General features: G+C 37.7%; 12 protein-coding genes and 1 long non-coding RNA gene across 25 annotated transcripts; 8 read left to right on the top strand and 5 right to left on the bottom strand.

Moving 5' to 3' along the window:
• Nucleotides 1-19045: 19045 nt before the first annotated feature.
• On the top strand, nt 19046-23633 carry ptger1a (prostaglandin E receptor 1a (subtype EP1)). The gene is made up of 3 exons (XM_055212934.2): nt 19046-19440; nt 21257-22218; nt 22450-23633. Exons 2-3 carry the CDS (start codon nt 21367-21369, stop codon nt 22717-22719), a joined length of 1122 nt encoding a protein of 373 aa, XP_055068909.1. The 5' UTR covers nt 19046-19440; nt 21257-21366; the 3' UTR covers nt 22720-23633.
• Nucleotides 23634-24933: 1300 nt separating this feature from the next.
• Nucleotides 24934-47613, top strand: ilf3a (interleukin enhancer binding factor 3a). 2 transcript variants are annotated; one of them, XM_055212933.2, is made up of 19 exons: nt 24934-25065; nt 25444-25622; nt 28059-28176; nt 28310-28506; nt 28647-28812; nt 31819-31966; nt 33764-33855; nt 34175-34270; nt 34460-34571; nt 34654-34751; nt 34867-34963; nt 37851-37931; nt 44869-45056; nt 45171-45311; nt 45392-45517; nt 45621-45761; nt 45845-45947; nt 46569-46880; nt 46950-47613. In XM_055212933.2, the coding sequence occupies exons 2-19, from the start codon at nt 25459-25461 to the stop codon at nt 47087-47089; spliced, it is 2520 nt and encodes an 839-aa protein (XP_055068908.2). In that variant the 5' UTR covers nt 24934-25065; nt 25444-25458; the 3' UTR covers nt 47090-47613. The 2 variants fall into 2 exon arrangements, with proteins under 2 accessions (XP_055068908.2, XP_055068907.2); XM_055212932.2 differs by lacking the exon at nt 24934-25065 and adding an exon at nt 25141-25276.
• A 3623-nt stretch (nt 47614-51236) lies between these two features.
• On the top strand, nt 51237-53394 carry acp5a (acid phosphatase 5a, tartrate resistant). Its single transcript, XM_055214016.2, has 5 exons — nt 51237-51424; nt 51498-51697; nt 51847-51971; nt 52506-52851; nt 52930-53394. Exons 1-5 carry the CDS (start codon nt 51337-51339, stop codon nt 53191-53193), a joined length of 1023 nt encoding a protein of 340 aa, XP_055069991.2. The 5' UTR covers nt 51237-51336; the 3' UTR covers nt 53194-53394.
• A 3896-nt stretch (nt 53395-57290) lies between these two features.
• Nucleotides 57291-60108, bottom strand: LOC129449955 (uncharacterized). The gene is made up of 2 exons (XM_055212293.2): nt 59253-60108; nt 57291-58541 (listed from the first exon to the last, which is right to left on the bottom strand). The coding sequence occupies exons 1-2, from the start codon at nt 59479-59481 to the stop codon at nt 58153-58155; spliced, it is 618 nt and encodes a 205-aa protein (XP_055068268.2). The 5' UTR covers nt 59482-60108; the 3' UTR covers nt 57291-58152.
• A 134-nt stretch (nt 60109-60242) lies between these two features.
• gcdha (glutaryl-CoA dehydrogenase a) lies at nt 60243-68239 on the bottom strand. Its single transcript, XM_073870769.1, has 12 exons — nt 68085-68239; nt 67369-67484; nt 67222-67254; nt 67001-67141; nt 66843-66905; nt 65165-65331; nt 64956-65089; nt 61568-61784; nt 61261-61364; nt 60998-61123; nt 60716-60876; nt 60243-60505 (listed from the first exon to the last, which is right to left on the bottom strand). The coding sequence occupies exons 2-12, from the start codon at nt 67469-67471 to the stop codon at nt 60432-60434; spliced, it is 1323 nt and encodes a 440-aa protein (XP_073726870.1). The 5' UTR covers nt 67472-67484; nt 68085-68239; the 3' UTR covers nt 60243-60431.
• A 1402-nt stretch (nt 68240-69641) lies between these two features.
• Nucleotides 69642-111861, top strand: slc44a2 (solute carrier family 44 member 2 (CTL2 blood group)). 3 transcript variants are annotated; one of them, XM_073870770.1, is made up of 22 exons: nt 69642-69856; nt 79644-79692; nt 81577-81650; nt 81821-81905; nt 82001-82085; nt 82175-82297; nt 83514-83574; nt 84745-84871; nt 86522-86605; nt 86728-86840; nt 90978-91109; nt 93694-93793; nt 95048-95140; nt 96696-96780; nt 96918-97180; nt 98439-98533; nt 104264-104362; nt 104450-104528; nt 104612-104682; nt 104757-104845; nt 105459-105543; nt 109168-111277. In XM_073870770.1, the coding sequence occupies exons 1-22, from the start codon at nt 69820-69822 to the stop codon at nt 109671-109673; spliced, it is 2535 nt and encodes an 844-aa protein (XP_073726871.1). In that variant the 5' UTR covers nt 69642-69819; the 3' UTR covers nt 109674-111277. The 3 variants fall into 3 exon arrangements, with proteins under 3 accessions (XP_073726871.1, XP_073726873.1, XP_073726872.1); XM_073870772.1 differs by lacking the exon at nt 109168-111277 and adding an exon at nt 111375-111861 and having other exon boundaries at nt 69644-69856; XM_073870771.1 differs by lacking the exon at nt 69642-69856 and adding an exon at nt 75628-75833.
• A 1299-nt stretch (nt 111862-113160) lies between these two features.
• On the top strand, nt 113161-126782 carry odad3 (outer dynein arm docking complex subunit 3). 4 transcript variants are annotated; one of them, XM_055212288.2, is made up of 14 exons: nt 113163-113379; nt 113919-114040; nt 114149-114226; nt 114541-114720; nt 117157-117192; nt 117319-117420; nt 119315-119440; nt 119956-120078; nt 122337-122483; nt 122613-122773; nt 122859-123015; nt 125675-125824; nt 126015-126099; nt 126553-126782. In XM_055212288.2, the coding sequence occupies exons 1-14, from the start codon at nt 113295-113297 to the stop codon at nt 126684-126686; spliced, it is 1686 nt and encodes a 561-aa protein (XP_055068263.2). In that variant the 5' UTR covers nt 113163-113294; the 3' UTR covers nt 126687-126782. The 4 variants fall into 4 exon arrangements, with proteins under 4 accessions (XP_055068265.2, XP_055068266.2, XP_055068263.2 ...); XM_055212289.2 differs by having other exon boundaries at nt 126556-126782; XM_055212290.2 differs by lacking the exon at nt 117157-117192 and having other exon boundaries at nt 113161-113379.
• Nucleotides 126783-130255: 3473 nt separating this feature from the next.
• On the top strand, nt 130256-147520 carry rgl3a (ral guanine nucleotide dissociation stimulator-like 3a). Of its 2 annotated transcripts, XM_055212281.2 has the most exons (18): nt 130256-130401; nt 130523-130716; nt 135544-135833; nt 136542-136580; nt 136970-137139; nt 137229-137389; nt 138331-138579; nt 140197-140300; nt 140427-140511; nt 141227-141298; nt 142263-142349; nt 142456-142488; nt 142671-142792; nt 143454-143549; nt 143654-143780; nt 145666-145962; nt 146043-146157; nt 146240-147520. In XM_055212281.2, the coding sequence occupies exons 2-18, from the start codon at nt 130537-130539 to the stop codon at nt 146374-146376; spliced, it is 2364 nt and encodes a 787-aa protein (XP_055068256.2). In that variant the 5' UTR covers nt 130256-130401; nt 130523-130536; the 3' UTR covers nt 146377-147520. The 2 variants fall into 2 exon arrangements, with proteins under 2 accessions (XP_055068256.2, XP_055068257.2); XM_055212282.2 differs by lacking the exons at nt 130256-130401; nt 130523-130716 and adding an exon at nt 131926-132228.
• A 585-nt stretch (nt 147521-148105) lies between these two features.
• Nucleotides 148106-189876, top strand: LOC141365867 (uncharacterized). Of its 3 annotated transcripts, none has more exons than XR_012370821.1 (6): nt 148106-148260; nt 148542-148598; nt 148690-148821; nt 153957-154034; nt 181614-181711; nt 189708-189876. It is a non-coding gene; the product is annotated as an uncharacterized lncRNA (long non-coding RNA). The 3 variants fall into 3 exon arrangements; XR_012370819.1 differs by lacking the exon at nt 189708-189876 and adding an exon at nt 187243-189012; XR_012370820.1 differs by lacking the exons at nt 153957-154034; nt 189708-189876 and adding an exon at nt 187243-189012.
• On the bottom strand, nt 165646-174121 carry nfil3-5 (nuclear factor, interleukin 3 regulated, member 5). Its single transcript, XM_055212740.2, has 2 exons — nt 173574-174121; nt 165646-169966 (listed from the first exon to the last, which is right to left on the bottom strand). Exon 2 carries the CDS (start codon nt 169558-169560, stop codon nt 167743-167745), a length of 1818 nt encoding a protein of 605 aa, XP_055068715.2. The 5' UTR covers nt 169561-169966; nt 173574-174121; the 3' UTR covers nt 165646-167742.
• A 9335-nt stretch (nt 189877-199211) lies between the features above and the next one.
• klf1 (Kruppel like factor 1 (erythroid)) lies at nt 199212-201709 on the bottom strand. Of its 3 annotated transcripts, none has more exons than XM_055212742.2 (3): nt 201396-201709; nt 200104-200941; nt 199212-200012 (listed from the first exon to the last, which is right to left on the bottom strand). In XM_055212742.2, exons 1-3 carry the CDS (start codon nt 201468-201470, stop codon nt 199837-199839), a joined length of 1089 nt encoding a protein of 362 aa, XP_055068717.1. In that variant the 5' UTR covers nt 201471-201709; the 3' UTR covers nt 199212-199836. The 3 variants fall into 3 exon arrangements, with proteins under 3 accessions (XP_055068717.1, XP_055068716.1, XP_055068718.1); XM_055212741.2 differs by having other exon boundaries at nt 200104-200950; XM_055212743.2 differs by having other exon boundaries at nt 199214-200012; nt 200104-200878; nt 201396-201707.
• A 5897-nt stretch (nt 201710-207606) lies between these two features.
• Nucleotides 207607-220105, top strand: LOC129450189 (uncharacterized). 2 transcript variants are annotated; one of them, XM_073870774.1, is made up of 11 exons: nt 207607-207937; nt 210950-211225; nt 212615-212679; nt 212764-212956; nt 215582-215857; nt 215937-215963; nt 216041-216151; nt 216328-216358; nt 218109-218158; nt 218295-218329; nt 219813-220105. In XM_073870774.1, exons 1-11 carry the CDS (start codon nt 207880-207882, stop codon nt 219906-219908), a joined length of 1218 nt encoding a protein of 405 aa, XP_073726875.1. In that variant the 5' UTR covers nt 207607-207879; the 3' UTR covers nt 219909-220105. The 2 variants fall into 2 exon arrangements, with proteins under 2 accessions (XP_073726875.1, XP_073726874.1); XM_073870773.1 differs by having other exon boundaries at nt 207631-207937; nt 212615-212956.
• A 2512-nt stretch (nt 220106-222617) lies between these two features.
• On the bottom strand, nt 222618-234777 carry misp3 (MISP family member 3). The gene is made up of 4 exons (XM_055214240.2): nt 234638-234777; nt 230969-233004; nt 226508-226575; nt 222618-224152 (listed from the first exon to the last, which is right to left on the bottom strand). The coding sequence occupies exons 2-4, from the start codon at nt 232986-232988 to the stop codon at nt 224063-224065; spliced, it is 2178 nt and encodes a 725-aa protein (XP_055070215.2). The 5' UTR covers nt 232989-233004; nt 234638-234777; the 3' UTR covers nt 222618-224062.
• Between the last annotated feature and the right edge of the window lie 2566 nt (nt 234778-237343).

Below are 237343 nucleotides of genomic sequence, written 5' to 3' on the forward strand. Positions count from 1 at the left end.
TTATTGGGAGTATATAGTATGATCAGATGAAGGCAAAATTTAACTTTTTTGCAGTCAGTCTACACACAATGTTTGGAGAAAAAATGGCACTGCCCACCACCCCAAGAACACCATACCAACAGTTAAGTTTGGGGGTGGAAGCATCATGGTTTGGGGCTGCTTTTCAGCAAGAGGTACTGGCAAACTTCATATTATTGAAGGCAAGATGAATGGACAAATTTACCTGGACATTCTGGATAAAAATCTGCTACCATCTATCAAAAGCTGAAAATGAAAACACAAGGCCAAGGAAACAATGAAGTGGTTTCAAAGAAAAAAAAATCAAGTTGCTTGAATGGCTGTGCCAATCACCTGACCTAAATCCCATAGAAAATCTATAAAGAGAACTGAAGATCAAAGCTCATAAAAGAGGCACAAGTGAACCTTCAAGATTTAAAGACCATTCGTGTGAAAGAATGGGCCAGAATCACTCCTGAGCAATGCAGACGACTGGTCTCTCCATACAAGAGGCGTCTAGAAGCTGTAACACCAACAAAGGCTTTTCTACAAAGTATTAAAGTGTGTTCAATACTTATTCCCTGTTTTATTTCACTTTATTTATTATGACTCAACTTGTATACTTAAATGTTCTGCTTTCTTTGTATGAATTCAATATTTGACTTTATGGCTACATCTGGTTAAATTTTTGTGTCAATAGCCCACTATATATATAAATAGAATAAATCGAATTGTTTCATGATTTCCAAATAGTTATCTGTGTGAACATTGATAAATTAGATAAAATGTTATGGAAAGTAATCATTTAAAAAGTTAAATCTGCCTGATCCATGTTCCTTCACTAAACGTTCATGAAAGATGATTTGAGCTCATGAAAGATGATCGGAGCTGTTCTGTGTAATAACAATACAAAACTGTCATTTCAAAATTATTCAGCATATATCATCTGCACATAATTCACATGAGAACACTCAACAGTGTGATGACCGATTATTAATCATGGACAGCGACTGTGGCGTCTGAATATATTTCCTTGCGCTATTTGGTCGCTGTGATGGTTCTGTCATAGCATTGATTTACACATGGGCTATTTTTAAAGCAGATATATCAAATGAGAAATCCAAGCTAAGGGCCCAGACACTTCATAAAGGTGGACAGTGAGGAAACTTCCTATTTGCTGTGCAATAATATTAGAGTCAAGTCACATTTATATTTATATAGCACTTAGGGGTGGTTTCCCAGACAGGGTTTAGGTTAATCCAGGACTAGGCCTTATTAATGTTAGGTCATTTAAGTAGTTTTTACAAACATACCTTACAAAAAACACTACAGGTGTGCACCTAAAGGAATATTCAATTTTCTTAAAAGAAAATTCCAGATAATTTACTCACCACCATGTCATCCAAAATGTTGATGTCTTTCTTTGTTCAGTCGAGAAGAAATTATGTTTTTTGAGGAAAACATTGGAGGATTTTTCTCATTTTAATGGACTTTAATAGACACCAACACTTAACACTTAACTCAACACGTAACAGTTTTTTTTCAACAGAGTTTCAAAGGACTATAAATGATCCCAAACGAGGCATAAGGGTCTTATCAAGCGAAACGATTGTAATTTTTGACAAGAAAAAAAAAGCACTTTTAAACCACAACTTTTCGGTCTAGGTCCGGTCCAGCGACCTAACGTTAATGCGTAGTGACGTAGGGAGGTCACGTGTTACATATATAAAACGCACATTTGCGGACCATTGTAAACAATAAACTGACACAAAGACATTAATTAGTATCAGTTGACATACAACAACGTCAGAACGGTCCTCTTTCAACACACTTGTAAACACTGGGGCGTAGTTTCACGTTCGTTTTCTGTGACCTCTTGATGTCATGACGTATTGCGTGGGGTCACCTGGCGCATCACGACCAGATCTAGACGAGAAGTTGTGCTTTAAAAGTGTATTTTAGCATTTTAGTCTGGGACTAGGATATGCCCTGTCCGGGAAATCACCCTATAATGATTAATTGCTTCAAAGCAGCTTTACAAGCAAAACAAAGTAAGATTAGTAAAAATAGAGAAATTATTAAATAGCACCTTTATTTTTAAGAATGTGTGTTGCATGAGTGTTTAAATGGTGAAAACATTTTGTTATTTTCAAAAGGCACCTACACTCACATTTGGCAGATGCTTTTTTCCAAACTAACTTACAGTGCATCACAAGGTAAAAATATGTTTTCAGTATGCGTTTCCTGGGTTCAAACCCATGACCCAGGAACACATCTTGATTCACTAGGACTAACAATAAAACCATCACTACCAATTACATTTTTTCTTCCGAAGCTCTTTTATGTTGGACATAAAATCGTGACTCGGAGCGTTAACTAAGAAGAAGGTTTTCAAAAACTGGATTCCTGTGTGCAGCTGTGATGTCCTGAATAATGAATATAGGGAGGCAAATGAAAGAGTATGAATCTCTCCGGTGCAATTACATGAGCATCTGGAGGCTTTTATTTTTATTTATTTTCTCGAATCCTCTCAATGTCTCCAATTCCTTCTTTCTCACTTTCATCCCACTTTTAACTGCACAGCGTTTTAAATGCGTTATTCCTCGCACCCGTGCCAGATCAATCAACCTCCCGTCCTCATGATGTATAATTCCAATAAACCTCAATCTCGAAGGAAACAAAATCTGTTTGTGTAAATAACACAGTTTGGCTGCGACTGCAAACTCATCGAAGATCACCAGCCTTTCTTTGACCCATGATAAAGGTGGGCTATGAGTCATCATTTCACTTTTATTCAAAGCTACTTTAGAGACGTCCACCCGTGAAGAATCACTTTGGGTCATGCTTTTTAATTTCTCCGAGTCTTCAAAGTGCACAAAGCCTCTGGAAACATCAAATCTGTTGAGAAAAACCAGAGACATGAGCTAATACTGTTTAGTCACAGTAGGATGAAAACACAGCCTTTTCCAAACATGTACTGGTTGCTGTTTGGCTTAGGGCTTGATTTAGTTGCATATAATTATGCAAAATTTATTATTTTTAATATAGCAATTATAGTATAATGTATTAAACGCAGTATCATGTTACATCATTGATTCTTTAGTCAGAACGCACAGGTTTCTGTGCTGTTTGTACTAAATAGTTCAGTCTTCTGGATTGAATCTTTCTGTCATTTACAGGCTCACACCATTGGAAGTGCAGTTCAAAGGAGAGAGAGGGAGCGTGTGTTAAACTTGGCAGAAAGAAAGAGAGAGGAGTTAAGAGGCGGACGACTGTGTGGATATGTAATCCATGTGAATGTGTATCATACTTTTGGAAGAGAAGATTGGAGATTCAACAGGTCAGACAGGAAGAAAAACAATCCAGGGAATGGCAGCCTGCACCACTAAACCCTCAGGTCTCTAAATTCAATGAAAGAGATCAGTGAGGGGTCATGTCTGAGGCTGTGTAATAAAACACCGAACTTAAAATGTTCTGATAATTGTGGGAAATGGGGTTCTGAAAAATCTGCCTCGTGAGTCTTATTTAATGACTCATGCATGTCAGACGAAATTTAAGTAACGCAAAACACATTCATACACTGAAAACTGAGTATACTGTATATTAAATGGTAACACTGGAGGTCCTGTAATATTTATTCAGGCAAATGATTTCCCAAATTACTAAAATCAAATCATTCAAAGTCTGGATTGTGTCCAAATGTATTCTGGTCTCAGCACAGAAAAATGGGGAACATGGACCACAAAAGCAAGAAATATTTGGGAAATCTGCACACTGCAGTCAATGTTCATTTTGGATACAAGCGTCTGTTATTGATTACATGTCAATGCAAATGTTGGAAAAAAGGTTGTGTCAGCTTTAAGCATGCATGCATTTTTAATCACCGTTTCGATTCACGTATATTAATTATGTAACACCACAGAAAAGTTATTTTTACCGAATTTTCAAGTAAACACATTTTCAAACACATCTGCTCCCATACATGGAAAATTTAGTACAGCTGGAAATCCGGCTCCAGCACAAAACAACAACCTTTTATTCGTATCTTGTATCTTTGATGAAATCACTTAAAAACACAATATACAATTTTTGCATTAACTTCCTAAGCCACAAGCTTTGGTTTGTCTTTTTTCAGATTTCTATTTTGGGGTTCTGAAGAATCTATAAATATAATAACCAAATATTTTTCTATGAAGATGAAGCAGTTTGATTTTCCATGTTTGTGTACAACAGCAGTTACACAGAATTAAGTTATGAATTGCAAACAACAACAAAAAATAAGGGGGCGGTTTCCTGGACAGAGATTAGACTAGTCCTAGACAAAAACATTTTTAAGAGCTCTCCAAAATGAAAACAACTTGAATTTACATATCTTAAAATACACCACTGACCTTTGTTTTGCCTCAAAATGCACACGAGTAATGTTTTTAGTTAGGCATGTTTGTTAAAACTAGTTATTTTTTCTAAATAAAATGAGGCCTAGTCCAGGATTAAGCTAATCCCTGTCCGGGAAACCACCCCATGATGTCCACGTATGTAAAAAAAATATACACAACAAAAAAATGTGCACATTATTATATATTTTTTCATTTGTGTAGTTAAAAATGTATTGTTGCACTTCAATAAATGTAACCCATTTAATCCCAAATTATGAAATATATGAATTTGTGTTGTATTTGTAGGTATATTAAACAATCAATGTCAATAATGTAAATATGTTTTTGAAAAAAACATGAAACAAATGTGTTTTATCTCTGGGGCCCGTACCATGAAAATGGTTAAACAAACTCAGGGTTACAGGATTAGTTTCAGGTTGACAAAACCAAGCCAATGTGCAGGCCTTGTTGGTAAAAGCTATTTTCATGGTACCCAAAACCCAGGATTTGCACAAACTAATCCTAAACAAAGCTGGCTAACCAACTAAACCAGCTTCATGGTATAGGCCCCTGGTCACAATTGTGACCAGTGGTAGAACACAGAGAGTCTAAGTCTATGTTGTATATAAATACATAAATATATACACAACAGCATTTTTATCAGTAAGGGGATTTCTAAGTGGGCTATTGACACAAAATTTCCACCAGATGTAGCCATCAAGCCAAATATTGAATTCATAAAAAGAAATCAGAAAATTTAAGTATACAAGTTAAGTCATAATAAATAAATAAAGTGAAATGACACAGGGAATAAGTATTGAACACATGAAGAGAACAAGGTGCAAAATGGCATAGAAAGCCACGAGATCACCTGAAATCTGTCAGAATTGCGAAAGAAACCCTGCCCCCTATCAGTTCTAATTGATATCAGCTGCTTTAGTCCTAATTGATGGCCTATAAAGGCTTTTCATTACCCAGGAGGCACACAGGAAAGAATTCATGATGGGTAAAAGCAAAGAACTCTCCCAAGATCTTCGTGATCTTATCGTCCATTTGAAATTAGGGGAGAACCAGTGCAAAAGTAACACGGGACGAAAGTAACAAAGTGATTTTCTCTGGGCCCTGACAACATTTGCATCCCAAACTACGACAGCATCTTAAACACACAACCCTTGACAGAGCTGACAAATATTGCGTTATGTATTTACCGTTTCCGCGTGTAGATCCAGGAAGGTGTTTTCAACCATAAGTAAATTCCTAAAGCGGTCATTTTGTTCTTGTAACATGTGGTGTTTCTCGCTTCATGTGTTAAAATACTGATTAATCTACGGGTTATTTAGTGACCTACCACATCCTAAAGTTTTACCTCTCTGAGTTTTTCAAAATAAAAGTAAATTTGGTTTAAGGAGATCCTGTCGGGTCGAAAGTAACACTTGTTACTTTTGTCCAGCTGCTAATATTGTTGTATATGTTGAAAATTTATATTATTCTAATTTGATTAAATTTCATTTCATAGTGTTCAAACTGTTAAAAAAATTTATTCTCAACAATTTAAGTTTGTACTGTTGGTTGCTTTTGAAACATTTGATCAAATTGAAATTTAAAATGAATATGTAATTTCATAATTTTTTTACAAATTACAAAATATTTTTGCAGTTACATCTTAACCAGGTCATAGTCATGTGTATTTAATAAAAACAATTGTAACACAAAAAAATCTATCTTGTTTTGTTGTTTTACTTTCGTCCCTGCAGGTGGGGTTGAAGGTAAGAATTCACTACTTATGTTTAAAGTGAAATTATACTGAAGTCGTTATACTTAATTCCACCTGGTATTGATAGACCAGACTTATGAGTTATTGACCACAGCAAAACTGTATCTCTGTCTATAAAAATTGTACTTTCGCCCGCTCTCCCTGACAATTAATTTTTTAACTTATAGTTGAAATAAAGTTTATTTAACTTTTTTTGTTTAATTAATAGCAACTCCTCACTAGTAAAGAAAGTTAAAATGAATTGTAAATACAACACTCTTAGAACGAATGTGTTAAAAACAACACATTAATGTTGATTGTGGGACGACACACTAAATGCGTTGTCCCAGAATTCACCCATCACTGTGTTATTATTGAAACAACACATTTTGTGTTAATTTTAACACAACATGTGTTATATTTTAACACAAAATCAACACAAAATTACACATAATGTGTTAAAAGCTTAACGCACAAAGATGTGTAAAAATTAACACATCCTTTCTAAGAGTGAAGTTGATTAAATTTAATAATGTAAGTGCAACAAGAATTTTTTTGTGTACTATATTTTCTATGAGCAATTAAAACAGTGCAGTGTCCGTCCTTTGTCACCTGTCAATAGCGTCATATACACATTATCCATGGTTTCCACTGTAAAAAAAAATGAAAAGTTGGATCAACTTAAAAAATTACTTTAAAGGTGCACTGTGTAAGTTTTAGTACATCTAGTGGTGAGGTTGCAAATTGCAACAAACTTTTTAGTCCACCGTTCACCGAAACGCATAGAGAAGCTACGGTAGCCGCCACCGGACAACCATGTCATCGTTGGAGACAACTTAGTAAAAAAGTTTGTCCGTTAAGGGTTTTTGTAGGGTCCATGTAAGGGGACCCTCTGTGTATGTAGATAAAAACGTCTCATTCTAAGGTAATAAAAACATAACACTTCATTGTGAAAGGTCTTTATACACCAATGATAATATAGTTATGATTATACAACAGTTCTTTCTGGTTCTCGAATCTGATTGGCTAAGAGCTATGCGATATTGTGCTGATAACGGCACTGTAACCGCTTCACCTTTCGTATCATTCCGCCACCTAGTGAATGGAGGTCCTCTAAACAGGCTCATCTCTAAATGAAAACACTGCAGACACACAACCGCGCTGTTTTGTCACTCTCCGTGTGTCTCATTAGTTCACTAGCTCATAAATCAGTCTGTGAATCCCCAATCGGAAGTTATTATTCCGTCAAAGATCAGCGCTCTTGGATGTTACGTTAAAGTTAATGGGAGTTATGTCTTGTCACATCGTGTGGACGATTAACACTTTTTTTCTGTAGCTATATCTCTTATCAGAACGCGGAAACACCGTGGAACTGCAGGTAAGCACCGCAGCTTTTAAATGTGGACATTGATCATTTATTTAATCGCGACGTGACTATTAAAACATGTTATGCGATATCGCCACTGATATATTTATAAGCAGCATGCAAAAACATCTCTCTGACACTTATAAAAAACCGTTTTATATAGTACTGACAAGAACGAAGTCTAATAATAACCGAGTGCTCGTATTGCGTTAAGATGAAATGATAAACCAATAGTAACATTATAGAAGTATAGTTTTATTAACTTTTACCTCGCGCCAAAACAATAACAACACAAAAGACCCTAAATGTGAATAAGGAAACAAGTAATATTTTCATCATGACACCAAATACTGCTGATTTGATCTAATCAGGCCAACACGAGAGCCAGGGAATCCCGGTCAGAGATGTAGCCCAGAGAGGGCGGTGGTCAGCGGGGCGAGTGAACACTGACGTCCGCTCATGCTTTGGTTCTCATACATACCGAATCTCACTAAGCAAACGTTCAAACAGGCGCTATCTTTACTAATCGACTGTAGATTTAAATATAATACATATATATTCTCAACTGAACTAATCTTAAAACTACACTTTGTGACCAAGAAATTGTAATATTTAAAAACAGCGAATCCGTCCATTGAGTTAATATGAGATTCAAAGCAGCCGAAAGTGTTCTGTCATTCTGGCCGCCCTCAAATCCGTGGCGGAAGAAGTAGTTCTCAAACAAAGAGGCTTTTAAAATTACTCCGTGGTTGTTTTCTAGTTTGCGTTTTTCAAACGTGTGCCGTCGAACTGTTGTATAAAAGCAATATCGCTCTCGGAGTTGTGTGATATAGCTCTATATTATCACGGCTGTGATTGCCTCCAGCACTGGCCTAATCACAGCCGTGATGATATAGAGCTATATCACACTCCTACTCGAGCGATATTGCTTAATTGCATTTCTGTCAAGAGATCCTTAAAAAAGTTACACACTACACCTTTAATTGGTATCACCAAAAAAATTTAGCTGTTTTAACTTAGATTTTTCTACTAAAGTGACATTTTAAGTTGAAAAAAACTTACATTTTTAGGTGTTACCAATTGAAATAATTTTTTAAGTTGATCCAACTTTACAGTACCCTTCTAGTACTGTAGAAATCCTTAGTGTGTATGACTTCATGCGATCGACATATATGACATCAAAGTATAGTGAGAGCGATTATAAAAGTAGTAGGCATACCTTGATCTGCCCAGCGGCGCAGATTGTACTTCTGTTTCTATGTTGTACTTTGTGTGTTCCCTGGGTTCGAATCCATGACCTTTTGCGCTGCTAATACCATAACACACTGAGGTATATACAGTATAGCTTAATATCTGGGTCTTTGGACTTATGAGAGATTTTCCATTGACTGAATAATCTGTTGAATAGCCATTTGGGTTCTGTTTGATTTTGGTCTCCAAAAGTCTGAAAGCTTTAAATCTGACAGTGACCGCAGGATTTTTTCTTCACATCAAACTGCAGAAGCTGAAAACTACAAATTGAGAGCAGAATATGACCCGAAAAGAGTTGAAAACATGCTTAGCCTTGTGAGAATAAAACATTGGACTCTAACAAAATCTGACTGTAGGCCAATTGGTAAGGTTACATTTTAAAAATGAAAACAACTCAAATGAAAATGTGTGTCAGAGTGAACCAGGACCTGGTTTTGATCCCCAGAATGTTCGCAACCGCTAGACACACAAGTGGCACAAGTTACAAAAATAGTGTAGTTTTTCACAGAACATTGTTTTCTATCGCCAGACTTTATAAATTAACCCAGATGCATGTTTCTCCCCTCATGCAATAGTAATGAAAACAGGTATTTTTCCTGGCATGCCCGGAGACATTCTGGTCCAGTGATGGATCTCTGTGGATTGGAATGTTGGTTTTGTTGATCGGTAGGCAGTTATCCTTAAGAAGTAGTTAAGCTTTATGTAGTCTGCTTTGAATTAAAAGCCATTTTATGGACATTTTGTAACACAAAGCTTATAAATGTTTTCTTACGGGTCATTTGTTTGCTTTCGATCATGGAGTTTTAGAGATGGTTTTGACTATAAAACCAATGATGAAAAGCAGGTTATGTTGTGCAGTTCGGCATCCCACCGACGTTGACACAGGGACGGGCCTCGATGCAGTCACAGACTACACGTGTTGGAAGATGTGCTGTTTTTATTTCAGGTCTGAAGAAACCTTATTCGAATGAGGTCATTACGTGTCTCGGTAATATGATTTGTAAAAGGGCAGAGTCGTCCACCAATTTGTCTAGTGACAATTGCAGCGGGGAAAACAAGTAAAGCTATTTCCTCAACCAATTAGCAAACCATTGGCAGATTCTAATGTGTCTTGACTACAAAGCAGATGTTTAAGAAACCAAGGTGCCAAATGGAAAGAAGAGAGGGATTTCTGGAATCTTGTAGACAGAAAACTGACAAAACCAGATGTTTGCACACATGCACACAAATACAGTGTAAAGTTCAATTTCAGTGTGATTGTGAAAATTATAAAATAAGGGACCAGAATTTCTATACTAAAAGATTCAGTTGATGGTTGAGTCAAATATGGACGAATCTAATAACCACTGGGTTTAAATTAACCTTTATGCTGGATTGTTTTACCCCTGGTTGGGTGGGTTATATATGAACATTTTTTAGGTTAAGGTTGGGTTTTCATTTTGTAATGCTAGGTTGTTTCAACCCAATATTCTTAGTTGTTTTAATCCATTGTTGGGTCAAATATAAATATTTTCTGCTAATTTAATATCAATTTAAAGAGTTAAATAAGAAAAATGCATAAATGAATGGATTTAAATATAATAATTTCTTGAATTTTAGATAAAAATGTTTATTTTAAAATGTATTGCATAGCCTAAAGTTTACATTTCTGAAAGCGTTCCAAAAATAATATGTGCTGTTAACTTTCTTCTTCAAATAGCCACAGGAAACATGTGACAACAGGCTAAGTCGAAGGCAAACCCACCACTCATGCTCTGGCCCAAAACGTGTTCTTCCACCCATCCATGAATCTTTCACAATTCAAGTGTGGTTCACTGCACTTACATAAAAATGTCAAGCTCAGAAAGCCAATGTGGTGCCTTGTGGAGGGTTGCAGATGCATGAGGAGTGACCGCAGTTCCCTTTGGACTAGTAGGTCATTTACTGGTCATTTGCTCTAAAACTTAAGTGCAGTTTCAGTTTTCATGTGAATACATAAAAAATATGAGTTGTTTTAACCCATAGTTGGGGTCAAATATGAACCTTTCTAGCTTCATTTAAATCAACGGTTGGGATTGTCCATATTTTACCCAACCAATGTGAACTCTTTAGGTGCAAAGGTGTACTTTTTGAAAGGGTACCACTCCAGTGACAGCTAGGGACCGTTTTATGACCATTTTGTCTGACAGTGTACACTAGATTTTTCAAATGATAAGTAGGAACAGTCCTAGTTCAAGGGTTAAAATATCGTTGAAATCTTATTTGTTATTATAATGTCTATGAATTTACAATCGGGGACAAAACCCCAAAGTTTTTCTCTTTTTATTGTTGTGGGTTTATGGGGAACCGAACACCAAAAAAACGGGGACATCTAAGTGCACACTCCAAAAATGTTGGGTTGTTTCATCCCACAATGTAAAACAATAATTTGATGTTTCAACTTAAAAAATTATGGAGCCCCTAAGGGGACATGAAGCAAAAATTAAATAAAGTTTAGTTTCGCGTGCTCACGTGAAACTTTCGCGTGCTCACGTGAAACTATCGCGTGCGCACGTGAAACTACCACATTTAGTTTTGCGTGCTCACTTAAACTTTTTGCGATAGTTTCATGTGCACGCGCGATAGTTTAACGTGAGCACGCGAAACTAAACTTTTCCAAAAAAAAAATCTGCACATGAAGGTTTCGCGTGAGCACATGAAAGTTTCATGTGAGCACATGAAAGTTTCATGTGACCACATGAAAGTTTTACGTGACCACATGAAACTAAACTTTAGATTTTTTTACTCCAATGTCACTTTAGGGGCTCAGTAAAAAAGTAAGTGTTTGTGCTGCCTTAAATTTTTTTAGTTAATTCAACTGAATTTTTTTTATTAATACAACAAAAATGTATTAATATTTGATTGTTATTTTTATGTGAATTAAAGGTACAATTTGTAAAATATTTGCAGTAAAATATCCAAAAAACACTGGTCCAGTGTTATATATTTTTTCCAGCTAATTACTAACAATATCTCTAATGTTTTCAACTTGTAAATTATGAGAAAATTGCTATTCTAAACAGTGACATGCATAGATATGTATAATAAAGGCTACATGTCTCGTCCACGCTGCTGGCCAATGGAGGTCGACGTCCTCACCTGGCGGACATCTTGTCTCAGGCATCTGTAATAGCATCTGTTGGGCCACTAATTTGTTTATGCTATAAATTTGTTAATCTGAACACTTAATTCTGTGCTGTGTTAACACACCATCGTATTAGAGTAATACTGTAACATCTGTGACTAACAATTGGGTTTTGAACTTTACACGTAACCTCATATAATGAAGTAAAACAATGTCATCAAACGCAACATTTATAAAACTTGATTACTTTACCTCCCCTGCTAAAAAAACACATTACAGAACATTCTGGTTTTATTGGGAATTTTATTGGTTCTAATGGAATATGGCCAAAAACACACTACAGTGTATTGGTTTTTGTTGGTCTCTAATGGTATGCATTGGTTCTATGTATTGGTTCTAATATGTATTGGTTCTAATGGAATATGGCCCAAAACATACTACAGTGTAGTGGTTTTAATGGTAAAAGCTAATGGTTCCTATTGGTATTTTAATGGAAACCGTTAGAATTTTCTGTAATGGTTTTATTGTTTTTTTCAGCAGGGTCATGTGTTAACATGATTTCTCGTTCCCGTCTGATTGATGACCATCAGTAGTTAAGTTAAAGTCAACAAATCCCATCATTCCACGCTGTTTCAGAGCATCATTCACCTATGTCATTGTTATTATTTTGATTGTGCATCCTCTAGCAGCACGGATTATACAAATTGCATCTTTAACCTTAAAGGTGCCACACAGAATGCATTGAAATAATAGCCGATGTTAAATTGTTCTCAGATATCTAAGTGAAAAAATTATCCAGAAACAACCCTAGGACTTGTCTTTATAATGAAATGGTCTTTTATTACCTTAATTTAAGAGGGTCATGAAGAGAGCATATAGCGCTAACTCAACAGTCACAATTTTGTTTTAGCATTGTAACAACACTATACTTAATTGAATGTGTAATTTAATGTTGGGGCGTACATCACTGTAACGTCACAGTCGGTGTTATGTTGAAATTTGCATGCACAAGGTTTACATAAGAAGGAGGAAACAATCGTGTTTGAGGCTCACAATATGTCTACCATGTACATAACTCTTATTTCTCATCTAGGTAAATATATATCTTTTTTATTTTACAGCACCTTTACATTCCAAAGCAGCACAAACATTTTGTTTTAAGATGAAACAACAGTGTACCCTTTAAAAAGGTTAGTAAGGTTAAGTAAACTTAAAATTTAGGTACAGATGTGTGGTTATCTAAAGCAGTGGTTTTCAAACGGGGGGGGGGCAGGGGGGCCGCGAGATGGTGCCAGGGTTTGCCCCAGTTTTATGAAATACATTAATTTATCATGAATTCTGTGTAATTAAACCTAAAAAAATAAAGCTACTAACCAAAAGCACTACTTTTTTGTATAATTTCATGTTTTTTTTTTATTAAAATGTTGAGTTTTAGAACAGTTTTTTGTCACAAATTTTCTTTGGGGGGCCACGAAGGAATGCACCATACACAAGGGGGGCCGCACGGTGAAAAAGTTTGGGAACCACTGATCTAAAGTACACTGTGACAGCCTGGGACCATTTTTGACCATTATATTCAGTGTATAGATGCTTTCATCGGACGCACGCTCATTGTCGCGGTTACGCGTCTGGAGTCTGGACTGAACTTAACTTCCGGTCTCTGTTTGTTTAATGGTCTGGCTAGTGGCTAAACTGAACTCTGGAACAAATACCTTGTTGTCCTAAAGACGAGGAGAGATGGCGATCATGGTTCACCGCTATGTGAAGGGAGGTTTGGCAGCCGATCTGTAGTCAACATAGTACACATTTGTATCATTAGCTCAGTAGTTTATTTATACGCTTTAGTTATGATTTGAACTAAGGTACTCTACTTGTTGTTTATTTTGCTTGTTATCATAAATAAACTATACTGTAAAAGGACTTTAAAAGTTACGTTTGTTCCACGAAAGCCGTTTGTTTATGTTGTTACTGCTGAAACCGTCTATATGATGACATATTCATGAAGGAACACTAAATACACATGTAAGACATAAAAACGTCTCTTTGTATAACTAAAGACAAGATACATGGCGTAAAACTTTCTTTGGTTAACCGGAAGCCAGAGGTGCACCACGTTCAGCACAGAATGTCTCCTTCTAGTATCTACATAACTTCAGATGAATTATAGCTTAAAGATTACAGACAGACAGATAAATACAGGAATATTCTTCCCATTCTGAATGTCAGGGTCTGAATATTGAGCACTCTGGTCTGCGTTATCTCTCTGTACTTTATATCTTCATCAGCCTCAGGGCAATGGTCAGTATTACAAACATCTGTGTACAAACGCCTTGCTTGAACCCACATGAGAGCACTTAAGCGTTTGATCTTATCAAAGCCAAATCCATTGAAATCAAATTTTGCCTTTAACATGTGTTGAAACCTTTGTTTTACACACCATGTAGTGTAAAAAACAAGGATTGGAGACTTAACTAACCCTGACAGACAACCCAAACAAAAACTATAACAACGCAATCTTATGCAAATTCTTACATATTTTACGAGGTGGCTAATTTCAATCAACCACATTTGTATGTTTTGTATGATATGCCCCTGTGTCAATGTTCAAATAATCCTTATATGTCATTTCACACTAAAACTAAAACTTATTCCAAGAAAAACCTTTATTATAAACAACAGCTCTGCACACTTGCTTTATTGATTCAGTATTGAGTGGTTTATGTTTTGCCAAATGGTATAGTTGCTACTTGCTAGATCAATTAATGGACTCTTTTTATATTCACTATTCCATCGGAAAGGCTCAGATAGCAATAACAAAACTATTTTTTATTCTATTTTTGGACCTGTTTTGCTCTGACAGATAATGTATGCTAAAAGCAAATTTGCATTGTGGAAAATATGACGTTACTGCTGGCTCCATTATACACTCAGATAAATGGGCCTTAGCTTTTATTGACCCTTTCAAAAAGCACACCTTTGTATTTATATTAGTAAAAAACATACATATACTGGCAAATAAAGAGAGTCCATATTAGTACCTAGGAAATATTTTTCTGACATTGTAGCTGGTCTGTTTTTTTAAGTTTGCTTTGGAAAATCAGTTTTTTTAGTTGTGATTAATTACATTAATAAAATGCCAGGTGAGCAAAGGTGATGTGTAATATTTTCAATGATAAATAACTGGTAATAACATCTATGTGTCAATTACACTGTAGTTTGTTCTCTTGGGTTGAATTTTTAATGTAATGCTGGTGGGTGGTGATTGGGGTGAAGACCATAATTACATTTAGAGTCATGTATAGGAGATCCATACAGAGCATGAATTGGACAAATGACCAACATACCTGCATTTCCTCCTAAATGACAGAATCGACTCTCTAATTGTATAAGCACAAATGGACTCTCTATCTCTCTAATAAATTAATGATGTTTAAAATGCTACACTGCAGTATACTGCTGTGCTTATCTGCTTAGGACTAAGCACTAAGTAGGATAATGTATGTACTAAAACAAGCACCTCGTAAGGTTACTTTGCTGCAGAACAAAACACATGTTGTGGTGAAACTAAAAGAGAAAACTGTGATATTTGTCTTCTGGGACAAGTGATTAGTTATCAGGTGACCAAAGTACAGTGTTTCAGAATTGTGAAAACTTGAAACTTAAGCACTTATTGACAAATCACAATGGATGAAAGCGTCTGCTAAATGCCTATATGTAAATGTCATGTTTTTTAGTATGTATTTTTATTGCTCTGTAAGTTACATCTGCCAATGCATGATATAGCTTTATAAAGACACTTTTTTCTGTTCACTTAAAATCCAATAATCTAATAACATCTCACCAGCAAAAGTCCTGTCTAACATAATGACATAATGATAGAGACTTGGGAGGTTCCCACTTTATTTCATTGATGTGGCTATTATAATTAGATTCTGCATTATGCATGCATCAATTCCAAGCATGATCAAGTGCTTGCTGAAAACATTTTCAGTGCCCAATAAAAATACATTTGCTTCACATCCTGCACTAAAATTTTCCACTTTCAAAGTTTGATTGCATATTTGCAATTAATTCAGTTACATTTACTTTGTTATTTTTATTTTTCATCTCATCAAAAGTTGGTAAATAACATTTTTTAACCTCTTAAGCACAGAGGCTATTTTGGGGATTTCCACCTGGATTTGGCCTACCCAATTTCAAAAGCTTCCCAATCCCACATGCAGAGTACATGCAAAAGTTTGGTATAATTTTACAGGAAACGCTTTGAAATTACATAAAACACTGTTGAAAGTGCTAAAGATGGTTGTATGTGTTGTCAATCCTCTAATAAACACAAAAATAAAAAGGTGCTTTTTGATTGTTTTTTTTTCTAAAGTCTTTATTTGAAAGTGTATAACTCTGGCCCTGAGTGCTCCAGCCACCTGCAGACAGTTTGTTTGATTTTATCTAATGTCAGCTTACATAGGACTTTTTTTCTCTATCATAATCTTTAAAGTTATTCTATTCCGACTGAAGGGAGGAATAATACCCTTTTTGTATTCAATTTCTACCTAAAAACATTTGAAGTGTATCCATAACCACATACAGTGAAGTTACATAAAACGCTGCTGTTTGTGACAAATATTGTTATTTTATGTTGTTCTTCATATGATGAAACACCAAATTAAATTTTTTTGTGTTCTGTCTTTGAAAATGGATACCTCTGGTTCTGTGTGCTCTAACAGCCTGCAGACAGTTCTGGTTGTTACCAGCAGCAGACCGTAAACACCCAAAAAAGAATGATTTCTTTAGCATATCGAATTCAAAAGTTATTCTTATTTGATGGGTGTGAAAATACATTTTTCATAAAAATACTTAGTTTTGTTTTGCACATATAATAAATAGCAAGGGATTTTTCATGCACACAACCAAAGAAAATGCTGTGAATGGACTCATCTTTTAGAGTAGGACCTAAGAGAAAAGATGGTGTATCATTTGTGGCTATCTGTGCTATCTGAGGCAGTCCACACTCAAGTTTCCCATATGTTTACAAAAGACGATTTTTTACATCATTATTAATTCGACGATTGTTGGATATGTGATAAAAATAGGACAAAAATAACACTGCAGCCTTATTCCTGAGAGTAAGAGTTTTCGTTTGATATAAGACTTGCCCATGTTTGAAATATACGAATATTAAATAATATGCCAATTTGGTGGGGGTGATAGTTTAAATGAAATGTAAATAACTTTCTTACAGTAAAATATATGTCGAAGTGATGCATATCTCCAGAAAGTAGAGATTCTAAGCTTTCAAACAGTATCTCATATGTGGTACTGGGTCCATGACAGATCATTAAATATTAAAGGAATATTTTATATGAAGTCATCATAAGTCATTTTGGACCCGGGACAGGGTCCGCATAGCCAAGGCAGAGAGGAGCCACTCATCTGGCTATGGCAGTACAAACATACCTGTAAATATGATTTGCCATTTAATCAAATATATATATATATATATATATATATATATATATATATATATGCAAAGATCGTGGATTTGATCCCAGTGAACACATAAACAGATTGAAAATGTACACCTTGGATGCACCTCGGATGAAGTCGCTTTGGATAAAGTGCCTGAATATTTGTATAAATATATTAAAATACCTTTATCATGCTTTTTATAATTGTTTATTTATTATCTTTAAACATGTGAACAATTTTGCGTGTAGGGTTTTTCAGTGTTAAAGGACAATATTTAAACACATAAGCTGTATCACTTTACTATCACTTCTGTGGTCCACATCACAGTTTCTTTTCCCTTTTCAATAATTCCAGGTCGTGAACAAAATGTTGCTTTAGTCAGATTTCAAACCACAAGTGTGAAGCCATTCGAGTTTGCCAGACTGTTGAAAAAGCAAAAAAAGACACCTGTTTTTAATAAATGGAAATCTGGTTTAGTGGAACATTGAAAAGTATGTTTAAGGTCAGTTCAAAATAAAGAGAGAGGGAGAGAAAGAGAGAGATTGCTTTACTAGGGGTCTGTCTTAATCATTACTTATATTTATTATTAAATTATTTAATGCATGATAACATTAAGCTTTGCCTTACTAAAAACAGAGATTGAAGAAAAATTATGCATTAGTTCCTGTGAACTGTTGCCTTTTGGACAAATAATTTTGTTAGATGAAAACCTTAATCAAATCTACAGTAGTGTTTTCCATTTTGTACCATACTCCTTATTATTTTTTCTCCTCAATTCCTTTTATTTTGATGCTTTGGCCACTCAAATGAGTCTAATTTTGTATTTACAAAACTGTTTACAAAAAACATATTTGTCAATTATTCACCTTGATATTGTAATTGTGATTATTCTTGTTAATTAATAGATTATAGAAGTTTTAAGATGTTATATAACTTTCTGTGAAGCAGCTGCATGGTATATTCTGAACACCTAAAATGAAATAATATAAAATAGATGTCAAATAATTGTAGGAGTTATGTTGTTAGTAAAAAATCCAAAATGAATGGCTTAAATAAGCTTAAACTTATCCATTTTAAAATCTCTGATTCACAACTCTATATGGTGCCCAAACATGCAGAAACACACAGAAATTAGCACAAATGGACAACTGTAATTGAGGCTTTTAATTAAAGTGATTTACCTGTAATTGTAATGTTGATTTGTTTTTTTATTAATTGCGCAGCCTCACTCTAAAAATGCAGCATAAATTGAAAACAACTTGGTTATGTAAGGCAATTCAACCTAATTTTTGTTTTACCTTGTTATAAGTTGACGTAACTTATAAAACAAGCTGAAATTGTTTAACTTAATTTTTTAAGTTAAAGTAAATTAAAAATAATATTTTTGTACAGTGATAGGTTCTACACTTTGTTGATATGTTATTCTTAATACTATTACAGTAACTGTAGTGGATTGAAAAAATAATATTTACTATGGTAAGGTGAATTATACTAGTAGGCTACAGTTTACTGTAGGCTAGTAAATGCTAAAGACAAATTGGGCATGTTGTTAAAAAGAAGGCTGCAAAATATTTAAAATGAAGTCAGGTTTTGTTTAAAATGAACGTGTCAGGTTTTAGGGAGGGGTCTGTAGGCTCTCTCTCTTTTCTCTCTCTCTCTCTCTCTCTCTCTCTCTCTCTCTCTCTCTCTCTCTCTCTCTCTCTCTCTCTCTCTCTCTCTCTCTCTGAAGCGGCTCGGTTGCACGCGTCTGCAGTAGGACTGTATCCGTCTGTTTTGCGTTATTTGAAACGGCATGGATGACATTTTTTAAACAAATGTTTACATGTGTAAGGGGATCTATTGCATTACTTTCTTCTGTTACTGATTTGAAAACGACCTGGATCACGCGTGGAATATATGGATCCGAAGACGAACCGCAATTATTGGAATTTTTCCAGTTATTAATATAACATCGACATTTTTTATTATTTTTTTTAAGAAAGATACTTAATTTGACGTTTTTTGTGCAATATATTTGTTTCATATTTTTTGTTTGTTCTGGTGTTCGTTTGAAAGTTTTTACCTCACGCGGGCATTTTGTCATGAAATTATATTTATTCACTTAAATGGAAATTCATAACTTCTGAAGGTAAGTAGTTATTGGTTTTCATTGCGTATATAGCCTACCGTATATGCTGTGTCATAGACACCCGGAGGAACTTTGTTGCAATGTTTATTTATAGACTTTTTAAAAAGTGTTTTATCAGTCAATTTGTGCAATCAGCATTTTTGTGTTCAGATAGTGTAAATGATTCACTGTTTAGCTCTTATCTACAGAGTTGTTGACTCCAGGGCCAAAACAATAGCCTACCATTGACACATTCAGACAAATGATGGTTGAGGAATGTTGTTGCTGTCAGTAGCCTCTGTCAGAACTTGTCTGCTTCTGTCCTCTTTTAGCTTTAATGTGGCATTGAATTGTTTTTGATATTTTACCGATGCGTCTTTTTTCAGATTTCTTCCAGCTATTTTTGGGTTAGGAAGAACAATAAATATAATAACCAAATTTTTTTCTTTGAACATAAAGCAGTGTAATTGTCCATGTTTGTACAACAGGTCCCAGTTACACAGAATTAAGTATTATGATGCAAACAACAAAAAAATGTGATATCCACGTATGTGGACATCCAGGTCTTATGGAGGTTAAGTAAGGTAATATATCCAATAAAGTAAAGGGATGCATTTTTTTAAAGAGAAATAACCGATCAATAATAAACTGAAAATTGAATGTCAGAATTATCTGTCTTTAATGACTTTATGCATTTGAGCTAACACACTAAAAATAAAGATCCTTTACGAATAACTATTTTTGGCTAAATGGTCCATAAAGAACCTTTATATCTGTTTCACAAAAGGTTATTCGTGGTGATAAAAGGATAAGAAAGTTTTCCTTTGAATAAATAATTCTTTTTGGAACCAAAATAGTTCTTCTGATTCTGCAAAGAACCTTTTAATCACCTTTATTTAAGAATGCATGAAGTTCAAACATTTGTGGAGATCCCGTGTTATTCCTGCATGCACTTCTTAAAAATAGGTTTCTAAAAGGGTTCTTCACAGATATGCTATAACCATTTTTGGTTCCCCAATGGACCATTTAAAGGTACAATGTGGGACTTTTAGACGGCTCTCTTGACAGAAATGCAATATATTATACATAACTATATTATCAGTGGTGTATAAAGACCTTACATAAAAAACTGTATTGTTTTTATTACCCTAGAATTAGTCGTTTTTATCTACATACACTGCGGTCCCCTTACATGGAAGTCGAAGCCATGTTTCTACAGTAGCCCTAAATGGGGTATTATACCACATAGTTGCATAACAATAACCCAACATTGGGTCAAAAATAACCCACCATTTTAGAGTGTATGCATTTCGAAAAGGAGGGGTGAGCTGTGGACTGAGCTGTGGGTTGCAAATCACAGTCTCACCTCTAGATGCATCTAAAAATCCCACATTGCACCTTTAAAGGCAGGGTGCATGATTTTTGAAAAACACTTTGGAAAAGGGAGTCAGGCCGAGTACCAAAACACACTTGAAGCCAATCAGCAGCAAGGGGCATGTCTCCTAACTGACATTGTTGCCTGGGCTGCGTATGTGTGGGGCGGGTCTATCAAAAGATGTTTTTGTTTAGGTGATTTCAAATGTCAACATTGGCTTTCACGGATCATGCACCCCACCTTTAAGTCAAAGGATCTCTAAATAAGCATTTCGTTCTTACCTTATAATTATTATCATTATTCTTGCCTTTATATACAGCCCAACAAAAACCTTTTTTGAAAACTTTTATTTTTAAGTGTGCTTAAGTATCCAAAGATTTGCCTAATTCTGATTAAAGAGCTGGTTAATCAGTTTTCAGTTTTAGCTTTTCCCGAATCCTTAAACTTTCTATTTGTTTCTAGGTTTAAATGAAAAAATCCTGATTCTCAATGTCGTGTTGGAGTTTTGGGCCCCAGCGGATCTCTCCACCCAATCAGCGGCTCTGTGTAAAGATGCGACCAACTAGGTAGCCATGCACCACTGCAATTCATCTGGCCTTGCGCCGCTCAACCCCTTCGCTAATCACAGTCAGTGGGAGGGTCAGGTGACCTCTCCAACACTTGGCAATCCCGAAAATGTCACCTCAGATCGGCCAATCCTGAGCGGCCCTATAGCCGCCATGCTGTCAATGACCCTTGGCATCCTGTCTAACATTTTGGCTTTACTGATCCTGGCAAACGCATACGCCCGCCTGCGTCGACGATCCAAAGCCTTCCTCCTGTTTGCAAGCTCTCTAGTGGCCACAGATTTCATGGGACATGTGATACCTGGTTCAATAGTTATGAGACTTTACCTTTCTGGAGGTGTACCGTCTGCAGAATACAACAGGTCAGACCCATTATGCCAGTTCCTTGGGGGCAGCCTGGTGTTTTTCGGCTTGTGCCCGCTCTTTCTCGGTTGCGCTATGGCGGCCGAGAGGTGTTTGGGGGTCACGAAGCCACTTCTTCACGCTTCGCTAGTTACGACAACGAGGACTAAACTCTCCCTTGCTCTTATATGGCTGGTGGCTCTTTGCGTTGCCCTCCTACCCTGCTTCAAGCTGGGCTCATATACCTACCAGTACCCTGGAACCTGGTGTTTCATTAAAGTTCTGGAGGATATCGAAGAAGCAGATGTGGCTTTCGTTATGCTCTTCTCAGGGCTGGGGATGACATCCCTGGCTGTCGCTTTGGTCTGTAACACCATAAGTGGACTGACGTTGGTGTTGGCCAGGATACGCAGGCAACCTTGCAACCGTCGGTCAGCTAGGTCACATGACATTGAGATGGTGGTGCAACTTGTGGGCATAATGGTCACGTCTTGTATCTGCTGGAGCCCTCTTTTGGTGAGTAAGAGTAATGCAAACAATTCTTGCTGCATTTATTGGATCGCCTGTTGTGTTATAGTAATAAAAAGGGATGGTTCAATTTTAAGTTATAAACGTATAAATCACTAATGTGCTAAAAACGGCAGAAAATTCAATGAGTATCCAATTTCTGCGTATGAAAACAACAATTAAGGCCTGGATATTTTCTGACAATTTGTTGTGGTACTCTGTTTTTTCTCTTAACCATAGATTGTTGGCCTAATTACAGTAACACAGTCGTACGAAGGCTCCATAGGAGATGACCTTCCCACCTATAAGACCCTGATGGTAATGGGGGTGCGAATAGCTTCATGGAACCAGATCCTGGACCCGTGGGTCTACATTCTTCTTCGCCGAGCCATCCTCCGAAAGATTTACCTTATCACCAAACGTCAAACAGATTTCAAACAAAACACTTTAAGATGCTGGGAGATCCATTCCTTTCCCAGTTCGGAAAAAAATAACGTCAGTAGAGTTTAGGAGTAAATCGATGAGAAGAGCTTTTACAAAAAGACACTGAAAGCTATACAGAAACGTATTCTGTATTTTCAAGTTCTAATTTCAACCATTATTAAAGGGATAGTTCACCCAAAAATGAATCATTTACTCCCCTCATGTTGTTACAAACCTGTATAAATTTCTTTGTTTTGATGAACACAAAACAAAATATTTTGAGGAATGTTTGTAACCAAACCATTCATGAGCCCCATTCACTTCCATAGAATAATTTTTTCCTACTATGGACGTGACTGGGGCTCATGATTGGGTGAACTATCCCTTTAAAATGAATCAACAAACAGGTCTTAGATCAGCAGAAAAGGCTAACTTTTGCTTACTGTGACTTATAGTGGATGCCTAATGGGTGTAACTGAATATGATGTTTTGCCTTCCTTTGCAATTACCGTGATGCACTATCAATATTAAGAACGTATTTATTGAGGCGGATTTGCACAGAGATGGACATTCCTATTGTTCTTTAGCAAGCTCCTTTACTTATTACTATAACTCCTATAATGGACAACATAGCCTTTAGAGTTAATAAACTAATCTTACTCATCCAGTGTTATAGCTCTAGGCCATTTGAAATATGTAACTGCTCTATAAGAACAGATATGGCAGGGAGAGTGGAGGGAAAAGTACACTAACCCTTTAATGATTGTAAAACTCTGTATAGCTTTACATCAAATATAAGCTTGTAATTTTATGTGATGAACATTATTTTTCTTTGTGGAAGATTAAGTTTTCCCATGTTTATCTGGGATTTGTTACTGTGGATGTAAACAATTACTATTATTGTAATTTATTGATTGTGTTATCCCTTCAATTTTCTGGAGGATATTTGTGTTATTTTACATTGAAATGCATTACACATAATAAAAAATATATTATGTGAACGCAATTTTGATTGTTATCCATAAATTGTTTTTATTCATTTATCCCTTCATAACTGCTTCCCATAAACATGAAATCAAATTTAAAGGCGGGGTGCGTAATCTCTGAAAGCCAATATTGATATTTGAAATCACCTAAAGAAAACACACCCCTACCCCAATAGAATCAGGATCTTCTTTTGATAGACCCGCCCCAAACATACGCAACCCAGGCAACGATGTCAGTTAGTAGACATGCCCCATAGAGACAGAGCGCAGCGCGTCATAACCTGAAAACCACGCCCACCGGGTGGAAAACAATCCAACCGTCTCCATTGACTTTGTATTGCGAGAGGCCGCCTCCTTGTCATTTCTGGCTTATAACAAAAAACAGAATAATGCCTAAAAGCTGCTGTATGACAATATGTACAGTTAACAAGCCAAAGAACCCAGAAATAAGTTTTTACAAGCTGTCGACCTCAAAAAACGAGCGTTTAAAGACACAAAAGTGGAAAACAGGCAACTTTTCATAGTACTCCTAGTAAAACTGCGTCCACTAGAAAGGTTGGGTTTTACTGCTCGACAGCTTATAAAAACTTATTTCTGGGGTTTTTTGGCTTGTTAGCTGTACATATTGTCACACAGCAGCTTTTGGGCATATTCTGTTTTTGTTATAAGCCAGAAATGACAAGGAGGCAGCCTCTCGCAATACAAAGTCAATGGAGACGGTTGGATTGCCCCCCCCCCCCGGTGGGAGTGTTTTTCAAAAATCATGCACCCCGCCTTTAAACCAGAATGGATTCTCAGCTTTTGAAAACCCAAAAGCATTATCAGTGATTACTGATCAGGTATAAACATCAATAAGCAGTTATGCCATTCATGTTGAACAGTACATTTTGGTTTCTATGGCTTTAAACAATAAATATTTAAGAAACAGAGTTAAAGTAAAGATGTTCTGCTTAAACCGAGACACTTTTATTTTATTTTATTTTTTTAATTAACTACAATTGATACAGAATTCAACTAAAAATGGACAAGATTCCTAACAGGATGGAAAGTTAATAATATACTGTAACTATTATTATTATTATTATTATTATTAATTCTATATTTTTTAATCAAACAAGATGATATATCTTAGAGTGAAACAAACCTACTAATACCATCATAAAACCTGGACAAATTCTTAAGAATAGCCATTTAGCCAGTATTTTTTTTACAAATAAGATATTTTTTACAAATAAAATGTCTAAATTACTTAAGTTAAAAAAAACGAGTTAAAAGCACAGAGTGTAAAAATATGTTAAAATGCATTAAAATAATCACCACATCAGATGAATTATCATGTAGTTCCACATGAAACCGCTGGGCGCTGTGAAACATTAGTGCGCATGCGCTGTGAGGTTTCCCCCGGAAGTGGATCGTTTGTGCTTTCATTAACTAAACCAAGCGGACGGTGAGTAAAATAACATGTTTAGCCGTATATATAAATTCATATTTGCACATGCAGATGCACAATTTGATTGATGTATATAACTGATTTGTGTTTGCTAATACTAGCCACCGTGCAAGTAGATTTCACCGAAGAATCAGCAGCAGGCGTTTAATAAGCGGCTCGTCCGCGTGCATGCTAACGCGGTTCAGTGAATAATACTCGAAGTGTTTATGTGAATATTTTGTTATTGCATGTCGAATCAACGTTTTTATCATAAGAAATATAAGCTAGAAAGCTTAGCATTCGAATTTGTATTTGATTGTATTTACATAACTGATTCAGTATTACGATGCGGATTGTGCGTTTGAATGGATTATTGACTGTAAACATTGTGGGCAGGTTGCTGTGAGAGTTATGGCTCAACATATGAAGAATTTTCCGAGGAGGAGGAGGGCAGGACCTCTTCCACCTCGACCACCACCACCGTGCTGGGACGAACATAAGGCCTACGAGGAGCTGTTTTACTGGGATAATCTTATTCAGGAAGGTGTCCATCTTCACCCTCAAGACCTCGAACGGTACGACACCTTTCTATTGCACATTTTTACAACGTATCATGTCTCAAACTCTAAATACAAAACAATTAAAAGCATTTTTTTAAAGGCAGTGTGCGTAAACTCTTGCATTGTTACTCACCTTAACAAACACACCCCTACCCCAAAAGAATCTGGACTTTCTTTTGGTAGACCCGCCCCACACATACGTAACCCAGGCAACGCTGTTGGTTAGTAGACACGCCCTTACTGCTGATTGGCTACAAGTGTGGTGTGGTAGTCAGCCTGACTAGCTTTTCCAAAGTGTTCATCAACCTCGTCTTCATCCACGTTCCGCCTTCTTACTAATTTTCGGATATCCGCGAGTAATGCACGGTGACGGGTGGGCAAGATGGCGACAGCAGAAAGCGCCTACTTTAAGCTTCAAAAACGATATTCAGAAACCTATGGCTGATGTCATGGACGCTACGTCTATCTATTTTACAGTCTATGGTGAAAACACAGTAGCAGCTCAACGGCCAAAGAAGCAGCAGTTTGGCCAGAAAAAACAGAAACGAAGAAGCAGCAGCAGCTTGTTGTGTATGTTCTGAGAAGACCACCAGTGATGGAAGTAAATAGCCAACGACTTTTGTTGAGTTAAATCACTCCTTAATTTGGCCCATCTTTGTTCTCACCATCGGAAATGGAAATACCTATGACGCATCTTTTTTCCTGACGGGAGGGGTTCTAGTGGACCAATCACAACGCTTGCCGTCCACGTAGAACTGATGTACTGTTCCAATTTGTGTGCACTTCAGGCTACGAATAACCAGCTGCCAGATGACAGCTTTTTTGAAAAGCGCCGCGCTTCCATTGGAAACAATTGAAATAGGCCTAAGCATTTTTTCAGCTAATGCTGGGTACTCGCCAAAAGATTTTTTACATCTTATAAGATTTTCAAAATGGTCCCACCTCTTCTTCACTGTGATTGGACAGTTCACAGTGAACGACGTTGACGAGCTCAGCTTTTCACCCAAAGATGAGTGCTGAACGCAGAGAAAAATGAGCGGCTGTGTTCAGCATGGACAAAACCCACCAATTGCTGTTTTTTTTTTTTTTTAAGTGCAGTGCTTCCATGGGAAACCATTGAAACCATACGCTGGCCGAACACGTAAATGCCTTTGTAATGTTGGGTGATATACCCCATTTTGAGATCGTCCTATCGTCAGCCTGTTGAGATTGCAATACACGGTAGTGTTGAGGGGGCAATAGTTTACAAATTTTTTAACTCATTTATGACAAGTCACTTGATTGGTGGACAAAAAAGAAGAATGATAATGATATTAATGATATGCGAAAGGTACATACCCCAAAGTTAACGATGAAGCGAGTTATCCCCTCCAACGTAAATCTCTTTTCTACAACAAACACACGGATTGTAGGCAACAGTTTACTTCCTGGGCTTGTTGACATAGACAAGATTGACATTATCAAAATTCCTCCCGTTTCGGACTCAGTCTGTAAGTTAACTCCTGTTAGCATTGCATTGTGAGCGAATCTTTCAAACATGGTAAGGAGCGTCACATTTCCGGCTGACGTCAGAGGTATTCAGGCCAATCACAACGTACAGATTTGCTGGCCAATCAGCGACACAGCGCTTTCCAGATCGATGAATTTTGTACAAAATCAGTGCGTTTCGGGAAAACAGTATATCTGGAGCTACAAAAATGTACGGGATGTGGAAAATAATGTGTTTTTTGAACCATAAACCACGCAAACATATAGACCCCTTCACGGTTCACGTCACAGGCGGTTCCCACTGCGCATGTCGGGGTCGGAAAAGTCATTACAGCAGATTGAGTTGCGTGTTATTCGGTATCGTCAAAAATGCCTACTTACATCGTGAGCTGTGAAAATCGCACCAGGTCTTCTGTTAAGTTTTCGCGATTCATGCAGAATCTCAAAAACAAAAAAATACAACATCTGCGGCTGCAAGCAAGTAACGTGCAGACTGGGACAATGCAAAGATCAAAGAGGCTTGTGTTTGTAGTGCTCACTTAATTTGCTGTAAGTCATCATTTTTCAGCCCTGTTAGATTAAATTATAAAGCTTAAATGGAATGAACAGTTTGACCCCATGCTGCGCGCGCACCCGATAGTCATTCAATGTTTACAAACCTTGAAGGGGTCTATTGTATCATACAAAATAGACAAAAAACATTGTTTTTAGCAATGAAATAGGTGCACTTTAATGTGAAAATATGATGATAATAAATATTATCTTGAAAGTAGGCTACCGGCCATATGTCTGACGATCATCGATACATGATAGTATCGTCTATTGTCACAATCCTTGCCTTGGTGTACATGCCCCCTAGTTGTGGCATGGTGGCCTAAGACATTTGCACATTACTGTATAAGACACTTTGGATCGAAGGGCTTCTCAAATGCATGAATGTAAACAACAAATTTCTTTTTGCAGATATGATGAGTTGCGTTATTGGTATGACTGCTTGTGTTATGAGGAAGACCTCAGGCAGTACAATGAATACGTCGTCCAGTACCAGAAGTGGGAAGATCAGCATTTCCACCCAGGCGAGGTATATCACTGCTATTGCCCTATCCAGCATCTTATTTCTTTGAAATATGAATATCAGTGAAATATTACGCATATGTAAATGGCATGCAACGTTTGCTCTGTAATCAGTGTTATTCTCGGATATTTAACCACAGCCGCCAATGGGTCCCCCACCCCAGCGCACATTTATAAATGAGGATCGCTACGTGAAAGCCAAACATGCCACCATATACCCAACAGCCGAGCAGCTTGAGGCGGTGCAGAGCATGGTGTCTCACATGGAATGTGGCCTGAAGGCGGTCTCTGATTTTCTGAATAAAAAAGAATGTGAAGCTACTGGTACTACTGAAAGGTATGTGTGTATTTCACAGAAAATTTATGCAAGATCTATTCCCTGGTGAATATGACTAAAAATAAGCAGTCTTTGGCAAATATAACCTACTTTATACCTCAGATAGAAATATAGTAAGATTTAAGATTTTTTCCTTTCAGTGATTCATCGCAGAATAAACTCCGTGGGGTTTTGAGAGTGGGTCTGGTGGCGAAAGGACTCCTGCTGAAGGACAATTTGGATCTGGAGTTGGTGCTTCTCTCCAGAGACGCACCCACCAGTTCTCTGCTCAGGCTCATCTCTGGAAAACTGTCTGAGCTCATAAAGGTAGTGTATGTCTTGGCTTTTTTTGTTTCTATGTTTTTGGATTGTTATAAAAATAGATAATGTGTCAGTCGTTAGATATAGGAAAACCTGGAAGTATCAGGGAATTTTAAAATAAACTTGGAAAGTCATGGATGTAAATCATGTTAATTCTTTCCCTGCCAGTGTTTTTTTTTTTTTATGTTGCCAGTCAGCGTCAGCATTTTTTTATGATTTTCACAAAAGTTCAATGCCTTCCAGAAAATGTTCTTCTTTAAATAAATAAACGTGCAACATAACAAATGAAAGAACAGACTTTCTGCTTTTAAACAAAAAAGTTTCATCCTACCTTCATTTGTTCTCACCTCTCAAATATAGGTCGGTTTCTTAAAAAAAAACTAATTTTGAGAAAAAAGCTGTGATAATTGCATTTTTGTGAAGGACTTTTCATAGAGATCAGATTTAGAGCAATGATCAAAACATACACGGAGTTTGAACAGTTTGACATAAGGGTATACTTTTGGGTTTTATAAGTTGGATGAAAGCGCCACCTGGTAGATAATAGCGGAAATACGGATTGCCGTAAAAACTCGCCATTGGCAGGGAAGCGTTTTCTCGTAATAGACGAGTTAACTCGTCAATGGCGGTGAACGAGTTAAAGTTCACATTACACACTCTGTGTCTGCATTTCTGATGTTAATCTGGAGTACCTATAGAGTAGTATGACATCCTTTATATCTTCGAAGAGTCTTTACTTTAATCAGATTTATAAAAGAAAGATTAGCTTTACCGATTCTTACCGATAACGTACAAAAAATGAAAAAGGAGGAGTTACTACCGCGGGAGGAGCGAGTACGAGTCATCCAACACTACACAACACTGTTTAACTTATGATTCACAACATGTTTGTGTTATTTATATAATATGCACATGCCTATTTCCAACATAAGGCAGAAGTCTTACTTACCGCATGCAACTTATGACCCAGTTGCGACTTTTCAATGAAATTAAGCGCATCAAACACACACGCAAAACTCTGCTGCTACCCCGGATAATAAACTATATCCATTGTTTCCATAAGGCTGGCTTTCTTCTCCTTACATCCAAAAAAACACTTCTTTAGTGCCATTGTTGAGTTTTGAAATTAAACAAAGCTGTCGCGTGATGTGATGTTTGTAAGTTCTAGCGCCTCCCGATGATTGACAGGTGGGTGGGGTTTTCCAGGGGAAGTGCCATTTAAAAATAAGTGTTATGTATAGAAATCCCCGAAATGTCAGCTGGACCCGTAATTGAAAAAAAGTTTCCGAAACTTGTACGAACCTTGGCAAAGTGCACTCTGTAACACCCCCAACTGCTTTTTTTGACACTTTGCCTACGTTTAGCATGAGGAAACAACTCTTAAACAGGGTTATAAGTAGGGCTGCACGATTAATCGTTTTTAAACCGAAATCGCGATGTGAATGGATGCGATTTTTGAATCGCAAGAGCTGCGATTATTTCGATTCAAAACTATCAAATATAACAATCATCTAGTACGCAGTTTTTGACAGTTCGCTTCATGCGCATTTTACGTTTGATGCAGTTTAAACCAATAGAGTGCATTAACACTGAGGTGCTGACAACACGTCACATAACACCATTTGGAAAACATGAGCGAGCAGCAGTTCAACTCCTCAACAAAGTGTACTGCTATATGATTTCCGCGATGCGGAAAACACGGACAGAATCGCGAAATGCATACAAATGGAATTAACTGCACAACGCGGAATGTCATGAAGTTGGCAGATTTTGGATTCAGTCATTTTAAAAACCCATTATAACTCATTAACCGGCAAATGAAAGGACAGAAATGCGCGAAAACATTTCCCTTTTCTGTAATGTTGGACTTAAAAGGTGTATATACGTCCGTTTCTCGTCATGCATCGCAAACAATGACAAGCGCCTCATCAGACTATAAGCAGGTTTCATTAAAGCCAGGAACACAGCAGACGAAAGAGGTACATTATACTTTCTTGCACGCGCACATCTGCACCGCTTTGAATATTTACAGGCATGAGGGTTCATGAAGCGCGCACACAGAGAGCAGTCAGCACACGCGTGATCACTAAACTTAAGTTTCCTTTCTTGTCTAAGTGAACATAAACAGCTGGATGTTTATCAGTATATTGAAGCAGAGCCATTTTAAAGCTGTCTTGTGTCTTAAAGTGACAGTAACCTGGTGCTTTCTGTGTCAGAAATGTTTATTACACTCCAAAAATTAAAATCACTCCTTACTCTTAACTGAACAAGCTTCTGCAGCTCCACATTTAAAATCCTACAGTGAGGACTGTGCAGTCTTTTATTTGTATTTTTTGCTTATGTTAAATCATAGATTCTAATAACTAATATATTTACATTTATTTCAGATGCCTGAAAAGTAAAACAAGATGAGTATAGTCTTATGATTAAAAGAAAAAACTAAACACTTGCTTGTCAGAAGCATTGTTGTTGTGACAGCCAAAATACATTGGCCTATATGTTATTTTAAATAAAACTTTAAATAAATTTTTGTTAAATTGTATTTTTTTAATGTTCTTAGATTTAAAAAAAAGTTTGTCTGCAGAAGAGCAAAGTCCTGCAGACAACTTGGTACAATGTTTAAGAGGTCTTAAATAAACAGTAGCACAGCATCTTTCTTTGGTGCTATTAAAACCACCACAACAAACCTGGATGTAGCTCTTTTATTATATACTAATGAATCGCACTTTAAATTGCGAATCGCAATTTTGATCAGAAAAATCGCAATTAGATTTTTTCTCCAAATCGTGCAGCCCTAGTTATAAGTCAGAATGGATGAAATACCGTTGAAACACCCCTTTAAGAAGTCACTGAAGTTATGCTCAGCTCTACCAAAATTTATTGGGCTATACATTGATCTCCGTTAATGCAGTCTCTATAATTGTTTTCAAATGTAGTTATCACAGACTAGTAAAAAATCTATCTATATCTAATGCACGTTATGAATTGCTTCCCTTATGTCATTCCTGACAGGATGTTACCGAGGAGAAATACGTCATCACCCCGTCTATCCAAGAAGCCGCCATTATCGTGACGAACACGAAGGAGCCTCTCCTGAAACTAAACATCCGTCTGACGTCACCCGTTATCAGGGAGCAGGTTGAGAAAGAGGCAGCTGGAGGTATGAAATCATCCTGTCTCTTTTCTGGAGCAAAAAGACCTTCAGTACCATCAGAGGAGTGACGCTTTACAGGCGTGCCGCACCATGGATGGTGATGCCACCTAAACCTTTGGTGCCTTCAGTGCTTTTCAAGTGTTTCTGTTCTCGCTGTTTTCCTTGGAAACCTCCGAACGTGTTCACCTCTAAAGCGATACGTAGGGTTTGCATTGCAGCAAAAATTTGCCAATAGACCCATAGTTTTTGTTTTGTTGATTTTATATGATGTATATTATATTTCATGCACTAAAGTGCAAAATCTATACCTACAACGATCAGGTTTATGTAAAAGCTGTTTGGCTTTAGTTGTAGACGCTTTGGTGGATTGCATTTTCTTTAATTTTTGCATTTAATTCTGAGTAATCTGTTCATAACTGGAGCAGATGCAACATGTATTTTGCTGCAGTATTTACCCTGTGCACAAATAAGTTTATTGAAATCCAAGTATTGCTATTGTTGCCTGTTGCAAATTAAGTTTCTCAACCAAATCTTCTAGTTTGTCAATTTTTAGGGGTGCTGGACTTTTGACCAACTGGAAACACTCTGTCTCGGGAGGGGGCGGGACGCAGTTGGCCCAAAGAGGAAAAGGGGGAAAGAGTCACAATTCGTTCAAGTTCAGACAGATAATACACCTGACCACAAAACCAATCATAAGATTTTTTTCACAATTGTAAAATCTGAACAAATAAGCTGTCCATTGATGTACTTTCCATTGATGTTTGTTAGGATATCGGATTTGCTAGGAAAATCGGGATTCTCGGGGTGCAAAAAAAATCTAAATACTGAGAAAATCGCTTTTTAAAATGACCCGAATCACTTTATACCCGAACTCGACGCATAAATAATTTTTTTAAAAGAAAGACCCAAGACAAACCCGAGAAAATTAGACCCGAGTCTGATCCGAACTAGTGGCAATTTTTTTTTAACTCGACTGGACTCGACGTGTGTGCATTCTGCATACTCACACGCAGCAGTCAGACAGAAAGAAACTCCGGTGGCCTCGCAACCAATTTGGCGAGCTGCTTCATTTGTTTTACTTTGTTATCTGATGATGACACCAAGGTAACCGCTAAAATGTACATTTAAAATTGACTGACATGTCTGTCTCAACGAAAATTAACCTACCGCCAGCCACACAATGTCGCACGCGCTCTTGGCAAACAGATGAGAGGTTTGAAAAGGACATTGACGCACACACGCGAGAGAGTTCGGGTCCATTCGGCAAAAACACATTCATTTTAAATTACCCGAGACCCAGTGCCGCTATTATTTTACCTGACCCATTTCCGAGGCACATGTGAGACTTTTAGATCCGAACCCAATTGGGTCTCGGGTCGGACCTCTGGTTTTTGGATTTAGGTGGACCCGTGAAGACCTCTAGTCCATAGCACTGCACCCACCCACAAAAATAAGTTTTGAGATATTTAAGAAATTTATAAAATGTCGTCTTGGGATGTGATATTTATATAATTATATTAAAAAAAATTTAATTTTGACTCATACAATGTATTGTTGTCTATTTCTACAAATATACCCGTGCTACTCATGACTGGTTTTGTGGGCCAGGGTCACATATGTCCTTAGTCTTTAGATCAGATTTATAACCTGTAACCAACTAATGTGGTATAGATGGGGTGTATATGTTACTTCCCCCTTTTCCTCTCGCCTGGGGGCACGGGAACACTGCTTCTCCCCCTGGCCGGATGACAGAACCCCCCTTGGTCAAACTGTACCTTGTCTTCTTACTCCATTCGTCACTAGAACCGTGTGCGGAAAGCTCTCCGCAGGACGCTCTGGACAGGCAGAAATGCCTGGCTTCACTGGCGTCTCTCCGCCAGGCCAAGTGGTTCCAGGTTTGCATCCCGTCTTTATTTGTCTAAAAGTCGACTTGTAACTTAATCTGACCTTTGACCTGGGGAAAATACATTTATTTAACCTTTTCTAAAAACATGCTTTTAACTATGTTACGTACATTTAAGCTGACCTGCGTATGAATTGTTTCCGCTTAGTTGCAGGTGTATCTTACCCAGGTTGCAATTTATTCGTGTTGGTCAGATGCTATAATTTGGCCAGATTTATTAAAAAGTAGTACGTCTTTTAAAAGCTGCTAGAAGTTCTCCGACAGGGTGCGTGCAGTCGTGTTAACAGGATTGTTATTTGTTGGCTTGACAGGCTAAAGTTGCGGAGCTCGAGTCGTGTATGATCGTGATTCGGATCTTCCGGGACCTGTGTGCCCGCGTTTCGACTTGGACACCGCTTAAAGACTGGGTGAGTCAGATGAAAAAAAAACATATTTACTTGCACACACATTTTAATCAGTATGCGTGTTTCCTGGATTTGAACCTATGACCTTCTGAGCTGCCAACGCAATGCTCTAACCACTGAGCTATATATGTATAGATATCTAATGGCTTAGTTGAAGAATAGTTTAATAATTGACAATATTTTTGTCTTTAGATTATCGAACTGCTATGCCATAAAGCCATTTCAACCAGCGAGAGACCGCTGGGACCCGGAGAATCCGTCAGGAGAGTTCTGGAATGTGTTGCGTCAGGGATACTACTAGATGGTAAAGACCGAAACGCAACAATGTGTGTTTTTGGGTGTGGTCATTTTTTTGCTTTGATCTACCGTATGATTTTTCTCTACAGATGGTCCGGGCATCTCTGACCCTTGTGAACGAGAGAATACTGACGCTGGTTCCTATCTCACCCGGCAACAGCGGGAGGACATTACCCAGAGTGCACAGGTACACTGTAACCTAAATTTAACCACATAATCTCATTGCAATTTTTGATGTCCATGTCCAAACAGGAGGACATTAGGGACAAAACTCATTTTGTTTGCTTGTCTCTCACCTTTAGTTTGCCTTAAGACTGTCAGCATTCGGGCAGATGTACAAAGTGCTTGGAATGGATCGTCTTACTTCAAAATTTAGAATGGTCAACCCCCAGGTCTTAGGTAACAACTAAACCTGTGTCTGTGTGTTTCACCCACAACATGCAAACCTGTCGAGGGGTGAGAACCAAAAGGGCATAAGTGACATTCACCATCCTTGAGGGCCAGAACAAAACAACATTTCAATCTTTTTGTAACTCGGAGCTCATTGACAGCATTTTATATATATATATATATATATATATATATATACATATATATATATATATATATATATATATACATATATATATATATATATACATATATATATATATATATATATATATATATATATACATATATATATATATATATATACATATATATATACATACATATATATATACATGTATATATATGTATATATATGTATATATATGTATATATATATGTATATCTATATGTATATATATATATATATATATATATATATATATGTATATCTATATGTATATCTATATGTATATATATATATATATATATATATATATATATATATATATATATATATATATATATATATATATATATATATATATATATATATATATATATATAAATATATAAATATATAAATATATATATATATATAATGAAAGCTTTCAATGAGGGTTCACGCGGGCCATGTAATCTTTGGAATATCATAGAATTTTAAAAGAGAGTGAATTTTATATTTTTTGTTCAAGTCATGGAATATCAGGTATTTTTTGCTTTAAATTTGCTTTTTTTCGCCAGTCTGGTTCTTCCCCCTCGATATGTTAATTACCTTTTTGCATATAAAAACACTGCCATTCACCTTTTAATATGCTATATTCTTGTAGCTACTGAATAGGAGATGTGGGCAGTAGCATTTGTATGTCTTTATGATTTTAATCAAATCATGGTTACTGAATGACCCATTTAATGTTCTAGATGCACTTGGAATAGGATGAATTGCAGGGGCGTCATGCACCAATTTTTTTAAGGGGGCACAGTGTGCACAGCTTACAGAAATTTGTGCATACACAGACATCAAACGAAATGTATAGAGCTTTTATTTTTTTCATAAATCAGAACACTCCTGCTTTCATGCAAAAACCTTCAAAATAAGTGTTGACTAACTTTCATATCAAATACTATTCAATCGGAATAATGACATATTTGTATCATATTTACATCTTAAACGGCATGTTTTATTTATTTAAGTTTGAATAAATTACTTGTTTAATTGTGTAATTAATGCATTTTGCACAACAACTGCATTATCCTATAAAATTAATGTAATTTTAAATCCATAAAGTATATTAACAATGAAAATGACATAAGCTATAGCCACATGATTGATTTTATTGTTTAATAATGATTTTTAAAAAATGTTACCTTGATAAAATTATTAGAGGAACGCATTATTGCATCAAATTTTACCTCATATGGCGAACTTCGGCGTTGTACCAAGATGAATCTAGAAATCTCTACTAATATAACGTCAAGACTGTCACATTTTAAACTAAACATTTTCTACACAGAGGAGGTTAACTACACATTACCGTACTTGGGTTTGGAAATGTTGTGAGCGTTTCTTAAAGGAATATTCCATTTTCTTAAAAGAAAAATCCAGATAATTTACTCACCACCATGTCATTCAAAATGTTGATGTCTTTCTTTGTTCAGTCGAGAAGAAATTATGTTTTTTGAGGAAAACATGGCAGGATTTTTCTCATTTTAATGGACTTTAATAGAGCCCAACATTTAATACTTAACTCAAGAGTTTCAAAGGTCTATAAACGATCCCAAACGAGGCATTAGGGTCTTATCTAGCGAAACGATTGTCATTTTTGACAAGAAAAATAAAAAAAAATGCTCTTTTAAACAACTTCTCGTCAAGGGCCGGTCCAGCGCGACCTAACGTAAATGCGACGTAGGGAGGTCACGTGTTATATATATAAAATGCACATTTGCAGACCATTGTAAACAATAAACTGACACAAAGACATTAATTAGTATCAGTTGACATACAACAACGTAGGAACGGTTTTCTTTCAACACACTTGTAAACACTGGGGCGGAGTTTCGCGTTCGTATTCTGTGACCTCTTGACGTTATGACGTATTGCGTGGGGTAACGCTGGCGCATCACGACCGGATCTAGACGAGAAGTTGTGGTTTAAAAGTGGATATTTTTTATTTTTCTTGTCAAAAATGACAATCGTTTCGCTAGATAAGACCCTTATGCTTCATTTGGGATCGTTTATAGTCCCTTGAAACTCAGTTGAAAAAAACTGTTCAGTGTTGAGTTAAGTATTTAATGTTGGGCTCTATTAAAGTCCATTAAAATGAGAAAAGTCCTCTATGTTTTCCTCAAAAAACATAATTTCTTCTCGACTGAACAAAGAAAGACATCAACATTTTGGATGACATGGTGGTGAGTAAATTATCTGGATTTTTCTTTTAAGAAAATGGAATATTCCTTTAAAGGTTTTTTGCTGTTGCTGCTGCATTTTGCTATCTGAGGAATTAAAATGTGTGAGTGCGCTCAGACGCTGACGTCTGCGACTGCATTGACTTTAGAGCCTGCTGCCAGAATAAAGTAATGTAACATGATCAAAACCCTATCAAAATGGCAAAAATCTCTGAAAAGTGACAAGGAAGCAGCACAGAATTTATAATATTGTGCATATTTAACAGATTAAAAGTCAAATAACAGCTTAATGGACCCTTCTTTGAATCTCAAAAAAAGAACAAAGGGGCACGTGCCCCCTCAGTTTGAATGGGCATGACGCCTCTGGTGATTTGGATAGTAAAATGTGTCTGCTTAGTATTATGAACAATTGTGGTATAATTTTGTTTTTTTAATGCATCGTTTAACAGGAACTAATTGTCACGTTTATCATTCTTGCTAAGGTTTACTATTTTGTTTTGTTTTGTTGTAGTGACTGACTCATCAGCAAAAAGACCAAGGGAAGCTTATGATACAGGAGATCCTGATTTAAGGCCAAAGTTTCCAAGGAAAGGTACGCTTGGTCTCTTTGTTTTTTTTTCATAGTAAATAATATAGGTGGACTACAATAGGGGTGGGTATATTTAGGCATAGCATATTTCAGTTTAGAATTCTGTATACATTTTTTTTTATTGAATGCATTAGGGTAGTAACTAGATGGAAAACAGGTTCCTTGCTGGATAGGATTTGGTCTTCTGACCTTTTACCATTCTGTAGCTGTTTTGATGAATACGCACATGTGCGGGAGATAGAGACAGACCAGATACTGGCTGTTTCTCAATCCAAAGGCTGCAGTCTGCAAAAGTCACATATATGCAGGCGGCTTCATCAAGCCTGGTTTATTTAAGGTAACTGAGCATTACTTTTTCATATTCTGAAATAAGACTTGATGTTGTTTGCTGCCTTGAAATGCGACATCCGGAGGCTGCAGCCTTATGCTACGTACTCACCAAACGTGGGGCATCGCGTTACTCGCTCTAGATTACTCGCGGGATTTAACTTTGTGCATGCAAATTTTTCGCTCGAGTTGAATATTTTCAACTTCGGAGAAGACACGTTTGAGGCGAATAGCGTGTGCTTTCACGACAATCGCGCCGCCCATATCGCGTCATCCGCATTGCTCTGCGCGAGGACGCGTAAGATCGCGTCTTTGCATTGACTTTGTATGTAATCTACTTGCGCAAAACCCACAGTTAGGATTGAGAAACGGCCATTGTGCTTAGCTTTGCGGGGCACATGTGCATGTGCTCGTTCTCTTTTCTGCAATCACCAACATTATCACTCCTTAATTACATTAAATTGTCACATTCGTTTTGGCAGCCGCAAAAAAAATCAACGCAATAAATACCTTGCATAAAATAAAACTATTAATAACAATAAAATAATTGGTAAGCTCTCGCGGGCCAGATAAAATGAGGGGGCGGGCAGGATTTGGCCTGTGGGGTTTGAGTTTGACACCTCTGCATTAGGGTTTTCGGATGTTGAAAAAACGTTCCAAAACTTGTAGGTAAGAGGAGGAATGTGTTTGGCTAGAAAATACTCCTTCACAGGTCTGACTGCTGTTTTTGAACCTTTGCCAACGTTTAACATGAGGAAATCAAACTCTTTAACTGTGTTTATATGTCAGAATGCATGAAATACTGTTTGACCTGCCCTTTAAAGGTGCATAGTGTAATTTTTATAGGATCTCTTGACAGAAATGCTATATATTATACATAACTATATTAATGATATTGTCAGTGGTGTATAAAGACCTTACAAATTGAACTATATTGTTTTTATTACCTTAGAATGAGCTGTTTTTACATACACCACATGTCCCCTATCTTGAAAGTCGCCGTTTGCGCCGCCATTTTTCAACAGTAGCCCTAAATGGACAAACTTCCCTATAGAGCGCGTTTTGTCACTACGTTGTCTCAGGCGTTGACTAGGGCTGTCACAATGATTAAATAATCGTCTCATTGCGATTGTTTGACCTCATCGCGATGATTTCAGATCACCGCAATGATTGCATATCTTTCTAAAAACACAAGGGGGAGCTGCAGTGCTTGTATAAACTGGACAGTATCAGATGGCGCTCTTTGACTGACAATGTAACGCTTGCAAAGCCATTTAATACAATGGAAAAACGGCATTTAAAGAAATGCTGCATGATAAGCAGTATGAATTGCCAGGTAAAACATACATTTACAAAACAGCAATTCCAAATTTAGGGAACCTTTTTTAAGTTTTTTAAAGATATGTTCATTAACTAATTAGTTTTAAATATATGTTATGTGTATTAATATTTACTGGTAAGTAAACATTGCAAAATATTTAATTTTAAATAATCACAACAATGTCTAAAAATTATTCACAAAGCAATAAAACAGGCGATTAATTGTTATAATCGTCACAATTTATTAGACTATTAACCGTCAAATTTCATAATTGTGACAGCCCTAACGTTGACATGTTTGTCCTGTGGCAGCTACTGTAGTTTCTCTATGTGTTTCGAAAGGGAGGGGTGAGTGGTGGACTGAGCCGTTGGTTGCAATTCACAATCTCACTGCTAGATGCCGCTAAAAATCGACACATTGTGCAAGACGCAAATTATCCAACCTTTACAAACCAAGTATTTTAACCAATTTTATATGCAATGCTCAAGAACATTCGAAACCTGTGTTATGTTTTGTTAGTTTTACTTCAAGTGTTGCTTTAATGCAAAGTGCTATAATCACCGAGTTGGGCATGACATTTATTAATAGTTAGAGTAGAGAGAATGATACATGTATTAGATAGAAATAAAGTATAAGAGATACATTACAATTTAATGCATGATTTGCAGACATGTCGTCAGAGAAGAAACCGCTGAAGAGCTCGGAGACGAAGAACAAAGATGTATAAGATGATATTAGGGGTGTTCCCCAGTAAATGTAAGCTCAAAGCATCAAAGGCGTTCATCAAGGGCCCCTGGATATGATCAAAGAAGTTGGACTTGAGACCTTGTCTATAAATTGATGCAGCTGGAGAGCTTAGTCAGATCTGGACGCCGCCAGCATCTTCGTTGTCTGACAGCCTGAAACTTGTTTGCTTTTAAAACTTTAGAATTGGTTGTAGACTCTGTATTTTTGTTTCTTTTTCATTCAACTCTGTATTTTTGTTTATTTTTTATTCAATTCGGAAAAATGTAACCGCAAACAGCCAAATTGTGTTAATAAATTTGATAAAAGCCAAGAAGAGGTCTGCGTGCTTGAACTTAGCTCAGAGAAAATATCCATGGGGGAAGTCATCTGCCATTCTTGTGAGTATGATTTAATTTTAGAGTATTACTTTAATTAGGATAATGTGATTAGTGTACTTGGGGACAAGATTGCAGATTTGACTATACTTGCCTACCCTGAATAGAAAGAATAGACAAAAGGTACTAATTCCTGTACCTTAAAACAACCTTTAGCTAAAGCCCTATTCGCACACGATTAGTATTACCTTTACCTGGTGACCTCTGGTGATTTGTAATAATTACTGAGTTAGTTCACCTAAAAATTAAAAATCTGTCATTATTTACTCATCCTCATGTTGTTCTAAACCTGTATGAATTTCTTTTTTTCTAATGAACACAAAAGAAGATAGTGACCTTTGACTTCCATAGTAGGAAAAAAAATATTTTGGAATTATTGTTATAAATGATGAAGAAAAGATTTTGATAAATGATGGAAAGCATACCGTTGACGGTACCCATTAAATTCCATCATATTTTTTATTCCTACTATGGAAGTCAATGGACACTAAATGCTGTGTGTTTACCATCATTTTTCAAAATATCTTCTTTTTTGTTCATTAGAAGGGGATAAATTCATACAGGTTTAAAACAACATGAGAGTGAGTAAATCAGTGTTGCTTTCGTCAACGATGACGATAATGATATGATTTTGTTGACGCACCTTTTTTATGACGCTAACGCGACAAAGACTAGCTAAAAATGGCTCTAAGGTGACAAAAACATGACGAGAGGCTTTCGAGTTTTCGTTGACGAGACGAGATGGAACGAAAATGGCGTTCACAATGCATGTTATTTCTGTTTTTAGCTAAAAAATAACCGCAATGCTGCCGCTTCCTTTTCTTGTTTTGGGTACACCCACCACCCGGCTGCCACCATGCTGCGCCCCAGATTTCACACAACAACAACACATCTGCGGCTGTGGCGAGTTCAAAGGACAGTGGTGGTGACGCCTAAACGGAAACAACGAGATGATTTATAGACATACTTTCAGTATAATCCATCAGAAAGAAAAACGGAATGCATATTGGGAGACGACGGTAAATGTGGCCACAAACTAGGTGGGAAGAATACCACCAACCTCAAGCAGCACCTGAAGGCTCATCACGCTAATATTTTTCCCATTTCCAAAACGTTTTGTGGTGTATTTAAATAACAAGGCAAGGCACGCGTTTCTCAACTTTCTAAGCGAGGTCTCAGCGTAACACACAAACTCAACATGAGGGTATATCAGGCTCAACTTTTTTGTGATGACATGCGCAGAAGGCACACCGACTGAAATAACGGCAAGCTCTCAGGGACAACCTTAATGTACATTTTAAAGCAACACCAAAGAGTTTTGGCTCTTTGCTCCCCCTACAGGTTAGAAGCGTAATTGTCCATTACCCACTGTCATAAATACTGAGGCATAGCTGGCTCTGATTGGATTGTAGGTCTGCCGTAAAGCAAGTTTTTGTAGTATTCACTCGGACTACAGGACCGCTACCCGACGGTTGGAAACTTCTTTAGTGCGGTTTTGGCCGATAGAGGGCTGCAAAGCGAATGTGAAAGTGCTGTTCACCCTGTTTAGAGTGGATGAACGACTGAAACTGTTTTGGAAGCGTTATTTTAAGGTAAAAAAAACTCTTTGGTGTTGCTTTAATCGTATTAAATACACCACACTTTTAATCTAAATTAATTTGTTAAAGGCTACATTTTTTTACTAAAATTGATGACTAAAAACTTTTTTGGTTTTCGTCGACTAAAACTTGACTAAAACTATCAAGTTTATAAGTGACTTAAATGTGACTAAAACTATAAAAAGCATTTTCATCCATAAGACTAAAACTAAAAGGGCTGCCAAAAACAACACTGGAGTAAATGATGACAGAATTTTCATTTTTGGGTAAACTATCCCTTTAATTCCATGCGAATCTGCAATATCTGTAATTTGTAAAATAAAAATTCCCTTGCAAATGACCTATCATATTTTGCCGAACACTGAGGTCCTGTGATAATATTAGTCCTGTGCGAATTGGCATCTCTGTAATTTAGGTTGTTTATCGTTTTCAAGGCTTTTCTCTGTTTCTGCACCTCTCGCACTGCAGCTGTGGAGTGCATGTACATCCCTCCGCTTTTTATGGCTTTCCTTGTGAAACTTGAGGGCTTTATTATTATAGTTCTGATTTTAAACATCTAATCAGTCTCTCCTTGTCCATGTTTGTTGATTAATATTAAAAAGGTGCAGAACTTTCATTATTTGAGATCTCTAAGTTTAGGTGGAGCTAGGGCTGTTTCGGTAAAGGAATTTCCCTTGCGGTGATTTTGTGTGGCTTACTAGCGTGGTATACCTAACCCTTTATTTATTAAAATAACATTTTTATTTAAATCTAGAACAACGAGATCCATTGAGGTAGAATGCAGGGTGCTACTGGTTTTTCCGATTAACACAAGCTAAACTACAGCTAAATATATATTTTTTAAAAATAATAATAAATTGAAGAACATTGTTTAGGCCTGAACACAGTAGCATCTTAAAGAAATAAAATTAGCCTGTATATGTGCACCTGTGAATGTACAAAACAAATGCAATGCGTATTAATATAGGACATTTTCAGTAATATATTAGTAGATAAATTAACATGTATATATAGACGGTTTCATCGGACGCGTATGATACACGTCTGGTTCCGAACTTTACTTCTGGTTTCATTTTTTTAATGGTCTGACTAGTTGCTAAACTGATCTCTTGAACAAATGCCTCGTCGAAAATAACAAATGTTTTGGTTTCCTAGGTAATCTTTGTGTTGTTTTTTTTGATTGTTATATAAATAAACTACGTTTAAAGAACTTTGTGGTTATTTATTATTAGCGGAGTTTACCGGAAGTTACGCGCGGGCCGCGACAGCCGCTTGTTTATGTTGTTACTGCTGAAACCGTCTATAAAGTATGAAATTAAGTTGGAGAGATCATTCAATTTTTTCATTATTTCAACAAGCTTAACTGCTATCCATTACAACTTACATTATATCCTGTGTGTTCATTGGTCAAAAAAAAATGTAGAATTATATATATACGAGTAAAAAAGTACAGAACAAAAACGTTCACTCGGAGCGAACGACAAACCGTTAATACAGTAGACTGTTCGTAGGGGACGTGCTGAAACAGTCGAGTCGGCAGATGATCTTTATGTTTCAAGCAGACATTGTTGATGAAAAACTTGCATATCTAAATGCCCAGGTGAGAGTCAAGTGTTCCACGCGACGTGACCGATTAGGGTACAAACTCTGATTAATATGATAAAGGTAAATTTTCAGCATATTGCACAGGGTTCCCACGGGTCCTTGAAATCCTTGAAAGTTTGTGAATCTAGGGGGGGAATTCAAGGTCCTGGGAAGTTTTTGAAAATATACATACATAGATACAGGTCATTGAATCTATTTTATGCAAGAAGTTTTCTGGAAAAAATCCATATTATTCCCTGTGTAGTGTAGGATAATATCATAAAAATTCTAGACTTTTTAAGCACACGTGCTAAACTGTTCGCTTTAAATGCTTATATCTTCTATATGCAAATGTTGATTCATACCAAAATGCTTTTTTGCATAGTTTGACACATGAAAACATCTCGTATGTAACTGTTGTTCCTGAGAAGGGAACGAGACGCTGCGTCTTCCTTCTTGCCATACTTCCTGCGTCCCTGTAGCACAGTCTTTGGCAATATTTCAGATAGCGATATACTTCCTGGCTCCCGCGTCACCCTGTCTTTGTCGTTAAGCCTCACCATTGGTTGAATTTGATATACGCATTCAGATGCACTTACCCCTGAAGGCATCCTTAAAGTGTTACCGCAGTGACGCAGCGCGAGTTCCCTCGAAAGGGAACTGTAACAATGTATCTTAAAAGGTAACACAATGTAACCTTGCTCTCACTTGAAATGTGTCCCCACATTTAGTCCTTGAATTTGAGGGTATTGGACCTGGAAAGTCTTGAAAAGTACTTGAATTTGAAGTTAACTCTAAGGCGTTACGCAAAGCTTATAAAGCTTATAAAGGACCGACCACACAAAACTCAGACGTAGGAAGGTAATTTCTAAATCGCATTAGGTCTCCAGATAATGCTAATCCCGTGCGAATAGTACTTTATACTGTGAATTGTCTCTAAGCATGTCATACAAAATTGTTTTAAGAAATAATTTCTCTCTTTTTTACAGATAGGATCGAGCCAACAAATGCGCTCATGAAGCTGAACCAGCTGCGTCCCGGGACCATCTACAAACTGGCATCACAAACCGGGCCCGAACATGAACCTCAGTTCACCATGTCTGTGGAGGTAGACGGGGTCACGTATGAGGCAACCGGGCCCTCCAAACGCAGTGCCAAGCTGCACGTCGCCCAGAAAGTGAGTCGGATGATAGTCATTCAATGATTTATGATACATTTGTTTCGCAGGAGAAGCCACTTCCGGCAATTAAGCTTTTGGATGTGGATTAAATTTGTGCTCTGTGCCACACAGGTTCTGCAGGCATTAGGTGTACCCGTGGTGCCAGAAGTCAAGCCGCCCATTGTGAAAAAGACTGCAGTTGTGCCCGCAGCTCCTAACTCTGTGACGAGTTCAGATGAAACCATGACAGCTGGGTCTGAAGATGGCGCAGAGGTCAGTGTCCATAGAAAGTGATTTAAACGCTGTGGGCTTCAATGTTAAAGAGTTTGACCCGATCGGTTACATTACCGCAGGGCGGCCCCATCCTTACCAAACACGGCAAAAATCCCGTCATGGAGCTCAACGAGAAACGCAGAAGCCTCAAATACGAGCTCATCTCCGTCAAGGGCCGTTTCAACGACAAAACCTTCACTATTCAGGTCAGTGATCTTGAAAGGCCGCCATTCCACTTTGAATGAATACCTGCGAAGATATGTGACATCCAAGTCATTTGCGTACGCTTTGCCTATTTCCTGTTTGCAGGTGGACGTTGACGGACAAAAGTTCCAGGGCTCTGGGTCAAATAAGAAATTGGCTAAAGCCAACGCAGCACTAGCGGCATTAGAGCAGCTCTTTCCTGAAGGTTCACCCGCTGACCCGCTCAAGAAGAAGCGACCCCCAATGGTATGTGCTGAAATGTTTTGTTCGATTTTTCAGCTGTGGTGTTCACCGTTGTACAGTCATGGTAAAACATGTTTGTCTTCCAGGGTTATGGCATGGCTGGTGTATATTACAATGCAGGCGGTCGAGGAAGAGGAAGAGGCCGTGGGAGAGGAAGAGGACTGAACAACGCTGGCTCAAAGTTTCCAGGTACAATGTTAACATCATAAAAGAAGTCTGATATTTTTTGTTGTTTGTCACGAGTAAGGCATGTTTACACATAACTAGAATGCTGAAGCATGCAAAAAGGATGCTGATGCTTACACAAACATGGTGCTTGTTCCGTAAGGACTAGGCAGTATTGCAGTTTTATTAAATTCTGTCATGAACTTTTTTCTAGTTTTGTTAACCTGTGTCAACTAAATTTGAAACTTGATATATTTTTCTGTTAAGTCATGAAAAGTGTAACCTAGACCAGTGGTTCCCAAACTTTTTCAGCGTGCGGCCCCCCTTGTGTAAGGTACATTCCTTCGCGGCCCCCAAAGAAAATTTGTGACAAAAAACTGTTCTAAAACTCAAAATTTTTATAAATAAAAACATTAAATTATACAAAAAAAAGTAGTGCTTTTGGTTAGTAGCCTTGTTTTTTTTTTATTTAATTGCACAGAATTCATGATAAATTAATGTATTTCATAAAATGTCATAAAACTGGGGCCCCCCTGGCACCATCTCGCGGCCCCCAGTTTGAAAACCACTGACCTAGACTAAACCCTAAAAATGTCTGTTTGTACATCCTAAATCTTTAAATGCCATCCGTTTCTGTCTCACCAGCGTCCACTGCTACTGCCGGAGTCGCACCGACCCCAACCGTTACCAGCGCCTGCACCACGCCCATGGGGGACAGTTCTGCAATTTCCAACGCAAACGCAGCCACCTACCAGGCCGTTCCTCCGCCTGTGACCGGCTATTTTAATCAATACAGCCAGTCCTATTCACAGTTCAAGAAACCCCCAAACCAGGGCCAGACTCCGAATCAGAACAAAACCCCCGCCCAGGCGCCTCTCGTAGGACCAGACTACGGTTACGGATATCAGGGTCCTCCAGGCGTGGGTATGCCAGGACCGACAGATTATAGTTACGCAGGTGAGGGTCAACAGGGTGGTCAGTTTGTTCATTTGAGGTATACCTGAACTTACTCTGTTTTGTCTTTAGCTTTCAGCGGACCACCCGGTACAGCGACGTTCGGGCCACCTGGTACCACACCCCCTGGCTATGGCTACACTCAAAGCGCTTACCCCAATTTGGGTGGCTACAGCAGTGGAACCAATAGCACAGACTTTGCCTACAGATAAACACAACATGCTGGGGTTCATCATTCAGGACGTTTCTGCAGTTCTATAGCGTCACTACAGCTTAAACATTCACTCTCTGTACCTTTTAGGATTTTATACTGTGTCTGTGCGCTAATTTTCCTATTTGAACTACACTGATTTTGATTTGTCATTCAGGAGGGTGGAAGTTGATTTTTTTGTCTTTGCCTAAATGGTTGATGTGACTCAAGTGGAATTTCTTAATAGTGACTTTACTGCGACAATACTTTTTCCACCCAAGGTATATTTATCAGCACCCTCTTTTTGTTCCTCTGTATTTTAGCAGGTTTTCGTTTTGAATGTGAATGTGTGTACTAATACAGACACGGATGATTAGTTATCTAGAACCACCGTGTAAGACGTTCCTCAATTTGGACTTTTAATATGTTTGATTTGCATTTCTCAATGTTTGGTCACTTGCGTAGATGTTTGTGTTCTAGGGTCAGACGGATGTTGTATGTCATCTGTGACCGGTGCAGAAATAAACGTTTGTTTTCCATTTTTAATTATTCGTTTTCATTGCAAAACCCGAAAAGTAAGCTCCTCGGTACATCATGTAAATCCACTGTATTCCGCATTAGTATGTTGATGTGTTACCTAAGCGTTGGGTCAAAAAGGGACAAACCCACCCCTTTGGGTTATAATTTAACCTATGCTTGGATCTTTTAACCCATTGTTGTGTCAAATATAAACATTTTCCGGGTTAATTTAATCCAACGGCTGAGTTTGTCCCTTTTTGACCCAATACTGGGTTGAGCATAAGCCAGCATTTCTTAGTGTGTACTGAAATAAATTGTTGAAGTTATCAAAGAGCTGTTTCAGCGAAAAGACGAACTAGAAGCCCCAAAACTCTTTGGGGCGGTTTCCCAGACAGGGCTTATGCCTAGCCCCAGACTAATTTAAATGTTAGTGTTGTCTTGATCGAAAACAACTCTCACTGATCTATTTTAAAGGGACACTCAGCTTAATATATGCTCATTTTCCAGCTCCCCTAGATTTAAACATTTGATTTTTGCCGTTTTGGGGTCCATCCAGCTGATCGCCGGGTCTGGCGCTACCACTTTTGGCGTGGCTTGGCATGGTCCGTTGGGTCTGATTAGATCATTGGCATCGCGCCTAAAGTAACCAGAGTTTGGATATTTTTCCTAATTTGAATCTTGATTCTTTTGTAGTTGGATCGTGTACTAGGACTGACGGAAAATTGGGTTGCTATTTTCTGGGTAGATATGGCTAGGAGCTGTGCTCTCATTCTGGCGTAGTAATCAAGGACTTTGCTGCCGTAACATGGCTGTAGGAGGGGCGATGTTATTACTCAGTGCCCGAAAATAGTCCCCTGCTATTGAAAGACACAAAGGGGACTATTTTCGGCTGCTGCGTAATATCATTGTGCCTCTTGCAGCCATGGTATGGCAGCAAAGTCCTTGGCTGTTTCTCAATATGCGTTCTTCAGCAATCTTGCATCCTTGTGTTCTCGGTCTACGCCGTCATTAAACGTTGAGTGTTCAATTCCAATTCTCAAGAACGCAAGTACAGAGGACGCATGAAAATACGCAGATGTGTTCATGATATCGAGGATGCATCGAGTGCAGACTTGTGCGCTGAAATCGCTCAACGCCCCATAAGTCATTGCGGCTAAATAATGGCGGAGGTCAGGTGACCAACAGGAAGATGCACACATCTCAATTCTAACAAGTGCGTTCTGTGTTCTCGCGACCTGAGTTTGTTCTTCCAAGGTCGCCTGGCAAGTCCGTTCTTTGCGTTCTTGGAATTGAGAAACAGCCCTTGATGATTACGCCAATTTGAGAGTATAGTTCCTAGCCATATCTGCCTAGAAAATCGCAACTTTTAATTTTCCGTCGGTCTTCGTACACGATGTAACTATAGAAGAGTAAAGTTTTAAATAGGAAAAATATAGAAACTCTTTGGTGATTTTTTTTTGTGCGATGCTAGTGGTCTAATCAGATTCAATGGATTATGCTAAGCTATGCTAAAAGTGATAGCGTCAGACTCGGAGATCAGCTGAATGAATCCCAAAACGGTAAAAATCAAATGTTTAACTCTAGGGGAGCTGGAAAATGAGCATATTTTTTTAAAAAGTGGATTGTCCCTTTAAAATATATCATTTAGATTGTTGCGTCTTATGATCCACACCTGTTGTGTTTTTTTATAATTTTTGATTCTGAAAATTACTTAAATATCTAATAAAGATATTAAGAGTTATTAAGAGACCTTATCACACTGTGCGTCATGGATCGTTTAAACTTGGGTACAACAAGCATGTAGACTGTACGATGACACGGAGGCTTTGATACCTGCGTCACACGTTAGCGCAACGTCATCAGCATGCGCTCGTGGTAAACAAATACCAGTACGCATGTCGCAGCAGCAAACATTGAATTTCTGACACTGTCAGAAGACTATCGTAGGCTATCTTTGGACGCAAGACCTGGAAAACCGTCTTTTAACCTCTCTCACTGCACAACATAGCACCACCGATGAAGAGCCACGATCACATAAATCGCGACGATTGTTTCACGATGGCTCTTTCGTCTGGGACAGCCAAAAATCTTGCATTGTATTCCGGCCTTAAGGCCTAGTCCTGGTTTAAGATAATCCCTGTCTGGGAAACCACCACTTTTATTTCACAGGGTCTTTAAAGGGACAGTTCACCCCTTTTTTTATTAAATATATTTTTTTAGTTATTTAATTTGGTACCCATTGTTATAAAACACAATATAAGATATTTGGTAAAAAATGTCTTATATTGCTGAAAATCATTTTCCATGTCCGTATTAGCCGGTGTCAACTCTGTTACCGTCAAACTCCGTAACAGTGTTGACATTGTTGTCATGTATTTGTATGTGTGTGGGGGGTGGTGTTCATGTATGACTGCAAATTTGTTACATACTGTCAACACTGTTACTCTACCTGGGTAACAGAGTTTGACAGTAACAGAGTTTGACAGTAACAGAGTTGACATTAATTCGGACAACAGGAAATCTTGATTTTTTGACAAATACAAGACCCTTTTACAGAAAATATTATATTGTTATGTCCAATTTTTTTGTTCTGCAGAAGAAAGTCATACAGATGATAAAAGACTAAATTTTGGGGTAGACCATCCCTTTAAGCACTCACAATAGTATTTGTTTGATCCAAACAGCATTTAGTTTGTGGCTGATTCACACAATTTGTATGGAGACGGGATGGAAAAGTTGGAGTCTTGCTGGGGATGTTTATAACAAATGCACTTGTCACATGTGTCTGGGGTCTCTGAGTCAGTGGGAATGTGATTCGACTGCATGGCTAAGTCACTCCCATTCTCAGCCCTATGAAGCAGTCGAATATATAGCGAATAAGCAGAAACTGAAAACAGTTGTGCGATCGCTTACACAAGAAAACTTCAAGAACCAGGCCAGACATTGTGAGTTATTTTAATGCTCTGAATAATCCATAGGTTACAGATTTTATCCACACTTTAAAATTATTTGTTGCACTTAAATTTTTAAGTTTAATCAACTTCTTACTAGTCAAGAAAGTTGAAATTAATTTTAATGTCAAATTGATAAAAAGTTTTTTTTAATAATTATTGTGTACTTTTCTAATCTCTTAATTTTTTATTAATAACTGCTCAGAAAGCGCATATTTAACCATGCCATTTATCTGTGTTTGAATTATAGCATTGATACACCAACTAAACAGCTGCTTCCTTATTTCACTATCACGGGGAAATCGTGGTCACTTAGGTTTAAAACAGTCTAAATAAGGGAGATGTGTTCTGCACTCACATGATTGTGTAACCATAACACCAAACATTAAATTAGAGATGCCTTATATTGAACACATGCCTTTTGGTTTCAAATCAAAGCTACTTTTCTTACTATGCTTCTTCTTTTGTTGAGTTTTATGGCAGTTTACAATCAAAGTGTTCTTACAATGCTGTTTTTTCTGATGATGTAAGATGAAGTGTCAACAACTGAAGGTCTGATAGGCCGGGACTTATCAGCTTTCCTATAACGGCATTGGTCAGTTCGATGATTGGGTAACAGAAAACAGATGTGATTAAAATCAGGGCGGGGCTTGGTGATGATCAGAAATGGTTTAAATGTCAAGAAACCACTGCAGTGGGTTATGAGGTGTAGAGAGAGGACCACTGTGGATCAAAGCAAGCTATTGTGTGGTTTTATTTTTTTAACACTTCTGTTAACGTTTCCTGTCGTTCTGTGCAGATGGCGTCACCAATGCTGTTTTTGTTAACTGTTCTCCCTGTGGTCCTCTGCTACCATTCCTCATTCATTGACCTGGAACCTAAAGGAGGTGAGTTGATGCTACATGTTTTTTTTTGCCTCGTGTTTTGTTTTTAAAAAACCTGTCTTCTGTTACTCGTCAGGTAACCGGTCCTCCATCAAGTTTCTAGTTTTGGGGGACTGGGGTGGCCTACCGTATCCACCCTATGTCACCCCTATAGAAACGTCCACTGCGCGTATGATGGCCAAAACCGCTTCTCAGATGGGTTCGGACTTCGTTCTAGCTCTCGGTGATAACTTCTACTACAAGGGTGTCAGTGACGTTAATGACCCCAGGTTTCAGGTTGGTCTTGTCAGCTAGTTTAAGTAACTTGCCCAACACTGCAACTTCTATATCTTGTGTAAATGCAGCATTTGATATGGAAACCATTGTTTTAGACCTTATCCTCTGTTGCTAGACGTCAATTTTTGCACTTTATCCTCTTCTTGAAGGAAACTTTTGAAAATGTCTATACTCAAGATTCTCTTAACATTCCATGGTACGTCATTGCTGGCAATCACGACCATGCAGGAAATGTCCTTGCTCAAATTGAGTACAGCCAAAAGTCAAAAAGATGGTGAGTCTCTTTCTGCATCTGCATGATTATGTTCAGTCCCTTATACTGATAACGTAAATTTAAAGCGGGCATATTATGCCCATTTTTACAAGCTGTAACAAGTCTTGGGGGTGTGAAGTTTCAGTTCAAAAGATCATTAGTTTTAGCATGTCCAAAGTACCCCTGTTTGGATTAAAACAAGTTTAGGCGTGTACCTTTTAAATGCAAATTAGCTATATCCATCTGATTCCTGTGAATACAGTCTGAGACCATAGTATGTTTAGCTGCATTAGTGCTACAATGAGCTAACAAATAAAAAAAGCTTTTGGATAAAATTAACCAGTTTGTCAGTGACTGTTGGTGGGCTTTATCAGTGTGACATCACGTTAACAAGAATTAAAACTGCATGTCTAATGAGATGCTTTGGTTTAAAATGGGACAGATTTTTTTTCATGGAAGAGTTGTTTACACACTGCCAGCACACTTCCATCCAAACGCCTTGTAAAAGGTGCATATGTGCCCTTTAACATGTCCCTAATTGTTGCTCTCTCTAAGGAATTTTCCCTACTACTACTATGAGATGAACATCCGCATTCCTAAAACGGACAGCACTCTGACCATACTCATGTTGGACACCATACTGCTGTGCGGTAACTCCGATGACTTCCTAGATCAGCAGCCCAAAGCTCCTCGAAGTGGCGTTCAGGCCAACAGACAGCTGATCTGGCTTCAGGAACGCCTGGCGAGATCAAAGGCCGATTATCTTCTGGTGGCCGGCCATTACCCGGTGTGGTCCATCTCTGAGCACGGACCGACCGACTGCTTGCTGAAGAAGTTGAGGCCGCTGCTGAAGAAGTACAAAGCCACTGCGTATCTGTGTGGCCATGATCACAACCTACAGGTAGGAATTTCCTCCAGTTTGTTGAGGTGGGGCTTTGACTTTTTGTATTTACTTGGAATTTCCAAAATTGTGTTTCAGTACCTCAAGGAGTCTGGGATCGGTTATGTGGTTAGTGGAGCTGGCAACTTCATGGATCCTGACGTGCGGCACCGCGGCCAGGTTCCTCGAGGCTACCTTAAGTTCTTCAACGGCGATGCGGGCACCTTGGGTGGCTTTGCCCATGTGGAGGTCGACAAGAAACAGATGACCGTTACGTTCATCCAGGCTAGGGGGACTTCTCTCTACCAGGCTGTTCTTAAGAAGCGCGATGATGTTTTTAGAGATGATGAGGACGAAGATTAATCGGAAGATTTTAATGTGATTGGGATTTTATTGACCCAGGTCTTTTAGCGTAATGCTGTGATGCTTAATAGGATCTTAATTGAAAAATGCATTTATTGTTAATCTTTAACTATTTATTGATTTTTAGCATTTGAATAAATGTGTGGGTTTGTTTTGAGACTCTTTAATTGTTTTAAACTATTAAATAACTCCGTTAATGTCTTTAAGTTTGCTTGTCCGAATCTTTCACTGCCTATAAAATCTAAAGTGTTTTGCAATTCAATTTTAAAGATGCCTGTTACAAGGGCTCAGATTGCAACAAAATTTGCAACACAAGTTAAGCAAGTACTGTGGTGAAAGTTAACATGGCATTCAAGTTTCTAATGCTAGGGATAAAGGGAGGGGGGTTTAAAGCTATTTCATGCGTTCGGCCTTATTAACATTAATGGGGTTCCCATACGAACGTGAAGCGACTTTTCAAAATAAGTTGGGTGTGTTTCCATAAAGTTGTTTAAGCAACGGCCAGTGGTATTTGTAACCAACAGTAAATAAAACAAGGCGTGCTTAGAAAATTGAGACAGGACTACATGTAGTTACGATTGGGCAAGTTGCACATTTACTAGCAGTGCAGCTTGTAATTGCTAAACCGAATGCTGTGCGCAGAAAAAAATGCAGAATTTTGGATGCAGGCATTAGCAGCAAAGGTATTACCACAACATTGATATGGGAAAGACAACGTCAGCTTATACATTTAGACGATCAGTCCCATGAATTTAATGTTCGCTACGTCAATATATTCGGCAATTGAATTTCAATCTATTATTTGAATTTACTCTCACATAAGTCAAAAACCACCAAGCGTAAAATGTTTTTGCAAATTAAAGGATTTTTATAAATTTGTCGTTTCCATCTCATTTCTTATGCGATACTTCAAAATGTGCATTAAATCGGAATGATGGAAACCCAGCTATTGTTCAAGCACTTCGCCAGTTTGTTTAATGTACTTTGCCAGTGTTTGTACAAGTTTCTGAAAGTGGTTTTTTTTTGTTGAATGTGAAAGATTCATACCTAACAATATTGCTTTATTTCTTTTATGAGCAATTTTAGTTCAGGAAGTACAGTGAAAGTCCTTATATGGTCATTTCAACCAGAATAACCTACGCACACACCAAGACCTGACACGAGATCAACGTCACCAAAAAAGGGTGGTGGTGTTTGCAAGGGACATTTAGGCTTGTTCATTCTCCCAAAGAACCAGTATTATGGAAACTATATAGTTTGTTTATCGGGGGTAAAAGCAGAGTTGTGCATGTTTAACAGTGAATTTTGTTGGAATGGGGAGGTTCCCAACCAGGTCATGAGTAAAGGCAGCAAGTAATACTGCATCAAATAATGTAAGTGCATATAATGTAAGTGAACATGTAGTAAATTATAAGTTATCCAGGGATAGTGGGATAATGTTTTGTGTGTGTTGCTTGGTCATGACTCACTGCGCCCGCGGTACAGGGGGTGGGGTTTATTCAGAAAAAAACGGTAAAGCTGATCTGTCTTTTATAAATCCAATAAAAATAAGGACTCTGTGGATATATGAAGGATTTAATACTACTCTATAGGTACATATTTGGTCGCTATTGATGGGAGAAGTGTTTCCCTTAAAGTGTTTTGCTTTAAACATTTCATCAAGAACTTTCCATGATGTTGTGTCATTTGGAACATTGGTTTACGTGAAAAAAGCATTGTGAATGTAAGCCTCATGATCTAATCGGACCAATCCCAGATATCACCAAATATCCTGGGGCATTCTGGATGAGGCCTTAATCCTTTGTGCACATGCTGTGCCTCGATTCAGTCTGTGATCTAATCTATTCTCTAAATCTTGATTTAACCGTTAGCAAATCCAGCATTTCTTACACGCTGCCCATTTAACTTCATTAATGCTTCACCATTATTTGAAGAATTGATAGGGCACAGAACGACAAAGTTAAGATATCCAGGTCAAAAAAAAACATAACCAAAATTGTTTTGGTAACACTTAGATTGTATTTGTTAACATTGGTTAATTCTTAAACTAATAATAAGCAATACTTCTACAGCATTATTTTCTTAGTTCATGTTAATTTCGACATTTACCAATACATTTTTAAAATAAACAATTTTAACATTAATGCTAACATGAACAATTCTATTGGCCTTAACTAACACTAACAAAGGTTGATAAATAAAACTAAAAAACTATATTTCTATTTTCTTAGTTCATATTAATGCATGTTGTAATGTTAACAAATACAACCTTATTGTTAAATGTTATATTTCATTCTAATGAAATATCTGTCTTAAACATTCATGAAACTTTAAAATCCCTATAAAAGCCTTCTGATACTCTGTTATTTTTCAAAATAATTTTAAGCATGTCAATATTGTAGTTAAGGCTATGTGTTGAGAGTGTCCAGGTCAATTTGTCCTATCCACCTGCAGTGTAAACTACTACCGGTATCTAATAGGTTTAGTTGTTCTATACAGGATCCGGTTTATTATAGTAAGTGTTGTAATCATCTCCGTCCTGTACTAATAATGAGCTGGGTTATTTTCAACCCAGCCTTGGGTCATAAAGGGACAAAGCCAGCCATTGGGTTAAATTAACCCAGAAAATGTTTATATTTGGCCCAACAATGCAGCATACAGTAGGTTAAATTACATCACAGTTGGTTGGACTCCATTTTTGACCCAGTGTGTTGAAAACCCCCCAGCATTTTTTAAGTATACTGTAGATAAATATCTCCATTTTAAAAAACAATCCTTATCACTCTCTAGATTAAGATTACCAAATGCTCTGATTTTGTCAAGTGACAGATGTGTTCAGGGCAACATACTGTGTTGACACAAGGACAACATTTTTGTAAATAAAACCTAAACCATAAATGAACCCTAAAATCAGAGGAAGATCATAAGTGAAAAAAGAATAGTCCAGAAGCAGCTAATCCTGGTTGTAAGCTTAAACTTGAAACAAACTATAAACTTATTTCTGAAATCTGATTGGTTGATTGAAATGTTGAATATAATAGCATAGTGCAAAAATGTATTTTATTTTGAATAATATAAATAAATAATTTGACTATAATGATCATATAAACAAAACACTGTCTGATAAACGGAGTTATGTAATAATGGCAATTTGCCAAAGTTCAAAATCTTGAAAAAACTAGCGCTGGGGGCGTGTCCGCTGTCGCCGCCGAAACCACGCCCACTCGCGGGAAAGCTATCAACTTCCGCAACAACCTTAAATGAATTTAATATATGTTTGTGATGCCTTTCAATTTTTTTGTACAGTATGTGAGATTTGAAAATATGTGACGCTATGTGGGCTTGTCCTTTTGTAAAATTCTTAATTTAAAATGTAAAATTAAAAAAAAAACTTCCGCTACAACCTGAACGGATGCTTGCGATCGTGTTGAGGGCGTGGCTTCAGTGCATTATCCAGCCACCCCTTTAGCCCCGACAAAATAACCCTAAACACAGAAATGTAAAAATTTACAATGTTTTTAGAAACAATTCTCTGATATCACTTTGCACAGACTTTATTCAACAAATGGTGAAACTTTCAGCAAAAAATCTTTACCGTTCTCCTGAGAAAGTCACCTTAGAGGCCTGAGGGTGAGTAAACTGACAACAAAAATGCATTTTTTGGATGAACTATCCCTTTTTACACTACTTAGAACATATACCACAGATAAAAAAGCACTAAATGTGAGCCTATCTGAGAAATCCAGGCTAAAGTCTTATAATGTAATGACAAACATCTGTTTGATTTTTTTGAATCATTGATTTCATAATAACATCAATGTTTGACATTACCTTACTCAGTCAATATTGCAGATATCAAGGTTATATTATAAGAATGTTCATTAGGATGATTTTAGATAGAAAATAGCAAATCACAAAAAAATTACTTTAGCTGGGTTGTCACAGACTGGGTCACATATATAAACTAAACTGTACAATAATACTATACTTCCCCCTCAGATTTAAATGTGTCCTCAGTCACCGGGCATTAAGAGACATTTAATCTAATGATATCCTTACTTAACACTTTAGCACCTGCACCTGACCAGCTGGTCGACTTACAGTAAGCTCATCCTCTAATAATGGCAATACTTAGTATCACATACAGTAGACCTTAAGCAATACGGGGGCGCAACATGCAGATAAAGAGGGAAGTATGCAAGCATGCTAAATATATCTCACAAGTTTAAGTGCACAAAAATATATGCATGAGAGGAAAATGAAATCGATAAAGTAAAGGTTCTTCATAGTAATGCCATAGAAGAACCATTTTTAGTTCCTCAAAGAAATCCAGCAAGACAGACTGGTTGTCCTGTGATGATCCAGCTGATCAGAGATGTTCTGAGGATATTTTGGCTTTATAAGGAGAACTTGAAAGCACAGCTCCTGGTTTGGCACAATCCTACAGCCGTGATCATGCGGTCTCTCGTCCTGTCCCTATATTACCTGGCAAACACGCCCAGGTAATGAGGCTTGAACTGACATGACTCTCTACTTACTGAGGTCATGTTGGGTCAGAATGGGTATAAATGTAATTGACTGTGTTTTTGCTGCCTCTTGGCCAGGACTCCCTTGAAAAAGAGGTTTTTAACCTCAACGGGACTTTCCTGGTTAAATAAAAAAAAATTATTATGAGGTTTTGCCATTTATTCTCACATGCTATATAGGAAGTGGCCCAGCGTTTGTATATTCAAAGAGAGCTGGTGAAACATTTTGTCAAAATATAGTGCATTTGATGTTATTTTGTCCTGTTTTAATTTTCCTAAACATGTTCATTATGATGCGTCATCACTGTATGGAAAAATACTGCATAAAGATAATCCCAAAATTCTCTTTTGTGTCACTCAGAAGAAAAAAAGTCACATTTTTGGTGGGTCAACCTGTGCGATATGACGTCGATTTAAGTAACAGTTGAAAGAGTCAGACTTTATCACTTCCATCTTTCCTATCAGGAAATGACACATGAGAGACAGTACAGTGTTGTCCCGTGATTTTAGGAGAGGGAAAGACGTAGGCCTCTTGCGATGTCTTGTTGGGGCTCTTGGTTTCGAGGTTGGGTGCCGGGCTGTTGATAACGCTGTGAGACGTGGGTGATGGGAAGAAATGTGGTATAAAGGGAATGACACCGAGAAGAGGGCTGGCCTGGGGACTGTGCTCCGAATGAAGGGGGATAACAACATCATCCTGGTCCCACACGTGAAAGGCGTTGGGGTGTGAATGTGTAAGACCCGATGGCGTGTGAGTGGAGGTGTCCTCACCTGCCTCACTGCTGGCTTTTATGCTCTCCTCATCTGGACCTAAAGCCCAATCTATAGACACACAGAAAATGTTTGAAAATATCGCAACGTTCAAATGTTTCGGGTAAATCAAGACAAAAATATTATATTATAATTTAGCATTAATGTGGTGTTACCACCTTATTGGCTGCTTTATCTTCATTATTCAGCACAAATTATGTATTTTAACATTTTTTGTTAAATACAATTTTAGTGTTGTAATGAAAGAAACTCATGACTGCAAATTTTTATTTTTGTCTACAAAAATAATTTCATACATTTAAGCATACACCTACAGATCATTGGCTTAAGGTCAAGCGAAATCATGGTATTATTTGTAGTCTAATATAGACATGGTATATTAATTATAGTATAGCATATTTAATAGTAAAATTATTACAGTAATGAGAATTAAATTATTTGGCATTGCTGTAATGAGAGTTAAAACGTCAAAAACTCAAGGTTTTAAAACAATTTGTTTTAAAATATTTTTTTCACATTTCCTTCTTTTGATCTTTGAATAAAATAGGACCTAGATATGCTCTTAGGCAGGTTTTGCGAGATTTTTACTCTAGAAAACTAATTAAATGTTTTATTTATAAACACACAATTACTGCGCAGACCCTTTGGCGTATGACATCAAAGTACCGCGAGAGCAACTCGAAAGCTGAGCTTTCAAATCGACCTCGCGGTACTTTGAGTCTGCACAGGGTCTCATGAAGTTGAGAAACTCAGATGATTTACCCAAGATGTCGTGAGCGAGGTCTTTGATTAAATGTCCCACAATAGCATAAGCGACGGCGATCACCACCACACCGGCCATCATGAGGTAAAGCGCGGTTCTGGGGATCTGTACGAGATCTCTGGCCGGAGGTTTATAATCCTTATACAGCGGCGACTCGTACAGCGCAAACTGATACACAGCGTTTCCAGAGATGGATCTGTTAAACCTACTGAAATTAACCGGGTTCATTTTCGACCAGTGAATGTTCACCCTGAAGCTTTTGTGGTCCAAATGTGTTTTCTGTTCCTCAAAAGTAGTTTATCCAATGTAACCGCAGTTTATTTAATCTTGCGTCGTATCGAGAAAAATCCATGCGTTTCATAGTGTAACAGTAAGTTACCTCAGTTCATCACGCATAGGAATTTACTCATAAAAAAGTTTTAAATAAAAAATGTAAAATATTTAAGACGTTTGTAACAAATTAAAATATATAATAAGATACCAATACTAAAAAATATTTTTTTTTATAGATTTTAAAGCATATGTTCCGTTTGATGAACAGAGAGACAGTGATGTAAGTGTCGGATGCGCGAGGACTTGTTTTCTCGGACAGCGCGGTGATTGGTGGATTCAACACGCGTCATGACTGTAATCTCATCAGTAATCTTTCATTTCAGGTGAAATACAAACTCCGATCTCAAAGCCATTTGCCAAGTGCATGACTTTTATTTGGAATAAAAGCACGTATCCTGAAATCAGTTTGTTTTCAAGCCAACTCCATAAATACATCATTTACATGAGCTCAGCAATTACTGAAAATAACCAGTGGGTCAAACTGCATTTCTAAAATGCAAGCAGGATGTTGTGTATACATGACAAACTACTTGTTTCAAAAATTATTTTAAAACATCTATTAACATCATTACCATGTATGATCATCACTGGGTCCACCTACCGCTGAATTACGTGAAAACCTGACATCCGATTAGACTGTAATCTTTCCAAAAACATGTAACATGAACACAGCTGATGTCAGTTTGGACCCATTTACTAAACGTGCAAAGACTACTTAAACCATGAGACTGTATATTGACACATGGATGGATGCTGTACAAAAACTACAGCACAAAGTCTCGCTGTATTTACAGTACAAAGAGAGAGAGTCTAAAAGTCCATTTCAGCCTCATTTCGAGAGAGATTTATTTCCCAACGGTGAATGACTGAAGTCCAGTGATTGCTCTTCCCAAGATTAAGGCATGGATATCATGAGTGCCTGCAGGACAAAAGGACAAAACTATTAGATTTGAAGTTCCACCAAGTAGGACTCGGGTAAAAAAAAACAGCCCCAAATATGCAACAATATTCTTATTGTGCACAGAAAGCTTACACTGACCTCTGCTGGCCACATGTGCACATTTACATGCATGCATTTAATAGAAGCGTTCAGCTAAAGCATCTACTTTCATTCTTTTCCTTCTCTTACCTTCATATGTGTTCACAGCTTCCAGGTTCATGACGTGGCGTATGATGTGATACTCATCCGATATGCCGTTTCCACCCAGCATGTCTCTGGCCTGCCTGGCGATGTCCAGGGCCTTACCGCAGGAGTTGCGTTTCAGCATGGAGATCATCTCTGGTGCGTATCTGTTAGAGAGACGTGTACGAAATTCAGCAATTTACGGAAGTGTCCACTTAAATCACCTATAATACATTTAAGCAAATATGCCTTGTGCAAACCAAGGAAAGTACTTTCCTAATGACTTACTTTTTTTGATCAATCAGTCTGCCCAGTTGTAAACATGACTGGAGTCCAATCGTGATCTCGGTCAGCATGTCGGCCATTTTTTTCTGCATGAGTTGGTTTCTGGCCAGAGGAACTCCAAACTGGATTCTAAGTAGTTAAAAACATTCATACATGTATATCTTAGCAGCTCGTACAGTCACTGGGTATCAAAGCAATGAGTTTGGCATTGCCAGCACTAGGCACCAGCTAAGCTACACAAACAATGGTTAACAATGTTTGCTCACCTGTCCAAGGTATACTGACGGGCAGCATGAAAGCAATATTCTGCTGCACCCAATGCACCCCATGCGATGCCATATCGTGCATTATTCAGGCAGCCAAAGGGACCCTATTGATGTAATACATTTAGACCCTTAAAATGTATACTGAAAAAAGTGTTTGGACAATTAAAATGTATAAAGAGTTTATTTTCATTAAGGTGCACTTCCTGAAGATGGTATATTCAAAGGGGTTCTGGATTGTAACCAACCTTAAGCATTAAAAACAGTAATAGTGATCCATCCCCATAACAACATTAACATATATACTTACAGCAAGGCCAGACACATTGGGTAGCAAGTTGTCCTCCGGCACTTCAACATCATCCATTAGGATCATCCCAGTGGATGATGCCCTAAGAGAAAACTTGCCCTCAATTTTGGGGGTGCTCAGTCCCTTCATTCCCCGCTCGAGAATAAAGCCCCTCACTTTGCCATCATCACATTTCGCCCATACCACACAGATATCAGCATGTGGCGAGTTGGTGATCCTGGTTAAAAAAAATGCTTATTTGAGTCTTCATTTGTATCTCTTAGAGCTGTTCTGAGGTTAGTGTTGTATTTGGAGGCGAAACTTTCTCTGGAACTGATCCAAGACAATCACACTGCGTGCACGTCGTTCATCCTAGACACACCATTGACTTTTGATCTGTTTATATGATAAGACTTTTACATTTTCACATCATCCTTCCCTCTATTGTGACTTCCAATTAGACTTGATGATGTATTAAGTCAACAGATGGTCAACAGATTTCCGTGTGCTTCTAAAGCAGCATGAGACAAATACCCTGTAGAGGTGAGGTTACAAAATCTAAATATGGATGATGTCTTACATAAGAAAGCATTCGAAGCTGTGACGCTTCATAAGTCATGTTGTGCAACTTCACTGGATTCTGACCATCTAGTGTAAAGAATGAATTTTGACATTTCAATCAAAATTGACCCCATTTACTTTCATAATATATGTTCATCGATTTATTGTGACTGGTTCATTGTTGAATGTTATTCCAAGTGATAAACATATCTGACATTGCAAATCTGCACTTTTACGTCTGAATCTCTTATTTTTTAACCCCTTCTGGTTCTATCCTGGTATGTATTGCCCTTTTTTATCTAATCGAAGCGCAACATATAAAGCTGGGGTAACATATAAAGCTTATCAATCATTATATACTTGTTTTATTGTTGCATTTTGGATATACAGCATTGTTATTGTTGTTTACGGTTACTGCATTTGCCATATTGCACCCGTGTCTACTTCACAAAATTGTAGAATTCTGTATTAGTATGCCCATTTAAAGCAACCAAGTAGGGCTGGGTAAAAAATATAAAGTCTCAGATTTAAATCGATCTTTAAGGGGATTGTAAGGTGTTCCCGATGGCCCGGGGCAAGTGTGAACGATGCTTGGGACAGATAACAGAACTTGCATGCACAGGCCAGTACATCGTCATAAAAGTTTATCATTTGTACGCGTTTTAGACCTTGCCAGATGCAAAACAGATCTCATTTCGCTGCTCATGCGCTGTTTAAGAAGTCCAAAGCGCACGCCCTGCATTCCGCATCTCAAGGCTTCACACATTTCGCAAATACTTGGTTCACATTTCTTTGCACTTGAACGGACATATTTACACAAATACGTTTCAAAATTCAAAACAATTTAGAAAGAAAATGCATTTTTCATATATTAGAGTATATTATATTATAGTAAATTAGATCTCTGCATTAAATTAAGATCTTAACTCTTTACCCGCCAGCGTTAAAAAAAAGGTGCCAGCCAGCGCCAGCATTTTATATGGTTTTAAATGTTTAACGCCTTTCAGAAAATTTCTTCTTTAGATATATAAACATACAATATATCAAATTGATGAACTCATATATTCAATATATTAAATTTTGAGCAAAAAGCGGAGATAATTGCAGGACTTTTGTTAGAGATCAGATTCAGAACGAAGATCAAAACATACATGGAGTTTTTACTGTTTGTGGATCAGTGGATGCTTTAGTGCAGGGGTAGGCAATGGCCCTGTACCAATATACGCACTTCTGCCCTTGTGCCCCTCATATGCGCGCTCTCGCTAACGGGTGCAAGACCGTAGGGTGTCCCGATTCTCTAATGGTGCTCTCCAGGGGTGATCATAAGTGCACTTAATGCACCCTTTTCGCAAGTGCGCATCAGACCGCTATTACCCAGAATCCTTGTAGTGTCCTGACATTTCCAACAGCTAACCAATGAGGGAGCGAAACGGTTGCTATGGTCAGACGCTGGCAAAACTCAGAGGGAAAACATTTAAAATGTTTACTTCACAAAGATAAGTTTAATAAGGAATTTCATACTCCTAAAATAATAGAGTTTAATGGCTTACTTCAGTTATTGTGCCACAAAACACATAAGTATTAGTGATAATATTAGCTAACATTTTAGTTAATAGTACATTTATTGTGAAATTACTAACAGCTGGAAAACGCTCTGAGCGGGAGTCAAACCAGCAATCGATCCGCCATGTGAGTCGAACGCTCCGAAAGCCCGGGCACACTTCACCACCCTCCGCATCCATCTCTGTCACGCGAACGTGTGGGACATAGAACCGGGCACGTAGAGGGAAGCACCCGCAGGATGGACCGATTGGGAGATTAGGGAATGATATTTACTCACTGCACCGCCTTCATTAGCTGTAGTATATATCTCTTTAATGATTACATAGTCGTAAAAAGATGAATGGATGGATAACCTCATGAGCAGGATAGAATAATTCATTTCAAAGCTTGTCATTTTTACTCTTAAGACAAACATTTAAGATATTCTTATGTAAATATTTGAGAATATTAAGAAGTGTTTGATAATTGCACTTGAAACATTGTTACGAACTTCTTATAATTTATCTAAACTACTTTACAATTTTTTTGTCATAAGAATGTTTTCGTGAATCCAGCCCCAGATCACGACAGAAGTGACGTAGATAGTGACGTGTGTCAAACTGTCCCAATTCTCTTCACCGCTTCGGGCCCTTACGCACTTACTCTGCTAAGTGCACTTTCAACAAGTGTCCACTTCGAGGAAGACCTTAGGGCTTAGTGTGAATATTGGGACAGGGCAAATGTCAGTCCTGGAGTGCCGATGTCTTGCAGAGTTTAGCTCCAGCTTTAATCAAGCACACCTGAACAACTAATTAAGGTCTAAAGAGTCACCTAAAAACTACAAGTAGGTGAGGTTTTATCAGGGTTGGTGCTAAGATCTGCAAGACGTCGGCACTTCAGGACGGACATTGCCTACCCCTGCTTAAGTGTTTTATAAATTGGTTAAGAGCATTACCTAATGAATAATAGGGGAAATATGGATTGCTGCAAAACTTGTCTATTAGTAGAAAACGCTTCCCTGCCAATGACAAGATAATTTGTGGATGGCGTGGAAAGAGTTAAAGTGACAGCACACCAAATTAAAAAGTATATATAGATTACAAAGTATATATAGATTACTGGATCGAATTTAACCAAAATTATACACAGAAGAATCTGATTGAATCGCCAAATTGGTCGCAATACTCGGTCCTATAACTAAGGTACAGTGCTCTCTAATAGTCAGACGTACTTCAGGACAATATCGATTAACCAAGCCAAGACTCTTGAATAAACCGAACCATGCAAAATATTGAGTGGCACTTACCACGTTTTTGCCCCACTGATGGTATAGGTACCACTTGAAGGGTTGAATTTGGCCTTGGTCTCCATGCCCCCAGGGTCGCTTCCATGGTTTGGTTCTGTTAGTCCAAAACAACCTAGAATCTCTCCGCGAGCCAGGCAGAATGAAATCAAATTATTAAACCATTCCCTACACATTTTAATGCCAATTTGACCAATCCACAACTAACCCAGTTTAGGCAGGTACTTCTGTTTCTGTGCTTCTGTTCCATAGGCATTGATTGGATGCATGACCAATGAGGACTGAACACTCATAACAGATCGGTATCCGCTGTCCACTTTCTCCACCTCCCTGGCGATCAGACCGTATGCCACATAACTGGTACCTGCACAGCCATACCCTACAACACAAAGAATCCACAGACATCAGAAACTGAAGAATACACAGAATATCATAGACAACAAAATTAACATAGTATTGTATATAAAACACACAATATATACAGGCCTTTTAATTTGGAGTGAACAGCAAGTATTTAGTGCGATTTTAAGAACAGTTAAATTGTATACTGGGTCATTCTTGTGTAACCACTGAAACATCATGGCAGTAAAGATTTATATTATAAAACATAATTGGGTAACACAAAAAATTTTACATAATTGTGTTATGTACCTTGCACAAATAATAATTTAAACATTGGAAATACATCGTTTTCATATTTTATTGCTCTTTCTGCTTAAAATCTCACTACCGTAATGCACCACACTTTGTGCATTATAAGTTGTAATTTAAAAAGTTAAAATATTCTGAAAAAAAACATTGGATGTTCTACTAGATATTCAAATGACAAAAAAAATTGACAGAATATTCATGTATAATAAAATAAGGAAATAGTGTGAAAAAGAAATGTCTATGACTGACGTTCTCATCCTTTTTAAAAATTTTAAAGGACCTTACATTTATATCAACGTTGAACAAACAACTGACATTATTTCAACCTAATTTCAACGTTGATTTTAACTCAATTTAATAATTTCAACAATGATTTACCGTTGAATCAACGTCAAGGACAAGGTTAAATCAATGTTGAATTACCTTTTTAATTTTGAAAATTGTATCAACGTTGATATTGTGGCCTTGTTTCAAAGTCTCACTTTCAACATGAGTGAATTATGGTCATTGTGTCAACGGCAAATTAACTTTGAAATATGCATTTATTTTGAATCAATATTGATATCTCGTTTAGCATTAACGGTGGTTTCAGCGTTATATCAACGTTGAACAAACAATTGACATTATTTCAACCTAATTTCAACGTTGATTTTAACGCATTTTAGTAATCTTTTGCAATCATGTAGCATTAACTGTTGTATCAATATTAAACTAACAACTGACATCATTTCAACCAAATTTCAACATTGAAGGTTGGTTGTGTGCCAGCTGGGAAGTTAAGACACATCTTCCAGCACCTTTCAAATGGCTACCAGATTAATAGATCATTTTATTTTTTACTAGTTAAAAGCTTATTCTTGTCACGCTGTGCACACAACTTTTTTATGCTCATTATGGATTGAGGTAGTTTTCCTTGTTTAAAAATTCTTTACATGTACAATTTTTTATTAAAATATACTTTATTAATGTCGAATTATACATGATTAATAAAAACTTGCTTGGGCATCATGGCTATTCTTAATTTGAGCAAAACGTGCTATGGTATTGACCGTTTCAAATGGTTATGGTAATGAGATTTAAGTTTTTTTTTTTAAATAATAAAATTTCAAAATAGTGTTAATTTGCCAGTAAAAGGTTTAAAAACAAATTAAAAAACCAAAATTTTGTTAGAATCTCCTATTTCAAAATGTAGCTACCAACTTTTAATCAGTCTTAATGGGGCTCAATCTATAACTGTACCTTGAATGGTAGGCCCAAGGACACCAAGTTCTCCCATCTCGTTCACAATCTCCCGATGGAAATCTGGAAAACCAGAGCCAAAGATGAATGCCTGATCGATCAGCCAATCTTCTGTTGTTATTAAACATATAACTAGCCCATTGAACTTATATACTTACGTTCATTCCTATTAGCCATAAGGATTCGGGGCATGAGTTTCTCCTGGCAGTAGGTGCGGAAAGTGTCTCTGATCATGACCTCGTCTTCTGTGAGCTGGCCCTCCAGATCCAACGCATCACGCCAGTCAAAAGTAACCTTAGCTAAAAGTAAAAAAAATCAATATTCAAAGCAAAAGCAAAGTACGTGATGTTAAATTCAAAGAACATAAAAACATATTTACGCGTTTTTGTTGATTTTTTTGGCTCCTCTGCATCTAAGAAATAATACATTTTGGGAACAAAATATTAGTTCAGGAAAGCAATTACCATAAATGTGTCATAAAAAGTTTTCTACTTTTAATTTAAATAAATTGTGAAGTTATTGAAACCATGTTTTGCTGATGCTGAAGTGCCTTGTGCCCGTGACGCAGAGACCAGACAACATCTCTGTGAGTTCACTAGCAAGCGTGAGAAAGCTCTTCTTAAAGCCATTGTCTTACCAAACCTAAAAGAAATAAAACAAAAATTATTTCTATACGCATACTCACCTGTCACATTGATAAAACAACTGACTATTATTACAGTGTGGCAAGAATAAACATACTACAGTACTGTACAATAAAGCAGTCCTTGAGGAGTAAATATCAATGTAAATATTACGTTATATTTAATATTAAACGCACAGAAAACAACACATACATATTTTCACTTTAATATTTTAGTAAAGTCTAACCTGAATTACCTGTCCAAGAACTACATGCGTGGGGAATGATGCAAATAAAACTCGAATGTGAGTTTAACTAGCATGGAAATGTTAATTATGTTAAAAGTGCAAAAATATCTTCTCAACCTTTTAATAATTACAACATTTATATGTTGTATTTTCTACCAAAAAGTGAGTAATTGTCTAAGATGTCAAACTTTTAAGATTAAAAACATATTTCCTGATGAATAGATAGGTGTGTAATCTTGTTTACAGAACCTATATAACGTATATGAATAAGACTTAACAGTTTAAAGTGTTCCTGGTTATTATTACACCTTTTAAGTGGCCTGACATGCAGCAATACTGAAACTTATATAAAGAAACATTGAAACATCGTACCTTCACCCCTTCGATCAGGCGATCTCACTGTCAAATGTAACACTATTTATATAAGAGCTGCTGCGCGTGGCCTAGGCGCGTCCGCCATGTTGTGTGTGGCAATGTTAGTTGCAGCCTTTAACATTCTAACATATTCTTACAAATATACGGTGTATTTAATGGTCATTTTAGACTAAATAATTACAAATATTACTGTTCATATGACTAAAAAAGAAAGAAAAATTTAAAAAGGCCTTTTAATATATAAATGTTTACTGTGCCACACTCAATATGGCTACAGACAACAGCCGCAACCCTTTGGAATGTCGAAGGCGTTGCTGGTACCACGCGCTATGATTGGATGATTATGAGAGGCGTTTAAAACTTATTTTAAGTGTTCAGGCTTGTTCGACTTCATGCTGCGCCGCAAGAACCGACAGCCGGATGACATCAAAGTTCTGCGAGAGCAATTTTAAAGCAGACTCCTCCGTATGATTTCGCGAATCGCTCTCGCGCTACTTTGACGTCACCCGGCTGTCGATTCTTATGGCGCCGCATGACGTCGAACAAGCCTATTTACTCCGGCTGATCAGTCCATAGACATTATATACGTATATAATGTCTATGGATCAGTCGGTGTCGTGAATGTTATTATTATGAATATTTCTATTTCGTTAGGACAATCAATAACACGTGAATAATTACTTATAAACATATATTAAAAAGTGAACCTCTATGAGATTGGACTTACAATAGTCTAATAATAAAAATAATAATTAAAAAAATACTTTGTATAATAAAAAACGATGTGACTATGTAACATTTTATTATATTCATATAATAATTCAAATATTTAACAAATTGTAGGTAAATCACTAATTTAGTTGCCTGCTTGTAAAAGTATTTACATGCTTTTGAATTTTTATTTAAAAAATGGAATGATTTAAATGTTATGTTTTAAAAATACCTTTTCTAAGCTATAAAAATATCCACATCCACCAGCTGTCTTTGCCCTGTACCTTTATATTTGTTCCTTCAGTTTGCTTTGTTTTCTGTCGTTACAGAATTTTTTTTATTGTTTTCATTAATTGTTGGATAGGTTTGGGTGTGTCTCGTAAAAGTCAAACAAAGAAAAGAAACGTAATACTGTTCATTACATTATTAATGATAATTAGAAGTGTCAGATACGGTAAGTAGTTTTAAACGTTCCTCTGGCACTTCTTTCTGTGAATTTCCACGGGCTGCTTTAGAAGAATGTTATACTATTTTACAATATGTGTACTATTTCTTATAGAAACTCATGGAATTATCCTCTATTTAAACATTGTGTAAATAGAGTTACCATTAGTGGAGACTACTTAATAATTAAAGTATTATATGATTCAACGGTTAGTCGTAGCATTTTACAATTACACTTAGGTTTGTTCGTAAACACAATTTTTAAACGTATGTTGTTTTTATGCTATTAATTAATTGGTAAATGTAATCAAAGGAGTGTTTAGGTTTCATTGGCTGATACGACTGTCTATCATATTTCCCGCGTTATCATTGGTGGACGCAGCCCACACGCTCTCCCGTAGGAAAAGCGAAATACATCATCATGCGTGTACTGTTATGTACGGCTGTATGCCATACACACTTCTGCCGTAGCCGAGCAGCGGAATTACACTGATGGCCAATTCCTTACAATCTTAAACAACCTTTTGACATCCGTTTGAGATTTAAGTCACTGCCACAAGTGCGCATCTATTTTGCCATGGAGCCGGAGGAGAAAAATCCAGATTCCAAATATGGTGAGGCGTTTATATTTTAAAGGATGTGGTCCTCCTTCTCCTGAAAGTGGTGGTAGGGATGGTCTTCTGATGGTAATGACTAACGTTAATGCGTTGGGCGTGGGTCTCTCGGATTTTGATAAAGAATTGTAATGCAGAATTGCACGTGATACGCCTCGCGCTCGACCAGATAAACATATGCGCGTGAATTTAAGGTTTGCAGTTGACCAGTCTGTGAGATAAAACAATAGGGCGTGTGTGCGAAAGAAAACAATGGGCGTATGTTGTAACACATGGCTGCTGTAATTACTCTCAGGTCAATAACCACTGGGAATAACATACTTTGTGTGTAAATGTTATGTAAAATATCCTTTATAGTCCGTTACTAGCACACACCCATTTTAACGCAATTTTACAATAAATGTTAACCGTAAAACGCTTCAATTAACATTTTTTTTATTACAGAAGTACTTAATTATATGAAATAAGCATTTTTACTTGTGGCTACTTAAAAAATCAAAAAAAAAAGTGAGTTTACTACATGCAAAATTTGATAAGACTTCAAAGATAGCAAATTCTGTAGCTCTTTCTGTATAGCCTTTTAATTTGTGGTATTTGTAATAAGGCCATAGTAACCTGAGGTAAAACAGTGAATGACTCCTCATTACCATGGTTACATCAGTGTCTATAAGGCAAACTATGGAGTTGGTTACAAGCAGCAGTAACCTAAACCCATTACCTTACACATTTTAACCATGGTCTAACCTTAGTAACCACAGCTTTTATTTGTAGTAAAACCATAGCACCCACAAATTTACTATAGTACTTCCATGCGTTAACCATGATTTGTGTAATAATCTGTTGTAATGCAAATAGTAATCAGTCTGCAAAAAACATGGTTACTTCACATCCACAGTCTTAATATAAATCTTACAAGTAACTTGGTAATGTTTCGCAAATTTGCCTAAAGAAGTAAAGATTATAACTATCAAGACATCCTTTTTATTGACTTTATAGACAACTTGATGCATTCTTGAAGTAGATTTTGGATGAAGGATTTTGGAGTTCTGTTCTCAGTTCGCTCACGTCTGTGCACATTTTCGGTGTTAGTTTAAAACAAGTTGTAACGTGATTTTCAGTACAGCGCACCATACTTAAGACTGTAAGGCTACAGTCAAACAGCTCCTATTCACCTTCCTGTGGTTTGCATTATGATCTAGTCTTTAATTCAGTGTCACACCAGAGGTCAGTATAGTAAATCTCTGAGGACCATAAACATGATGTCTGTGTAAAGACTGTAACTTATAGGGCTGGTGCATGAATGACAATGAAACATTTTTCTCCAGTTGCCTAGCAATCTTACATCGTGGCAAATCTCTTATAACTACAAAGGCATCTCAAATATCAGCAGCCTGTATTGTGTCAGGAGATCACGTGGGTTTGGAAAAGGTCAGTTTGAAACAGGGGCCAAAGTGTGTGATTAGAATCAAGCTGTAGGTTGCTGTCAGGTCATGTGTTTGATCAAAGCATCAGATTGAAAGCTTGAAAATTGTGTGAAAACACAGAAATATTTACACATAAACAGCAGATGGGTACTTCCGATTGCCAAATAAATAGCTCTGTCTTGTTGACGTTTACAATCATGCCAGTCTGGTTGCATGAATTGTCATTTTTTCCTATATACCCTAGTGCATTGGTGGTAGAAAGTGCATCGTATTTGACATTTCGGGGGAATATTCCAGTCTGCCCTCTTCGGGAAACTGCCCCAAAATGCCATGTTCACATTACAAGTGACACGCAGCAACAAAGCAACACGATTCCATTTATTTTAAGAGCGTGAGTGATCGTTGGGAACCGGATGGCGCGTGTCCAGGAACGCGACAAACTTGAGAACAGTTCAACTTTATGCAAATGACGAGGGACTTTCGGGAACGACTACCAATAAGAGTGAAGCTGTGGAGTTCACGTCATCTTTATTTCTTCATTTTCATCACCCTCATGCCATTCCAGATGCATATCACCTCTTTTATTTAGTTGAACTTGTAAGGGATAATGTATAGGCAGCCGGTCGTTAACGCAGAAAATGTTTCACAACAACAATCATCTGCCTATACATTATTCCGCTTATTACAGCCCAGTCACACGAAATTACATACCTATAGATGGTTTCAGCAGTAACAACATAAACAAGCGGCTGCCGTGGTCCGCACGTAACTTACGTTAAACTCCGCTAAGAATAAATAACAGCAAAGTTCTTTAAACGTAGTTTATTTATATAACAAGCAAAAAAACAATATATAGATTACCTAGGAAACCAAAACATCTGTTATTTTTCGAAAATCGAAACCGGAAGTAAAGTTCGGATCCAGATGTGTATCGTGTCAGCGCACGTGCATCCGATGAAACCGTCTATATTAAAGTAATTTTTTTAATTCTTTTTCGTGATACTGTCACGAATTTCCACGTTTTTTGGTGATCGTGATACTGTCACGAATTTCCACGTTTTTTGGTGATCGTATCAAGAATTTCTGTTTGTGTCGTTGTCACGTATTGGTTACTCAACTGTTTTGTCCTATTTTCTCACCATTGTTGCTTCGGTTTAGGGTTAGATTTACATAAAATGACATCCTTACCCAACTCTTACCCTAACGCCAGGCGACAATGTTTTAGAAAATATAAAAAAATCAGAAAAAATAGTATAAACCAATACTTAAAGTGACATCCTAATGCAAACACCGAATCTAAACCGAAGCGACAATGGTTTGAAAATAGGAAAAAGCAGTTGAGTAACCAATACGTGACAACGACACATAAACAGAAATTCGTGAAACGTTCACGAAAAACGCGGAAATTTGTGACAGTATCACAAAAAATTTTCAAAAAATTACGTGACTACATAATTTTGTGAGACTGGGTAGCTTATTACATGTTTACCTCATAAGTAAGGTAAGGATTGGAACATTAAATATTGATTTGAAGTATAACTAAAGCAGACCTTCCACGAGGAAAACCTGTTTATTTTCAAATAAGATAAAGCTAGGGCCACACCAAAAGATTTCTAAAATCAGATTTTCAAAATATGATGCTACGTACACACCAAACGTGGGGCATCACATTACTCGCTCTAGATTACTCGCAGGATTTAACTTCGTGTCATGCAAATTCTTTGCTTGAGTTGAAAGTTTTCAACTTGTGCGAAGACGCGTCAAACGCATCTTTGCATTGATTTTGCATTGATGTAATCTACTCACGCAAATCGTTGAACTTGCATCTGGTGTGAACCCACAGGGAGAGACTACAAAAATGATGAAAAAATTCTACAAATGATCAGTTCCAATAGTGTGTAGATTGCCGCTATGTGGTCATCACCATCTTCATTCCCCACCAGCCTTTTTTTTTGAAAGTTGCCTGCCAGCATTTCAAAATTGAAATGAACATTTTTACAAAACACAGGAAATTTTTCATCTAAAAATATATAAACATACAAACATATCAGTAACACTTTAATTACAATAAAGTTCATTAGTTAACATTAGTTAATGTATTAACTAACATGAACAAACCATGAGCAATACATTTGTTACAGTATACAGTATTTTCTAGTGGATAATCACGGTATTACTGATAACCAATAAAAAATTTTATGCAAATGTTTTCTCTTAATTGACGAGATAACTCGTCAATGGCAGGGAAATCTTGCGATGTCTCTCGTAGTCAAACGTGACTTCACAGTAAACAAACACGACAGACCTCATAAAGAAATTTCATTAATACTGTGGACTGCTTTTTATATCCCTGCTGCACCATGACTGCGGTTGTTATGGTTTCATCTTTCATCACCTCGCTTTCTGATTGGGTATCGTTTTGTTTCACGTGACAATCTACAATGTGCGTTTGTCCTCAGGATTTCTGATTGTAAATATTCAACATGTTGAAGCATCTCCAACGTGCTTCCAAGCCGACTCAGACGCTCTTAACACACCACGCGCCACAGGAAAATCTAATAAGATAGTCGGTTCAACTACAAAGATGATGAGAATTTTACCTAGGATTGTCATAAGGGGGAAAATCTATAAAATTTATATTTAACTTTTGTGTTATATGAAACTGTACCTGTCATAATGATGATTTGCAGCATCTAGGTTAATGTGTCATTAGTTTTGAGCGGTTGTTATTTGGGAATAAGAAACTTGCAAATGTTGCGACTGGCCAATCAGAATCAAGCATTTCAATGAGCCTTGTAATAAAACCAAATAAAACAGCAGCCATTATATCTATAAGTAATCGATACGTTAAAATTATGGAAATTTGTATGTAATAGAATCACTATTTTACTGTTTTGTCCTTATAGATTGTTTCATCGGCGCACGTGCGGTGATGCTATAAGCATCTGGTCCGAACTTTATTTGCTTCTGTTTGTTTAATGGTCTGACTAGTTGCTGAAACTGAACTCTTAAATACCTCGTCGAAAATAACACATTTTTTGGTTCCTATGTAATCTACATGTTGTTTATTTTGCTTGTGTTATATATAGGGCTGTCACAATGATTAAATAATCGTCTCATCGCGATGATTTCAGATCACCGCAATGATTGCATATCTTTCTAAAAACACAAGGGGGAGCTGCAGTGCTTGTATAAACTGGACAGTATCAGAAGGCGCTCTTTGACTGACAATGTAACGCTTGCAAAGCCATTTAATACAATGGAAAAACGGCATTTAAAAAATGCTGCATGATAAGCAGTATTAATTGCCAGGTAAAACATACATTTACAAAACAGCAATTCCAAATTTAGGGAACCTTTTTTACATTTTTGAAAGATATGTTCATTAACTAATTACTTTTAAATATGTGTTATGTGTATTAATATTCACTGGTAGGTAAACATTGCAAAATATTTAATTTTAAATAATCACAACAATGTCTAAAAATTATTCACAAAGCAATAAAACTGGCGAATAATTGTTATAATTTTCACAATTTATTAGACAATTAACCATCAGCCATATTTCATAATTGTGACAGCCCTAGTTATATAAATAAACTACTTTACAAGTACTTTGTTGTTATTTATTCTTCGCGGAGTTTACCGGAAGTTACGTGATGACTACAAAAGCCTCTTATTTATGTTTTTACTGCTGAAACCGTCTATAGTAAGAGTAGTTTTGTAGCATATTTGTAAACTCTGAGGTCATCTACATGCTAATGTACTTCCAAACCCAAACATATACTTTTAGCAGATATAGTTTCAGCAGTAACAACATAAACAAGTGGCTTTCATGGAAAACACGTAACTTCCGGTAAACTCCGAAAATAGAATAAATAAAATAAAAAAGAATAAATAACAAAGTCCTTTTTAAGTAGTTTATTTATATAACAAGCAAAATAAACAACACATAGATTACCTAGGAAACCAAAACAGTTGTTATTTTTGAAGAGGTATTTGTTCAAGAGTTCAGTTTCAGCAACTAGTCAGACCATTAAACAAACAGAAACCAGAAGTAAACCAGAAGTTCTGACCAATATAATCGCGTCACCGCACGTGCATCCGATGAAACCGGATGTTTACGTTTTATAAAGGCATTACTAACAGTGGACTCTTGTTTTGTCAAATGGTTTCTAGAATAAAACATTTCACTCCAACTACTTCTTACAGCAAAGAGCGAATCAAGCCCATGGCCATGACGAATACTTAAGGTGATTGGTGTTTTAAGGAAAGTCATGTGCTCTTAAAACTGCTCAGCTGAACTTCCTGTTTCAATTATAATGCAGACACAGGAAAGAGAACATCAATCATTTCATTGGTTCTTTAAGGAAGTATGTTCTCGAATAGAACACTGCAGACATAGCATGTCATAGTATCCTGTTTAAAGCAGATGTCGGATGTGGCAAGTCTATACTGTTGACGACAAAAGAGTAAACAGATAAGGATTTAAAAAAAACAGCAAGAAGAGTCAGAAGCAGAGATGGGAAGGGGTTCACGTTATGGAAAACAAGGTTTGATATTTTAAGAATTTTATGATATAAATTATTACGTTGCATTATTGAATAATTATACAAGCGTCTAGACCCGTCTGTTGCTATTTATATTACATTTAGTTTGCTTCTATCTTTGAATGCAGTTATTTAATACATGCCAAAGCAGTATGTTATGTCTGTGTCAGTTTAGTACCATTATCATCATTAAAAGATGCTGGACAGTGAGACTTTGGCTGTTTGGAGAGCTTTTAAAAGCTACGGTCATCGGGGGGCTGTTTGTGGACAGCTAAGTGCCTCAGTAATGATTTGCTCTAAATGGATGGCAGCTCAATAAAATAAACTGTCAAAAGGGCACGGATAGAGACTCACACTGTACATTAAAAACCAAGATCTATGTTTACTGCGATAGTGTAGTAGTGTAGTGCAATGCATTCGATGACTTTGGATGGCATGACTTTTACATTGATTTCAATCTTTGGCCTTACTCAGTCAATATTGAAGATATCAAGGTTATATTTTCATGTTCACGCCAGAAGTCAAAAAAAGACGTAAAACTTGTGTTTAATACCTCAGATTAGATAAATGGGTGGAGAGAAGGCGGTCGCGTGTGGCTGTTCAAACACATTCAACCACATGTGCGTTCCGCAACTCCAAAGCGATCCGATCGAAAGTGGTTTCGACTACCTCTGGATGTGGTTGAAAGTGGTCGAAAGTGGACGAGCTCAAAACGTTTTGAACACCGTTTACACTTGGCATTAACGTCGTGTGATCCGATCAACGAAAACGCATGTTTGCCAAGTGTAAACAGCCTCTATGTGACCCTGGACCACAAAACCAGGTATATGGGTCAATAAAATTGAAATTGAGATGTATGCATCATCTGAAGGCTGAATGAATAAGTCATTGATGTGTGGTTTGTTAGAATAGAACAATATTTGGCCAACTATTTGAAAATATAGAATCAAAATATTGAGAAAACCACCATTAAAGGCAACACATATTACTAATGATGAATACATTTTTGATATATTTACGGTAGGGTATTTACAAAATATCCTCATGAAATATGATTCTTGGCTTAAAAATTTGATAAGTGTGACCCATACAATGTATAGTTGGCTATTGTCACAAATAGACCCATGTTTTGGCAGTTTTTTGGTCTAGGGTTACATATTTTCTGTGTTTTGAAAGTGAGAACCCAAACTAATACAGTACATTTAAACCCAGCCATACACATAAGACTACATAGAAAAAGATCAAAGCATGTTTCTGAACCATAAATCAATCCAAAAACAGGAAAAATGTTGAATATAATTGATATGAAACCACACAATGTTATGTACTACGGTAAAGGGCCTTGACCAGATATCAAAAGACCATGGGGCGGTTTCCTGGACAGGGCTTATCCTAAAATGCATATTTAAGCTAATTTTATAACAACCTGCACTGACATATTTTAGATATCAGTACCAATGACTTTGTCCCAAGATGCACACCAGTATAGATTTTTGTAAAAAGGTTTGTTTGTAAAAACTATTTAAAAGTCCTAAACCAACTAAGGCCTATTTCTGGATTAATGTAAACCCTGTACGGGAAACCGCCCCATTATGTTTCTAATTTTGTAGTATAATATCACATCTGCACTACTGAATCTAATGAAACCGCATCAGAAGCATACGCAGTTTTATTCCTTTCTGCCCTGTCCACTCGCACATTGACAATAACACAGCAACCTTGCTTCTGACACAACAATTTCATGTGACAACGTGAAATAAGTAAAAAGTTATGCCAAACGCGATCAAAACTAAAACAGAATTCCAGAAATGTGATTTTAATTAGGAAACCACATAGGAATGTAGCTTGAGATGAATTTGTAAAAATGCTTTTTGCCGTTCACACATTCTAAATATGATCGGATTTTATTTGGATATGTAGAAAAATCTGCTGGTGTAAACAAGGTGTATGCGCTTTTGTCCTGCTAACATGTTCCTGGGTCATATCCGATTTGTGCAACATAAGAGAAAAAAATTGGAATTGAGTCTCTCTTCAATCATACAGTAAGGATGTGGTCCCCCTGCCCATCCTGCTTCCTTAAATAAACATCGTAGCTTTGCCAAATCCACTCTTGGCTGTGTTTAATGTAAGTGAGGCATTGCACACATAACTGATGATGACAACACTCACACTTTCCAAATGTTTGCACTCGTCAGTTAATCTTCCACGACGTCAATCTAAAAATGCTTATTTTGCAACACCAGCCGTCACACGTCATGTTCACACATATTGGGTGTGTTTGTTTGACAATTTTAAAGGTTTTGGAGAAAAAAAATTCTTTAAATGTAGCTTTTTTGTTAGTAAACATTGTGACATTTTTGTGGGCAGAATTTAAGTGGAGGCTGACCGATTCACTAAGATGAAGTAACAATAAGTAATAGTTTTTCATCATTTATTTATCTTTTTTGTTAATGTTTGGTATTGCCAGTACAGTTATTCATGAGAGAGTAGATGTCGGATTAAAGACTGACCTCTGAACCAACGTTACAGAAACCCATTGATTCACTTCAGAAGACATTTATTAACTGTATGGATTAGTTTTTGATGGATGGATGTACTTTTTGAAGCATTAAAATGGGGCACTATCCAATGTCATTATAAAGCTGCAAAGATCTGATATTATTTAATATAACTCTGTTTGTGTTCAGCTGAAAGAGACATACAGCGGGGAAAATAAGTATTTGACACATCAACATTTTATCAGTAAGGGGGCTGTTGACACAAAATTTCTACAAGATGTAGCCATCAAGCCAAAGAAATCAGAACATTTAAGTATACAAGTTGAGTCATAATAAATAAAGTGAAATGACACAGGGAATAAGTATTGAACACATGAAGAAAACATAGCAAAGAAAGCCAGGAGATCACCTGAATCTGTCAGTATTGAGAGAGAAACCCTGCCCCCTATCAGAACTAATTGATAATTGTATATTCCTAGAGTCATATATTCCTAGGATGGTTTGAACTATACTTTTAACTTGACCCATCTTTCTATAGCAGCCTCTTTGCAATACATTCATATTTGACAGGTTTTTGTTCACTGAATTAAAGCAGAAGATAAGATCATGATGTTCAACTTACATTGATGCATTGTGGGGTTTTTTTAATATTGAATGATTTAACACAGAATGATTTTTTATAAAACTTTACATGAATACATTGATCAAACTTGCTGTACATTCAGGCACAGTAAAACACATTTCCGCTGAGTCTGACTAATTTGGTTTTAAAATAAGCAGAACCAGGCCTATACAACATTACACGCTAGCTGTTTTTTAAACTAAGTTAGCCTTTTATCCTTCAATAGAATGGATCCATTAGTGGTCATATGCCACTTGAATTACATGATGGCACCACCTCCTTATAAAAACAGTGCTTTACAAATACATTTACGTGTTGGGCAGATACATTTATCCAAAGCGAAATACAATGCATTCATTCTATACAATTGCTCTATGAGCTGCAGGAACAGACCTGCCAAACTGCACAGTAATCCATTCACCTTAAATAAGAAGGCAACACATTAAAGATGTAGGCAGAATATTGCAACAAAGACATTCACATTAGCTATAAGGACAAAATATTAAATTATTTGTAAGTCGCTTTGGATTAAAGCATCTGCTATATTAATAAAGTAAATACACACACACACACACACACACACACACACACACAAACTAAAGTAATAAAACGTAATGTGTGCTTTTGAAAATGTACACACATAATTTGTCTTCTGGAAGTAAATATACTTTAATATCTTTACTGTCTTTACAGGTGAGGCAAGGAAATTCGACCCCACATTTAAAGGCCCAATTTATAACAGGTGAGACAATGTGGGGTTATTTTTAACCCCGGTGTTGGGTCAAAAGGGGACGAACCCAACTTGGATTTTAATTTAACCTATGCTGGGTTGTTTTACCCAATTGTTAGGTCAAATATAAAATTATTTGTCTGGGTTCATTCCTTAGTGACCCAACCTATAATTTTTTTTAGAGTGTGTGTTAATTTTAACACATTGCTTTGTGTTAAACTATTTAACACATTATGTGTTAATTTTAACACATTATGTGTCATTTCGTGCTGATTTAGAGTTCATATAAATAAAAGGGACAACACAAGATGTGTTAAAACAACACAAAGTGTGTTGTTCTAAAAATAACACAGAGATGTGTTAAATTAAGGACAACACACTAGGTGTGTTGTCCTTAACTAGACACAAGATGTGTTAATTTAACACATTCGTTTTAAGAGTGTATAAACTACATTTATGACATTTTATGGTACATATGTAAGGGATAATTTATAGGCAGCCGGTTTTTAATGAGCCCCGATCAGGATTTTGTATTACACCGAAGGGGCCTATTTGCGATAACAATCGGCCGCCTGTACATTATCCCATCTATTACACAGCTATTTACCTCATAAGTAAGGTAAGGAACATTAAATATTGATTTGAAATATTTTATTTGCTAATTTTTAACAAATGCAGACCTTTCGCGAGGAATAGCTGTTTACTTTTGGATTTAAGAATATGTCACAAACACACTATTTGGTTTAATCATTTGTAAATATAATGTCACATATGTTATTAAAAGACATAATTATTGAGACTGAAAGCACAAAAATGTAAAAACCGATGGTGGAAATGGACCTGTTATGTAACACACTCAAATGTATGAAACAAATGGAAGACCTGTATTTGTAGCACCCTACCAGTTCTTATTTTGTTCAATGTGAAATTTAAAGAAAATGCAAAAATAAAAAATGGAAAAAATACATATTTATCAGGGTTCCCACGGGTCCTTAAAATCCTTGAAAGTTTGTGAATCTGGGCGAAATAATTCAAGGCCCTTTTTGAAAATATACATACATAGATACAGGTCATTGAAAGTGCTTGAATCTATTTTATGCAAGAAGTTTTCTGGAAAAAAAATCCATATTATTCCCTGTGTAGTGTAGGATAATATCATAAAATCTCTAGCCTTTTAAGCACACAGGCTAAACTGTTGGCTTTAAATGCTTATATCTTCTGTATGTGAATATTGATTCATACCAAAATGCGGGTTACGTTTGTAACTGTTGTTCCCTGAGAAGGGAACGAGACGCTGTCTCCCTATCCACACTTCCTGCGTCCCTATAACGCCGTCTTTGGCAATATTTCAGATAGCGATATAACTAATTCCTGGCTCTCGCGTTACCCTGTCTTTGTCGTTAAACCTCACCATTGGTTGAATTTGATATACACATTCAGACACACAGGAGGCGTCCCCAAAGTGTCACCGCAATGACGCAGCACGAGTACCCTCGAAAGGGTACTGTAACAATGTATCTTAAAAGGTAGCACGATGTAACCTTGCTCTCACTTGAAATGGGTTCCCACATTTAGTCCTTGAATTTGAGGGTATTGGACCTGGAAAGTCCTTGAAAGGTCCTTGAATTTGAAGTTAACTAAGATGTGGGAACCCTCTGATTTATATAAAATGAGTATTATATTAAACTGTACCTGTTAAAATGATTTGCAGCATCCGGGTTACCGTGTGTCGTTAGTTTTAAACGGTAGTTATCTAGAATTTAGCATTCCAACAAGCTGTGTAATAAGAAAAAGCATTATTGTAATTTTATTTATAACCAAATTTATCACACCTCATATAAACATCTAAGGCAAAATTTGCGATCTAGTGCTAAATCTGCTTTTCTTGGTGAACAGGAGCTGCACAGACATCCTTTGTTGTATCCTGTTCATCTTGGCTTTGCTGGGATACTTTGCGGTCGGAATTTTGGGTAAGTTTCATCCTTCATATTTTTATAATGCCACTATGTGGAGATGTGGGCATTTTGATGTGATTTGAGTAACTTGTTCTCGTAAATGTGCAGAGTTCGTATTTTAAATTTTGTGAGTTGGCTTGGTGTACTGTCTGGCACAGATTTACACGTCTTAAATTATTCTGCAGCTTGGTCTCAGGGTGACCCACGAAAAGTGATATACCCAACTGACAGTAGGGGTCAATTTTGTGGACAGGCTGGCACCCCTCTTGAGTAAGTCACGTTATAGCTTTGTAACCACAGACGTTTAATGCATTTATATTAAGACGTGCCTGTTTTTCTATTTTTGCAAACATGTGAATTATCAGGAAGAAGCCCCTGTTGTTCTACTTCAACATTATGAAGTGTGCCAGTCCTCTGGTCCTGCTGGATTTTCAGTGTCCTACTACACAGGTTTGGCACTGTTTTAGTGAACGACTTTTCACAGCACCATGTGACTATAATGTTTGTCTGCTGACGGCAAAGCGTGTTTATTTTGACAGATCTGCGTGGAGAGCTGTCCCACTAAATTCATGACTTTGGTGAAGACCTTAGGATCAACTAATAATGAAGATAAAGAATACTACAAAAAGTTCTGTAAGGAAGGAGCAGACTTGACCAGCATGGTAAGTTGTGGACAGGAAGAAAAATACAAATATATAGACATTTTAGTTACACTTTATAAAAAGTGTCCATGAATCATAATGAACTAAGACACACATTTATTTTTACTTCAGCATGAGATAAGGCATGTACTGATCATAAACAAATGAAGAGTCATCATTAAGTACAACATTACATGTTTATTTATTTGTTAGTTTATGAATTAATTACAATAAACTTATGTGTTGAGTCATGTTGTACTTTTCATTAGTTTAATGCCTTAATTTAGCATTAGTTCATATTTAAGTAAGAATTCATTTAGGTATTAGTTTATTATGACCCTTATTATAAAGTGTTACCTTGTTATTTTTAATATAATACTCAGAAATTTAAGTTGTAAAGTATTAGGGTATTCAAAAGCAGTCATTACAACATTTTAAGACAACAGCGTTTATCCTTAAAGGTGCAGTGTGTAAATTTTAGCGGCATCTAGTGGTGAGGCTCAGTCCACTGCTCACCCCTCGCTTTTAAAACACATAAAGAAGCTAAGGTGGCCACCACCGGACAAGCATATCATTGTCGGAGACAACTTAGTAAAGAAATTTGTACGTTAAGGGCTTCTGTAGAAACACGGTGGCACAAAATGGCGACTTCCGTGTAAGGGGACCCTCAGTGTATGTAGATAAAAACGTCTCGTTCTGAGGTAATAAACACACAACGGTTCATTATGAAAAGTCTTTAAACACCACTGATAATATAGTTTTGTATATTATTTTGCATTTCTGTCAAGAGATCCTTCTAAAAATTACACACTGCACCTTTAAGGGGTTGTGCACACCAAAACTTTTAAACGCGGCTGAAAACGCCTGGACAACGCCGAATGCCAGCCAGCTGTTTTTTCAGCTCAGTGCCAGCTTTCTTCAGCTAAGCGCTTTGGTAGCTCTGATACATCAGCTGTGAGACGGTTGGTTGCTGTGGTAATGTCTCGCGTCTCCTCCACTGTGATTGGACGGCCACGTGAGAACTGACATTGACGAGCGGAGCTTTTTACCCAAAGTTGAATATTTTACCCGGTCGAATGCCGGTTTTCGGCGCGGAAGAAAACTGCTAACTGCTGGCTTATTTGAAAAACGCAGTGCTTCCAAAATGGAAACAATTGAAAACATGCGCCGGCCACGGGTGTAAAAGCTTTGGTGTGCACGCCCCCTAACTGTAAAATTGAAATTTGTTTTTTTCCAGGCAGCTCCTCAAATCCTGAAGGCAAGCTTGTGTCCTTCAATAATCACACCTAGCAAGGCTTGTAAGCTACTTAATATTAGTAATAACTTCTGTTGTATAATGCTCAAAAGGGCTTTTCACACTGTTCATACTTAACCTGAGGTTAAGAGATAACCCTGGGTATTCATAATCTGACGTTTCACACTGTGCATTCCTAAACCCTAGGTCAGGTGTCTCCAACGCTGCTCCTACACACCAGTCTGTTGTTATCAAGCAGCCCTGAACACCTTGCTTAGCTGCTTCAGCTGTGTTAAACTCTTTCTCCACCAATGACAAATTTTTACAGAAATCCGTATTTCCGCTATTATCTGCCAGGTGGCGCTCTTACCTAACTTATAAAACTCGAAGCATCCACTAAGGCCTAACGGTAAAAACTCTGTATGTTTTGATCATCGCTTTCACACTGCATGTGCTTGGCACCGAAATGTGGGGTTAACCCCACAAAAGCAGGGCTAATGGTGCGTTCACACCAGACGTGAAGAGGTGGCAAGTGCGAGTAATTTACATGTTAAGTCAATGCAAAGACGTGAATAAGCATCCTGCGGCGCGGTAAGTGCAAATGGCGTGGTGCGGATGGCGGGTTTCACACGGATTTTAATCAATCAGGAGCTTGCTATAGCAGTGACGTGATTACAGGAAGCAAGCGGAGGCAGAAAAACCAAACAACAATGGAGTTTTTGTCATCGCTGCACGAGACATCTTCGTACTTTTACAGGAATTAAAAGGATCTTGTTTGGAAGAGTGAGGAGGTCGAACAATCTGGTTAGTTTACTCAATTTGAGCTATATAAACCCCTCCCATGATGCGAATTAATGCTTGAATATCTCAAATGACTAGAATTTTACGCACGACTTTCATACGTGAATGAAGCGAGTAAATTCAAAATGTCCAAACGTCCAACTACGCGCAAATTGCGTCTTTTTGCCGCCTCTTCCGCGTCTGGTGTGAACGCACAGTAAAGCTTCTGAGCAGGGTTTCATAATTTTGGGTTAATTTCAGGAATAACCACACTTCTAAATTACAAGTGTGAAACGATTCTTAACCTAGGGTTAAAAGCGGGGTTTAGAATGAAGATAACCCAGGGTTAAGCAAAGTGTGAAAAGCTCTAAAGTAGTTAAACTACTTTTGTTTAATTCAAGTTGTTTATATGTAAAAACAGATCTATGGTAATTTCTTTCTTACTGTATTTCAGTCACGCGAAGGTGTTTGCCTGCTTTCGAGACATTGAAGGGTGGTGTGGTTGTAATTGGCAATAAAACCACATTCGATGATGGTGTAAGAACCGATAGAAATGTGACAGATCTTCTCGAAGCCTCAAAGTTAGTAATGTGTATGTGATGATGTGTGAAAATAGTTATTATAGTAACATTAAGAGTGCCTAATATATTGTTTTCAGTGCAAAACCTCTTATTCACAAATCCTTCGGCTACTACATGCTGAACTAGGACTGTGTTTAATTGTATTTCAATTTAAGGGATAGTTAAATGTACAAAATTACTGTCATTACTCTTCCAAACCTGTATAAATTTCTTCTTTGAAGAATGTTTGTAATCAAGCAGATCTGGGACACCATACGCTTCCATAGTATTATTTTTTTCCACCATGGAAGGCAATGGTGCCCCAGATCTGCTGGCTATGCGGCGAACTATCCCTTTAAAGGACAAGTTCGGTATTTTACACTTAAAGCCCTGTTTTCAGATTGTTTATGATGAAATAGAACGGTTTTGACTGAATTTTCGACATATGCGGCTGCCCCGAGAATTTTCGCGTGTTTGTTTCTCACCTCATAACTCTACAATGGGTTTAATGGTGCACTGGAACAATCCTTCCTAAAATGCATTAAACTTTTATTTACAAAGACGTGAAACTCACCCAGTGGTCAGGGGTGTTCACTGATATACTCACACAAAAGTCGCTGCAAAGGATGCTTTCCAACAGCTGTTTTAGCATTCGTTGTTAACTTGTGGACCTATTTTTCCAAACGCCTCACACCGGTACATTCTTCCGCTTAGAGCTTGAATAATAGACACTCCAGCCCAGGTGGTGGCGCTAATCCGCCATTGCCAATTGCAAGAATAGAAACAAAGTTCCCGGCGCGGAGTAATACCGTACCTCACAGCACATCTAATACAAGTCAATGGAGTTGGCAAAAACTACGATAAAACCTGTTGGAGTGCGTATTTTGCGGCGGTTTTTGTGTGGGCGTGCCGGTGAGCGCCCCTGGCCCCTCGGTGAGTTTCACGTCTTTGTAAACGAAAGTTTAATGCATTTTAGGAAGGATTGTTCCAGTGCACCATTAAACCCATTGTAAAGGTGGGAGGTGAAACACAAACACCCCAAACTTCTTGGGGCAGCCGCATATGTCCAAATTTCAGTCAAAACCGTTCTATTTCATCATAAACAATCTGAAAAAAGGGCTTTAAGTGTAAAATACCGAACTTGTCCTTTAAGTCATAATATTGAGCCTGTCAAGATGTTGAATGCAACTTTTTCACAAAACAGCGCTATTTGCATTTTTTGTGGATTTCCCCTAGATTAAATATTCAATGTTAAATACAATGTATGCTCCATAACCAGCACATGTGGTCATGACATGATGTTGAATATAACATTTCATGGCAATTTGTAAAATCTCTGTCTAATCTCTGTTAATTTGTATGATCTTATTGGTTAATTTTAGTACAGTCTGCTTTCGCCGCAGTGGCATTGGGGTTATAGGTTATAGGTCATTTGTTTTTGTATGATTCACACATCAATTAAATTCACACAAAATAGTCACATTTTATTGTAAGGTCAGGCGGGTATGAGATTATCACACTACTTCCTGTGTTGACTTCAGTTTGTAAGAGCATCATTGTACAAAATCATGTCAACAGAATTAAATACGAGTTATATTTAACATGGCACTATTCTTCAAAGTCATAGAAAATCAGAATTGTGTTGTTTATAACTCTCATTCATTTTGACAGGAAATCCAATGCAGTCGTGGAGGCGCGGGCGGTAGCCATGAGAATATTTGAGGACTATACTCAATCCTGGCACTGGATACTTCTGTACGTATGTTAGGGTCAAATAGCCAACTGTACTCAACATCTCTTCATGCTTACATAACATTTTATGTGATTTATGTCCTGATATTTTTCCGGATGTCAAATATCGGTTATTATTATTGCAGTGGATTGGTGATCGCCATGTTGGTCAGTCTGATCTTTATCTTCCTCTTGCGCTGTCTTGCTGGAGTCATGGTGTGGGTTATGATCGTCCTGGTCATTCTTGTGATTGGATACGGTAAAAGTCCATGAGAAGTGTATGTGTTGGGGTCATAGACTGCATAAAACATGGGCGCAGTGTCTGTGACATCACCCATAGGTTTCTGAAGAGCATTATTGAAGCCCAAAGTGGGCGAAGACGGCATTTTGGTGCTCCTGGATAACCAAAACTTGCCAAAGAGGCGGAATGTGGGTGGAGCTGATGTGTCTGGTTGCTGAAACCACGCCCGCCTAGCTCTACGGTAGTGACAGCAGTGGCAACTCACCTGTCACTCAAGTGGCCACGCCCTTAATTATGCAGAACTTTAAGGCTTAATGTTATTAAATCGAAAGGGTTACAAAAAATTCACCCCCTCACAGTTGTCATAAAGGGCAAAATGAGCTGTATAGACCAAAACCACTTTTTGTACCAGGCTGTAAACATATTTTTTTCTGCTGTAAAGTTTAAAATCATCAATGTGGTTGCAGAGAGGCGGTGGAGGTGGGTTACACACGGGTGAGGCGAGCAGGGTGGCTCGCTGGAGGGTGTCTTGTTGTGCTGTTGATTGTCGGAATGGGAGTGCCAAAAAGAGATGACCTTCGTTTTTGCAGAGTACCGTCGTCAAAGATACCATTTAAAGATAAACGTGGGTGTTTATGGTTGCAACAAGCCTTTAAACGGACGGACTGGAGTGATGAAATCATCTGGAGGTCTATTGATGATTGAAATGGAAAAAGTTGGAGAAGATGTCCGGTGTTCTGTCGAGGTCTGATCCTTCTGTGAGTTTCTTGTAGCGTTTTTATCACGTTACATTTGAAAGTTATTTAGAAAGATTGAAGATTTGAATGGGTTATACTGAAAAAGCAATAATGTCACTATTTATTAAATATTTCGTTTTCTATTATTTATTTTTATTTCCTTATATCTTAGCTTATGTCTTCTTCCTGTTTGTTCTAAAATTATTATGTTTACATACTTAATAAATATATAAATATAGCACACGCACAGACAAAGTTTTATTAATATGTAAACAGGCCTATGCATTTAAATTTGTATGTAAACATAATAGTTTTATAATAGTTTTAGAACAAACACGTAGGCTATAAAAATAAGTAAGAAATAATAGAAAACAGGAAAATGATGAAATATTTAATAAATGGTATTATATAAAATGCATGATAGTATTGCTTAGTTCTAATATGTACTTTAGCGATTCATACTGTAAAAATAATTGATTAACCAATAAAGAACAGTACACTGTAAAAAAATTCTATAGAAATTATAATGTTATTGCAGCTGGGTTGCCGGTAATTTATTGTAGATTTAAATTTGAAAAACAGCTGGCATTCGGCGTCCTCAAGGCGTTTTCAGCCGCGTTTAAAAGTTTTGGTGTGTCCAAACGCGGCTGAAAACGCCTCGAGGACGCCGAATGCCAGCTGTTTTTCAGCTGAGTGCCAGCTTTCTTCAGCTGAGCGCTTTGGTAGCTGTGATACTTCAGCTTGGTTGCTGTGGTAATGTCCCACCCCCACCTCCACTGTGATTGGACGGCCGCGTGAGAACTGACATTGATGAGCAGAGCTTTTCTTCCAAAGTTGAACATTTCTTAAGGGGGCGTGCACACCAACGCTTTTACGCCCGCGGCCTGCGCATGTTTTTAATTCATTTCAATGGAAACTCTGCGTTTTTCAAATAAGCCATCAGCTAGCGGTTTTCTTCCGCGCTGAAAACCGGCGCCCGGCGGTTTTTCCGCGCTCAGCGCTGAGCACCGAGAGTTGAAAGATGTTCAACTTTGGAAGAAAAGCTCCGCTCGTCAATGTCAGTTTTCACACGGCCGCCCAATCACAGTGGAGGAGGGGCGGGACATTACCACAGCAACCATCCGGCTCACAGCTGAAGTATCACAGCTACCAAAGCGCTCAGCTGAAGAAAGCTGGCACTCAGCTGAAAAACAGCTGGTATTCGGCGTCCTCAAGGCGTTTTCAGCCGCGTTTAAAAGTTTTGGTGTGTCCAGCCCCTAACTCTCGGTGCTCAGTGCTGAACGCTGAAAAACCGCCGGGCGCCGGTTTTCAGCGCAGAAGAAAACCGCTAGCTGATGGCTTATTTGAAAAACGCCGAGTTTCCATTGAAATGAATTGAAAACATGCGCCGGCCGCGGGCGTAAAAGCGTTGGTGTGCACGCCCCCTTAGGGGCTGGACACACCAAAACTTTTAAACACGGCTGAAAATGCTTAGGGGGCGTGCACACCAACGCTTTTACGCCTGCGGCCGGCGCATGTTTTCAATTCATTTCAATGGAAACTCTGCGTTTTTCAAATAAGCCAGCAGCTAGCGGTTTTTTTCCGCGCTGAAAACCGGCGCAGAGAGTTGAGAAATGTTCAACTTTGGAAGAAAAGCTCCGCTCGTCAATGTCAGCTCTGACGCGGCCGTCCAATCACAGTGGAGGAGAGGCGGGACAAGTATCGCGGCAACCAACCGTCTCACAGCTGACGTATCACAGCTACCGAAGTGCTCAGCTGAAGAAAGCTGGCACTCAGCTGAAAAACAGCTGGCATTCGGCGTCCTCAAAGCGTTTTCAGCCGCGTTTAAAAGTTTTGGTGTGTCCAGCCCCTTAGAGGACGCCAAATGCCAGCTGTTTTTCAGCCGAGCGCTTGGTAGCTGTGATGCTTAGCTGTGAGCCGGTTGGTTGCTGTGGTAATGTCCCGCCCCACCTCCACTGTAATTTTACGGCCGTGTGAAAACTGACATTGATGAGCGGAGCTTCTCACTCAAAGTTAAATATAGTTTTCAGCGCGGAGCTGCTTGCTTATTGGAAAAACGAGTGTGTCGCAACGCATCGCTTTCATTATGCATAGGCTTATGGTAATTGTCAAAATAGTTTTTCCAACTTGTCATCCTGGCATAATGTAGTTAAAATTAAATAAAATGAAAAATACACTGCTGTGGACGTTGTTTACTTCATTAATGTGTTTTACTGTGTTAATGGAATAAGGATGCGAGTAGGATTCGGTATTCGGTTTCGGATTCGGCCGAATCTTAAACGGTGGATTCGGGATTCGGCCGAACCTAAAAAATCTGGATTCGGTGCATCCCTAGTTTAAATGGCTTGGCTACTGATATGTGTGCATGTATGTAATGTATATGTATTGTTTTTTATTGGTAAATCAATTATTTTTACAATATGAATCGCTGAAGTACTTATAAGAGCAATACTATCATGTATTCTGTATAATATCATTTTTTAAATATTTCATCATTTTCCTGTTTTCAATTTCTTCCTTATATTTATAGCTTACGTGTTTGTTCTAAAACTATTATGTTTACATACAAATTAATTTGTATAGGCCTGTTTATATATTATTAACACTTTACATCGTGTGTGTGTGTGTGTGTGTGTGTGTGTGTGTGTGTGTTGTTTATGTATTTATTAGTAAACACCATAATTTAGAACAAACAGGAAGAAGACATAGACTAAGATAGAAGGTAAAAAGAAGTAATAGAAAACGAAAAAAGTATGAAAACTTTAATAAATGGTAATATTATTGATATTATGAACTCATTCAAATTTTTAATCTTTCTAAATAAATTATAAATGTAACATGATAAAAACGCTATAAGAGACATATAGAGGGAACAGACTTCGACAGAACACCGGATATCTACTCTAATTATTTTCTATTTTAATTATGAAAAGATTTTCAGATGATTTCATCACTCCAGTCTGTCCGGTTGAGGGCTTATTACAACCATAAACACCTACCTTTATCTTCAAATGGTGTCTTCGACGACGGTATACTACAAAAATGAAGGTCATCTTTTTTTGGCATTCCTATTCTGACACTCAACAGCACAACAAAACATTTTCTAGTGAATTATATTGTTCGTTTCACTCGTGTCTCATTCATTTCCACTGCTTTTCTGCCACCACATTGCGCGCGTGACGTAACTGTGACGTCGACTCGCAAAAGGTCTATAGGATTGACTCTCCTTTGAAGCCTGCCTCTATCAGCCAGTCGAATAATTGAATGTCATTTCCGTGTTGGATTCACTTCAATGATACATTTTCTTTAAGGAGAATATCCATCTTATTTTATTATTTTGATTTTGAAGTCAAATGTTTTCGTGTGATTCACTTTATAATCGTTTTATGAATGAGTTTTATCTTCTGTTTCTCTGCAGGTATTGTCCATTGTTACATGCAGTATGCAAGTCTGAAAGGCCAGGCCGGTTCTGATGTCACTATCAAAGATTTGGGTTTACAGACAGATTTCTCCGTATACCTGCAGATTCAGCAGACCTGGCTTGCCTTTATGAGTGTCTTCTTGTTAAAGAATATTTAACCATTATCAAACCCATACCAGACACTACATAATTTGTTATTTCATTGTGAAATTATATAATATAGGCATACAATTATATAATATTCTGCCATGATACAGGATAGACAACTTGGTGAACATTTCTAGCTTTATTTTACTAACGCACATGAACAATCTCTCTCTCCATCACACCGCACCTTACTACACTCTAAGAAAGGATGTGTTAATTTTAACACATTGTTTTGTGTTAAACTATTTAACACATTATGTGTTATTTTAACACATTGTGTGTCATTTCGTGTAGAATGTGAGCTTAAATAAATGAAATGGACGACACAAGATGTGTTAAAACAACACAAAGTGTGTTATTCCAAAAATAGCACAGAGATGTGTTAAGTTAAGGACAACACACTAGATGTGTTGTCCTTAACTAGACACAAGATGTGTTAATTTAACACATTCATTTTAAGAGTGTACCAGCAACCCTGTTCCCCACAGTTAACAGTTAATCACAATCTCTCGAGCACATATCACTTCATTATCTTTTCTAATTCTAAAGTTTTTAATTATAAGGTAGTATAATGCATTATTTTAATGAGGATACATATGTGAAACGTCTGTGTGAAGCCTGTGTGGTGCACATAAATGCCAAAAAAAGGGTTAAGCAATACCATAATGCATTACAATGTACTGTTTTAAAGTCCTTATAATAAGTTGTTGGAAACTTGGGACACAAAAAAAAGGAATTTGTCCACTATCATCTAAGCGTTAGCAAACAAGTCACATACACGCATATTAATAACATAACAAGTAAACACAGTTTAGGGAAAATTTAGTTTTGGACTTTTTAAAGATCGACCATAAAAAACAAGATTACGCGAGTTGCGACGCATCTCTCTCAGTTATTAATATCAAACATTTATCACACTTTTATGCGGCTTAATTATTTTAATAACATTTTTCATAAATCATCATACGACCCAGTTTTTTAAACCACTGTTTGTGTATCTTAAAGTTGTGTTAATTTGTAAAAGTTTCACTTTGTTTTTTTCTGTTCTTATTTTATCACTGATTACTTAATTATTTAATTACTTGGGAACTTTTTAAAGCAACACCAAAGAGGTTTTTTACCTTAAAATAACGTTTCCGAAAAAGTTTCAGTCATTCATACACTCGAAACAGGGTGAACGACAGCCCTCTATCGGCCAAAACCGCACTAAAGAAGTTTCCAACCGTCGGGTCGCGGTCCTGTAGTTCGAGTAAAAACTACAAAAATTTGCTTTACGGCAGACCTAAAATCCAATCAGAGCCAGCTATGCTGCAGTATTTACGACAGTGGTAATGGACAATTACACTTCTAACCTGTAGGGGGAGCAAAGAGCAAAAACTCTTTAGTGTTGCTTTAATATTAATTTAACATTTGGTAAGCATTGGTATCCTTTTTAGGAAAAAAAATACATTTCCTGCACATTTCTGGAAATTACCATCACAACATCAGTAATTTTCATTGCAAAAATAAAAAAGTCGTGAAATTGTGGAGGGACTGATAAATGCTGAAATTACATGAAATTAGATTAATGGATGTTGCACAGATATCAGTAATTGTTAGCAAAGTCCCTTCAGGGAAGTCATGTCAGTAGGCGGCCATGTTAGCAACCAGTGGCGGCTCGTGACTGGGGGGCGCAAATTCAAAATAAGTGTACAAAGTGTCATGTGTGTTGCTCGTATTTTCAAAATATGTGTTTGTTGCGTCATGTGAACCATGTGCATCACATGTTTCATCAAGATTAGTGCCTGCAGCACACGCCTCAAAACCGTTTATGATAAAACAGACGCTCACGTTCACAAAATACACGCAAGACACTCCCTTAACAGTAAACTCTGATTACGCATGAGATTATGCAAATATCTGGCAAACGTGAACGTCTCTTTTATCATAAACCCTTTAGGGACTTATTTTGACAAGACACGTGATGCACATAGGATCACTCTACGCGCAGAATACATATTTTAAAATTACAAACCACACACATGACGGGTTACATACATGTTGTGATGAACTTCTCATCGAGCGCCCTCGAAAAAAGAAGTCACATCCGCCACTGTTAGCAACGCCTCTGGGCAGTTATTTCAGTCTTGTAAGTCCTATCCACTTAAATGCGGAAAGACAGATATCTTTAAAATCATGTGCTAAAATCCCAATTAAGCAAAACATTTCTGACCAACAATTAAACATAACATCAAGTGTACTATAAATTTTGTTTCTTAAGCTTAATTGGACTAAGAACTCATTTTTTGAGGTTGTTTCAGCTACTGTGCATAGGCACAGGTATAGAATATCAGTCTTCATTGATTGATGATTGGTTCTTTAAACGTGAAGGCTGTACTTTTATTACAAGAGGGTCCAAATTGCGCATTGTATTGTCCCCTATTCATAGTAACAGCAGTGCTCAGACTTGATGTATTTAATATCTATGATGTTACAGTAGTTCAACTAATGTTAACAAGCAACCTTTTTTATTACCTTTTTTATTATTTAAATAATAATTCCAGTGTGACCCTTACTTTTGTTACAGTGATCATCCTGTGTATCGTGGAAGTGGTGATCATACTGCTCCTCATCTTCCTCAGAAAGAGACTTTTGATCGCTATCGCTCTCATTAAAGAGGCCAGCAGGTCAGTCCATCATAATGTTCTTAAGGACATTCTGTACTTTTATCATTGCCTACTTAAGGGATTAGTCCATTTTCTTAAAAAAAATCCAGATAATTTACTCACCACTATGTCATCCAAAATGTTGATCTCTTTCTTTGTTCAGTCCAGAAGAAATTATGTTTTTTGAGGAAAACATTCCAGGATTTTTTTCATTTTAATGGACTTTAATGGACCCCAACTAAACTGTTTTAATGCAGTTTAAAATTGTAGTTTCAACAGAGTTTCAAAGGACTCTAAATGATCCCAAACGAGGAATAAGGGTCTTATCTAGCGAAACGATTGTCATTTTTGGCAAGACAAATTAAAAATATGCACTTTTAAAGCACAACTTCTCGTCTTCCTCTGGTCGTGTGACGCGCCAGCGCGACCTCACGTAATACGTCATCACGTCAGGAGGTTACGGATGACGTATGTGAAACTACGCCACAGTGTTTACAAGTGTGGAGAAAGAGGACCGTTCTGCCGTTGTTGTATGTCAAATGATACAAATTAATGTCTTTGTGTCAGTTTATTGTTTAAAATGGTCTGCAAATGTTGCGTTTCATATATGTAACACGGACGTGACATTTCGACATCATTATGCAATTACGTGAGGCCGTGGTGGCACGTCACAGGACCGGAGGAAGATGTGAAGTTGTAGTTTAAAAGTGCATATTTTTATGCCTTGTTTGGGATCGTTTAGAGTCCTTTGAAACTGCAATTTTAAACTGCATTAAAACTGAAAAAATTATTAAAAAATTTTGGGGTCCATTAAAGTCCTTTAAAATAAGAAAAATCCTGGAATGTTTTTCTCAGAAAACACAATTTCTTCAAGACTGAACAAAGAAAGACATCAACATTTTGGATGACATGGTGGGTAAGTACTTAAATATCATGGATAGCAATGCATCAAACAGCAGCATTTACAATGGATTATTGGACTGGAGTTTTAAAGAAATCATCTCAGTACAAGTCTTATCAAAGTCCCGCCACTAGACGGCCATGTTTGCAACGCCTACGGGCAGTTATTTCAGTCATGCAAGACTAAAGTCCTATCTACACACGTTGGCAAGCGTCATGTGAATCGTCAGTCTTATGGAGTGGTTCTTTTAACTAGACTTTTGGTGCCAGAGCGGCCACATTTAGCGTTGCATTGTCCTCTATTCATAGTAATACCAGTGCTTAATCTTCATATATACAATAGCTTTGGTCTTAACAGTCACATCTATTTTTCAGAGCCATTGGTCATGTGATGTCATCACTGTTCTACCCTCTGCTGACGTTTGCCTTGTTGTCTCTGGTCATCGCATACTGGGCCATCACGGCCGTGTATCCTACCGGAAATGGATATTGTGATGTCACATGACTCATTTATGTGATATAATATATTTACCTAAAGAGGATCTACACAGTAAACACTTTTAGTAAAAGATATTGGGAATTATACAACAGTTCTTTCTGGTTCTCGAATCTGATTGGCTAAGAGGCGTGCAATATTCTACTGATAACGGCACAGTAACCGCTTCACCTTTCGTATCATTCCGCCACCTAGTGAATGGAGATCCTCTAAACAGGCTTATCTCTGAATAGAAAACTGCACACACACAAGGACACACACAAACGCGCTGTTTTTTCAAACACTCTCCGTGTGTCTCATTAGTTCACTAGCTCGTAAATCAGTCTGTGAATACCAAGTTATTATTCTGTCAAAGATCAGCGCTCTTGGATGTTACGTTAAACTTAATGGGATTAATGTCTTGTCACATCGTGTGGACACTTGGAAAGAGGATTGTAAACACTCTTTTTTCTGGAGCTATATCTCTTATCAGAACGCGAAAACACCGTGGAACTGCAGGGTAAGCACCGCAGCTTTTAAATGTGGACATTGATCATTTATTTAATCTCGCCGTGACTATTAAAACATGTTATGAGATATCGCCACTGATATATTTATAAGCAGCATGCAAAAAATATCTCTCTAACACTTATAAAAAACAGTTTTATATAGTACTGACAAGAACAAAATTTAATAATAATCGAGTGCTCGTATCGCGTTTAGAGTAAATGGGAAAGCAATAGTAACATTATATAGTATAGTTTTATTCACTTTTACCTCGCGCCAAAAAAATAACAACACAAAAGACATTAAATATGAATAAAAAAACAAGTAATAGTTTGATCATGACACCAAATACTGCTGATTTGATCTCATTTTGACCATCAAAAACAAACAAACAAGGCCAACATGAGAGCCAGGGAATCCCTGTGAGAGATGTAGCCCAGAGAGGGCGGTGGTCAGCGGGGCGAAATGAACACTGACGTCCGCTCATGCTTTGGTTCTCATACGTACCGAATCTCACTAAGCAAACTTTCAAACAGGCGCTATCTTTACTAATCGACTGCAGATTTAAATATAATACATATACATTCTCGACTGAACTAATCTTAAAACTACACTTTGTGACCAAGAAACGGTAATATAAAGTAACGACTTTTCCGTCCATTGAGTTGTTATGAGATTCAAAGCAGCCGAAAGTGTTACCTGTCATTCTGGCAGCCCTCAAATCCGTGGCGGAAGAAGTAGTTCTCAAACAAAGAGGCTTTTAAAATAACACCGTTGTTGTTTTCTAGTTTTTGTTTTTCAAACGTGTCCCATCGAACTGTTGTATAAAAGCAATATCGCTCTCGGAGTCGTGCGACACAGCTCTATATCATCACGGCTGTGATTGCCTCCGGCACTCGGCCTACAGCCTCGTGCCTCTGGCCTAATCACAGCCGTGACGATATAGAGCTACATCACACTCCTACTCGAGCGATATTGCTTAAATATAGATGTTAGAGGTCAATGTTATTTCTGCATAATATCCTTAACTTTTTTATGTAGATTTTTGTCGACATCCAATGAACCGGTGTATAAGGTTTTCAATACTACAGAGTGTCCGTATTTCAGAAAGACCTGCAACCCTGAGGTTACTGATTCTTTTTGTCAGCTTACCTTCATTATTAGCCTGATCTAATTAATGAGTCTGTGGATGTCCTATTTGTTATATTTAGCATGTTTTGCAGAGCAAAGCTTTATAAACTTTATTTACCGTATTCTCTCCAGACTTTCAACACATCGAACATCACCGCTGAATGTCCTGATGCTGAGTGTTTGTTCGTTTTTTACGGAGGAGAGACGTTATATCACAAGTACCTGATTCTGTTCCAGTTCTACAATTTATTTCTCTTCTTCTGGTGTGTCAACTTCGTGACGGCGCTGGGTCAGGTCACCCTGGCAGGGGCGTTTGCTTCCTATTACTGGGCCTTTAAAAAACCAGACGATGTGCCAGCATTCCCTGTGTTCAACTCTCTGGGACGGGCCCTCAGGTGTGCAATCTTTGTTTTTCCTATAATGTATTATTTTTGACTTTTTTTGTTGTTATTGTCTTTGAATTTATTCTTATGATAGATTAATTCTTGTAATACATTCATTTTTATATAAATGAAGAGTTTAGTTCCAAAACGCAATAAATCCATTTTGACTAATTTGGGTAAGAATGTGTTTTCTATTCCAAGAAAGTGACAAGATGAAAACCACTATTTTCTGTTACAAACTTTCACATAGCATCTTTAGATTATAATAACATTAAAAATTCAAATTCATAATTAGATTTTCAAAGATTTATTATAAAAATTTTATTATAAAAAAGTTTTTTTTTAAATCTATTGAATCGGTATATAAATGTGCATTCATCTTTGCCATGTTATATTCATTTAGTTAACTAGTGGTATACACTGATTAAAAAAATAAACATTAATGGCATTAATCAAAACACTTACTTTGTCACAACACTGTCATTGCTGCTGTCATCCTCGGGACATCGTTGCTAAACATTTATGACAGCGAACAGATGTAAAATGTATTGGTCCTGATCGATTTTTGTTGACTTTCTGTAAAATAATTGAAAGTTTTTCATAAGATCCCCTGGGATCAATATGTTAGCCTGACAGAAGCTTGATGCTGTCGTGTGAGAACAAGCAACAGCCGGCATTTTTCCTTTGCCCGAGTGCCTCTCATGTAAATTATTAGATTTTGATGGCATCAGTTTCTTCCCCGCAGCAGAAAACCACCACAGGTTTATCAATGCCATCAAAAGTATTATTTTGTTTTTGTTTGAGGAAAACTAGGATTCCATGTGTATAACGCGCCGATTTTGTTGTTTACAGTGCGTGGAATGCTGCACTGTGGTTGGTTAAGCGGATTTATTGCATTCTGCAGAAAAGGAGGACTGTGTTTATCGCATTTTGGAAAAAAAGGGAGAAAAGATGACAGAATAACACGGCGGATATCTGATTTTGCGAAAAATTAAGAACTTACTTTTTAATACTGACCACTGACAATACTGATTTTGGTGGTAACAATTTTTTTTTAAAATGGTGTTTTGGAACCAAACTCTTCATATATATAATATAATATATATAATTATTAATATTTTTATTTCTTTATTTAATCTGGGACATTGCACATTACAGTGCACATTAATAATACATATATATATATGTAAAATGCGCCCAATTTAGCAAGTATTGGCTAATTTTCATCCGTAGATAATAGATTAAATATATGGATGCTCTTGTCTTTCAGGTACCATACTGGTTCTCTGGCATTCGGTTCACTCATTCTCGCCATCGTTCAGATCATCAGGGTCATTTTGGAGTATCTGGATCAGAAGCTGAAAGGTTCCAGAGTTTTTCCTTATCTATCTATTCCATATCCATCTTCTTCAGCAACTATTCCGACAATTCACTTTCTCACCATGTCTGCGTAATGAGTAAAACATCACCCTTACTGTTCAGTGTGTTGATTGAAAACCATGTAATTTCCTGTCCTTGGGAACACAAAAGACATTGCTGGATGTTGACAGTGTTGTTTTCCATAAATCACAAACATCAGAAGACTGAATCTAGTGCATGAGCTGTGGTTTTTGACATGAAATGGCTCACCGTATGCTTTTGTTCTGCAGAAAAAGCAGCTCAGATTTAAAAAAGATTCATAAATGATGGCAGAATTTGGGTTTTGGGAAAAACATTTTCTTCAAAACACAATTATCTTTAAATGTTTCATTACACACAGTGTTACTACTAATCTCATGTTAATCCTGACTACCTATAGAGTAGAGGAAGGGGGGTTCTCCTCAACCACCACCAATGTGCAGCATCCACCTGGACCATAACGCCCACCACACACCAGCTTATTAGTGGAGAGGAGAACAAGTGATATAGCCAATTAGTATGAAGGGATGATTAGTAGTCCAATGGGCAAGTTTGGCCAGGATGCCGGGGCACACCCCTAGTCTTTTTTTCGAAAGACATCCTGGGATTTTTAATGACCACAGAGAGTCAGGACCTCGGTTTAACATCTCATCCAAAGGACGGTGCTTTTTGACAGTATAGTGTCCCCAACACTATACTGGGATGTTAGGAACCACACAGACCACAGGGTGAGCACCCCCTGCTGGTCTCACTAACACCTTTACCAGCAGCAACCTGGTTTTCCCAGGTGGTCTCCCATCCAAGTACTGACCAGGCTCAGCCCTGCTTAGCTTCAGTGGGCAAGCTGTTTTTGGCCATAGGGTGATATGGCTGCTGGATTATGATTCACTATAAGTTCATATCGTTTAGATATGCACTCACATGACGATTATCAATAAAACACAGACATTTGATGCATTTTACTTACCACCTGAGACCCATGACTTGGATGGGACTGCCCCATTTCAACGAAATCCATCTTAAATTTGGAAAGATGAAAAAGCTTCCCCACACTTTTCTGGTGACGTTGATTTCATGTAAGGTCTTGGTTTGTGTGTGTGTGCGCTATTCCGGGTAAATAATGTGCCTATATAAGGACTTCCTGCACTGAAATTTCCCATAAAAGAAATAAACAAGTTTGTTACGTAAGAATCTCTCATGTTCAAAAAAAACTTACGAACCCTGACCAAGTGCATTTGGCAAGTGCAACACTTTGTCACATGTCCAACCACTTTTATGACACTTTGCCTATGTATAGCATGAGGAATTAACACTTTTAACCTGATAAGGATCACTGTGCCGTACACGCCACACCCCCTCCCTTGCACGCGAGGCTGCATAAACGTCCTTGTAACTTTGAAGCATTAAATCTTCAAAATATACGGTCATGTGGCACATCGTTTGAAAGCTTAAGGGGGTCGCACACCGGACGCGCAGCTCAGCGCCGCGCCGAGTCACGTCTAGGACAACTCGAACAGGAAGTGCACATTAAATAAAACTTCAAAATGCAAAATATTTGCAGCCAATGTTAATCGCTAATGATTTGGCACAAATATGATGTTATTTAATGTTTTATGTGAGTGGCGCGACAGGGATTTGAGCAACTTCCTGAGTCGTAGCTGTGCGGCGCGGACAGGCGCCACCTGTCGGTGCCGGTGTGCGTATACTCATAAAAAAAATTCGTTTTCGATTTTTTTTTTAGAATAACGCGGCACGGGACTCTCAGGATTCCATTAGGTGCACACACAAAGCATAATATGATTTATAGCAGTCATAAAACTGTAATCTAGTTGTTAGTTACCTGAACCGGGCGGTGCCGATTTAGGACATTTACTTACTTTCAAAATCTTCCCTTTATCCGCTTTGGTGAAATTGTCCAAAACTAATTGTTCATAAATCCCCAAAAGTCCAAGGAAATGGAATATCCAAGCCTTTTAATCCAAAACGATTTGTTCGCCTCACAATCTTGAAGTTTCTGACCAAATTACGATGCAGTTAGTTCATTAACGGACATTCGTTTGAATCTCACTTTTCATTCACGATTTATAATGATATATTCGGATGTCACGTTTATTATGCAACGTCTGAGGAACAAATACACCCCATTGTGGAATTTCAGCCGTTCCATAAGAGGCTACACAGTGTTAAAAAGTCAGAATGCATGAAATAGCTTCCCCTCCCTTTAAGAATACTGAATAAAATGGGAGAAATGTACTATATATTATTCCTCAGGTCAGCCACTTATTTCTTTAGATTTTAAATGAGATGCCACTTGAAGTCGACTGTAGTCTAACTTAAAGCATTGTTGTGCCAATATATTATATGGTGACTGGCGCCTATCTCATTGCACACGGCTTCTTCAGCGTTTACGCCATGTGTGTGGACACACTTTTTCTCTGTTTCTGTAAGTGTGAAGAAAACTATTTATTTTAACTTTTTAACACATTATTGCTGTTTTTCAGAGAACAGTTCATTTTTCACTGTTGTCAACAGCTGATATATTTCCAAGGCTCAAACTGGCCCATTTCTTTCTTTCAACATGTGCTTTCCTCTAATGCCATACTAATGCCATACACTGCAACAGTGATAGGACATTTTTAGCAGTCATTGTTGTAGAACCAATCCTACTCATTTTCTCGATTCCTAAAATTCTAAGAAAATGTTGAAATAAAACAGATAAGAAATATAAAAAATGTGGGACTGAGAGACGAACTACTTATCTGTTGAAGTATATATATATATATATATATATATATATATATATATATATATATATATATATATATATATATATATATATATATATATTTGATTGCGTGGCAATCAAAGGGGCGGGGCGTACGTGTGATGATGAAAATTAAAATACTTCTATTTAAAACACTCAAATAAAACTTACATTTGAAGAAACTATGACAGAAAACGAAGACATACTAGATTATCAATGAATTAAATGTTTTTACCTCTAACGGTAATAGCTGCGTGATGAAGTGAAACTAAAGGGTTAATAAATACAATGTTGTACAACGTCTGCCGAACGATGATAGATAGCGCAAAGATTGTAAAAACTGATTATTTCCCACTAGTAATTACATTATCTTAAAGGATTGTAACTACTGTAGCATGTAAATAATGCACATAAATAACGTGTGCAGAGCGCTCAACAATTATATCTAATCAACAGACACTTGCAACCTAGCTAGCAGGTTGCTCAAACAACAAAATCACCTGCTAACTTACTTTAATTTTGCAAGAACTATAGACTAATACAATAACAGGCTTAAATAAACCCAAAACATAAGTCCACTTACAGTTCTCACGAACACGTGACGGACCACGTCTTTATCTCATTTCGGCCGTGTGGCGCGCATGCACGCTCGCGGTGTGAAGCGCGTCTGCGCTATTCTCTGAGATGTTTTATCAACTGGCTAGTTATCCTCCAGGCAGTGATGGTCCGAACCACGTCTTTCTCATTTCGGCCATGTGGCGCACGTGCCCGCTCGCTGTGTGAAGAGATTCACTTGACGGCCTTTTTGCAGCGATTTTTTTTTTAACGACCTAGTTAAGGCAGTAGGGTTTCCCAGCTTAGGCGGGCCGCCCGAACTGAAAAGTGCTGCGGGAAACCCTGCATATAGGGCCCTATTTTAACGATCTAAGCACATTGTCTAAAGCGCACGGTCCAAACAGGCGTGTCCGGTTCAACTTTTGCTAATTTAACGACGGGAAAATGCGCACAGCCAAGCGCACAGCCCTAAAGGGTTGTCCCTATTCTCCTAAAACATTTTCTTCAAAACACAATAATTTTTAAATGTTTCATTACACACAGTGTTACTACTAATTTCATGTTAATCCTGACTACCTATAGAGTAGGGGCGGGGGGGTTATCTTCAACCACCATCAATATGCAGCATCCACCTGGATGATGTGACGGCAGCCATATTGCGCCAGAACACCCACCACACACCAGCTTATTGGTGGAGAGGAGAACAAGTGATATAGTCAATTAGTATGAGGGGAAGATTAGTAGGCCAATGGGCTAGTTTGGCCAGGATGCCGGGGCACACCCCTAGTCTTTTTTTCGAAAGACATCCTGGGATTTTTAATGACCACAGAGAGTAAGGACCTCGGTTTAACGTCTCATCCAAAGGACGGTGCTTTTTGACAGTATAGTGTCCCCGTCACTATACTGGGATGTTAGGAACCACACAGACCACAGGGTGAGCACCCCCTGCTGGTCTCACTATCACCTTTACCAGCAGCAACCTGGTTTTCCCAGGTGGTCTCCCATCTAAGTACTGACCAGGCTCAGCCCTGCTTAGCTTCAGTGGGCAAGCTGTCTTTGGCCATAGGCTGATATGGCTGCTGGATTATGATTCACTATAAGTTCATGTCGTTTAGATATGCACTCACATGACGATTATCAATAAAACAGACATTTGATGCATTTTACTTACCACCTGAGACCCATGACTTGGATGGGACTGCCCCATTTCAACGAAATCCATCTTAAATTTGGAAAGATGAAAAAGCTTCCCCACACTTTTCTGGTGACGTGGATTTCATGTAAGGTCTTGGTTTGTGTGTGTGCGCGCTATTCCGGGTAAAGTGCCTATATAAGGACTTCCTGCACTGAAATTTCATATAAAAGAAATAAACAAGTTTGTAAGAATCTCTCATGTTCAAAAAAAACGTATACGAACCATTTGGCAAGTGCAACACTTTGTCACATGTCCAACTACTTTTATGACACTTTGCCTATGTATAGCATGAGGAATTAACACTTTTTTAACACCTGATAAGGATCACTGTGCCGTACATGCCACACCCCCTCCCTTGCACGCGAGGCTGCATAAACGTCCTTGTAACTTTGAAGCATTAAATCTTCAAAATATACGGTCATGTGGCACATCGTTTGAAAGCTTAAGGGGGTCGCACACCGGACGCGCAGCTCAGCGCCGCGCCGAGTCGCGTCTAGGACAACTCGAACCGGAAGTGCACATTAAATAAAACTTCAAAATGCAAAATATTTGCAGCCAATGTTAATCGCTAATGATTTGGCACAAATATGATGTTATTTAATGTTTTATGTGAGTGGCGCGACAGGGATTTGAGCAACTTCCTGAGTCGTAGCTGTGCGGCGCGGACAGGCGCCACCTGTCGGTGCCGGTGTGCGTATACTCATAAAAAAAATTCGTTTTCGATTTTTTTTTTAGAATAACGCGGCACGGGACTCTCAGGATTCCATTAGGTGCACACACAAAGCATAATATGATTTATAGCAGTCATAAAACTGTAATCTAGTTGTTAGTTACCTGAACCGGGCGGTGCCGATTTAGGACATTTACTTACTTTCAAAATCTTCCCTTTATCCGCTTTGGTGAAATTGTCCAAAACTAATTGTTCATAAATCCCCAAAGTCCAAGGAAATGGAATATCCAAGCCTTTTAATCCAAAACGATTTGTTCGCCTCACAATCTTGAAGTTTCTGACCAAATTACGATGCAGTTAGTTCATTAACGGACATTCGTTTGAATCTCACTTTTCATTCACGATTTATAATGATATATTCGGATGTCACGTTTATTATGCAACGTCTGAGGAACAAATACACCCCATTGTGGAATTATTTTGAGATGTGATCGTGTGATTTTCTGCCCTCAGGTGCCCAAAATAGGTTTGCCAAATTCCTGCTTAGCTGTTTAAAGTGCTGTTTCTGGTGCCTGGAGAAGTTCATCAAATTCCTGAACAGAAATGCCTATATCATGGTAAGATTTCATGATATCATCATTAGTCCTCGTTTCAAAGTGCTGATGCTCAGATCTGCTTCAACCGTATCGTGCTGTCTTTTCATGGTGGCAATATACGGTAAAAATTTCTGCACATCTGCCAAAGATGCGTTCTTCCTCTTGATGAGAAATATTGTACGGTACGTTCTCACTGAATCTAAACCTGTTAGTGACTGTTGTGTTGCATATCTCAGTATTTCATGCCATTTTTTTCTATCAAAAGTGTGGCAGTTCTGGACAAGGTTACCGACTTCCTTTTATTTTTGGGCAAACTTCTCATTGTGGGAATTGTGGGTGAGTGAATCTACGCTATTTTGATAGATCTGACTACACTCGGTCCTTGCATTTACTTGCTGTTGTCTTTTTAGGAATTTGTTCATTCTTCTTTTTTACGGGCAAGATTAAGCTAGTGGAGGAAGCAGCTCCGTCTCTTAACTATTACTGGGTGCCTATATTGGTGAGTAAACTGAGTTGGTGTTCCTACAAGTCAGTTGGTAGAACATTGAATTGGTTTGATTTCCAGGGAACATACATAGTACTGAGGAGCTGACAAAAAATGTATAGCTTGAATGCATTGTAGGTCACTTCGGATAATGCATAAATGTAAATTGTCCAGAAAGGCCAAATATTTCATTGGCAAATATTATGCAACATTTGTGTTTGGACATAATGTGTTGGCAGTGTGTGAACACAACAACAACGCTACAAGAAAAAAATCCACCCTCCTTTTTAAATCCCTCATAGTCTCATTAGACATGCTGTTTTGATTCTCTTGTTAATGTGATGTCACACTGATAAAGCCCCACCTACAGCTAATGACTGACTGAATAACTTTACCCAAAAGTTTTTTGTTAGCACATTGTAGTGCTAATGCAGCTAAAGATACTGTTGTCTCAAGAGTATTTACAGGAATCAGATCTACTTTTAACTGAAAGTCTGGTAAGGAAGTGAAGGGCTGTAGCTCATTTGCATTTAAAGGCTTTTTTGCACCCATATGGGCATATTTAAATAATCTGTGGGGTATTTTGAGCTGAAACTATGCCATTTTATTATGTGTCCCTCATTTGCAGACTGTGGTGATTGGCGCCTATCTCATTGCACACGGCTTCTTCAGCGTTTACGCCATGTGTGTGGACACACTTTTTCTCTGTTTCTGTAAGTGTGAAGAAAACTATTTATTTTAACTTTAACACATTATTGCTGTTTTTCAGAGAACAGTTTATTTTTCACTGTTGTCAACAGCTGATATATTTCCAAGGCTCAAACTGGCCCATTTCTTTCTTTCAACATGTGCTTTCCTCTAATAGAGACAGAGCGCCGTTATGCAAATTTGGGGACCGCGCCCACCGGGGGGGAAATCAATCCAACCGTCTCCATTGACTTTGTATTGCGAGAAGCCGCCTCCTTGTCATTTCTGGCTTATAACAAAAAACTGAATAATGCCTAAAAGCTGCTGTATGACAATATGTACAGTTAACAAGCCAAAGAACACAGAAGTGGGTTTTTGTAAGCTGTCGAGCCGTGGGGCCCAGTCTTTGAGGAGAATAAAGTGGATCGCCGACTACGTTTCCCCCTAGTGGACGCAGTTCCACCAATAGAAGTACCACGAAAAGCCGCCTGTATCCAATTCTGCGTCTTTAAACGCTCGTTTTTTGGGGTCGACAGCTTATAAAAACTTATTTACAGATTAAACTTAAAAACAGAATAATACCTAAAAGCTGCTGTGTGACAAGGTGTACATCTAACACGCCAACAAAATTAATAAATAATTTTTTATGGGCTGTCGACTTCAAAAAGCGAGCGTTTGGACACAGAAATGGAAACAGGCAACTTTTCATAGTACTCCTATTAGTAAAACTGCGTCCAATAGGGGGAAACGTAATCGGCGATCCACTTTATTCTCCTTAAAGACTGGGTTTTGCGGCTCGACAGCTTGTGGAAACTTGTTTCTGTGTTCTTTGGCTTGTTGGCTGTGCATGTTGTCCCGGGGCGGCTTTTGGGCATTGTTCAGTTTTTTGTTATAAGCCAGAAATGACAAGGAGGCGGCCTTTTGCAATACAAAGTCAATGGAGACTGTTGGATTGCTTTCCCCCCCGGTGGGTGTGGTTTTCAGGTTGTGACGCGCTGCGCTCTGTCTCTATGCCATACATCGCAACAGTGATAGGCCATTTTTAGCAGTCATTGTTATAGAAGCAATCCCACTCATTTTCTCAAATTCCAAAAATTCTCAGAACATTTATAAATAAAACAAATAAAAGACATTTACCAAATTAACTAGTTGATTTGAGATAAAAAATATAAAAAATGTGGGACTGAGAGACGAACTACTTATCTGTTGAAGTATATATCTATATTAAAAATAAATGAAAAAAATTATATATAAGTAAAACAATTCTGAAATGAATATATGAATGTCTGTGTGGTTAAATATACACAATAATTAGACACAGTACACGCACATATATTATGCAAAAAATCACTTTTATTTTGTATGCGATTAATCGCGATTAATCTTTGCCTAGCACTATATATATATATATAATATATATATATACTTATATATATACTTATATATATATATATATGAGGGCCCTATTTTAACAATCTAAGCGCATTGTCTAAAGCGCACGGTACAAACGGACGTGTCCGATTCCACTTTTGCTAATTTAACGACGGGAAAAATGGTTTATGTGCCAAGCGCTCGGCCTTAAAGGGTTGTTCCTTTTTTCTTAATGAGTGATGGGTGTGTTTTGGGGCGTAATGTGCAATAAACCAATGAGAGTCTCAGCTCTCATTCCCTTTAAAAGCCAGTAGCGCCTGGCGCCATGATGATACCCAATTTAGATGGCAGAATTTGTAACCTGAATAACTAAGCGGAAGAAGAAAACCACCACCAGTTTAGGAAGAATGGTAAAAATTGTGTTGTTTTCATTTTTATTAAAATTATTTTTTTATTAAAACCTTTAAAAGCAGTTTTCTTTCAGTCATAGAAGTAAAAATAGCAGGCTTTTAATTGCTGTAGATGTATGGATATCCAACATCATCAAAAAATGATTTACAAGGATGTAAGAAAAGGTTTGTACTCTAAAAATACTTTATTTGTAACAAACAAGAAATAAAGGATTTACAAATATGCGGAGAACCGTTTCAGCACTCGGACAGCGCCATGTTTTTTTTAAAGCATTACTTAAAAATGTTTCTCATCTCACCATATCCACAGGTACAGAGTCATCATATACAATAAATCCATTGGGTAGCTTTAAAAAACATTTAAAAGTCGATGCATTTGTTTAAAGCAAAGTACGTATTTACTTACCAGGCTACATGTGAAAAAGCTCTTTACACCCTCTAACGTCTCATAATCTGTCCTCATTTATGTCCAAGAGACTCAATAATAATCTTTTACATTTTAATCCTTTAATCTTTCATATTTAAACGTGTTTTTGTGAGGCTGCGCATTCATGTATGTTATAAGCAAACCCGCGTTGTCGTCCCGTTTAAAGGCGCATATTACTAACGCGCTCTTTAAATAACAAAAACATTATTGGGCCATAAACTTTAGACCAGGTTTTTGTTGGTCAATGGCATAGTCTATTTTAGTTGCCTCAAAATAGCAACGCGCCATGCCCATTTAGTCTAGCCCCATTCATTCCTATGGCTCCAAACAAAAGTTTAATTTTGTGCCACCATACAAACATGAGTGTTTGGTGGCTTCTAAATTCATCCCTGTTTGGAGCCATAGGAAGGAATGGGGCTAGGCTAAATGCTAACACATTCACGAGGTGCTGTACAAAGATTAAAAGTGCACGCATTGAAAAAAGATGGGTATGCATTAATTTGTCCAAGTTAAGGTAAGAACATAGCAAAATATTGAAAAACGGTGGCGTTTTCCTTTAAAACATAACCAATCTGCGTGAATTCTTGTCAAAACTGATATTTTTAAAACTGTAAAAGTGTGCATATATCGGGGTTGCGCGCCTGTGTGTATGCTTTAGATGTGTCAATCAGCACGAGGAAGATCGTTTTTGAATCATGTCGCTTTAAATAACTATTTGAACATCAAGTGAGTCCTGCACTTTATTTTCTAATTCCTGCATGTTTTAAAACCGACACCAAACTCTCAGACGCGCATGTGGATGGACACGCATCCTTTGTATTAGTTAAGCATTTTTACCGGTACACCTTTCAGAAAAGTACAAAAAAAAAGGTAATTTTAGACGTTTGATGATTATTTACTGTCTAAGGCTTTATCCAACAATGGCTAGGCCAAGGGTTAAACGGAAATTACACATTGCATTAATGGCCTGTTAATAAAATGTACTATACAAGGCAAATTAGCGCCGATGGGAATGGTAATATCTGCTGGTTATTTACTAAAAAGGCGCAAATTAAATAACACAGGCGCAATAGCCGATTTCCATAATGTCCAACATAATCTACTAAGAGCAGTGCAAATTAGTTCACGGTTGCAAGTAAAAATTAAAAGAAGTAAAAAGCTAAACTATTAGTATCGGTTGATGTCATTCTAGACAAATTGAATAACATTTATTTCTCTATAAAGAAAATGAATGGGATTATATCTGTTGCGATCTGCACTTCAAATCCTTACAGAGGCTTTTGGCTTGCTTTATGTCTAACCATTTTCCTTCTTTCTCTCTTTTTCTCTCATTTCAACATGATTTCAACCAATCATGTATCCTTGCACTGCCCTCTGCTGCACGCACTCCAAAACACTAACAATTAAAAAAAAAAACGATCACGTACAAACGTAAACTCAAGGCGAAGACCTGGAAAGAAATGACGGTTCTTCCGACAAACCGTTTTTTATGTCCCCCGAGCTGCATAAGATTTTATCTCTCGAACTGAGCGCAGAAGAGGCGGATCGTGCTGAGGTGCCCGTCGTACATGTTCAAGCTGAAGAGGAAGTCCCGTTGCAGGAGAACGGAGAGGTTCAGCTCAAACAACAAGGCATGCTTAAGCAAGAACACGAAGAGGAGACCCCGCTAAATCAGGAGACCCACGTTGAAGATCCTCCTCAGGAAACGCAACCTGCACAGGTACCTGCAGCTGCAGAGGAGAAACCAGAAGAAGTTACTACGCAAGCGACCGAACCACCCCAAATCACTGCGCACCAAAATGGACCCCAAGAGGTGGATGCTGATGACAAGGAGGAACCGGTGGAACCGGTACCCCCACAGGCGGAGAACCTACAAGAACCGGAGGAACCGAAGCCTCAGGAAAACGGACCTCAGGAGAGTGAGACTCTGCTCACCCCTCAGGAATAGATGTGAAAGTGTGCATGGTGAAGGAGCCTTGATTTCATTACTTTGGGAACTTGTGTACTCCGATTTTAAAGTCGTAACGTTTACTCAAACAATTGGTCTTGACTATCAATTAATTAAAAAGTCAACACTCATCGTAATGGGTGTCGTGACACAAAAATAAGCAGAATTATGTTCGATTGTGAGAAAATTGATAACGTGGACCCTATACATGAATATCAGTCATGTGACCTTTTATGTAATCCGCTCTTTTTTCAGCTTACTGCCGCCATCTTGAGTACCTACCGAGTACCAGTAGCATTAGCTAGCTTGCTACGATTTACGGATTTCTTTACTGTCTATGATTCGTACAGATACAGTAAATAGCTACGAAAGACAACATTTCGCACCTCGACTGGCATGAAAAGAAACGCTACTTTCAAAAAATACCATCGTTAGGGTGTGATCCCTACCCGATCCCTGAAGCGTTCTTCCAGCCACTGTCCGCTGCTACCGAACTACCACTATATTTACAACATTAAGAAGGCGCGACACGTCATGGGGCTTTGCTCGAAGTGTCGCCTGGGTCTCTGCACGTGAACTCGAGCATTGAGAACATTGTTTGTGTACTGGAGGTCAATATTGTTTTTCACTTGCGACAAAACAACGAATTATCCGTACATTTATATGGAACTATGCTTTAGGAGCTATCCATCTTAACACTCCTCCCTCCTTATACCTTACGTCGCATTTGGAGATCGATACATCTTGACTGGCAATATGGCGGCGAGCGGACACCAAAACAGCCAAAGTCAGTTGTTCAAAACCTTCTTTTTAGTAAACTCTGTGTACACAAACAATGTTCTCGGTGCTCGAGTTCACGTGTAGAGATACAGGTGATACTTCGAGCAAAGTATCGTGTTGTGTCGAGCGTTCTTAGTGTTGTAAATATTAGCGATTTTGATGCTCACAACATATTGAGGGCATAGCTTCTAGCTCTTTTGCGACCACTTCAGGTACTCAAAATGGCGGAAGACGAGTTTGAGATGCGAGTGACGTCAGCTGATATTCATGAATTAGATATGCCTACATAGCACTTGTAGAACGTGTATTTGTGTTTTACGTAGAAAGTTTTAACGTAAGGACATGTTAAAGTGTAGGTGCTCGACTCGTGCCTAATTATCGTTACTGATCAATGTCTTAATCGTATTGACGAATGCAAAAAGATTTCGCAGTATCGCTATGTTTACAGCAACAACAAACGAGACGCCCTGTTTACAGTGATACCAGCCAAGACCAAACAATGCTATTTTGTAAGTGTATTTGAAAATTGTGATAATTGCCTAATGTGATCATTTTATTATGGAGATTAACAAAAAATTAACAAACCAAGTGGCATCAAAACCGTACCGGCTAAAAAACAATCAAAGAAAGAAATGTTTTGCTGTTATATTTTGGTCTGCTGTGACTATTTATTGTATTGAGAGTCGCAACATTTTAAATGCCTGATATTTGTCGCTATGCCTCTCTGTTGCCTCTTTTCTACCTCTGTTCTTCACTTTTCCCGGTCTTTGCATGTTGTTAATGTGATCTTATACAGTGCTTTAATAAACTGAACTCTCTTCTTTGATGATCTTATTGCATTTTTACCTATTGAAAATGTTTATAACAACAACATACACTACAGAACTCACTATCTCTATCTCATGAATGTCATTCCAACAGTGGAGGATCTAGAGCGCAATGATGGCACAGCAGAAAGACCATACTTCATGCCAGAGAGCCTGCTGTCCATTCTCAACAAGTCAAATCAAAGGCCAAAAACAGTAGAGTAAAGGGAAAAAGATTCATAGGAAAGTTCAGGCTCCATTGATAAACTTATGTAAATATTACTATGCATTCTGCATAACTAATGCCAAAAGTATTACATGCTTTAGCTAATTTTGTTGTTAGCTAATTTAAAAAATATATTTTGTATTATGCAATGTAATTTGTATATATATGACGCTTTTATTTAGCTTTAAGTTTATTTAGTCATTTTAAGTTCTAAATAATGCTTTTGAAAGTCTACATCGTGTGTAATTGAATTACTATTAATTCATTTTTCTCATTGTAATGTTTTGTCATTTTACAACAATGTTGACTTTTAAAGTCTTCAAAAATATAATGGAAGCCATTCATTTTAATATGACAATAAAATTATTCAATGTCAGTTAATGTTTCTAAATTTGAACCTTTTTGTCCAAGGTAATGATGTAATCTGGTTGCCAATCTCATGAATATTAACAACTTTACACCATAAAATGCTTTGTAGGCTTCAGTTAATCTTAAAATAGAGGGTATGCACGTGACGTCACCTTCGGTGAAAGTGACTGCGGTTACGCCCACTGAGTGGCAAAAGACAGAGCGACAGTGTGAAGTCAACGAAAACGCGTCGAAATGGGAAACAGCTGTTTTGCGATAGACTGTACTAAACGATTTCGGAGCTATCGTTTTACAGACTGACAAGAAACACCGAAAGGAGAAGTAAATAGATCGTTCATTCCAACGTCCACAGACCACAGGTGGGTTGACAAGTTGCTAGGGTCACTATCAAGCAGAGGTTTTGCTTTCTACTCAAAAGTATTTTTCAAGTATTTGTATTTTATCCGTGTTTTTCTTTGTAAAACATACATTCCAAAGCATTTTATCAAACATTTTACTCTATTACATTTCATAAATAATACGTTTTTGTTTTATATTTAAGTACATTAACGTACTTTTACTCAAGTGAAAGTACACAATTGTAATGTAATTAGGTATTAAATAAATTTTAATATGCAATATTAAAGAATACACAGTATGATTCTATGCTTTAGAATGTAGTGAAGTAACATTTTTCCCAATACAAACACAAAATGTAACTAAGTATTGTCACCTCTGCTATCAAGTCCAAGCTGTTTTACTGGAATTTTCGCAGCGGCCGCTATGAAAACCAGCCATTTTGTTGGACGTTTTGCCACTCGACACCTGTCATGAGCAATTCGGTCCGAGCCCTCGCGTGGTCACGTGGAAAAGTATGGCGACATCAATGCAGTCAAGTGCTGCAGGGATGACGTATTTTTGTAGGCTAACCCCGGAAGTTAGCGGGACATGGGTTCCTTCCCCAGAAAGTCCACTAATTTTTCCTATAGACTTTTGGAATATCGCAAAAGTGATTTTGTGTTCGGCTAGAGTTTATGACATTTAAACGTTTTGTCCAACTACATAGTCTTCACAGATAAATACAAATGTTATTGAAGTGTAAATGCGTTACTAGAAATATAAAAAGCGAATTCTGACTTTTTAAAAGTTGACTTGATCTGTAAAGACTAATATGTTGGACAAAAAGCGTAAGTGTCATAAACTTTTGTTAAACTCAGAGCTTATTTTTGTGAGAAATATGACTTCCCGCTGACTTCCGGGGTTAGCATACAAAATTACGTCATCCCTTCGGCACTCGCGGTTCCTTGACGTCATACGCCGATCAGTCTGCGCAGCGCATCATGGTCGAAACCAAATACAGCGTTGAGTTGCTAGGCAACTAGCTACAGAAACAGGCGAATCCGCGGTGAATGTGGAGACAGAAAGCCAAATATAAAGTTAAAATAATACATTTTGGTAAAAATGTCGAGTGCGTTTTTGTCAAGGGCGATCAAGCCCCCTATCCATGATCAAATATCTGAGCTACAACGAAAAATTCAACTTCTAGGTAAGTTTTAAATTTCATCAGCTGGTCGGTTAAGCAGTATTTAAGCAGTTTAACTTACCTGAGTAAAAAAAGAACCTGTTGAATGAGAAGTAAGAGAATAGTTATTATTTCCGTTATCTTATTATTTTACGTTGTAATCATTTATTATCGTTAATTGTTTATTTAACGTTGCTTTCAAATTTATGGTTTAACTTATTATGCTAGCAGTTCTGTCTGATGTCCTGACTAAAAACCAAACCCAACGTGGCCGAAATATTCAATACCTTAAGTAAAGTTATATTGAAATTGTAGTATAATTGTAAAATTGCAATATAAAATATAAACTTAGCTATAGGACACTATAGTGTAATATTATAGTATTTAACGTTACAGCTGTATTTACTATAGTAACACTACAGTATTTTTCATGTCTGTTTTTATCCGTATGTTGGATTTATTGAACAAAGAGCTCAATTAAAAGGGCGACAGGAATGTATATATTGCACGATAACCCTTTTGTAATGTTTTATTGTAATGTCGCTTTTTGTACTGTCCGATAGAGGGAGACAGAAATGCGTATTTTGAAGTCTCTCAAGCTGCCATCAAGAAGAACAGAGAAACGATCATACAGCTCAGACAGGATAATAAAGATCTGCACAAGAAACTGGCGAGGTCCCTTGCAGTATGTTAAATGTTATAAACTCACACACACAGGCAATCTTCAAATCAAACCATATAATGTAACACATATAACACAACCATTGATGCAATATTTGGTCATGATGTCCAGGGAGATGAACAAATTATCAGAGAGGCCTTTCAGAACCATGGCGTGGAGAGAGCAGCATTTGGAAACATGTCTGGAAAGGTGACATTTTTAACTGTAGTAATCACAAAGAAATCAAGTTAAAGTCAAACTAAAGTTTTAAAACCAGGTATCATTTTCATTCATGTAAAGCAATGTGGAATATTTTTGTGAATGTAACAAAAGGGAAGGGAGTTAAGGGACATAATGGTTATAATAGCCTATTATTTAGCCACTATATTCAATTTTTTTACAATTATTGAAAATAATATTTTTCAAACAACTTTCAACGATTGGAAAGTACCAGAACTCGAATAGTTGCAGAATCCGCAAGATATATCCAGGGACCTGCCTCAATGAAAATCTTTGCTGTGCAGGCTGCTCGGACGGTGCTGGATCAGAAGGTGTGCGATAAAATGAAGAAGCTTAACGCTCTGAAACACAACACTCAGACACACAGGCGCCGTTTAGAGGACCTGAAACTCCAGTATCAAACCTTCAAGCCTGTAAGCAAAGGCTCTCAGCCTGAAGCCCAGAAAAGAGAAGAGGACAAAAAGGTAAATTGAACATGGATGAATCTCACAAGAAAAAGATCCAGGTTATTTTTCTGCTTATAATAAAACATTTTCTCATATTGAGAGTGATATTTTTTTACACTGTAACTTTTTTCTGTTTTACAAATAAACACATTTCCACCCTAATACCCCCATTATATTATATCAAATTATATTATATTATAATATATTTGTTCACCCAAAAATGAAAAATGTATAATTATTTTCTCATGTCGTTTGAACCTCCAATGTCTGCCAATTTATTTTTAAAGGAACAGATTTTGGGAATTTAGCTTATTCACCGTATCCCCCAGAGTTAGATAAGTCCATACATACCTTTCTCATCTCCGTGCGTGCTGTAACTCTGTCTGACGCAGCCCCCGCTAGCTTAGCTTAGCACAAAGTCTGGAAGTGAATGGCTCCAGCTAGCAAACTGCTTCCAATAAGTGACAAAATAACGCGAACATTTTCCTACTTATGTGTTGTGATTTGTATAGTCACAACGTGTACAAATAACAAGGTGATATGAGACACAACAATCTTTTAACAATGTGCATACTGGGAACTGTATTCTCAGAAGATGAAGCACTGCTACATAGGTGGAGTGATTCCGACCAAACTCTCTGCTCCTCACCAGGGGCTTCTCGGGTGCTGCGAGCAAATTACTCCGCCCTTGAGCAGTGTTTCGTCTTCAGAGAATATAGTTCCCAGTATGTATACTGTTAAAAGATGGCTGTGTCTCATATCACCTTGTTATTTGTACACGGTGTGACTATACAAATCACAACACATAAATAGGAAAATGTTCGTGTTGTTTTGTCGCATATTGGGAGCAGTTTGCTGGCTGGAGCCATTCACTTCCGGACTTTGTGCTAAGCTAAGCTAGCTAGCTACAGCACGCACTGAGAAGAGAAAGGTATGTATGGACTTATCTAACTCTGGGGGATACGCTGAATAAGCTAAATTCCCAAAATCTGGGCGTGTTCCTTTAAACATTTGATTCTTACCGTTTTGGAATCCATTCAGCTGATCTCCGGGTCTGCCGCTAAAACTTTTAGGATAGCTTAGCACAATCTATTGAATCTGATTAGACCATTAGCATCGCGCTAAAAAATAACCAAAGAGTTTCGATATTTTTCCTATTTAAAAGTTGATTCTTCTGTAGTTACATTGTGTACGAAGACCAACAGAAAATTAAAAGTTGTGATTTTCTACGCAGATATGGCTAGGAACTATACTCTCATTCTGGCGTAATAATCAAGGACTTTGCTAATGTAACGTGGCTGCAGCAGGTGTAGTGATATTACGCACTGCCCGAAAATTGTCCCCTGCCATTGAAAGTAACCAAGGGAACTATTTTTGGCAGTGCATAATATCACTACCTAAATGGACAAACTGTTCTTCAGAGTGCGTTTTGCCCCATGTTGTCTCAGACGATGACATGTTTGTCTTGTGGCGGCTACCGTAGCTTCTCTATGCATTTTGAAATTAGGATGGTTGCAGTCTACAATCTCACCACTAGATGCCGCTAAACACTATATGACATAATTGAAGTTATTTACTATACACTTTTGGTCATTTTGATGCTTTTTTGATCAGCATCCACTCCAGTGGCGGGTGGTGACTTCTTTTATTGAAGCGCACAATGCAAAGTTCGTCACAACATGTATGTAGCTTGTCATGTGTGTGGTTCGTCATTTCAAAATATGTGTTCTGCGCTTTAAGAGATCATGTGTGCATCATGTGTCGTGCCAAAATAAGTGCCTGCTGCCTTGAACTTGAACTTGAAGGGAGACGCTCACGTTTGCCAGATACTCGCACAATCTCATGCATAATCAGAGTTTACTATTAAGGGAGTGTCTTGCATGTATTTGGGGAACATGAGCGTCTCTTTTATCATAAACCCTTTAGACGCGTCGGCAGCGGGCACTTATTTTGACAGGGCACGTGATGCACACAGTATCTCTCCACATGCAGGACACGTATTTTGGAAAAGGGAACCACACATGTGACAATCCGAACACTTATTTTGAATTAGCGCATACTCGGAAGAGCAGTCACGAGCCGCCACTGATCCACTCCCATAGAAATCAGAAAAACCTAAAACAACACTTTAAAAAAAAAATCTGCATTTGGGTTCTGAAGAACAATGAAAGACATTGAGGGTTCAAACAACATGAGCATGAATAAATAATTATAAAGTTTTGGTTTTTGAGTAAATTATCCCTTTAATGCTAAATGTGAAATTTTAGATATTCATGACAGCTTTTGTGAGGTTCATGAAAACATGAATACATATTCAGTTGATTTGATCCTTTTAAGTGTAAACTGAAGTGCAACACTCCCCACAATGCAAATCACCCACGCACACACACACACACAATGGTTGAGTTATATCTTGTGGAATGATGGTAACTGTCATGTTGCCCTCATTCACAGAACGACGGGGACCCCGCCGAACAACTTCCCCAAAAGGTCATTCTTTACCTTCCCGACCCCTTCCTCTTTTTCTATGTTATTAACCAGCTGTACTGTTAAGAAGAAATAAATGTGTTAGCACAGTACAAAAAATGAATGATTGTATGTGTGCTTGATGTGCAGAAGTTACGCATGCTGGAAAACCGTCTGGAGAAAGCTCAGCTGAAATGCCATGAAGCGGAGCACATCATGCGGGGATACCTCAAACTGAAAGGGCACCTGCAGGTAACACAACATACATGTGGATGAATTCAGCTGGTTCATCAAAGCAGTGTTTCATCAAGAGCCCCGATACACTGCCACAATAAGCCAAGTTGCTAGGGTGCTCCTTGTCAATTACTGGTTGTTACAGTAGGTTGTAGCTATTCCCTCAAAATGGTTCCTAGGATGGTCTGACTTCTGCTAGGGTGTTGCTTAGGGTGACCATATGTGCCATTCTTCCTGGACACGTCTTCCTGGTGCATCTTCTGGAAGTCGTATTTGTCGACTGCATACGTCATAGAGGATTATTATTATTATTATTACAGAAAGCAACCGTTACATTTTAAGGAAAGAATTAATGTCTTATGTTTTTAACTGAATGGCGTGTGTGGTCGACAGGTGCGACTTCCGGAGGAGGCGCCGGGGTCCTGGCCGGGACGCGTTCGGGAGGAATGGCACGTATGGTCACCCTAGTGTTGCTAAGCAGTTCCTAAAGTTTTCTGGATGGTTGCTAGGGCAGTGATGATTGTTGCTAAGCAGTTAATTTCAAAAGACATTGCTAGGGTGTTCCTGGTAATGTTACTGTAGGCAGTTGCTAAGTGTTTGCTAGGCAGTGGCTAGGATGCTGTGAGTGGTTGCTAGGGCAGTGATGATTGTTGCTAAGCAGTTTTAAAGGTTTTAAAAGTCATTGATATGTTGTTCCTGGTGAATGCTAGGCAGTTTGCTAGGCAGTGGCTAGGCACTTGCTACAGTAGGTTGTAGATATGTTATCAAAATGGTCATCTGGGTGGTTGGTAGGATGGTTTGGGTTCTGCTAGGGTGTTGCCAAACAGGTCCTAGAGTTTTCTGGATGGTTGCTAGGGCAGTGATGATTGTTGCTAAACAGTTCAAGAGTTTCAAAAGTCATTGGTGTTCCTGCTGAATGCTAGGCAGTTGCTAATATTTTGTGGGTGGTTGCTAGGCACTTGCTACAGTAGGCTGTGGCTATGCTCTCAAAATGGTAATCTGGGTGGTTGTAGGATGGTCTGGGTTCTGCTAGGGTGTTGCCAAACAGGTCCTAGAGTTTTCTGGATGGTTGCTAGGGCAGTGATGATTGTTGCTAAGCACTTCAAGAGTTAAAAAAGTCATTCCTAGGGTGTTCCTGGTGAATGCTAGGCAGTTGCTAAGTGTTTGCTACGCAGTGGCTAAGATGTTGCGGATGGTTGCTACAGTAGGTCGTAGCTATGCTCTCAAAATAGTCATCTGGGTGGTTGCTAGGATGGTCTGGGTTCTTCTAGGGTGTTGCTATGCAGTTCCTAGAGTTTTGGATGGTTGCTAGGGCAGTGCTGATTGTTGCTAAGCAGTTTCAAATGTTTAAAAGTTATTGCTAGGGTGTTCCTGGTTAATGCTAGGCAGTTGCTAAGATGTTGTGGGTGGTTGCTACAGTAGGTTGTATCTATGCTCTCAAAATAGTCTGGGCAAAATAAGCTTGGCAGTTGCTAGGATGTTCTGGGTTCTTCTAGGGTGTTGCTATGCAGTTCCTAAAGTTTTGGATGGTTGCTAGGGAAATGCTGATTGTTACTAAGCAGTTTCAAAGGTTTTAAAAGTCATTGCTAGGGTGTTCCTGGTTGATGCTAGGTAGTTGCTAAGTGTTTGCTAGGCAGTAACTAAGATGTTGTGGGTGATTGCTACAGTAGGTTGAAGCTATGCTCTCAAAATAGTTTCTGAGATGGGTTTCTGGGACTGCTAGGGTGTTGCTAAGCAGTTCCTAGAGTTTTCTGGATGGTTGCTAGGGCAGTGATGATTGTTACAGAGCAGTTTCAAAAGTCATTGCCAGGGTGTTTCTGAAGCGATACTATGCAGATGCCAGGTTACTTATAACCAAATCAATATTGGCCAGCAACTTAACCTATGTTTATACTTAACTGTGTTTCTACAGGAGGAGAGTCTTACATATCATTCTCAGCTGGACGAACTAGAAGCAGAAATCCACAGACAGACACAAGAGCTCAAAGACCTGCAGGTCATGAACAGTGATGCTAACCTCTCCAAGGACTCTGCTAAGGTTAAACAACATAATGAGCATTTCATGACTTTAACAAAATGATAAAGCAATAATAAAGCAAAAACTGTATGTGTGCCAAGGTAAAGATGTCAAAAAGATGCCAAATATTCAAACACTCAGGCTGTGTCCGAAATCGCCCCCTATTAATTACTTAAAAGGGTAAATGAAAACGAATGAGTGAATTCCGACCACTGAGATGCTCTATTCTCCACTAAAAATATATGAGTGCATTATTTAAGGGTATAGGGGCTATTTCGGACACAGCCTCATTAAATTTAAATGCTAAGAGCAGGGGTGTCCAATCCTGCTCCTGGAGGGCCAGTGTCTCTGCAGAGTTTTGCTCCAACCCTTATCAAACACACCTGATCCAGCTAATCATGGTCTTCCTAGGCGGATTCAACTTTCAGGCAGTTGTGTTGAGGGAAGTTTTAGTTCAACTCTGCAGGACACCGGCCCTCCAGGACCGAGTTTGGACATCCCTGGCTTAGAGTACTGTGTGCGTGTCTGTGTTGCAGGCAGAGCTTCAGCTTCAGGAAGAGCAGGTTTTCAGAGAGCGGAGAGAGAGAGAGAAAATCCTTTATCGCTACAAGAAGCAGGCGGAGGAGAGAAAGGCTCAAGCAGAGAGAATGGAGAGAAAAGTGAGCATCATCCATCACACCTGCTGGAATCAAAAACATAATTTAAGCGATACTCCAGAAATTACCCCATGAATTACTTACCCTCAAGCCATCTGTGATACACACATCATTCATTTTTCAGAACAACACATTTGGAGTTATTTTAGTAAATGTCCATGACTTTAAACCCATGGATCCAAGGGGTTAATAAATGTTTTCTGGGAGTAATCAATGCACTTTTCTAAAAAATATATCAATTTTTTAAACTTTATAAACTATAGTAACTAGTTCTGGTAACAATATCTTTGACTCGCAAGGTACCTATGGCAATCAACACTCACTAGGGTTTTAGCCGAAAGATGGCATTGTTACCAGAAGCTAGTTATTACCAGTGTTGGGGAAAGTTACTTTTAAAAGTAATGCATTACAATATTAAGTTACTTCCAAAAAAGTAACTAATTGAGTTACTTTTCATTGAAAATAATGCTTATGTTACTTTTGCGTTACTTTTGCGTTACTTTTTCTTGGCTGATGCTTGATCTCTTTCAGGCCTTGCAAGTGTTTTTATGACTGAAAAGTTATGCATTCAGAAATTGCATATTTCATGTTACTTGTAATGCGTTACGCCGCATTCAGACAGCCAGCGATGTTATCGCTGTGTGTCGCCCATCTCTTTCAATGAGGCGTTTTTAAATCTGCTTGTCATAAACAAATGAGTACCATCCACGCCAGTAACTGACGATAGAAGGATGACGTGAACTCCAGTGCTTCGTTCTCATTGGTAGTCGCTTAATTTGCATAAAGTTAAACTTTTCTTAACTTTCTCGCGTCGCTGGACCCGACCACACGGTCACCAACGGCCACCCTCGCTCGTGTAGCCGGAAGTCGCCCGGTTTCCATTGAAATGAATGAGATCGTGTCGCTCTGCTACTGCTGGTCGCTGGCTGTCTGAATGGGGTGTTACCCCCAACACTGGTTATTACAGTTTATAGAGTTTAAATTTTTTTTCCTTAAAAAATCACATCAATTCCCAGCAGAAGACCTTTTTTACACCTTGGAGCAGTGTGGATTACTTATGTAAAGGATAAATGCACTTTTTGGGGGTTTAAAGTCAGAAGTTGTTTCCTTTCCCTGTTTTCTACTATTATAAAGCTGGGAGGAGCAAGGACATTTACTGAATTAACTCTAAATGTGTTAGTCTGAATAGATGATAAACATGTGTATCTCAGATTGATTGAGGGTGAGTAAATCATGGGGTAATTTTGATATTTGGCTGGAGTGTCCCTTTAATATGATTTAGAGGTCTAGGGAGCAGATTATAATAAATCAGATGGAGATTTGGAGGTGTGGTTCTTTTGACCCACCCTTCTCCCAAATCTCCACCAGTAAGCATTCACGTAGAAAAACCTTCGCAAAACCCTAGACAATCTACCCTTACGAAAGTTAAACATGGTTTTAGTACAGTTAAAATCAATAAAACCATGGTTACTGTCGTAAAACCATGGTAACCACAAAATAACCATGGTGTAGACAACCATGGTTTTCAAAAACCATAGTTAAACCATGGTTAGTGTAGTAAAACCATGGTTTTACTGATAGCAATCAAGACACCAAAAAACCATGTTTACTACCCTTTTACCACAATAAAACCATGGTTAATTTTTGTAAGGGTAAAAACCGCCTAACAATGCCCTAGTAACCACCGATAACACCCTAGCATGAATACATTTAGTTATTTTCCTGTTTTCTCTGGTTTCTTGTCTTCGTCTTTCATGTAAACCTGCTTTGAAACAACAGCGTTGGGGGTAACGCATTACAAGTAACGTGTATTACGTAATAATATTACTTTTCTGAAGTAACGAGTAAAGTAAAGCATTCCTTTGTAAATGTACATATTAATATTTGAGTTACTTTTTTAGTTTAATTAATTTGATAAAAAAATTATGTACTGAATTAAACTTAACGTAGTCGCATTATGCACTCTATGCGTACACGCCTGTGTGGAAAAAGTTTGAGTCAGAAACTGAGATGGCAGGCCAGAGCTCGACATTTTTGTGATGAAATATGCAATTTCTGAAAAAAACCCTGCAAGGCCTGAAAAAGATCAAGCCTCAGCCAAGAAAAAGTAAAGCAAAAGTAACTAAAAAGTAACGCAAGCATTACTTTTCATGAAAAGTAATTAAGTAATGCAATTAGTTACTTTTTGGGAGTAACTTCATATTATAATGCATTACTTTCAAAGTAAATTTACCCAACACTGTCAATCTGTGTACATTCAGCCCCAGCGGGCACCTGTGCACACCGATGAGATGAGCAGTGAGGCCCAGCACAGTGCCATTGGAGTCGGGGAGGAAGAGGAATCCATCTCTGCATTCGAAGAAGCTTTCCAGCGCATTAAAGATGCCACCGGGGTCACCGAAACACGGGTTGGGACAGCTAATATTTCGATTTTTTATACTGAATTGCAATTACACCTGTTTGCATCCTGAATTGTACAAAATGTGAATTTGTTGTTTATAAAACTATGTATTCCTTATACACAATTTAAACAATAGGAAATAGTAGACAGGTTCATCTCTCAGGAAGAAACTCAGAAACATCTGGAGAAGATGAAGGCAAAAAATGAGAAAACTCTTCTTCAGCTAAAGGCAGAGAAAAATGAGCTACAGGATCAGTTTCAGGAGATGAAATACTCGGGAGAAACCAAACTCTCAAGGTGAGACTCTGTAAGTGAATGTCTGTTTGGCTAATTCCCCACAATATGCTCATGCATGTGCTTGTGTACTTGTTTTACGGTTTAGTGAGCAGCAGGTGTTGCAAGAATGTGAGCACAGCCTACAGGAGGAGCAGCAGCGGCTGGATGCAGCTAAAGATCGTCTGGACCGGCTCGCACGCACACTCGTCTCCGTCAAAGCAGGAGTGCAGCAGCTGGCTGATAAACTGCTACATATACCTCTGGTACATACAGCACATAATTTTGTGGGCAATACATATGCTTCACAAATCAAATGTATAAACCTATTCATTTCATGCCTATAGTACATGGCCCTGTTACACTCATTTATAAATACGTCAACAATTACAAGTAATGTGAGTTTACATCACCTACAGTTTCTCTAGATAGTTTCCAATAATTTAATGTAACTGTTCATAAGGTGTTCTTGCACAAAAAGGTTTCATAATGTAAAAACAGAAAACAATGCTGTTTTGTCAATTTCGGCAGGTTTTGCACGACGGGAGGGTCTTCAATACGTCTTCAGTGCGTCATTAATCCATGATTTTAGGCCTGCCCAAAAAATCCTGAACTCAGAAATTGAGAAAAACTGTTTAAGGATTTAAAGGAATAGTCAATTTTCTTAAAAGAAAAATCCAGATAATTTACTCACCACCATGTCATCCAAAATGTTGATGTCTTTCTTCAGTCGAGAAGAAATTATGACCTCACGCAATACGTCACAACGTCAAGAGGTCACAGAGGATGAACGCGAAACTCCGCCCCAGTGTTTAGAAGTGTGGAGAAAAAGGACCGTTCCGACGTTGTTGTATGTGGAATGATACTAATTAATGTCTTTGTGTCTGTTTATTGGTAACAATGGTCCGCAAATGTGCGTTTTATATATGTAACACGTGACCTCCCTACGTCACTACGCATTTACTTTAGGTCGCGCTGGACCGGACCTAGAAGAAAAGTTGTGGTTTAAAAGTGCATATTTTTTCTTTTTCTTGTCAAAAATGACAATTGTTTCGCTAGATTAGACCCTTATGCCTCGTTTGAGATTGTTTATAGTCCTTTGAAACTCCGTTGAAAAAACTGTTACGTGTTTAGTTAAGTGTTAAGTGTTGGTGTCCATTAAAGTCCATTAAAATGAGAAAAAATCCTGCAATGTTTTCCTCAAAAAACATAATTTCTTCTGGACTGAACAAAGAAAGACATCAACATTTTGGATGACATGGTGGTGAGTAAATTATCTGGATTTTTCTTTTAAGAAAATGGACTATTCCTTTAACTCCACAATTTTGTCATCTAAGTGGCGCAACTTAATGAACCACATGTGTCAAGATTTTTGAGATTCGAATCCCTCGTGAGGACTGTTCTTCTAGAGGCAGTTGTATCCTAGTGGTTAGAGAGTTGGGCTTGTAACTCGAGAGTTGGCGGATTGAGGCTCACGGACCGGAGGCAACTGTGGTGCCCTTGAGCAAGACACCTTACCCTAATTGCTCCCCGGGTGCTGGGATAGCTGCCCACTGCTCCGGGTGTGCATGTGTTCACTACTCACTGGGAAGGGTTAAATGCAGAGGTCACATAGAGTATGCGTTGCTTACTTGACAAGCTTGTCATTTTCACTTTAATGCTACAAAGTTCACAGACTTTGTAATGTGTTTTAGCAATACATTTCTAACATGTTTCCACACTACAAGCCATTTCTCTGACACTGCAGCTTGCTTCACAGTCTCCCATTGGCTATTGTGAAAGTACTGGCGCAATCATTCCAATTAATTTTTTTTAAAGGATTAGTCCATTTTCTTAAAAACAATCCAGATAATTTACTCAACACCATGTCATCCAAAATTTTGATGTCTTTCTTTGTTCAGTCGAGAAGAAATTATGTTTTTTGAGGAAAACATTCCAGGATTTTTCTCATTTAAATGGACTTTAATGGACCACAACACTTAACAGTTTAAAGGCCATTTAAAATTGCAGTTTCAAAGGACTCTAAACGATCCCAAACGAAGCATAAGGGTCTTATCTAGCGAAACGATTGTCATTTTTGGCAAGAAAATATGCACTTTTAAACCACAACTTCTCTTCTTCCTCCAGCTGTATTACGAGCCAGCGCGACCTCACGAGGTCACGTGTTACATATATGAAACGCACATTTGCGGACCATTTTAAACAATAAACTGACACAAAGACATTAATTAGTATCATTCGACATAAAACAACGTCGCAACGGTCCTCTTTCTCCACACTTGTAAACACTGGGGCGTAGTTTTGATACGTCATCCGTGACCTCTTAACGTGATAACGTATTGCTGGCGCGTCACATGACCGAAGATAGACCAGAAGTTGTGGTTTAAAAGTGCATTTTTTTATTTTTCTTGCCAAAAATGACAATCGTTTCGCTAGATAAGACCCTTATGCCTCATTTGGGGTCGTTTAGAGTCCTTTGAAACTGCAATTTTAAACTGTATTAAAACTGTTAAGTGTTGGGGTCCATTAAAGTCCATTAAAATTAGAAAAATCCTGGAATGTTTTCCTCAAAAAACATAATTTCTTCTTAACTGAACAAAGAAAGACATCAACATTTTGGATGACATGGTGGTGAGTAAATTATATGGATTTTTTTTTTAAGAAAATTGACTAATCCTTTAAATCAAACATGTTTGATATGATCAGGGCAGCCCCAATTTGTGTGCAATCACATCAGGTGGTTTTGAATTTGATCTAAACATCACACAAAAAAATGATAATCGATGAGTCAAACATCAGAACATTAAGGTCCTGAACCTGAAATCGGGTTAAATTCAGGCTGAAAAACCTGTGGTGCGAGTTTGGCTTTAACCTGACATATGTATGAAATCTACTTAACATTTATTCGTTTTTATGCTCTGACAGGTGAAGGGCCCGGGACCCCAGCTGCCCCCAGACTCCGATGAATATGTTCTGCAGCTGTTATCTGAGGCAGAGCAGAAACTAATGCTGCTAAAGGAGGAACTGCAGGGCAAAGATCTGGCAACCGCCATGAAAGAGATGAAAGAAGATGAGGTGAGGAGCGTAGAGATGGGTGAAAAAATTAAAGATTATGTTGATTATTCTTTTCTGACCAATGAAATGCATTGTTACCTTTATTTAGATATTTTTCAATTTAGGATTCATTTCAGCGTCTCATTTCATTTGCAAAATTGTTTATACGAAACTGTTGACAGTGTTGGTATTTTTCCATGATCTCCTGCAGTTTCAAGCCAGTATCGAAGGGAAACTTCCCCAGCACAACACGCGCGTTCAGTTGCCTGAGGCCCAGAAACTGGACCCCTTTGATGGTACGCTAGCAGTTTATACGACCACACCTGTTCACAGCCACGTGCTCATTCAAACTAAATCACGGGTCAGCATTACGCATAAACTGGGTCCGTTTTTTCAATCCACATTGAAGGTTTGAGGAATTTCCTTAATCCCATACTTGCACTTACAACTTGTCCAGTGACCACTGGATCATGAATTTAGAACTGAAGATGTTCTTGTTAACTTCTCTACTACCCACAGTACAAATGTTCCCTCTTTTCAAGGAGGACAAAAAACATGTGCTCTCTGATGCACGTGTTGCACTCAAGATCTAAAAGTCTCTGGGGCCTAAAAATCTCCTAGCACATTTTTGTGTGATTGTGTAACGAGAGCCTGGTGTACTGTTACCTGCAAGCTGTGTTACTGCTGATACACTGATACTTGATTGATAATGATTTTTTTTAAATGCACCTCTGTATCTTTTCTTTTAGCAGATGACGATGAAAGCGATGATGACGAGGGTGATCTCATCACCCGTGCCACCCTGAAGCAACAATCGCAGCTCATCATCGACGCCAAGACCAAGAGAAAGATTCGCGTCAAAAAGAGAAAAGGGAAATTCTGATAAGATCAAGACACGAGCCTTCGAAGTTTATCTCCGTTATTAAAGTAATCTGATATGAATAAAGATTGAGTTCAATAAAAGTGTCGTATAGTTGAACACAGCCCACATGAGTTCTTACCAAGGCCCGATCTACGGGGTCTAGGGGGGCACCCCCCCCCAGATTTTCCCTCTGCCCCCCAAAAAATGTCAAGCCAACCATAAAAAAATAGTGTCTCTTTACACAAATAGTGTCCCTTGTGGTAAACGCTGTTTGTATTAGCTCCCGCCCATCATTGTCTGGTTATCTAAAGCTTAGAGGTCTCTTCAGCAGTATTTAACTCACAGAAAAGATAGGCTACTATTCTCTGTGACGGTTACTTAAAGGGGACATTTCACAAGACATTTTTAAGATGTCAAAAAATATTTGGTGTCCCCAGAGTACATACGTGAAGTTTTAGCTCAAAATACCATATAGATAAATTATTATAGCATGTTAAAATTACCACTTTGTAGCTGTGAGCAAAATGTGCCGTTTTTGGGTGTGTTCTTTTAAATGCAAATGAGCTAATCTCTGCTCTGTATAATTCAGATTAAAGGGTGGTTTTATCCAGTGGCGGCCGGTGACTTCTTTTTCCAAGGGCGATGCGAAGTTCGTCACAACATGTATGTAGCCCGTCATGTGTGTGGTTCCTTTTTTCAAAATATGTGTTCTGCGCATCGAGAGATCCTGTGTGCATCACGTGTCTTGTCAAAATAAGTGCCTGCTGCAGACGCGTCTACAGGGTTTATGATAAAAGAGACCAGATCCTCGCATAATCTCATGCGTAATCAGAGTTTACTGTTAAGGGAGTGTCTTGCGTGTATTTTGTGAACGTGAGCGTCACTTTTATCATAAACGGTTCTGACGTGTGTGCAGCAGGCACTTATTTTGACAAAACACGTAATGCACATGGTTCACATGACGCAACAAACACATATTTTGAAAACGCAAGCAACACACATGACACTCCGAACACTTATTTTGAATTAGCGCCCCTGGGATGAACAGTCACTAGCCGCCACTGGTATTATCCCCTTCTGACATCACAAGGGGAGCCAAATTTCAATGACCTGTTTTTTTACATGCTTGCAGAGAATGGTTTACCAAAACTAAGTTACTGGGTTGATCTTTTTCACATATTCTAGGTTTATAGAAGCACTGGGGACCCAATTGTAACACTTAATCATGGAAAAAGTCAGATTTTCATGATATGTCCCCTTTAAAGAAAATGCATCTTAAAAATATATCATGCAATTTACTATAAACGTTATAACACAACACTGTGAAACTATTATATTTATTTTAAAACATCCACAAAATAGCCCCAAATCCTTTCTTAGACACGCCTCATTATTTTGCAGCTCTCCAGCAGCTTTCAGTATGTTTGTTATTGTTATTGACGTAGTTACGTTTATTAAAATTAGAATATGCAGTTTGGTTGGTAGCATGATATAAAGTAGATATAAATTATATAAGATGGTTAATATACAGTATTTTAACAGCTGCGCTTCGCGTGCAATTTTTTTCCTTTTTTTGCAGTTTTGAGAAAAACGTGATTAATCGATTTTTACTTCAGGAGGAGCTTTTACTCCACAATGTCATTGTAAGGAAAAACGATGTTAATATAACATTTGTCGTGTTATGAACAAAGTTTGTGCAACACATGCAGTGCTTTTGTCTGTTGCAACCTTTTGACGATTTTGTCATGCATGTCAATTTGTCAAAATTGCTTCTGTGATGTTCCCATTAAGAGATCATTTAAAGCGTTGTGCTTTGTTGTGAGATTGGATATGGTTGCTGCAACAGCATGTATGATAAAGTCATATTTTACATTTTACAAAATTCCTGACTGCCTCCCAGTCCAGCTGCGAGCCACGTACCAGGCCTGGTTTAACGTACGTGACAAAAGACACGGCTCGATTCTAACGTGACACCTGCTGAAGACCTTATTCCTCAGGTGACAACTGTACTTACGATAAGACAAAGATAACATCTCAGCGAACAATTTGAAAAATGTCCTGCAGCGAATCCTTTCATTCTTTACTGCATATTCTCATAGTGGAAAAGTACTGGTCCTGGGTTCCCCGAATGAAAAAGATGCGGCTTCCTTTAATTCTCAGATCTTAAATGTTTTGTCATAACAGATTAGAATAATCTTTGTTGACATAATACTTTTCTCTTTTTAGGAGTCCCCTTAGAATTGTTTCATAACAAAACATCCTATATATAGGCAAATTACATCGAATGTGGTTCTTATTCATTTTTCTCAAGCATATTATGTAATGGCATTTCTATGTACCGGTATTCTGATTATACACTTTGCCCTGTCTGATTTTGTTATATAACAGGCACTGAAACAAATAACAGTATAACCAGAGGAGCATGGTTGTTTGTGGTAGAAAAAACATGGTTACTGTAGGTAAATCATTACCACAAAAAACATGGTTAATTTTCAAAATGGTTATATTGATAAGTATTAAAGCAAGTCTTCTTGGGCCGCTTTGAAACTTAATTTTTAACATAAGTGCGTCCAATATTCTTCTATCTGTTAACGCTGGAGGCTGCGCAAAACGATCGACACATGACGTCATAGTTTCGCGAGAAGCTTGTATTTTCGTATCATTCTCGCGGTACTTTGACTTCATGTTCTTACTCAGCGCAGTTCCTCATGAAGTCTGCAGGTCCTTTTTTGCGCATGCGCTAGTTTAATCACTTTTGCAATGTGTGATTATTTCTGACAAATCGTTGGTGTAACTCAAATATATTTATTATGTAATAAAATAACGTCTCAAAATATATTTTCAGTTCAGTTTTTTCATAAGAAATATATATATATTGCATTAAAACAAAACCAACAAAAACGGACAGCCGCATTGCTTCAGTTAAACGCAGTTAACGTAACACCTGTGCACATTTACGTAGCGTGGCTGCAGTGTCAAGGCCTTTTAATGTTTTCTTCCCCACGTATTAAACAATAATTAATATTGCCTATTACGCGCATTTTGTGGTTTAAACTATGCTAAACTGTGTCGACATGGGATATAAATCTGAGAAATTCAGATTTTCGGACGTTTAGAAAGAAAGGTGAGATTCGCATGTTCAAATCCAGATCAATATGAATCCTTTTTGTATGTGAAATGTGTAGATGTTATATTATTATAAAAATGTTAAAATGATTAAAGCCAGTCTTGAATTTTAAAAATAAAAAATGACATATCGATGAGCTTGGGGCATTTCTGTGATCGATATAATTTTTTGTAGTGTTTTATTTACAGTGTCACGTGTTGTAGCCTACAGATAAATAAACACGAGCTCATTGAACTGTATTTTTATCGCTATTTAAAATGCACATCAAAGCAATGTGAGAAACAGGACAGGTTGAAAGGATGCAGTGAGTGGAGTTAACCAAAATGACAGCTCATTAACTTGTGTAGACAATACGTTTATTGTGACAGTAAGTTATGTGTACAAAATGTGCCTGTTAGTCAGCACGTATAATGATGAATAGATAGATGGGAAATGCAGGGTTACTACAGTTTATATCACTTACTCAGAAGACCTCAAACTGTGAAATCTGCATCAGATCATAAAGGATCTTTCTGGAATGTGATGTCCTCCCCTCTCCTAAATTTTAGCAGGGGGCACACATGGATTAGGAGCTAACCTGTCTATTAAACAGACACTTCATCATTCACAGTAAGTAGCTCACCCTTGTGTTTTTCATAAGGGTTAATGCTTTATCAGAATTATAGCCCTGTAGTAGTTTGTTTTTTATTTATTATGCTTAAAAACTGAAGTGTATGTGTTGCTCTTGGAGGAAGTTGCAGATACATGTGTAAGATGAGATCCTCTCTGGTGCTGTCTGGAGGAGAGAGAGGTCTGCGGGCACGACTGGGCAGAATGAGGCATCAGTTATGCCACGCTGGGCATCATGTGGATGTGCAGACAGATGAGGAGCCCGGTGTCTGGCTCATGAGCTTTAATCTGCTGGATCTTGAGGAACAGAGTGAAGTGAGTTCTGGTGGTGAAACACCAGCAAACATTTTTGTATTTATGTAAAGAAAATGTTGTGAGTCCCGGGCCGGCTGTTTGCGGACACATCAGCCAGCATGTGACCTCTGTCAGAAATAAGTGGTATTGTTAGTGGATGTGCGTAAATTCATGTTAATGACTGTGGTCTCTCAATAGACAGTTCAGTAATGTGCAGCACCCATTGTTGCTTTTTGTGGCTACGTGAGCGTGGGATGGGCGTTTTCAGATCTACGTCAGAGAGAACAGAGAGCTTTTAATGAACTCACTTTTTATATGCTGAAACCAACAATCTGCTGTTTGTTATTATGAGTGTGTTCAGTTATCATCTTTGTTCATTCACAGTTCAGTATAACTGCTTCTGACTCATTTGTACCTTGCATGAAAACGTTTCACAAATATAATGGGCTGCAGCTGCATTCGTGAATAGACCATAGTGTATCAGCAGCACTATGTTCATTTAGTTCAAATTTACAAGTGCAAAAGGTCATGGTTCGAACCCAGGAAACACACATACTGAAAAAAAAATGAATAAAAAAAATTATATATATATATATATATATATATAGAATTATATATATAGTTTTTATATATATATATATATATATATATATATATATATATATATATATATATATATATATATATATATATATAATATAGTTTTTTATTTATATATAATATAAAATGTATAAAAATATAAATAAATGTATATACACATGTAAATGTTTCTTAAATACATACATGAATGCGTGTGTATTTATATATACATAATAATTACACACACAGCACAAACTCATATGTTATGCAAAAAATTACTTTTATTTTGTATGAGATTAATCTAGATTAATGCTATATTAATATGAGAGATTAATATATATATATTTGTATGTATGTAAAATGTAAAAATGTCTTCATTTATTTGTTATAAATTAGTGTGGCATCACAATAATATGTTTACCTTAAAATAATTTTAATTCATTTTTAAATTATTATAATTTTTTTTTTTTTCAAAAAATACCATGCAGCTTATGTGATAAACCTTTATGCAAAACTACAGATGTTTATTAATGAGTCAGTTTCCCGACTATAATTTAACCAATCATCACGTAATGTAGTTAATATTCATGAGGCACGTCCTCATTGTAGAATACGTAGGAAGACCCGCCCACCGGCCGTTTAAAGCTGTTTGACAGGTGCTTTGGCTGCAGTAAAGACAACTCGAAGAGCGAAAGAACATCCTGCCTAAACCATCAAAAATAATAAAAAATACAAAATAAAATAGTTTTTTAAATAAAATCCTGAATAAAGAGTGCTTCGCCAAGTCATTCATTTTCAGCTCGTGTCTTGGAATGACAGTCCGGCGTGACACCAACCGACGGGGGATTTTGATTTACAAAATTTTTGTTGCGCTAATGGAAAGATTGAACTTTTAAACTGATTGAATACGGCTGAGGAGAAAGCGGCAAAATGGGCAAATGGGAGTTCACGATGGTAAGTCACTTTCTGAAGTAACCTTAGCCTATAGTTTTTATATTAAATATATTACATATCATATAATGGCTTGATAATGTTTGTATTGTTAGCAAGTTTCGCGCAGGCGCAGTGTGTTCAAACACTGGTTCTCGTGCCATTGAAAATGCAAAATATCCTTTGGTTTATGGGTGACCCAATTTCCAGGTCTCCCAGTATTGCTATGGTGTCACACTGGATTATGTCATTAACAAAAACTGTCCCACATAAATTTACTGTTGTCTAGTTTAGTAAACTGTAGTATACTGTTAGTATATTATAGTAATTACTACTCTTTGTTAATGTATACTATAGTATTCTATAGTACTAAATAGTGAACTGATAAATGCAGTATACTTTAATATTTATTATTGGAAAAAAGACTGTAGTATCTAGGTATGTTACTACAGTTTATAAATACTTATATACTTAGTAGTATACTTATAACAGTATTTTGTTTCTCTGGGATTGGATTTGATGTTGGCTTTCTTAAACTAAATTAAGTCTTATAGGAGTGGGTGTGGTTCAGTTTAGGGTTCTCTTGGGAGTCAGTCTTGATTTTGTTGACAAACCCACCTGTAGATACGAGCCATTTACATACAGCTTTATGCGTCCTGTTTTACAGGTGACCTGTTACACCTCTCGTGCTCCCCCATCATGTTTTGTAATTTTTTTATTTTTTTAATATTAAACTATTTTATCTGGCACAGATAGACGTGGGCTTTTGCTTGGAAATTCCACTTAAGTTTTCTGTCTTGCTTGACTGGAGTTTCTATAAAGCATGTACTTACCATGACTTGTTAAGGCTTGTCTTTCTTTCCTCTGAAGGAAATCTTGTATGTTTTTATGACGTAGTTCAGATACAGAAATGAATATTTTTTACGAAATTATGTAGGATAAATGTGTACTGTCAGAAAAATAAATGGTCAAAAAATGGTCCCAAGCTGTCACTTGGGCATGGTCCTAATATGTACCATTCAGGTACAAATATGGATACATTTGTTACATTGTGTACATTATGTACCTTTTAGGTACTAGTACTGTATAAACTCTTTGGGACACCTGTGACAGCTATAGGGACCAATTTGTTTTACAATTATTTTCAGTATGCATCAATATTTCTAGATCAAGTGGTTAATATATGTGACCCTGTAAAGTTAACTTACACAACAATATACATTTGTGTAAAAACAAAGTGGTAATCCGAAATCTTCATGACAAGTGGATATGTTTGTATTCTTTAGTATTGACAAGTATCAGTGAGAGATGGCACCAATGTGCTAGCCCAGTATGTTCTCACGCCAGCTGGTATGAGGTCATCTAATGCTGGTCACATTTAAATCAGTCAACCAGCTGAAAAACAACACTTGTTTGCTTTGAGAGACAAAACACTGAACATTATTTACATCAAAATGTCACAGTCTGTCTTTGTCTTTGTTTAACTCATCAGGTTTTTTATTCACCACAACTGGTATTCCCCGAGGGATGCGTTATTTCCTATACAAATAATTCAGGTTTTATTTTATCACAGAACAGAGGGAGATTTTTAGAAGGAAGTTATCGAGTCTTTTTTTAGTGTCAAATCTCAAAAAAATCTTTTACCACATATACTGTAAAGTAAAGCCTTTTCCACTTCCTTAAACTGGCAAATATTATTATGAAAAAAATATAAGCTATATTTGCCCATTACATGGTTTGTACACCTTGTTTAAGTCCAAAAATGTAAAGTTAATGTAAAATCTCAGTCTTCGCAAGCCAGTAAAAATAAAGCGTGCTTAGTGCGTTGTAATTTGGTTACCCATTTGCCTGCATTTTCCCAAGGATCCCTGTTTTGTATATCTCGGCCTGCGCGGGTGGTATGTTGGTCAGTCAGGGAACATTGCGATTTCAGCGCATTTGACTGAATCAAGTGCACTGCAGTTTCAGCATTTTTGTTGAACTGGAAAAAATTTATTTTCATGACTGAAATGATGACCATTGGTTGTTGACAGCAAAATCTGAATGTGTAACCTGTTACACTTACATTTAATCATTCAGCAGAGACTTTTATCCAAAGGGACTAAAGCTTATTTATAGTCCCTAGGCTATGCCATAGGCGCTATAGCCTGACGCGCACCTTTATTTTAACAACACATCCATTCTATGCGGACTGCAAGCGCTGTGATTGGTCTGCTAGAATCCATCCCCTTAAGTCTCCTATTGAAAAATAACTAAACACTCGCGGTTGCCGTGTACCGTGTGAAACGCCCATTACTGTGGGTTACACACGTGGATACTGCCTGCATGTGTAAAGGGCGATTTATAGTCGTGCGTAGGTTCTACACCGTAGGCTATCCGTAGCCTGTGCGTAGCTCTGCATAGCCTGACGCGCAACTCACAAAAAAACTTAACAGCGCATCAGATGTACGCGGACCGCAAGCGCTGTGATTGGTCCACCAGAACCCCTCCAACAGGTAAAAAAACTGCGTCATAGGTATTTCCGTTTGTAAAGATGAGCCAAGTTGAGGAGTGATTTAACTCAAACTGCATCAAAAGTCGCTGTTTATTTACTTCCATCATTGCTGGTCATCTCAAATTATACACAACAAGTTGCTGTTTCTTCTTCGTTTGTGGGTTAACTTGCTAGGCTTCTTTTCTTTCACGTTTGTGCTGCTACTGTGGTTACACGCGTGGATACTGCCTACCAGCGGCCACGCGTGTGCTTGCACGTCCACGCGGACGACGACGCAAAAGTATAAATGAAAACCGACGCGGAACCTACGCCGTCGCTGCTACGCCGTAGGACCAACGCACGACTATAACGAGCCCTTAAGTCGACGTGGACGATGGCCGTAGGACCTACGCATAACTATAATGAGTGCTTTACAAATAAGAAGAAGGAATCAAATAAGCGAAGTCTACCATATTAGCAATTTTTCAATTCAATTTTATTTATATAGCGCTTTTCACAATTGCTAATTGTTTCAAAGCAGCTTTACATGAATAGATGTAGGGGAAAACACAGAAAAATCGATAGATTATATAAGAAGCAGAATTCAACGGCTAATAATAAACCGTACGCTTTAGTATAACCATAAGCTTTAGTCACTTTGGATAAAAGTCTGCTGCATAGTGTATATAGCATTTTTTGTTGTTTTTCAGTATATAAATAGAATAAGGTACAAATCCCTAGTATTACTATTATTAGTCAAGTGTTGATGAAAAGATGCTTGGGTTGAGATAGTTAGGTCCTTCCTCCAAGTGGGCAACAGCCGGGTGCGTGATAGTGATTTTCTGTCTGTTTATCTATTTTCCCAGGACCCGGTCCAGGAGTGGGGAGAGGAGGTAGAGGATGGGGCCGTTTATGGGATCACTCTTCACAGAGAACCCATTCAGCCCGTGCCGGACGTGACGGAGATCGACTGTGCCAGTGGCTTTATGCAGTACCGCACGCTCAAAGTCCGCAGGCTTAAAGCGGCCGCTCTGGAACGACTGGTGACAGAACTGGTGAACCCAGAGTGCCCCGACCCAGACTACATACACATCTTTCTCTCCACGTACAGAGCCTTTACATCCACAGATGCTCTCATAAAGCTCCTGTTTCAAAGGTGAGCAGTAAGCACTCATAGACTTATCATTTAAAGGGTTTGTTTATTCGAAAATTGTGTTCATCTACCCATCTAAAAGGATGCAATGTCCTTTGATGTAGAACCCAAATAATCTAAAGATTTGTATGAGAAACAGACCAATATTAAATTACAGCGGATAAAGAGTCTTGTTTTTTTACAAGAAAACATGTCAGATGCACTTAGAGGGTTTTGCATCTGAGCTCTTTGTATGAGAGTAGTGTCATACTTTACTGTATCTACTAGCTGCAGTAACAGATATAGCTCAAATATGTACTGAAATATGATAATTGGCACATTTTTTAAATGCTTGGAAATGATATGACCTCAACTGAATACCAGATTTTCTTAGCGTTTCCAAGACTTCCCTTTAATATCTATGGCAGTCACACCAAACAGTTCAGCGAACATCTTTTTGCAGAACAGGTTACACTTGACTAGTCCCACGTCACCACTGCTTTTGTTGTACCTGGAGAGGACTCTCCTTTGTGGTCGGTTGAAGCATAAATAAAGATAATAGGCTTTGAAAGCGCGTAACATCTTGTGACATTTGTGTTGGTTTCCATGTGCGCAAAACATGACCTGAAATAGTTATAGTAGTAATCCTTTAAATCATCTTACTCCTTGTCTAAACTACTTTTATGTTGTTCAAATGTTCTCAATTCTTACTTTGTGCATTTGTCTCTGTAGAAACGACAGGGACCCCAGTCTGGACAACAATGTCAGAAGGTAGGTCTTTATTATTAAAACTATTTAACAGCTCTATAGAATGCTTGGTTTTGATTGGTCAGTTGTGGAATGGTCAAATATTGTTGTTTGATTTCTACTATAAACTATAGTTGACGTTAACTTCAAATCTTAAGGAAACTTCATAGATTTCATGAAACCCAGAGCAAAATTTTAAGATTCCCATACATCCAACATGTGTTTTATTCGCAACAGTTTGCTTGATCACCATGTCTTGGTTTATTTACCAATAAATAAACTGGCTGACTATAAGTTATTTGTCGCTTACATAAGCTGGTTTCGAACAGGTTATCCATCTTAGTCATTCGTTCTAATTCCAAGTATTCTATTATCACCATGTGCTTACAAGGAGTGTATTTGTCTATGTTTAGCACTCTGCCCCGTCTAATCCGTCTGTGGCTAGAAGAGTATCGCGAAGACCTCCGGGACCCACCAGATCACCAGGCTCTGCGCCAGCTGTGTGTTAATCTGCGACATCGCTTGTGTTTCAGACGTTTGGCTCATCAAGCCGAAGCTCTTTTCAAAACGTTTCAGGCAGAAGGTTAGTATCGTACAATGACTCCAGAAGCCTGCATACCCACACAAGCGTGTGTTCTTTCTGGAGCTTAATAAATATGTTTACATCAACAGACACGCACACGGATGGCTGCGTATCAGCGGAAGCCTCTACTGCCGGTGAAGTTGAGCCCACAAGTGAAGAAACCGAGGAAAGACGGCACACAGAGGAGATGGGAAATGTTCTGGATTTCCCCGCACGCGATATCGCAGAGCAGCTCACGCTGTTGGACGCTGTAGGTGTCCAGATTTTTTATTTTTATTGGGAAAAGTTAATATTGTTAGTATTTCTGATGTTTAAGAATAATATTGTCTGTTGGCTTTCTCCTGGATAAGAAAATTGTCTGATTACCCAATAGGAGTCATTAGCTGCGTTTCCATCTCCCTTTAAATTGTGGAAATTGAAATGGCGAATTGAAAATGCGGCAAATGAAAACACAACAATTTCGGATAAACTCCTATATGTCACACTTTTTTTTACCTTTAAATAACGTTTCCAAAAAAGTTTCAGTCATTCATCCACTCGAAACAGGGTGAACGGCACTTTCACATTCGCTTTGCAGCCCTCTATCGGCCAAAACCGCACTAAAGAAGTTTCCAACCGTCGGGCCGCGGTCCTGTAGTTCGAGTGAAGATTACAAACACTTGCTTTATGGCAGACCTACAATCCAATCAGAGCCAGCTATGCTGCAGTAGGCTAAATTATTTACGACAGTGGTAATGGACAATTCTGCTTCCAACCTGTAGGGGGAGCAAAGAGCAAAAACTCTTTAGTGTTGCTTTAAACCTCGGATGAGGTGGTTTTTCAGTCAATTTAAAAAGGAATACATTGCTAAACTGCAATGGTTTACAGGTCATACGTGCATAAAAGTCACATGATCATTCTTTTATAATGGTGCGGTATGTTTGTTTGGAGGACAGGACAGAATAGGTGTGTTTGACTTGCGGCAAAATACCACAAGAGCAATTCGGGAGTCGACCGCTCTGTACTTTCGAGTTGCGGTATTTTGGTGTCATCGGCAATAACGCCAAAGTTTTAATAGAATCGAAGCTATTTACAAGTTCATGGTCATTTATTCTGAGTGATGTCACAAGTGAACGGTCAATGGTCATTTTTGCTAAACTGACATTTTTTTGGACATAAGTTAATTTATTCTTTTTTTCTTTCATTTTTCAGGAGCTCTTTGTTAAAGTAGTTCCATTTCACTGCCTCGGCTGCATTTGGTCTCAAAGGGACAAGAAGGAGAATCGAAATCTAGCGCCAACGGTCCGTGCCACCATCGCTCAGTTTAATGCCGTCACTAACTGTGTGATCACCTCACTGTTGTGCCCGCCTGCCAGCTCCCCTTCCAGTTCCCCATCCTGCCCTCACAGCAGTCCAACGCAAAGGGCAAAGATTATTGAGAAGTGGATCACAGTGGCTCAGGTGTGTATAAAGCTTAAAAATAATCCAAATGGACACATGTTGAAGCTGTTGTGCTGTGGTCTGTGCACATGGTTTAGACTACAAAACCTGTAATAAGTTGCTTGGGTATATTTGTAGCAATATCCAACAATACATTGTACTGTATGGGCCAAAATTATCAATATTTTATGCCTAAAATCGTTAGGATATGAAGATCATGTTCCATGTAGATATTTTGTAAATGTCCTACCGTAAATATATAAAAATGTATTTATTGTTAATAATATGCATTGCTAAGGACTTCATTTGGACAACTTTAAGGGCGATTTTCTCTATATTTTGATTTTTTTGCACTCTGATATTCCAGATTTTTTAATAGTTTAACTCGACCATAAAATGTCCTATCCTAACAAACCATATATCAATGGAAAGCTTCTTAATTCAGCTTATTATTTCATCATCTATAAATCTCATTATTTCATAAAATTAAGCCATATGACTGGTTTTGTGGTCCAGGCTCACAGCGACCCGAGTTTGAATCCAACCAAGGTCATGTCCAATTCTCCCACACTTTCCTGTAAACGCTTCAGTTCCCTATAAAAAAGAATGAAGGCAAAAACCATGGTCAAAATATTTAATAAAAATTGTCAAAATATGTATCGTATTTTCTGGACTATAAGCCACATCATTCAAAAATGCGTCATTAAGACGAAATAACATATATAAGTGACCAGTAGACTATACATCGCGTTTATTTAAAAAATTATTTCACAAAATCCAAGCCGAAGAACAGACATTTAATCTGGAAAGGCAACAATAGCAGACAGAACAACAGGCTGAATAGATGTCTGTACGTTAAAGTAATATTATCAGTTATTTAAACGATAAACCATTGCATAAAGAACTTACCTGGAAGGTTGAATAATCTAAATTAACCGAACAAACCAACTAGTGTGAAGTTCGCAGACTCGTCATTCCGCATCACTGAATCCATTAAATTACATATACAGAAGCACCATATAGCGGACACTCGCGGCTGTAGACGGTAATGTTGTCTCTTGCCTCATAAATGTCAAAATTAATTCATACTGGCTTACAAGGCGCACCTGACTATAAGACGCAGCACCAACCAAGTTATGAAAAAAAACGCGACTTATAGTCCGAAAAATACAGTACCTCAGCTGTCACTGGGGCAGTAGCCTACCCTTTTAAAAGGTCCGAATATGTACCATTAGGTACAGATATGTATACATTTGGTACGGTATGTGCCTTTGAGATATAAATATAATGTATCTTTGAGGTGCTAATCCGCTTTCTTACGTACCAGTGTGTACCTTTGAGGAACTGTTTAGGTACAAAGTTGTACAGCCACGGGTACATATTTTTTTGACTATAATTTTTTTCTAACATTACACCGCAGATGAGCTGTCATTGTCTAAAAGAGACTGACATCAGGACTAACGCATTTATGGAATGTTGTTGTCACACCCATAAATAGTTGAAATTTGCATATACAGCACAGGATTAAGCAATCTGTTAACGCTAGGAGTGGCAACCGTGTTTAGCCTTAGTATGCATGTGGCCTATTTGCAGTTTCTTGTCCGTTTGCTTTAACAATGCTGTTTATTTTTACAACAGGAGTGCCATCAGTTAAAAAACTTTTCTTCTTTAAGAGCCATCCTATCTGCACTTCAGTCCAATGCCATCTACCGGCTAAAAAAAACCTGGGCAGCAATCAGCAGGTAGACATCTCTGATATACATTATGCACAAATAACTGCTAAACCTGCATTGTTATGTTACGCACAGTCACTTTTTTACAATAGCTTTGATTTATACATTTTAAAAACATCAAATTTTTCATTACAGGGAGAGCGTGGCTACTTTTGATAACCTCTGCGAAACCTTTCCTGATGAGAACTGTGTGCTTACCAACAGAGAAATCTTTGTAGAGGTATGGGTCATTGATTCATCCATTTCACAACTTTTTTTGACCTTCAAAACACTCCTGTAACCTAACTGGGTGTATAACGTGCAAATGCGTGCTCCCGCTGCTTTACCAGTATGCGTTTCATCCAATAAGAGCTGATAGCAGTGTTTGAAAACTGATAAGATTCAGGTGTGTACTCATCCTCTAGCTGCTATTAAAAACCCTATCAGGCAATATCTAATCATTTTCGTACCATATTTCAATCTCTAGCTCGCGTGTGAGGGATAAATCAATATGAGGATAGGCGAAAAATGCACTCATTACAATTCTCTTTATCACATCTTGCTCACAAACAGGTGTAGAGGATTGCATTAGCAGGGCAAAGATTCTGGGTTCAAAAGCGAGGAAAAACACATACTGACATAATAAAAAAATACAAATAAAAAATGTATAGCTTGAATGCACTGTAGGCACTTAATATTAAAGCATCTGCTAAAATGCATAAATGTAAATTCAGGTAACTAATGCCTGGTTTCACATGCAAAGCTTAGCTAAGCCAGGACTAGGCCTTAGTGTTTAAGCATTTTTTATAAACATGCCTTTAAGATCTGTACGTGCAAGGTATTTTGTTGACACAACTCAAACATGTATTTTACTCTAGGACTAGCCTTAAGCCTTGGCTGTGAAACCGGGTGAATATGAACCCCAACTTTAACATGAAATTTTTTGTGTGCGATAGGAAGAAAACCGGGAATCACAGGTGGACACTGCACCAAAGTCTTCAGGAATCAGCCCTGCATCTAAAGTTATGGTAAGACTGATCAGTAGCTTTTATATAAAAAAGTAAATATTTTTACATTAGCTACTTACACTAAAATGACATCTTATCTTCTTATATGGTGGTTGACATGGCAAATCTACAGAAAAGCACATAGATTTATTTATGTTAAGGGGACATATCATGGAAATCTGACTTTTTCCATGTTTAAGTGCTATAATTGAGTCCCCAGTGCTTCTATCGACCTACAAAATAAGAAAAATAAGAACCCAGTAACTTTTGGTAAACCATTCTCTGCAAGCATGTGAAAAAAAGGTAATTGAAATTTGGCTGCCCTTGTGATGTCATAAGGGGATCTCATTATAATTAGGGCTGGGCAAAAAAAAAAAAAAATTCTATTAATCTTTTATTTTTACGTGATCGATTAAAAATCGATTCTCAAAGGCCATGAATCGATTTTTTAAAAATGAAATAACCTGATCAAGGAATGCATTTTTTATCTTGCAACAAAATTGTATTGTATTTAAAATAATTGTATGCATTTGAAAATTAGAGATGGGTTCTGTTTTAATGTACCCAAGTGTACCTGAAATAAAAAAGTGTAATATACAGGTTTGTGGCTATTAAATTTTTTTATTAATTACCCACTTGTAAACTTATGTTCACTGTTCATTTTTATAAATATAGTATTTGTATTAAATCTATATTCATTGAGTTGAATCGAGAAACGAGTATAAAAATAATCCGAGAATTGGAATCATATAAAGCATATAGGAATAATGCTAGCTGATACAGAAAGCCATCAAATGTATAAGCAGTAAACGGTGTGTTCCTCTTAGTGAGATATTTATAATCACATAAATCACAAAGCCTCTTTTAGCTGTAGGAAAAAGATGATGTGCACTAAAGCGGAAGTTTATGTGTATTTACGTATGTCTGCCCAAATATTAAAATATTCAACTCTTTGGCCTTATATTGTATGTTGATGTTTTGACAGACCTCATCCAGTGGCGAGGTGCCGTACCTGGGCACTTACCTGACCGTTCTCACCATGTTGGACACGGCACTAGGCGATAATGTTGAGGTGAGAAGCTCCGTCAGATCTAAATTAATCTTTTGTGTAAATTGGTCTCTTTTTTTAAGATAGACATCATTTGATTGTGGTTGATTTCTCTCTTTTCTGCTCACAGGGCGGTCTCATTAACTTTGAAAAGCGCAGAAAAGTAAGTAAATTGTTTGCTTATATACACAGTAGTATGAGTTCATTGCAATGCATTCTGGAATTCAGTCTTCTCTAACACAGATACATGCAATGCTCTATTAGCGTTTGTCCAAAATGATGTCTATGCTCTGTAACTTACACTGTTTTACACTGTTTTCTTTTGTTCTTCCTCTTTGTGTTCAGGAGTTTGAGATTCTGTCTCAGATCAGACAGCTGCAGGCATCATGTGCTCAGTACACACTTCAGTCACAACCTCACATCACTGCCTGGATCAACAGCAGCTTGCCCCTCTCTGACCAAAAGAGGTGAGATGCTTTCCATGGTCTGTGTATCATACAAATAAAGAAAAAAAACATCAGCATCAATCGATGCCGATTTCACAAGATGTAATATAAGTCTCGGGTGTGCCTAAATGTGTCCGTGACGTTTCAGCTCAAAATGTCAGACAGATAATTTGTTATAGCATGTCAAAAATACCCCTATTTGGGTGGGAGCACAAAAGTGCCGTTTTCATTTGTGTACCTTGCACATGAGCTACAGCTCCTCACTCCCTTACCAAGAGACAGTGAGCATTTTTGGTTAAAAATAGATCTGATTCCTGTGAAAACAGTCTGAGAAAATATAATCGCTAGCCGCATTAGTGCTACAACATGCTAACAAACGCTTTTGGGTTAAATCAACCAGTCAGTCAATGGCTGTGGGCGGGGCTTTGTTTGTGTGACATCACATTAACAAGAGAATCAAAACAGCTTGTCTAATGGTACTGCTCCTCGTATGAGGGTGATTTTTTTCCATTGTACGGTTGCTGTGTTCACAGACTGCCAACACAGATTTATGTCCAAACACCTTGTAAAAGTGGATTTTGCATAATATGTGCACTTTAAATGACATTGATGTTGCTGCTGTGGGTAGGGTGGGATTATGATCTCAGATATTTAGATACCAATTATCTTTTTTACCCATCAGCTATGAGTTGTCAAGAGAGCTTGAGCCCCCAGTAGATCCGTGTCCCAGCTCTCCAAACGCCTGGGGCCATCGACTTTTCTCCAAAAAACTGACCTCGTGAGTACTAATATTTTATGAGATGCGGTTAAAAAAATGTTTCGCTTTATATACATTTTTGCCCTGCTGAATTTGCTAAATTGTTTCTCATTTGCTCTTTACAGTTTGCTGTCCGGCAGTGACAAGAAGACTCTCAGTGATCAGATCAGTCTATCTTCATCTGGCTCCAGTGGCTCAGAGATGGAAGATCTCAGCAGCCCTAACATCTCACTCCTTAGATACAAAGCACTGGTAAGAAACTAAAGAGCAGCATCGACTACTTCATATACCAGATACTAGCATCTTCTCTAAAAAAGGACAGACCTCTTTCTAACTTTATGAGGTATTCTGTCATTTTACATGAGTCAAGTCCAAGAGGGAAGGGAAATTTACTCCGTAGCCATATGTTCTGAAGAACGGAAGAAGTGACGTAAAAAATTGTCTTTATGGTGTCATTCGCTTTTTTAAGATTTTTGGGTCGGATGACAACAATATGTCTTCCTGCATGATGATTACACCATTGCACAGTTGTATTATTTTTATGTCATTTTGCATTGTTGACATATCCCAAAGAACAGGAAGTCGCGATCGACTTAACTTCTGTATTGTGACATCACACAAGGAAAGTAGCAGTAGTGACTTGTGTTTTCCACTGTGAATTGATTGGATATAGAAATCGAGACATTTCATTTTGAAATGGAACTGCCAGCAGCCATTTAGAGAGGGCGGGGCTAACAGATGCTTCACGCAATCTGTCTAGCTAACTTCATCAGAGAATGATCGCCACAAGGGCAGAAGTACATTTTAAGATTTATTTAAAGTTTATGATGTCACTTGAATTAAAAAAAATAATGCTGGGCAAAGATTAATCGCATACAAAATAAAAGTGCATTTTTGCCTAATATGTGTGTGTGTACTGTGTGTAATTATTAAGTATATTTAAACACACACACATACATATACATTTCGGAACGTTTTTATTTATATTTCCATTTTTATTGTTAATATATAATATATAAAATTCTAAATAAATATATATACACATGTAAATGTTTCTTAAATACATGAATGTGTGTGTATTTATGTATACATAATAATTACAAACAGCACACACTCATATGTTATGCAAAAAATCACTTTTATTTTGTATGCGACTACTGCAATTAATTACCGAGCCCCTAAGGTGACATTGGAGTGAAAAAAATCTAAAGTTTAGTTTCATGTGCTCACGAAAAAACTTTGGCGTGCTCACGTGAAACTTTAGCGTGCTCACGTGAAACTTTTGCGTGCTCATGTGAAACCTTTTAGTGGTGGGCAAAGATTAATTATGGAGCCCCTAAGGGGACATGGAGCAAAAATTAAATAAAATTTAGTTTCGCGTGCGCATGTTAAACTTTCTCATGCACACGTGAAACTTTATCGTGCGCACATGTAACTTTCGCTTTCACGTGCGCACGTGATAGTTTCACGTGCGCAGGCGAAACTAAACGCAATAGTTTCACGTGCGCACGCAAAACTAAACTTTTTTGCTCCTTGTCCCCTTAGGGGCTCCGTAATTAATCTTTGCCCAACACTTAAAAAAATATAAAAACCCACACTGATATGCCAGTGCCATTGATTTGTCTTAAGATACACACCAGTAACGTTTTTTTTAAGGCATGTTTATAGTTTTGCTGAGCCTTGTTTGTGAAACCAGGCTTTTGTGTATTAAAGATATTACATTGTATGTACAAATTGCTTGTATAAATTGCTTTTTAATGTTTTTTTTAATGCATATATAAGGCCAAACTCATAAAAGTTCTCTTTTCTCATGAAAAAAACAAATGTCTTTAAACTTGCAGTCATAAAGTATTTCATGTTTGCACTGTCAACAAAAGATGTGACGAATAATGAGGTTGAAAGAACACAGGGTATTAGATAAGACCGCCAGTATGTGACGTTATATTAGACATATCTTTTACGCTTCACGCAATCTGTTTTGTTGAACACGCAAACAAACAAATGCGTGATTAAGTTTGACACTAAGTAAGTTCAAAACTTTGACTCTTTAACGTCTGTTCTTCACTGCTAATACGATTTGACGGCGTATGTCTGATAATTTATTTTAATGGACTGTTCATTATTCTCTCTTTCATAGTCGCCGTCTGCATCTTGTCAGGACATCTCAGAAGTCACGCCCACTTCTTCTCTGACCCCACCTTCCTCATTTAGAAGATCCTTACGAGCAGATTTATATGCGCTGAACCATGACAGCCCCTCCACTACGTCATCTGCTTCATCACTGTCATCAATATCGTCTTCATCATCATCATCATCTTCGTCGTCATCTCCTCCTCTCCAACAGCCGTTGTACAACAAGCAGGTTGCTGATTCTTGTATCGTCAGGGTCAGCGTGGAATTTGGCAACAATGGCAACCTTTATAAAAGTATTTTGGTAAGTTAAGAATAACATTCGTTAAATTGGAGTTTGTTACTGGGCCAAATATTAAAACTGTCCAAACGTTTTGTGTTTAGATAACAAGTCAAGACAAGACAGCTCAGGTGATTCAGAGAGCCCTGGAAAAACACAACCTAGAAGACATGAACTGCAAGGATTTTAGTCTCACACAAGTGCTTTCCAATGATAAAGGTAAACTTTTGGATTTTCTACAGTGTATGGCCTACATTACTTTGCAATGTAAAGCATAACTCGATTTTGTTTTCTTTTGTAGAGCTGGTGATACCAGAAAAAGCCAACGTCTTTTATGCCATGTGCACCACTGCCAATTATGACTTTGTGCTTCGCCAACGTTTCAAAAATCACCGCAGAGCTACCAGCTTAACCTGGAGCCTAAGGGGACGCAAATAAGCACCTGTATGGGTTACAGGTGACTAACATTATAGACCACATTGGCTATCAAACCACATGGACGACTCGCTTGAGGTGGCTTTGCAATGAAGCATCAAAACAGATAACCTCTGCACACAGATTAAGAAGTTGACTACTGGATGTCAAAGCTCAGACTGGTGGGTTCATTGTTTGACCTGTGTGCCAAAAATATTCAATTTATGAAGAATGATCTGATTCACCGATTAAAAGGGCTGAGGAAAGAATCTGAGAATCATATTAATGTACTCCGAAATGAAGACCAGGGGAAAATGCAATATACGGCCACATCTACTGACAGTTTATTCAGAGATCTCGCTTTGAAATGGGTGGTCACATATATGTTGTAGGTTGACAAACACTTTTGTAAATATTACATAAATACAAACCTTTACAGAGATTTATGTAGCTAATATTTATTAATAGGAATATATTGAATATACATTTAGGGTTTTTCCAAGTTATTATAATATTAATATTATATTAGGATTTTAATAAAGATTATTTTAATTACTATATTTTAATGGTTTGCCACATTTCAGTTTTAGAGTATTTATTTTATTTTATATGTGCACATTAAATTTGAAATTTTGTTTGTTTGTTTGTCTTGTTCTGTATAGTGCTGTTTTCTTTCGGCTCTTGCTTTTATTCCATTTTTAGCTGATTTTATGTGCAATAATCTGAAACTTATAAACTGTTTCTTTACTAAAATCTAGTTTTCACGACTTTACAAAGTGAATAATGGATGATGTTCTCTTTTTAACATTGTATATGTACAAATGTTGTTGTAACCGTGTCAAGTAAATGCACGATACTCATCCATATTGGATATCTTCTGACATTCTGAGCACATGGGATCCGAAGGGCACTGTGCACTATAGATGTATATCTCATTGAGATGAATAAGTATGTGTTTTGTGAAAGTTCAAGTAAGTCAGCTAAGTTATTGGTCTGAATTAAATGGTTTGTTGGTAAGTAGTAGGGCAGGCTTAATGCCAAATGGAAAGTTAATCGGAATTTTAAATGCACAGAAAGCCATGATTTCTGACTCATGAACATACTGAAATACATTAAATATGTATGTTTTTTGTTCTGTGTGTAATAATAAAAATAATTTGACATTTAATGTTGTCTCCTTTTCTTTTTTTGACATTCTTGGATTTTAAACAAATTCCTTCTGGTTGTTTACAAGTACATTTCTTGTGAGTCTTTGTCATTTTTTTATTAAAATAATTTTTATATATTTTTCAAAAATGTATGTCCATTACATAGGACCTTTATAGATAGAGCTAGGATTTATGACCTATTTCTTCAGAAAAGCAATACAAAAAGAAAATAATTAAAAACTAAATGGATGTTTTAAATAGATGAAGTTAAGTTAGGTAAGGTTTGTTTAATTTGTGAAGATGCGGTTTCGACTGGTTGTGGCTGGACGGGTAACAGCAAACGCCGAAATCGCGTCGGATGAGCGACATTTTTATCCATATATATGTCTATGTTTTTATCCTCCTCCTGGACCGCCAAACCTAACCCTAACCCCAACATGTCACTGGATTTAGGTCGTAGCTGTATCTTATCTAGCCAGAACCGCTGTTTTCATCCTAACCTATCCCCAAACCTAACCTTAAACCCAACATCTCGCGAGATTTCTGCGTTTGCTGTATCCCTTCTAGCCAAAATCATCTCGACTCGGTGGGTCTTCGATCAGATTTCTAGAAAACCTTCTTGACACCTTCGCGTTTGACAAAGAGGTTTCTAGTTTGTGTAACAATACTTTGCATATATTATGCGTAAATATATTTTAGTGTACAAATGTATGTTTTTAATTTTAAAAATATCTAAGCCAGCGGACTTCACTTTTTTCAGGTGAATAACAGATTTAGCAGCGTTCGCCCAGATGGACCAATCAGATTAACTGTTACTGGAATACTTTGATAGCTTCGCTTTGACAAACGAGTTTATCATTTTTGTATCACTGTATCAACGCTCTGGATAAATAATATTACATTGTATTTTGGTAAAAATGTACATGCCTAAACAACTTAAATGTAATATATTTCTGAGCTCGCCGCGCCCCCACATGGAGGAACTACACTATTATATATTTTTTATTTAACTTTTTTTATTTAATTATTTTGTATTGCTAGTATAAACAAGAGTAACTTGAACATTCATGGATGTCAGCAAGATGATAAAAGTATAAGGTAAGTAAGGAAGGAAGACAACCATTAAAACACAAATTTTACACGTTTTTTTTTTTTACACGTTTTGTTATTTATCTTCTATTTATCTCAGTGACGTGCCGCTGTCGTTTGGAACTGCACGAGGCCTTGCCTAAGTTACAGCCTACTGCAGTTTATCCGGCAGAGGGAAGCAAAGTTTCATTCATTGCACCGTCTTGAACCAAAGTAGGGAACGACGACCTGCGTGAGTTGCTAATTGTACCTATTTATCAAGTTACTGCGACTCGGTTTATCTATGTTGTGTTTAAAACAATCAATAGATTTGTTACCTCATGTCACCACTTACACCTAGCTCTTTCTCGGTCTGTAGATTGACCTTACATTTAGCTTAGCTTGACAGAAATCAGTCCCTGAGGTCTTTGGATTTCAGCCATACGCAAAGTGCAGTCGAGTGAGCTTTTAGGTATTAAATATAAACTCAGCATCTCTTTAGTGTCTCAGTTTTACACATGTGTGGTTATTGTGGGAGCTGCATAGAAGGCAATCGACCAAACGCTAATAAGACTATTTAACGATGTCCGCCCGGTGTTAGTCACTAGGAAAACAGTGTAGTGTGGTGACCTACATTTACATTACTGTTCAAGAACCACTGAAATGTTTCTTGTGATCTTAAAAAACCTTGATGATGTATGGTTTAAAGTTTTAAGTTATGTTTTTACACAAAAATATCATGGTGCCAGTGTATTGTTTTATATTTTATGACGTAACGTTAGTGGTGCTTGCTAAGGCAATACTATAATATGACTATATTAAACATACTAATATAAATTATAAATAACAAAAAACTACATATGTAAATAACTAAATGTGTTATTTTAAAATGTTTAACTTTGAACCAAATCGTGAGGAAAATGTAGACAAAAAGAGTCCAGATTGACAGGACTCCTTCCTTTAACAATCTTTATAAAGCATCCAGGCTTTTTGCAGATTTCCACATTTTAGACAAAGGGTAAGGAATGCTTTGTTTTTTCTTTCACTTTTTCCGTTTAGTCTGGTATGTCTACTGGGCAGACATAATTAACCACAGTTATGAAAATATTGATTTTAATATCACTTAATGGGGCTTTTTGATCATCACTTAATATCGTAAATATCATTATAATTTGTACGTATTTGTGGTTTTGGGTGTGTGTACAACTTTGGATTTATTTGTGAGGTCCAAAACTAATATAGTGAAACTTGTTGAACAGATCAAAATAGTGACCTCATTACCTCAACAAGTCTTTGAATCTAATTATGCGCATGGATTTCTATGATGGTTAGGTTTAGGGGTAAGGTTTAGATTAGGGCACAGAAACTATGTATGAACTCTATTAGATGTCCTCATTATAAAATAAAACAAGCATGAATGTGTATGTGGGTCAATGACATTTCATGCATACTTTTGTATCAGGGCATTAGAAAAATAAGTTTTTTTTTCTATAAAACCTATTTAGTTTAAATACATTTTCAGTATTTTTTAAATAATAATAAAAAAAATGTCTGTATCTCAAACTTGTAAAATGGCATGTGGGGCAACTGTCCATACACTTTAAAAAAAAATTCTGTATACATTACAGTATTACTGGCAGCTGTTGGCCAGTAACTTACTGTAGATTTAAATTTGTTATTTATTGGCAACAGTTTGTTCAAAGTTAAATGAACATTAAACATTAACAAGTCTTTATCTTTTACATAACTAAACCAAAATAGCTTCATGCAAAGCACCCTGGGAAACAAAATCTGAAGTAAAAAAAATAAAACGGTTTATGAGGATTTCTGGTTCCCAGAATGCTTTACATGAGGCTGTTATTTTATAGTTTTATTCTGTAAAGACAAAGACTTGTTAATGTTTAAACTGTTGCTAGTAAATAAAATAAATTTAAATCTATAGTTACTGGTAAACAGCTGCATTATTACAGCAAATTTCTACAGTGTACAAATTAGCAGTTTAAAGTCGGCATGAAACAGAAGTAGCGATTGTCTCATTTTCCCCATGGTGATGTATATCCGAGTGAAACGGCTTCTGAAATAATAAAAATGTAGAGCTGGACTTGAATTCGCCCATTGAGAATTGATTGGATTGTTTAAAGTTGGGTCATGTTGCTATTTGCTAATCGCTGCAATCTTTTCCCGGACCCCGCCCACCCGCCATACCATATGGAGATTTGCATATTTGATGAAAGATTATGAGGGCAAGTGAATTTCTAAAAAAGTCATTTGTAAAAAATACCACAATACATCGCAAAAAAAATAAATTTTTTATTTTAACTTCAACTAGACTTTAAGGAAAAAATTGTGTTTAATTCATTAAAAATTCAAAATAAGATACTTAAGAATTATTTTATGTTCGAAACTTTTCCTATAAAAATGTGTAGATTTCTCTAAAAAAAAGTTTCTTTAATTTAATGGGTCAGGTATAACCAGTGTAAAATGATAAAGAATTATATTTTATCAAACACATTTTAAATGTATTCAAAAAGTATATTTATGAATTTGATATTGCAGATCAAAGTTTATAGTAGAAATCTCTTAAATGTGTTAAATTCATTGCAGAGGTCAGGTGGTGCAACCAGAAAGTCAAAGGGTGCAGCTGCTGTAAATTCCTCTCAGAAATAAAAAAACATTAAGCTAAATAATTTTAAGCAGCTAATAATTTAACTAATCGCTTTGATGCCAGCTAAGGTTGTGTATAATTTATATATATATATTTAAAATGATTGTTTTTAAATTATTGTTTTTTTGTATAGTTCTCAAATGTTAGTTTTATGCTAAAGTTATTTTACACTTTCAAACTAGAGCCCGACCGATATATCAGCAGGCCGATATTATCGGCCGATATTAGGCATTTTCCAAACTATCGGTATCGGCATTCATAATGGCTGATAAATGAATATTTAAAAAAATCCGTGTCATGAGTGTTGCCGTTGTATAGTTTGTCCACCAGAGGGCACTCTACAACCTCCCTGTCGTGTATAACGTGTCACACATCCTGCAACCTGCTGATCCAGCCAGAGTTGGGCAGAGAGAACAACGGTTAAGTGAGTTCATGGTTAGTTTGTCACGAGACACAAGTTTCTTTTTAAAATGCAATATCATATTATTTTAGTTAAAACTCATAAATAACTACAAATAACTAATGTTAGGGAAATCTGTTAATTTCGGCCGATATATCGGAATATCGGATTTTAAAACCAACAAACATTTGTATCGGTTTCAGCCTTCAAAATCCTTTATCGGTCGGGCTCTATTTTAAACGAATGTCAGGATATTAATTTTAAATGCCAAATAGCCTAAACAAACACTCAGCAAAACACAAGTAGCACATTAAAACTTATCTTGATAACTTGATAACTGACATTTTTGACAAGTGGGATATCAAAATTTTGTGAAAAAAATCTGAAATGTTGTTCAAGAAACAAACATTTTAAATGTTCCTTATTCAAACATATGCATTACATCCATTAAAAAAAATTTAGGAGCTTGTTTTGTCATTAACCCATGTGTATCATTTACCCAACGTATTAATCTCTGGAACATGATGTCACCCTTACACGCATCCAAACTTTGGGGCTATTAACCACTCCCTCTTCCTTTCTTGACCCAGTAACCCACGCTGAAACAAGAATCAAACTCTGTTACTGCCCATGCTCCTGGTGTTGTTGATTAACCTACTTAAGCTATTTTGTCTCTCCGGTGTCTCGCCTGGACTTGAAACCAAAGCTAATTGGAAACACACCGCTTAGATACTTCCTAGAACAGATCTATTTTAATTCCACGCCAGACGGTTCTTTCCAATTACAAATGCAAGATCCATATGTCTTACAAAAGAAAAAGGTTCATGAAATTAAAAGCCATGTCTTGGCATGGTTATGATTTAATTTGATCAGTTGCAAAGCATAATTACTTCTCATAACTTCATCTTTAAATATGTTGATACATTTATGCATTTGGCAGATGCTTTAATCCAAAGCGACTTACAGTGCATTACAAGGTATACATTGTAATCAGTTTGTGTGTTCCCTGGGTTCGAACCCACAACTGTTTGCAACTTTGCGTTGTTTATGCAATGCTCTACCACTGATTTATACAGGATCACATGATGTATGACAATCAAATTTTGCAGAATTGCCCAAAATCTAGGAGATTATGGTTTACAGTTCAAGCCTTGTTTGTTGAATATGTTCTTAGACAAATCCAGCATGTAACTGTGTGTGGACCTTTACGTTTTCAGGCATTTTCTCATTTGACTCACTGCAATGGCGTCCGGCCCCATGTGAGCTCTCTGTCACGTGTCCGCACCTCCTGTCAGCGGAGGTGTTCGGATTAAAGCGATAAAAGCAGTGGGAAACATTGATCTATTCCAGCAGGCATGGGTGAACAAGTGCCGGTATAAACAGACTTATATTGTTGTTCCTGTGAGTCAGAGAGTTTCCTCCCCACAGCTGCTGGTCGTTTCGGGCTCTGCAATGTGTTTAGCGGATTTGTTTGGCTGTAGACTTGAAGCTCTGTAACTCATTATGATGATTCCCTGAGTCACACACGCTTACATGAGGAGAGCTCAAGACAGCACACCGCCTTTTACATCATGCCAAATAAGGCATTTCTTAAGTGTGTTTGTGTGTTAAGAGATTGTTATGGAGTTCAGAACATTTGGCAGATGCTTTAATTCAATGCGAAACAGATTATCGGTATGTGGTTTCTTGAGACTCAAACCCGTAACCTTAGTGTTGCTAACGCAATGCTTTTACCAGTCGAGCTACAGGAATATGCAGAACCGTCTCTCATAAGACAATCATTTAATTAATGTGTGTAATTTATGTGCATAACGTTATTGCTAATAAAACAAAGACCACCTGTTGCTCCAAGAGGGAAAAATATTGTAGTCTTAACTTAAAGCAGAGATGGGACTACAATTAAAACAAAAAAAGGTTGATATGCAGTGTAACAAGTTTTTAATACTTCTATTGCTTTTCTCATTTTTGTTCAAGCACTAAAACTTCATTCCTCTTTGATGTGTGTGATTTTATTGTTTAAATATAAGGCTACTTTATACGTTAAATTGTTACATTCTAACTGCCCAATATTTGGGAAGGAGAGAATGAAATTAATTCATTTATTTTCTGTCCTTGACCATTGTTTTCTTAATAACTTTGCCCGTATAAAACTAGAGTTAACATGCAAAGATGTGGTTGGTTATCACAGTATTGCTAATGGATTGCTAAAGTGCAAGCATTTTTGACTCAAATGAGAGGAGTCTACTTTCTCGTTGCTTAGACTGCTTTTATTAATCAGTATCACGTCTGTAAGATTAACATGTGTGTGTCTGTGTGTATGTAGGTCAGGACTGAGCTGTATTAAGGCCTAGTGTTGTGTTGGGCCATACACGTGAGGAGGCTAACAGGTTGTCGGCTGCAGGTAACTGGACACAGATGCTTATCTAATGGATAAATCGGGTTATCTAGTAAACTTCAGCTTATATGTAGCTAATGGTGTGTGTGCTTTTTCTACTGAGTTTCAAGGGTAAACATGACTTTAAAACAGGATAGTTTAAACCAAAATTAATAAATCATTATGAAACTCAGACTTTCTGTTGTCCACCTGCAGAAAGAAGTAGGAGTCGACCCATTATTGGTCTGAGACAGATTATTGGGGCCAATATATTAAAGGCCTGCTAACCTAGGTGTTTTCAGAAATATAAAAAATAGTCTCTGTTATCCCCAGAATGTGTCTGTAAAGTTTCAGATCAAAATACACCACAGATCTTTCATTATATGATGCTGAACATGGCCATTTGTGGCTGCAATGAAAAACGTTTTTCTTTAAATCCAAAGAAGGCTTCTGTTCCTCTCCCCAATTTATGCAAAGTAGGGGGTAGAGTGCTTACACATGTACTTTGGACTACATCAAAACATGTGTCTCTGGCAAAAGATTTGAGAACTATGCGCTCATAATGGTGCATTCCCACCAGCCGCGATAGAGGCGGCAAAACGGGCTATTCGCACGTAGTTGGAAGCCTGAACATTTGAGTTCACTCAATTCATTTGTGCGTGAAATTCTAGTCATTTGAGACATTCACGTGGAAATTCGCGTCATGGGAGGGGCTTCTGCGACTCCGCTGAGACTCCGCCACTCCGCTCGCTTCTTCTAATCACGTCACTACTACAGCAAGGTCCTGATTGTTTAACGCGGCGTGGAAATCCGCCAAAGTTTAGATTTTTCAACTCGCGTGTTTCCCACGGCAACCCTGAATTCACGCGGAACGCTGCATCTGCGCTGCACTCACCGCGGCATCTGCGTTGCACTCATCGTGCCATCTGCGCCGCGCTTACCGCATCATTCGCGCCGCGAGTACTGCGCCGCAGGATGCCTGTTCGCGTCTTTGCATTGACTTAAATCACTCACACTTGCCACGTCTACCGCGTCTGGTCTGGCCCTGCATGAGGCGGAGGCGGAGTCTGCGAGCGGTTATGGTTGGGCCGTCATCAATTTGACATCACATTGATAGGAGAACCCCCACAGCCTGTTTTGTGTTACTGTTTCGGTTAAAAGGAGATTACACAAAGGTCCCGTACACACTACATATTAATTCGTTTGTCAGTTCACCTTTTAATGCTTAATCCTGTTCTGTACAGACATAGTTCAGTAATTTACGGGACTGGCAACCGCATTCTACAACCGAAATAACTCCCGCAAAATGCAGGTATGACAACCACATCAGAAACTCTGCATACTGTGTACCAAACTGAACAACTAGTAGTTAAAAAGTGTTTAAACTATATCACGGACATGACAGGTCTCTCTTCTGATAAAATAAATTCCTAGAAGGGGAAAAAGTCTTATGTATGCACGGTGCAAAAAATGACAGAGGCACGAGTGTTTGCTGACTAGTGTTGCCAGATCTTGCACTAAAAAAACAGCGAACAAGAAAAATCTAATAATAAACCGAAATAAAGCCAAATGCTTTACCTCAAAAATCAAATTATTGGGACCTTCACACTTTAATAACACCAGAAACTTGATCGCTTCATGAGCCAAAAGCCAAAAACGGTTAAGCGCCAAAACGGTATGTACGTTAAAAAAAGACGAGGACCTGGCAAGACAGCGCGCTGTGGAGCAGCTTTAAAAATGCGTAAAATGCACAACGCCAAGACGGAAGTTTATTTCAAAACATAACGCTTTTAAATTATTTTGGTCAAAGCTGTGAGTGATAAGCACCCGAGAAGGCAGAACGTTGCTATGGTTATATCTGTGTCAATCATCACATTTTCTGCAGTGAGTTTTGTTACGAACATTTACGGGAATTTACTCCCAAATTTAAATGCGGTTGTCACTCCCGAAAGTTTGTAGTGTGTACGAGCTCGAGGCCAAAGACGAATAAATAGATTTGTATAATAACAGGATCTTTCTGCACACACACAGGCGACTCATTTTCTGCTAGAAACACATTTAAAAGTACATTTTCTAATTTTAAATATTTTTATGGTTATCGATATCGGTCATTTTCAGACTAATTTGCCGATAAAATAATTTAATTTTGAAATACACTTTTTGTCTCTGATGCCCCCTTTGTCTGAACTCACCACTCTTTGGCCTATAGTATTGTCCGCTCTAGTGTTCTGGACATAATAAAACTCAAGTGCCCTTAATGTTGAGTGTCCTTGTACTGTAGGTGGAAGTCTGATGCAGAAACTGTGACTCTACTCCACTCTTGATTTATGATTGCATATAAATGCCTTTGTGAAGTGGTTTCATCACAGAGGTTGGCACATATTTTGTTGCCTCTCACATTTAAACAATCATATGCAAAATAAGTAACAAGATCTGCCTACAAACCGTATGGCCCCCTGCCTCTCATTGAAGACAGCTGTTCAATCCACGCACACATTTTACCCAGAACATATGTCAGTCACATTCGTACATACGCAGATGCATGGCACTCTCTTTTACTCCATACTCCCTTTTTTCCTTATGCACACATTACACATGCGCAGAATGTGGCAATACCCCTGATGCTTTCGTTGCATAACTCTGGGCTGACTCACTGCTCTAGTGGCCTATTTTGTCTCATTTAATGGAGCTGAAGTCTAGTCCTCGCTTACACTTTTGCCCCACTTTCTTTGACTTTTCAAACTCGTACCTTTTTTTCTGATCACAACCTACTTTTGTTAACTACTTTTTGGCCAATGACATTCTTCTTTTCACTTGGTTACATATATATATTTATTTTAAATTAGTTCCTATAGCTTAATTTTGTCAAGCATGACATTAGCAACGACAAGATCAAGGGTTCAATACCTAGGGGACATGATAACCATAGAAAATGCATAGTTTGCATGCTTTGTATGTCACTTAAAAGCATGCCAAATGCATGAATGTAAATTATAGGTGTAATCTCTTTCCTGTGCTCTTATAATGGAATGGCCGGTTGGTTTATTTACAGCTGTTGCCTGCATGACATAATAGGGAGGTGTTATAGAGGCTGAAGCTTTTATAAGTGGTGAGGATTATGTACTCTATTTTAAAATAGCTTGTGTGGCATGAGAGGGCATTTATATATTACCAGTTTATCAGGGTTGGGTGTAGGTCAGCCTGAACCTTTCACTAAATTTCAGTCCTGTAAATGTAAAAATGTTGTGACTGGGGTGGTACTTTTTTAATTCTACCATTTAAGTACAAAGGTGTATTTTTCAAATGGATACCACCGCAGTAACTGCCTTTGTAAAGACAGACATTGGTTCATACAGGTAATCAAAAAAAATCATTATCTAATATGTAGGGATGAAATGGTTTAAATTAAATTAAAACTGAATTATAGAACTAATGAAAAGTCTTAGGAATAGTTCACCCATCATTTACTCAATCTCACGTTGTTACAAACCTGTATACATTTCTTTGTTGTGATGAACACGAAATAAGATATTTTTAGGAATGTTTGTAACAAAACTGATCAAGGGCCCCATTGACTTTCATAGTAGGAATACAGAATATGATGGAAGTAAATAGGGCTCATGATTGGTTTGGGAACAAACATTCCCCAATGTGTTTATCTCCATACTATCTCTATTTTTCTTTACTTGTCCTGTCGCTGCTATGACATGCAAATATCTTCCAAGTATTATGTCATCTAATATACACTGCATTTACATTTATGCATTTGGCAGATGCTTTTATCCAAGACGACGTACAGTGCATACTTCTGCAGTATGTAGTATGCACACTGGATTTACATTTATGCATTTGGCAGACGCGTTTATCCAAAGCGACGTACAGTGCATACTTCTGCAGTATGTAGTATGCACACTGCATCTACATTTATGCATTTGGCAAACACTTTCATCCAAAGTGACGTACAGTGCATACTTTTGCAGTATGTAGTATGCACACTGCATCTACATTTATGCATTTGGCAGACGCTTTTATCCAAAGTGACGTACTGCATCTACATTTATGCATTTGGCAAACACTTTCATCCAAAGTGACGTACAGTGCATACTTCTGCAGTATGTAGTATGCACACTGGATTTACATTTATTGATTTGGCAAACGCTTTCATCCAAAGTGATGTACAGTGCATACCTCTGCAGTATGTAGTATGCACACTGCATCTACGTTTATGCATTTGGCAGACGCTTTCATCCAAATTGACGTACAGTGCATACTTCTGCAGTATGTAGTATGCACACTGCATCTACATTTATGCATTTGGCAGACGCTTTTATCCAAAGTGACGTACTGCATCTACATTTATGCATTTGGCAAACACTTTCATCCAAAGTGATGTACAGTGCATACTTCTGCAGTATGTAGTATGCACACTGCATCTACATTTATGCATTTGGCAGACGCTTTTATCCAAAGTGACGTACAGTGCATACCTCTGCAGTATGTAGTATGCACACTGCATCTACATTTATGCATTTGGCAGACGCTTTTATCCAAAGTGACGTACTGCATCTACATTTATGCATTTGGCAAACACTTTCATCCAAAGTGATGTACAGTGCATACTTCTGCAGTATGTAGTATGCACACTGCATCTACATTTATGCATTTGGCAGACGCTTTTATCCAAAGTGACGTACAGTGGATACTTCTGCAGTATGTAGTATGCACACTGGATTTACATTTATGCATTTGGTAGACGCTTTTATCCAAAGCGACGTACAGTGCATACTTCTGCAGTATGTAGTATGCACACTGCATCTACATTTATGCATTTGGCAAACACTTTCATCCAAAGTGACGTACAGTGCATACTTCTGCAGTATGTAGTATGCACACTGCATCGACATTTATGCATTTGGCAAACACTTGCATCCAAAGTGACGTACAGTGCATACTTCTGCAGTATGTAGTATGCACACTGGATTTACATTTATGCATTTGGCAAGCGCTTTTATCCAAAGAGACGTACAATGCATACTTCTGCAGTATGTAGTATGCACACTGGATTTACATTTACGCATTTGGCAAACGCTTTTATCCAAAGCGACGTACAGTGCATACTTCTGCAGTATGTAGTATGCACACTGGATTTACATTTATGCATTTGGCAAATGCTTTTATCCAAAGCCACCTACAGTGCATACTTCTGCATGTAGTATGCATACTGCATTACACTGCATTTACATTTATGCATTTGTCAGACGCTTTTATCCAAAGCGACATACAGTGCATACTTCTGCAGTATGTAGTATGCACATAGCATTACATTTATGCATTTGGCAGACGCTTTTATCCAAAGCGACGTACAGTGCATACTTCTGCAGTATGTAGTATGCACACTGCATCTACTGCATTACACTGCATTTACATTTATGCATTTGGCAGACGCTTTTATCCAAAGCGACGTACAGTGCATACTTCTGCAGTATGTAGTATGCACACTGCATCTACTGCATTACACTGCATTTACATTTATGCATTTGTCAGACGCTTTTATCCAAAGCGACATACAGTGCATACTTCTGCAGTATGTAGTATGCACATAGCATTACATTTATGCATTTGGCAGACGCTTTTATCCAAAGCGACGTACAGTGCATACTTCTGCAGTATGTAGTATGCACACTGCATCTACTGCATTACACTGCATTTACATTTATGCATTTGGCAGACACTTTTATCCAAAGCAACATACAGTGCATACTTCTGCAGCATGTAGTATGCACACTGCATTTACATTTATTGCACTGTGTACTTTGCATAATCATGACCAAGAGTGGTGTTTGGCCGTGGAGAGGTCGTTGCCATGGTGCCAGGAGATTGTAGGTGGTTACCAGGGTGTTATGCGAAGGTCCATTGTGTAAATTTTTAGCGGCATCTAGCAGTGAGACTGTAAATTGCAACCAACAGCTTAGTCCACAGCTCACCCCTCCCTTTCAAAACGCATAGAGAAGCTATGGTAGCGGCCACAGGACAAACATGCCATCGTCTGAGACAACGTAGTGACCAAACGCACTCTATTAAACTGTGTGTCCATTTAGGTCTACAGTAGAAACATGGTGGCGCGAAATGCCAACTTCCATGTAAGGGAAACCGCAGTGCATGTAAATAAAAACTGCTCATTATAAGATAATAAAAACAATTCAGTTCATTTTGTAATGTCTTTATACACAACTAATAATAAAGTTATGTATATTATATTGCATTTCTGTCAAGAGATCCTTCTAAAACGTTTGTGGATTTAATGGGTAAATGTAAGGCGATTTAATGGTTGTTAGGTGGTTGTGAACAAGCCCAAATCCTACATCTCTATGATATTCTGGTACTGATTCTATGGGTCTGATCCGTCAGTTAATGCAAGTCTAAATCTAAATTGCAAAATCTAATTGCAAACCTCTCCTCAACGAGTCTCATAGCTTGTGGCATCAATGCACAGATTTTATTAATGTGGTCTGTAGCACAAACGGACAACAGATTTAAACCCATAATCATTAGAAATATTAATAATGTTGTTCACCTTAATAGGCATTACCAATAGTTAAATGACCGAAAAGCATAACTTTTGTTACAAGATTGAGAGAATAGGGTGTGGGGTGGGCAAGGCTGGGTGACCTACATTCAACATTGCCCTTTCAATTATCTGTCTGTGTGCATCACACTGCCTTTTTTAAACTCTTATGACACACTTGCATTTTATACTCACTCACACGCACCCGTACTGACCCACATTCATTCAAATCAGGTTAAATATTATAAACATATATCCAAGTACATATGCACATACACACAAATGTCCTAACTGATACATTGTTATACATGACTCAGAAACTCAGACACTTCCTCCCTTGTTTGCACTCTCGTGTACTTGACCTACATCTTAGGCAGCTCGGTTACGTAACCGGAGTTATGTTGTGCTCTGGAATCTCAGCGCTTCTGCAGATGTTCTTAAAACAAAAACCGACTTTATTTTGTCCTCTACTCCCTTTTCCTTGTTCTTCCTCTTTTCGTTTTACTCTTCCTCCTGTCTGTTTATTTCTTTTGTCGTGATTATGATTGCATAAAGCACTTATGAGAACACGGTATGTAATGTGCTACATAAACTTGGTCAACCTTTCCAAGGCCATGGGTTTGATTCCTAGGGAGAACACAACTAAAATACGTCTTTCAATAAAAGTGTTTGTGAAATGCATAACTCTTGATGACACTTTTTGAGTCAACTAATGGCGCTTTTCCATTGTACCCCACTGTTTGGTTCGGGTCAGCTTACTTTTGGGGGCTTTTCCACTAGGTGTAGTACGTAGTACCTGATTCTTTTTTTAGTATCACCTTGGTTGGGGTTCCAAGCGACTTGAGCTGATACCAAAACGTGACAACACTGTAGATCACTGATTAGTCTGAAAGAATCGCCATCACCAGCGTCATCGTTATAATGTAAAAGATTAGCTTTACCTTCATGCTAGCCTGCGCTATCTCGAGTAAACCTGTTATCATCTGTGCTTTCCTGTAAGTTCCCAGACTCCCTTTTAGCGATGAAAAACATCCACAGGTTGAGAATCAGGAACACCATAACTGTTTTTTCCAGACTTGCAGTTTGAAGCGGCACATTTGTGACGCGCATATCCGCATACATGCTTTAATGCAACTTAAATGAGGATCAGCAGAGCGCGTCGACTGACACCATAGGTGTTTGTACAGAAAAACGGGATAAACGGGATGTGCAAACATCTATTTATGGTGGTCAAATTTAATTTTGTGGCAGACGGAAAAATAAATGAATTTATGGGAATGTACAACAACGCTCTCACTTGTTGTCACAGCAGTAGGCAGCGCAAATATAATGACACGCCTATAATCCCTCCCACTCCAAAGTGCTACTAAACTCAATGGAAAAGCTAACCAAGCCAAAGTGAGGGAAAATTTTAAAGGGGACATTTCACAACACTTTTAATGACGAAAAATAAATCTTTAGCACTATTCGGACGGGATTAGTTTTACAGGGGGACCTCTGAGAATATCGTGCTTCTCAGAGGTCCTCTGTGTTTTTAATCCCGTCCGAATCGGCCATGTCTGTGTTGTTCTCTGACGACCTCCGTAAAAATTCCAGAGCAATTTACCTACCGTTTTTCACCGAACTCAGAGGTCCTCTGAGAAATTTAATCCCGTCCGGATGCAAATGTCTGTGTTTGCCCGCAATATCTTTTGAAAACGCGGTTCATTTCGTGTTTTGGCCAACGTGATCTGCCGTAAGATCTTACTAATGCGCGTATATTGTATTTCCTGAGTCCCATTCATTCAGATATTAATGTTTTTTCGCATTCGGCAAAATAAAGTAATTAAATCAAGACGAGCTGAATATCATACACTGTTAAGACTAAACACTGTAATATCATTAACGTTATAAGAAACTCAGTTCAAAGTTGTTCAACTCCGGAATGGTAAACTTAATTAATAAAGATATAAAAATTTATTAATCATTATTTCTTCATTACTTTGTGTTTGTTATAAGCAGACAGTTATATAAAACACGTAGGCTAACGTTACTTTAGTAGGATTTGTATATTTTATTTTGATTTGTTAAAATTAAATTAATAAATTACATGTTCTGTCATGATTTTACATTTAAAGCAAAATATTTAACATTACAAACACGCGTATCCAGAGCATGTGCTACTGCAACGCCCAAATGCATGAAACAGACACTCCCATCTCTGGAATAGCCTGCATCCTTTTAATCCCGTCCGAATCGGTACATAAAATCACAGACGTCCTGGGGGACACGCTGAAACTCAAACGTCGTTTGGAAAACTAATCCCGTCCGAATAGTGCTTTTGATGTTCCCAGAGTACATATGTGAAGTTTTAGCTAATAATACTATATAGATCATTTATTATAACATGTTAAAATTGCCACTTTGTAGGTTTGAGCAAAAATGTGCCGTTTTTGGGTGTGTCCTTAAAAATGCAAATGAACTGATGAAATGCAAACACAGATCACCATGATGTTGGTTTGTTGAAATTGAAACACTGTTGTGCTGTCAATTATTTCCTCTCTTTCTCTCTCTGCACTAAATGGAAGTGCCGTGGTTGGATAGTGCAGATGAAGGGGTGGTATTATTATAATAAGATCCCCTTATGACATCACAAGGGGAGCCAAATTTCTGTGAATTTCAGCTAATTTTTCACATCCTTGCAGAGAATAATTTACCAAAACAAAGTAACTGGGTTGTTCTTTTTAACATTTTCTAGGTTGATAGAAGTACTGGGGACCCAATTATAGCGCTTAAACATGAAAAAGTAAGATTTTCATGATATGTCCTTTTGAAGGGAACAAGTTAACTTAATTTTTAAGTTGAACCAACAACTTGCTGATGTTTTAAAGTAACATCCGATAATCAGCATCAGTTTATTATTAAGGATTAAATTGTTCAAGGACTCAGATCTGTGCAGTATCATCAATAAGATCACATTGCACAGTCCTCCGCATACTCCCTTTAAGCTCTCGGCAAACCGAATGACGTGTCTGCACATCCACCCTCTCTCTCTCTCTCGCTCTACCCTCAATCTCTGAATTCCCCTTTTTCTCCTTCCTCTCCTCCCATCCACACTGACCTACTTTTCCACTGACCTGCTTTCATAAGGTTTTGCATCTGAACACATATTCTGTAAAAATCAGGAAAAGGGGAGAAAGAAGGAAACAAAGAGTGAGAAAAACAAAAGGGAGGAGGCCATAGCACTGCAGCGCTGCCTAAAAGTCACCTTGCTTTTGTTCTTGCACTTTGCTTATGTTACTGTAGCAACCGGTAGAGCAGCATGCAGGCATCAATTCAGTGAATCATGTGTATCTACAATGCAGGTTAACTGAAAATCATACACATTTTACAGAAATATTTTACAGAAAAAACACTTGTATTTGTGAATTAGAGTAGAGGTAATATGCTTTCAAATAAATGTTAGACAGCTGGTTGTGTAAGTACTGCACGTTATTACATAATGCTTAATGGAAAGGGTAAGTCATTAAACAAACTGGCACTGTAGCGGGTGCAATAAATTAACAAATGACAACTATAAATGTTTGAAAATGAGTATGAAAAGATCACCTACGATAAAATTCAAGATGTAATTTCTTATTTAGATTATGTCCTTAGCTTGAAGTGTTTCTCGTTACGTCATTTGATACCCAGAGTTACATAACTTGTTTTTCTTTGAAGTCGTTCCTCTACTGCCAGTTTATTTTTGCAACCAGTGAACTTTGCGACTTATAAGAAGCACATCATGTTTCATTTCCAAGTACCTTGTGTGCTTTCATACATATTGTATAATTTGCAGTTACCTGGTAAATGAAGTCCATTAAAGCGGTTATAAAAGCATCTGTGGATGTGTGTGCACTTGTTTTTGGGTTACTCATCCCTGTTGTTTTTAAACTGCGACACCGGTGTTGTGACTTGGCCTGTGTTACATCATACTGAATGACTCTCTTTCCCTGCAGGATTGCAAGTGTTTCTATGCAATTGCAAAGGTCTTGTTTCAACTAATTTATCATGTGTGACCCTGGACCACAAAACTAGTCTCGAGACGCACAGATATATTTGTAGCAATAGCCAACAATACATTGTATGGGATAACATTATAAATTATTTGTTCATGCCAAAATCCTTAATATTGTTTAAAGATCATGTTTCATTAAGATATTTTGTAAATGTCTAACTTAAATATATCAAAACTTGAGTGAATGCAGTTGCGTACATCATTTGAACAACTTTAAAGGGAATTTTCTCAATATTTCAGATTTTCAAATAGTTATCTCAGACAAATATTGTCCTATGCAAACTAACCATAAATCAATGGAAAGCTTATTTATTTGACTTTCAAATAATCAAATATTGACCCTTATTGAAATGATAAATTGACTGGTTTTGTGGTCCAGGTTTACATATAGAGAAGAGCAGTGTTCGAATTATGTCAAAGATTATGGGGGTCCCCTAGCTAAGCCTTACCTCCCCGCCAAAGCCCCCCATCATTACAGGGTTGCCGTGATTTCACAAAGTAAGATGTGTTCCTGGGATGTTTTGTTGGTCCTGGATCAACGTTGTAATCAAAGAAACCCCAAATTACCATTTACTCAAACCTTAACCATTTTCTACCACGCAAATTAGTGTGAAATTGTAGTTTGAGATACATTTTTTTGAAAGCCCCTAACCCAATCCTAAATCTGTCAATTCCTCCAGAAAACAGCACGAGGCGCACCTTATAGTTTACATTTATTTTAGACAGAAATCTTTTTAATTTAATGTAAAGTTGGGACAAATAATGGACAGTATCGCTTTGTGGACCCCCTGATTTATATTTTTGTGCTTTATAGTGGGTTCCTCAATGCTTATGGGAGATTCGGGACCACCCTAGCTCCCCCTCGTTTCAAACACTGGAGGAGAGGCTAAAAGTAAGGAAAGATGAGACAACATTTATTAAGCTGTTCATGTTCTTAATCTTGTCTAACCTGCTATTTAGCAAGTGGATGTGTTAAAGTGCATTTTAAGATTATTTATAGTATATGTTTCCTATACACACGACAATGTTAGACATCATAAATTTGACATACAACGTTTTATTTTTCTTGCCACTTTAGTGTCATTCTGAGCACCTTGACAGGTGAGCTCTTCTTTTTTTTTTTTACAAACATTTTTCTTTAAAACTTCAGTAAATATCACACAATACACCAAGGTACAGAGGTGAAACGGATGAACAGGACATCAAATACATACTGTATCACATTGAGGTGAACAGACAACAGACACGAGAAAATATTAAACCCAAAAAAGAATAATAGCATTGGAATATAAAATAAAATACCATATTATTAATAATTATTATTATAGAATGCCAAAATAAACTTGATACAAGCATAAAATACTCAAAAGAGAATTTGTCTGTACACTTTTTACATAATGGCCAGTGCCAGGCACCTGTTTGGGAAAAATAAACGCAGATTGTATAAAATCTGAGGAAAAAAAATTCAGTGCAGAAGCAGCTTACAGCTGTGGTAAAATTCTACAAAGACAACTAGTGGGACTATACAATTGTTGTGTCTACTTGTAACACTTGTGTGCTGCAGCATTTTACTGTGTGGTCACTTTTATACGCAACAGTAGATGGGTACGATGATGCAATGGGGTACACACACCAAAGTCTCATTCCCCTTTTAAGAGGAAGAATAAACTCAGTTCTGCGTAACCTCAACCATTTATTCTCATGAGGTAGCATGTGAGACATCTCTGAAACCTGACCACAACGGACAAGACCATCTTTAGACGGCAATTATTTATCATACACTTTGTACAGTCTGTCTGCTAGCTCAGACTGACATTTCTGAAAGGGCTTCGACTCTAATTTGGCTAAATGTCAGGTAAATCGTAATGTCATGTAAGCATTGGTCACAGCGAACTTTAAAGAAGGTTTCTTTACAGCGGTTCTCAAACTAGGAGGCCGCAAGATGGTGCCCAGTTTTTATGAAATCGTTTTTGTTAAATTCTGTGTAATTAAACATCAGAAAAAATAAGGCATCTAACCAACAGCATTGTTTAAATTGTTTCGTTCCGTAATTTTTTGTGGGGATGCGCGGAAAAGTTTGAGAACCACTGCAATATAGTAAATTGATGGACAAGATGTGAAAGGTCATTTTACTGGTAAGTGTTGACCTACGACTGACTGAAACACTATGAACAAGACATTCAGGTATCAGTCAATCAATGTGATGCATAAAGGTGAATTCAATGAAATAAAAAATATACTGGAAGCATCAAACATGAACAATCGAAAAGAGCTGTACAAGAATCCAAATACTAAAAAGTAGACAGTGTTCTCCCACTTAAGTTTCTACAATTAAAGACTGACATGTTTTATCCTTGCAAAATATTTCGAAATATGATATGTTTAGTCATGTCACAGTATTATATAATCCAAGTGCTTAAATAATGCTAAGGTCAAAAGGCATAATTGGAGAGTGAGACAGGCATAAATCTTTTGAGGTTTTTCTTGTGAAATCACTAAGGAGAAAAGGACTCGTCTTTAACTCCATGAACTTGTAGGGACAACTACGTATTGGGTTCAGAAACTACCCATTAACTAGGCTAAGCTACAAACATGGCAGAGTTATGTAAATATATAAAGGGAAGAGTAGTCAAAACTTGCTATACAAAGTCATTTTGTAGGTTTGTTGTGAAAGGGCCCCTTTACTGTCTTCTACTCTTAAAAATAAAGGTGCTACAAAAGGTTCCATTAAAGAACAATTTTTAGTTCCCCTTTTCTTTTTGAAGTCTAAGTAACGTTTTCCACCTTTTGTGAAACCGCAAGGGTCTCTGGATGTTAAAGGTTCTTTATGGAATCTTGCAGGTTCTTCTAATCTATGGCAAAGTGTGGCACCTTTATTTTTAAGAGTGTAGGAACCCCTTTGAGTTACTAATATAAGTGCTTATGAAAGACAGTGTAGGAACAGAGCTGCATTAAAGGTCACATCTTCGCTTTTGACAAGAGAACAGACCAGAAACACAAGTTACACTTTCTTTTTGTTTTTGTTGTGGGGTATAAGCATTTCATGCAATTAACTGGTACCCTTTAACTTTCTGTAGGATGATAAAGATAACATTGATCCATCTTAGCTGTATTAATGTATCTCACATCCTGCTTCAGTCACGTTTCTTATTTCTGCTACCTCGTCCTCCTGATACCCTCTTCCCACTGTCCTTCCTTCCCTCTTCGTTCTCTCTGAAGGGAGATTGTTGTGTGCAAAGTTCATCTAACATCTCACTCTCCACGTCCTTGCTTCCAGAACTGCTGCCTTGCTGCTGGTTAACCTGCGCTAACGCCAGGTACGGATGCTGAGGCAGAGCGGAATCAGGTGACGTAGCAGCTGTCGTAACTGAACTGCAGACATCTTGGGAACCACCGTTGGATAGTGCTCTATATTTGAGCCTTAACTTGTGTGGCAGAGCAGTGGCTTTCATTTCACCTTGATAGTCCCCATACTGGCATGTGTCACCAGTGGCCATGGTGGGCGATGATGCTGATTGGTGGATGACGTGATAGCCACCAGTATCAGAGCAAGAGGATGAGGGAGATTCATCGTCAGTAGAGGCTTCCTTGTCTGAGCTGCGAGGGTCACCGTCACTTGAAGAGGTGTCCTTGCCTGAGGAGGAGTGCTCTTGATAGAAGCCATCTGTTCTTGGGCAACCCTCATACGTTAGAACAGGGGGCTCCTCGTTCAGAGTGCCGAGGTAGGGATTTGACCGCTGGTATACATGGGATTTTCCAACTTCGCTGAGCAGATCTGGGGCAAATGAATCCAGATCTTGCGCCTGGCTTCTGCATTGTCCTTGAACACTCTGGTCTTTTTGCTGTATGACAAACCGTCTGTTTTCCCCAGCATCTGCTTTGCCATTGGTGAACTCGTAATTTGGTGAATCCAAAGATCTCCTTGCCAACTGCTGTGCCACCTCTGAGAGAGTCTCTAAACCATCAGGTCTTAAAGGCAGATTGCACCCTGTTTGCGTTAAATGAGTGATTTGTCCATTTTGCTGTGGCTGAGACACCACCTGCTGCTCCATGTCCTCAATCCTTTGGCTCTCAACGGGGTAGGAGCTGCTTCCAGAGCGGAAAAGGATGACACTTCTTTGGGGCGTGGCAGATGGAGGAACTGGGGTGTTGACACCCTCTCGCTGCTCCCTTTCTTGCGGCTGGTGAGTCTCTAGTCGTACATGATGGCCATTGAACATGCCATTAAGAACACTTGCCTCAAGCCTGTTAATGTCCATTCCAGAGCTCTCATGCTTAATGTCATAGTTTATGGGTTCAGGGCTGTCCCGTGAAGATCCATCGGACATGTCCGATAGCGATCCACGGGGAGAGTACTTGAGTGAGTGGCGTTCACCTCTGGTTGGCTGCTCGGCCTCTGAGGAATCAGAGTTCATCATGACCTGAGAAGCACTGGAGTATCCGCTGCTTGAGTAATATGGATTTCCAGATGTTGCTCCGGTACCATTAGCACCATTAGTCATTGTCTCAGTGCCATTGCTGATCTGCTGGGTCTTCTCCATGTAGGAGGCTGAACTTATGAGTCCGAATCTCAATTTTAATTGCAGGAGTTCTGTCTTCAGTCGCACATTCTCCTCGTTCAGTGCCATGACTCTGTTCTCCAATACCATGTCATTGAGTCGCCGCTTCTCTCTTGACCTTTTGGCAGCCTCGTTATTCTTGCGTCGTTTTTCCCAGTAGCACGCATCCTTTTTCTCATCCGAGATGAATTCACGCTTTCTCCGACAGCTTGTGTTGGGTTTTGGTTTTATTAGTCTGCCTTGACGAGTTGAGTTAGAGATTTGAGGAGATGGTAAACTTTCGCTGTAGTTTGAGAATGTTTCTAAAGTGTCCAAGTTGGCACTGTTGTTTTGCGTAGGAAGATTTAGGCTTTCCATTGCGGTCCTATCGAGGCCAGTCTGTATAACTGACATTCAGTGGACATTGAAAATTTGAGTAGTAGTATTAAAGGGTGAACTGCACTAAATTTCCTTTTGTTTTAACCAATCCTTAAAACTTTCAAGTCTCCAGACTGGTCAAAAAGATAAGAAGAAGATGAAACGCAACAAAAACAACCGTCATTGGATACGTGTGTTTTGCGTTTCTTCTCTAAAAAAGAGAAAAGTCCTTTTTGTGTTTAGCTTGTTTTCAATTCTGATTAAAGACAATATAAGTTTGTTGGCTTGGAAAAGGTCCTCCAGAAATAGTTGAAGCCCAGTCGCTTTGTGTTATCGATGATATAGAATGATCTTGTTCTTTTCAGGAACCTTCATAAAGTTGTTTATTATTCATGAGATCTGTCTCGGTTCACTGTTTTGTCCCAGTCTGAGTTGAGCAGATCTGCAGAGACAATGAAACACAATTGGGTTACTGAGAATGTGTCTTGATGATTTATTAAACGCAACTACAACATACAATTGAGGTAAAAATAGAACAGTAAAAACAAAGCAGAATGACAAAGTTGCTGAACAATTCATTATTTTACTTCACTGCATTGGTGTTGTAGTTGTGTGTACATTAAAGGTATCCTTTAGAAAGATATCTTGATGGAAATGCAACATAATATACATAGAACTATATTATCAGTGGGGTATAAAGACCTTACATAATCAACTGTACTATTTTTATTATCTTAGAATGAGCAATTTATTCTACATACACTGCGGATCTCCTTACATAGAATTTGCCGCCATGTTTCTACAGAGCGTGTTTCATTCATACGTTGTCTCAGAATAGGGCTTTTGACATAAAATAGCACTAGCGAAAAACTTTCTTTGCAAATAAAGTAAAAAAAAAACGTATCTTGGCCACAACTGAAATGTTATGTTATCCCAGTATCCTAAGAGCTCTACAGAAATGTAGGTCAGTGGAGTAATAGCACTTGTACTTCGAGATCATGCCGCTCTGCAGTAGGACACGTATTGCGTAAGATACTGCACAGTCACATAATCTCAAACCAGACTGAACCAGACTTCTTTAAACGTTTATTTGAGATGAAACATTTATGTATACTAATAATAACTGAACCATTTGGTTCATCAGTAGTGAGCACAGTGTAATTCACTGTTTACTATGTGCAAAATCAAGCGTATCACTAAAGCGTACATGGAAATTCCTTGCACATTAGAAAGCCAAACTTTTTAAAGGATTTCTTATTGTTCAATTTGATTCACTTTACAGTTGACTTGACAGATGGTGCTACATTGTTCTGTATTAGAAAACGAGACTAGTCTTTTTGTTTTCAGATCGAGTGGTTATTTACATTGTAAAGTTATTAGGTCTTTCTTTTTGATTAGTTTGCCCGTGTATATTGTGCAGCTTATCGTGAGAATCTGAGTTTGTGTTACATAACACTGGGGGAACTATTACAACATCTCCAAAACACAACCTCAACCAAACAAAAAAAGAGGAAGAGTAATATAAATTAAAAACAGGAACACTTTTTCAAAACCAAAATAAAACTCTGAATAAAACTATTCCAGTAGCTCAACTGGTTAACACAAAAGGTTATTGGTTCCATTCTCAGGAAAAATACATACTGATAAAAATGTATACTTTGAAAGTTGCTTAGGATAAAACCCTCTCCCAAATGCATAAAACGTGGCTGTTCAATTAATTACCCAAATAATATACCCTGAAGATGGTCTTTTGACCGAAAGCTTGGAAAGGTTATTAAAACCGGCTGCTAAAAGGATTTAAGTGTGCAGACGTCTTTATTTTTAATTAATAACCCAACAAAATCAATCATTTTACTTTGCACTTTACATTGTGGATAACTTCTGCACTTTGGTCAACCTCACAACATTATGGTACATCCCATACATGGAATCATGGAAGTATTTGGTTCATGTATGACCCTCTGTCTGTAGGAACACAATGTGAACACAGGGGAGGGTGCGCGTATGTCCCACTGACCTAGAAACCGGCTGCTCCGTAAACACGGTACGTGCGTGCGCGCGCCTGATCCAAAGCCGCGCTGCAAAATAGGTCAGTGGAGCGGCAATAGTACGTGCGTGTCTGTGAGAGAGATTGTGCGCGCCTGAGCAAGCGGTGAGGAATTATAGTGCGACCAAAAATAGTGTGCTCGGGTGAGGGAGGAGTTGAGGATTCCAATTGGGGGACGAGAGTGGAATTTACCAGCACTGCGGAGGTACGAAAAAGAGCGAATACGTCAGCAGGAGAATATTAGAATCAGGTCATGACAACAGCGCTGATGCACTACATTTTTAGATATCCAGGAAAGGTTACACAATTATTGCTTCTGCCTTTGCATCACAGGACTTGTAAATGTCAAATATTGTCCAGGTTGTGGCACAATGCCAGACTGTTACTATACTAGTTAAGGAATGACTTTAGGACATGTTGATCCATATGGTATCCATATGGCTAATGAACAATTGATACACTAATGGCTCATTCATTACAATTAAAGAAAATGGGAAAGATGTAACTCTATCTCACATGCTTATTGCTATTTTCGGTTTCTTCGGCACGTTTACCTTTCCTTTTCTAAGAACCAGAGGCCGCAATTCAGGAAATAGGTTGAGGTCAAGGCAAACGCAGTTATGCACCATCCCATATGGATAGTGTTTACAACTGGAAGCCTGTCTGCATGTGTCTGCCCAGTCACATGCAGGCAGAACGGCAACGCATCCAGTCGTTCTTCTTTAAAGCCAATTAGGCCAGTACGACTGTGAGATATATTGTGTACTGGCTAGACTCATAATTAAATGGGTTAATGCTGAAGGCATTAAACTGTAAAAAAATTATGTCAGGACATACATATTTCTTAGGTTATGGAAGATTAGACATTGTTTTTGTTACTAAATAGTGCAAATGTTTTAGTGAGGTTAGAGCTCTAGTATAACTCTGTGGTAGGGAATTGCATTACCTGCGCAAGAGGTCATGGGTTCGAGCCCAACCAACACACATGCTGATAAAAAATGTATAAATTGTAATGAACTGTAAGTCGCTTTGGATAACTCTCTATTATATATAGAGCTATTATTATACAAAGTCTGATGTAATTATATTTCAAAAAGATGCCAAGATGTTTGGGTGCAATGTGAGGCTGTTTCAGATTCCTGGCATTGCTGAGCAGGGAGTGGTAGAACTGTTAACTTTTAGTCTTTATAAACAGAGCATAAAGACTTCACGACCGTGAATTTGTCCCCGCCCTATATACAAATTACGCAATATTTGGCTTTAAACATCTGTCTGTTACAAACCCGCCACACTCATCCAAACAAAACTTTTACGCAATTAACCACGTAGACGTGTGAAAACGCTAAGACTAGAAAACGACCAGTTAACAATTTAATTAAAACAACTCGGTTATAACATAAGTAGTCGCGGCACGCTGGGTGGCCGCTAAACGCTCAGCCAATAATTCACAGCATTGCGAAGCATTGTCCTAATGGGAGACGGCAGCCGCGCCACGCGTTATTTTACAACCGTATGCTTTGAAATAAACGCTGACTTGCAATTTAGTTATCGCCGTGTATGCGTTGCGTTAGCGAATTATACAGGAATTACCGCCGCAATGCATAGACATCCACCGACCCCACGGACACTCGCGCGTTGGGATTTCGTAATGATCACCACCTCCCCCACGCCACGACCGTCTCGACTTGACATTGAATGTGAACGTAGGCTATGCAATGCACAATGCAAACGATTAACTGTTGCTACCTTACACTTCACAAAAGGTCACGAAGGCGTGAATCGTGATGAACAATAAAGAAACAACACGAATGATTTCACAGAGATGTGCGTTTAAGAGTGACGCCGACCCCGATGTCGGTTTCCATGTGAACAATAACATGCCCTGACCACGTTGCAAGGTAAAGCCTAGCATACAACTGCCTAGCCTGCTACAGTACTGCATTATAATAAATATGACGCAATACACATTTCACAGAAAAAAACGACCCGTGTATAAACTCACCTATGTGAAATCTCAAATTCCTTTTGTTAAACGGAGGAATCCGCTTTTAGTCACGAGTCGATGTGTCCTCCGCGATTCTCTGTGCTGTTTCGTGTCCCGATCGTGTCGTTTCGCTGGGTTTCTTCTCTTTACAACTTCACATCGGCATGAAAATGTCCCGCGTGGGTCGTGATCCAGTCACCCGGCTTTGTGTCGATTAATGTGACTCCCTTAATGTGCTGCTATTCGCCGTCTCTCTCACTCCCTCCCTACTCGTCCTTATGTTATGTCGGAGGCTTTGCTCCAGTTTTCCTCTCTCTCCCTCTCTCTCTCTACACACACACACTCTCTCTCATTCTCCTCGTCGTCCTCAAATGTGTGTTAGTAGGTCAGCGGTTGCATAACATGGAGCTTTGGGTGCCTAGTCACGTTTTTGTTCGTCGTGGCTATAGATACATAACTCCAGGTGAAATGTTTGAGGTGGAGCCGGGGTGGTCAAAATAAAACTGTTCTCCGTTTTAAAGTTACGGCATGTGGTTGGATTACCGATCACAGATACGGCAGTGGCTGTGTACCGGGGTGCAGTTTGGTCTTCATTGAACTAAACTGAGAGAGAGAGGAGGTTACGAGACTGAAACTGTTGCATAAATATCCAAACTTACATAAAGACGTTTTGGTAGTTGACACGGATAAATGTGTCATTATGAAACGATTTAAATATCCAATGTCGGTCTGTCATATATTTGTTCCGGTTATTTATCCATCTGTCTGTCCTCCACTTGTCACTTTACCTGTCGGTGTATCCATCTGCTGTCTGTCTGTCTTCTGCCTGTCTGTCAATTTATTTGTATATCCAAATATATTTTTTCTGTATGTCTATCCATTTGTCTGTCTGTCTTATCCTTCTGTCTGTCTGTCTGTCTGTCTGTCTGTTTGTTTGTTTGCATGTCTGTCTTTTTGTCCTATTTGTCTGTCCTTTTTGTCTGTTCATCCTTCTGTCTGTCTATCCACCTGCCTGACCCCATTTGTCTGTCTGTCTGTCTCTCTGTCTTATCCTTCTTTCCGTTCTATTTGTCTGTCTATCCATCTGCCTGATCCCATCTATCTGTCTGTCTTATCCTTCTTTCCGTATTTGTCTGTGTATCCAACTATCCATTAGTCTGCCTGTCTTATCCTTCTGTTTGTTTGTTTGTTTGTCTGTCTGTGTGTCTTTCTGAACCTTTTTTCTGTCTGTCTGTCTATCCATCTACCTGACTGTCCGTCTACTTGTCTGTCTCTCTTATTTTTCTTTCAGTCCTATTTGTCTGTGTATCCGTCTGTCTGACTGTCTTATCCTTCTGTCTGGTTTGTTTGTTTGTTTGTCTATCTATCTATCTGTCTGTCTGTCTGTCTGTCTGTCTGTCAATTTATTTGTCTGGGTATCCAACTGTTTTATCTGTCTGAATATCTGTCTGCCTGTCTTATCCTTCTGTCTGTTTGTTTATCTGTCTTTATGAACCTTCTTTCTGTCCTCTCAGTCTGTCATTTTTCTGTCTATCCATCTGCCTGACTGTCAGTCCATCTATCTGCCCATTTGTCTGTCTGTCTGTCTATCAATCTGTCTGTCTGTCTGTCTTATCCGTCGTTCAGTCTTATTTTTCTGTGTATCTGTCTGTCTGCCTGTCTTATCCTTCTGTTTGTTTGTTTGTTTGTTTGTTTGTCTATCTATCTATCTGTCTGTATTTATTTGTCTGTGTATCCAACTGTTTTATCTGTCTGTCTGTCTATCCATCTGTCTGTCTGCCTGTCTTATCCCTCTGTCTGTTTATTTATCTCTTTTTCTGAACCTTTTTCTGTCCAATCAGTCTGTCCTTTTTCTGTCTATCCATCTGACTGACAGTCCATCTGTCTGTCCATTTGTCTGCCTATATATCTGTCTGTCTGCCTGGCTTGTCCTTCTGTTTGTCTATCTATCTGTCTGTCTATTTATCCATCTGTCTGTGTCTGTCTGTATGTCTATCCATCTGTTTGCCTGCCTGTCTTATCCTTCTGTCTGTTTATCTGTCTTTCTGAACCTTCTTTCTGTCTTATCCGTCTGTCCTTTTTTCTGTCTGTTTGTCAGTCCGTCCTTCTCCATCTGCCTAACTATCCGTCCATCTATCTGCCATTTGTCTGCCTATATATTTGTCTGTCTGTCTGTCTATCTAGCTTTCCGTCTGGTTGTCTTATCCTTCTTTCAGTCTTATTTGTCTGTGTGTCTGTCTGTCCTATCTTTTTTGTGTCTGTCTGTTATTTATCTGTGTATCCAACTGTTCTATCTGTCTGTCTGCCTGTCTTATACTTCTGTCGTTTTGTCTGTCTGTCTGTATTTCTGAACCTTCTTACTGTCCTATTTGTCTGTCCTTTATCTGTCTGTCTGTCTATCCATCTGCCTGACTGTACGTCCATCTATGTGTCAATTTGTCTGTCTATATATCTGTCTGTATATCCATATTTCCATCTGTCTGTCTATCTACCTGTCTGTCTCTCTGTCTTATCCTTCTTTCAGTCCTTTTTGTCTGTCTGTCTGTCCGTCCACCCGCCCATCTATCCATCTGCCTGACTGTTCGTCCATCTCTCTGTCTATCCATTGTTTGCCTGTATGTATGTATATTCATCTTTCTGTCTGTCTGTCTTATCCTTCTTTCAGTCTTTTTTGTCCATCCGTCCGCCCATCTATCTTATTTGTTTCTGTTTTTGTATCAGTCCTATTTGTTTCTGTGTGTGTGTGTGTTTGTTTAGCTGTCTGTCTGTATGTCTGTCTATCCTTTTTTCAAGTGCTATTTGTCTGTCTGTCTGCCTGTCTGTCTGTCTGTCTGTCGGTCATGTCTCTTTCCTTATTGCAAAAAACTGTGATATGCATAGTGTGATATGAAAAAAAAGGATTTCCTTTTTGCACTAATACGATAATTCCGGTATATTGCGCAGCCCTTTTTGTGTGTCTGTCTGTCTATCTATCTATCATCCAAAAGAGCAGTCTACTGCTGACAGGATAGTTTATTTAAAGAATTCCCTGTACTTACTGTTCCACTTATAAAACACGATATAGGTCAAGGATGCCATCCAAGAACAGGAAGGCAGTTCAGATAACATTCTCACCATTATTTGTTTATGCACTCGAACATATTTTCAGTTGTGCCTTCATGCCCATGAGAATGTTTGTGTGCAAATCAAGTATTACACAACATAAATACATAAAAAGTTTCTTCCTGTTTATATTTCGACATCTTCCCTGACATAAAAAACCCCGATATGGGCACCAGTTGAGTTCTCAGAAGACTATAAATTGTTTGTACTGTATGTACCCGCTTAAGGTATTATCACATGCACTTTGATGTCATGATTTGTGCTTTAAAACATTTTCTCCTTGACTGACTGACGTGTACAATGCCACTCAGCTATTATGTATTTTTAATGCACCAATAACCTTAAGGCATCTTTGACAATCTTTATATCATCCAACTCTATGACCTTGCTGAAATCATGGCAGAATAATGCAAAGAGCAAGATATATAAGATAAGCCTACGTTATGCCTACACCACCACCTCACGCACTCTTCATTCATCTGTTGTGGTGATGACAGACATTATACAGATTGGGGGTGTTGGCCTTGAACTTGCCAATCCTTCCCCCTCCGCATTCTCCCCGATTCACTCACAGCTGCGTCTGCTACAGTTCCCTAGGCAACCGTTATGCTGCCTGCCTAGCAACTGGTTTTCCCTTCCCACCCCCTTCACGTCCCCTTCTTGCGGAGAGGGGTTGATGAGGGGTGCTGGAAGAGACAAAGAACCCAATGTGTGCTTATCTGGATCAGTAAGTAGTGTAGGCATCCTCTGTTGAGCTTTACTGTGTGAGCAACCTCAGTCGCCAATCCAGTAGTAAGATCCAATGAAAGGAGATATTTTGTTTTGGGGGGCAATATTTTGAAATGCGGCCATATTTTCATTCACAAAAAGCAGAATGCTTAATAAATGTAACACCTTTTTGTTCAAATCTCTGTAGATATTTTATAGTCATGCCTGTTTTTTGTATGTAATTAAGTGCAGAATAGGAATGCACTTATAAACGTTAGGATGGACTACTTTAAAAAAATGCACTATTTTATAATAATTACTGCATCAACCAATATACAGTAAAGACGATGGTTGACAGAGCCCCAAAATTTTAATTTTCGTGCTTCAGTTGATTAAAAACACCATATTTTTAATAAATCTACCCCCACACTCTATCAAAATAGTACTTTTAAAGGTTCATATTATGAGATTGTTTTTAAGACGTAAAATAATTATTTGGTGTCCCCAGAGTGCATATGTGAATTTTAGCTCAAAATACCCCACAGATAATTTATTATAGCATGCCACTTTGTTGGTGCAAGCAAAATGTGCCATTTTTGGGTGTGTCACCTTAAATGCAAATGAGCTGATAGGAGCACTGGGGCCTGGTCCAACCAGACTCTCGTACATTCATTTCATTTGTACAGAGAGTCTGGCCACGCTCCATTTCAAAGCGTAACTTCCGTTAAGGGGGGTCCTCTGTTGAAGTTTAAAACTATTGGATCTGCCCAGAGTCCCTCAGGATCTGCCATAGGCGATCGCTAACGTGTGGTCGTGACGTATATCATGCGCCGAAACCGTACGGAAACAACAAGTCCGAATACTCAGACCAACAAAACTTAGCAAACCTGGTTCTTGCTCCGGCTTTTACTTCTGTATATTTGGCAGTTTTGCAACAACTGACCGAATAGCTTTTCTCACGTCTTTCTCCGCTGCCATTACCGAACAACAACTCAAACTGACGCACGACCTCAACGTCATCGTTCTTAGCCACCCACCTCTGTTCGCTGATTGGACCTGCAGATTTTTGCAGAAGAAAACGAAACTCTACACAGCAGTCCCAGACGTAGTACTGAAGCGAAATGAAAATTAAGCGGAAGCACGTAGGAGGGCAGAGCCAGGGTACTGGGAACCCAATTATAGCAACATGGAAAAAGTCATGTGACCCCTTATAAGCATCTAGCAGATGGCTTTATCTTAAGTGACTTGCAGTGTAGTGATGCGCGGGTCAGGGTTTTTTCCAACCCGCGGGTCCCACTTTTATGAAATATTTGGCCCACCCCGCACCACTGTATCTATTTTTACAACCCGTACCGCACCGGCCCAAATCCCGCGACCATTAAAATAGACACACTAGGCATTTGTAATGTAAATAAAAAAGGCTTTATTTCAGCCTAAAAGTGCTTGGAAACAGCCATTAGATTACATCGCCGTGTAACCTGGCAATGTAGTGTACTGTTGCCATGTAGGCCTAGTTAATTTAACCTTATCAAAGAGATTAATAAAATATAAAAATATAAATTCCCAAATATTTAATATATGCTACAGGGAATTAGACGCAACACATATTTTATTTTGTTTTTAATGATCCGCCCCAACCCGCCCCGCAATAAAGTTACAATTTCTTTACCCAACGACATACGGCAATCCGTATGTATTTTATGACATGGCTAATTCGTATATATTCATGCAACCACATTTGTAAATTTTTTTGATTTTGCCCCAGTTACATTGGGGTTAGGGGTGGGGTTTCGTTATTAGTTCTTTATATTAATCGTATGTTTTTGTACGATTTACTTCATACTAATTGATATGAATTGGCAAACTTGTAAAATACGTACGAATTCTCATGAGATCTGACTGGTGTGTCAAACTTCTTACCTCTGCGCTGTTAATGCAATGCGTTAACAAGCTACAGGAACAGTTTTAAGGCACTTATAACATTAAATTTACAAGTATAGATAGTCTCTAGAACTAGACAGTCCAAGACATTATCACTTCATAAAATCAACTATGCATGTTTTTTGAAAAGCCTCTGAGTGTATAAACCGTTCAGTGATCTTTTGCTTACTGTTCTTTCTTTTTGCATTGCTTGCATGTTTAGTGGAGAGCACAAATGCATTCGCAAATCAATATCTTTGTCTCTCACAGCCTAAAATAGCCACAGAAGTGCTGATGTTGACATTGGACATGTAGCTGCGATAAGCTGTCCTACAGAAACCTGGACTGTGGGAATCTCTAGAGGAAATAAATTCAGAAATGTTGTTTCTTTACCACTACATCCTCGGGACAGTAACACAAGTTCTGCCTTAACCCAATGTTTCTTATAGCATTGTTTGTCAAGTCGCACTATAAAGAATCAATGGCTATTAAGCTTACATCTTTAAATAGCTGTTTAACCGCTGACGCTGCCATTGAAGCTGTTGCTGTAATTAGTTTCACACTGTGGAAGCCAAATCGACTGTTGCTGCTGTAAAGAGCTGCCCGTCATCTGTACTGATGATAAATGTTATTCTCTTGTTTTGATACCAGAATGGTATCTATCTAAAAATATAGATGACTCATTTTGTTTGCAAGTGCGCACACGTTTTGTCTAATAAAACACTCAAGAATTGGAACGTTCCGCACCCCAGTACCACCTGTCACTATTTAGCAATTATTCAAAGCCTCCTATCCTGTTATGTAAACAAATGTAAGGCTGGAAGGTGTCATTTTTTGACGCAGAAAATGTTCAATGTTAAAGATTATTGCTAATAAACGTGTAGGCAGATGTGGACCTTGAGTGTGCAATTGACCAAATGTGCAATTGTTAATGAAATCATAAAGAAATCGTTTATTGTATCATTGTGCTTTGTAACACACAAGAGCCGTGACTCATGTGTTATATATACTTTCTTGGAACATACAACAGTTGTTAAGTTCACAGGAAAACAGGTTTTAATTTGGCCTACATACTGTTGATCTGAAAATTAACACCTTTAGTCATTAAATAAGAGTTTGGTTCCAAAACGCAATCAATCCATTTTGACAAATTTTGGTGAAAACGTGTTTCTATACCAAGAAAGTGACAAGATGAAAACCACTATTTTCTGTTACAAACTTTCACAAAGCATCTTTAGGTTGTAATAACATTAAAAATTCAAATCCATAATTTGATTTTCAAAGATTTATTATAAAAACGGATTATTTTTTCTTCCAAAATGCTATAAATCTATTGAATTAATATATAAATGTGCATTCATCTTTGCCTTGTTATTCATTTAGTTGACTAGTGGTATACACTGATTAAACTGTTATTACCTCAACCTAGACAAATTAATACATACCTATCTTTTTTAATGCGTGCACTGTACAACGTGTCGTAAATGTGTTAGCATTTAGCCTAGACCCATTCATTCCTATGGTACCAATCATGGAAGCCACCAAACACTTCCATGTTTTCCCTATTTAAAGACTGTTACATGAGGAGTTATACCAGTAAGTATGGTGGCACAAAATAAAACTTTTTTTTGGTACCATAGGAATGAATGGGGCTAGGCTAAATGCTAACACATTCAGAACGCGCTGTACAGTGCACGCATTGAAAAAAGATAGGTATGTATTTATTCGTCTAGGTTGAGGTAATAACATAGTTTAATATGGCAAAAGGGTAGACTATTCCTTTAATGGCATTCATCAAAACACTAACATGCTACATACACACCAAATGCGGGGCATCGCGTTACTCGCTCTAGATTACTCGCACGATTTAACTTTGTGTCATGCAAATTTTTTTCGCTCAAGTTGAATATTTTCAACTTGGGCAAAGACGCGTTTAAGGCAAGTGCGCACATGTTTTGTCTAATAAAACACTCAAGAATCGGAACGTTCCGCACCCCAGTACCACCTGATTACTCGCAGGATGTAACTTCGTGTCATGCTAATTTTTCGCTCGAGTTGAATATTTTCAACTTGGCCGAAGACGTGTTTGAGGCGAATAAAAGTTTTATATTTTATTTTACTTTACTAATCTTTTTTGTTTAAATGTAGCTTAAATAAATTGATTGCAACCACTTACCTTAAAGAATTTATTAAATTCATTGAATCATTTTTTTTCAGTGTACTTACTTTTCAATTGGCTGTGTGTGAATGGGTTGTAATCTCACATTAAAATGATCCCCTTTGCGGGTTTTGGTATTACCTCTGAAAATTATTATTTTTGTGTGAAAGTGCCGGTTTGGATTTGGCGTGAAATCCAGTGACATCACCTCCATGTGTGCTCTATGCGCGCTCCCGGATCCGGAGTTGGCTTTCATCCTATTTGACAGGTAAGCTAACATTACTACAAAGCATGTAAAATATAGTTTGATTTTGTGCTTTAGTTTTTTAGATGTTGTTTCGGTTTGCTAGCCTTCGCTTTAGCGTGTGTTCGCCCAGCCGTCGTCGATCGATGACGTAAACCTGCGGACGCGATTGTTTGTGTGCGTCCAATTTTTTAAAAGTCTTTAAACTCGTACAGTCTGACATTGATGGAAACTGAGATTATATAGTGTGACATGGCCTTAACTACGATATTGATCACACAGTGTGGCAAGCAACAATCCTAGAGGACTATTTAAAATCGCACAGTGTATTTACTGTTATACTGAAATTGTTCAGTGTAGTTCACTAACCGTTTTCGTTACCGTAAATGTATCTATGTAACATCACATTACATAGGCTAAATGCAGTCAATTTAACGTTGCAGTAGGAGTTTACCTGAGTTTCCAGCATGTTGTGTGTTGCAACTCAGTCTGGCCGTCGCTCATGAGTTCGCGCACGTGCTTGTAAACTTATTGGTTGCTTGCAATCTGAAACATGACCGCTAGAGGCCGCTGAAAACTACATAAAGCACCTTTAATTTAGACGTTAGTTCCATGTGTTTTGATGTGGGAAATATCCTAAACCCGAGTTGTCTGGAGGGCAGAACCATTTCTGATAAAACCGAAACGGTTGAAAGGTTTTTAATAAATAGGTTATTTTGGTGTGGTGTTGAGTCAGTTAATGGCACAGTGCATGTCGGTGATCTCCACCGACCTTCTGTCCATCACATTTTTGAGCTCTTTTCCACCTGAACAATAACCTCAGTATCAACACCTACAAATCCGCCTGACATCTTAAAGCGCAAGGGAGTCCTTTCATGTTTTCCTGACACCGTGAGATTAACTTCTCTTTGTCTAATGATTTTGTATTAGCTGCAAGGATGTAGGTAGTGAATTCACAACCTGGATCATCTCTCTTTTCACCTAAAGCATCATCAGAAAAAACTGGGCTTCCAAAGCTTGATGCTTCAGAGATGAAGAACCGAGAGTCCTCTGACATGTTGGGTCTGTCACGCATGCTTTGCACCCCATCTGGCCAACCATAATGTGAGATGTGAGCGGGTTGTGGGTTTGTGTTGGGACAGTAGTTGTGTCTTGCTGGAACATATGCTTGTATATGAGTACCAAAGGAGCAGATTGATGCGGATGAATCTGTGGAGTCTTTAATTAGACTTAATCTGAACTGAAGCGCCAACAGCTCTGCCTGCAGATGTGTATTGTCTTCAAGAAGAGCCGAAACTTTGTTTTCGGCCACCATAACGTCGATAGCACGTTTCTTACGCGAACGCCTAGCAGCTTCATTGTTCTTTTTGCGTTTGTCCCAGTAACTTTCATCTTTTTTTTCTCTGTATAAACGCACGCTTTTGGCGCAGCGTGTTGCTATCACAAGTCTCAAATGGATCTTTTTCTGTGAAACCTTTGAGATGGATAAGAACAGAGCGTGCTAGCATGCTGCTGGATGTTAGAATGGAAGGATGTGGCTTCACCCTGACTGGATCAGATGTATCTTTTGGGTACATCACACCCTGTTCTGTCAGCGTGATGCTTTGGTCCCTTGTGCCATGACAATTTACTCTGGCTGATTGTGTGAAATTATACAGTTTTGGTCCTCTTTACTTTTTTGGACCTTGGGAAACGTTCAGAGGACCTTTAGCTCCCCCTAGTGGATGAAAGTAAAAATATTTAATCGATTTACACCTCACAACGTTATGTTACAAAGCAACGATATGAATGTAATATGGCAATAATAATAATAATAATAATACAATATGGCATTGTGTTCAAATATATGTTTAAAATGTAAATTAAATGTAAACAGGAAGTTGAAAGAGAATATTAGGGTTTTCAATACTCAAGTAAAATTTTAATTATGCAAAGTTTTGACATGTTGTGGATAAAATAAAAATTTGATCTTTTAAAAAATTGGGAAACTTTTAATCTTTAGGTACACGTGAACCCATGGTTATTTAGTAATGTGCACGTTATATGGTGTCATCGCGTTCCCTATTAGAAATATTAAGAAAACTATTTACATTTTTCTCATTTCAAAGTCAATGTTTTTGACAGTCAAGTAATCTACATGAATGTCCTTTTTGTAAGAAGTGTATTGAAAATTAACGCTTGTAAGTTAGATATGCTTACCTTCAGTTAAATGGTGACCTGTACAGTTTTAAATCGTTGCCCTACAATTGAAGAAAAGGTCAGAAGAAAATTATTGTTGCAACAAGCTATAATAATAATAATTGTGGTTGTTGCATTGAAAAGCACAGCGGTCCTCATTTGTGTTGTCAGTGAATGGCTCTGTGCTCATCTGTAGACTGTTGCTCATGTTTTACTGGGAAAAGTTCACGTCGGATCTCGAGCTCACCAGGGTTTTTTATAGTCTATGGTTGAACCCGTTGTCATACGGCCCTAATGCCCCAGCCACGTGCGTTTGATGCACATTTACACTATTATTTGTCATACAAAATATGATCTCAGATTTTTAAAGGCAGCATTATGCAAAACACTGCTCCATTAATGTCATGCCACATTGTTCGTATCACACAGTGTATTAGAGTAATACAAATAAACAGCCTTACACTTACATCCAAATCTTAAATCAAGATGCATTTTCTTGATGAGCAAAATTACCTTAGAAAAAAGTAGTTTATAGACTAAAAATATACAATTTAAGCGTAACCTAGTAGATTTTACATTTTATGTTATTTACTGGCAACATTTTGTTCAAAGTTAAATGAACATTAAACATTTTCAGTTTTTATCTTCTACAGTGAGTTACTGGCAACCAGCTGCATAATTACAGCATTTTTTTACACTGAAGCAAAAAAATCTGCCAATGGGGTAAACAAATATTTCTTGAATTAAGTGTTTAAGAAAAAGTTTTTTCTTACCCCATTGGCAGATGTTTTTTCTTGTTTTAAGCACCACAAATTAGCTTAAATTGTATATTTTTGGTCTATAAACTAGACTTTTTTTCTTGGGTCATTTTGCTGGTCAAGAAGATGCATCTTGATTTAAGAATTTTTAGATATTTGTACTGATAACAAGACAAAAATACTAAATTTTTTTCTATTGTGTATATATACACACACCACACAAGTTTGAATTATATACACTACATGCTTATACTGCATATCTACATGCTACAGTGAGGAAAATAAGTATTTGAACACCCTGCTATTTTGCAAGTTCTCCCACTTAGAAATCATGGAGGGGTCTGAAATTGTCATGGTTGGTACATGTCCAGTGTGAAAGACATAATCTAAAAAAATCCAGAAATCACAATATATGATTTTTTAAAACTATTTATTTGTATGATACAGCTGCAGATAAGTATTTGAACACCTATCTGCGAGAATTCTGATCCTCAAAGACCTGTTAGTCTGCCTTTAAGATGTCCATTTATTATCCTAAATTAGATGCACCTGTTTGAGGTCGTTAGCTGCATAAAGACACCTGTCCACCCCATGCAATCAATAAGAATCCAACTACTAACATGGCCAAGACCAAAGAGCTGTCCAAAGACACTAGAGACAAAATTGTACACCTCCACAAGGCTGGAAAGGGCTATGGGGAAATTGCCAAGCAGCTTGGTGAAAAAAGTTCTACTGTTGGAGCAATCATTAGAAAATGGAAGAAGCTAAACATGACTGTCATTCTCCCTCGGACTGGGGCTCCATGCAAGATCTCACCTCGTGGGGTCTCAATGATCCTAAGAAAGGTGAGAAATCAGCCCAGAACTACATGGGAGGAGCTGGTCAATGACCTGAAATGAGCTGGGAACACCGTTTTCAAGGTTACTTTTGGTAATACACTAAGATGTCATGGTTTGAAATTATTCATGGCACGGAAGGTTCCCCTGCTAAAACCAGCACATGTCCAGGCCGTCTTAAGTTTGCCAATGACCATTTGGATGATCCAGAGGAGTCATGGGAGAAAGTCATGTGGTCAGATGAGACCAAAATATAATTTTTTGGTCATAATTCCACTAAACGTGTTTGGAGGAAGAAGAATGATGAGTACCATCCCAAGAACACCATCCATACTGTGAAGCAAGGGGTGGTAGCATCATGCTTTGGGGGTGTTTTTCTGCACATGGGACAGGGCGATTGCACTGTATTAAGGAGAGGATGACCAGGGCCATGTATTGCGAGATTTTGGGGAACAACCTTCTTCCCTCAGCTAGAGCATTGAAGATGGGTCGAGGCTGGGTCTTCCAACATGACAATGACCCGAAGCACACAGCCAGGATAACCAAGAAGTGGCTGGCGTAGCCTAGCAAGTCTCCAGACCTAAAGCCAATAGAGAATCTTTGGAGGGAGCTCAAACTCTGTGTTTCTCAGCGACAGGCCAGAAACCTGACTGATCTAGAGAAGATCCATGTGGAGGAGTGGGCCAAAATCCCTCCTGCAGTGTGTGCAAACCTGGTTAAAAACTACAGGAAACGTTTGACCTCCTGTAATTGCAAACAAAGGCTACTGTACCAAATATTAACACTGACTTTCTCAGGTGTTCAAGTGCGTGTTTGCAGCTGTGTCGCGCAAATAAATAGTTAAGGGGACAATAAGTGGGATTTACCCCCATCTAGTGGCGAAATTGTATTTTGCATTCAAATGAATAGTGCTCTCTAGCGCCTCGCCTTTGCGTGTTGCAACTACGGTAGCCGTTATGAACTCACTGATCTCCTTGTACGTTTCAGCTGGTTCATGTGTTCTGAATGAAAACGCGTTGTGGAAACACGTTGGTAGGTTAGTGCTTTTTGTCCCTCTCTGCTATTATAGTTTATCAATACAGCAGAGCGACATGGAAGCCTCCTTGGACTTACCCGTTCAATGTAAGTAAAGAGGAGAAATTCTAAGTCAGAAGAAAAGTCAGATCACTGGCAGAGTTCATTTGACACCAACGAGGACATATTTATGAAAAAAGACATTGATTTTGATTTATAAAACACTTAAAACCCTACTTACTGTCCCTTTAAAAAAAATCATACATTGTGATTTCTGGATTTTTTTAAAAATATTATGTCTCTCACAGTGGACAGGCACCTACGATGACAATTTCAGACCCCTCCATGATTTCTAAGTGGGAGAACTTGCAAAATAGCAAGGTGTTCAAATACTTATTTTCCTCACTGTATATGTAAATAATAACATAATGCATATATTCCCTGCTGAAAACAACAGAATCTGCTTAAAAACATTAGAAACCATCACTAAAAAATCTAATGGAATTAATGGTTGTAATGGGAATTGTATTGGTTTTACAAGGAAATTATAATGGTCTTTGATGGTCAGAATCTGTGATTTTACTTAAAGGGACGGTGAATTTGTCGATTTTATTGTTTTATACTGTTGTCTGATGTCTATGTCACGGAGTGACTTTTTAAGGGCGGAACTAAAAGTGATGGAGATTAGTTCCGCCAGGACCATAATCCCCGACCACCAGCTACTTCCGGGAACTCCGGGCAACCGAAATCTGGGCTTTATTGATCGCAGGTGTGCAGATGAGCGTGGCGATCGTGGATTGGGCGATTTGAAGAAGAGGAGGAGTATAAAAGGAGCCTCGAAAACACCAGAAAGTGCAGTTTATTCTAGCCGATACGGCGGGTGAGACGGAGTGTTTGGGTGAGTGCAGCGAACAGAAGTGCTGAGGATATTGTTGACTGGGCGAAGAGAAGTTAAGGATTTGGCATGAACGGAGACCGGGCTGAGTATACATATATTGCTACCTACCTTTGAAATGTCCTACGGAAATGTGTAACGAGCTTTGAGTGATCGTAAACAGGAAGACTTACCGGAAGTACTGTTGAAGGAGGCCGCCTCAAGGAAGATCGCACGGTGGGCTGTGTTTCCATCAAGTATCTGGAAGAAAGAGGAAGAGACCTTGTGTCAACAAACATGTGAGTACCCCAAATCACCATTGTGTCAGCGTAATCTCATGAGTGTGAAAAACCAGCGAGCCTCTTGTGAGTTGTGGCATAGTGTGTGAGCGGCCCCACCGTGGAGAGGAGTTGTGGGTGAGCCGGGAACGGTTAGCGAGGGAAGACGTTGGATTTGTTGTGGCGGCGACGCTTACATCTGGCTACTCGTTGCATCAGTGCTTCAACGATTCCCAGGACGAGTCTCCGGTCCGATGTGGTTCTGACCTTATCTCACTGAGAGAGTGTGGAGTGCAGTGGGCGAGTCCTTTGCTTTGTTGCGTGTGTACACTTGGAACTTGCAGTGTCGTGCTGTGTCCATGTAGTCAGTAACCACTCTCTAGGCTGGACGTGAATCCTGTGAAGAGATAGAGTATTGGTGCTGGTGAGCGACCATCTTCACATATATGCCGCTTGTGACATCCTGACTCTTTTCCCCCATGTGATGGTGGTGAGGCAGCGACACCAAGTAAGAATAGTGTGAATATTGTGGGAAATATTAATGGTGAGAAGTTTTGGCTGCTGTATGGAAAAACCAGCTGTGTGCGTATGACTACCTGTTTGTGGAGTATCTTCAGAAGTTCGCCCCTGTCTAGATCTCTTGTCTGGTTGGTTGGAAGAGAGGAGAGGGAAGCGTTCGATCCACTCATTGTAGTCCACCCCGGGTGTAACAACTTACCTGAACTTACCTGTGTAGTGACACCAGCCGAGGCCGTGTTAGGCCCAATGAGCAGCAGCCTTGACCCGTACATCTACCTGCCCTTGTTCGAAGCCAAGAGGTGGTATACCCTTTACCCACATATTCAATAGAGCCAGTAAATTCAAGAAGGAGTTTGTGTGTCTGCCTTTGCTATTCGTCCAATAGGTCTGAGCCTAGGACTCCACGACGTCGTGGAAGTGTTGTCTACATAGTGCTGTGGAGTGTTGTCTGGGAAAACTGTCCCGGTGAAGAAGGCCACCAGTGTCGTTGCGAAGATATTCTCTCCAGTCTCTCAAAGCTTCAGAAAAGGCTAAAGCCTGACGTCCACCTCTCCGAGGGTCTGTGAGTTATAACCATTTCCTGCCCTGTATGCCCAAGTGAAGGCCCAGTTGCCCTCCTGTGTAAGCCCAAGCCAAGATCCAGTCGCCCTTCTGTATACTCACCGTAGGCCCAAAGCTAAAGCCAGCGTATTGTTTTGTATACTCGCCTGTCTGCCCACGTAAAGACTCAGTTGCCCCTTCTGTACACTCACCGTGCGCCCAAAGCTAAAGCCATCGTATTTTATTGTATACTCACCTGTATGCTAAGTGAAGACCCAGTTGCCCTTCTGTATACTCATCTGTATGCCCAAGCAAAGAGCCAGTTACCCCATCTGTATACTCACTGTACGCCCAACGCTAAAGCCAGCGTATTGTATTGTATGCCCGCCTGTATGCCCACGTAAAGAGCCAGTTGCCTCTTCTGTATACTCGCCATTCGCCCAACGCTAAAGCCAGCGTATTGTATACTCGCCTGTATGCCCACGTACAGAGCCAGTTGCCGCTTCTGTACACTCACCGTGCGCCCAAAGCTAAAGCCAGCGTATTGTCTTGTATACTCACCTGTATGCTAAGTGAAGACCCAGTTGCCCTTTTGTATATTTCATCTGTATGCCCAAGCCAAGACCCAGTTGTCCTTCTGTATACCCATTGTATGCCCCAAACTGAGAAGCCAGTGCAACACTTCTGTACCCTTACCTGTATGCTCCAGTAAAAACCCATCGTACCCTTCTGAAATACTTAACTGAACGTCCAAGGTTGGGAGGCAGCGTAGCACCCGGGAGGACCAGTGCGTCTGTCTGTAGGTCGACCTTTCAATAGGCATTATAAATCAGTGCTTGCTCTCTGTACACTTACCAGGACGATCCAAGCCAGATCCCGTGCAGTCAGTGTGCACCTCCGCTTGTATCTGGAAGACCAGGAGCCCGACACGCTGGGCCGCCCAGGGATTCGCCGCAAATAGCCTCAGGTACTCACCTCGCATATAATTTCGTGGTACTTACCATCTGCATCTCTCACGTCCAGGAAAAGGAAAGGCCCCCTGACAATCCCCCTGCAAAACAGAACGAAGGCATACTGTGAATAATCTGTTTGACGTCGCACGGATGGAGGAATAAGAGGAGTAGAAGACCCACCTGAGTTCTCCTGCGACGAAGTCCGAGTGACTCGAGACTACTTACTCTCCGGCCCGAGAGTTGGATTTTAGCCTCCCTTTCCCCCTCCCCACATACCTTTTAAATAATTTAATAAAGTTTGTTTGAAATTTTACTTACGCTCTCTGTCTGTCTGGTCATTGGGGTGCTCTTGGGACCTTGAGGTGGAAACTAGGGAAGGGTGAGACTCACGACATCTGTGGTCCACTCCGACCTGTGACATCTACTTATGATGTTCGTGTGGTTTTTACATGCAAAAACATCAAAAGCAATAAGTAATAGGCTATTTTATAACATGGATTAGTGGCTCTCTGGAGAAAAGCTTCGTTTAAAGGGGCGGGCCGCATTGAAGACCTGGATGTAAACACCCACTGCTATGATTGGACAGCTTCATTCCCCGTCATTACATGTGGGGAAATGTTTTAAAAACATTAATGTGTAAAAATAGCAGCTGAACACATATATGTTTGACCCACAAAAGATTCTGGGTGCTAAAGATGATACACATAAATGACAATACGTATATTAAAGTAGAAACAAAACTTAAAACTCAACGTGACTAAATTACCGTATACAACACAGTAAGCGCGCATCAGAATCTAAACTGCGGCTGATAAATCCTTATCAATAACTTTGTATATTTCTATTGTGCTTGTGAGGTTGCTCTTAGGTACACGTAACGTTACATACCACAGTTATATGATAAAAAAGCTTTGTTGAGTGTTTGACTGTTCAAACGCAACTTGCCTAAATTACCGTTTACAACACAGTAAGCGGGCATCATAATCTAAATTGCAGCTGATAAGTCCTTCCTTATCACTAACTTTGCATATTTCTACCGTTAAATTGAAATTGTATTGTTAAGTGTTGTACATTTATAAATCGTTTAATGTTTTCAGTAAATTAAAACAGTCAAACATACGTGTTTAGACACGGATGTTACAACAGGACATATCAAGCGATCTCTTCTAACAAAGCAATAGTGAAACCCAGTAACTTAAAATTAAAGTAAAATGTCTTACTTGCTGTGTCATTTTCGTCAGATCCAATATTAGTGGTGCTTTTATCACAGTCTCTCTGCAAATCCAGCATCGACTTGCTTCTTTACAAATGAATCCGCAGTACACAAAGTAATCAGACACTCTCCCCACGCTAGCTGGAACTTCTTCAAAAACAACCTTTATCCACGCATTCCTAATGTTATTTTCCGATCCTCCGAATTAAAGTATTCAGCTTCTGTGTTGTTCCCACGTGGTTCTTCCACAACCCAAGACTTCGTTTCCATGGTTACTCTATTATAACAGATCACCGTGTCAAAATAAAAGTCTCTCAGAAAAAATGTATTTAAAAGTCATTTTGGTTACATTTGGCAATCTTTAAAGACATGTTTACTTATTGTTAAGACACACGTGTGTCACGCGAAGCTGTGGGCGGGGCTACAAAAGTGGTCGCTGTATTTGGATTCGGGGAGGTGCTTCAATTCTACTTTGGCATCATATTTCTAAAAATTCCACACTCGGTTGTAATACTGGCTTAGCCATTCGCCCAACGCTAAAGCCAGCGTATTGTATTGTATACTCGCCTGTATGCCCACGTAAAGAGCCAGTTGCCCCTTCTGTACACTCACCGTGCGCCCAAAGCTAAAGCCAGCGTATTGTCTTGTATACTCACCTGTATGCTAAGTGAAGACCCAGTTGCCCTTTTGTATATTTCATCTGTATGCCCAAGCCAAGACCCAGTTGTCCTTCTGTATTCCCATTGTATGTGGGCGGGGCTACAAAAGTGGTCGCTGTATTTGGATTCGGGGAGGTGCTTCAATTCTACTTTGGCGTCATATTTCTAAAAATTCCACACTCGGTTGTAATACTGGCTTGGTGCCAAAAACTGTTATATTTTTAAGTAACACGGACATTTTCAGTTTTGAAACATGCAGGATGTTCATTTAACTATGATGACCTCTTATATAACAAATTATCAAGTTAAAATCTAGTATTTGATTCACCGCTCCTTTAATATACCTGCAATGAGAAACCATTATAAAGAAAGTGGAGCTCATGAGCAGTGATTTGCTGAACTGTAATCATTAGACCTGTTTAACAAACGCAAAAACTAGCTGTGCAAACTGCTTGGTATTGTGAACATGGAATTATTACACTGTCAAAAGTGAAAAGTTGGATCAGCTTAAAAAATTACTTAAGTTGGTAACACTTAACACTAAAGTGAAGTTGAAAACATTCGATCCAAGTTGATCCAACTTTTCACTTTTTAAGGCATTACTTGAATTGTGTTGTTTGCCTTGGTTTAACACATGGTTAGGAAAATTTGGATAGAACCAACTGTTGGTTATGAAACCCCATGGATTCAACCCATAGTTGGATAACAACAACCCATCATAGGTTTATTTATAACGCAACAGTTTTTTCTGTCCAATATTTAATCAACCATGGGTTAAAGGACAAGTTCTGTATTTTACACTTAAAGCCCTGTTTTCAGATTGTTTATGATGAAATAGAACGGTTTTGACAGAAATTTGGACATATGATGCTGGCCCGAGAATTTTAGGGTGTTTGTTGTTTCACCTCCCACCTCTATAATGGGTTTATAGGTGCACAGAAACAATCCTTCCTAAAATGCATTAAACTTTTATTTACAAAGACATGAAACTCACTGAGTGGTCAGGGGTGTTCACGGATATGCTCACACAAAAACCGCCGCAAGATACGCACTTCAACAGATTTTATCATAGTTTTTGCCAACTCCATTGACTTGTATTAGATGTGCTGTGAAGTACGGTATTACTTCGCCCTCGGGAACGTTGTTTCTATTCTTGCAATTGGCAAAGGTGGATTATCGCCACCAACTGGGCTGAGGTGTCTATTATTCAAGCTCTCAATGGAAGAACATACGGGTGTGAGGCGTTTGGAAAAATAAGTCCACAAGTTTACAACGAACGGTAAACCACCTGTTGGAAAGCATCTTTTGCAGCGATTTTTGTGTGAGCATATCAGTGAACACCCCTGACCACTCGGTGAGTTTCACGTCTTTGTAAACGAAAGTTTAATGCATTTTAGGAAGGATTGTTCCAGTGCACCTATACAGCCATTATAGAGGTGGGAGATGAAACAACAAACACCCAAAAATTCTCGGGACAGCCACATATGTCAAAATTTCAGTCAAAACCGTTCTATTTCATCATAAACAATTTGTAAACAGGGCTTTAAGTTTAAAATACCGAACTTGTCCTTTAAACCAACCCAATATTTTTAGATTGCATCTTTCCCATGGAATGATTGCTTGATGCTTGATTTATTATTGCATTTATTATTCTGGCGTGGTTTTTGCATGCAGCAATATCTGCTTAAAAATTTGGTTTACATGCAAATTCTGGATTATTTTCAGCATTGGTTCAAAAAGTGACAAACCCAGACGTTAGGGTTTTTGTTTTTGACCAAACAATGCGTTTAAACAACTCGGCATGGGTTAAATTACAACCCAACAAGTTGCGTTCGTCTCTTTTTACCCAACGTTGGGATGAAAATAGCAATAGTTTTTAGAGTGTACAACTGTCTAATGCTTAAATGTTCTTTTCTTTTATATTTTACCTGGTTAGTAAAGTAGGTAATATACCAATACTAGAAACAACCGATTCACAAATGGCACAACAAAAGACTTTTCCTGTCTTGCATTGTCTTTTATAAAAGAGAGCTGGGGTGATCAGAAAGCCATTTCAACATAAAGACACTTTGTAAAGCAGCCCTGCCTTGAGTTACCACAGTAACAAAGCAACATGCAATGAAATTTCTCATTTGTCTCAGTCTTTCTGTCAGATACACAACCATTTCTCTCTTACCTCAACAACCTTCACTCATGACTACTGCAGTGTGCATTGGCAATTAAATCTCTTATTTATTTTTATTGAGAATTGATTTTAATGTTAATTTATAAAGCCTTCATAATTGGTGTACCAAGATTGAGCTGTGATATCTACAATTCAGTGTAATTCTGCGTATTTTTAATAGTAAAAAATGTATCATCCTGTTTCTATAAATCACTGTAAAACACTGCTTCCTTGGGCTGATGGCTTTTATACAGTGGTTATTCCATACACCTGGCAAGGTTTCATAAAATCAAACAGAGCCAATAAATGTAATGATATTGCTAACAAGCAGCTCTTTAGAAACAGTGGGTGCAACGAAGTGGTTGTCAAGCAACACGACAAGTGGCGCTTCGGTTATTTATCTGAGCGATCCGAACGTATCGTCCCTGTGCAAATAATACTGTGAGGACATAGCATAGAGATGAGGAAAGTGAAGAAAACAGGCAAACCCACAGAGAACCACAGAAATGTGGTTAATTGAGATGTTTTACAATAGCTTTAAAACAATAAGGATCAGAGCTAACCATTTTATAAAAAACATTTAGAATGACGAGTTCATGAAAAGTAACAAATCAATGCATGACTGCACATAACCTTCCTTCTTCCTCTTTCCTTCATTGATGTAACTGTTGGTGGTAACATGTAAAAATGCATAAATCTACAGTAGGCGGTTCAAAAAGGAGGCTATTCCGGTGCAAACCATTCCTGATGCTATTTTGCAGTTTCAAAAAACAATTGCGCCACTGACCAAAAAAAACTAGTCTAAAGTCAGTGTCGCGTTGCGCATGGTTCATTATGCTATTTTAAGGGTGCATGCTTGACCATAGTGTATAGCGTGCACAACGCGCACACACTTTGCTTATCTAATCTACACAGATGCAACAACAGTTATTTTTGTAAATCATAAATTGTTACAATAAAAAATATTAACACATGAGATAAGGGAAGTCATTGTGGTGAGCATTGTGGTGATAGTTTTTATTTATTGTGTGGTTGCGTTAAAAAAATTCTCATGCAAATAACGATTAAAATATTTTCATAAGTTTGTTGTGTGGCTGTATTACGTTTATTTTATGTAAATAATAATTAAAATGTTTTCATAAGAAACCTTAATGTATGTGAAGTTGATTTTTAAGTGTACTTTGGGGTTGGACCTTGCTTGCGTTTCTTGGGTCTGATTTCAAAGCCCCAAACCCTTTCAGCGGTGAGGGTAGATGCAGCGATGTCCTCTGCTGGCGTCAGGTCGTGTGTAGAGGCAGATCCACCTCCCGTTACACGGTGTGCCCGATTTATGCTGGCAAGCTTGGGATTCCCCCGTCTCCTGACATCATTGTAGCGCTTGGCGCAACGATGGGGATGCCAGCTGATGAGACAATTGTGGCTATTTCCTCTCACGCCTGTTTAACCGACGCTGATTTGGGCGGGTTTCTCCCATCCCCATACAAAACAACTTCTCTGTCTTTGACTGCTCTTACAAGAATGTCGGTCTCCTCGGCTGTGAACCGCTCCTGGCGTGCGCCTGGTAAATCCGTCATAATAATAGCAACCCACCATGGAACTTGCGCCCTTGCATTTAAAGGGAATGTTGGATAGCGTTCTGATTGGTTTATTTGACGTTACGCCCAAACCACACCTATGAATAATGAACCTACTTCAGACCAACCCCTTATTGATTTGCATCTGGTGCAAGAGTTATTTCTCCCGCCAGGAAAATAGCAACAGCGCCCAAGATCCGCCCACAGTCACTTGCGCTTTGCGCTTCACACTTGCGTTTCAGATCTTTAAAATAGGGCCCCTCGAGTGTTTAATGTTTTTCAGCAGAATGAAGTTAAAAGACTATTTCTTTAAAATTAGAAATTATGATTTAATTTTATTTAGATTTAAGAAACCCTGCAGTTTCCTGCTATTGCTCAAGTGGAAGGTAAGTTTACCATAAAAACTTGACACCTCAGTTTACAGTTTTTAATATATTATACACATTTCCTGTATTTTTTGGATGTGTTCTGTTTAAGAGACTGAGAAACAATTATACATGATCACTATAACATTGCAAAAACAACAAATCTAATTCTAGCATGGGGGCCTAAGACTTTTGGACAGTACTGTATATACACGAATAACTAGATTAAACTGGGGCAGCCGATGGTGGTTGATTGGTCAGTGGTGTGATGACCTTTATGTCAGCATGAACTGGGTCTGTTTGTCTCATTGTCCTCGGGATCGAGGATGAGACCGGGAGAGAGAGATTCTCAAACATTTTTGGTAGACCATTCCAGAGCTTAGGGGCTAAGTAGGAAAATGATCGACCACCTTTAGACCACCTTTTGATATTCTAGGGATAATTAAGTGACCAAAATTTTTGTCATTACAGTGTACGTGATAGATTGTATTCTGATAGTAATTCTCTAAGATACAAAGGTGCTAGGCCATTTAAGGCGTTATAGGTGATTAGCAATATTTTAAAATGTATGGGATTTTTAACTGGTAACCAGTGTAAAGATGCCAAAATTGGGCCAATGTGGTCATACTTCTTAGATCGACTAAGCACTCTAGCAGCTGCGTTTTGAACCTGCTCAAGCTTGTTTACCTGATTTGCGTGGCATCCCCCTGAGTAACGAGTTACAATAGTCTATTCTTGAGGTCATAAAAGCGTGGATATGCTTCTCTGCATCTGATGCAGACAGCATATGGCGTTTGAGATAATTCTAAGATGGAAGAATTCTGCGCGGCAGACGTTGGAGATATGACTATCGAAAGATAGATTGCTGTCGAACATCACACCTAGGGTCTTGACCGTGGAAGATGGCACCACAGTGCAGCCATCTATGGGCAACTTGTAATCTGACATATTTTGTTTGGAACTAATGCTGCGTTCCAGGCAGATTTTTGAGCCTGTATATCATGACTTCAAAACCACGACTCATGACTCAAAACCGGGAGTACGCGTTCCAGGCAACCTGTAACTAGTGTTTTCCAACCTTCTACTCATAAACGTGCACTGGAACGGCAGTCAAACCCATGACTTTCACCCTTGAACTTGTACTAGATCGATGTACTTTCCAGTTCAGAGTCGTGATTCATGGTTTTGAAGTTGTGATTTGTGGGTTACGGGTTGCCTGGAACGCAGCATAAGTATCTGTCTTAAGGAAGTTATTTGCCATCCGTAACTAATATCGCTAATACAGTCTGTTAGCTTAGAAAACTGGGCGGTTTCGCTAGGATGTGAGGAGATGGGTATCATCTGCATAGCAGTGAAAACTTATGTTGTGTTTCTGATAATGTCTCCTTGAGGTAACATATATAACGAGAACAGGATAGGACCTAGAACTGATCCCTGCAGTATGCCGTATTTAACTGGGGAGTGATATGACTCTTCCTCGTTTACATAAACAAAGTGATAGCGGTTGTTTAATTATGATCTAAACCAGGCTAATGCCTGACCACTGATGCCAACATGGTTTTCTAGTCTATTGAGTAAGATTGTGTGATCTATTGTGTCGAAAGCTGCACTAAGGTGTAGTAATATAAGAATTGTGATTTCACCACGATCGGATGTTAAAAGGAGGAAATTTGTAACTTTAAGCAGTGCTTTATTCGCATTGATCTGATTATGCTGGTAATGTGGCACCATACTGGTGCTTTGTTAAAGTTAGGATGTGGTGTGTGTCCTAACAACAGGATGTTTTGTATCTTATACAAGTTGTTTTTCTTTCGCAAAGTAGTGGATAACCATTATGTAATAGTTAAAAATATTATAAAAATAGCTACAGTTTCTTAATATAAACCATAATAAGACTTAAATAATCATGGAAAGCAGTTCAAAGAGATTTCATTTTATTTACATCATGTAAAAAAGAAAAAGAGTAAATGAAGTATTGACCTGAGGGCTGTTTGCATTCAACTTCCTCCTGCTTTGTTTTTTAAACAGGTGTAAAATACACAATGCACTGTGTCCTCACGCGCTCCCTCACTGAGCACATGTGACGTGTATATGACGCTCCGGGCATAACCAAAGCTAATCTCAGCCTGTTTATCTCTGTTTGTACTGTTTGTGTCCACCAGATGTGTGTAACACCGCAAGATGGTTATGATCTGCTCAACCCACTTCAGCTGTAAACCACTGTTTGTGTTTTTGGTACACGGTTTGTCTACAATGCTGCGCTATCTAGGGGGATTAAAGTATTTATGAGGTCTTTTTTGCATTTACATCAAACATTTACATGAATTGTAAAAAAATGTACAGAGTCCACTGGCACAAACACCACCAAAATGATCTGCATGTTTCACATCATGTAGTTCCAAATGCCCTTTCTTTTATCTAATAAAAGAGTTGTAATGTTGACAATTCTCTTAATTATATAATTTCAAGCAAAAAAAATATGTTTAAAGTATCTTCTTTTGTATTCCATAAAGGAATGAAAGTCATAGGTTTGGAAAAACAGGAGAGTTGGGTTAATGCTTTTCCCTTATTTGTAAACTACTGCCTTTAAATTTTCATTGTTAGTTTGCCATCTATTGGTTAAAAATGAAACATACAGATTGCAGTTGTAGTTGCTTTATTACTGAATAACATACAAAAGTAACATTTGTACATACAAGCAGAATATATTTATTTTTCTCTTGACATTTTTTTGTGATTATAAATAGCAAACACATAATCACTTTTGGTTTCCATAACTTCCACACGATAAGTAATACATAAAATAAATAGAAAATTGAAAATACAAAAACAAATCACAAAAAAATACAAAGCTCACTACACTGTAAAAATACTTTGCTTTCTTAAAATTTTTTGTTGAATCAGCTCGGATTTACAAGTCATTTTAACTTACTATTTTTTATCTTGACTAGAGATGAGTTGTTATAACTACAGGTGAGTTGTTATAACTTAAAATTAAGTTGACTTTTCTCAACTATATTTTATAAGTTGTGACAACTCATCTCTGTTGACATGACTTGTAAATCTGAGTTGATTTAACAAAAAATGTTAAGGCAGCAAATTATTTTTTACAGTGATGTAAAATGCACATCATACCTGCTGTTTTAATAGTATATCTTGTCTTGTATTTCTTTTTGTTATTTCGTAATAATCACACATAAGCTACATTAAGCTATATACACAAACACATATGTGCTATAATATTATTCATGCATACACTGTAAAAAATAGCATTTTTGTCAAATCAACATATATTTTAATGCTACTTTAACTTAAAAATTAAGTTAAACATCTTCAACTATAAGTTATAACTATTCACAGATCAAAACTTATAGTACGTTGAAATTGACTTGCAAAACCAAGTTGTTCTAACTTTATGCTGCAATTTTTTACTGTGTATGTATACTGTAAAAAAAAGATTTGCACCTAATTTTTTAAAGATTTTAATGTAATCTACTTGGATTTACAAGTCATCTCAACCTCCACTTTTTATCTTGACTAGTGATGCGTTGCTTCAATTTATAATACAGTTAAAATAAGTTAAACTAATTTAACTTTATTTAATAAGTTACAGCAACTCATCACTAGTCAAGACAAAAACAAAAGTTGAAATGATTTGTAAATCCAAGTTGATTTGACTTAAAAATGTAAGTGCACTTTTTATTTTACAGTGAATATGTAATAATCCTAATTTAAATTCTTCAAAACAATTTTGAACAAATGCCTTTCTAACTAAATTTCAGAATCTCCTTTTCGCAGGTATAATTTTGTGATTGTTTAATAAAATAATTTTGTAACTGTGATATATTTTTTACAGTTTCCAAAATCATACAGTTTAGCTTAAGGCTCCAAACTAGAAACAAATGATATTTGTACCATAACTAATTACAATTGCGGAGCTCCTTATTTCTGACTAAACCCTGTTTTAAATTGAAAAAAAGTATTTTTTTCAGAATTTACCCACTTTCTTATTCCCTTTATATTATATAATGTACAGTATGTACATGTCAGTTTTTTGTTTATATAAAGAAACAGCGTTTTTAATACACTTTTTATGAATGAACACTTTTCAGCACCTCACCTGCTGAACATAGGTCCTCTCAAAGACATTGAAATGCCCTCACACACATGCATTGACCAGATAAGTGCATATCTATTTGTGCATATGTGTCTGTTGGTGTGTTTTTACACGTGTCTCTTCATGTGTAATGCCAGGTGATCCGAGCGGCTGAAGGCCCTGTGGCACAGCACGCACTCGTATGGTTTCTGACCCGTGTGCTTTCTGAAGTGTCTCGTCAACTCGTCCGAACGGGCGAACTTCCAGCCGCAGCCATCCCATGTGCAGTGGTACGGTTTTTCACCTAGAGCCAACACAAATTAAACAAGATAAAGACCTGACCTATAGTTTTAAGCTAACAAGGATTTGCTGTTGTTTAGATGATTTCTCCTTACCTGTGTGCGTACGAAGGTGTGCTTTGAGATGGGAACTCTTTGTGTAAGTCTTGTTGCAACCTGGGTATTCACAACTGTGTACGGTCACCCTCCTCTTCACCACCCCTCTCCGGACGCGCTTCCCCTCCTGACCTGCAGATGGCACTGTGGAATCAGGCGCCATGCACTGTGCGCCCGTGTAGTGGCCGGTCGGCTGGCTGTGGACGTAGGTCACTTGCTGTTGGTAGTGTCTTGGGTGCGAGTAGTTTTGGATAAAGCTATAGTGATGGTGTGGAGGAAATGCCAGCGTGTCCATGGCCACAAATTTTGAGTCAGTGAAGGGTATCAGAGGTACAGACTGGGGGTACTGTGCAAAATCCCACGATTTCACCTTTCCTATGTTGCTTCTCTCATTTGTTATGTCCAAGTCATTCGTATGAGAGAAACTGATCTGATGTGAGTTTTCTGGTGGTGAGAACGATTTCCCCATTTGGTGCTGCTCCAAATATCCTCCATTATAGAGGTCAGGAAATGAGGAATTTAAGGATGCTTCATGAGGAAGCAGCTCAGCCAGAGAGCTTGGCGTGGAAACTTGGTGTTTGTTGAGTCTTGTGTCGTCCCTTTGTTCATCCAGCTCCTGAACATGGTAAAGATTGGGACCGTGAACCTGGTCTTGCAGGGCTGGTCTTGTGGAAGTGTAGTTTTGAGCATTGGACCGTTCCGGTGATGTGCTGTCCCAGTCAGAAAGTAGAAACTCCATATCCCAGCATCCTTCAGGGTCGTTATTGGGTTCTGTCTGTGAAGGTTCATAACAGCCAGTGCTTTGACTCAGACTCAGATCCAAAAGACCTTTTTCAAACTTCCAAGCCTTATATTTTAAAATCAACATTGGCATTTATTGATACACGATTAAACATTTTTTCGAGATTTTAGTGGGGCTTCTTTGAGAAAAACATATAACCTATAGCTTGTTGCACTTGATATCACATTTATTAAAACAAGAATTAAAGGGATAGTTCACCCAAAAAATTAACATTCTGTCATCATTTACTCACCCTTATGTTGTTCTAAACCTGTATGAGTTTTTTAATTTGATGAACAAAGATGACGATATTTTGATAAATGATGATAAGCACATTTATTAAAATATCTTCTTCTGTCTTCATGAAAATAAAAAAATCATACAGGTTTAGGAGGTTAACGACAGAATTTTCATTTTTGGTTGAACTATCCCTTTAAGTTGTACCTTATCATAAACAATTATTTATTAATAAGCACAAATTGTTGCATGAAATGTCTAAAAAAACACATACCTTCATGTTTTCTGATGCATCGCAGAAGTTTGAAAACGAACTGAATGACGGCAACGCGGCTTGAGTCACAGCCATTCGTTTGGTGTCTTTTTTAGCATATGTTTTTAAACTACCTTCTAATGTCAAAAGTCAATATTAATCAAAAATAGCTTTACATGTGCAATAGCCAAAGGACGGAAGTCCAAAAAATTAGTGTTTTAAAGTTGATATATTTACAAAGTGAAAAGTCAAGATCACATATTCATAAAACTGCTGGTCATTTCCCCTGTCTATTTCTCCCTCTCTTTTTCTTACTATCAGTGATAAACTGAAGTTTAAGACCCCTGACAGTTGTGATTGTGGGTGGGGCTTAAATGTCAGTCCAGAATTTTTTAAAAGTATACCTTTTACTCTTACCAGTTCAGTAACTTAACCAAATAAATGCTTATGAAGCTATTGAACTGACATACTAAATGGATGATTTGGACAAATATGGACATTTTATAAGTTCGTTGAAACTTGATGTTTGGGTTTGTCCGGAAAAAGTGTATGTTTGTAAAAAGTGAAAGGTTGGATCTACTTAAAAATTACTTTAAAAATTTCTCACTTTAAGTGAAAAAGTTTAAGGTAAAAAAACTTTAAAAATAGCTTCACTTGGAAACACCTAAAAATATAAGCGTTATCAACTTAAATTGAAATTACCAATTAATAAAGTTATTTAAAAAGTTATAAATTACCAATAAAGTTGGTAATTACCAAAAAGTAATATAAATTACCAATAAAGTTAATCCAACTTTCGCTTTTTACAGAGTACTTAACCACGTGGTGAATCTACTCCTGTAAAGTAAAAACATTCACAATAATCTCCCTCATACACTGTAAAAAATTAAAAGTTGGATCAACTTAAAATATTTCACACCTAAAAAAGTAATTTTTTTCAATTTATATATTTCTGTGAAAAATATTTTACTTTTCTTTTTTAGGTGTTACCAACTAAAGAATTTTTTTAAGTTAATCCAACTTTTAACTTTTTACATTGCAGAAAGCTATGAGAATGTATTATTTTTGTTACTAAATTGTATTATGCATATTGTCATTACGAAGCGCATCACCCAACTTTTTTTATATGGTTATAAGTAACAAAATACGTACAGTGTATATATTCATTGTGATAGTAGCTGCGGTCGTATGATAAGAAACTATACACATACTGTAAATTAAGGTACCATAAAAGATCCCACAGAAGAAGAGCCTGTATGGTTGACTGTATGGTTCCATAAAGAACCATTAATATCCAATTTATGTTTAACAAAAGGTTCTTTGTGGTGAAAAAAGGTTCTTTAGACTATAAAATGTTTTTGAAAAACCTTTCTTTGACTAAATAGTTTTTTTGATAACCAAAATGGGTTCTTTTATGGCATCACTTTAGACCCTTTATAGAAGGTCCCACAGAAGAGCCTGTATGGTTGACTATATGGTTCCATAAAGAACCATTAATATTCAATTTATGTTTAACAAAAGGTTCTTTGTGGTGAAAAAAGGTTCTTTAGACTATAAAATGTTTTTGAAAAACCTTTCTTTGACTAAATAGTTTTTTTGATAACCAAAATGGGTTCTTTTATGGCATCACTTTAGACCCTTTATTTTAAAGAGTGTTTCATAACAATACATAGTGTAGTATTAAAATGCAGTTCATGCTTCAAATGTACAAATGAGTATAAAGCTTTAATATCTTGGTGTGACATCAGTTCAACACATTTGACATTTTTGCATACAATATCAGGAGTGTCGGCAGAGTTAAAGTGATGTGTACGGTCTCTTCATTTACACACACGACTCTTCAAGTCATTTCAAGCGATGCCTTTCTCCCAAAACACACTCAAACCGGCTTTACTGTCTCTGTTAGTGTGCGATTCTCAGAAGACCTGTGCTCGGTAGGTGATTATGTTCTTCAGAGCAGTTATCACGCCGATGACAGACCTCCTGTCCCGCTCTAGATAATAGAGCCCTGGGTAATATCTCTCTCTCTTTGATGCCTCTCTCCGCACAGATAACAGCAACACACACACACTTAAACCGTGAAACCGAGCTGTAGAGTTGCCTTTGTCGAACGCCACTGTCATCGACTCATTTGAATGGGAAAATTTCATTTTACTATGCACTGCGTACTGTGTTTTCTGTTCCGTGAGAACAAAACACACAATCAAATATGTTAAAGGTACTCAAATGAGGAGCTAAATAAACAGGCCTGTACAGTCAGCGGCCGTTGAAATTACCTAAGCTGTAAAAAGGGCTCTTATATAAGCTTGTTGTTCTCCAAAAATTGATTTTTTTCTATTCATTATTAATGTGTTTTTTATTAACTTAATAGTTTCTATTCTGACCTGCTACCAGCAATGGAGAAGCCAATATTTTACGCATTTATTAAACAACTGTTTGAATCTAGCCTATATCTAAATCTACAGACAATTTTTTTGGGCAAAAAACTCAATTTCTTACAAGACATTGTAAACTTAAAGAGATAGTTCATCCAAAAATGAAAATTCCATCATCATTTATTCAGTCTCATGTTGTTACAAACCTGTATAAATGTCTTTATTCTAATGAACACGAGGAGGGATTTTGAGGAATGTTTGTAACCAAAACGATCAGAGGCCCATTGACTTCCATAGTATTCTTTATTCCTACTATGGAAATCAATGGGGCTCTAATGTATTGAGAATCAGTCTATGATGACACCATTTTCATTTTGGGGTGAACTATCACTTTAAGAAGCAACTAGAAACATTGAAAATTATGTCATAATTCAAATTGTAAAAGCAGACTCCTACTACAACCTAAAAGAGTTGAGTAACACAGCAACAAAAACGCTGGCAATGTGCATGCAGCTTAATATGTGCCAAAGGCATTTGGCCAATATTGGTCGATATAAACAACACTGCTCAATCCCCATAGCCTGTATACATATAATATGTGTACAATACAGTATACTTATGTCAGCTACATAGTACAACTAACACAAACACACAAATACAAACACTACGGTGGTCACATTTTGCTATGCAGTATATATATATACACTATATTGCCAAAAGTTTTGGGATACCTGCCTTTATATGCACATGAACTGAATGACATCCCATTCTTAATCCATAGGGTTTAATATGGAGTTGGCCCACCCTTTGCAGCTATAACAGCTTCAACTCTTCTTGGAAGACTTTCTACAAGGTTTAGGTTTAATGTGTTTATGGGAATTTTTGACCATTTTTCTAAAAGCACATTTGTAAGGTCAGACACTGATGTTGGACAAGAAGGCCTCGCTCGTAGTCTCCACTCGAGTTCGTCCCAAAGATGTTCTATTGGGTTAAGGTCAGGACTCCGTGCAGGCCTGTCTAGTTCCTCTACACCAAACTCGCTCATCCATGTCTTTATGGACCTTGCTTTGTGCACTGGAGCTCAGTCATGTTGGAACAGGAAGGGGCCATCCCCAAACTGTTCCCAAAAAGTTAGGAGCATGAAAATGTCTTGGTATGATGACGCATTAAGAGTCCCTTTCACTGGAACTACTGTAAGGGGCCAAGCCCAACCCCTAAAAAAAGCACACACCATAATCCTTCATCCACTTTACACTTGGCATAATGTTAAAACGTCATCAGTGTGCGCCGTAAAAAAACAAACGCGTGAGAATTCTTCATCATGCCAATTGGTTTCCGCCATTGGGCCAACAAATGTATATGAAGAGTCCAAAACGCAAAAAATCCATTTTGACAAATTTTAGTAAAAACGTGTTTTCTATACCAAGAAAGTGACAAGATGAAAACCACTATTTTCTGTTTCAAACTTTCACATTGCATCTTTAGGTTATAAAAAAGTTCAAATCCATAACTTGATTTTAAAAGATTTATTTTTTTTTTCCACAAAATGCAATAAATCCATGACAAGTTTATTTTCAAAATGCTATAAATCTATTCAATCAATGTATAAATGCGCATTCATCTTTGACATTTTATATTCATTTAGTTAAACAGTGGTATACACTGATTAAAAATAAACATTAATGGCATTAATCAAAACACTTACTTTGTCATATTAAGAACACTGCGGTTATACTTGACGTCGTCATAACACAGCGATCAGCTGTAAATGTTTTGGCCCTGCTCGATTTTCATTGACTTTGAGTAAAATAATGTAAAGTTTTTCATAAGATCCCCTGGGGTCAATGTATTAGCATGAGAAGCTTGATGCTGGCGGGAGAACAAGCGGTCGTCTCCCGTCACAGAAAACCATCACAGGTTTATCAATGCCATTAAATTATTATTTTGTTTATGTTTGTTTGTTGAGCACGATGTACAAAGTAGATGAGAAAAACTAGGATTCTGTGAACTTAACGGGCCGCCATTGTTTGTTTTCATTGCGTGAATGGTGGGCTGTAATTTCTGGAACGGATTTATTGCGTTCTGTAGAAAAGGTGGAGTGGCGTTTATCGCGTTTTGGGGAAAAAAGGGAGATAAGATGACAGAATAACACGGGGGATATTGGATTTTGCGTAAAATTAGAAATTTACTTTTAAATACTGACCTGATACAATACTGATTTTGGCAGTAACTCATTTTTTTGAAAAATGCTGTTTTTCGCCTTTTGGAACCACTCTTCATATTTTTTTCCCTTACAGCAATTATCATTTTCACGTTTAACGCTACGTTGTTTAAATAGCATTTGCATTTGTGCCCAATTTTGCGTCCATGGGCATTCTGGTCTGAAAACGGTGTGTTTAGGCACATTGTTGGCGCATTGCTATTCTGAGGCAACTAAAATAGACCACGCCATTGACCAACTAAAACCTAGTCTAAAGTCAATGGTGCAATATTGTTTTTGTTATTTAAAGAGCACGTTAGTAATATGCGCCTAGAACCCGGACGACAACGCTCGTTTGCTTATCACACCCATGGATGCACAGCAGCACACAAATGTTTTAAATATGTAAAAAACGATTATTATTGAGTTTCTTGGACATAATCAGGGACCGATTAGCCTTGTAAATAATTAAAGGTTGCAAATATTGCATTTATTTTTAATGGGTTTTTTTTGATACCCCGCAGATTTATTGTATATAATGACTTTGTACCTCTGGATATGGTGAGATTAGAACCTTTTTTAAGCAATGCTTTTCAAAACACTCATGGCCCTGTCTGAGTGCTGAAGCGTTGCTTTAAAAGGGGAGAGGAGATTACACATTACGCCCAAAACACACCCATTACTTATTACGAGAATAGGCACAACTCTTTTAGATTGTTGAGGGTTAAACTTTTGAGCTGTACAAACCTCAACATTATGATACAGAAGTAGGTTATAGGAATTCTCAAGAAATTTCAGTTCCTTCCTTAGTATCATGTTGAAAGTAATCTAGAAAATCAGCATTATTATTACACTGTTTTTATCCCTCAATTTTCAGTTTGATCACCGAACTATATTGGGCAGTTTCCCAGACAGGGCTTATCCTAGTCCCAGACTAAAATGCATGTTTGAGCTGCTCTAAGTAAAAAAAACACCTTGTCCTTTTTAATTTCAAAATATTTCATTGACATGGCTTTGTAAGGTATGTTTGTAAAAACATCCTAAATGATCTTATATTAATAAGGCCTAGGCTTGGATTAACCTAAAACCCTGTCCAGAAAACCACCCCTAAAAGCACAAATAAGGATTAAATGTTACTTTTAGATGATCATTGGGTTATGTATATGTCCATGGTATATTTAGCCAATTACATTTTAAAAATGAATACAATCAAAAAGAGATTTGATACAAACTCTTTGATATCCAAAACTGACTGACCGAATTAGACACTACAAATCAGAAATCAGATAGACAATGTGGTATACAGTGTTTGTTTGTGTTTCCTGACCATGTGACTCAATCACGGACCAAACAATCAAATGATCAAAAGTTCCTCTCAACTTCCAACATAACAAAATATGTTGTTAGATTGAAAATACAAATGTTTATTCTTATTCTTAAACACCATACACATGTATTAGGTCTCAATGGGCCCAAATCTTATAGCCTATGGCTATTAATAGCATTTTGTTCCAGCACTAATCTGAATGTCTGCATTAGCTCTGGTAAACACCTCTGTTAACCCATGAACAGTATTGGTGAGCTTGTTTGGCTGTAGAGGACATAAAGACGAGCAAAGTGTGTATCCTGTCATTGTTTAATGTTTAAAGCAGGCTACTCTTGAGCTGCATGTGTGCTTTTTCTGCTTTGATAACGTGAAGGATGTGGTTCACATGAAGCATAAGTTGCTGCTGTAAAGTGTGGGTGAGGAAGTTTGCGTAAGTGAATGGGAAGGAAGGCTCAGCCTGTGAAGATTTTGTGCTTTTGGCGTATCACTTATCGAGATCTTAACATACACATAAACATACAGTATAAATCTACACACGTGAGAGACGTTTGAAACGCTGATAACTGTGAGCATTGGAAATTTTGGAAGGTCACCAGAAGAAAAATGTCATTTTACGGATATCTCCTCACAGCTTTTATCATTTTTAGGCAGGATTTTTGCGGTAAGTAATTACAACATTTCATATTTATCATAATACTTATCACCACATGCTTGTTTTCCCAATGTAATCTAAATCAGTGTTTTTTTTTACTTTTTCGGTGTGTAGCCCCCCTTGTGTATGGCGCATCCCTTCGTAACTCCCATCAAAAAAAAATTTTGGACATAAAACATTCTAAAACTTAATATTAATGAAACAAAACATATTAAATGATACGTTGGTTGGTATTTTTCTGAGGTTTAATTACACCCTTATTTATGATAAATTTATGTATTTTATGAAATGTCACACAATCTCACGGCACTCCAGTTTGAGAACCACTGAACTAAATCAAATGTACACTGTAAAAAATATGCAGCATTTTGTCAAATCTACCTATATTTTTATATTAGGATTCAGTTAAATCATTTTAACTTGATTATATTAGTTATGCCAACTTTTCACAAGCCTAAACTTAACATAGTAGGTTGAATTGACTTGGAAAAACAAGTTGTTTTAACTTCATGCTGCATTTTTTACAGTGTATTGGTGTACGCGGTTATCTAAATATTGTAATAATATCTACATTTTTATTTTAACCTTTAACTGGTTGGTCACTAGAATGTTTGTTTGCATTTTTATTATTTTTATTTTTTGTGGTAGTTGCTAAATAATACGTAAACAGATTTATTTTTGTGTTTTTTTACAACTACAAAGCCATTTCTATTAATTTCAAAGCAGTCCCTGTCAAAAGACCGGCTTGTACCATAATGATGGTTATTGCTGATAAATTTTTCTGGAACGGCAAATCTTTTTCTTATGAAGTTTGTTGAAAAAAGTACTGCATGATGATTGTTTAGAACTGATTTATGGTCTAAAGCTGTGTTTCTTAAACAGGGGGTCGGGGACGCTAGGGGGCCTCAAGATGACCTAAAATTATTCAGACAAAAATAACAATAAAAACATAAACAAAACAAAACAAAAAATAAACAAGATAATTTGTAGTGTTTGGTTATTTTTTATAAATACACAATCTGTCTAGTTATGCCAAGCTCTAGTATATTTTATTAGGTAGAATTTATGACTGGGAGGGCATTTGATTTTGTAGTGGACGATAAAAGTAAAAAGTGATTGTGGACTGGATTTTTTATATACCTTTTCACAGTCTTGGGCATGTCAAAGATTAGATGTCAAAGATGTCATTGGCTTTGTTACTTTTTTAGTTTTTGTGCAACATCAGATTTTACTTTTGGTTCGTGGCCATTTTTGCCCCATTGACTTCCATTATAACAAAATATTTTGATTGCAGAGCCATGACACCCTATTATTATGTATTCTTGAATGTTGGTAGTTTTTAAAATTTGTGTTAATCGAAGATTTGTCACCAAACATCATTCCATTTGCTGAAACACAGAGAAATTGTGGCCAAATTAAGACCAAAAAATAAATAAATAAATGGCCTCAACAACACATAAGGCTTAAGGAACTATACACAGAGTATAAGAGTAGCCTAAGTCGTTTAAAAGAAGCCTATACACTGTGTTTATTCCATGATGTAAGCTTTCTATTTAATCATTGAACCACAAGACTAACAGATCTATTTTTTGATGATTTTCTGGTTGTAAATCAGCACGTCAACATCCTAAACAAAACGGGTCATGGTGCAGGTCTGAGATGTTTACCCACCAGATCTTTATATTTAACAAATGCTTGATTTCTTTGCATTTCAGATAAATTATACACCATATTAGGGTGGTTTCCCGGACAGGGATTGGCTTAAGCAAGGACTAGGCCTTAGTTTAACTAGTTTTAACAAACATGCCTAACTAAAACATTACTTGTGTGCATTTTAAGGCACAACACGTTGTGCAAGTTGTTACATTTATTTTAGTTTAGGACTAGGGTAATCCCTATCTAGGAAACCGCCCCATAATGTTCAGTATATATAGTGTAAGCACTAGTCCAGGTTATGATCCATATGTATTATTACAGGTATACCATAGACTGTAAAAAAAGATGGACTTAGTGTCCGTGACGTCACCCATTGGTTTCTGAAGATCATTTTTGAAGCTTAAAGTAGGCATTGCCTGCGCGTCACTGTGCATCACTCGCAGATAACCGAAAATGGGTAAAGAGGCGGGACGTGGGTGAAGCTGAGGTGACTGCTTGCTGAAACCACGCCCGCCTGCTGAAACCACGCCCGCCTAGGTTGACTCTAGTGATGGCAGTGGCTGTTCAACCATCACTCAAGTGGCCACGCCCTTAATTATGCCGAACTTTAAGGCTTAATATCATTTAAACGGATGAGTTACAGAAAGATCCACCCCCCTCACAGTTGTCATGAAGGGCAAACTTAGCTATACAGACCAAAAACACTTTTTGTACCAGACTGTAAACATATTATTTTCTACTGTAAAGTTGCCCATTTTAACATGGAGGTCTATGGGAATTGACTCCCTTTTGGAGCCAGCCTCTAGTGGCCAGTCAATGAATTGTAGTTTCCGTATTGGCTTCATCAGAGAGATCGGAAGGTTGCCCCTCGATGTACACTCATAAAAATAAAGGTGCTTTTTTAGCTAAATGGTTCTAAAAAAAACATTTTTAAGCACCTTTATTTTTTAAGATTGTACATGTAATAATACATATGGACAATAATACCTTTTTTATACATCACCTGAAAGCTGAATAAATAAGCATTTTATTAATAGACTATTTGAAAATCTGGAAAAAGAGGCTGCAAAAATCAAAATAATGAGAAAATCGCCATTAAAGTTGACCAAATGAAGTTCTTAGCAACACATATTACTAATGATAAAGACGTTTTATATATATATATTGATATATATATATATTTATGGTAGAAAATGTTATAAATATCTTCATGGAACATGATCTTTATTTAATATCCTAATGATTTTTGACATTTAAAAAAGATAATAATTTTGACCCATATAATGTAATGTTGGCTATTGCTATAAGTGTACCTGTGTGACTTATGACCCCTGTTTTATATATATTCTTTCTTTGCTCCTCCAGCTGCTGAAAAGCCATCCGTCCCAAAAGCTCCCACCCTGACCCAGACATCCGTGAGTGGTTCATCAGTGGAGTTGTTGTGTCAGGCTCCACAGGGCTCTGGTGGTCGTGAATTTAAACTCTTTAAACTACGGACACTGGTAGATACTGTCAATCATAAGAGTAAACTGCGAGAGGCACGATTTGTGCTCAGGGTAGAAGATACAAACAAAGACAATCTGTACTGTTGTCAGTATGAAAACAGCGAAATCAGTCCTTATTTTAGCCCAGAGCTGAAAAGTAAGTAAACGTTTTGTTTAATTTTATTAATTTATGAAATAATGTATTACTTTTATTAATATCATTTCTTTAGGACGCAGCTCTCTTCATCACTTGATTCTGATTGGTTCACCTTATATATACATATAGGGGTGGTTTTCCTAACAGGGCTTATCCTAGGTCCAGACTAAAATGCATGAGCTGCCTTCATTTAAAAACACCTTGTACAGACATATCTTAATATATATATCATATTGTTTTGTCTCAAGATGCACACCAGTATTTTTTGTAAGGTATGTTTGTAAAATCTTTTGACTTTTTCTAATATAACTAAGGTCTAGTCCTGGATTAATCTAACACCTGTGCAGGAAAATGCCCTATAATGCCCATAGCAACACTGTATACATATACAGTATGCCCATAAGTGGTACATAATAGGAACTTTTAAAGGGTACTGTGCCACTGACAGCTTATTTGACCATTGTTTCGCAGTGTAGATGGGTAGAAGTTCAGGTGTCACTAGTCAAAACACAAGCAAATACACAGATTCAATTATTCCGCCTTGTAATAAAAATATACCGAAATGCATGATTTACATGTATAACATATCACATGTAAAGATTTTTGTGTAAATAATATTTGATTATAAGTGAATCTGTGCTTTTTTAGTTTAACAAATAGGCAGCTGTGTTGTGGAAGGAAATGTTTTGAGGTCATAAAGGTGTGACAGTTCTGTTAAAGGTTGAAACCTTCAGTAACCACCAAACCAAGCTACTCCACCCAGCACTTCACATAATATGGTGTATTTCAGTCTGTATCTGAGTAGTCCTTTGCATAAACTCCATAAACTTAAAACAATCTGTAGTGAAGACAGGTTTTAAATCTTATCAGCTTGACTTGAATGATGTTCACATTCAATTCAAGTTCATTTATTTTGCATTGTTGCAAAGCAGCTTTACAGTAAACACATATTAACTGAAGACAGTAGAGACGCATGAAAAATATAAAAAAGTATAAAATACATGGTATTATTACAATTGCAAAAAAATATTATTGCAAAAAAAGTCTGTGTGGATTACTTCTATGAAGTATGGATGGACTTTTGGGGCTTCAAATCAGAAGCACCATTTACTAACATTATGAAGCTTGAAAGAACCAGAACATTTTTTAATATAACTCTGATTTAGATTGAAGTCTAAAAAAGATAATCATATATATATATATATATATATATTGAGGATGGCCTGATGGTGAATAAATCATTAGGTAATTTTTTTTATTGATCTATCCCTTTAAAAGTCAACTGGCCCAGTGATAGCTACGGACCATTTTTCTGACAGCATAATCCACCAGTTTATCTCAGCTGTTGCTTTAAAAACACTAAATGCTTCTATGTATCTCTTTTCACAGCCAAAGTACCTGTTGCCCCCCCTCCATCCCCTCGTCTGGTGGTGGAACCCTCGAGCGATTATGTGGTTACTGATCAAACGCTGTCATTCCAATGTCAGGCCCCAGCTGCCTCCCTGAATCAGCCACCGGCTACTTTCCTCCTAATCCAGAGAAACAGAGGAACCAAGGGGTCCATGACCGCCCCATCCAAACTGGTGTCCCGGTCTCAGCATCCTCTCTTCAGTGTAAAGACAATGGGACGAGAAGACAGCGGAGAGTACGTCTGTCTTTACCAACTCACCTTACCAAAGACGGGGCAGGTGAACTCTTCTACCAGTCAGCCGGTACACATTACTGTTATAGGTAAGAGGATTGTTCAGGACGCCCTACTGATGAGGTTTGAGAAGATCTCAAGTTAGATCAAACAGTATCATTTTTTACAAATATTAGTTGTGCTTGCTATTGATCATACATGGTACGTATGGTTAAGTAGAAAACTTATATATGTGCATATATGGTAGGATAGTTCACTGTTTATCAGCTACACTGAAAAAAATGATTCATTGAATTTAATCAATTTTTTTAAAGGTAAGTGGTTGCAATAAATTTATTTAAGCTACATTTAAACAAAAAAGATTAGTAAATTAAAGTAAAATATAAACTTTTGTTTAAATGTAGCTTAAATAAATTGATTGCAACCACTTACCTTAAAAAAATTGATTAAATTCAATGAATCATTTTTTTCAGTGTATACATTTTTCCTAGCAAATTCCTCAAATACATTAAAGGGATAGTTCACCCAAAAATGAAAATTCTGTCATCATTTACTCACACTAATGTTGTTGCAAACCTGTATAAATTTTTTTGTTCTGATGAACACAAAGGAAGATATTTTCAGAAAGGTTTGTAACCAAACCGTTCGTGGACCCTATTTACTTCCATATAATTTTTCCTACTATGGAAGTCAATAGGGTCCACATACTGCACAACTGCATTTGGTTACAAACATTTCTTAAAATATCTTTCTGTGCTCATCAAAACAAAGAAATTTACACAGGTTTGTAACAGTGTGAGAGTGAGTAAATGATGACAGAATTTTCATTTTTAGGTGAACTATCCCTTTAATAGACAGACTATCTAGAGACTATCTATTTGGATCTGAGCTCTTTTGACTTGGGCCTGCAGGGAACCACATAGGAATTGTTTTGCAACTGCTTACAACACCTCAGCATCACGCACTTGTGGCATATGAAAACTTCATTTACATTCATTTGAATGAATTCTTCAAGGTTCTTGAGTCACTGTAGCGGAGGAATTTAACCTGCCTTGTATGGGATAACATACTCCCTACTGAAAAACCAGCATAAGCTGGTAGCTGGTTTTAGCTGGTTAAGGTAAATGGACTGCATTTATAAATTGACTGCATTTATATAGCCCTTTTAACAGGTCAATGGCCGTCCAAAGCGCTTTACAAGTTTTGGCTCAAATTCACCCATTCACTGACTCATTCATACACCGACGGCGGCAGTAGCTGGTCTAAGCTGGTTCTCCCAGCCTGGCAAAGCTGGTCAAATTGGTGGGTCAGCTGGTCTTCCAGCCTGACCAGCTAAGTCCAGCTAGACCAGCTTGCTAAACCAGCAATACCAGCTGAAACCAAGCTGGGAGACCAGCTCACCAGCTAATGCTGGTCTTGGCTGGATTTTTCAGTAGGGCTGTAACAACACAATTTAAGTATAACTAAAATAATTGCAGAATTGGGCATGCCTGAATTTAAAAGAGTCAATTATCCACATACTTTGGAGTAAATTGATAAAAATGGTCTTATTTTACCAAAAAATATTTTGTAATTTAAAAAAAAATTGATGCAGTTTTGGACCCGCAGGTGGGTCCGCAGAGTTTAAGGGCTTTTAAAATGACACTCCACTTTTTTTGAAAATATGCTCATTTTCCAGCTCCCCTAGAGTTAAATATTTGATTTTTACCGTTTTGGAATCCATTCAGCAAATCTCTGGGTCTGGCGGTACCACTTTTAGCATAGCTTAGCATAATCCATTGAATCTGATTAGACCATTAGCATCGCGCTAAGAAATAACCAAAGAGTTTCCATATTTTTCCTATTTAAAACTTGACTCTTCTGTAGTTATTGTGTACTAAGACCAACAGAAAAATTAGAAGTTACGATTTTCTAGGCAGATATGGCTAGGAACTATACTCTTATTCTGGCATAATTATCAAGGACTTTGCTGCTGTAACATGGCTGCAGCAGGTGTAGTGATATTACGCAGCGCCCGAAAATAGTCCTCTTGGTAACTTTCAACAGCAGGGGACTATTTTCAGGCACTGCATAATATCACTACGCCTGCTGCAGCCATGTTACATCAGCAAAGTCCTTGATTATTACGCCAGAATGAGAGTATAGTTCATAGCCATATCTCCCTAGAAAATCGCAATTTTTAATTTTCCGTCTGCCTTAGTACACAATGTAACTACAGAAGAGGCAATTTTTACATCGGAAAAATATAGAAATTCTTTGGTTATTTTTTAGCGCGATGCTAATGGTCTAATCAGATTAAATTATGCTAAGCTATGCTAAAAATGGTAGAGCCAGACCCGGACATCACCTGAATGGATTTCAGAAAGGTAGGGGTCAGATGTTTAACTCTAGGGGAGCAGCTGGAAAATGAGAATATTTTGAAAAAGTGGAGTGTCCCTTTAATTTTTACCATTTAGGTACAGATATGTATATATTTGGTACCAGTATATACATTACGCCACTTACATACCGCACACTTAAGCAGAGCTTATTTCGGCACCCATGTTAACAAGAGCTTTCATACTTTAAGCGTACTCGCAGGAGCGGTGGCGATGCAGCATGTTTTAAAATGCGCTATATAAATTCATATGACATATTTATTGTGAAAACTATTTTTGTTCAGTACAAATGTTCTTATATCACGTGTGTGTGTGTGTGTGTGTTTTCTTCCAAAGACCTCCCAGTTCCCACTTTGTCATTGTCCAAAAACGATGTTTTGGAGTGTGTGGGTTCCCCCTCATATCCACAAGCTAGCTTCTCTTTATTCCGCGTGGGTTCCTTGTTACCTGAGGCGACCCGCCTGTTTTCCTTGACCGAAGTCCGTGGTAAATTTCCAATACCCAATCACTACGACCAAGGCGAACAGTATCAGTGCCAATACACAGTGCAGATGGGTAACTCTAACCTGTACTCTAAAATGAGCCTCCCAGTCAATCTTCCATGCATTAAAGGTGTGTATGCTTATTGAGTGTATTTCCAGTAATGAACTTCATTTGAAACATCTAACGCATGATTTTGCATGATTTTTAGGAAAGCAATGCACACCATCCTCTCCAGGTAACATTGAAGTTTTGTCATGATCTTTAAATCAAATATACCTGAATGAAATATAAAACATCTTCACTTGTTTTCAGATACAAGCAAAACAGGGAAAGTGGATCTGGTGCTTATTATTGGCTCCGTTTCTGCTGGTGTGCTTTTCCTTATGGTGGTGTCGCTCCTCAGCTTTGCCATACACAGACATAGTGAGTATTTGATTTCTAGACTCTTATCTTAGCTTCCCACAAGTCTCTGATGAACAAGTATTCAATGATGATTAACCATTTAATTAAACAAGGGAACAAAAAGTCTTTAGTTTCTCATTCATGCGTGTAATCCTCATTCATGTTAATTACATTAATCTCTCCCGGTTTATTTGTAGTCAAAACAATGGCAGAGAGAAGAAGAAAAAGGTGAGTCACAATGCTAAAGAATATTGCTGAGGCTCATTGGATGCACCGAGATAACATTTCCTGACACAATATTCAATTATTTAGAATGAAATCTGGCTCATTTTAAAGAATTGCACATTTGTCCACTCGTGTTGCTATAGTTTCTACAACCAGCAGATAAGGATAGCGCGGATATTAAGTCACTAAAAGGGGGACAATTACAGGGGAGACAAAGGATGAGCCATTATTTAGTATTTACAAATCCTTGGGTGCTTTTGAGTACCATGACTCCATGAAATATATCACATTCTGCGAGTGTTTTTTGTATATATTTTATTATTGTGGCTTTAACTCCTTGTTGTATATTATTATTTTCTAAAATCCTTAAAGTGCAGAGCATCATTGTCACCCAATTCAAAATAATCTGATGCATTTTCCAGCCCTTTGGATGATCTGCCCTGATAATCGACTGTTTTAAAAAAATTGCCGTTATCTGCTGATACCGATTATACGCCGATATATCGGGTGCATCCCTATTTAAAATTACATTTATTCAATTTCCTAAAAACATTTTTCTTTATCACCTTGCTTTAATCAAAGCTTATTCAGGGTTCCCAACAGGTCCTTGAAATCCTTGAATCTGGGGGGGAAAATTCAATGCCCTGGGAAGTTTTTAAAAATATACGTACATAGATACAGGTCATTGAAAGTGCTTGAATCTACTATTTTATGCATGAAGTTTTCTGAAAAAAAAAAATATTCTCTGTGCAGTGTAGGACAATATCATACAAATTCTAGGCTTTTAAGCACATGTGCTAAACTGTTCGCTTGAAATGCTTATATCTTCTATATGCGAATGTTGATTAATACCAAAACGCTTTTTTGCATAGTTGTGTTTGACACATGAAAACATCTCTGGTTACGTATGTAACTGTTGTTCCCTAACTGCGTCTCTGTAACAACGTCTTTGGCAAGATTTCATATAGCAGTATACTTCCTCACTGTAAAAAAATTCCGTAGAAATTGCAGCTGGGTTGCCGGTAACTTACCGTAGATTTAAATTTATGTTTTTTACTGGCAACATTTTGTTCAAAGTTAAATAAACATTGAACATTTGCAAGTCTTTGTCTTTGGAGAGTGGGACTGAAAAAACAGCATCAAGCAAAACATTCTGGGAAACAAAATCTGAAGCAAAAAACAGAAAAAGGTTGATGATGATTTCTGATTCCCAGAATGCTTTGCATGCGGCTGTTATTGTATAGTTTTATTCTGTAAAGATAACGACTTGTTAATATTTAAAATTTATTTAACTTTGAACAAACTCTTTCCAGTAAATAACATACATTTAAATCTACGATAAATTACCGGCAACCCAGCTGCAATAACATTGTAATTTCTACGGATTTTTTTACAGGCTTCCGCGTCACCCTGTTTTTGTCGTTAAGCCTCACCATTGGTTGAATTTGATATACACATTCAGACGCACTTACCTCTGGAGGCGTCCCCAAAGTGTCACCACAGTGACGCAGCTCGAGTTCCCTCGAAAGGGAACTGTAACAATGTATCTTAAAAGGTAACACGATGTAATCTTACTCTCACTTGAAATGTGTCCCCACATTTAGTCCTGAAATTTGAGGGTATTGGACCTGGAAAGTCCTTGAATTTGAAGTTAACTAAGGTGTGGGAACCCTGTTATCGAACTGCTAGCATTCATGTTCATTATTAAAAATTATTCATGCAAAAAATATAATAAAACACATTCTGCCCACAGAGAACAAGACAAATTATGGCAACAAATTCACATCAGAGATCCTATTTTTGGTGAGTCATTGTGCAAACCATACATAACTAAATGGTGTTTGTTAATCGTGCTGTTGTGATTGTGAATTTATCTGCTTTATATCTTTATCATAACCACCTATCTTTTTGAGTCATCTGATTTTCTGTTTTTTATCAGATCTTCCACGGCAGCCTTTTGACTGTAACTCACAGGTATGATGCGTCATTTCTAACCTTCTGTTGTGATATAACTACAGTACAAAGCCTCTTAAAGGGGTCATATTATGAGATTTTTTTCAAGATGTGAAATATCTCTTTGGTGTCCCCAGAGTACATATGTGAAGTTTTAGCTCAAAATAACATAGAGATCATTTATTTTAGCACGTTAAAATCGGCACTTTGTAGGTGTGAGCAAAAATTTGCCCTTTTTTGGGTGTGTCTTTTAAAATGCAAATGAGCTGATGAAATGCAAACACTGATCGCAATGATGGTGGTTTGTTGAAATTGAAACTCTCTTTCCCTCTCTGCACTAAATGGCAGTGCTGTGGTGGGATAGTGCAGATTAAGGGGCTGGTTTATTGTAATAAGACTTGCTACCTACGTCACAAAACAGGCAAAATCTGAATGACCTCATTTTTCCTCACGTTTGCAGAGAATGATTTACCCAAACAAAGTTACTGGGTTGTGATTTTTCATGTTTTCTAGGTTGATAGAAGCACTGGGGACCCAAATATAGCGCTTGGAAAACATGGAAAAATTTCACACTATGACCCCTTTAACTGTAACCTATTACAGATTGTTCATGAGTTTAAACATCCTTTAGACCAGGGTTTTTCAAACTGGGGTCTGGGGACCCCCAGATGGTTTTAAAAGAGAAATTTCACAAAGGTTTTATCAGATGTCAAATAAATCTTTAGTGTCCCCAGAGTACATATGTGAAGTTTTAGCTCAAAATACCATATAGATAATTTATTATAACATGTTAAAATTGCCACTTTGTAGATGTGAGCAAAAAGGTGCTTGGGTGTGTCTTTTAAATGCAAACAAGTTGATCTTTGCACTAAATGGCACTGTCGGGGTTGGATAGTGCAGATTAAAGGGACGTATTATCCCCTTATGACATCACAGGGAACTCATATTTCAGTCACCGAAATTTTACATGCTTGCAGAGAATGGTTTACCAAAACTAAGTTGCTGGGTTGATCTTTTTCACATTTTCGAGGTTGATAAAAGCACTGGGGACCCAATTATAGCACTTAAACATAGAAACAGTCAGATTTTCATGATATGTCCTCTTAAAGGGTTTCCCAGAAAATCTCAAGATACAAAAGACAAAGCAAAAATACTAAAATTATTTCAGTTTGTAAGGTCCGGTCTTTATAACATCACAAGGAAAGGTGTTCCTCGCTGAAATTTCGTCATATGTGGGGGTCCCTGCTATCATATGAAAACTCCTGCTATAGACTTCCTTTTCAAAAAGCTGATTTATCGCAGTTAAGAGAAACACATCATCTAAAAACTAGTAAGCTGAACTTGGAGAAAAAGGAGGAAGTTTTTTTTAAGATAACATCTCGTTCCGTGATACAGCATTTGCCAATATCCTCCTGTTGCATTATGTCAATTGCGAGGAAGATTGCGTTGTCATTTTCCTGATTTCTGCATGTTTCATTTACTGTTTTATTTGTTTATTTCACAGGACTTTGAACCAGCATTTAAAGGAAGACCCTTGGTGCCAGAGCCTATCTATGACTGCCCCTCCATGACAACCTTTACCAATCCTGCACTTTATTGAACACTCCTATAAATTCTGTTTGCCTATATTGGTAGAAGGCTGTGGGTTCGATTCCCAGGGAAAATGTATATCTTGTTTGCATAACTGTCTATCTATCTGTCATCCATTTATGTATTTCACATTTTGTAACCGATTCTGTATGCTTTACGGTTTATTTAGCTGTTTTATATATTTATTAAATAAATGATCAGAATGTAGGTGATTATATAATTGTCATAATTTTTAATATTTTTAATTTTTTTAATAATTTTGTACTCATTGTCACGGATCACAAGATATTACGGGCCATAACATATTATCATATGATCTGTAAAGTGTCTTGTATAGCTGAAAAACATGATTTCCTGTTGTCCGCATTGGTCGGTGTCGGCTCTGTTGCTGTCAAACTCTGTTCCAAGATAAAGTAGCAGAATTGACAGTCATATATGTGAGACTGATGACTGCCAATTCTGTTACATACTGAATATTATATATTATACCAAATGTGACGTTAAAGTCGAGATTTACGTCCTAAACATTAAATTAATTACAATGTTGTTTCAATGCTAAAACTAAGTTGTGATTGCTGAGCTAGCGTTATATGCTAATCTAATGCTACATGCTAGCATTTAGGTTCTACTATTGACGTTTTGCAGGTCGATACTGAAAAAACACAAACTTACGACTCAGAAACCTCTATTAACAATCTCCAAACAAATAATTATTCTTCAGATTTCGTATATTTGTCTGATACAGGCTCAAACATAAAGGGCCCTATTTTAACAAACTAAGCGCGTGGTTTAAAGCGCACGGCCTAAATAGGCATGTCCGACCCCTCTTTTGCTAATTTAACTACGGGAAAATTGTTTATGCACCAAGCGCACGACCTAAATGGGTTGTTCCTATTTTCGTAATGAGTAATGGGTGTGTTTTGGGCATAACGTGCAATAAACCAATGACAGTTTTAGCTCTCATCCCCTTTGTCTAATCCCTATTTAGAAAGCGGAATTTGGAGACTGAAAAACTAAGTGAAGGAAGAAGACCACCAGTATAAGATTAATGTTAAAAAAATATGTTGTTTTTATTTGTATTGAAATTATAATTTTTTGGATTAAAACCTTTAATAGCCGTTTTCTTCAGTCATGGAAGTAAAAATAGCAGGCTTTTAATTGCCGTAAATGTATTGATATCCTACATAATCATTGTAATTTCATAAAATAATTAGCAAATATGCAAGAAAAGGTTTGTACTCTAAAAATACAAACAAGAGAATTTACAAATGTGTGGAGAGCCGTTCCAGCACTCGGACAGCGCCATGGATTTTTTAAAAACCATTACTTAAAAAATATTCTCATCTCACCATATCCACAGGTACAGAGTCATTATATACAATAAATCCGTGGGGTAGCATTTAAAAAACATTTAAAAATAGATGCATTTGTTTAAAGCAAAGCATTTATTTACTTACCAGGCTACAGGTGAAGCAGCTCTTTACACCTTCTAACGTCTCGTAATCGGTCCTCATTTATGTCCAAGAGACTCAATAATAATCTTTTACATTTCAATCCTTTAATCTTTCATATTTAAAAGCGTTTTTGTGCTGCTGCGCATTCATGTGCGTGATAAACAAACGCACGTTGCCGTCCCGTTTATAGGCGCGTATTACTAAAGCGCTTATTAAATAATAAAAAGAATATTGCGCCATAGACTTTAGAGCAGGTTTTAGTAGGTCAATGGCGTAGTCTATTTTAGTTGTGTCAAAATAGCAACGCGCCAACAATGCGCCTTAACACACCTCATTTTCAGACCAGAACGCACATGGGCGCAAAATTGGGCGCAAATGCATTTGCTATTTAAACAACGTGGTGCTAAACATAAAAGTGATAATTGTGCCGAGTTGAAGCTAGCAAAAAACACTTGCATCTTGCATTGCGCCGGGTGTATGATAGAGCCCAAGGTCTTTTTACACACACACACAGAGCTACTGAAGGAGCTGCTCTGTGAAACAGCCAACCAGAGCAGAGCTCAACATTATTATTCATGACCCTTTCAAATAAGGTAATATTAGACTTATTTATTCTAATCCTAGGGCAAATCCTAGGGTTGTAATGAACATGTAAAAACTTCAATTTTTGCACTTTATAAAGCCACATACATTCTATGTAGATATCAGAAAACAATTTAACAGATTATTTCAATGCATTCTTTGGCACCTTTAAAATAATAACAAATATAATATAGACTTTATACAACAAAAGATCATGCACTATAATGACCCACATATCTGCAGTACTGATGGTCATTTGTTTGTAGATGTTGAATTTCTCTTGAGTGTCAGCAGGGGGCTCTGAAGTCCAAATATATTAAGTGGTTTTGAGTCCTGATCAAATCTTTGCAAGTCATTTGATAGATTTAATTACGTGAAACTCAAAACCAACAGATGGTTATAACTCAAGAAACTCAGCACAATAGCCTCTTTCATTTCCTCTATACGTCTCTTTAATCCCTACAATTAAAAGTAAACCACTCATCAAATATGATGCTAAGACTTTGTAGGACACTTTCCCTTTCAGTCTGTGACTTACGTAGTCTCAGACTAAAATGCATGTTTGAGCTGCCTTCATTTAAAAACACCTTACAGACATATTTTAACATATATATTGTTTTGTCTCAAGATGCAAACCAGTAATGTATTTTGTAAGGTAGGTTTGTGGTAAACTACTTAAATATCCTAATATAACTAAGGCCCAATCCAGGATTAATCTAAACCCTGTCCCTTTTATTGTAAAATGAAACTGATTGTCAAGCCTGTATGCCCTGTCATCTATATTGCGGCATAAACCAGTACAGTATTTACACAGATGCTGTTAGACAAGGTTGATATTAAATAACGTCCAGTAACCAGACTACTGTAAAACAAATACACATGTGTGCTTAATCCCGTGCAGTTTTTGTGTACGGTGGATGTTAAAGGTATTGCTTGGAACCACACAGGCTAACAAAGGACCTTTTATAAACTTTTATTTTTAACAGTGTAGGAGTTCATTTGTTTATTAAGCAACTTTTAGGCAAATGGTACCAGTAAGTGGGCACCTTTGCAAATGAGCATTACAATGAAGCGCTCTCTAAAAGTAAATGAAGGAGTGAATGAATTATTCACAGGTGACTAGAGGCACACTAAAGCATGCATTCTCACTCGTGACTAATCTCGCTCGGGCTCGGATGTATTTTTTGTACCTTTCAAACAGTACCATGGAGACTCATTTGAATGACCATCGGCGTGTTGAGTCACGGTAGCCGGCACGGTATCTCATGGCACGGACACGAGACTGTGGAAGGTCTGTGATGTCATTAAACAAGCAAAGGAATTTTTACATGGAAACTGGATGAAAGATGGGAATGTTACCCACTTTATTTGTTAATATACTCGAACTGAAACCATTCATATGCCATAAATAAACATTACAGCCTGGTGATGTTTGTGATCTATTATAAACGCAGATTTAGTTTCGGTCTCTTAACACAGTGGGTATAAACAATGCTCATTTAAGGTGGCTATGAAATCGTACGACCACTTTCGTACATTTTTGCACAGTTTACGTGACGATCCACTACGTATGAATTCATACAAATTCGCCAACTTGTACAATACGCACAAATTCTCGTGACATCAGGCTGGCATGAATGAGCAGGTTATGACACTAATATATAAAAGCATTGGTTTCTTCTTAGTAACATTCAGTCATAGTGAGTTTTACAAATATATTTAGAAACAATCACAAATAACAAAATAACACATTTTAAAATAATTTATAAATTAATCCATTTCCCAGTTTGAATTAGCTTTTTTAATGAATGTTGAAATGTATAGACTGTATTGATTACCTTTAACTCCTATCTAATATGAAATGAGCAGTTTATTGATAATAAATGATTTTATATGATTGTAGATTATTTTACAATGATTAATTATTAAAGCAATTCAGCTTTTTATTCATGTTCCCAGACGTTTCCAAAACCTCAGTTTCGGAAAATCCTGTTCCTTAAAATCCATATTTTGTATCCACGTCTGCCTTTCCTTTAGAAAACAAATGACACTCTTCACTGTTCATTATTGTGCTGCTAAACTCCTCTGTGGTGTTACATGTCGTGAAGCCGTAGTTTGTGTTTTGGTCTCAGTTGATGTCCTCCACTTGTCCGTTCACCATCCCTGACTCCCAGCGATCAAGTAACGGGGTTCTCTGTCGTGGGGGCCTTGATGTTTTCTGTGTGCATAAGAACAAATGAGATCATTACCCCCCAAAAAAACCACGAATGAGATCGGTGTAATATCTCAATTATTTCTCCTAAACTTCAATAAGATAAAATAGAAACTTTTTATTGATTTGTTGGCCTCGTTGGCTAAGGCTGTGAATGATTGCAGCGAAGTAGTGGACGTGGAATTGATTGGGTTGCCAGATTTGTATAATAGGCAGCAGCAGCAGCACATAACATTAAATCAGACATATCTCATCCTCTTCATAATCCGTTTCAGATCATCCCCTCTGTATCTTCTATAGGGTCCATTTAGCCAAGACAAACAGTTTCAAATTTTCCAAACATATCTGGGGCACCATTGACTTCCATTGCATTATTTTATGGAAGTCAATGGTGCCCCAGATCTGCTTATGTTGCAAACATTCTTTAAAATTTCTTACTTTGTGTTCAGCAGAACAAAGTAATTCATACAAGAGGGTGAAGAAATTATTACCGAACGTTCAATTTTGGGTGAATTATCCCTTTAACAAAAGGTTTTAGAAGAAATTATAGTCTGTGCTGTGCTAATGATGAGTTTAATAATTATATCCCCAAAACTAAGAGGTGATTGTAAAACTCGCTAAAGGTATCGGGATGTTTTTATTGTATTTGTTCAGTGAGTCCGTTTTGAGACTAACGATTTATCCCAATTATTTACTTTTATAAAAGGGGCAGTTCTGGTTCTTCATTCTGATTGGTTGAATCGCGTTCTACAATTGCACAATTAATGGCGATATCCAGATAAATGTCAATAAATATTGTTGAGTCATCTCGTCGATAAAGAGAAAACGTTGTCTTAGGAGTTTATAACTCAAGTTCATACGTCTGCTATTATCCACCGGGTGGCGATCTTACCCAACTTAAACACTGACACATTCACTCAACACCAAAAACAGCGGGTTTTCATCAGGCTCTGAATCTGATCTCTTACAAAAGTTCTTCACAAAAATTGAATTATCTCCGCTTTTAACTAAAAAAATTGAGAGGTGATAAGAGAACAAATGAAGGTAGGATGAAACTTTTTTGTTTGTTTTTGTTTGAAAGCGGATGGTCTGTTCTTTCATTTGATATTTTATGTTTATTTAAAAAAGATCATTTTTCTGCAAGGCATTAAACTAAAACTGGGTGGCAACTTAAAAAAAAAAAACGCTGACGGGGAAAGAGTTAAGCACGCTTCCAAGCATATTTGATCATCACTTCAACAGTTGCACAATATAAATGTTAATGTATAAATTAGATGAATGGTGATTTATAAAATAAACACCACAGTCTTAAATCATATTTTCATTGTGTCTTTGCTGCATCTCTGTTGGTTGAAAACTGCGCTCTGTTTCAGTCACACTTGATTCTGAGGAACTACTTTGTTTGGCGGAAGAGTAATATTTGTACTAATATAATTACAACTTATTTCTGTTTTATTTTATAAAATCCCGCTAAAGTTATGCATATGAAGTAACCGTTTTATAAACGCAATAAACCCCTCGAAGCGTTGGGTTACCAGTGCATCCGCTTCGCATCGTGCCTAACAACGCCCCTTAGCTGTTATAAAATGCACTGGTAACCCACTGCTGCTTGGGGTTTATAGCCAGACTGTCTTCTCTTTACTGTCTCATTTTAATTGAGGACGGCTCCTTTCTTTATGCAAACAAGAGTTTAGATTAGGTGAAATGAAAAAGCTGTCTTAATATAAAGACAGTCTCTTTAGTTTCATTGTGCTGCTGTTGTGTCTCTGTTAGGTGATAATGAGAATCCAATCTTCACATTTAATTTGCTGATGAATGCAGATGCTGTAAATTCAGCTCTGGTGCTTTTAAGTGTCTGTGGTTATTTGCACAGGGATGGTTACTGGTACTTTAATACTCTCTGATTTCCTGTTTGAACGGTGAATTGCTTTAATGTGTGTTTGTCATGTGCCATCCAAATTTATTTACTAAAACATCTGATTTACTAAAAGTCTCTGTGGACAGATGTGTTTAACTCATTGTAAGCAAAAATAAGATCACCTAAACCAGACTTTACACTTAAGACTTGTAGGGGTGGTTTCCCGGACCAGGATTAGCTTAATCCAGGACTGGGCCTTAGTTTAATTAGGAAATATAACTAGTTTTAACAAACATGCCTTACTAAAAACATTATCTGTGTGCATTTTGAGGTAAAACAAAGGGCCCTGATGTATTTTAAGATATGTAAGTGCAAGTTGTTTTCAGTTTGGAGAGCTCTTAAAAGTGTTTAAGTCTGGGACTAGTGTAATCCCTGTCCGGGAAACCACCCCGTAGGGTATTAGCACAAATTAAACAATAAGACTACTGTACAAAATCTTTTACCTCTGACTGTTCTTCCTCAGTTTGGGGTGGAGGCCACATCAGGTCCAGTTTTCCTGTGGGTTGTCGCTCTGGAAAAGAAATGGGTGGTAAGTATTTTTTTAAGTTAATTTATCTGCACATTAAATGGATACAACTTTTTGAAAACACACAAGTATGTGATTTGTCCACGGTGACAGATTTGAGGCTGTAACATAACTAATATTAATTAGCTATAACCAATTGCAATGTTTAAATAACAATGAATAAACGTAGTGATTGTCTTAGTTTTTTTTGTGGTGACGTATATTCGAGTGAAACGATGAATTAAGGCAGGGCTGGACTTGAAATCGTCTATCAAGAAATGATTGGATTGTTGGAAGTTAAAGGCGGAGTCCACGATGTTTGAAAAACGGTTTGGAGAAGGAGACGGGCCGACTACCAAAACACACTTATAGCCAATCAAATCAAATCAAATGCCAGTTTGCGTATGTGTGGGGCGGGTCTATCAACAGAAGGTCCAGATTCTATTGGGGTAGGGGCGTGTTTGTTTAGGTGATTTCAAATATCAACATTGGCTTTCAAACATCATGGACTCCGCCTTTAAGTCATGTTGCTAATTGCTAATCGCTGCCATCTTTTCCCGGGCCCTGTCCTCGAGCGTTCGTTATGACCGGAAGCAAAAAGAGATTGTTTCTGGGAGGGGAGGAGATTAGCATTTTTAAATGAAATTATGAGTGCACATTCATTTTTTTTAAATAATGAAGCTCACATATACAGTACTGGGCAAAAGCCATGTAGTGTTAATGCTACGTACATACCAAACGCGGGGCATTGCGTTACTCGCTCTAGATTACTCGTGGGATTTAACTTTGTGTCATGTAAATTTTTCGCTCCAGTTGAATATTTTCAACATGGGGGAAAGACGCGTTTGGGACGAATAGCACGTGTTTTCGCGGCAAACGTGCTGCCCATATCACGTCATTCGCATTGCCCCAGGCGAGGACACGTCTGATCGTGTCTTTGCATTGACTTTGTATGTAATCTACTCGCGCAAATCTTTAAACTCGTGCCTGGTGTGAACCCACAGTAACACTAGACACGGTAGAGGCGGCAAGCACGAGTGATTTACATGTTAAGTCAGTGCAAAGATGCGATTAGGCATCCTGTGGCGTGGTATGCGCAGTGCGAATGGCGCGGTGCAGATGGCGCGTTCTGCGCAAATTGAGTGTTGCCGCAGAAAACGTGCGAGTTGAAAAACCTGAACTTCGACGGATTTCCGCGCAGCGTTAACTAATCAGAACCTTGCTGTAGTAGTGACGTGATTACAGTAAGCAAGCGGAGTCTCAGCAGAAGACCCTCCCATGACACAAATTTCCGCGTTTCCGCATTTAGTATCTTAGTAAACTGGATTAAAAAATAAATAAGAATGAACATTAAAACTTCTAAAACAACAAGTCTGGTGGTGGTGGCCTAAGACTTTTGCCCATACTGTTAGTAATAAAAAATACCACAATATCCCCCCACAAAAAATGTTTGTTTCAATTTCATTGTGACTTTAAACTGAAGTTTAGGCTAAAATCTCATAATCCAGCACTGTAAAACCTAAAAGTTAACTCAACTCAAATCATTTAAGCAGACCGTTGCATTAGTTTTAAAACACATACATTTGAGTAATGTGAACTTAAACAAATTGAGTCATATGCAGTTATGCACTTATATTTAAGTTCACACTACTTAAATATAAGTGCATAATTGCACATGACTCAAGTTCACAGTACTTAAATGTATGTGTTTTAAAACTTAAATGGCCTAATGCAATGTGTGACCTGCGCGTACAAAGTACGTACGTACGTACCTGTAGGACTACTATTCTAACAGTGGTGGCCGATGACTTCTTTTTTATATGTGCAATTGTGCATCAAAGGTCTTTTCAAAATAAGTGCCTGCTGCAGACGCGTCTAAAGGGTTTATGATATAAAAGACACTCGCGTTTGCCAGATACTCTTCATAATCTCATGTGTAATCAGAGTTTACTGTTAAGGGAGTGTCTTGCGTGTATTTTGTGAACGTGAGCGTCTCTTTTATCATAAATGGTTATGATGCGTGTGCAGCAGGCACTTATTTTGACAAAACTGATGCACATGGTTCATATGATGCAACAAACACATATTTTGAATTTGCACCCCTCGGATGAGCATTTATGAGCCCCCACTGTATTCTAATGATGAAAATTGAGTCACACGAACTGTACGTGAACCTTTGCGCATGCGCAAAAATGTAACTATACGTATTAAAGCAGGAACAAGAGTTACGAAAAATAAATTTTTAACCTTTATAGTACATCCTTAGGGCGGATTCTTGTTGTTCTGAAGGACTATGAAACTTTTAGGTGACTCTTCCTTTCAAATAAGTATGCCACTTCTTATAAAGTAGAAATGATTTAAGATTCACTTCCTCAGTTGAGTACTACATCTGAATGCCCTTAACTGGCTGTGAGCATGGATCTCAGGACTATTTCCCTACATGAAAATCAGCAGTGAACTGTTTAAATAGACTTAGTGACTCATACAGAAAAAGATCAATCCAAGAAGCCACAACTTTACTCAAACATAGCGTAAGCAAAAAAACGAACAGTGAAAGTTCCTCCAAAAAAGAAAAGATCCTGTCAGCAGTTTCTCACCATCATATTATTCTCAACCCACAAAAGAAGATATTTTGATATTTGTTTTTCTTATTGTGTAAATTAACCATGTCTTTTGGCTTATTGATTACCATTGGCAAAACCATTGCTTTACTACAGTAACCATGGTTTAAAAATGATTTGTGTAGCAAAACCATAGGCATTTTGTGGTAACCATGGTTTAACTATAGTAATCATGGATTCTTTACTGTAGTAAAACCACGGTTAGCGATATTTCTTTGTTAGACTGATCAGGACGCTTAAAAAAACGAAATAATCTTTTATAGCACCACAGTGTTTACATTTTGTTAAAGACATCAACCTATTAGTTTACTTACAATTATTATATTAATTTGACATAACAAAATGTAAAGAGCTCAGATGCAAGCTCATCTCTCTTTAAATCAGTTTCTTTATGGATTCTGCCTGCCAGATCTCACGAGAATTTGTACATATTTTACGAGTTGGCTAATTCATATAAATTCATACGAAGTTAATCGTGCAAAAATGTACAATTCTCATGAAAAAACAATAACGAAACCCAACCCCTAACCCCAACATCACATGGGTCAAGGCAAATCGTACAAAAATCTACGAATGGGGTCGTATGAATTTATACGAATTAGCCAACCTCGTAAAATATGTATGAATTTTCGCGAGATAGTGTTGATTTCGCCATCAAATCAGTGTTTCTGAATGACCTGAGGCCGGGATTAAGCAGATTTGAAGTGAAAGTATTTGATGAATGTATAATACATCCTGAGAACATTCCGTTAATATTATTATCTTATTTTTGATGGAGGTGGTGTTTAGCGCACTTTCACCATTTGGAATCCATTCAGCCGATTCAGTCTGGCGCTAGCACTTTTAGCATAGCTTAGCAAAATCCATTGAATCTGATTCAACCATTAGCATGGCGCTCAAAAATGACCAAAGAGTTTAGATATTTTCCCTATTTAAAACTTGACTCTTCTGTAGTTACTTTGTGTGCTAAGACCGACAAAAAATTAAAAGTTGCGATTTTCTAGGCCGATATGGCTAGGAACTATACTCTTATTCGGGCTTAATAATCAAGGACTTTGCTGCCGTATCATGGGTGCAGCAGGCCCAAAAAAAGAAAATTGCAACTTTAAATTTTCCGTCGGTCTTAGTACACGATGTAACTACAGAAAAGTTTAAGCGCAATGCTAATGGTCTAATCAGATTCAATAGATTATGCTAAGCTATGCTAAAAGTGGTACCGCCAGACCCGTAGATTGGCTGAATGGATTCCAAAACTGTAAAAAAACAAATGTTTAACTCCAGGGGAGCTGGAAAATGAGCACATCAAAAAATACAGGAAATATGTACACAAAATTAAAAACAAAATAATTTTCAGTACTGAATGTCTTCTTCAGGCATCAGTCAGTATTTAGTGTGACCTCTCTTGGCACTAAAATACATCTTGAGCTTTATTGAGGAGACTGAAGTCCTGAAGTCATTCGATTAAATAAAACAATATTGGATATAACTTCATTTAGGTTTAAGAGATCCTGCAGTTACCTGCTATTGCTCAAGTGGAAGGGGAGTTTACCCTAAATTGACACTTCAGCTTATACGTTAATATCCAAAATGACCTATATGTATATTTAATCTATACATTTTTATTAGTATTTGAATACATGTGTTGGAAATCAGACCCATGATGAGCATTTGCGCTGCTAATGCAATGCTCAACTAGTTCAGCTACACTCAAAGCATGAAAGGTGTGACTCCATCAATTCTTTTATCTACCCTGTGAACCAAAACCACATGTGACTCACCTGACGTTGGGGTGGATGACACTTCTGAATAGCCGCCTGCTTGAGGTAGATTTGTCTGTTGGGATGGTGGGCTACTCTTCACTATCTCTTCACTAGATGTTGTTTCCGCTTCAACCGCTTCAACTGTACTATCTGCTTCAGCTTGACTCTTTTCTTCTCCTTGTACTGAATCTCTTTCTGTTGCCTTTTCTGCTTCAGGTTCCACAGGAGGTGCTTCTCCATAAAGACTGCTCCTCTGTTTCTGTAGCTCTATTTCCCTCTCCTTCGCCTCTTTAATGTCTTGTTCCACCTGAGGTTGCAGAGACAACGAGGAACGAAGCTTGAAGAAAGGATTCTCCGTCACCAAACTCAAGTCTGGGACACCTTTGTCTTCAACCACATCGACATTTTGTCTCACAGGCTCAGCAGAAGCCCTCACGCTTGCTGGATTCTCATCTTTCGTTGTTTCAAGAGCACTGGACTCGCCTACAGTTGTGATAACAGGGGTGGTCTCTATGATTATTATCTGAGCCGTGGTCCCCTCAGTTAAACCAGGTCCTAGAGCAGAAGGTGGGCCACTGTTTGGACCTTCAGCTTTGGATGGTGCTGGCGGGTCAGGAGAATTCTGCGAGAACTGCATTTGCCGTTGTTTGATGCCCATAGAAGAATTAATTTCCTGTATCACGGCAGCATAGTCCGGATTGGCGGGTCTTCCGGTAGCGGTCGGCGCCGAGTCCTTTGGCTGTTGAAGAGATTCGAAGAGTTGCTTTTTCTCATGAAGCTGTGCCTCTGTGCCCTTGTCGTAAAATCCAGGAGACTTCTCCCTCTCGGCATTGATCTCCATCTGCATCATCTTTTCAGAAAACGCCTTGTCCATTCCCTGGCCGGGATTGGATTGTACGTCCTGGGAGAGAATGGGTCTCCTCACTGGAATTTCCACAAACTCTTTAGTCTTGTCCGGTGCATCGTCCAGTCCTCGAGAACGTCGCAGATTCTGTTCTCTCAGCATGGCAAGACGGATTTCCCTCTCAATGGGAGTTTCATTGGGAGGAGTTTCAGAGAGCTGAGGAGCATCGGATGCATCAGTCGTGCTGTTAGGGGAGAAATCCGCCGATACACCGCTATCACTCTGGTTGTCATCAATATGATCCACACCGTCCATTCTACTCACTTTCAAAGAAGTCTCTGCTTCTCCCGGTCCTTTGTTATCTTGTTCTTGTCTTTGATCTTCTACCCCTGCTTGCTTTTCTTCTTCTGGCCCACCTGTTTCAGCACGTTCTCTCCTTTCCTCCCTTTCGCCGTCTCTGTTCGTTTCTGTCAATGGCTCTTTTACCTCAGTAGGGCTACAGGCAGGGCTATCTTGCCCCTGATTGGCTGGCTCACCTGTTTCTAGGGGTGGAGCCTCACCACACAACTGTTGCTCCACCTCATTTTCATTCAGACTATTCTGCCTGTTTAACTCAAGTTCCTCCTGCTGGATGTTGTGAGCATTAACCCTTGACTCACCTGTGGTGGTGTCCGTATCTGGTTTGCAGTCTGTATTTTGTTCTTCACCCTTCTCTGAGACAAACACAGTTGAATCCAAGTCATCACATAACTTGACCACAACACAACAACCCTCTTCTTCACTGGCCATCTGTGTTATGTGATCTTGCACGGGGGTTAGATCATCTTCACTTACTTTTGTGTTTTCTATTGATCCCTCTTGACACTCATCACTCTCCAATTGGGTTTCTTCATCAGGTTCTGGTACCGGTGGCCAATCATGGGCCTGGTCACTATTAAGGTCATTTTCGTCTACATTGAAGCTTTCCATACTTGACTCAACACCTCCATCTGCTGATAAGGAAGTGTAAGCACCCTGAGGTTGGGCAGGTGAGTCTGTTTTTTCTATATCACAGATGGGTTCTACGTTTTGCTCTTTGAGTTCTCCAGGGTCTTCCTGGGTTTCTTTTTCTTGCGTAAACTGGGAATCTTTCTTAATACACACATCACTGCTGCATTTATCCCGAATTTCGGATCTCTGATGGTCTGTTTCCATTTTGCACTCGATTTGTCTGAAATAAATATCAAAATGTTACATATGATACAATCACATTTATCCAAAGTGACTTGCGGTGCATTTAATCTATACATTATCAGTATGTGTGGTCCCTGGGATTGAATCCATGACCTTTGCGTTGCTAACACAATGTTCTACCCATCAAGCTACACAATCATCAAATGATAAAATGCCAAGGTCTTTTTTACTTTCTCTCTCACTGTATACTAACAAGGATCATTTGTGGCATGACGGTGAGAAGCCTTTTCCTTGTGCAGCCAACGAATGCATTTTTTGCTGATTTAGTGCAAACTTTAATCAGCTTATGTGTCAATCCCAGTAGCTCAGGACTCGTGCAAAATTAAGTTTCTCGTAAGCTCTGTTGCAGTCTTGTGTCTTGGGTTTGATACCTGCCTATTTGTCTCATTCGGTCACCTTCACAATTCTTCGACCTCTATAGTGTTAATCGACTTCACAAGGTCATTTATTCTTTAACACACATGCCTCCGAGTCAGATTAGAGTCATTTACCGTTAAACTCACCTTGAGACAATTCATCTGGAACAATTCTTCATACATTGTCAGAAAAAAACAATCCCTAGCTGTCACAGACGGGCGGTACCCTTGTACACATTTGCACCTGAAGAGGTCATATCAGTACCTCAGAGATACACATTGGTACCAAATGTATACATATCTGTACCTTAGTGGTACATATTGGGACCTTTTTACTGCCACAGTGACAGCTTTAGACCATTTTCACCATTCAATTCCACTTTAGTTCTTTGCACAAGTCTCCAGATCAGATATTAACTCAACATATACACTCCTGCTCATTGATTCTTATGGAAACTTCAATGTTGACACAGAATGATTAACAAGTTTATTAAACTTCTAAGAAAGGTAAATGGCACAGAGACAGAAGTGAAACTTTCTTTCATCTTCAGAGAAATCAACTAAATTTCTCTGCAAAAAAAGTTAAATTTTAACCAGGTGTTCATTTACTTTAAGCACTTTGATGCAGTTTTTTTACTTTGTTAGTTAAGCAGTAATTTCTTTTAAGTCTTATTTTAGTATTATATTTGACATTAAAAAAATATTGGGACTCTGCATTGCAAACACAAGGACTTGAAGGTTTGTCATATAGCCTAATGCTAAATACATAAGAGCAGATTAATACTGTTTAATCAGATAACACCGTGGCCTTGTTACATGGAAATTCTGATTCAGATATAATACTATAGTGTAATGCTTTAACATATAAAATATTTAATATATAATTAAACACTAGGAAAAAGATCATGAGGTTTAAGTGAAATATCTATAAATGTTATTTTAAATAAGATAAATTGCATTAATGTAAACAATAAGCCCTAAGGCCCATGAATAGCTTTTACTTAAAATCGATCAATATTCAATAAGTTTAGCTATTAAAACCAGTTATACCTGAATAAACCAATTTTTTATTTCAAAATAACCCATGGTCGGGTAAAATATGAACAAACCCATCCAAAGTTAATGTTACCTTGATAATGTACATATTGATAGCGTATCAAATGAACTGAAATTTCTTGCATTGCATGTAACATAGCTGTATATAATCTGCTCAATTTAGAAAAGTCTACAATAAAAACTGAAAAACTGACATACCCACAGAAGAGATGAAAGTTGGGTCAGAAAGAGTGATCCGCGGGAGGACACAGGTAACTGGAATCTGCAATTTCCTCTGCTAACTCAATGTCTTTCAGTTCTTTCTCTCTCTTTCTCTCTCTCTTTCTCTCTCTCTCTCTCTCTCTTTCTCTCTCTCTCTCTCTCTGTGTACTCACCCCTGTTTGACAGTCAAGGTTCAAATCTGTGCTGTTCTTTTCAGTTCAACTTGCATTCTGAAGCTGTAAGCTGTTGAGTAAAGCACAGATCATTAATCCAAATATCCTTCTCAAAGCTCTCGTGACTGAAGCAGAGGTTTACTTTAAACACCATGCAAGCAAACTGAACTTACTATTTTTATTAATAATATTCTTAACATTCCCATTCTTAAGCCACGACACCCATATTTTGTGTATATATAATATGTTACACACATACTATGTCCAAAATAGTTTGAAAAATTAGAATACGGCGTCCTAAATCAAAAAAATGAACAGGTTTGAGTACTTTACAAATTTTTTTACACATTTTTTGTTTTATGCTATTTAAAACATTAGGAGCCAGATTTAATAAATGGGGCAAATAAGCATGAGAGCGCAATTCCAAAAAAGCACCGATGGGAGTGGTAATATATGCTGTTTATTTACTAAAAATGTGCAAAATAAATAACCCAGACACAACAGCTGATTTTCATAATGACCAACGTAATCTACTAAGTGCAGCGCAAATAAGGGTCGCAAATAAGCCGCTGATAAGGGGCGCTAGAATTCAGCAACATGGACATCTCAGCTGAAAATTTGGGGTGTGAAATCGACTTAAAAAAACGTTTAACTGAACTTTTAAAGAGAACCAAAGGTTTTAATAAGGGCTGGGCATAGATTAATCTAAATTAATCTCATACAAAATAAAAGTAATTTTTTGCATAACATATGAGTTTGTGCTGTGTGTAATTATTATGTTTATATAAATACACACACATTCATGTGTGTATTTAAGAAACATTACATGTGACTGTATATTTATTTATATTTTTATATATTCTATATTATATATAAATAAAAACGATATATAAATAAAAAAATCTTAAATGTGTGTGTATATATATATATGTGTGTGTGTGTGTGTGTACCTGGTAATTATCACGTTGTGGGGACCAATTGTCCCCACAAAGATAGGAATACCAGTGTTTTTGTGACCTTGTGGGGACATTTTGAGGTTCCCATGAGGAAACAAGCTTATAAATCAAACAGAATGATGTTTCTTGAAAATGTGAAGTAGTAGAAGGGATTCCGTGATGGTTGGGGTTAGGGAATGGGTTAGGTTAGGGGAATAGAATATACAGTTTGTACAGTATAAAATGCATTACGTCTATGGAATGTCCCCACAAAACATGGAAACCAGAATGTGTGTGTGTGTGTGTGTGTGTGTGTTTAAATATACTAGTCAACATTTGAAGTGGATCAAAAAAGTTTATCAAACTTGTCCTAAGAAAAGAACAGGTATTAGTGATTGGTTTTATGTAATTTTTTATTAAAGGGTTTGATCCACTTCAAATGTTGACTAGTGTACATAATACCAGGTACCAGTTAAATATCGCATACAATTTAAATTATTACTAATCACCTACAAAGCTTTAAACGCCCTAGCACCCTCGTATCCGTCTCGTAGACTTACCAACAGAATACAATCCACTACGTACACTGCGATCACAAAATTCTGGCCACTTACTTATCCCTAGAATATCAAAAGTGTCTAAAGGTGGTAAATCCTTTTCCTACTTAGCCCCTAAGCTCTGGAATGATTTACCAAATAATGTTTGAGTATCAGACACAGTCGATCAATTTAAATATAAACTTAAGACATTCTTCTTTAACAAAGCATTCACATAAAATGTCCAGTAAATGTACTTATCTCGCAATAGTTAGTTTGTCTAGAACAAAGCACTCACATACTTCATATGGGTAATATACTTATGCCGCAATAGGTAGCCTGTCTGGAACCGAGCGGATTTTAAACCACAATACTGTATGACACTTCGGTTTTCAAACCAGGGTCCTTCAGGTGGTTTAAGGGGGTCCATAGAAAATTTTTAAGAAAAAGACTAATTAAAGTAAAACTGATTTATTTATTAGGTTTATCTCTCATTTCTCACTACAGTACATACACTGTAAAAAATGTTTGTAGAAATTACAGTATTAATGGGTATTACTGGCAACTAGCTGCCAGTAAATTTTTTAAAGTGTACATTTCAAAATTGTTCATACTGGTATTTGTTTTGTATCTTTTTAGTGTTTTACCTTCTTTACAGTCCCCTTTATTTCACTCACTGGGGTTTTCCTTGTAAAGCTGCTATATGACAAAATTTACCCTCATAGTTGCTGAAGTACAAATAAAGTTGAATTAATAACGTAGCATTACTGTAAATGTAGCCAATTATATTTGTTATAAATAAAATATGTAAATTGAAAGGATATATATTTGAGGTAGATGGTCCCTCACAAAAGGTCCATCATATTTGAGGCTCCTTCCTTGGCATCATAAAGTTTGAAAACCCATGTTCTGAGTGAAGCTAAATTTATAGCAACAGTTTGGTCAGAGCTCTTTTCTATTCCAACATGACAATGTTCATTTAAACAAAACAAGATTCAAAAAGAAATGATTCAGGTGAAAAAACACCTTTGGTATGACTTTCAGACTTTGAGCCACAAA

Source organism: Misgurnus anguillicaudatus, chromosome 8, assembly GCF_027580225.2.
Source record: "Misgurnus anguillicaudatus chromosome 8, ASM2758022v2, whole genome shotgun sequence".
Classification (NCBI taxonomy): domain Eukaryota; kingdom Metazoa; phylum Chordata; class Actinopteri; order Cypriniformes; family Cobitidae; genus Misgurnus; species Misgurnus anguillicaudatus.

Excerpts from the sequence above, each read along its gene's own strand:
- slc44a2 (XM_073870770.1), top strand. The coding sequence starts at position 69,820 with ATGGAGCCGGAGGAGAAAAATCCAGATTCCAAATATG. Across the intron at positions 84,872-86,521 it reads GATCTTCTCGAAGCCTCAAA|GAAATCCAATGCAGTCGTGG; the intron begins GTTAGTAATGTG and ends TCATTTTGACAG. Across the intron at positions 93,794-95,047 it reads CTCATTAAAGAGGCCAGCAG|AGCCATTGGTCATGTGATGT; the intron begins GTCAGTCCATCA and ends TCTATTTTTCAG.
- ilf3a (XM_055212933.2), top strand. The coding sequence starts at position 25,459 with ATGGCTCAACATATGAAGAATTTTCCGAGGAGGAGGAGGGCAGGACCT. Across the intron at positions 45,948-46,568 it reads CGCTGGCTCAAAGTTTCCAG|CGTCCACTGCTACTGCCGGA; the intron begins GTACAATGTTAA and ends CTGTCTCACCAG. Across the intron at positions 46,881-46,949 it reads GACAGATTATAGTTACGCAG|CTTTCAGCGGACCACCCGGT; the intron begins GTGAGGGTCAAC and ends TTTTGTCTTTAG.
- odad3 (XM_055212288.2), top strand. The coding sequence starts at position 113,295 with ATGTCGAGTGCGTTTTTGTCAAGGGCGATCAAGCCCCCTATCCATGAT. Across the intron at positions 122,774-122,858 it reads GGAGAAACCAAACTCTCAAG|TGAGCAGCAGGTGTTGCAAG; the intron begins GTGAGACTCTGT and ends TTTACGGTTTAG. Across the intron at positions 123,016-125,674 it reads AACTGCTACATATACCTCTG|GTGAAGGGCCCGGGACCCCA; the intron begins GTACATACAGCA and ends ATGCTCTGACAG.
- misp3 (XM_055214240.2), bottom strand. The coding sequence starts at position 232,988 with ATGGAAACAGACCATCAGAGATCCGAAATTCGGGATAAATGCAGCAGT. Across the intron at positions 226,576-230,968 it reads GTCATCCACCCCAACGTCAG|AGCGACAACCCACAGGAAAA; the intron begins GTGAGTCACATG and ends TTTCTTTTCCAG. Across the intron at positions 224,153-226,507 it reads CTGAGGAAGAACAGTCAGAG|AAAACATCAAGGCCCCCACG; the intron begins GTAAAAGATTTT and ends TTATGCACACAG.
- LOC129449955 (XM_055212293.2), bottom strand. The coding sequence starts at position 59,481 with ATGAACCCGGTTAATTTCAGTAGGTTTAACAGATCCATCTCTGGAAAC. Across the intron at positions 58,542-59,252 it reads CCTCGCTCACGACATCTTGG|ATTGGGCTTTAGGTCCAGAT; the intron begins GTAAATCATCTG and ends GTGTGTCTATAG.
- gcdha (XM_073870769.1), bottom strand. The coding sequence starts at position 67,471 with ATGGCTTTAAGAAGAGCTTTCTCACGCTTGCTAGTGAACTCACAGAGA. Across the intron at positions 66,906-67,000 it reads TATGGCTAATAGGAATGAAC|ATTTCCATCGGGAGATTGTG; the intron begins GTAAGTATATAA and ends CTGGTTTTCCAG. Across the intron at positions 60,506-60,715 it reads AGCTGTGAACACATATGAAG|GCACTCATGATATCCATGCC; the intron begins GTAAGAGAAGGA and ends TTTGTCCTGCAG.
- LOC129450189 (XM_073870773.1), top strand. The coding sequence starts at position 207,880 with ATGTCATTTTACGGATATCTCCTCACAGCTTTTATCATTTTTAGGCAG. Across the intron at positions 211,226-212,614 it reads TTTTAGCCCAGAGCTGAAAA|CCAAAGTACCTGTTGCCCCC; the intron begins GTAAGTAAACGT and ends CTCTTTTCACAG. Across the intron at positions 218,159-218,294 it reads CATCAGAGATCCTATTTTTG|ATCTTCCACGGCAGCCTTTT; the intron begins GTGAGTCATTGT and ends GTTTTTTATCAG.
- rgl3a (XM_055212281.2), top strand. The coding sequence starts at position 130,537 with ATGTGTAAGATGAGATCCTCTCTGGTGCTGTCTGGAGGAGAGAGAGGT. Across the intron at positions 137,140-137,228 it reads CAAAACGTTTCAGGCAGAAG|ACACGCACACGGATGGCTGC; the intron begins GTTAGTATCGTA and ends TTACATCAACAG. Across the intron at positions 143,781-145,665 it reads TCCTTAGATACAAAGCACTG|TCGCCGTCTGCATCTTGTCA; the intron begins GTAAGAAACTAA and ends TCTCTTTCATAG.
- nfil3-5 (XM_055212740.2), bottom strand. The coding sequence starts at position 169,560 with ATGTCAGTTATACAGACTGGCCTCGATAGGACCGCAATGGAAAGCCTA.
- acp5a (XM_055214016.2), top strand. The coding sequence starts at position 51,337 with ATGGCGTCACCAATGCTGTTTTTGTTAACTGTTCTCCCTGTGGTCCTC. Across the intron at positions 51,425-51,497 it reads TGACCTGGAACCTAAAGGAG|GTAACCGGTCCTCCATCAAG; the intron begins GTGAGTTGATGC and ends GTTACTCGTCAG. Across the intron at positions 51,698-51,846 it reads TTAATGACCCCAGGTTTCAG|GAAACTTTTGAAAATGTCTA; the intron begins GTTGGTCTTGTC and ends CTCTTCTTGAAG.
- ptger1a (XM_055212934.2), top strand. The coding sequence starts at position 21,367 with ATGCACCACTGCAATTCATCTGGCCTTGCGCCGCTCAACCCCTTCGCT. Across the intron at positions 22,219-22,449 it reads TCTGCTGGAGCCCTCTTTTG|ATTGTTGGCCTAATTACAGT; the intron begins GTGAGTAAGAGT and ends TCTTAACCATAG.
- klf1 (XM_055212741.2), bottom strand. The coding sequence starts at position 201,470 with ATGGCTGTGACTCAAGCCGCGTTGCCGTCATTCAGTTCGTTTTCAAAC. Across the intron at positions 200,951-201,395 it reads ATGCATCAGAAAACATGAAG|GCTTGGAAGTTTGAAAAAGG; the intron begins GTATGTGTTTTT and ends TTAAAATATAAG. Across the intron at positions 200,013-200,103 it reads ACACCTTCGTACGCACACAG|GTGAAAAACCGTACCACTGC; the intron begins GTAAGGAGAAAT and ends TGTTGGCTCTAG.